The sequence below is a fragment of the Zootoca vivipara genome, chromosome 12 (genome assembly GCF_963506605.1).
Source record: "Zootoca vivipara chromosome 12, rZooViv1.1, whole genome shotgun sequence".
NCBI lineage: Eukaryota > Metazoa > Chordata > Lepidosauria > Squamata > Lacertidae > Zootoca > Zootoca vivipara.
The window spans coordinates 36,818,108-37,106,465 of NC_083287.1; the positions used below are offsets into that span (position 1 = coordinate 36,818,108).

The following is a 288,358-nucleotide window of genomic DNA, read 5'->3' on the forward strand; positions in this document are numbered from 1 at the left end:
GGGAGTGGCAATAGCAGGAGCAGTTATCCAATATCCAAACATAAGTAACCCCAAGATAGAGCTTGTGTATATTTCACCCCTTCTGTTTTGTCCTCACCTTTTTCTCCCTTTCCTTTCTCCATCATTCACTCACATGTACTGAGAGACACAGAGTGAGAAAATCAAGCCTTCCCCCTTTCAATGTTATATAAAGCAAGGGCAGTCTGATTATGAGGTTAGAACAATGTCAGATTTGGGGAACTACGGATGGCTTTGAGGGACCGTTTTAATTGGCTTTGCCTTCATTCATTCATTTTCTTTGCCAGCTAATTTCCCCAGCTCATTCCCTCACAGATTCGTGGGGATTTTAAGGCAGGAGGGGGGGGGACCTAAGTGTCAGCCAAAACTCTTCCAGGCTTGAGTGAGTTGGTACCGTCTTCCCATAGCATGGTTAGGGGGAGATTTCCTGTCCACATCTGTTTCTCCTGTTCTTCTGAAGATCTCTCACATCCTAGAGACCAGAGGGGTGCAGCCAGTATAGGGTTTGTCGAGGATTGCTCCATAACATTTACTTAGCTCCATGAATGAAATCTGTGAGTGCTTCTGAGCATGCGCAGGAATACCTTCACTTAATGCTGCATTCCTAATTCCATTTACTTGGGAGTAAATTCCACTGAACTCAATCGGACCTGGTTAGGATTGCAACCTTAGTTTGCTTTTTAAAGAGATTAGACCAATTCCTGACGGATGCCTTTGTCAATAGCTTCAAGTGCTCAGTGCAACTTGCAGGTTCACAGGCAGCATACGTGTGAATACTGTACTAGCTGATGGCGAGCAACAACGGGAGAGGGCAATTGTCTTCCTGCCTTCTCTGTCGACTTCCCGGAGGCAGCCTTTGAAAATCAGGCAGTGGAGGCTGGTCCACTAGGAGAACGACAAGCAATTAAGGGGGGGGACCCCAAATTTCAATCGCATACCCTCCAGCATTTCTTCAATGAAAATAGAGACATCCTAAGGAAAAGTGGGACATTCCAGGATCAAATCAGAAACCGGGTGACTTCTCTAAATTAGGGATGTCCCTAGAAAAGAGGGACATTTAGAGGGTCTGCACACTCTTTCCTGTCTCACACACATATGTTATACTGTACTTTTATTTTAACTCAGAGAAGCTCCGCAAACATTTCTGTCAATCTATCGTTATTGGGCCAATCAGATCCCTGCACTCCTCAGCCAATCCCAAAGTATAGCTATGGCAAAAAAGAGGCCCCTCCCATATGCCCCTAAGCAGAAGAACCATGTGATTGATAGGAGTGCCCAGTGTGAAGCCTTGCACTCCATCTGTTGTTATGAGAGCTAACCTGCATTCACAGTATTAGTCCAGAAGGGCTGCCTTTAAGAGCAGTCGGAACCTGCTCAGAGCTATTTCCTAAGGCCACACCCACATCACAATGCACATTCTTTGTAGCTAGCCAGGAGAAGGGTATGGTTGCTAGTTTGAGCAGCTTTTTTATTATGAATATTTGTTAAGAGAGAGCAGTGGTGGAGAGATTGTGTGAGTATCTTTCCATTGGATGTACTTTTTTGGTTAACCACTACTAGCCGCTATTTTTGTGAATGGGGTTGAAGGGTTGGGAGAATAAATTGTGGATGGCTTCTCTGTGTGTGGCAGCTATCAACACTTGTGTGTTATTGCAACTGTAGGGTTTGTGTACCTGTGTGTCTAGGTTTGTGGAAAAAATATTGAGGTTTTGTGTTCCTGTTTTTCTTTAGGTTGAAAAATCCTGTGGGTTTCTGTTTTTGTTACGGTAGTTTGGCTACTGTGAGACCAGGATGCTGGACCAGATGGGACTTGGGCCTGACTCAGCCGAATCTTCTACTGTGGTGAATGTAGTTTATGCAGAGACTGTCTGTTGTGGAATCACCCTATTAACTACAAACAAGTTCTTCATTGGGTGAGGAAGGTGCACCCTGTGACAGTGGAATTTGCTGCCAAGGAGTGTGGTGGAGTCTCCTTCTTTGGAGGTCTTTAAGCAGAGGCTTGACAGGCATATGTCAAGAATGATTTGATGGTGTTTCCTGCTTGGCAGGGGGTTGGACTGGGTGGCCCTTGTGGTCTCTTCCAACTCTATGATTCTATGAATGCTCATGGGATTTATTTATGAGGCTCATAGTTCCTAATTATGTTTCATCTCCTCAAGTATGTGAAAGGAGGTTGTGGTTTGCAAGGAGGAGTTGATATTATAAGTTAAACCCCTTAGGCTTCATCACACTTCCTTCTCCGTAAGTCAATAGTCAAGAGCCTCCTTGTCTCCATACATTTAAAAAGAAAGACAATAGACAGAGGATCTGGAGACTTAAAAGTCCTCCTCTGTCACTGGCAGTGTGTGGTACATTTCTCTCATATTATTTCAATAAAAGGGGTTGCTATTTAGTCATGACTTAGAGCAGAAATGAAACAACACTCAGGTAGTACTTTAGAGGCTAGCAAATGCATTTTATTCCATATTCTGGTGAGGAAGACGCAGAAATGAATAAGCTGTGGAGGGGGGTGTAATATTTTCCCATAGCTCTGGAAATTAATAGGATCCCTTATTAAAAGTCCTGTGGGGTATCATAAATATTAACCCATTCATACTGCAATCCTGTACATTCTTATTGGGAAGCAAACCCTATGGAATTCAGCCATGTTTACTTCTGGATAATAAGCAGTTGTGGCATGAGTCCACACTAGAAATTATGACAGCAGGGCCTCATTCTGAACATTTGGGTGCTAATAATAATAATTTATTATTTATACACCCCCCCCTATTTGGCTGGGTTTCCCCAGCCATTCTGGGCGGCCTCCAGCAAAATATTAAAATACAATAATCTATTAAACATTAAAGGTTTCCCTAAACAGGGCTGCCTTCCGAGGGTGCCACTACCGAGGAGGCCCTCTGCCTGGTTCCCTGTAACTTGGCTTCTCGCAGCGAGGGAACTGCCAGAAGTCCCTCGGCAGTGGACTTCAGTGTCCGGGTGGAACGATGGGGGGTGGGGTGGAGATGCTCCTTCAGGTATACTGTATTAACAAAGTTGCTATGATTATGCGTCCCCTGTTTCTTTGCAAAGGATGAGGACAGGGAGAGAATCAGAGCAGGTGGAGAAGAAAACAACTTTTCTCCCAGCAAATAAGCAATTGTGACTGGAGAGGCCCCTTCTGAACAAAAGTACAGTAAGACATTTTCAGTTTAGTTAGGTGTTAAGCATTGCTGTTTTACAAATAGTTAAGGGACCATGGTATCTTTTGTAAGGAAGAAGGATGGGGAGAAACCAAAAATTGGCTATGCCCTCATGACCTTTCATTGGCCAACCCCCCCCCCCCGACCTCTTAGAAGCTCCACCAATTCTAGAGAGTGTCTGCTGCAACTGAAATCGGGCATGGGTGTGGGGAGCACGAGATAAAGAATACAGCGGGAGACAGAATGTGGTGGATCGGAAGGTCGCCCAGAATGAAAGCAGGCACCCCCTTTTATTGTAAAGTTTCAGAACTGTCAATGATTAACTAGAGGTGCATCCTTCATCCAATGACAAGTGGTCAACTCCAAAAGAGGTGGTGTCCTTGCAAAGGTCACATCCTGCCAACACCCCGAAACTCCGCCATAGAGGAAGTGCCTGGTCCTCACATACTCCTCAGACCTCGCCCTGTCACATGCCTACTCCTTAAACATCCCCCTCCTCTCAATCTTGTGATCCTTGGGGTTTTTCCACCACTCTGCCATTTTCCCATTGTCTTCCTCCTAACCTGGGTCTGACCCTTCAGGCTTGGACCAGCCTCCCCTGTTCTAACCTGCTCTAACCGGTTCCATCAGGATCCTCCCAACTCTGGCCAGCCCAGTAGTGACCTGCTGCCCTCTAATGTCCCCCTGACCCAACTAGTGGATGCGTGTTTGTGCATACTGACGTACAGGAAGGTTTGCCAGCACTGTATGTCGTGTTTAATAGCTGAGGTTTTTGATAGCTAGTTTTATCTGATGCGGTTTGCCAGCATCAATCTAAAATCACTGCTACACATGGGGAACCTGTGGCCCTCTAGTTGTTTCTGGACTTCAGCTCCAGTCAGCGCAAAGAAAGGTCAGGGATGCATTGTCCAGCATCCTTTCCTCCCCATCCCTCGGGCTCTTAGGTTCTGTTCACCGCCTCCTCTTCCATCATCACCGCCACCTATTGTTATCACCATCATCATTATTAATTTCTACCCCACTTTTCAAATTAAAACATAAAATGCTGTAGACAATTTAAAACACACCATCAATATTAAAATGAACACTCAGTTTAAAACAATCATGACAGCAACTATTATTATTAAAATTTATTCATTCTCCATAGGCATGAAATACTGATCTGCAGCTGCACTCAGCAACTCTTTCCAAAGCACTGGGGTTTCGGGGTGGGGGGACACAGGAACAACTTATAGGGTGATGCACACCATTATTATTTTTTGAGAGGTCAAATACAACTGAGCCTTAGGCTTGCCGATCAGAAGGTTGGTGGTTCGAATCCCTGCGACAGGGTGAGCTCCCGTTGCTTGGTCCCAGCTGCTGACAACCTAGCAGTTCGAAAGCATGTCAAAGTGCAAGTAGATAAATAGGTACTGCTCCTGCGGGAAGGTAAACAGCATTTCTGTGTGCTGCTCTGGTACGCCAGATGCGGCTTTGTCATGCTGGCCACATGACCTGGAAGCTGTACGGCGGCTCCCTTGGCCAGTAAAGCGAGATGAGCACCGCAACCCCAGTCGGTCACAACTGGACCTAATGGTCAGGGGTCCCTTTACCTTTACCTTTAATTCTCTGTTCCAGGTCAGAAACTCCAAGTTGGAAGGAGGCTGAGAGAGAGGGAAAGTGTGGAAAGTATCCCAAAATAAAACCAGGGTTCAGGTTGTTTCCCAATACACATTATTTAGTCCTCAGCCAGGAGGACCAGCAGAAGTGTCTGAGTCCCACCCAGATCTCAAGGCAGCTCTCACCCAGATCCGAGAACCAGTCCTTTTCGTCAAGAATAGGAAGGTGTTAGCATTTCTCTCAACACTGAATATTTTTTCTAAAACGATGCTGCTGCTAAATTCTGCTGGGACCTCACACCCTCGGCCCTGGAAGTCCTTTGAAATCCCCACATGTATGGGAGATGAAGACTGATGGCAATGTCTGTTCTGCCTTTATCTCTGGCATCCTTAAAGTAATTTATTGGAGAGAGAGAAGGGCTCTCCAGGAGCTCGCTTCAAGCTCTCTTAGCCAATAAAATCGCTCCCCATCTCCATTTCCATGCCACACTTTTAAAGAACATTTTCCCCAAAGAAACCTGGGAACTGTAGTTTGCCCTCACACAGCTACCGTTCCCAGGTTTCTTTGGGAGAAATGTATAGTGTGTGTACACTTCTTGAGAAACCTGTTTCCCTGGACACATGTATTTAGGCTGATGCAGTCAACCCAGGGGCCAGGGCAGAAAACAAGGGGGAGATTGCGGGGCAGGGGAGTAGGAACCCAGGAAGCTTTCTTAGGCCGAATCAGACCTCTTAGGCCGAATCAGACCTCTGTGGTGGTCCATCCAGCTCGGTGTGGTTTGTTTGCACTGCCAGGCAGCTTCTCTGCAGAATTTCAGCTCAGATTGAAGATGCCGAGAGGCGAGAACCGAACCGGGAGCTCCTTGCAAGCCTAGCATTTGCATCACAGCGAAGCCACGGCTCCTCCCCTTGGAAGAGTTTTGCGGAATGGACTTGGGTTGAGGAGTAAAACAACGATTAGCTGTTCAGGAAGGAAGATGATGTCAGGCTGCTGGGGAGGGAGGGAAAACCCTGGAAAAGGGAAAGGGGTCATCGATCCCTACCAAGAATTCCCATCATGCCCTTCTTCCTGTCTAAACCCGGGAGGTGGCTTTCCTGAAATCCATCTCTTTGGGCTGGGGAATGGGGTCCCCTAATCCCAGACGTGTGCTGCTTGGATGGCTCCCACTCCTTATGGGTGAGGAGGAGGGTGGTTTTTTCCTGGCTGGCTACATTGCATCCCCGCCGTTCCTCCACGTCGAAATTCCCCTCTCCCATTATACCTTCACAACAACCCTGTGAGGAGGCCGCCTGGGCTGGGCAGTCCCTACCCGAGCGATCGTCGCACCAGGGTGGGAAACGGAGCCTCTTTATTCCAACCCCACTCCCACAGCACGCCGGCTCTCTCCCCACATGTGCTCGGGCTTGTTTTCATTATTTTTTATGACTTCGCGCGATCCCAGAGGCTGGGACCTGCCATTCAAACGAGACCCGAGGCTGCGCTTTATATTTCCCCAAAGCAAGGTCGGAAATAGAGGTAGTAAGCAAACGGCTGGAGGAAACGGAGGAGAAGCGAGCAGGACACACACACACACACACACACACACACACTTGGCGGCGGCAGCGGTTGCTCTTGAGATTTCCTCCTCGGCGTGGAGGAGGGTCCCAGGCATGTGCGCCCCTCAGCTCCACGACCCCCTCCTGCCCCGCCAGGGATCCGAGCCACGCGCTCTTGCACCCAGGCGCACCCTGGGGGAGGTGCCCGGCAGGAGACAAAAGCATTTGTTGGGCCCCAGCCGGAACAAAAAAGAGCGAGCCCTGGGGAGTGGGGAAGCTGACCCCCCTCCACTCCCCCTCTCTCCTTCTGGGATTTGGGGAGAAGGCAGCTCCCAGCGCGTTCCTCCTTAATCCGCCTTCCTAAGCACAAAGCCCTCTCGGCTTTTTCACCCCCGAGATGCAGCAGCCGGGAGAGGCCACTCACCTCTGGGTTGCAGCCCAGACTGGGAGCGCGCAGGCTTCAAAGATGAACTAGCGCAGTGCGTTCTGTCTCTCTCCCCCGTACTCAACCTTCCCCACCCCCCTTCCAGCCTCACAGAGAAGAATCGCGGGTTTTCCCAGCCCACAAAGCCGCCTTTCCTCCCCACTCCAAGGAAAGAGAGAAATGGGGATCCCCTCCTTGGCTCAGGATAGAGACCTCGATCGCGGCAATATTTAGCGCCTTCCAGCCCCAGTAAGGATTCCCTTCCTTCCTCGCCGCTTTGATTCCCAGCGCGCCTTTCCCGGGTTGCGAAATCGGATCCCACGATTTAATTTCTGCCCCCCACCTCACCTCATCCTCTCCTGCCCCCCCAAGACCCACTGAACATGAGGTGGTCCGCAGAGGCCGCAGGGGTTAGGGGGCCAAACGCCCTTGCAACCCCGGAAGCGAGTGCTCTCCGACCGCTGCTTCCAAGTAAAAAGAAGCAAAAAGTTTCGGGCGACGGAGTTCCTCAGGACCCCAGCTCAGAGCCCGGGCGCCTTCTCCTGGCGAGCAAATCCCCTCGACCTCTAGCGCGCTGAGCGAGTTTACTCGAAGGCAACGCCCGTGGAAATCGAGGGGATCGACCCCCGAGTAAATGCCCCTTCCCGCTTTGCAAAGGGAAGGGAGCCCAGCCAAGCAGCCCTTGGTTGTGTGTGTATCCCGAATTTCCCTTTTGTGCGCTATCCTGACCTGTCTCATAACCTTGTAATCCACTGGAATATTTTCGGGACGACCTCTTTCTTTTTGGATTACCCTACCGCCAAAATGGGTTTTTTTAAAGCCCTAGATACAGCACATTTAGAATTTTTTTTAAAAAAAGAATATTGTTACTGCAGCACTAAGAGTGTGCAATGTGGCTGCAACATAGGCAAGGCTCCTTGATCAGGAGATGGTCACAACATCCTGGTTTGTTTTCTGCAAACTTTCAGGGAAATGGACGGTTATCATTTTTTCCACAGAGGTGCGGGGGTGGGGGGGAGCTTGTACATTTATTTCCGTTTGGGTTTTCCATCACGGGGGGGGGGGGAGTTAATGAAAACCCTCCCGTTTGTTTCACGCCGATTCACAATCAAGTAGCCTCTTTTTCACTCGCATTTTTAAAGTGTGCTTTCCCCGACGCATACCCGCTGTCTGGTGGTCTCTGATAGTAGTTTTATATACTGTACGTACACACATACAAATTGTCTTGCATTTCTCTTTAAATGAAAGGAAATTTCTTCCAACAGGCGCCGAGGAGGCCTGCCTTCAACAAGGAAAACCAGGCCAGGTGCCGCGCCTGAAAGGGCTTTCCTCATTCCCGAGCAGCCACGTCGTAGGAAATGAACTAAAGGAAACAGGCTGTGAATTTGGGATTTCCATTGGCTTCCCGGACTTCTCTGTTTCCCCAGGTCGTAAAGGCGCCCATGCAGCCTTACTGACTTCTGTGCCTCTTAGCTGAGAGTTTCATCCCAGAGGGCATCGCATTTCTCCTATTAAGCATTCCAGTCGTAAGCATAAATAAGACGCCCGGGATAATTAAAAATTACCGTTACTGTTACTACTAGTATCACTACTACCACCAAAAAAATAACGATGGTGCCAACAATAGTAATGTGGTGGTATTATTTGGGGGGGGGGGTGAGCGTCAGACTCTGTACCTAAAGGCAAGACCCAGGCCGAATATTGCGATCTCCCAAGAAAGGGGAAAGAATGCAGCAAGGCCATAGCTGCCAAGTTATCCCTTTTTTAAAGGGAAATTCCATTATGCTGAATAGGCTTCCTCGCGAGAAAAGGGAAAACTTGGCAGCTATGAGCAAGGCACATCTCTGTTCATACATTGACTTGCAAAGATGTCACTGAATCTTGCTAAATGTGGCAAGGAGCGGAAGGTCGCAGCTGATACGGATTGGGGGGGGTTACTTAAGGCGTTTCAAAAGGAAAAGCAGAGCTAAAGCTCTCCATCTCTGTGATATTTGAGAGAGGCAGATAGAGCGAGGGGAATCCCTAGCTCCTGCTGCCCTCCCCGAAATGAATGGATTCGCCCGCGCTGAGCAGGAGTCGACGACCACCTAAGGCCGCTGAGCAGGTCCGGATTCTTTTGCGAGGGGGCGCGCAGTGGAGCCTGCTTTCTTCTCTTCCCCCCCCCCCACCCCATGTCCACCTCCCCCACCCTCCTTTCTCTGTCGACTAACGCTGGGGATCCTTCACCGTTTCAATCCCTCACTGACATGTCCGTGCAGAGGCATTAACATTATTGATTGCTAATGGGGGAAATCCAAAGTTTCTTTGTGAGCGCCCAACCCGAGCACATGTTGGGCGCCGCAGCACACAGACCTGGGAGCTGAAAGGCAGAGCGGCGCTTGGGCGCTTCTCATACTCAAAGCGCCCGGATCGCCTCGGCCCAGCGGCGCCCGCTTGCGAGATCAATACCTGTCCCCGGGGCGGAGAGAGACCGCGAGTTTTCTGCAAAACTCACATAGCTCCTTTAAAAAAAAAAGCCACATAATCGACCCCGCGGTATTGTACCCTCCTGACCAGGACCTTCCATGGGGGGAGTTGGTGAATCAGTTGCCACTCCTGTGTGTGGACGACTCGAGATGATAGATAAGATATAGAATGGGGGTAGGGAGATAATCAGATGCAGGTACAAATAATTCAGATAATCTGAATATTATCTAATATTATCTGCTACCTTACACTCAGGCTACACTGCAAGAGAGACCAACAACTTGTGAAAGATATCAAGGCTGGAAAGGAACACCCAAGCGCTTGGCTTCCATTTAAAATCGCCTCACTTCAGGATCCTGGGCTCCTCTTTCTTCCACCCATGCCAAGGAGTTTAGGATCGGGTAGCTTAGAACACCGCTGGAAGCAACATGCAAAGCGAACTACTAGCTACAGTCCAGTCAGATGAGTCAAAAGGATATTTCAGACAGCTTTTGAACTTGATCAAAACTAAAAGCTTTGATTTTCAAGTCTAGTCCTGGACTGGGCTGCAATGCAGTAGTGTTTTTTGTGGGTTGCTTGGAATGGCATTACCTGTATTTACAGGGCAGCAGTTTACACTGTTAATAGCAGGCTTAATGTGAGGTGGAAGAGATCTGAGATTGCTTTGGTAGTTCAATCATATAAGTACAAGGGGAGCGTTTTGGTGCCTAGGAAGAAAAAAGTCAAAAAGGCCAGTACAGTAGTGTTTTAGGGGTGAATTTGGTTTTTTGCATGGATCTATTGATGTTTGTATTCTAATTCCTCCATTGGAAAGCTCCGCTCCTAACACATGAACGCTCATGCCAGTTATTTAGTAAAAAGCCACATCGTTGTTGTTGTTGTTTTGTTGCTAAAGTATAGAGGCATATTCCTTCTGTGAAACTGCAGTATGCAGATCTTCCTGGGTTCAAGGGAACTTCTTTTCAAAACAGGCTCAATCAATCAATTCATGTTTTAAGGAGAGAATAAAGGCCCTTCTTTATATTGTATACTCAGTTCTCTTATCTGATGCAAACAGCCTATCATCCCCAGTGACCTAGGGAGTCAAATATAGTGGGCTGCTTTTCCACTTTGCTCCAAGATTTTTGCGGCACCAACACGTGCTCTGTTCGGGGTACACAAAGCAAGTTTAGAATTTTCCCCTCCCCTCTTAGCAGTCAATAATGTTAATGTCCCACTATCTCCATTGGAGACAACTTAAAAGCATTTCTCATAAGGAAATGGTCAGTTTCAAGTTGTCCAAGACAAACCTGGTGAGGTTTGTAAAATACTCTGCAACGTTAAACTGCATATTCTCATACTTTGTAATGGCTAAAGCTGTCTAAGAAACAGGGGTGATTTATTTTATTTTTGTACATTTACCCGAAAGAGAACTAGACTTGGCCTCATGAATACAAGGCTGGTTTGAGTACCACTGACCACTTAATTAGATCTTAATAACATGAAGCCAATTTGTTCAAATACTATCTATGCTCTATAGATTATCATTTAACGAAGCATCCCACAGAAGAATCTTGTAGGCACCATATGAAAGGGTGCTACTCTTCTATAGTAGGGTAGGGGGGGGAAAGCCAAATGGTTGGGTCCTCTCTGTCTTTCTGATCCTACATTTATTTGGAAACGAGGCTAATCAGGGTTGCTTACCCCCAAACAGGGGACAAGAAGCGGATTACAGCACAGAAGGATAAATCCTTATGAGATTCCTGAAACTGGGATTTGGGATTTCCCCCTCCCCCATCTCCCTCTCTCATTGTGATTTAGCCCAGCTAGGTAGTAAGCTTGTTTATAAGACTAAATGAATGAGTATCTGGCTGAGCGATGCTGACCCTGAGTAAATAAACAGCATTCACATTTATGGTGGTTTTGTTTTTGTTTTCTTAAATTGCAAATATTTCTAGCAAAGCTGGAATATCATAAGGGGCCCTCATCAGTCTGTGACACAGAAAAGCCTTAAGATTCTCTCTTTTGCACACGCACGCACACAATTTACAACTATGCTGAGGGGATAGAATTCGCCGCAGAGGTAGCAGCGGTGACGGTGGTGTTCCCCCACCGGTTTTGCTGGGGGTGGGGAGGAAGAGAGAGAAGGAAAACGAAAGGGACGGCTGTTTGAAATGCAAAGGGAGGGGGGATGTGAACTGACCCGAGCGACAGTTTAAATGGGATGGTTTATCTCTCCAGTATTTCTGAGCAGCGCTTTCCCAACTGGCTTGTGGGGTCAGATCTTTCGCCCTGAGCTGGGGAAGAGCAGTTGCATTGGAAACGAAATGCAGCTTGATGGAAGCATCCTGTTTAGAGGGAAATGGGCTGCGCTGCCTCACAACTCTCCTTGGGCCGTGTTAATAAAAAAAAAAGGAAAGAAAAAGAGGGGACGGGGGAAGCGGTTTTATGCGTTTTGGCGATCTTTCCACGGCCTGCCTCTCCCATTCTCAGCAGTTGGAAACGGCCGCCGATGTAAATAATGTGCAGCGTCGGCGTGTTAACTTCTTTCCTGCCGCTTTTATCTCAGATCTTGCCGGGGGGGGGGGACAGGCGGACCGACGATGAGGTCTTAACGCTCAGTCTAGTGGGGGGTGAGGCGAGCAAGTGGGAGGTGGGGGTTCCCTCCCCCCGCAACCGCCGGTTGCTGCTGTTGCCGCTGCCGGAGGAATACGGAAGACCACGAGCGAGTTGAGACGTTTTGAGTCTCAAGAGGAAGAGCCCCATAAAAGTAGAGGGAGGCACGTACATTTAATCGCAATGTGTATTTTATAATATACAGACACACGTGCGCCGGGAGAGCGGCTGGAATGGCGCGCGGAGTCGGTGGATCAGCTGCTGCTGCTGCTGCTGTTGCTGCTCCTTCTTTCGAGCCGGCGGGCTTCTCATTTTCCTTTGAAAGCCAGAAAGAGTGAAAAGCTCTCACTGGCCGGCAGTTCTTTGGGACAGGCGAGCTTGCTGGAGTTTTCACAGTACAACCCTCCCCCCACAAAAATAAATCCTACCCATCTAAGATTCTTTCTCTAAAAACAAACCCACTTAAATATTTTTTAAAACAATAACACATACACACATACAGAAAGCAGAAAGCATAAAAATTAGTTGGCTGAAAGAGCTGAATGCTGGACGAAGATAGGCACGTTTTCCTCATTTTTTTGGCAATTTATTTTCCGCCTTCCTTTTCTTTTTTTAAAAAAGTGGCTTGTATTTTGCTATCTCCTGCAGGCGTTCGCCAAGAGCCACGCACGTTTACTTGATGGGCGTTTGTTGTTAGCTTTTAACAAAGGAGAGGAATCAAAGACCCTCGTGCATTTTCCCCGTTGCCATTTCAATAATTCTCCGGTTTTCTCTCTCCCTGAAATGTGTGGTTTCTTTCCTTTAGGAACCGCTGCAATCCTCGGACTCGGAACTTGGAAAAGATGGCTGAGGCCTTGTGGTTATTTGTTCTAGTTTTCTTATATGTGTGAACTAAGAAACATTTTCAGCCCCGAGAGATTCAGAGCTGTTGGGAGGTTTTGCTCTTGCAAAACGCAGCCTCCTTTTCCCACCACCGAAATCGGTCCCGAATTGCTCTGCGGGTCCGATTTTACACCTCAGTCCTAAACACACTGAAGTGGAAGCGGCCTTCCCTGACTGCAAGGCAACTTACTCCAGAGTAAATGGTGTGTGCGCGCGCGCGCGTGCAAAGGCTCACACAGGAAATGTGTGGGACTTACTTCCGAGTAAAGGTGGCTTAGCTTGGTGTTAAGTCGCTGCCTCAAAATGTCTCCTTCAGCAAAGGACAAAAATAGTTGTAACTGAATCTTTTCCAGGAAGCCGCATCAAAGAGCACCTAGATGGAGTTGCAGAATTGCAAATTTGCCCTTAAAATGTGTGTGTCTGGTCCTGCATGGAATCAAGTTCCACGTATTGCATTCCGGGCCTTCCTAAACAAACAGCACCTTTGGAGCGGGAGTGAAAAAGAAAACTGGGCCCAACCATTTCCTTCCTTGCTTTCGGCTCGGCCATGGCCGATCCCAGCCTTGGCTCTTTAAAACGAGGCGGCCATTTACTGCCCCCTTATTTCACCACTGACCAGGTTAGCTCATAAAGCTATTCACACGGCACAATGGGGATTTTCTCAACAATTAACAAGAAACAACATAATAAAGCCATTGACAAAGGCCCGGCTATTTACTAGAAATTAGGCACTCTTTAAGAGACCAGTGCGTAATTTCACACACTTTACAACCTCCCAGTGCATTTTCAAACACCAGAGTAAACAACCTTGAGTGCACTTTTCGGCTGAAGCTGTCGCCACAACTGGCCAATTGTCTCAAAACTCCCCACCTCACCCATCTCTCTCTCTCTCTCTCTCTCACACACACACACACACACAAACCGTTCTATTTTCACTGGAATAGTTTTAAATTGCCGAGTGGACGGACTCGGGAGAGCTGATCCGCTCAAAACACTACACCCCACCCCACCCTTCCCTCTACCACTCTGATCTTCCCCATATTCCTTGCGAGCAGCGCTGCATCTCTCCCCCATTCAAAGGTTATGCGGCTCTAGCCGGCGGGGGAGTCGCCTCTCGTGACCCGGAAGCCCAGCTCCCAACTCTGCAGCGGCGAGCTCCGGCCCGTGCCCGTCCCCGGGGGGAGAGAAGGAAGATGGTGCGTGGAAGGCAGCCTTGTGCCGCCAATCCACCCCGGGTCTGAGATTCGAAAGCCCTGTCGAATTCCTGGCGGAGCTCTGCAAGGCGGCAAATCCTCGTGCCCTGTGGAGGCCCTCTGTTTATTTGTGCGGCAAGCAGCGCCCTTTCTCTTGGTGCACGAAGCCCACCCCCGGAGCCGGCCCGAGGGTGCCCATTGGGGAGCCCTCTTCTGAATCCCCTTCGCGGGAAGGTGGGCGCGACAGAGGGGACCTTTTGTTTCAGGGCGGGCAACCCGGAAAAGGCTAGTGTGGGAGCGAGGTCTAGCTGGGAAGAGGAGCTACTTTGGAGCAGCTGGAGAGGCGAGAAGGCGGGAGACGAGACAAAGGGGAAAAGAAGAGCGGCCGGTGGAGAGCCCAGGCCCGAGTGGGCGCGGGCCCTCGACTCGGCTTTCCCTCGCCTCCTTCCTGCAAACAGAAAGGCCACCTTGAAGTGGGGCTCCGGGCCGGGTCCTCCGACGGCCCTTCCGCCTCGCCTGAAGGAGTCGGTCCCATGGCGGGGGGGTGGGGAGAGGAAGAGAAAGGCCAGGCGACACCAGGAGAGGCCGGCCGGGGCGAAGCACCACAAGGAGTTTGTTTTCGAGCGCGCAAGATGGCGACCAGGAGAGGCCTCCGGCTACCGCTCCTGGCCTACGGGGCTGAGGGGAAACGGCACTCGCCGGCCACAGCCAAGTCCGCCGACTCAGTTGCAACCTGCGATGCTCCCGCAGGAAAGCAGGAGAGTCGCTTTCCTGAGGAAGGAACGGTGAAACTGGAAAGCCAGAGACTTGGCGCATATGCGCGCAGGCACTTTCGTCAAAGAGGAAAAGAAGACCAGGGAAGCGTCGCCGGCTTCCCACCCAAATTCCCAGCCCTGTTTACAAACACAGCTGTTGTCGTAGATTTGCAAAGCACCCTAAAAGCCACCAGCCGCGAGAGAAGGTGCAGGCAAAGGAAGGGGCGAGGGTGGGGAGAGAGCAGGGGGACGGAGAGAGGGAGGGAGGGAGGGAGGTGGTCTCGGCATCTGGAAAGGACAGAGCGCCTTGTTTTTGAAACTGTCAATTCTCTCAACCCCTATTGTGAGAGCTTCATGCAAAACATCTCGGGCCTTTTAACGCTGGGGCTTGTGAGGCCGCCTCAGATTGAAAAGGAGAGGGAGAGAAGAGAAGGGAGGGGGAAGCCAGGGCAACGCAAATAATTATATTGGAATAGACACACGCACAAACTAACTGCAACATACAGTGTGTGTGTAGATATCTGTGTGCGTGCATATATATGTATGTATATGCACACACATATGACAGATGTTTGGGAATTGCCCTTGTTTAGCAAAAATGTGGAGGGGGGGAGGTAAAATCCTTGCCTTAGCCAGGGCTAAGAAAGCCCATGATCCCCCCCACCCAGTTCCCCCCTCAATCGTATTTTTATTAAACATGCTTGTTGTTGGAATCCCTAGGAGGAGATTTTGCTAGTGCCTGATGTTTGCAAGGGCGATTTAACAAGGTAGATTCCTGCTCTTTGTCCTGCTTCTATTGGAAAGCAAAATTGTTCTATAAGCTGCTACTCTTTAGTAAAGTTTCTGCTACCCCAACGGATTTGCAGTTAAATCATGAACTTTTTTTCCTACAACGCAAAGCATCTTAACCGTAAAAAAACCACAGCGAGCAGCACTTCCTGTGTTGTATCTGTTTTTTTCCTCCAAAAGGCCGCTTTTGAGCACAACTCCTCTAAGCACACTCACACGTGTAAAGTGAAACCAAAACATTATCACATTTCTCTTCTTTCTGCAGAAACTTAAATTTATTGGCAACTAAATCTGATAGAGCATCATCCCCTTTTGTAAATTGCCAAGGGAATGATTGAACAACAGTCTTCATACAACAGACAGCAGGCCTTTCCTTTATTACTGCATAGTGGTGTTTAGAATAAACAACCAGCAGTGAGATTCCCCTCCCCCATTTTTTATTTTGTGTTGCCACTGTAGTTAACTATGGGTGGACTTATAGAGACAATTTCTTTTCAGAGTAAAGGGTTGTAAACTCTGTGTTACATCATTTAAGGCCATAGACCTGGTTTTGCTGAAAGGCATTTACACATGTTCCCTTCTGAATGCTAGATATATAGTCCATAGTTTCCTTTGTCTTAAAGAGCAGGGGGAGAACACATTTCTCAATAACATAGGAGCAACTCTCTTATATGCTTCATAGATGAATAATCTTTGTCGGGTTTGTTTTTTTTATTGCCAGATTTTTGTTGTGGTGGTTTGGTTTGGTTTAGCCCTCAGAACTGGAAAGTCTGTAGAGCCATATCAAATGGGAAATAGACTTTCTCTTTCATTTCAGGTTAAATTGAAAAATTATATATGTCCACTGCTCGTTACTAAGAGGTATTTTACAGAGAGGACAAAGAGACATTCCTGAACCCAACAATTTGTGCTGAACACCACAAGCCATGTGCTCCAAGGCATTCCAGGTAAAGGCAATGGGATTGCTCTGAAGCAATTTAACTGGGTTATGTGTATGGAGTTTGACTATCACTCATACTCTAATAAGAATCCACTGGACCAGTTGGAATTGTTAATTTTTACAAAGGAAAATACCTAGCAGAATTGCAGGCCTCCCTCTTTCTCCTTGCATCTGCCCCTTCCCTCAAAAAACAAAAACAGCTTTCACTGCCGGCCATGAAGCAATAGTCTTCCTGTCGGTCTTGCAGTGAGATGGACACGTGATTATGTTTAGGATTTTGGAGTATTATTTGGTGGATCGGTTTCTCTCCCGCCCCCTGCCTCCAATGCAATTCTTTGGACAAAACTAGGCTAAAAAGCTATGCCTTACGAACCCTTTGGCTCAACACTGTTCATTCAGCAGCTTCTGGAAAGTGCAGCTAGAGAGTAACTCTCTGAAAGCTACAGGGGCTGAGGTGCCAACAAAGCACAATAAAAAAAGTGTCTCAAACGCCTGAAAGTACCACAGAGTCAAGAATGTCCCCATCAGGGTTGAAAAACTTCCTCTGTTCTCTCTCTGCCGTTTTTTATTTTTTTATGGAAGGGCCAAAGTGGTGATGAGCCTGCAGGCCCCATGGAGTGGAGAAGAGGCCACTTTGGGATGGGCAGAGGCATGTTTGACACAGGGGGTAGGGGTGGAGAGCTCTGGAACTCTGCCTCTAATGGCAGGATGATTTTGCCATGAATAATAGTGAAGTGGGGGTGGGAAGCATTGGCAAATCACCCCCACAGCTTGCTAAAGAAGCCAGAGTGGGTGCCTGAGGCTGGGAGACTTACGCAAACTAAGTATGGCCTTTTGGAGTGACATAAGGCTGTAATTTGTGCAACTCCAGACACAGACTAGCCTATAGCAACATATCTCCCTCCCCCATTTTGAGACCATCAGATTTTAACAGAGGAAGTTAAATACCGGTAAGTAATATACCACAACTGATTATTGCAACTGCGTGACCTGATGTGAAAAACGTGTGTGTATATCTGTTCCGTGTGCATATATACATAAGACACACACATATATATCCTGCAGGTATTTCTTACAAGGTGTGGAAAACCCTTACTCATTTATTTCTCTCTCCATGTGTTTAAAAAGAAGCTCAAATTAGCTAATGTCTGCTTGGAAGATTTAGAGACAGGGGGGGGGGTATCATTAGGGGCAGGAATTTAAAGACCTTAAGGAAGAACAGCAAAACAAGCCAAGGATTTCCATATTAAAAACATTGGCTCTGAGGCCCAGGGCGAAACATTTCAAATGCTGATTTCTTTTGCGATTTAGTAGAAATCCTTATGTTGAGATTCTTCTATAGGTTCTTCTATAGATTCTTCTCCTTGAGAATTTGAATTTAGAAAGAGAATCTGTTGGCATATAAATGCTAAATTGGTGAGGAAGAAATTGCCCAGGAGCCGGCAGTCAATCCCAAAGTGCTGATTCAGCAACTCTGCATCAATACTTTCTCGGCCTTTAAACTTTCGTCTTAAATCTATTTAGCTTCCCTTCCCTGCTATCTTCCACAACATGCAACAGCACTGACAACTGCCTCACACTTGTTTGCTTTTATATCACAGTTTTATAAAGAAACAGCAACCAGCCTCTAGAAGCAGAAGTCCTTCCAATCAAATCCCTACACTTTTCTCACACAGACATAGACATTCCCTCTCGCAAAAGAGTCAGAAACGAATGAGGAACCCTACAATAAGTATAAAATCATCATCACTTTTTTTAAAACAGTGTTTTAATTGAAAATAAAGCTAAAGCATGCTTTTTCCAACAGTGCAAATTTCCATCATTTTGATTTACTGCTTCCATCATCACAACATATTACACCAGCATGTCTTACCAAAGGCTCGACTCTAGAAGTCTGCCTGCTTCAACTCTGTCGAGGTTTAAGTGCAAATATAGACAATTGCCTCTGATTGTCACGTGCAGTAGAAAAGGATCCTGCTACAAAGATAGGGTGGTTGGGAAAAGTCCTCTTTTTTCCAGAAATGTAAAGAAAACAGTGACAAGTCCTGGTTTTAAAAGCCTGAGTTTTGGTGCCAAAGTAGCCACCAAGAGTATAGGGTTCTTCATTGATAATATCCCTTCCACTGGGGCCTCTTGCACATAGCATGCTGAATGAGATTGCGTTTCCTTCCGATTCCCTCCAATGGGAGTGTGAGAACCTAACATTTTTTCCTGACTTTGCAAATCTGGGAGGACCAGATTTTGAGAACATCCCCCTCACGCACACACACACCTGCAAACCTTCCAACAGAAGCAGAGCTCCAACCCAGTCCCACAACAAAACCTAATGATTGGAAGGCCCCCTCCTTGAGAGTAAAATTTACTTGGGGGCAAATCCAATTGAACATGGGGTAGAGTGGCTTCCGAGCAAATGTACACGGGTTTGGCTGGGTTGAGTATTGTAGCTGAGATAGGCAATCGTGGCCAACCTGAAGGGTTCAAGGTGAAACAAGAAGACAGAGAGTGGCATGTCCTTTTTTAGTCTCTCTTTTTCTCTTCCTAAAAAAAAATGCCTGACCATCTAATTCCAACTCTCCCACTGGTGACCCGGAGACACACGCACACTCCCAACTGCAGAGTGCAACTGCTTTTGTGGAAAGGACAGGCAGGGAATTAAAATTTAACAATGAACCCTCTGCAATAAAGTAGAAGGCATTCCCAGCAGAAGGATAGTGAATTCTCCCTGTGCAACCTCTCGCTGAAAACAAAACAAAACAAAAAACCTTGTACGGAACTGAACATTTAGACTTCCTGAATTCGAAATCTAGTGCATTTACACATTAATGGCTCATTCGAATTGTTAAAATTCAACTTTAAAAAAACATAAACCAAACATTTATTTGTAGCAGTTGGAATTGAGGTACCAGGTGCATTACTAGCATTTTGAGACAGTAAAGTGTTCCAGCTTTAGCAGATTCCACTGAGGTGGTTCTTTTGTTTGTTGTGTGGTGTGTGTGTTTTTAATAAACTTGGAAAACTTTCCCCTGAAGTAGTCTCTGGAATGTTAGACCTCTTTCGTCCTCGTCCTCGTCCCCTCCTCCCTTCCCCCCACGATGGGTTTTCATGGCAAAGAAAATAGTAATCCGGTTTTGTTTTCGTCGTCCTCCAAAAATAGAAAAAAAACCAGGATTCCCCCATACCATAAAAAAAATATCAAAATCAAATCGGATGTGATTAGGGTCGGGACTAGCATCCAGCTGTAAGATTTCCTGTAAGGGTCAGGAAAAGAAGTAGTTGGGGTCCCCCCCAAAAAGGAAAAAAAGACCAAGAACACAACAGCAACAACCATGAAGTAGGGTTCCCATTCAATCTCTCTCTCATGAATGAAATTTCCTGAATTTGTGGCTGGGTGGAAGAGGTATTGCTGAGCCGCCCAGCTGCCATTTCCAGACAGGATGGGCCTTGGGAGGCGGCTGCGCATCCTTGGCGGTGTTTAAGGTGTAGGCTGGCAGCAGATCCCCGTCGATGCCCACCACCAAGGAGGGCGGGCAGGGGAAGTTCCCCATGAAACTGAAGGGCCTCTTGACGGCCGAGGCGACGTGGCCGCCCGCCCTTTTTCGCCGGCTGAGAACTGTCAAGTCGTCCAGGGCGCCCTCGGGGGCGTCCAGGAGCTTCCCGGCGGGCAGGCGGGGGCTCCGGACGGATTTCAGATTTGGTTTGAGCGGCGCCGGGCTGGGCAGCAGGGCTCGCTTGCCCAGCACCAAAGTCCGGTAGTTCTTCCTCACCCGGGCTCCAAATTTGTACTCCCCATCCTCGGGTTTGGCGGCGGCGGCGGCGGCGGCGCCTAAAGTGCAGGAGGCGAGGGCCTGGCTTGACGGGGCTGGCTGGCCCGGGGGGCTCAGCGGAGGACTGGGGGGCTCGTCAGTGCAGCAGGCGCGGTCTTCCTTGGCTGGCAGCAGAAGTTCCTGAGGCTGGTGGGTCGGGCTGGGTGGTGGAGACGGCGATGGCACCGGTTCGCCGTCTGCCTCCAGCTTGTGCTCGTCATCGCTGCCTTCACATTTGAGCGGGGGCTGGCTCTGTCCCTGAACGGGGAGGGTGCCATACTCGGCGTTGGCACTGCTGTCCTCGACTTTAATCTGGGCAATGGGCACAAGGGGCAGCGGCTCGGGGTATTCAGCAGCAACAAGCACCTCGGGCTGGCTTTGGGAGGAGGAACAGCCCAGGCAGTGAGTCAATGGGCGATGGGGCTGGGTGGCTTCTGGGGGCACCCCAAGAGCAGCAGCAGGGCTCTCTGCAGGAGCTGGGTGAAGAGGAGGAGGAGGAGAGCGGGTGGGCCAGCCTCTCCCCGCGTCTCGAAGGAACCTTGGCTGTGGCAAAGCTTGGGGCATCTTTGGGCTGGGTGAAGGGCATCCCCTGGCCAGGCAGGGGGCGGCTTTCAGGTCTGGAGCCTTCACGTCGGGCGATGGAGAGGGACACCCGCCGCCCCTTCGGACCTGACTCAGCTCCCCAAAGCAGTGACAATCCACACCGGGCTCGGTTTTGGGGACCCAGCCAGCGGGGGTGATGCCCCAGTCCTCCTCGGGAGCCTCAGCTTTGATGCTCTGCGCGGGTCCAGGGAGGCTCTCGTCCCGTCCAGCCGAAGCGGGCGTTGGAGGCAAAAGGCTGGCCGGAACCCCCACCAGACTGGGCGGCTTGCAGAAGCTGGTGCGCCTGAAGCGGATGCTCTGCACTGATGCTTGGCTGGAGCCGGAGCTGGAGTCCGATTCGGAGCTGCTCTCTTCTTCTTCTTCATCTTCCTCCTCCTCTTCCTCCTCCTCGTCTTCCTCCTCGTCGGAGCTCAGCTCGCTGGAATCCGAGGCATAGCTGCCCTCCTCGTCCTCCGAAGACCCCGAATTGCTGCTGCTGGTCAAACTGGAGCAGAAATCTGAGTCGTTGGCCAGGTGGTCCGAATAGGAGCTGGAGTCGGAGTCGCTGCTGTAGGAGGTCTCCGGGAAAGGCTGCTGGGGCGGCGCCGGCGCCAGGAAGCCGTTCAAGCCCGGCAGTCTCTCCGAAGAGGCGGCTTTGGGGGACTTGCCGGCGCGGGGCACCAGCAGCAGGCGCCGCCCGCAGTCCGGCGGCGGCGGCGGGAAGCGCCCCTCGGTGGCTTTCTTCCTCTTGGAGCGGCAACCCAGAGCCAGCGGGCCGCTCTCCGACGTGGCGGCGGCCGCAGCTGCGGCGGCGGCGGCTGCTGCAGCGGCGGCAGCGGCGACGAGCTTGGGTTGGCTGGCAATGGCGGCCGAGGAGTGGTAGTAGTAGTGCGGGTGCTTGGAGCAAATCAGGCTTCGAAAGCAAGGCGCCTCCGATGCCAGCGAGACGTAGCGCGGCGCCAGCGGCGCAGTTTCATAGTTTGGCGACCCTTTGCAAGGGGATCGCGCCAGTCCCGGCGCGCTGGGCGCGGGCGATTTGCTCCAAAAGTGAGGTAGATCCGAAGCCGGTAGGAAAGCGCCCGATGCCGCCGCCGAGCGCCACGCTTTCCTTCGGCGGCCGCTGCTGCCGCTGCTGGCGAAAGGCGCGGCGGCTCCATTCAAACCCAGCCAAAGTTTACCGCCTCCTTTCCAGAAGGCCGCGTAAGGGTCCGGCCCGGGGGCTTCTTGGACGGCTGCGCCCCCCTTGCGCTTGGTCCTGAGCACCCTCTCGGTTTTGCACGACGTGTAGAGCGCCTCGACGTCCTCGCGGGAGATGAGGGTGCATTTGGCGGCGTGGAAGGCGATGGAGTTGATGGCTTTGAGCTTGCGCAGCTCCTGCAGGTCGCAGTGGTGCTTCTGCACGTTGAGGTGGTCCATGCGCTTGTGCACCGTCGTCCGAGGGATGTTCTTCAGCAGATCCGTGAAGACCTGCGACAGCGCGAACATCTGCTTGCCCCGGATCACCAGGTAACCCAGGCGCACGCCGTCCACCTCCTCGAAGCCCGACTTCAGGTGGTCTCCCATGGCGCGCGCCTCAGAGCAGTCCCAGCATCCGGGCAGCGAGAGGGAGCATAAAAAGGGGGCGCCGGAGGGGCCCCCCCAACCCCCACACATGCACGCCGCACCCCGGAGTTGGAACCAGCAGCCTTCGGCGGCGGGAGGAAAAGGTGTGCAGCCGGCGGGGGCGGGTGGAGGGGGGTGGGGTGGGTGGCAAGCAAGGAGAAGAGATCCACGCGATAAAAGGCTATTTTTTTAATAAAAAAAAAATCCTCAGCCAGGTGCTGGAGTGGGGTCTCAAGGCATCCTGCTGGAGGGAAAAGAACAAAGCCTGTTATACCCGATCAAACTTTGGACGGGGGCGGGGGGGGGAGGAGATGCTGGAATCAGGAGAGAGAGAGAGAGAGAGAGAAAAGAAAGAGGGACTGAGCGCTATACGGAGGGGATTTTTTTTAAAAAATCCAGGTCCTGGAAAACTGCCTTAGGGGATTGTGCGGGAGCGATTAGCTGGGTTGCCCCCGGTGTTTCTCGACGGCACTGAGGCAGGCTGGCTACCTGTGCCCTTTGGTTGGCGGCTTCCCCTCACTGCCCAGCCAGGATAAAGGAATGTGAGCCAAAGGGGGCTGTGCGGAGACGAGACGAGCCACGCAGCCGCTCTTCCCGCCGCTGCTTTCGCTCCAAATCAAATGACAGAGGGAAGTGAGCTGGTCCGGAGACACCTTCATCAATTAATTCCCCTCAAGCCAGCGCTGATTGGACACTCCTGACAGGTGATGCAATAAAAATTGATATTCCACCCCCTCCGCAGCTCCCCCCCTCCAAATCTCTGGCTAATTAGCATACTCTTAGGCTCCCCACCTCCCCTCCCAAAGTAAATAATACTGTTAGTATATAAATCTTTCTATTAAACAATCCGGAGCTCCCAGCCAGCCCACACTCGCTCTCGGCGGCGCTGGCGACTGAAGGACCGGGTTTGGAAACCCTTGGTGACACGGGTTTTGTTTTATTTTTTGAAACAAATATAAAAAATTAATGGAATTTGGAAACCTTCTTGGGGTTATTTAGTGGGGATAAAATGCGGGGGGAAGGACAGAAAGCTGTTTCCCCCACGATACGAATTCTATGGATGTAAAGATTGGAAGGGGTAGTTTTTAAGTAACCATTTTAAAGGGGCGCTTATTCTGCATTGCGTATCAAAAGGAGGGTTCCTCAACTGGTATTTCCCTTCCTTTGGCTTTCGAACATAGTTAAACAAAAAACAAACAAACAAACCCTGGGGTTTGTCTGACGTTCTTTTGTATATTTCTGTGAACGACTCGGAAAATGAGAATACTCACGTTCGCTAGCTTAAGCCCCTTCTTTCCTCTTCCTCCTGGTCTTTCTCACTCTCACTCTCTTTCCGATAGCTAAGTTGTTGCTACTGGGGGGGGGTATTTAGGGCTGCATGGTTATCCTGAGCTCCAGCCCCGCAATACTGTAACACTTTTCTCTGAAATTCTGCCTGTAATATTGGGGGTGGGGGAGGGGGAGAGGAGGGGGAGAGGAGGAGGTTGGAAGAGAGAGGGGGAAGAGAGAGAGAGAGAGATCGGGACGCGGGCTCACGTCAGACCCATAACAAAGCCGAGATAAGCCAGCAGCAAGGTCTCCACTTTTCCACAGTTCCCCCGTGCTAGCTCCCAAGGTGGAGGGAGTCCCCCCTCCGGTCCGCGCGTCCACGCCAGGATCGCCTGCGTGTTGATTGCTTCCAGCAGGGGGAAAAAGATGGCAACAGAGCCGAGAGAAAAGCTTGGAAAAGGAGGAGGGGGGAGGAAGGGGAAGATTGCAATGGGTCACAGGGATGCTTCTGACTTCTAGGGTGCAGCCCTCGCTAGAATTTCCCCGGAGGCTGAGGGTTCTCCCCCCCCCCACCTGCGGTCCAGACGAATAGACTCTTCCCCCCCCCCGTCCCCGCCGCTCCAATAGTAAATTCACTGAAGATGTCTGCGGGTAAGGGGTTTCCTATTCACATGTTCGGTGTCTGAATGTGGGTGCAGGAAAGAGGCTTGCCCCTTCCCCCGCACACTTCCATCGCTCTATATAAACCCGCCCCCCCAAATCTCACAATTCCAACTTAAACCTTTCCCAAGTGGCGGCCGACTATTTTCGTCTTCGTGGACAAAAGAGGGATGGGAAATAAGGCCCAGCCCACGAAAAACTTATACTGTCTTGTTGGGGGCGGGAGGGGGGTTGAGTGCATTATTCCCCCCACCCTCCAAGCCCCGTCTTCCAGATCTATTCCAACCCAACGTCAAAATGACCAGCAGCCCGGCCCTACTCGCCGCATCTAAGCGACTAGAAGCCCCAGTCGAGCCGGAGTCGAATCGGCGTCGATCCAAATCCTGCTAGTCCGCGGGGTTGCGGTGGATCGCAGTCGCTAATTGATTCACTCCGAATTCCGGCCAGAAGCACAAAGTGGCTGTGTATTTGCAGCGAGGAGCTCACGGTCAGAGCCAAAATGAAATGCATCCGTGTGCTCCAGGAAAACCACTTGGATTCCTCGGACTAAGAAACAGGGTGGGTGGGTGGGTGGGTGTGTAGGGGGGCGGCGGAAGGTAAGAAGAAGATGGTCTGTCTTCGAAGGCCATGTGCCCCACTGATATAGATTCCCATAGTCGTATGCCCCATAGTATGAGCGGCTGCAGTATGATTACGCCGGGACTGGGAAAACAAATAAGCAAGTCTACCAACAGAGCTCAACAGTCCCGTCTCGTCCCCCCCCCAAAAAAAACCCTCATCCTGCCCCCTCCCCAAAAAATCCCCTCCTCTTGCCTTTTTTTTGGTTGGTGATTCATTTTTCATAGTCGTTGTGCATGACTAGGTAAAATTCAGCAGGCGATTTCTCTCTCTTCCAACCTCCCCCCTCCCAGCTCACAGTGTGAGGACTGAAGGGCCAAGGGGTGCTGGCAAGCGCCCGGAAATTAAGAAAGTCCGGGGCCTCGCCTCTCAACTCAAGCTGAGCTTGACCAAGCCGTGGAGCTCGCAGACAGAAGGCGACAACTTGCACCGAGTGACTTCTTCCCTCCGAGCTTCAAGGCCCGGTTCCCTCTTGAAGCAAGAAACTGGAGAGAGAGAGAGAGAGAGAGAGAGAGAGAGAGAGAGAGAGAGAGAGAGAGAGAGAGAGAGAGAGGAGACAGAATTTATATCCACACACCCTTGTCTCAAAGGAATAGTCATATATATGGGTGATTATATATAATGTATATATATATAATGTATATCTCCTTTGAGGCAAGAGCGAAAAGGAGAGCCTGGTCCAGGGTCTCGTGATAGTACAGCCCTTCCAACGCAATCGAAAGGCAGTGGCGAACAATGAATGGAAGGCTCCTCGCAGCCCCAGTTGAGCTCCGCATCTGGCTGCCTTCGCCTGCGCGTTCCTCTTCCCCCTCGCGCAGGAGACATCGCCTCTCATTCTGGAGCTGCAAAGCAAAGTTTGGAGGGAAAACAGTTGCCTGGGTGTTTTATTTTGTGTGTGTATTGTGGAGGGAGAGAGAGGAGAGAGAGTAGAATGAAGCGGGGAAGAGGTAAATAAAGCGGTATCAGCTTTTGTAGGGTTAAGCAATGGGGACCCTTCAGACCCCTCTTTTCTCGGTCTCCTATTCCCAGGATGGCAGCCGTCGTCTCGTGCCCCCCACCCCGGCACACACACACACACACATCCCCACCCAACGCTGCTCCTCCCCCTTCTCCTCCCAGCCTCCTGCTTTGATGCTGAAGGTGCTGGCATCCCTGACAGCCCGATCCACAAAGTAAATGAAGCCCGAAGTATTGGCTTTAAAGTTCCGGCGGCTGCCTCGCTGTTTGTCTATTTCGCAAAGTTGAGTTCTAAAGTCGAGGCTCGGTTACTTTTAGGTTCCCAATTGGCACAGCCAGGCTATACAACCAAGCCATCCCCTTGCAAAGGGTGGCGTACTCCAGAGTAAAGAGGTTGTGGGGATCTCAGCCGCACAACAAGCGCACCCAGGCTCAGATCCACATCCATTCTGCCTCACAAACTCTCTCTCTCTCTCTCTCTCTCTCTCTCTCTCTCTCTCTCTCTCTCTCTCTCTCTCTCTCTCTCTCTCTCTCTCTCACACACACACACACACACACACACACACACACGACTACAGTCGTCTGCTTCTTCAGGCTGGGTCCCCAGTTTTTATTTGCTTTAAACATCGACGTTAAAAGCAACAAAATGGGAGGTGCTTTAAATACCTAGCTGCTTTTCTTTCTACCAAGGTACAACGTAAACTCTCTACTGTATTGGGGGGGAGGAATCATGGTAACAGTGTGTGTGTGTGTGTGTGTGTGTGTGACTAGATCAGTTAATAAACAAATAAACACACACACCAAGACAGAGATCTTAAGGAAATATTCAATACACATGGGAAAGGCACACTGGAGTCGAGTTGAAACTCCCGCACCAGATCCCCTCCCCGCAGCCTTTTGTTCCTTGAAACTTCCCCATCTTGAGTTTGCGGGGGTGGGGGAGGGGAGGAACCTGCCAGTTTTCTTGTGGTCATCAGAACACACCGTTGCATATCCGGGATCTTCCTTACGCACTTGGGGAGTCGATCTTCATTTCCACAACTCCTCGCAGACCGAGGACCCTCTCTGGAAGCAAAAGGAAGGCCGAGGAGGTTTTCCAGTGGATTCGCAGGCAGGCATACCGAAGCTAGCAACAGTTTTGCAGTTTCAGATTATTAACGTGAGAACGCTCCCTCCAAAACACACAGCCACACACGCTGGGGGAGCGGATATATATTGGGGTGTGTGAAAATAAGGTGCCTGTTGTCTGTGGTGTTCAAAATTATGCGAGACTTTACTGATTTCCCTGAGTGAACAACAGACGCCGGCAGCGTTCATAGAGGAAAATCAAAGGCAATACAATTTCTCGGCCCTGCCACTGAGTTCGCCTCTCCAGTCCAGCTACGGGGGATTGCTTGAATTCAAATGCAATTTCAAGCACGCTTTCGGGGCGGGATGGGGGGGGAACCCTAATTAAACGGAGTGGAACTTCCTTCCAAGTAAACGTGCTTTGGCTTGGACTATTAGGCTGCAATCCTAAAACGCTTAGTTGGAAGCAAGTTGCTCTGCAACCCGCGGGACTTATTCTTCCAAATACTGTACCAGGAAGATCTCTGTATATTTGCAAATCCTGCCGAAGGATTTAGAAAGAAATATCTGCGCAGCGAAAAAGAGTTAGGTTCATTGAATTGTGGATCTGTTTCTTGGTGTTTTTTTTTTGTGGGGAGGGTGTGTGCTTTACCTGAGGATGAAATGTGGCCTTCTTTTTCTTTCTGGCGAAACAGATAAGGCTACCGGTGGATCCATATACCAGTTAGACGAGGAAATACTTGGATTTTAGGTCGTCTTGCAGCCTGGAAAACCTTTAAGTTAAAGTCTTCGAATTTAGGCTGATTTAGTGACACTCATTTCAGGCATCAGTCCCGGTAGTTATGAATGGGACGCGGTGGAATTAATGGAATCAATAATTCGAAAATCAATTAGATTGAATCGGGTACAGCCTTTGGACAACAATTCAACTGGGTTGTGGATAGCGATAATGCTCATGGCGCATTTTCCTCTTCTCACCTCCGAGAGAGAGAGAGAGAGAGAGAGGGAGAGGGAGAGGGAGGGGGGGGGAGAAAGGGCGAGATTATCAATCAAATGTGCTCCTTTTCTCATCGAGTAGCCCCAGTCTGTAATGTATACCCTACCTTAGATAGGATTTCTTTACCTTAGATGATATTTCAGTCTGAAGCACTCTTGGCGAACGACAAACCTAATTAGAAAATAACGAGGAAAAATAATATTCCTCACCCAATGCTGTAAACCTATTCCCATTGATCTCAGATTGCATAGTTGTTGTTTTTACTCTGTGGTATTAAAAATATATAGAAGCTCCCTTGTATCGCTGCTTTTTTGGGGAAAGGGGGGTTTATTGGGAGATGAGTGTGCCTGCGTTTGAGAGAGGGGGGTATATACCGTATATTTGAAAACGCCCTCTGAGGTTGTGCTTTGATATATTTTCATTGTATTATCATGACTGTGTTTAAACAGCCCTGCAATCCAGGCTGACCTCTTATTTCTGGGGCAAGTCACTCAGAGCACCATTTACAGCCCTTTAAATGTTTACTTGTGAAATGCAACAGCACTTTAAGCTTCTATTTTCACTAGGTCCTCGAATTCTCCGTATCCTGGTGCATTTTCACACTACAACAGCCACCTCCAGACGATCTTATTATTGGTTATAACCCTTTCCCGATTGGCACAGCTTATTATTCGAGGGTTATTCTGCATATAATTATTATAATCATTATTATTTTATTTCAGAGGTAAAAAATATATCATTTCCCAGCCTAAATTAGATTTTCAGGGTTGGTGCATTGCCTGTCGTCCCCCCTATAATATATCTAGGGCGGAATGGGGGTGGGGAAGGCACAGTTGGGGAATATGGCAAAGGGACCAAAACCTGTCGAAAGGGTCATTCAGCTCCCCATATCATTCAACCACTTTTTAAAAAACCACCTCCACATACAATTATTTTAAAAAGGACGAGCATAGACACCTTTTGACACATTGCAGCAATACCCAGTACAGTTAAAGACTTTGCGTGGTGTGGGGGACACTCCAAGACCCATAGCTAAGTTCCTGCAACACATCACACTGTGAGTTATTTCTCTGTAAACAGAGCAACAATTTATAGTGCTGTTGAGGGCTGCTTTGTTTTCTCACATGGACATATCTTCTTGCTTTGCAAATATCAGGAAAAGAGGTTTTCTTCTCTTTCAGCGTCAATTTTTCCCCTAGAAACTTCGCTCATCCTTGTTGTTTTTAAACCTCACTTTTAAAGAAGAGGTTTTTTTGGGACACAAACTGCCTGCCATGTTGCCTACTGACCCAGAATCAAAATGCAGTGACCTCCTACCCTTTTTTTGCCCCTTGACCCATCCCGAATTCAATGCAGCCTTTATAAATTTGCAAATCCTTGGACGTAAAGGGGGATTTGGGGAGGCTTTGTTCTGCGAGGATCCTAAAAGTGTGCATTTTTAATTAGACACAAAGGTGCAGTAAACAAAGACTCAGGGACACGCTGGTGTTTCTGACGTACAGGTGGGCAGAACCCCCCCCCCCACACGCCTGGACTCGATTGCAAAATATATATTGCCCAAAACGCGCGCCCCCCATTTGCCGCCAAAAATAACGCACTAAAAATTGAAGCAAGCAGCAAAAGGCAATTACAGACAGACACGAGATCCAAAGGGTTAGGGATTGCACCAAATTAGCAATGTGGTACAAATCACTTTCATGACGTAAGGAATGGCCAGGCCAGAGTCTTCCAGCGTTCCTCATCTCTAAGGACTGTGGGGATCCTGATGACCCGGGGAGGGGGAGAGAGCGAGAGGGAGGGAGGGAGGGAGAGGGACGGAGAGAGATTTGATCTGAAGCTACAGGCACATTCCCTTATCTCCCTAGCTATCAGCCAGTTTAAAGGACACCATAATTACGATTGCGATAAAAGCAAGACAATGCCTGCCTATTTGGGCTGAATAAATAAGGAATGTTTACAACTGTAGAATGTTTCAGTGGCAATTAAAGGCTGGCAAAGAAAAGCTCTCCTTCTGCCCTCAACCTTATTTACTCGGTTTTGTTTTTATTGCAATCTTTTCATTCCTTTCCTTTGCAGTAGATCACCCTCTTAGAAGGGTGGTAAAGAGGAAATGGGGAGCGTTACATGAGGGACAGAAAAGACACCAGAGACGCCTGCTCCATTTTTGTTGTTATTTTTCTTCATTTCTCCAGTTGCACACACAGAGCGAAACTTTCAGGTTTAGCCATAAAAGAGCCGGGACATCCAGCGCGGTGTTACAACATGGGCTGAGGGGGCTATGCTCATTTCCACCCACAACCAAAACCCAAAGATGTTTGAGGGGCTTCAGGTGTTGGTGGGAAGCCGAAAATCCACTTCATTTGCTAAGACACGAGGATCTATTCAACTATCCATTGTATCAGCAAACCTCATCATAATCAGATTAAATGCAGGTTTGGACACTAATACAGTACCTGCGAGGCTGAGCATTAAACATCGCCTGGAGTATGCAGAAATCAGTAAATGGGCTTCTTTTGCTCGCTTGATCATTGCATTACCAAAATAGCAACACCAACAGCATTTCCTCTTTAAAAAAACACACCAAAAAAACCTGTTCCTCCTCCTCAGACACATTTTATCCCAGCTACAACCGTAACCTAAACTTCCCAACCTCGTTTTCTACCGCCAGCTCATTTGTTTTTATTTCGAGATTCAAAACTTTTGCCACATGGGGTGAGAGCAAGAATGGTGGTGGGTTTCAAATGCAGGCAGGGATCGGCTTTTAACACATTCGCTCTTAAGGAATTAATAAAGTGCAAACTTTTTCTTTCTTTCACGTTAAACTCTCACCGGGGAAGGTTTCCTTATTTAAAGCAAAGGGGGGGGGGGCAAACATGTGTGTATGTGCGTGTGTGTAGTGGCGGCGGCGGGGGGCATCCTAGTGTATATTTGCAGCTCTCTGGTTAGTTCCAGGCCCCCTTTCCTTTTGAAAGTTTTAGACCTTCAATACCCTCGGATTCTACTGGCAGACTTAGGATGGCCTTGGAGGGTCCTAAACGTGACCATTCACTGAGGCGGGGGGCTACAGCTTGCAACAACGTGCTCGGCAACTTAATCTTGCCCCAAAATGGGAAGAGAGCGCAAAAGAACGGAATACAAACTCTCTCTACACCTCTAGTCACTTTCTAAGGTGGATTGTGTATTTTGCAGCCGATGGGAACGTCTGGATTTCGCAGCAAAAAGGAGAGAAGGTAAGTGTTTTATCCTTGTAGTCGCCAGTTCGTGGAGAAACAATGCCAGAACAAAGGGAACCACTTCTCCCTATGAAGCGTTTTGCATTTTCTTCCTCCATTTCTCATCGAGGAGACACTGGGGAGGCCACTGGGGTGGGGGAAGGGAGAGGCGACTCGCACAACTTTTTCGCTTTTAGATAGAAAGGCTGGAGCTAGCGGGGCGTTTGAGAAAGAGCCACCGGCGCGCGGATTTAAATAACACGTAGACTACTAAAAAGAGACAGGGAGAAGGATCCCAGCCGCCTCCTCCTCCCTCGCACCGCCTGCAGCAAACGGGTCCGCCGCCAATTCAGCGGCGCTGAAACTGGAGAAACGGCTCGCGCCGCCTCAGCCGCGAAAAGAAAAAACCCAAACACAACCTAAACCCTCCCTTCCGAAGGCGAGCTGGCGTCTCCAGCTCGGCCGGGCTTTCGAGCGACTGCTCCGCGTGGAAAAACTGATAGGAGCCGCGCGAAGGGACGGGGCTGCGTTTTAAAATGCAAGATCTCGCCACCGCCTTCGAAAAAGCGGCGCAGGAAGGAAACGTAGGGAATATATCAGGGTCGCCCCCCCCCCCGCTTCGGTTTGCCGATCGCGGGGAGCAAATGAGAAAAAGGGCCCGGCGAGGTTTGTGCGGGCGCGGGCTGAGGAAGGCAGCGCGGCGCCTTCACAAACAGCTCTCCTGTTTGGGTTCTGTCGGGCAAGAGGAAGCGGCCGGGGCAGAGGGAACTGGAGGCGGCAAGGTCCTTTGCAGCCGAGAAAGCGCTTCTTGCCTCGGCGGGAGAAGGGAGAACCCGGGGCCTGTTGTGTCCCAAGCTCAGGAGGTAGAGGCAGCATTGCCTAAGTTGTCCCCGCGTAGCAGTAGCAGCGAGGGGGAGGGAGCAGATAACCCCCCCCCCCCGCGTCCAATGTTTATAGCTCTCCACCTCGGCTGCATTGTCCGGGAGCAGCGGGGGGAGGAGACTGGAGAGAAGGGGACCAACGTCTCCTTACGCAAATGTAAGGCGTCGCTGCCTCCTTCCCCTCGAAGAAGAGTGGCGGGCAGGCAGGAGGCAGGCAAGCGCAGTTAGCACTAGGAAGCCGCCACAGCAGCAGCAGCAGCAGCAGCTTCCCTTTCCCCCTCTCGCCTGGGCCCTTTCCATTCATTTACCCGGGCGCAGAGGGCGGGGCCTGCGGGCCGATGACCTTTCACCTCCTGCCTTCCTGCCTTCTCCTCCCCCTCGGCGTTTCCTTTTGCCGCTCGGCCATTTGCTTACCCAGAAGCCACCGCGCCGGGCGCGCTCGTGCCGAGCTCGAGTCTCTCGTAATCGCCCCTCTCGACCCCGCCCACTCCGCTTCTCTCCCCCCTCCCCTCCCGTGCGCGCGGCTTCCAATCTCAGGCCGGCAGGCAGCTCCTATCGTAGGCCGCTGCAACTCTCCTCGTGGACGCTGGGGGCAGCCGCTTCCAAGGGAGGGTGCTATTTAGCTGCCCGCGGGAGACTATCTATGGATAATAATAATGACAATGACAATAATAATAATAATAATAATAATAATAATAATAATAATAATGATGATGTTTCGATAACTCCCTTTATAAAACAGTTCCAAACACTAATTTTACGGTCCCACTGACACTGGTGCAGATTACTTTCAAGTCACGTATTCAACATCCGGTATCACTGTCCACGTTATTATAGGTAATTATTAATTATAATTTCCGACAGCAGTAATTAATTGCATTTATTGAACACAGCTAACGCTTGTCATAAATCAGGGTTATTTACAACGATGACGGTAATGCGGCTGAAGAAAAAAATAAAAGTTCCTGAAAGTTTAGGCAGGGAGATTAAAACTGGGAGTAGAGGAGGGGAGATAGTAAAGGATTTCCCCTTCCATAAGGCGAAGAGCTAGACTTCAAAGTCCCCACATCCCGCCCCCAATATGGGGGAAATGCAGTTGAAGGGAATACTGTACTGAAATAGGGAACTATTTCGAGGATGAAGAGCCACTGCATTTCCTACTCAGCATCTCCTGCCCCAAGTCATCATCTCCCCTCCCCTCCCCTCCCCCTCCCCCCCAAAGCAAAAGGGATGGCTTTGAAGAAAAAGGTTTAGAACTCTTTGTTTCTGCTTTTCTTCGTGACCGTGTGAGTGAGGCGGGGTTGGGTCGGTGGGATTGGAAAGCAGCAAAACAGGTCACTGGGTGACTTGCTTCTTCATCCTTCAGCTTTTAGCGTCTCTCTCCCCCCCCTCCCCGCCCTAGAAAAATGACACTCCTGGGTTTCCTTAAAAAGAATATTTTAAGTGGGAAAAGCGGGGGTGGGGTGGGCTCGAGATCGAGGACTGTTTTAATGGTCTCCGACTCTCCGTCTAAAAAGCATGAGGGGACTACCATCAAATGGCACAGCGTTTCACTCTTAAGAATATCTGAATAGATCAAGTCCTGTTCGCCCCTCCTTGGAAGGCTGGGAAGAGAAGAAACAACTTCTTTTAACGAAGAGCTTTGGAACTTGAGCTAAAGCTGCAGCCGAGAGGGAAGTGTCTTTCTCGGCCTTGCTTGCGGGTCTGCAGAGCTTGCAGCATGGGCCAGAACCGGTAGCGTTCAGATGCACGTGCAGCAGACAGCCCCAGCCATCTGCAATATCTTCAGATCGCTGCCTGCTTTTTGTTTTTGTTTAAGCCTTCCCAACCTGCGAGATCACTGCGAGAACAAAGTGCAGGCTAGGAGCAGGCGTGGGCCGAGCTTCCGGAGGTCTCTGAGCCAGAGGAGGGGGAGGGAAGAGGTGCTTCTGGGGACAGCCTGCGAAATCGCAGCTTTCCCCAAAAGCAGCAAGACGTAGAAAGTGGCGACCCAAACGGTGACCTACTGCATACGAGCGGAAGGTTGCAGGGAGGACAGGAATCCACCCGAACAGCGAGGCGGGATTGTACTGCATTTTAAAGAAGAGCTTTTACGAGGCTGGTTTTCGTTTAAAAGCATGGCCGTGTTAGGCAAATGAGTGTCAAGGCATTGCACACAGCTTTCTTGGGAGATTCTTGCTGGCGACATAATCGATACAAACAAATCATGTAGAAGGGAACAAAAAGATTCTCTCCCCGCGCCACCCTTAAATGCTAATAAAAGACTGACGCTCCATGAATTGTCAAATCCCGCTAAAGGTTTTGAGAGAGACGCTTGTCCACGGGGCGGAAGGGGGATTTGGAGCTGCTTGTTGCCTGTTGAATATGACGGACAAGTGTTTTCTACCGCAGATAAAATGTGCCTATTCGCCAAATACTCGATTGAAACAGGTTTTGGCATCGGTCTGTTAAAAGGGTCTTGTCAGGTCTTGAGTAAAATAAATATTTTTTAAAATAAAATTCTGACACTGTTAACATGGTTGTCAAAATGTGGGAAAACAAGATACAGTGGTATTTTAATTATTTAAGTGGATTTAGACCTCTTTACCTCACTCTCTCTTTTACACACAGCATCCCAGCTAGGCACCTGATAATTTCGATCCAGATACCAATTAATGCCAAGTATTTTGATTAAATTGATTAATCCTCTTATGCTACAGGCATTATTTAGAAGCAAGTTCCATGACATGACTTGCATTTCTTAAGTTTACTATTTGAGATGTTAAATTGCCGTCCATAATCAATTTATTCTGGATCAATCTCTTTGGGTTATTCTGGAATAAACTGACTGTTGAGTGTGCTGCTGGGGTTGCAATCCTGACACTTGTTTGGAAGCCAAGCACAACAGAAGCAGTGAGCATTGCCAGTTAAATGTGTTTTAGAAACCAGTAGCTGATGTTGTGTGATCGGTTGCAATTGTATGCAGGTTTTCTTGAGAGTAAGTTCCACAAACTCAGTCGGCTATACTTGCATGTAAACATGAAATAACCCAATTTTAACTGGGCTGTAAATCGACTTGCCAGTTAAGTGCCTATAATTCCCCCTAATTAGCATATCTCGATTTCTATATCCCATGGTTGGGCCATGCTTACAATGAGCAGTGGATTGGTTACAAATAGATTTTAGTTGTCAGAATATAAACCAGCTCATTTAAAAAGAAAATAATGAAAACTTATTTTGTTGCAAGCCAAAAAATGCTTATCTTCTGAGTTAGCCAATAAAACTCAGAGACAAGAGGAGTTGTAACAAAAACACACCAATCAACAGCAGATTGAAAAGAGACATTTCCTCATAGTGCAATAATTAAAAAATACTCTTTATTTAAAAAGTGGGAAGTACTTGTAGTTTTATGTTTATGTGAGAAAATATCAAAGCAGGAAAAGCTTTGTTTACAATAAAATAATTGCAAAGCATCCTCCCATCCTCCAAAATATAGCAAATAAACTATAAAAAAGCCAAAATGTAACATAATTCTGCTCATGGTTAAATTATAGGTAAGGAAGTTGAACGAAAGATGCATTTTGTTTATTTTAAAAGGGCCTGTCTAGGTGGCTCTTAGTTGTATTAGTTTGATTTGTTAAAAACAAGAGGAATGGTTTTTGTTTTCTTTAGAGGTTAGCATCTTGTGAATCTGCTGTCTTGCGGTAAAACAATTGAGTAGAAAGATTCTCAGCGAACAAAGGCGGCAGCCTTAGCGGGCAATAGGAGCGTGACAGTTTGAGCCAAGGTGGCAAAGAGTTCAGGTCATGAAGACGTTAAACCGAAGTTCTTGGATTGAAGCCAGTTTTGCAAAGTGAATCGGCTTAATTCCCTTTCATTGGGACTTCCTTCCGAGTAAGCGCATATATGAAAGTCGAGCTCCACTCTATCGGTTGTGGATCCAAGCTTTCCTAAGAGTATTTACCAGGGTTGGAAGAAATTGAGAAAGGTCTGTGGTCAGCACTTGTCCTGTTTTGATTGATGATCTATCCCATCCCCCCACCCCCACCCCCGCTTTTCTCCTGCAACCAACCGCTGCAAAGGCTGCTTAAAAGAAGAAGTTTGCCTTTTTGGTTAGGGCACATAAGCACTCCCCAGAAAAGCAGCATGTGCTGCTGCATTGGAGCAGAGCGCAGAGCCCCCGCTTTCCCTCTAGGCAGCGCTGCAGCGAGGGACGAGTAAGCAGGACAGGGGCCAGCTAGCAAGGCAGTGGCAGCAAAAGTTTTTTTTTTTTTTTTGCATGGCGCCTTTGCAAGGTCGTCCTGATTGGAACCCGGGACCCTCGTGCAAGGGAAGAGAGGAGCTAAGCTTGACGGGCAGCCAAACCCAATCACCCCCACCCCCGCCCTCTTCCCTCCCTCAAAGCCCTTTTGCGTTTGTGCTTGATGAAAGAGGTTGAGGGCCAGCAGGTGAAAGAATGAATTTGTGGGTGTCGCTTACAAAACGAGAGTCAATTGAGAGGCCTGCTTGTGCAAGGGCTAAGCTTGGCTGGCAGGAGGGCTCAGAGAAGGAGCTGCTCCTCCTGAGGCAAGAAGCAGCCCAGCCAGACTCGCAGCCGGGCCTACTAGCTACAGGCCGGCCTGCTCGCCTGCCTGCCTGTAGCCACAGGAGCAGAAGGGGCTGGGCCCCACGAATGAAGCCACGAGGGACGCCGAGAGAGCGCAGGGGGAGCTGGGAGGCCGCCTGACGAGATCTGGGGGGCGGAGAGGGGGGAAAGGAAAGGGGCTGCCGGCGGCGGGAGGGGAAGCTGCGAAAGGCGGTAGCAGCTGCCGCCGGAGAGCTGAGGCCTCATTCAGTCAGGAAGTGCAGTTGGAAGGAAGGTGCTTGGTTGCAGCAGCAGGCGGGCCGGGGCAGCAGCAAGCGGGGTAGGCCGGCCTGCGTGAGGGGAGAGGAAGGGGAGCCGCGGCCCTTCTTCGCGCGAAGGCTCCCCTTGTTTTCTCGCCGCAGCTGTGAAGGAAAAATGGACGAGCTTCCGCTTGAGCAGCTTTTTGGGTTGAGCTTCCCCAAGCACTATTTTATTTTATTTTATTTTATTGTTGGGTGTGTGTAAGGAGTACGGTTCGACTTTGTAATGCTCTTCCCTCCCGGTTTCCAGCAGCAGTTTTATCTGGTCCATAAGCAGAGAGGGCTTTTTTTTTCTTTCTTATTCTTCCTTGTTTTCCTCTAGTGCTGCTGTTTTATTCACTGGGCTTTATAGCTCACCGAAGGTAAAAGACCCCACCAGGGAGAAAAAGCTCGCCTGATACAAAGGGAAACATCTGTTCAGCGGTGAATTTTTAGAACAGGACTTTTCGAGAGGGAAGGGGGGGGAGAGAAAGGGGCAGGAAACAACTTGGGGAGGAAAAACACTAAATGCTGAAATAATTAGATTTTACGAAGAGGGAGCTAAAGGGAGAGGGGGTTCGGAAAAGAGCGGGCTCTTTTTTTAAAAAAAAATGTTGCTGAAGTTGGAAAAACCGTGCCTTGTTCCTTTCAGAGGCTGGCAAAAATAAAAGTTCTTAAAACGAAAGGCCTGTTCCTTCTAAAGTGTTTCTCTTTAAAAAGTAAAATAAAACAAAAACTAAATGCATTTGTCCTCTTAAAAACAATTCAATTAATTTGAGTTGATTTTGGTAATTTTAATTACTTGAAGGAAAATAAACTGCTTAAGCTTTTCTTTTTTAAAAAACAATCCAACAAGTGTCTATAATACATTGTTTTTAAATGCTGCTCCTGGGGTACTGTTTACTCCACCAACCTTGTTAGATGGGGGGAGGTAAGACTTGAAACTTTTTCTGGTAAAATAGCTTCTTAGCAATTTGTTTCATGCAGCTTGGGGGAATTTTAAAATGCGGATTAGAATAATTTCTAAATATTGTATTTACATGTTCTCTGGGGGAAAACTGAATTTATTGAAGTTCTGAACTTCAGTAAAGCACTCAACAGGGCAGTATTTCTGGACACCATGGAGCAGAAAACTGTTGATAGCTTTCCTGGAGACAGAGTTGAAATACGTTTGTGTTTATTCCTTTTCGTTGTAAAACTTGCTGTCTTTGGAGCCAGATAGTAAATGCCAATGCAAAATACTAAGGCAAACCTCACTTTGAAAATAATTTCAGAGTTTAAAATTCTCATATTTTGAGACATCACAAAATAGTTAAAACTATACTGGTGGTTGTGTTCTTTAATGATCATGGATCCTTAGTAACAAATAATTAGAATAACATTGAAATATATAGTGAGATATGGCCTTCAGATGCACACATAATTTATATGAGGCAATATGTATACAGGGATTTTAAAATCAAATCTGTATTACAGAAGGAAAAATACAGCTGAAGGAACAAGATAAATAGCATGTCTGGTTTTTCCTCAGTGTTCCATACTACTTTTCTTGTTTCCGAAATAGAAACATTTCTCCCATCTTATTTCTTGCTAAATGGGTAATTTATTTATTTTTTTAAATGAGAGTAGCACGATGTAAAAAAATCACATTCTGTCTCTGAAGTGCCACAGTGAGACTGACAAAAAGTGATCTGAGGCTTGTGCCCTTAATTCGCTTGGAATGTTAAGCTTCCCAAGATACTCCCCGCCTATGTGGTCATGTTAGCTTTTCTCTGTGTTTAGTAGGTGGTTTTTAATGGTTTAAAATTAGTACGTGGATCGTCTGTGCCCTTACGTTTGTAATATCAAGATTAAAAAAAGAGTGTCCTGTAACAGGAAACATAACACATTGTTAGATTTTTTTTTAATGGTTGCATTTGGCCACTCCATTCATCAACACAATACAATTAATTAGCATATTCTTGGGTGTGTTTTTGAGATTGGGAGGTAGCAGCCCCCATTTGAGGAGAAAACTCCTTAAATAAAACAAGTAACGTGATTCTGCCCAAACCATACACATAATTGATATTGACTGGAGATCTGCTTCATGTATAGCAAGTTGCTTTTATATCTTAACAAAACTGCTTTCCTCCCTTTTCTATGGATAATTTCTAACTGGTGATAAAGTATTGAGGCAATCATTCTGAAATAGCTTTATAGTTTAGATGCATGATAGGGAACTAAAGATGTTTTCTAATAGAACAACAAACATGAATAAAAAGGGGAAATGCAACCTAGGAGTATTGACAATAATATGAACTAATATGAACTTTTGATTTTCTATTCAAATAAATGCTCATATTTCATTTTGTTGGTGCTTTTGGGGGGGTGGATGAGGGGAAAGACTACTTTCAAATATTCCTACTGCCATTTACCATTTACAACAAAATTCCAAATTCAGTGCATAACATTTAAATTACATTAAATCTAAACTTCAGAGTTTACTACCTTTCCCTGATTAGTACAGCATTATTATATTAAATGTGAATTTTCAAAAATCCTTTAATAACTTATATTTGTATATAAACTGAAAGTAGCAGTTAACTTTATAAATTAGCTCTTAAATGTAAAGCTTGGGCCTCTCAAACTGAAGGTATGTTTACCCACCATGCTTAAAAAACCCCCCTGTGCTGTAATATTTACTTAGAATATTTAATCTAGGGGTTTTATGTGAAAAACACTCTCTTGCATCATGTTTACAGTACATCTTAGGCTGAAATTAACAATTAAATGCTAGCATTATCATAATAGAAGCAGTATTGGAAAACAACTATTTCATTTCATCCACTGGTGCTCCTAGTTAAGTGGCATTTGCCCAAAGCCTCCTGAAGTGATAGTGCAATTTAAAACAATATAATGGATGCTGTAAAAACAACTTCCCAGTTAAATTAGTGGTTTTACTGGTTAGATTCTGAGAAAGATTTCAACAATTCCACCATAGTTTTAACAGTCGAAGTTATACTTACATCAATAGGTAGTTTGGTCAGCACACAACTGACTTAAAACTTGTATGTACAAATTGGAAAATGTGTAAATACATTTAAAAATGCAGATGAAAGGTAAACTGTATATAAGCTGGTATTGGTATTGTTGCAAAGTATTCCTGAGGTTATGTGTACATGCACACACACAAAATAAAAATGTATATGTTTTTACTGGTGTAGCTTTATTCAAACTCTACAAGCACATTTTGTTTAAACCAATTGGAAAGTAGATTTTAGGACTGAAGTACTGAACACAACAGGATTAACATAGGCATTTAAAAAAATGGACAAAATGTTATGCTCTTCATAACTGAGCAAGGGCAAATCATTTGCTGAATTCAGACCACTATAGCTTATACTTTTAAATACTGTATAGCAGTAGTGTGTATGGGTCAAATCACAAGTGTCACACTCCATACTGTGGCCTGACCATTATGATTTCATTTCCTAGGATTAAACAAATAGCATCATTAACATTTAAATTAATGCTATATTCAAGTTGACCAAGCAAAGAAGGTAAAGAAAGTATGCTTTTAAATAAACACAAATAGGAAGATCCTTAGTATCAAGTTTTTTCTCAGAACTTTTAAAAGGCACATTATTTTATGCATATTATAGCTTCTTGTGCTTGGGTAAAGTATAAAATTAAGTTTGAACACAGATTCAGTTTTAAAATCTTAACATGTTACAGTATTAAGAAAGGGCTTTAGGCAAACATCTATTCCTACCCTCACTCCTCAAAAACAAACAGCCCTGACACAACTCTTCTATGCCTCCTCCATTTATCCCTCCTTCCCTCCTAATTGTTTTCAACATAGGATGAAAAAGACATGTTTGGGTTTGAAGAGGTTTTTTTGTTTTCCTTTTATATATCTGTTTTACCTCACATGCTTGTTCTTATTGAGTAATAAGAAAATTACACCTGATTTAATTGTGACAAAGAGGTGATTAAGTATTACAGGCTCTTTTGCTCAACAAGCCCAGGATGTATTACTGAATCCATGTTTAGAATTATTAGCAACATGTAAAACATAAAGGGCATTTCAGGAAATTGGAATTTTAGGTTGATGCTACTTGTTTTTAAAATATGTTAAAATATTTAGGTGATACAAGATGTTAAAAGTGCTGAAAATGTTTTTGTAGGTTACTTTCCCCCACTAACATTGAAAAGTCTATTTCCTATTGAAAATAAAAGTAAATAACGTGAAACCCTGGAAGTACATCCTATGGAGTTCAATGCCACCTACTCCCAGGTAAGTGTGCATAGGATTGCAGTTTAAAACAAATAGTTATAAAATAGTAGAAAATTACATGTACCTTTAAAATATGTGGATTGATTTGTTGTCTACATTGTATCTTTACAAACACCCACTAATTTGAAATAGAGAGTAATTCAATCTTTGCCTGTTTTCCTTTCCTAATAGTCATATTTCTATCCCTGGGTCTGAAAAAGCTGTGAATTCAAAAACATTTCCCCCCATCATCAGCCTTTTCAATAATTCCTGAAAACACATCCTAACACCCCAACCCAAAAAAGGTAACTTGAAAGTAATTCTCATTGATTTCAAACTGCCTCAAGTAGTGTGCTTAGAAATAGGATGCAAAAGGTTTCCACATTCATATCATATGGATGTTAATGACTTACTATGTGTGTAGTACATTGTCATAAAGCCTTTCTCCCTATTTTGCATTTCAATGGTTCTTTCCAAATGCATTGTTTTACAAAACCACCAAGAGGCTATCTACGTGTTTTTTTGTCATCAAGTTCCCTGCAATGTTTTAAAATAGGATCATAGTCCCTCTTTCAGTCTATATATATTTTAATTCCTTAAATGAAACTAAAGTTAGCACAATCAATTTAAAATAAAGTTTAATGTTTTATTATAGTGCATTATAATTTACACTGGGAGTTTTTGTGCCAAAATCAAAGTTGTATGTTGATAATTCTGTTAATATACAGCATATATACTTTAAAAAAGAGAGATTTGTTTAAAATGCATGCAAAGGTTTTACAAAATACATTTATAACACATACATTTTAGTTTGGGCAGTTCTTTTAGCATGGTTTTCAGTTGACATTGCTTTACATTCTAGGAAGGGCCAATTTTTAAATGATACTGAATGTAAAAAATGAACTGTAGAGCTATATGAAGCTTAATAGTGTTCAAAAGAAAAAAATACGTCCAAACCTTTTACAAACTGGAAGGAAACATAGGCTGCAATTTTATTACAATGTACTTTTCCAGAGTATCCCTTAGATTTCTGGTCCTTTGTATGTTTTGCTAAACAGCAGAACCTTGGTGCTACTTAATTCTGAAAGTTCCAAATCCTCAGCATCCCTGACATTCACCCTCCTTTTCCTACCTTAAAGTCCAACTCCATCTGTCAGTGCACCTATCTGTAGCTATTTATTCAGTCTCCCACAATAGTTCCTAGTAGATGCAGACTGACTTGTTGAATAATGCTGCTTCAGTCACTCTGGGTCTACTTTGTAGTGAAGTGGTTGGTATCTATTTAGTTCTTTTGGTCTCCATTAAAAAAGAATAAATATGAATAATGATTTATGTTTAAATAAAACAATGTGTTTGGTCTCCATTAAAAGGCATGTAGTGTATATGGGAAATTTCCAATGAAAAGGACAATGAAGAAACAAGAATTAAATTAGTCTGTAAAGTAGCAAAAAAGTATCTAAGGTGGCAACAAACTGTCTACAAACTAGAGTTCAATTTAGGCCACAGTTCTAATGCTACGGTTAACAATATCACTGGGAATACTTATTAGAACTTAGATATCATTTTCCTTAAATAAGCAAAAATAGCTTTGAAATACTCTTCACTTAGATCTACAACTCAATTAAAGCTGCAATCCTATGTACACTTTCAAGGAAGACCCATTATCAAGGAAGAACCATTATCCGAAGAAGTGTGCATGCACAAGAAAGCTCATACCAATGACAAACTTAGTTGGTCTCTAAGGTGCTACTGGAATGAATTTTTTATTTTGTTTCCATTTAATACAGCGAGGCTTACTCGTGAGTAAATATGCATAGGAACAGGCTAATTTTTGAATCACTTAGGTGTAAATGGGTCAATGGAGTTGACAGTGCAACCCTATATATTTTTTCTTACAATAAGTCCCACTGTGTTCAGTAGGGCTTACTTCCAAGTAAGCATGTATGGTTTTAAAGTCTGAATTGGTTAAAACAGTAGTTTGGTTTGATAGGAACAGAGTTATTAAAGTGGAATCTAATCCTTTAAATAATTTTATTTAAATAATGTAGCTTTCAGAACTTGAGGAAATTAATAAATTACACAATATACTTCTAATTTCCATATTTTTGAAGGACTGAAAGGTAATACACATGGTTGAAGGGCAATACATGTTTTTGTACTTAGGCTCTAGGATTTTAAATACTCTCCACTCTACATATTTTTTTCTTTGCTATGGCATACACATGGAAATACAGGCACGTTGTGAAGCATTTTTGTAGGATATGTCAAAAGTTATTGTCTCAAAATGCTAAAACTGGACTTTGGGGGGATATTGCCATGCAGCATACAGATGAATATTTGGCAGATCACAAACACTCAAATGACCCTGTTATGTTAATCAAAGTGCTCAGCTATGCCTTCTGTAGGAAATGACACTCGCCACTCCCTTTCCCTGTCCTTCCTCCTATATCTAGAAAATTTCACTTCAGGCTTTCAAGGGCAGCAAAAATTGACCCAAGATACACGTCCCATAAACTGCAGGCTCTGATATCCCAAAGGAGAATAGTTCTGGACATCTCCCTCTTTAAACAGCAACTCTTCACAAACCCACATTTATCTGCAGATGTGTTAAACTGTTATTTATTTCACAACTTCTAACACACACACACACATATTTAGGACAATACAAATAGTTTAATAAACTTTATTTAAATTTTCTTCATGTCAGGCAATAATGCAGTATTGCAAAATCATACATTTTTACCAGTCTATGCATAAAGTCACTTTAGCATGATAATAGGGAAAAATCAATGGTATTTTACTTGGAAGGCTTTCCCTTCACCTTCTCCTTCACAAAAATAGCAGCCCTGGGGCTAGTGGAGGAGGAGAATTTTGCAAAGCTGCATTTAATCTCCTTTCAGTCTTAACAGTAGCCACAATTAGTTCCTTCTGCTACAGTCCTACCTGCTTACAGTGGATAATTGAAAACCTTGGGATTCTGATAACCTGAACCATCTAATTTTTACTCTGCTTTTTGAAATATATAAAAGCAAATCAACAATCATTGATCAAAATCTGGAAAACATGTCCTTTTTAATCAATCTAGATAACAAAAACATCCAAGTTTAGGGGGATGTGCATATTTATAAAGGGATAAGGCAGCCTGTATTTTCCCCTGTTGTGTTGTCTATTCTGCTCAATTCTAGTTTTAACAACAGCCATGCAGAAAGACCCCTGCATGCATGGTACTAAAAGATATGGTGAGGCCAGGATGAATGTAAGGAGAACATGAGCATTTCTGCAGCATTTGTGCAGTGGTCTCAAGGTTAGCCAAACAGAAAAGTGGAAATGTATCACTTCTGCCCTTGCAGCTAAAGTGAGGCAAGAGAAACGGAATTCCAAAGGTATATAGCTATATTACCCGTGTTTTACAGCAACTAGGGTAATATAGTAGTATGTATGTGCACACAGAGAGATTAAGACGCTGCTTCTATAAAAACAAAGAATTCCAGAGAGTACTTGGGAAAGTTTGTCAGCATAAAATAGTATTTTTAGATGCCACTGTGCCCTTTGTTGTTCATAGACATGATATATATTGGAAATGCGGCACATTCAAACAAGTTAAGGGGGGATTTTGGAATTAGGATTAGCTAGCAATCCGAAATTGAGGGTGGGGACCCTTAAAGCAGGAAGGAAGTGCCCCTGAAAGGAATTCCTATTCAAGGAGTTTGGGATCATCCGGGTATGAGAGGAATCCCGCCGCACCAGTCAAGAACAGAGAAACGGAATTCAACATTCCTTGAATGCAAAAGAAGAGCTTGTTGCAGAAGAAATGCAGGTCGCATGTGTGCTGCGTACTACACTCCCCCCGCCCGCCATCCCAAACTGATCCAATTTCTAGGACCAGACTAGGTGATCGCAATCGTTTTTGTTTCTCTCAAGCTTTTGACTCTGCCCCAGCTGCTTCAGCTGCCTGGCCTCGTAAACACACGAGAGGATGCGGTGCGTGTGATGGAGCGAGGAGCGGGAAAGTATAAAACCCGCTGCTCCTCAAGGTGTCACACCGGCCCTGAGGGAAATAAAAGAGAGACTGACGAAAAACACGCGCGCTGGGATCTCTCGGGAGCAGAAGAGTGTGCGATGCCATCGTTGTATGATAGGTTAACAAGTGTAAGAGACGAGGCGCACGGCTCGGGCCGGGCCTAGTCTGGCACTCGCACCCCCCCCCCCAAAAGCATGAGTCCCTCAAGGCAGGAGGAGCCCGGCAGCAGGAGTGTATATTTGTCACTTGGCCCTCTGCCCCCGGGGACTCCCCACCACCACCACCTCTACCGCCCCCATCACGCGCACGCTCTGACTGGGCATCCGCTCAAAAACGGTTGAGAGCGAGCGGGGCAGCGCGCGACACAGAACTTCGCCCAGCGAGCTCGTGTTCTGCTGTCGGCCCATGAGCCACCGCGGGGGAAAAGGAGGAGGAAAAGCGAGAGAGCGAAGGCTGTGCTGCCGCGTCGCGGGGCCTTCGCCGAGGAGGCGTTGCAGTGCGCCTGCGTGCAGCAGGCCCCTGCTTCTGTTGCCTTTTTCGCGTTGCTCGCTCTCTCTATCCCCCCCCCCCCAGTGCGTGCGGCCCGCAGGACTGTTGCCGCTGCCAGCAAACCCTTAATCGCCGTCCTTCCTTGTTGGAGATTTCCCAAGACGGACTGGGTACCTGCCCGGCCGAGCCGGCGCCCAGCGAGGAACTTGGAAGGAGCCCCTCATCCGCCGCTCGGCTGTTGCTGCTGCCGCCGCCGCCGCCGCCGCCACCAGCGGCCATGGGTCCCACGTCCTTGCTATGGAGGCGGTACTGGCGGCGGCGGTGGCTGAGCGACTGAAGGCGGAGTGCTGCGGGGCCAAAACTGAGGCGGCGGCGGCCGGGGTCTCTCCGGTGCCGGGGGGTGTCGTGCTGACGGTGTTTTTAACCCTTAGATGGTCTCTAGCGAGCCGTTGTTGCTGCCTGTGTCACTGGAGGGAGAGTTCTCCAATAGTATGAAGGAGATGATCGGCGGCTGCTGCGTTTGCTCCGACGAGAGGGGCTGGGCCGAGAATCCGCTGGTTTACTGCGACGGGCATGGCTGCAATGTCGCAGTGCATCAAGGTGAGTGAGACGGGCCTGCTTCGGCCAACCTCTCTTGGGAGGTGGTGGGGTGGGGGGCGAAGAGAGAGAGATCGGGCCGGGGGCTGCTTTCGGAGGCGTCTCTTTTTCTCCCCTCCCCCCGGTATGTATCTTCTCTGTCTCGCACACGCGTCACAAGTCACCACTTTATGGAGTGCGCCATCCACGTCTTTCCCCTCCTTGCTTGCAGGAGTGGGCCGCCTTCTCCCTGCCTCCTGTTAACTCTGTTGCTGGCTTGTTCATGGATGCTTAAAACTCAAGGGCTCCTTTTAGGAAGAGGGAGATGAATGGACCCCCTCCAAAGATGCTGAGGGCGGGCGGGCGGGCATGTGCTTTTGGAGGGGGCTGGCCAGCAATGTCAGAAACAAGGTATGTTATCCTTGTGTGTGAACGAATAAGTTGCGTGTGTCGCCCTAGTCGTTACTTCCTCATCCTGTGTGAGTGCCTGCCCTTCCTTCCTTCGTCCTTAGTAGTGAAAGTAGGCAGGAAGGGATAGGTACGGAGCAGTATTAAATCACTTCGACGCGTGAGCTTAAAGAGTATGGGCAACGTGCGCTTTTTTGCTTTTAGCAAAATTGCCCCTGCCTGCTAAGTCGGTATCCCTTTGCACTTTTTTTCCACGTCCTCGAAAAGTCTTGCTCCTCCTCCTGTCTCCTAAATCTAGGTAAGAAGCCAGGAAACGTGTTGTCAAAGGGAGAGTTAGCTGTCATGTGACTGCCCTTTTCCTTTCCTCCCGACTGCCTCTGCCGGAGCGTCCTTTGGCTGGATGGTGTCTGCTGGATGAGGAGACTTCCTGTTTGTGGTAGGAGAGTGTTGGGGGAGGGGAGGAAAGGGGCACTGTGGACTGACTTATCCTTTGATGGTAGATTTGTTTGGATTAGTGGAGGGAGAGCAGTTGGCTGGTGCCCAGCTGAGTGGCTGTGTTGCTGTTTTGCTTGCTATAATGAGCACAGTGTGTCTCTGCTTGTCTCTGATGATCTGTATGAGTTTCCTTTACGTCTGGAATATGTTACTGTTGCGGTCGTAACGTAGAGTATGTGAGTACATACATGATAGTACAAAAGATCCAGCTGATCCAGATTGTTTTTTAATCCTATTTGTGAGAGGTGGCTGCAGGGCTACATAGTTTGTGACTAGTCAGAAGGAGTACTGGAGAATGGAATGAACTGTCATTCCTTCATGTGAACTCTGTCTTTCATGAAAATCTTCAGGAATTCTCTCCCACCTGAAGGGTGACACCTTGGAACTAATCTTTTTATGTTTCCAGTGTGCATGCATGTACTTTTTCTAGAATTTCAGGTCTGGGCTTACTATTTTTTGTTACAGCAAATCTTTAGAATTGCAACTGTGCACCTATGTGTTTGATTCAGTGCACTGAAAAAGGGGTCAAGGTGTCTGCATGTGCTAGAGAAAGAGGAGGGATAGGACATTGTCCAAGTCAAGGGGCAATGTGAAACTTCAGCTCCCCTCTCATTTCACAAAAGCTTATGCGTGTTTAGAGGTATGAGATTTCATGTGAGCAACCAGGAAATGGGCCGCAGATGGTGACCTATTACAAAGTGGTGCAGATGTGCCCCATCCTCTTCTGCATGACTATAGGATTGCAGAAAAACCTTAGTTTACGTGCACCCTACAGTATATTGTTTGCGGAATCCTCTGTACTCTGTAAACTGAAATTGATATCTATATTTATAGTAAGTCTCAGTTTTTAATGAAAGTGAGAGACTGTGGCATCTGTGCTCTTATTCAGTTTCCCCACACATGCAGCTAAACCCAACTTTTTCTTCTGTTGCTGTGGTTATGAGTTTGCAAAATCTTTAAGACGTAGTATGATAATGGGAAATAGGAAGTAAGAAATTGAAAGTGGAATAGGGAGACTTATAGGAGGAGTTGCAGTACAAAAGTACTCATGTGAGACTAATATTGATTAGAGTATTTGTTTTGCTTTTAAATCACAGTTGCACTCTAGGTGTGTAATTGGATTCTGAAAAAGCACCAGAAAGCCTGATCCCGTGCATGTTTTCTCAGAGTAAACCCCATTGAGTTCAGTGGGGTTTACTCCTAAGTAAATGCACATACAATTACATTATCTGAAAAATAGCTGCAAATGTCTGTATTGTTATATCATTGTTTGGGTCTGCACCAGGGTCCTCAAGGTTATTTGCAATAAGGCTTAGATCTCTCTCTGGAAATTAAATTAAATGCTATGAATATACTGTGGGGGAAAAATACCATTTCCTTTATATTGATTTCATGTGTACCAATAAACCTGTTGGAGGGAACTAGACATCAATGGAGAAAAAACAGCTTAGGGTCCCCCTCTTCCTGTAGTAGCTATTTCCCCAGGGGACTTAGAAGCAAGGTGCCTATGCAGCAGGACAGTAGTGAGGAACAGCTGTCATTCCTTTAGTGCTCCATTCTTCAGTGACAGCATGTTAAGTAAAGGAATTTGAAATTGTGGGAGGCTTTTGTAGAGCTGCAGAAATAACACCTTAAAAAGGAAAACCAGAGCAATATTTGTGGGAATGTTCAGGAATGTGGATGAGGAGATATTGTTTAATATATCCTATCCCCGCTTGCGCTAGCAAGCACAAAACTTTAGCAGAGTAAAAACATTCCCCTTTTGCAAAATACACAGCAGAAGAACGTTTGCGCAGGCTTGATTTAAGCCACTAAAATAAAGTGTATTTTCCTGGTATTTCCCCTTTTTCCCTCTTAAAAGAAAAGACACAACACAATGCTCTTAAAAGTATAAAAGATGTTTACTTACAAGCATCTCGAGGTACAGCACACTCAAGAGGTAGACTTGCTTAGTTAAAAGGTAATATATACATTGTGAAGTTCACTTATAAGAAGTGAGACTCCATCTCATCTCTCTCTCTAGGCTGGAGGCCTTGAGGGAGAGACTCACTAAGATGTGTGTAGTCCAAGAGGTCTGGTCCAAGAGAGAGAAAATGGCTGTTTCCTTCAGGATTTATCTGCCACTTCCTCAACTCATTTGCATGTGAAGGAAGAGGAAACTACGTTTAGTCATATCCTCCTCCTCAGTCCTCCAAGTGGACTATCTAGGGATTGTTGTGACTTGACTGCACTTAACCCTTTGCATCCCACAAACCCCTTCTCAGGCAATTCACAACATACACAAAAACATACATAAACAACTTTAATCAACCACCCAAGAGTCCCAGCTTGCCACGAAGATCCTGGAACTTCTCTTTTGGCAGGGGCTTTGTTAGGACATCTGCAGTCATCTGGTCAGTGTTGCAGTAACACATTTCAACAAGTCCATCCTCGATCACCTGGCGTATGTAGTGGTACCTGACCCCAATGTGTTTGGTGCGTGCAAGGAACTTTTCACTTTGTGTCAGCTTCATACTGCTCTGATTGTCCTCCATCAAGCTGACAGGTCCCTTCCTTGGCACGCCAAAGTCCTTCAGGAGTTGATCCAGCCAGGCGATCTCTCTGCAAGCTTCCGAAGCCGCAATGTATTGGGATTCTGAGGACGATAAAACTATACATTTCTGTTTATAACTTCCCCATGCAATAGCTCCGTCCCCATACATAAAAACATAACCACTGGTGGACTTATAATCCTTATTATCCCCAGCCCAATCCGCGTCAGTATACCCAAGCAGTTTAGGGTCTCTGACGGCTGGCAGTTTTAATTTACAGTCCATGGTTCCCTTTAGATAACGAACAACCCTCTTAACACCAGCCCAATCATGCTCAGTGGGACAACTTACTTTCCTACTTAGGATCCCCACTGCACTTGCCAGGTCAGGTCTGCATGTGGTAACCAAATACAAAAGTTTGCCGATCGCTGACCTGTATTGCGTGTTGTTTGGCAGCAACTTCGAACCTTGTTGATTCTTCAAGAAGTCTGTGGCCATCGGTGTCGCAACTGGGTGTGCGTCCTGCATCTGCATGCTTTCAATCAGTTCAGTTATCTTTTGCCTTTGGCTGAGTAAGAACGATCCATCCTCTTCTCTCTCAACTTGAATTCCCAAGTAGTATTTCACTTTTCCAAGTTCCTTGACCTCTACTTCCCTGTTGAGGTGTTTGACTATGTCTTTATAGTCCTTCTCATTTGACGTAGAAATTAAAAGGTCGTCAACAAAGGCTAAAATGTACGAAAACTGTCCATCCCTTTGTTTGGTGTACAAGCACTTATCAGCAGTCCCTTGCTTGTACCCAAGCTGCACCAGCATCTCATGAAGTTTCTGGTTCCAAGCCCTCGCTGCTTGCTTCAAACCATAAAGTCCCTTCTGCAGCTTGCACACTAGATGTGCCTCATTTGGTTTAATGAAACCTTTGGGCTGCTTCATATAAATCTGCTCAGAAATTTCGCCATGAAGAAAGGCTGTCGCAATGTCAATATGGTAAACCGACATTTGCTTAGATGCTGCAATACTTAAAAGTAGTCTGACACTGCTGTATCGAACTGTCGGTGCAAACACTTGATCGTAATCCTCACCATACTTCTGGGAAAAACCTTGTGCCACAAGCCTAGCTTTGTAGCGTTGCACCTCCCCTTCTGAACCCTTTTTAACTTTGAACACCCATTTACTTCCAATTGCTTCCTTACCAGGAGGTAGTTCTGTGAGTGTCCAGGTCCTGTTCCGATGAAGTGCATCTATCTCCTCCCGAGCAGCTTTCCTCCAGAGACTGGCTTCATCCGGTGGCATCCTCTCTATCTCTTCCCATTTGGAAGGTTCCTGTGGAGACGCCGACCTTGAAAGGTAGGACAGCCGTAATGGTGGAACACCTCTGTTGGTTCTGGATGAGTGTCTGACCTCTGGTCTTTCGACCGCATCAGCTTCCTCATCCTCCTCCAGCAGTGGCATATCCCCATACAGCTGCTCCTCATCCTCTTCGTCTCTGGTGCTGCCAGGGGCCTGAACCTCCGCGTCTTCTCGGGTGTCACCTATAGGGGGTGCTACGACACTAGAAGGTGGATTAGTGCTTTGTATTGGTTCAAGAGGATAAAATACAAACTCCTCACTTGTTGGTTCCAGACTTGCTTGATCCCTTTTGCTTGGTTGGGCCATCCTTGTCGACTGGTTCCGCTGGTTCTCTGAAATATTAAGCTCATATACACCGTCCTTTAGTGTGCCCTGAGCACAAACTTCATCATGCTTAGTCACAATACATTGCCCTTTTTCAAATGTAATTTTAAATCCTTTCCTGTCCAAACTGGAAACACTCAGTAAGTTGCAATTGAGTTTTGGTGCAAACTTAACTTCAGTCACTTTTGTATTAATTGTCTCATAATCTACGTTGAATTGCAAGTTCACAGTTCCTGCACCAAATGCCTTTACAATGTTGCCATCAGCAATCTCAATTTCAGAGGATTCATCATTATTAATCTCATTAAAATACTCCTTTTTATAACAGAAATGAGAACTCGCTCCACTGTCAAGAATCCACTTATTGCGCTTATTTTCACGATTCTGGACAGCTAGACTCCTCTCCTGCATCAACATGGTTTGCTCACGACTCCCCTTCTTAATGCCTTGTGGTTTTGAGGGGTGGGATTCAACTTCATCCCCATTTGAACCCTTGCAGTTCCTTGCTATGTGGTTTTTCCCATTGCATCTAAAACAAATTATTTCTCTAGATGTCTCTCTGGACTTTCCAAAATGCTTGGATGCATAGCTGCTATCCTTCCTCCTTGGATTCCTTTCTTGAGAATCAAGGCTATCTCTGCATTCCTCTCTTAAATGGTTGATAAGCTCATTAAAAGTTAAATCCTTTGTGTGATCCATTATACTTTTAAAAGGAGCAAACGTAGGTCCCAATGATGCAAGCATAAACGTTACTTTAGTCACATCATCAAAGGCTCTGGGAGTAAAGGCAATTCTTTGAACAATCTCAGAAAAATTCTTAAAATGCTCTGTAAACTCTTCTCTAGAATTCATCTTCAACTTGAGTAACTTATCCAACAAATATCTATAGGAACTCTCTGTAGATTGTGCATAAATGCGTTCAATGTCCTCTAGGATCTTAGATGCATCATCTTCAAAATTTATCATCGATAGATGCTCATTCCTCAAACTGCTCAAAATTATGTGCTTGGCTTCATCATTTTTAATACTCCAAGCTTCTATCTTGGCTAAAGCTTCTGCATCGGTTCCTGTAGGCTTTTCTTCCTTAATGGCCTGCAGAACACGCCTAGCAGCAAGATAAACTAAAATGCGCTGCTTCCATTGCACAAAATTATTGTCATCAAGCAGCATAAGACTTGGTCTTGCCTCACTACCAAAACTGGAGCTTGCCATCTTAAAACTTCAAAAATTTCCAAAATTTCCAAAATTTAAAATCTTTCAAAAATCAAAATCAAAATCTCAAAAATCTCAAAAATATCTTCACTACCTCTGAGCTATCTCAGTGCTGCAAACTCTGAGGGAGGGGAGGGGTAGTTAATCCCCCAAGCACACTGCAGAACAAAGAGACCATGTGCTCAACCAGGAAACTCTAACTGGAAAAATCCTACACAGCTCAAAATCACAATCCAAATCAATCCTTCAAAAATACACAAAATACGCAACTCTGGGCCGCAATAACCCTATGTGGGAATGTTCAGGAATGTGGATGAGGAGATATTGTTTAATATATCCTATCCCCGCTTGCGCTAGCAAGCACAAAACTTTAGCAGAGTAAAAACATTCCCCTTTTGCAAAATACACAGCAGAAGAACGTTTGCGCAGGCTTGATTTAAGCCACTAAAATAAAGTGTATTTTCCTGGTATTTCCCCTTTTTCCCTCTTAAAAGAAAAGACACAACACAATGCTCTTAAAAGTATAAAAGATGTTTACTTACAAGCATCTCGAGGTACAGCACACTCAAGAGGTAGACTTGCTTAGTTAAAAGGTAATATATACATTGTGAAGTTCACTTATAAGAAGTGAGACTCCATCTCATCTCTCTCTCTAGGCTGGAGGCCTTGAGGGAGAGACTCACTAAGATGTGTGTAGTCCAAGAGGTCTGGTCCAAGAGAGAGAAAATGGCTGTTTCCTTCAGGATTTATCTGCCACTTCCTCAACTCATTTGCATGTGAAGGAAGAGGAAACTACGTTTAGTCATATCCTCCTCCTCAGTCCTCCAAGTGGACTATCTAGGGATTGTTGTGACTTGACTGCACTTAACCCTTTGCATCCCACAATATTCACCTGAATAGTTACTCAATTTGAATTGGTTCTCCTTGTGGGGAATGTACTTGCATATGCAAAGTATGTGAACAGCACAGAAATAAGTATCCCCTTCCTCTAAAGTAGCTAACCCTCTTTGTTTATGTGATGGCAACGGAGGACACGGAGACTACCGTAAGCATGGCATCTGATGGTGTCCTAGCACTGAGGAGTAAACAGAGTAGGACATAAACATTTTCTTCTAGATAAGGAAAGGAGAGGGGTGCTAGCATGGAAATTTGCTTTAAGAAAGCCAGTTACTTTTGCACAACTTATGTATTAAGAGAGACCCTGTATTTTCTTTTTTCTGGTTAGAGGCATCATGAAGTTTATTCCATCTTTTTGAACATGCTAACAACACCAGTTCCCAAAATTTCTGAAATCACTTTGGCTAATTAGGTGATAGAAATATTCGGCTCAATTTTGGAAAACATTCCCAATACACCCAATATTTTTATTAATTCAGATGCAGGAGCCACTACAGTTGTGGTTGGTTGGGAGCTTCAGCCTACACTGCAAAGTGTATCTTAAGGCCCCGTCTCATGCATACCTATCTGGAAGTAAGCCCAGTTTAATCCAAGCGATTTAACTTCCAAGTAAATACACATAAGATCATACTGTGTGCTGTATAACTAAAGCTATCCAGAGATATAGTGCTGATCTGATGCACTAATGCATTCTGAGTGCTCAAGTAGACTTCTGTATGATCCGCTGTTCCAACTTAGTTTTGTTACATGCTCTCTGCTTGTGCTCATATTCAGGGTATTTAGCTTTATGGTGCAGTTGAATTCTGGACTATATAAAGCCCTGGGCTAGTTGATCTGTTTGCACAGTGGTCTCTGCAATATTAATTCCTAAGCTCAGTCATGCTTGTGACACATGGATTTAGAGAGACTTGCACATATGTAGCATTTCATCGTAAATCATGTGAGAGCAAATTGCTGAGGCTTAAAAGCAAGCATAAAAGGTATAAGCAGCATTGGCAAATGTTGATGGAAGGCAGTTTTGAGTACGTATACCTGTTTTGAGCTCCAGAATTTCTCATTTTAATTGTGTAAAGACCCATGTGCATTGATGGTGCTATATAAATAAATGTCAGTGATGATGATGATGATGATGATGATGATAATAATAATAATATGTACTTGTGTATATATTTGACTTCTTAAGTTTCATTAATTAGGATGGGACTACACAGGTGTGCAGGGTTATTCACATTGCCTGAGTAGATAGACATGATAAGGACTGTAAAATGTTTAGTTTCCTTGTGCTCTGGAGGAGTACATGGGTGTTTTCTAGTGCATTTATCTCACTTGTCCCCTCCTGCTGCTTCTGCAGTCTTTCTTGGAATCTGAAATAGCTCATCTGCCTCTTGGGCCATTTAAGACCAGAAGAGACTGTCCCTGGCACACTTCCCAATATGGGGGAAATTACACTTTTGGCCTAAGTGCGGCAGTTGGTGAGCACTTTGTTGTAGGGATGGGTGTTTTCATTGGGCTTACACCTGATAAGCTTGTTGCTGCAGCATTAGAGCTCTGGAGTCTACAAACAGCAGGTTTTGAGGCACCATGGAATGAGAGCCAGACAAGAGAGGGATCAGGAACCGTGAAAAAAGTATAAGGCACAAAGCATAAAGAGGAACCAGACCTCAGGAGTCAGAAGAGAGACAGTGCAGTCAGTTATCCATGCAGAAGAAGAACCAACGACACAACTGATAGTAGCCAAGGTCACAGCTGGGTCGATTATTCAGAAGGACTGGGAGCAGGAACTGTGGAAAGAGTAAAAGGCATAACAGGAGGCAGGTCACAAGAGATGGCAGGCTGAGAAGTACAAACAGGAGCTTAGGTATGCAAGGTCAAATGGATTATTTAACTTTAGACTTTAGATTTGGGTCTAATTGGGGGAGGCTTTATCTCCAGCAAAGTGTAAAACTAGAGAGGAGTCTTGGAAAAGAGCAGGCACATAAGGGAGAACAAGGTCTTTGCTGGTGAAGGCCTTCAAGTGCCAATGATTCAGTGGCCACATTTACATATAATTGTAAGCTAAGAACCTTGGCTTATACACCATACTGTGCAGGAGGTTTATGCTAGTCTCAGGGGTAGGAAACCTAAGGCCCGTGGGCCGGATGCAGCCCAATTCCCTTCTCAGTCCGGTCTGGGAATCAGTGTGTTTTTACATAAGTAGGATGTGTCATTTTATTTAAAATGCATCTCTGGGTTATTTGTGAGGTCTGCCTGGTGTTTTTTTATGAGTAGAATGTGTGCTTGTATGTAAAATGCATCTCTGGGTTATTTGTGGGGCATAGGAATTCATTCATTTCCCCCCTTCAAAATATATAGTCCGGCCCACCCGTTGGTCTGAGGGCAGCTGAAAAAGGTTGCTGATCCCTGGGCTAGTAGATGTAGGCTGATTGCTAACACTTAGTTTCTTCTTTTGCATGAGCAAGTAAACAAACTAGGAAGGATTAACTTAGCATTACTTCCAAACCTGGGTTGTTTCACTCTAACAAGCCAGGTCTTGTAAACCAAGGATCTTGAACCAAACTTAAGTCAATTTTCAGCGAAGGTTTAACAATCCTGGGTTTGGATATAATGCTAACTCTCCCTTTCTCGGGTTTTGCACTCTCAGGAAGCATAGAATGAAACAGAAGTAACTGGGCACATGCAACATGGGTTGTTTAGCCACAGTTCTTGGCTTGTTGTGTGTGAATGCAGCCATTGTTAAACAAGAATTCAGGTTCAATATGAGCATCTTTGGGCTAATGTGCTTTCTTCTGTGATAATGCTGCACATATACTCTGTTGTGGTATATTAGATAACAGGAGTACTGATTAGAATCGGACAGACTTTTGAATGTAAAAATGACTCTCCTTATGTTTTTGGATAGCGTTTTTATAGTAACACCCTATATGATGTTGTTAAATTTGGCAGTCTGCTCTGAAAGGCTATTTTTATACAATGTTTTTATTTGTAACACAAAAAATGCAATTTGTGTAATTGGAAAAAATTGTAGTTTTGTCTTTGCTTTCAATAGGATGTGGATTGCACCCAGAATTATGCAAGTGTTGGTTATAAATTCATTTGGCTGTAAATGCATTTTGAAATTAGTAGAATTTTCTTTCTTTACCATACTGAATCCAGTCTCTTTGGTGTGTGTATGTTGTGTGTGTCTGCATGCACATTTAGACCACAAGATTTGATACTATAAGGAAACAGACAGCCTTGGTTCAAGAAGCTCTGTAGGTTTGTCTTAGTCCCACTTGTTTCTCCCCTGCATTCATTAATGGGCAAAAAAAGAGAGAGAGAGACTTAACTTTTCCCCTTTTGACAGAAGTTAACAAATTCTGTAGGCACACTAGGTCCCTGTAGAGTGGATAATGCTTGCTAAATTAAAGGCAAGCAGTGTTAGAAGCTAGGATAGAAAAGCTAGGAGCCAAATGGCTCTGGGACTTGGGTTTTGGGTGCCAAAACAGAATGTATAGCTGGGGGTGGTGGTGGGGGGTCGGCAACACTTTTTATTTATTATTTTGATAAGCATAAGCATAAGTGACATATTGTAAATATCACATTTTTAGCAGGAAATTGTTAATACAGGCACGTAGGTGGGATACACCTTATAAAAATGGATTTTGGCATAGGAATAACTAAAAGGGGGGTTGCTTTCTGATTACAAGCTGCTGTAGATCTGTCTTTTGTGAAGAAGCTATCCCATTCTATACTGACGTCTTTCCTAAGCTTGGCAAGCTAAATTTCAATTTTGTAGTGTACCTGTTGCCCCTTCACCTCACAATTTGGCATTTTCCTTGTGTGGTAAGCCTAGAAGCATAGCTTCAGTTTTAGTAGACACTTGTCTGCAGCATTTTTAAAATGCCTGTATCACTGAGTCAATATGAAGTGGTTTAGGGTCCCTGCTTTAACTGGTGCAGACTTGAACAGATCCTGTCATTACGCAGGTAAGCTTACAATACCACTGAGGCATCAAATTTTAGCTTGGGGTTCTTCTGAATCCAATGCACAACCCTAAAATAAACTGATAACCTGTTATTTTTAGACAGATGAAATAAAATTCATTTACCCATTGACCAAGGGCTCCCACAACATCATCTCTTCCACCTCTCCCCCTGTTGAAGTTAGACTTGAAAGAAACATTCTATAGTAGCCAATAGAATACGTTATGGTGTGTTTTTGGTTGAAATGTATGTGTGGTGCCCGCAACAGTTTCTCCAGTTTGCAAATGTACACTCAGAATGACCCTTGCATTTACCTATGTGTGTATTGCAGTACTTATTTTTCTGTAATATACATATTTTTAATATGACTATTTGTCTCTTTTCTCCCAAAATAGCATGTTATGGAATTGTACAAGTACCTACTGGACCTTGGTTTTGTAGAAAATGTGAATCTCAGGAAAGAGCAGCTAGAGTGGTAAGTTTGAATTGGTGTGTAAATACTTGGGTGCATGTTTTAATCTACTGTAGTTCTTATCTTGGTAGCATTGCTCAAAATGTATCATTCTTAGCAGGGGGTGAAGCTTTCTCATTCTCAGGTTAACAGTGGGCACATACCCACTGGAAGCCATAGAAATTCATTTTTTTTCTTTGCCTGGATTTTTTCATGTTCTAGTTTTAATATGGAAGTACAGAGAGAACCAGGCATGATTTTCAGTGCTGCTCGGAAGCTAACAGTTGCAGAAATACTGTACTGCATGCTTCATAGTTGTGTTTCTCACCACCACAACCTTTTTCTGGTGAGGGGAAAGGATGGCAGAGGATCTTGTGAGGGAATGCTAACTTTCATTTTCTTCCCCATTGACTCCCTGCAACAAGGGGAGGGAGAGAGAGAAGCCAGACACAAACACTGTATCACCAGAAGTGTGGTACTCTGCTATCTTGATAAATGTTTTTCTCTCTGATTTTTGGACATCCACCATCCCACCATGAGAATACACTGTAAACCAAAGAGAGGTAAATCAGGTTGGCTCTGTAGTCTGCCTGCAACTCTCTGGCTTCAACACATGAACTTCCTTGGGGTATTATTAATTCCAAATTTGGAGGATACTTTCGCAACTACAGTGGTACCTCGACATTCGAATGACTCAACTTCCGAAGGTTTCGACTTCCGAAGTTGGCAAACCCGGAAGTCTTGCCACTGCGTGCGTGTTCTGCGCCTGCGCAGAAGCACAAAATCGCGCTTCATGCATGCGCAGAACGGGTGCTTCGACAACCGAAGACTTCGACTTACGAAGAGCGCTGCGGAACAGATCATCTTTGTAAGTCGAGGTACCACTGTACTGATAAAGCTTTCTTATAATTCTGTATTGGCAATGAAGTAAAAAGGAAGTACGGTATATATGGAGAACTGAAGTTCTGGATTTTGATATAACTGGATTTTGATATAAATTACTTAATAAATATAAACTACATAATCCTCCTGCTACTTTCAAATGTATTGAATTTAATATTGGTTGTTTGATCTCAGCTTCATAATGCTAGTATGGAGATAACCAACTTTAATTTGAATTCTGGATATGGTTAGTATTGTACTAAACAACACAGTCTCAACATAAAGTTTTGCAATAATGGTTGGTATTGATTCTTTTAGGCCAAAACATGTGGCTCATGCAAAACAGATCTATCTTGTGGGTTTTGATACAACAGTGTTGCTTTTAGCACTATTACTTGGAGCAGTGTGTGTATGCAGAGGCACGTGAGGTTGTCTTATTTGTTTTGGTGTTCCTGTAAATACAGAATTTAAAGGCTCTGGAGGTTTGGCTTGTCCGTAATTTAGAAATTGAGCTCTAGAAATGGCCATTCTCATAAGGAGCTTTAGAGGAGTAGAAACCATGGGCGTGAAATGTTGGATACTGAGCTGTTATTTAAGACATAGATGTCTGTTAGAGAGAATTTTCTTAACTTAAGGAAAGCATCTATATTTATGAGAAAGGAGACAAATAGGAAATGGGTCAACTACAGAAAATATTTGTACGGTACCTTATTTCTTGTTTTAATAACTGTTTGCCTTCCCGCAGAGATGCGAATTATGCCCTCATAAGGATGGTGCTTTGAAGAGGACTGATAATGGGGGTAAGTCTTTTACCTTTTCCAAAAACTGTAGTAATTTAAAGATTTTGTTCCATTTTCTGCAGTTCAGTTTCATAAACTGATAAAATTGGAACATAGCTTGTGTGGTTAAGATTTTTGGAGCCCCACATATAAATATTCTGTTTTTCTAAAGAGCTTTGAAACTTAGGTATTTCAGAGTTTGTATATTTAATAATTTAGGTGCTCATCTCTGTAAAATGTATTTATTCTTGCAGCATGTATATGAGAAATCTTATCTTCCTCTTACACATGGAGAATGAGAGCACTGCATCATGCTAGAGGGCTGTATATAAATTGTAGACTTTAATTTTATGCAAAAATAATTCAGTGTAAGTGAACAGTGAAGGTTATTTAATTCCTTCGGTGGCTATGGTTTGCTAACTCAAGTGGCACACTTAATATGACAAGCAACTACTTGATGATACCACCTGACTTTAAAATGGTGTTTCCTTCTCCCCAAGTCAGCATGGCTAATGATCAGGGTTGGCAAAATTTGAAGTCCAGCAACATCCACACAGCACACACTAGCTTGCCCAACCCTGCACCCATCCATTATAGAGGGAGCACATGGAGAAGGCCTCCTGAAGAAGGTCTTTAAACTGTGGCTAGGCTCATGTAGAAGACGAGATGTATCCATGACCCACACCATTTAGGGTCATCAGCACTTTGAATTAGACTTTGGAGCCAATGCAGGTTGTTTGTATTAAAATACATGGAAACTTATCTGTGCTTAATTTTTTTTCATTTTTGTGAATGCTTAATTTGTGTTTCGTTGGTGATTAATTTCCATTTCCATGGTTCCATGATAAAGTTTTATTTTATAAACTTATGACCCATCTCTTTTTGAGACTTTTTGAGGTGGCTTACAAAAAAGCAATAATAGGATAAAAGATAAAAACATGGCACTAATACCATCATATTTATACTCTCATTTTAACTTAGAAGCCAGGTTTCTTGCTATAATGCTTTTTAGAGGGAATCAGTAACACATGATTTTTAAATTTTGACTAAGAGCCCCAAATGTGCTTATTAGAAGAAAGCAAAAGTCTGCATAGCTTACTTTAGCTTAGCTTTAATTTGCCTAATGATTCATTAGCATAATTTTCTTGAAATAGGACATGGATTATTATTGATGCAAAGCTATCTCTTATTTTGTGTTGGAGTCTAATGTAAGAGATGAAAATATGCATCAAGAAACAAGTTGGTCTTGCCTTCATGCTACTTTGTATGGAAAAGCACTTCATATACCGTATATTCTGATGTATAAGACGACTGGGCGTATAAGATGACCCCCGTTAAAATATGGAGTTTGGGATATACTTGCCTTATAAGAAATACGACCCGGCGTATAAGATGACCTCTGACTTTTGAGAAGATTTTCCTGGGTTAAAAAGTAGTCTTACACGCAGGAATATACAGGACTTCAAGAATTTTCATTTCAGCCTTGTAGTCTCTGCTGTTGTATTACCACTATGAATAAGGTATTAACTTCCATGAACTTGTGGTTACTGACATAGAATATGTGTATTGATTAGGGTACTATCTTAGTGGGTAGAGGGTGCTGTTTGGGAGATGAAACTGCTCCATTATCATGGACAGTTGACTTTCTGGGAGTATCTGTCAAGTCTTGCATAGGTGGTAGGCCAATAAGGATTGTTCCCATTCGAAGGTTGATGGATTTAGTCTAGTTGGTTTCCAAACTGCATTTTTGGTGCACTTGGTAGACTGTCCTGTCAAAGCTCTAGCTCAGGGGTGGATAACTACTTAGCTCAATAGGCCACATCTTTATCTTTGCCCAACCCCTGGGGCCCAAGTTTGATTGGGGGTGGGCCACAACACGTCAGTTGACTGATAGGTGGGGATTCCTGTGAAAGTGTGGGGAGCGGTCTGCTTCCCAAGCTCATTCCCTGCAGGGAATGTGCTGGCAAAGCAAATCCCAGCAAGACTGAGTTTCCTGCTCTCCAGTTGGTGAGCAGAGAGTGCAGTCCTGCTGCTTACAGGGTTCACAGTACTCAGCAGGATTTTACCCTGTCCCCATCCATCAGCTGAAGTTACCCAGTGACACTGGCTGATGGGCAGGTGGGTATGTTTTGGGGGCAAATAGCTTCATGGGTTAATTTGACCCCTTGGCAGACCAATATTGGTCCTCCAACCCCCCCCCCCTGGAGTGAAACTCTTAAACCAAGAACCGACTTGAGTATTGGACATGATGGCTCCAGAACAGGAGTAGCCAATGCACCTCCAGATGTTGGCAGACTCCAACTCCCATCAGGCCTGGTCAGACTTGCTCTAGAATAGTCAAGGCAATTTAGAACAATGAAGGAACTGGATGATGAGGTGCAGAAAGGTGTAGGAAAGGTCAAGTTAGGTTCAGCTGAACACAGATTCTTTGGTGATGTCTGTGAAGAAATCCTATCTTCACCACGGTTTTATCTGCACAGTGCCATCCACTGGAGCATTTTTCAAGTTATAAATTCAAGTTATAAAAGTCCTGTTACAACCTGACTAGCTCGATTTTTACTTTTAGATAGTTGATGAAAACCTTCGTGCTTCAGGCTTTGAGAGGAGGGAGTGAAGTCTTAAAGAAAGGGCACACACACTTAAATGTTTCTGGAACCTGCCAGATAGGTTCCCCACCCCCTTGTATTATGTTTCTGTATTTTAAATTGGTACTGTTCTTATGTTTATGATATGGTATTAGCCAGCCTGAGGGATCCAAGGAACCATGTTTGGCAGCACACCAATTTAAAAATAAATATAAATGAGCTGCCGAACATTAAATTGCTATCTACGCAAAAATATCAGCCTCCTATTATCAACAATCTGGAGGATATGCTATAAAAATAATAAAGCCTTTAAAACTATTTTCAAAAGTTGCTTCTGGATAAAGCTTGCCTAAAATGAAGATTACTTTCAACTTAATGGTAGGGTTTGCATGGGATTTATTAGGGGTAGGCTTTGCCAGGGAAATCATGTTTTTTCTTGCCCTGGGAAAAGCTATTTTTCTCATATTTTAAGGCATTATAAAAATTGTTTCATTATTACAATATTATGTTTCAAGCTGTGTTTATGACATGTAGCTTATTTAGCGTTGAACTAGGAAATTATCATAGACCATGTTATATTTTTAGTTTGTATTCTGTTAACAGAATTTATACTACATTAAAAACAAAATAGCATGTAAAAGAATGAAAATAATAATAATTTGGGATCAGATCTTAACTAAAGTTCTGCTGGTGGGAACAACCTGTGGGTGGAGTTCATTTGGTAGGAAGCTCCTACTAGGATGCGTGCCATTTGTTCGTCAAAATTGTGGTCTGCACCATTTAGTGACATTCTGGAGCATCATGAGAAAGGGGTTGCCGGGGGAAGGAGAGGGTAGTGGAAAACATTACCCTGCCCTGCACCCTGGCAGCATTTTCTGAATTCCTGTTCTTGCTGCAAACAGAAAGAGCTCTGCCATTCATAATCTCAGAAGAACAATAGCAGAAGAACAAAAGTTCAAATTTCGAGGCATTAAGCAAAGATAAAGACAAGAGGTTCAGTGGGCAGAGGGGTCTGGCAGAAGCTACACATAAGACTGCATATTGGTGGTCCCGTTGGAACTCCACTTGAAACTGACAGTATCACTAACTGTTGCTATACAAAGCTTTCGTCATGTCCACTTACTGTAAATTGCCCCGTCACATTGTTGCATTATACAGTTGTTTTTCCTTCTGCATCAGTTTCTTGTCTAATAGCATCTTACTCTTCTTAAGAAGTTGGATACTTTTTGTTTGTGTATTAGATTCACCAATTTAAATTCCAGTTGCTTGCTGTAGCCGGCAGTATATATCTCACAACTGTGAGATTTCCACAGAGGTCTTAATCACTGCATAAACAACTGACCTTATGTTTTGCTTGTACCACTACTCTTAAATTGCACATCTTTGATCTCCAGCTAGATGCCCTTGAGTAAGAATGGACACCAGATACACTTATTTTTTAAAGCTCAGTATCTCTGCAAAAACGTTTGGGTGCTACCGGTAGTTGTTTGTGTGTGTGTGTGTGTGTGTGTGTGTGTGTGTGTGTGTGTGTGTGCTTTAAATAAATCAACAAGAGGCTTAAAAAGCTGTGAGGGAGTTGGTTCTTTTAAACTGTTACAAAGCATCCAGTATTTGCAATCTTACTTGTTTTACTGTTTTGTTTGGAAGCCTGCACTGTACACAACAAAGCTTTTTAGTTCAGCATATTTAGAACCAGTTACTGGATTGAAATCTGTTCCAACTGGATGCTGATCAGGAATGTTGTGCATCAGCATTCTTTGTCAGCTTTATAACAGGATTTCTGAAGGCAGCTGCTTGGTTGAAAGCCAACTAACAATGCAATAGTGTCGTCATTTTTTTAAGGGTTAGAGTGGGGATCTCCTAAGCTTGTAAGGAATGTCACATGCCAGCTTTTGAGTCAGCAGCTTTCTCCCTCTGAATTTCATTAAGGCTCTGCAAGTTAAAAGAAAAAGCACTAATGCAAACTTAAGTTACTCAAGTGCTGTCACCGACTACTGCTAATATATTGTATTAAGTACGTATATCTGCTTGTAGCTGGATTCTGATATAAATTACTTAATAATTATAAACAACACAAATCTCTTTCAAATGTGAGATTTTAATATTGAACTCAGCTTCATAATGCTAGTGTTGAGATACCCAACTTTAATTTGATTGTTGAATCATCTGTTTTCAAACTTGGACTGATTTGTGGCTGTTCTTCCCTGATTGAAGCTGAGAGTAGGGCATGTTTGACACCTACTGTTGTGTTGTATAGTAAGCTATAAATAAAAAGAATACTAAAGATGGTCTGATAAAACAAATTAGTAGGTCTTCTAAAAGCAAATAGTTTTTGTTAAATTATTTTCATTCATTGTACAGAGAAGGGCATTAAATATTGAGATAAGTTCTGTTTCCAGGAATTTGGAAGGTAGCTTCTTCTTGTGAAGTTGGCACATTCCATGTAGTCCAAGTCATCTATCTGTTTGGATAGGAAGACACTGTGGTGCTCTTCAGGAGCTGCATAAAAGGAAGGATGCAGAGGGCCCTCTCAGTAGTCGCACCCTGTGAAATGCCTTCCCGTCAGATGTCAAGGAAATAAACAACTACCTGACTTTTAGAAGACGTCTGAAGGTGTAGGGAATTTTTAATGTTTGATGTTTTACCGTGCTTAGTGTTTTAATTTGTTGGAAGCCACCCAGAGTGGCTGGGGCAATCCAGTCAGATGGGTGGCATATTATTAATAACAATAACAATAACAATAATAAATAAACAAGGAGAGAGACGGAGGGAGAAACCAAAAACCAACATAGCAGAAATGTACTCTGGTCTTGCCTTTCATTTTCCAATATTTGGTGATTGCCTTCAGGGTGCTCCTTTTGTTTTATGGACAAGATACCCTCCTGTTCTAGACATTCCTCTTGTTTCTGTCATCCATCTCAGGGATACCATGAGCTGTGTTCAAAACTCCCATTGTTCTAGGCGCATTTTGTGACAGGGAATTTCATTAGCGCAAGAGGTTTCTGAGCTCTGGGTGTAGTACTTTGCCTAAGATTTCAGATTAAAACTGCAGAGTGGAAGGAAAGGAGGACCTTTTTCTGTCTCCCCACTTCCAGCTACTCTCTGAAGACTGGAGAAGAGAGCCTCTTAAGAATATTAGGGGGGTGGGCAGGGGAACGACTAGACCTTGTGAAAAATGAACATAATATTTTAGCTGCAGTTCATTCATTTTCAGCTCTGTATTCTTGTTATTAAAAAGTGTGCCTAGACATTCCTTTATTGCACCTATAACCTAGGTTTAAGGTGCCATTTAGCTCCTAGCTTTCATATCTCAGTTTCTAACACTGACCATGAGTGAAGCAACACCAAACTCCAAACGTTCTCTCAAACCAAAGAGTAACTCTGATCGGCCCCAACCTGAGAAGAAACCCTTCCTTTTGACTGAAGGCTCCTTAGTTTCTTAACACTTGCAGATATGTGGTGAAGGGCCATGTTGTAGGTGGGTTCTGCAAACAGTGAGAGAAAGTTATTCGCCCTTCAATCATACCTAGAGACCATTCTCTTATTTTCCCTTGCTCAGGCAACCCAAGAAGAATGCAACACTATTCCAATGCTATCCAATACTTTCTGGAGAGAAGAGTAATAGACACTGAGCTAGTGCCAGAGGGATAATTACTTCTTTAAGGTGAATTATGTTTTTGTCAGTATATTGAAGAAATCAGAAGACCTCAGAAAGATCGTAGATCTCCACGCTTTGGCATGGAGATGGGTTGCACTATTTCTGCACTCCTGTATTGTTAAGATTTCCACGCATGAATAAATTTTATGGAGGACTAACTAACTGCTTTGTTGACTTTGCAATTGTTCCTTCTGCACTTCAGTGCCAGTTGTTCTGTCTTCAGCTTCCAGTCCTTGGACCTAGTTACCAATATGAATTACCTGAAGATGGTAGAGTACAAGTTTTATTCCTGTTTGTAAGACTACCTGATCGTGTCTTTAACATGTGCAGACTACTGCACAGAAGCCCTAGAGGCACAGGTTTTTGATCACACTTTCTGGAAGCCAACTGTTTTTCTTTTAGAGGGAACCCCCAACCCCCCCCCCGGTTATCTCTGGTAAAAGGAGATTTAACTCTTAGCCAGACTGTTGGAGATGATGGGTTTTAATTCCAGCTGACTTTCTTGGGCCTATCTACATGTCTGAGCTCTTCAGACATTCCTGCTAATCTTCAAGATCAAATGGCATCACGATTGAACCCACATATCTGAATACCCAGGAGCTCAAAAATCAATATCCCAGTGGACTATGGTGGAAAGGTGTACATATCAAAGACTTACTCATAGTATATTCAGATGTAACCACTGCCAGCCTACCTATGTGGGAAGCTCACTTCAAATAATTCTTCATCTAGGAGCTGTGGTCACACCGTAAGACATCTTGTAGCATCAGCTTCCTAGTGTTCTGAGTGGTCTGTCTGACTCTCAGAACCTTTGCTCTCATGTTGGACAGAACAAATGTGTCTTTCCAAACCAACAAATACATGCAAAAAAGCTTATTGGAACCTGTGTCCTACCTATGGAAAGCCCTTGAACGCCTTCTGTTGAGTGAAGCAGGACTCCTCCAACTGCCAGGTGTCTGAGAGACATCTACAATGCTTGGATGGTATAGTTGAGCAGGCAGCAAATAGACCAGTTGGAATGATCTCTAACTCTGGAGGCTCCTTCTGATCAGTTATGTTTGGGTTCCAGTTGTTGACTTGCATGTCTGCTGATGATGCAAACTAGGGACCAAATGTGGGTGCAGACATGAATTATGAAAAAGTAGACGATGCGTTTCAAATGTATTCTTAGTCCTTTTGTTTTCTGCAATCCCTATGACAATTAGAATGATTAGATGCTACTTTGGTTATTTCTAGGTGGACAAGATGTTCTTGGTGGCTCTTGATGGAGGTTCTGTGAACACTTCTTGCAGAGGTGCACCAGCTGTGCAAGGAAGTGCTATTCTCAGCCCCAGTTATTATGCTTGCCTCCTTGAAGATGGAAAGGCAGGCCTTACTAGCTATCAGGATGTCACCCAATGTGACTTCCATACTTATGGCATCATTTAAGCTGTAAATTATCCTAGCATATAACACTTGGAAAGCCCTTGTCAACTGAACTGTTCAGAATTGTCTGCTGTATCTTAGTGAAGGATATAGTTCTGTTTGCAAGATGACTGGATTATGGTCTTCAATCAGATACACTGAGCTTCAGTGTAATGCAAATTCTCACCATATTTAGTGAGTTCCTCAAGTAATATATGTATTCTGAGGGTGCAAACTGCCCACTGTAAGTGCATAGTAGTGTTAGAACTTAATGCTGTTGCCTAAGGTTTTTTAACACACAAGAATATTGGATAGTTCTTATCTGGTGCAAATGTGCTAAAATTTGAGGGGGGTGGGAGATAATATCCTTATCTTGCTCAGTTGCGAGGGCATTTCTGTCTCCAAAAAGATCCCAGCTGCTTTCAACATTCCCTGAAAAAAGCAAGTGTTATGTCATGGGGTTTGTATCTAAGGGTTTGGATTAAAGGAAATCTGAAAAAATGATTAGCTCATGAAAAAAGCTGTTTGAATGGAGCAGTGTGCATAAACAATATTAGCCAGGAACGCAGCAGGTCACTTTCTAGGACCCTGAACAGAAGAACACGTTATTTCTAGTGGCAGAAAGCAGATGGGATACATTAGTTCCAACGTCTGTTATAAAAGGTTATGAGTTCCTGTGGAAAGGGGAACTGAAAAATGAACACCAGTGGCTTTCTGGGACCCCAAAGAAAGCTATAGCCCTAACTTCCACTTTAGCATAATCTGCTCTACATATATCAGTGTTTCAGTTTGCCATAACCTCTTGTGGGCAGCTAGCTACTTGAAATACAGCAAAATTAATTTCCTAGAAGTTTTTTTGGTTGTTTGGAGCACAGAGACATTGTTTCCAGCAGATAGCAACATAAATAACTAAAGCCAGAATGGTCTTTCAGTGGAACTTCGTGTATCAATCCTGTATATCAATCGTGTATCAATCTGTTGAGTGAAGCAGGACTCCTCCAACTGTATCAATCTTGCAGATCAAATGTCACTTTGTTGCTTTAGGAACATAACATGTACAGTATTTTGTATAATATGGTTTGCCATTAGATTATCATGTTTGATATATTAAAATACAATTTATTCGGTCCATTACAAATTGAATTTTTAATTCATTTCATTTTTCTTGTTACAAGTGGAGCTCCAAGCTGCCGAACTGTAAGGAGCCTAGCATCCCTTTCATTTTGTCAGTTTATGAGAATGGGAAAAAATAAAAAAACAGGAGAAACCATTATGATAATAATAAAAATAAGAAAAATATATATTTAACAAAGTCCTACTCAGAGTAGACCCATTAAAATTGAGGGACCTATATTAGTCATATCTCTTAACTTCAGTAGGTCTATCTAAGTAGGACTAGCATTGAATACCACTCTGTCTCCTTCCGTTCTCCATAGTGTCAAGAAGACATGATGCACTCATTGCCATAAAAAGAGCTGTGAGGGGGTGGGGAGGGAGCAGAGGGAAGGCTGAGCCCAAGACTCAAAGAATACTTCATGAAATTTAATCAATCTCATTTTCTGAGCTATCTCAATCCATTTATGTGTCTTCATATTTGTCATCATATTTATTATGGACTTCTAAATATCAAAGGTTTGACTGGATAGAAACAAATTTATCTACCCTGTCACATGTCATAGCCCAACATCTTTCAATTTTCCCCATTTTTTTGAGAGGGATAAAGGCTTCAGGGTGGAAAAACAGCACTAAATGTTGTACACACGATTGGCACTCGTGTGTTTGGTTTTCCTGTGTTAAATATTGCCGAGGGAGGCCTGATTGGCACTTTGATGTGGGGATAAGTAAGGTCATTCATTGCTCCTGTCATGGTTCCAATACAGGTAGGACTTGCCCAGTGGTTACCATTTGCCTTCAGAGGAAAGCTGCCCTAGGGTGTAAAGATTTTAAAAGACAACAAAGTAAACAAGGGCCAGTCATGTGCACAGTGGCATGTCTACTTTGACCTTGAGAGTGTTCTTTCTTGCAGAATTTGGTGTGTGGGTCATAACATTTTTGCATGCCAGAATAGGTTGATTCAGACTTTTGGCAAGGGTGCTATAAACACCACAAATCATTTCTGTTTTGCAGATATTTATACCGTTTCTCCTCTTTTAAGACATAGTCATAAAATAAGCCATAGCAGGATTTTTAAGCATTCAAGGAATATAAGCCATACCCCGAAAATAAGACATAGTGATAGGCACAGCAGCAATACCGGCCGCGGCAGCAGCAGGAGGAAAAATATAAGACATCCCCTGAAAATAAGCCATAGTGTGCTTTTTTGAGGAAAAATAAATATAAGACGGTGTCTTATTTTCAGAGAAACATGGTAAGTAGTTCTGGAGCAGGTTCCAGAGAGCTGCAGACAATCAAATATTTATCCGTTAATGGCTCCAAATGTTTGCAAACCTGTTTCAGTTTTACGTAATATTTCCTGTTCACAGCATTGCCATGTAAAACATTATCTATTACCTCATGCATGGTTTGAAGCAAATGAGTATACAGTACATGGAATAAGTAGAGCTGAGCCTTATAACATTGTATGAAGATTAGATAAGTTGTATATGTTATATTTCTAGCAGGTACTTTGTATACCCCTGTGATATTTTTTCCTTCTTCATGTTTGGACGTTAACACAGATACAGAGTGTGTGTGAAGATTGGGACCTAATTTCTTGTGGAAGGCTGCAATTATGTTTTGAACATTCCTGCTATTCTGCTGCTTTTCATATTGGGAAATTGGTGTATCAAACTGTCTGGGAATTCTCTGTATAAAGTAATCCAGGACAGAATATGGGCAGCTCTTGAATAGCAAAGTAATTTTCAAGCTGAGCTATTTATGCAATGAAACAGTAGCAGACATGGTTAAATTGTTTTCTTTGGCAAGCACAAATTGGTGACTCTCTTGGGAACCACAGAGAACCTGAAATTAGGCAGGCTCTTATCTGGGTCAAGAATCCTTGGAAACTGAAAAGAAAAAAACTGTCAGAAAAAAATACCCTACTGGTCTATGAAATACTATCAAAAGCTACTGAAAGTAAGCTAAAAATATATGCTGCTTTATGCTGAAATACCATTCTAGGATACTGCACAGGAAGATATAAAAGTAATAGTGTCAGGTCTTAGATGTAAGCAACAAGAAAAGAAGCAAAAAATTCATTCATTCTTATGGAAAGGTGTGAAGAGAAAGCATTCGGCATATTTTCTTTCCCATTTCACAAACGTAGGCCCGTCAATTTCAATGTGAATTAAGAACTAGGTACAATATATAAGTGTTTTGTTTCTACTTTTGCAAAATCATTATTTAATTTATATTAGTTGTTTACAGCTTTTTGAAAATATGTAATCTTATCTTTATATGCTGTGATGTGCTAAGGAATGTGTTAGATACTTATATTGTGCTTAAATAATTTAAAATACATGCAACTTATTTGAAATGTTCTTTTTTATTGTTGAAATTATTCTATTTGTATTGTCAGAAGGCATTAAGAATAAAATGCAATTAACTTTTTATAGGTTGGGCTCATGTGGTTTGTGCTCTGTACATTCCCGAGGTGCAATTTGCAAATGTTTCTACAATGGAACCTATCGTGTTGCAGTCTGTTCCTCATGATCGCTATAATAAGGTATAATTCTACTATGACTTATTTTCTTGATATAATTTTGTATTTGAAAAATATGCTAAAACAAACAAGCATATTTTGCTTTGAAGGGCTTGTACTTCTTTAAAGAACATTTTGTATGAAAGAAAACGAGTAAAAAATGTCTTGCTGAAGTTTATAGCATGAGGCAATATCTACTTAGATATCTAATGTTTTTCATCATCAACTGATCAAATAGGTTTATAACATTTCCCGTTTTATTAGTAATCACTATATTTAGCAGCAGAGATTACTGTTGATCAGTTCCTTGACCAGTTCTTATTAAAAGCTAATTGAGAGTAGAATTGAATTTTTCAACCTTTGTTGTTGTTTGTTGTTGTTCTCTCCCTTTCTTCTTATAGCACAGTGTTCATAGTTTTGTTCTTTTGCTTTAGGGAAGTATCTGTAGTTAAACATTGTTTTGCCATTGAGAAAGTGAATGTAATATCAGCAGGAGCTCCCCACCCACTCAACTTCTTTACACATAATAGACCAGTGTAGAAATTCAGTTGGAATGTGTGTGGTGAGATTTAGATTATGCTGACTCACAAGTTATCTACAGGCGACTCCCCACTTATGCAGAGGTTACATTCTGGGGCCCCGCACACATAAATGAAATTGGCTAAAGTAGGGAGCACCCTCTAAAAACCATTTAAATGCCCTTTCTGTAGCTCTCTCTTCAATCCATACCAAAATTACTGTATCACGAAAGTAGCAGCTGCTGCTTTGCTACCCTGCACATGCAGCTGTTAGGTGGGGAGGCTGAGCAGTGTAAACAAAGCCCCACTACACCTCTTCAGGATCTCTTCAGGGTTTTCTCCACCCTCACTGACATCCTTTTCATGCTCCTGGGAGGTTCTCCTGTCTCGCCATTTCCAGGTGAATTTAATTATTTAATTATTTTCTGGTACTGCACGTATACACCGTTACACAGCAGTCAGTCATATGTAAGTGGGGGGGGGGGGAGGAGACACCTGTATTATTGGAGTTGTGCATGCATAGAGCCCAGTAGACAAAACCAGAGTGTACAGATTAGGGGATTCAGGTCCTTGTGTGTAAACCGCTTAGAGCAGGCATCCCCAAACTTCAGCCCTCCAGATGTTTTGGACTACAATTCCCATCATCCCTGACCACTGGTCCTGTTTGCTAGGGATCATGGGAGTTGTAGGCCAAAAGATCTGGAGGGCTGCAGTTTGGGGATGCCTGGCTTAGAGGTTTTATTACAGTCAAGCGGTATATACGTTTTGGTAACGTATATACGGCTTAAAAAAGTGTGTGTGTGTGTGTATGATACCCAGCATGCAATATCATTGAGATCTTGGAGCAGGGGGGGGGAGGGTGGCAGAATAAGCCAGCATGATCCCTGCCATGTGTTTTATTGAACGTTAGCTGGGGACTGTACAGTGTTCATTGAAGATTTACCATAGTCATTTGTATGTACTCTATCTTTAACTATTTATCCAGCCTCCCATTTTCAAATGGGGGACCAGCGTATGGGGTTAGGGACAGATAGATGCAGTAGGGACATGGTTAGATGTACAGCATGGGGAGGACTTCCAGAAATCTGAGTCCTAATTTTATTTTTTTAACTTATAGTTATTTTTAATTTTGTCAGATGTCAAGCACAGTATTACAAAGCTACAGTTAAGGCTATATAAAATGTCACCCCACATAGGCCAGTTTAAAGAACTAGTTTATGATACTAGTTTCCTAAACTGGGCATTGGGGATGCAATTCAACTTTATATTACTTGAACGGCAGAACTACAGGCTGTATGGAAAAACGTTCTTGAAACTGAATGGGGTTTCAAAATTAGTTTGATACCAAGAGTTTGTTATACATAGAAAAGCCAGTTTAGTTGAGTTAGTGCAAGTTAACTTGCATTTTCAGACTTTTACTATCTTTTCTAGACATAGTTTTGTTTCTGTGGTTTCTCAACAATTCACCACCATTTATTTTCAGTTTTTGTTATGCTGTCAGTGACTACATTTCATTACATTTTTTTCATTCTCATTCATAAAAAATATTGTGGTACCTTCTGTCTACACATCATATCTTCGCTGTAAGTGTGTTTTAGTCATGAAATACGTTAAAACCATGTTGTTGTTTTTTAAAAAACCCTAAAGTCCTTGCTCCTCACAATTTGCCCAACATGTAGCTGCTGTTTTATAACATGTTCACCCTAATCCAGTGACAGTGATTCTTCAGTAGAAGAAGAATTAGTTGCTCTGTGTGTGGTTGTAATGCTCAGGTAGTTGGCACTAGAACTTGATGTTGTAAAAGCTGAACATATGATCAATAAGATCCAGTCAGGCATGTTTAGTCTACTAAACATGTCTGGATTGGGTTGATGCAGTTGATCAACAGATCATAAAGGCACATGATTTTATAATATTTGTACAAAACCATTTTGCAATGTGAACTGATATTTGAAAAACAGTTGTCTATGTGTTTGACTAAGGCCTACTCAGAGTAGACCCATTAATATATATATTTTAGGCCAGTTTATAACACTGATTCATATTGTATGTAAATTTGGAAAGTATATGCTTATATATGTTTATATGCAACTGTGGCGTTCCCACAGTTCTCTCTCTCTGTGTGAGAGACTCACTTTTTGTCCATGTGTGTGCTCTGTAGCAGATTTACGGATACGTCATACATCCATTTTGTAATCATATCTATGTCATATATGTATGGTTACAAAATGGATATATGACATTTCTGTGTGAAGGGACCCTTGGAGTCCTGTTTTTGTTTTGGTGCAGCTTTAGGCTTTGCTAAAGGTAAAGGTGAAGGTACCCCTGACCATTAGGTCCAGTTATGGACGACTTTGGGGTTGTGGCGCTCATCTCGCTCTATAGGCCGAGGGAGCTGGCGTTTGTCCGCAGACAGCTTCCAGATCATGTGGCCAGCATGACTGGCGAACCAGGCTTTGCTAGTGGGCATTTATTCGTGACTACTTAATCATTGCTGCAAACAGTATGCTGCTCAACACTGGGTCTATAGAGTAGAAACGTGGTGGGACTTGTGTGCCCTCTTTCACATCTAAAACAAAGATGAATGTCAGATACATATGGGCAAATATCTGCATGAGATTTCTGTAGTAAACTTGTCGGATAGAATACAGACTCTTACATGAAGAAAGTGGTTAGATGGATCTGTGTTTACTAATAAGATAGAGATTAGTATATGAGCATTATATGATATAAGGTAGAACAGGAGCCTGTCATTAGAGGGAGCAAATAATAGTTGGTTATGGGTTAGAATAAGAGTTCAAAATGTTTTTGAGAGAATTTGATAGACTGTAATAAGCCAGTATCAAAGTTCATTATCTTGTGGAAAGTGACTGGTTACATTAAACATTTCATGTCATGAAATTGTAATGAGATGATTAAATGAGATTGTATGTTGCTAAGGGCACCAGTATTTGAACAATGCTTTCAAAGAATCTTTTAATACATTTGTAAGCAGCCTTTGAAAGTTTCACCCTACAGTCAATACAGTCGTACCTTGGTAGTCAAACGCCTTAGTTGTCGAACAAATCGACTCCCGGTTGTCGCAAACCCGGAAGTGAGTGTTGGTTTGCAAATGTTTTTGGGAAGCCGAACATCCAGTGCGGCTTCCGCAGCTTCCGATTGGCTTCCGATTGTGCCTTGGTTTTTGAACCCTTTCGGGAGTCGAACAGACTCCCGGAATGGATTAAATGTGAGAACCAAGGTACCACTGTACAGAAGTACCACAAGTAAGACACCAACTCCTTTCAGCAGACAACCCTTGCTGTCCCCAAACTTGAAGCTTGTTGAGTTTTCAGCTGAAGAGCTAGAGGCATTGCAAGAGTTAAAATATTTGTTTGGATTAGAATTGTACTGTATTTAATAAGTACTACGGTAGGAATGCCTAACTATGCATCCTGTAAGACTGAGATTATTTTAAGAATGTAACAATTTTCTGTGAATATTAGAAATCATGTTTGAAAATTAGGTTTATTGTGAATCTCCATGCTGGTAAAGGAATTACTGAATCTGCCTAGAAGAGTGCATTTTTATGAAATCCTCTGGCAGCCATGAAACAGCCCCCATAATAGTTTTGTGATTGCTGATATGCATTTCTGGGTTTCAATTCTGCAGGGTAGCCATTGATACAAAACAGTTAATGCCAGCAACCCAAGGAAAATTGAGATAATCTTACTTCACAAGAATGTTGTCTTAGAAGTATTTTGTTCGACCTGCGAAAGCAACAGGTTTTATTGAAAAGTATTAAAATGTTAGCTTTGCATATTTTAAATAGAACTCATTTGTGTTTGTGTATCTGGGTATGTGTGTTGTATGCTGCTGGCCCTACTGGAGGTCTTCCACATTGCTACAGCGAATTTAATTAAAATAATCAGAAAATCTTAATGATACAATGATCTGAAGAAATGTAAATTATAGGGCACTTATCATGTAGCAAAGTTATTCCAGGTTTCTTTGTACAGTCCTGTTATTTACCACATCTGAGGCCTGATGTCAGTCATTGATTACCATGCAGAAACACTTTCCCAAAATGCCTTTCCTTGCCATTAACATGATATGAAGCCTCAGTAAACTCATTCTGAGTCTTCATAACCAAGGAGCTTTATTTGACAGAACCAACCTCCAGGGTAGTGTATTAATGTGGAGAAATACCATATGATAAAGAAGTAAGTTGTATTCACCCAAGGGTGGTCTGTGCATGAGGCAAGGTGAAGTCATTTGCCTCAGGCGGATCTGACCCTCTTCCCTCCCCCTCCTTGCCCCCACTGTTGTACTGCTGCCAGCGCTTTCCATGCTGTGGATCCAGTGCACTTGCCCTTGCCACTGTGTCCTTGCCATTGCTGTGGCCATTGCAGCCATAGCCACAGTTGTGGTGATGGGTCGGGCAGCAGTGACAGCGGAGGGAGGGGGCAGGGGACCAGATCTGCGGGGGGGGGGGGCAGGCATCAGGGGCGTAGGCAAAATGTCTTGGGCCAGCCCTGTATTTACCAATGCTATACATAATGCAGGGACTAAGCTAGGCTTTATTTCACCCTGGTAAAAAAATTAGTTTGGCATCCTATGCACATTTGTGTACACACACAGAGAGAGACTAGGAGCCTCAATGGCATCCCTCTGGAGGCTTCACCTGGGGCAAAAAACATGGCTAGCCATCCCCCCACCCCCGAAAGCTGCGGCTCTGCATCTTGGTAGCATCGGGAACAGCTAATCCAGGGGTCCCCAGACTTACCTGGCTTTGGGCCGGTGCCCGCCGTGCCGATCGTGCGGCGGGCCGGACGGCAGGGGAGTGCACGCGCAGTGGGCCAGAGGGCGGAGGATTGCGCGCCCGTGCACATGCGCGCACACACTTACTGGCGCGGTGGCGCGCTTCCAGGTCAGAAAAATTGCCGAAAATCGTTTGTGCGCATGCGTATGGGCCTCCCCCCTACCTGGAAGTGCACCGGAAATGACCTCTTCTGGGTCGGGAGAGGCCCATACGCATGTGCACAAACGTTTTTCGGCACTTTTTTCCGATCTGGAAGTGCGCCGCCGCGCTGCACGCTGTAAGAGCGGGCGGCGGCAGCGGGCGGCGGGGGTCGTTGCGGGCCAGATTGGGAGGCCAATTGGGCCGCATCTGGCCCGCGGGCCGTAGTTTGGGGACCCCTGAGCTAATCACACAAAGCATTCTTCATAACATACAGTCTGTTTCAGAATATTGGAGTGTGAGTTAAATTAGCAGGTCTGAGAACTGAAGCACTGTTCAGTCTTGCCTTTGCTTTGTATTTACTGTAGTCGCACAAAGGAGTATTACTCTTCCTTTTGCTGCTGAATTTGAGACCATTTAAAGATAATAGTGTTCTTACTACTGTCTTATTTTCCCCAATAGACGTGTTATATATGTGATGAGCAAGGCAGAGAAAGTAAAGCAGCCACTGGCGCTTGCATGACTTGTAACAAGCATGGATGCCGCCAAGCTTTCCATGTAACATGGTAAGTAAGCAATTCCCACTTGTGTGCATTCCTGGTTTCCTCTCTCCAAGTTATATTGTTTTACTGCCCTGGTAGATGTGGCTCCATGGTGGGGCATGATTCCAGTTAAAATAATCACTTGTTATAGCATGGTTGTAGTAAGTACATTTTACTTAACCATTATTTCTATAATTCATTTTACAATTTGTGCTGCGGGAGTGCAGAAATACGGCTTGATGTCCTCCCTACTTACAAACGGCAGTAACCTTAAAACATTTTTCTGATTAGATTTTCAAGTGCATGTTTACACACTCTAAATATCTAAAGAACCTGTTTTAAGGAGCAGTTCTGTGTGTCCCTGGAAGGAGGCTGAGAGGTTGTAGGATGCTGCGGAGAGGGAGGTCTATGGGCACAGGCCTCCCTAGTACAGTATGATGGCATAAGTTCTGTTGCCGTCATTCTACTACCAGCAGTGTTCTGAGGATGGTAGAGAAACAGGGCCTTCTGGGACATATTGGGGAAGGCATTTTATCCACTTGATCCCAGACCCCATTGTTGTCCAGACATGCCAACAGAAAGGGAGAAAAACTATTTCCCCTTTCATTCCTTATTTTCCTTCCCATTAGTGTCAATGGGATGGGGGGAAAAAATAGAAGGCTGAAAGGAGGGGAGTGGAGCCTCTGCCTCCCAGCTCCTGACTTCCACCTTGACCAGCCCAAGCTGGGAGAGCTTAGGAAGTGGCATTCTCTCTACCATAGATCCCTCCCCCCTGGCAACTTTGGGATTCCTCTTCTAAATATTTTGTTGAGCAGTTACATTTTCCATCTTCAGTATCTGATTTCTTCCTCTCTTTTTCTTCTTCTCAGTGCACAGTTTGCAGGACTTCTTTGTGAAGAAGAAGGCAATGGTGCAGATAACGTCCAGTATTGTGGCTACTGTAAATACCATTTCAGTAAGCTGGTAAGAATCTGTTGAATTTAGTGTTTCAAACACTGTATTTTACTAATAACATGTACACCTAACAATTAGCCACTAACAAGGTGTTGCTTTTACTAAATAGTGACTAAAATGTAATCTTGTGGCCATTTAAATTTTTTTAGTGAATGGCAATTTTGACTTTCCAGTTTTATTTCATAGTGAATTTAATCTTTGTTATGAGATTAGCCTGAGGAACACCCACATTTTAATACAAGATGTGTACCTTGCCTTATAAAGAAAAAGCTTCCTGACTAAATCAGACAGCCATCCAGTCCATCGGTCTTACAGCAGTGCCCCCCCCACCCCAGATATCTCTGGGAAGCCCCAGATCAGAACATGATGGTAATAGCCATGCACTGATCTCTGTCCCCTATAGCTAGTAAGGTTCCTTTTTAGCTATCATAATAATAGCAACTAGCTGGCTTCCTGATTCTCTTGCTCTTATTTTAACTAATACTTAAAAAAATAGCAAATCCCCCCACTTGTTTTATGTACATTTGGTTTGTCAGACACTTTTTATTGTGTCCCTCACTATGTTTCAATTCAGGCAAGCCCTGCAATTTTTGAAAGAAAAATTCTTGACTTTTATAGCATTCTTTATTATTTGCATTGTTTATGTGCCACCCTAAAACAAAAACTATCTGCGCTGCTTTGAACATAAAAATACACATTACAATAAAAGTATAATAAAAACACAGCAATAAAATCAGAACATTGGAATAAAAGTCCACTGAATTAAATAATATTCAAAACACAATGTTCAAAGGCATGGGAAAATTAGGAGGTATTTCTTGGTGGGGAGGAAAAATCTACCAGAGGAGGTGTGAGGCAGACCTCTCTAGAAACTGAATTCAACAAGTGCTACTGGTACAAAGGACCCTTTCTTAATACTGCTATTTAACTACCCTTGCATCTTTTCAGATTTATTGGTGCCTTTTTTCACCTGTTGTAGCTATTATTAAAGAAGTTTAAAATAATTTCAAAGCTTCTTGAAGTGATTTGGCTCGCCCAACTATATATGTTTTAGCTTACTTTTACCTAATAATAATCAATAATAATATTAATGTTAATTCCCCGTTTTACAGTTTAAGACGACTAAGGGAATTTTTGGTGATTTTTCATATTCACTATATTTAAGCATGATTGTATTGTGTTCATTGTTTGCATCTTCTGCCAGATCCTATTCACCTTTTGGAATTAAATACATAGATTTTATTTTTGGTGAGTTCCATGATTGACCATCCCATCTGGAGTCATTTATTGTCTCTAGAAAATTTGTGCCTATTGTGATATGATTCCCCCCACCCCCAGAGAAATTTCATGGAGTTAAAGTCTCCTGTTATAATATTTCCAACCTTAGCTGCATCCCTGATAACCTTTTTTGTAATTTAGCCTATTTTACAAGCCTAAATGGGAGTAAGTCTAACTGGATTCAATGAGACTTGCTTCAGAACAGGCATGCATAGGATTTATGCTGTCAGTCACTATTAGAGCAATGGCCATATATTATTATTTTTACTTGGATTTTGGGGATAAACTTTATGTTCTAATTTTTCTAATTTATTCAGTTAAATAATGCCATTTCTTAAAAATTGTATGTGAGGATAATCACATGCTGTTGACTTTTCAGTATTCTCATAGGTTTCTGATGCAGCAAATATTGCTATGTTTTCTTCCAATTCCGAGCTTCCTAATTTATTTATTTTGTCCTTCTCCTAAAATTATGTTTCTGTGTAGGATTTCAAGTGACATTTGAGTGTTTCTGAACAGCTCCCATTAGTTTCTGTGCTTGCTGTCAGTTTCTGTTCTATCTGTACTCTGAGGGTGTAGATTAAGGCTCCAGATTGTTCCATTGCTGCCACATCTCTACCTGCATGACACCTGACATCAGGTGTGGGCAGGTGGGCATGGTTTGGGGGAAAGTGCCTTGTGAGCCAAATTTGGTCCCATGTTGGGCCTGATTTGACCTGAAGGCCACTGCTTCTCCCCACCCTTGATATAGAATAACAGCTGTAAAGTTGGGCTTTATAACCTATGATTTAAATGCTAGATTCTGATTCCTTTGGGATTCAAGATAAACAAGTGTTGTCAATGCAGAATGTGATCCAGAGACGTGGAATGAATCTGATTTAACTTATTCATAAGCTATATATACTTCATAGCTGACTAGTGAGGATTCTGCTGTGTATACAGCCCCCCCCCCACTCTAGCATATTAAAGTGTTAGACCTGAATTTGGTGTTTCTCAGATCTCGCAGGCAATGGACCCTCAGTAGGATGCCTGCTTGGTCCCTCCCCTTCCCAGAACACACTTAAGTTCTGCAAAAGTTTCCTTTCCCTTCTGATCTTCACTTGCTACTACTGTAAACCCTCCTGACTTCCCACTTTCTTTGCCTGGATTTTTCCCTGCTTTGCCATGTGGATTTAGTCATCTTGCTTGCATTTCATCGTTTGCTCATAGATACCTTTTTGTCTTCTCTTGTCTTGATCTATGGTCAGAACCGGGATAGGAATAGCAGCTCAGAATTGCTTGCCTCCCTGTAGCACTAGTATCAGCAGGAGGACTGTTTATTCTATTATCAGTAAATGCTAGAAACAACTATAACTGGAGTTGCCTTGGCTACTTGCTTTGCTTGAACACTAGTACTAGGGATTAGGATTTTATTCTGTTCTTTTCTCCTCCCTGACAGCCTTAATATTTTATAAGGATCTCTGATCAAAGTGGAGTTAAGGTTTCAAATTCCACATCATAAGCAGGAATAACTCCACTGATTCAGTTGTTTGCATTTGACTACTGTACTTTCATTGATAGAAAAATAAGGTTATCTATGTAAAATGAGTACTGATGTTAATATCTCACAGTTTACTAATGGCACAGCCAAGACTCTATAAACCTGCATGTCTGAGATCATGCAGTGGAGCTGACAGTATGGCTTCTGATGTAATATGTGCATTTTTAAAAGTTTGTGTATAGTAAGGGGACTGGACCCTTTCTATCTCCAGTCCACTCAGCAGTCAAATTTTGGATGTTCTGTTTGCATATTGGTGTACACAGCCACAACCTAAAATGTGCAACTTGTAAATTTCAGTTTTGTGGTATATAGGGCCGACTTGTGTTAGACTTTATGCAGTGGTGAACGGTGCTGCCTGGCTGCATGGGGCAGCACCCCCTGGGGGTGGGGCATTGCGCCAGGACGAGCCAGGACGGACTGTGCATGTCCGCACATGCACAGTCCGTCTGGGTTGGCGCTGCTGCTCTGCTCAGCTGGCGTGCTCTGAAGCAGAGTGGGTTGCTGGGCGGCAGTTTGCCACCTGGCAACCCGCTCCGTAGCGCATTCTGCTTCTTCCTGCTTGGGCGGAGGAGGCGAGGGGCAGGCCAGGGGCCGGGGGCACTGCCCCCGTGCTGCCTCCACCAGAGTAGAGCTAGGGGTGGTCCGCCCCCTTCGCCCCTCCCTTGCTACGCGCCTGACTTTATGCACATAGACTCCTATGCAAACATGATATCTAATGAGCAGCTGTCATGCAGATCCAGGGGCATGAAAGTACAACCACCTATTCTCTTTGAGAATATAAGGAAAGCCCTGTTGGATCAAGGCAGAGACCCATCTAGTCCAGCCAGATGCCTATGGGCTGCCTGCAAACAGGACCTGAAATAAAGAGTCCTCTCCTCTCCTGTCGTTTCCAGAAGCTGGTATTTAGAAGCATGGCTGCCTCTGACTGTGGAGGCAGACCATTGTTATCATGACTACTAGCCACTGATAGCTGTATCATCCATTAATTTGTCTACTCCTCTTTTAAAGCCATCCAAGTTGGTGGCCATCACTGCTTACTGTGGAAGTTAGTTCCATAGTTTAACTATGCATTGCACTTTCTTTTAACTGTCCCAAAATTTCCAACATTCATTGGAATGCTGCAAATTTTAGTGTTGGAATGCTGCACGTTTTAGTGTTATGTGTTTAGTGTTATGAAAGAGGGAGAAAAACATTTTTTCCATTTCCTCCATGCCATGCATAATTTTATGAATTTCTATCATGTCACCTCTTTCTCACCTTTCCTATGATTTAAAAAGTCCAAAATGTTGCAACTTCCTCATAGGGGAGTTTTTCCAACCCTTTGATCTTTTTGGTCGCAGTTTTCTGAAACTTTTCTAATTCTACAATACACTTTTTGAAATGAAGCAACCAGAACTAGTATTCCAAATGTGGTCATACCATAGATTTGTATAACGGCAGTATGATATTGGCAGTTTTATTTTCCATTCCTTTCCGAATGATCCCTAGTATGGAATTTGCAGTTTTCACAGCTGTTGCCCACCAGGTAAACATTTTAATTGAGCTATTCATTATAATCTCAAGGTCTCTTTCCTGGTCACTTGGTGCCAGCTCAGACCTCAGGAGTGTGTGTGTGTGTGTGTGTGTGTGTGTGTGTGTGTGTGTGTGTAAGATTTCTTTTGTACCAACATGCAAATTTTTATACTTGTTTACATTGAATTACTATTGCCATTTTTCTGTCCATTCGCTCAGTTAGTTTTAGTGACCCTGAACAATTTTTTATTATCAGCAAACATTGCCACTTCACTGCTCACTCCTAATTCTAAATTGTTTATGAACAAATAAAGAGGTACAGGTCCCAATACTGATCCCGGGCGGCCTCCACTTTCTACAACTGCCATTTATTTCTGATCCACAAGAGGACCTTTCCTTTTATTCCATGACTGTTAAGCTTGGTCAGGAGTCAGAGTTTTTTGAGAGTCCATGTACACATTATCTGTATGCTTGCTATCTCTCACAAAGACCCAAAATAGGTTAGTAAGACAGGACTTGCCGTTGCAGAAGCCATGTTGGCTCTGCTTCAGCAAGGCTTGTTTTTCTATATGCTTCATTATTTTATCTTTGACAATTCTTTCCACCATTTTTCCTGGGATAAACGTTAAGCTATTTGGCCTGTAATTTCCAGGATTCTCCCAGTTCCCTTTTAAGAAATTGGTGTACACTGGCTGCTTTCTAGTTCTCAGGGACAAGTTATATATTTTTGTTAGAATATCAACAATTTCACATTTGAGTTCTTTGAGAAACTTGCAAGTGAAGGCCATCCAGACCAAGTGATCTATTAGGTGTAAAACTTCATCTCTTAGCAGCACTATCTGCCTCAGACATCTTTGCACTAGTAGCTCTCATAACCTCTGTATAGATCAGTAGTTGCCGTAGAATCATTACAATTTTTCAAATTTCTGTGGCTTTCCTTGTTATGGAATGATGCCTGAAAAAGTACAGGATGAGGCTTTTTAAGTGGTTGGGCTTCTAATAACAAAAGGCACAGCTTTCCCCATGAACTCTCAATTCATGTATTTAAACACCTGTTGTTCTGCAGCATTTTATAAATCCCCACTTTTCTCCAGTCAGTGACATGATACCTTGAAACAATAAAATTCATGCACGGCAGAAAGTCCACAGAAAAATACGTTACTCAAGTAAGAAAGAGAGCATTAATTGAATGGTTGCAGAATTCTCCAGTGTAAATAAATCTTCAAACTTGCATTTTCTGGTTTTCAATGCATAGAAAAAATTGAATTGTGCATTATTTTCTTCAGCACTATAAAAGTACAAGTAAATAATGTGCCAGAATTATATTGAGGATTATTGAGGCTACAGTTGTTGAAGCATTTATTTGTTATTTTTAAGCACTATGCAAATAAATACTGCATAGATAATAAAAAACACAAGTCTAATATAAATTCTGCTTCTTGGGAAATGTTTTAATACTTGGATTGTCTCTTTAAATATTGCTACTTTTTAAAAGGTATGATTACCTAGAACTACTGTTGATTCTGAAATGGGTTGATTCTGACGCAGCTACTCTTTAGCTGTTTAACTGTCGGCTTCAATGTGCAAATGAATAGAAGTTGCTAATTCTTTAGGCCAGGAACTACTAATAGGTGCTGTTTATTTAAGTTGGAAAGAGTTTTCCTCACAGAAGCATGTCTTAATATATGCAAATTCAGCAAAATAATGCTTTTAATCTTATGATACTGACTTTATTAAAGGTACCTTTACAAATAGTGGCAGTGAAGATAGCAGGGTTTTTATTCTTGTCTTTTCATACTCCTCAGAACAGCTTTGTTTAGATTATGAGTGTTTTGGTTAGCTCTGGAGTTATGAATTTGTGTTTTGATTGATAAGGTGCTTGTCAGACATGGTATAGATGGCTTTTATGTATATTCATTTCATGAATATATATATGTATGTATGTATGTATATATATTTTCTCTTTTTAGAAAAAGAGCAAACGGGCATCTAATAGGTCATATGATCAAAGTTTAAGTGATTCTTCCTCTCACTCTCAGGATAAGCACCATGAGAAAGAGAAAAAAGTAAGTGGATCTGTTATATAACACATCTGCTTTTATTGTGTTAGCACCTTCTAAATGTTTAATCAGTAATCATTAAATGTATGAGGATGTTTGGTTTCTTCAGTGTGGGAAACAGCTATTTTAATACTGTGTGCATGTTGATCCAGTGATAACAAGACCTAGTGGAGGAGCTCTCCTTTTTGTTCCTTACATTTCATTCTACCAGTGTCCTTGTTTCAAGTTGCGGGGAAAGGGGATTAGAGTAGGGTTTCTTGCATGCAATTGATTTTTTTTTTATAGATTTTGTCATATTATAGTGAAGCTGGTTTTCATTTGACTATACGAATAGCATATTAGTTCTTAAAAATATCAGTTTCTGCATATCTTATTATTGCAATCTTTCATGTACCCATTTCACTTCTGTTGAAGAAAGCTAGCTAGAAGTTGTTGGCTGATCTTTTGGTGGTACTTGCAGTCTTTTCTGCATTGTAATTACATACAAGATGCTATTATCATTCATATGGAAATTTGTAATCTCAGTAAATTGTAAAAAATAAATCACTAAAGACTAATTGCATCTCTGTTGACTTGTTCTTCTTATACTTTGATTTTAGATAGTTTAGGGAAGAAGGTTGATTCAGTGTTGGTAAGTGAATACTTGCAAATTTTTGGCTCACAATACCAAATTTATAATTGCTTTAAGTTATTTGTTTTCCATTGCATAGAACTAAAGCAGCAGATATAATTCAAACCTCCATAAGAGGAGAGTAGACTCTGTCTGGATATTCCAAGCCCATGTTCAGTGTTACCTTGTTTTGTGAACTATTTTGTTGGGGAAACGACTCTGCTTTTCCAACCTAGTCATATTTGCTAGGATACAGAAAGGTATACATTAAAGTCAGCTCAGCTTCTTGCTGGTGATGTAGGATGGGGCACAATCCTGAAATTGTATTTCATAAAATGTAATTAGCAAATAAGTGAATCTATAAAATTCCAGTCAATCTGAGTAGTTTCAAGTTGTATCAGTCATAAATATGACTTCTGTAGAGGATGAAGTATGATAAGCTGCCCATAGATATTGTTGTAGGTAGAACGATCCTATAGTGGAAAAGAATGTGGCTAACATACTTTTAAATTAGATTCACTTTAATACCGTCTGCAACTAACAAGTAGTATGTTTCTACAGACAGACACAGTGGAAGTGAAGGGGCCAGTTCTGTTCCAGGAAATAGCTTTGAGAGTACAGGGTTTCTGAATCAAGGCAAAAAAACAACAACGTTTTAGGCCACCAGAGTAAGAAGTCAAGGCAGGGTAAAGCCTCTGGGTTATGGCAATGCAAGGGTTTCAAGATTCATTGGCACCCTGAATAACTCAATGCAAAACTCAGGCTAGAGACTCCATAACAGTAGAGATTAAATGTTGCCTGAGCATGGCAGATTTTCAGACTTAATAGAAGCTGTAGCTCTATCTGAGTTACTAGTTTCACCTTAAGTGAGACAAGGCCTGCCTTGACAGATTGGGAGAGTTTGTGGTTCTGTTAAGACTTCTGAGTTGGAGTTCTCTGAGTCAGAGGAGGGAAAGTGACTGGCATAATAGACTCCTCTTTCATTAGTATTTCTGGACAGGTCTTCTCAGAGGTCTAGAGAGGCCTGGGCCACTTCCAACTTTTGTGACTTCCAACTTTTGTGACCTCTACTCTGAATAAAAACTAGAAACAATGAGTCAACACACTAAAACAAAAGAATACAACCCTTCCCCCTCCCTATTCAACAACCAAAAAAACTGTTTCCTTCAGACTCAGAGCAAGAAATACAAAGGAAACTCTCTTCTCAAATATTTAGGCTGCAATCCTAATCCCAATGGAAGTAACCTCCATTGAATTCAATATAATGTATTTCTTATGGTTAGCATTACCCTTAAAATCAACAGCCTCTCTGCACATGTGTGCAAGTGCACAAGGGCTCTTTGGATCCCAGCCATAGATAACCCTAATTATCCTAATGATGCAGAAAGAGGCACAGTAGCTGTGTGTTGACATTTCCATCTTAGAAGTAGGTAGAAGGCCAAAAATTAGAGGCTTTCTCAAGATTATTAACCAAGGCTCTTGGTCTTGCCTCCCTCACCATGTCTCTAGGCCATACATAATATGAATAAGTTTTTATCCTGGGATTCTAGTTACGTTCCCCCCACCTTTCTGAGCAGTTTGAATATCCTTGTGCATTTGTCACACCAAGTTATTGACTACTAATCAGTTTTTTCCACTTTTGCACGGAGGGGGGTATTCGTGATACTCAGTTGTATTTTAAATGTATGGATGTTTTAATATTCTGTTACTAAAGCTAACAGCATTAGAATAATAGAACCTAATAGTGAGTTCATTCCTGGAGTGTAGATCCTTGTGGCACCATCCATGCATATGGGGGAATCCAAAAGGAACAAATTGCCAGTTAATCAGGCTCAGTGGTCACAGAAGAGTGCCTTTTTTAGGAGGAGTAATGCAAAACGGGGGATGGAGAGAAATTGGATATAGAATATCCTGGGAAAGGGCATAGCTGGCTGGCTGGAGCCCTTAACAGAAGCACTGCACACTGCCAAATGTTCTTGCAGGTCCCCTTGTATAGAACATTGCTGGAGTCTGCTTGTCTGTTGGGTAGTTTCTAAACCATTTTAAACTGATTTTAGCCTGAGAGCTAAGTTTTTAAAGTAAACAATTTCTTCTTAACAGTAGCAATTGCAAAGAAATCTGTTTTATATAATTTCTGTTTACAAAATTTCAAAATTCCTTATAGATGAATTTAAGTTTTGAAAATGTCATGATGCTTCCATAATTGCAAACATGAGAGACAGGTTTTACAGTTAAAAGACTATGCTGTGTTGCAGTGGAGGAGCAGGCATTAATGAACTGTTCATTTTAGTGTGTATCCTTCTTCAAGTCATAATGAAAACGTGGGTGGGAAACTCCTTGCTACACTTGTTCAACAAGCATTTCCAGCTCTTTGGAAGAGCTGCCAAGTGAAGACAACATGTAGTATGTGAACAAAATAAAACTGACTGAGCAACCAACCAAAACGATACTATAACATTTTTCCCCTTATTTAAAACTTTGTTGCTGTGAAATGCTTCTCTTTGTATTGCACTAAAGAAAATATTGATGCTGCAGATAGAATGAAGAATTCATTGTCCAGTAGCAAATATATTGTGTTAGATGTGCCAGAAAGTCATTTAAGGGTTTATGGTAGGACTTAAGATCTCCCTGTTACATTCCACTGGCTATAAAATTGGTGCCTTTAGAAGGGGAAAGAGCCTAACTACCAGTTGATATTATGTTTGGGGTATGTCTTTGTATGCTGAAGTGTCCTTATTTTGATGCTGGAGGTTTTTGGGCGGGGGGGGGGGGAATGGAGATACTTTTGAAGTCCTCTTGGTCTCCCTTTTGTCTGTGGAACTGCGCATATAGATTTGTTGTGTCACTTTCTTTCATTGATTGATGAACTAGCTGGCTTTATAGGGATGGCTATTTACATTTGGGTCACTGTTTATTCTTTATTATAATTAATGGTAGTATCATAGCTGATTTGCTCTCATCTCATAGCTGTTGTTGATGGGTTTTTTTGTTTTTTTTAAATGGATGCTTGTTCTTAAGAGTTTTAGGTGAAATTTATGGTCCAGTGTGTATAATTCAGCTGTTTACATTTTATTATATGCAGATGATGCTGTTTTAACCTTGCAAACCCACTTGGGACTTAGATGATTTACAAATTATTGCAGATTGTTATTGAAACAAATATTAACTATGAGAAGTAAAAAATTAATGGTCTTTCCAAAAGGGAAGGCCAAGTATTTTTCGGCCATGGGTATGGATAAGTATCTTGGGATCTTGTTTCATGAATCTACCAGTTAGGAAGTGTAGGCAAAGCATACAATAATAACATTAATTGGATTTTTCTACACAAAAGGAAGTAAAAATTTTCCAGCAACCATATGTATGTAGGCTGCAAAAAGTTGTGACCCAGATTTTGTTTGGAGCCTCAATCTTGTTTCCAGGACTCAGCTTTTCTTTGGAAGGAATTCAGTCTTCCTTTCTTAGAACTATACCTAAATGTGTTGCTGGTACTGCTTTTAATTTGGAAGTCAGTTTTAGCTCATTAAGTAACTTGGCATGGACATATTCAATTCATTATTGCCTTCAAATTTGCTCCTTTACCTCTTCCAACTCTTTGGTCTGTCAGGTGCTGCTTTGTGTCTTTCTGGAAAAGCGAGTTAAGTGGAAAAAACTGCTGTTGGTTGTTCTCCTGTTTTCTGCTCTCACTGGAATTAGTAGTTGAATAGAGAATAAATATATAGGCGGGCAAGAGCTACATCTATTAGCTAGTGGAACATCTACTGTACGTCATTGGTCTTGGCTTCATCTGCTTCTAATAATGGTGTGTCAATACAGTACTAATGCCTCAGTACAGAAGAGTATTTTATTGGACCATTTTAATATTAATTCTTCAAAGAGTTTAGAGGGCAGAATTGCTAGATAGTTTTCATTTAAAGATAGAGGCTGTCCATGTAACCACACAGACTGAAACAGTCTCATGTGTTCTTTTACTGTAGTTTTTATCAGGAGCTTAGAGAATGTATTGTATATCCTTTTATAAGACAGCTTCCTAGTTGATCTTATTACAGAGCAGGTGGCAAAATATCTGAATGGTGTCATATTTCTTGTTCTTAGATTTTCAGGTTTTAAACAGTTTGCTTCAATGTGGCTGCAAATTTGTCTTTTGTCTTTTGACCTGTTAACCATAATAAACACCTGAATATCTAATTTAGGTGTCATTGCTATATATATGGTTTTGCTTTATGTTTTTGCTATTGTCATTTGCTAGAAGTTTGCCTTTTCAAATCATCGTATTTATTTATTGCAGTATTGATATTTTACTTTATGAAATTTGTATACCACCCTTCATCCATAGTTCTCAGGGCAGTTCACAGCAATAGGCTGTAATGCTTTCTTGAGGGCAGAGGAAGTCTTATAATGAAGAGCACATCCTTTGATAAGTGGTATATTCATTGTTGAATTGTTTCTTCTTAATATCTGCAACACTTGACTTTTCTGTATGCAGGGCAGTGATGGAATCTACTATATTTTGGTCCAAGGCACCAACAAGGTAACTGGCAGTGTTGGATCTCCAGTAGCAGTGGGAGGAACTCCCCTCAGGTTGTGGGTATGGTGGCTGCTGCAATAAGCAAATGACTAATTGGTTGACCATGGTGTTAAGAAGGCGTAAACTGTACTGTTGGTTCAGTGAGAGGGAGTTGATCAGGTCTGAACAGCAACTAATGCGATTGATTTCTACCCCACAGCTCTGGAAAGCTATGGAACTTTATATTCTTTCCATGATTCCTTTCCTCCTCAAACCAACTCTGACTCTAGGAACAAACTGTTTCTGAGATTCTGCCACGCCCAAAAGCTTTTCCATAGGTCAAATTGGGGAGTCTTGCTCCATCTCCACCATCACCCCCCCTCCACTAAAGCATAACCTCTGTATACAAAGTCATTCAGAACAGTGGACTTGGTGCCCCAGCCCCATATAATAACTATTTCCTTGACTTGTGCCTGCAAACAAATTGGGAGCCAATGAGATCAATCAAAAAGGGAATGACATGATCTTTGTAAAGTGTACCTGGAAGCAATCTTGCCACACCATTCTGCATCAGCTACACTTTCCAAACTCTTAGAGCACATTTGAGATGTGACAGGAGGGATGGTACCTCTGGTGGGGGACATGTTGTGCTCCTTCTGGGGTAGTTTGGCCACCTTTGGTCCCCACCCTGCACTCAGCTCTCACCTGTGGCTCCTAGAAGCTGCCAGCACGCAACAGTGGCCCTACCCTGGGAAATGGCTTTGACTGGCTCGCTAAATCAGGTGAGGGTCGCTGATTAGTCTCAACCCTCAGTGAATCAAGGACTTCCCCTGCATGCGATGACAGGATCTGGTTGAGTAAGCGGATGAAACCGGTAGTTGGTCCAGTGGTCAAGAAGGTGGTTTATGCACGTGCTATAGAGGGAAGTGAGAGGCAGATGGGGCTCATCAACCTGGGAAGGAGAAGGAAAACTCTGATCCTAAACCTCCATTGCCTTGCCTCCTTCCGGCAACTCCTGCAGCCAAGCTGGTGCCAAACATATTGTTCTGCTTTCCTTTGGAATGCACCAGCAAGGCCAAGAGCTGTCATCTGGGCAGCCCAGGACCTCTATAGACACAGCTTGCGCCCTGGGGGGAGGTCACTGGTGTAGCACTCAATTGTCCAAGCTGGATATTACCAAGGTATATTTGATAGTGCTTTTTAATTGTGACATGTTGAACTGTGTACATGTTATACAAACATATCCTGTATCGTGGTTAATTCTTATTGCAATTTTAAAGATAAATTTAAAATGTCATGATATGGATAATTAGCACTATAATATAGTTTGAAATTTTTATTGAACAAAACTAAAATCTACAAAACTAAAATCTACAAACTCCAAAATTCCAATCATCAAAAATAAAGGAATGATGTAAAATAAAATTACATTTTTTTAAAAAATGAATTTGTCTTTGTCAGCTAGTCATACTGCAAAGGGAAAAGTCGTAGCCAAACTAAATGATGGTCTACAAAAGAGAGAGCTTAAAAATGCCTTCTCTAGCATCGTGTTTAAATATACTTTGTTTTATAGCAATCTGAAGACCACAGAAGTTACTAAATATAATCTTTCCCAGGCAACCAAAATGTGTGCTTGGAATTTCCTCTTATGCTTCCAAATGCCTAAAATAATGTATGACTCCTGGAATAGTTAGAAAAGGTATCTCCCCACAGAACCACAAAGTCCATAAGCTTCCAAAAGAAGCCCAAATCAGCATGTGGCAACTGATTGCCATAGTTTCCTTTTCTATTGGTCTTAAGTTAGATTTACTAGGCCTGAAACTGCTGAAATGTTTGCTAGGCCAATATGTTTTCTGGTGTCATTTCCTATTCTAAGATAGCTCTCAAAATACTGTGGCTCTGTGTAATTAGGCTTGCATAGTTCTGTGGGTTCTGTGCTTTGAAAGGGATCTTACATAGCATTGGAAAGGAAAACTGAGCCACACAGAATAGATTGTATTTGTGTGGTTACTTGTACTTTATGTTTCCCACCCTTATATCACCACATACAAGGTTTACTATGCCTGCCAGCTGCACACATAGGAGGGAGCTGCATTGTGGTAGGAGGCATACTTCCTCTACTCAAATTCAAATATGCTGTACACTATAAATGGAAACAAGACAGCAGCTTACTGCTACTGCTGTTTTTCAAAAGCTTGAAAAAAAACCCCATAACATGCTTCTCTGAGCCAGTTAAGTATGGTTATTCTGTAATGAGCTAGTAGTTGGTAGGAAATAAACTAGACTTAATAGTTGTAGTCTGATGGCCTTTTGAGAGTTCATGTGACCCTTTCAGTTTGGTGAAAAACCTGGATGGTCTGTCCTATGAGATATAGGTAGCTTGCAGGATTGCTGGACACTGGGAAGATAGCACAGGGTGAACTTCATGGTAACCTTTGTGACAAACTGATACAACTGTAGAACAACAGCCTGTCTTTACTGGAAAAGAAGTCTCTTCCTATGCCACACAGTCTACAGACTTTCCCTCTGCTGATCTCAGTTGGAAATGGCTCGGTGGATCAGTTATGTTCTCAGCTGTCTGTATTTAGGTTAACTTGGTGACCTTTCCTTCGACTGTGTGCTGTGCTTTCCAAATGACTTAATGCACATATAATGTATGTTTTAGCCTAAGAAACTGTATGTTAAACTACATGTTTAGAATAAGAGTGAGTCTTATCTCCCCCAACCCTCACCCCACCCTGGATTATTCAGTTATTCAAATATATGTTGGGAATTATGAACATAGAACCAGGAGCCATTCCAATATTGATTAGTCATAAAATTTGAGATATTATGTACAGTATGTACTTAGTCTGAGTTTTTGGAACGTGTGGCTTGGGTTTTCTTACTTGGTTTTGATTGTTTTCAGTGTGCTTCAGCTGATATGTCTATGCAGGGATGGTATGTAGGACAGTGGCTTAGGGAAAGAATTACAGAAGGAGGAGGAGGAGCTGCCAGAGCCCCCTCTTCACACAACTACTTGCTTTCTGCCAACATTCCTGTCTTCCACATAGTCCAAAGGAAGTATCTGGGGATAGTGACACTTGAGTATCATGCTCTGCCATTTTGCTAGCACTACAACTAGCTGTAGTTTTTATATTTTATCTCTGGAGCAGAATCGTCATGCACTTGGTTAGGAAAAGCCAGGGAGACCCATAATTCATAAGCCTTGCTTGTTTAGCCTTGAGATGATTCTGATTAAATTGCCCTTCCATAGGAAGAGATTGTAGGAAACACATTTCTACTGCAACAGCCTGAATAGAAGGCAATGGGTGGAATTCAGTGTCATGCTTTTACAAACAGTCCCCACACTGTTATGGGGGTCCTCCAGACCTCCCCAGAGCCAATTTTGTGTGCATGTGCAGGAGAAGGACTGTCACTGACAGGGTGTGTTAGGTGAATCCTGACCTATTACTTTTCACCTTCCTGTTGAATCCTGCGGTGGCTTCAGTTGTTTCCACAACTTTGAGGTTAAAACACTACAATATAATCTGCATATGATGAAGTCTAGTCACATGAAGTATACAGTAATAGAAAAAAGCATACTGGCAGAAATTGCTTTTGCTAAAACCAAGTAACATAGCTAGTCCTCTGGAATAAATGTCTAGAAAACCATTATTTATTATTTCTAATACTACTGGCTATTATGTAACTTTGTTGTTACATTGGATGTAGCAACACAGTTAAGTGTTTTGGTTCTTCAAATCACAATTTGCAACATTTGCCTAGACTGTGGCATTCAGATATCCTGTTACAGTATTACCAAATTATGCTTCATCGGTTGGGAACGCTCTGCAGGCTTGCACTTCCTGTTCCCGTTTGGACTCATTTACTTCTTTCACTGCCTTTCACTGTTTAGCAATGACTGTGATTCATTGGGCTATCTCGGGCATTCCCAAACTTCGCCCCTCCAGATGTTTTGGACTACATTTCCCATCATCCCTGACCACTGGTTCTGTTAGCTAGGGATCATGGGAGTTGTAGGCCAAAACATCTGGAGGGCTGCAGTTTGGGGATGTCTGGGCTATCTGAACCAGCATAACCACAGCTACCCTACTGCTAACAAAAGTTTGCTCTCAAGCAATAAAACTATGATAAATTAAACCAGGATATAAGCCTAGTTTCTTTAGTTTAGTTTGAGAACCAGTGGTGGTTAGTAGTTACTATATTTATACCAGTTACAACATCATGATATAAGATGCTGGGTAGAGAAAGCTAGAGAAGCTCATAAATTATAAATCTCCCTTGATTGCTTCTTTAGCCTTGAAAATCTTCTGGTTAAATTGCCACAAAGGGCGGAAAAATATGCTTGGACAGGGAGAAGCGGTAATGAGGAGCACACAAAGCTAGGATGTGTTCTAATCACTGAAACATGGTTTGATAATCAATCAGAATAATGCCTGAACCAAACCTGCAACCAGGGCTTTTTTCAACTGGAACTCACCAGCATCTCTCAAGTGGGCACTACTGCCATTATAAGAGAACTATGGAGGCATTCATGGTGAGTTCTGACATCTTTTTTTGCTAGAAAAATAGCACTGCCTGCAACAATTCTCTGTCTTTGAGAGAAAGACAATCCTTTTTCAATTTCTCCTGTGAACTTATATAACTGTATGCTGGATAATTAGCACATAACTTTTTTTTTAACCATGGGGTAGCTTCAATATATGGGAAGTGATTACTGTGTGTCTGTGTCTACACTTTTGCATGACAGGGTGCTGTAGTGCTTAGAGTGCTGCTGAGCTGGCATGGAGGAGACCCAGGTGTAAACCCACATTCAGCTATGAAGCTTATATGGTGACCTTGGAATAGTCACTGTATTTCAGCCCTGAACATCTACAACTGCCATATTTAGAGTTACTGTTCTATATATATTTAAGAATAATACTGGAGACTGAAATCTCTTTTCAATTAGGATTGCGGAAATGTGATTCTCTAGTTCAGGGGTGGCCAACTCCCAAGAGACTGCGATCACAGAGTTAAAAACTGGCAGTGATCTACCCCCTTTTTGGGGGTTCAGGTCAAAGTTATTGAGCTTTTTTAGTAAGGAGGAAGGCCCATTGGGGGGGGGCTCGGGGTTGAGTTTTTTCAGGGAAGAGGTAAAATGTTGAGCTTTTTTTAGGGGAGCCAGAGTTGTTCAGCTTCTTTGTGGGGAGCCAATGATCTACCAGTGATCTACCACAGACATGCTGTGATCTACTGGTAGATCATGATCTACCTGTTGGACATGCCTGCTCTAGTTACTTTGCGGATGGAATTTATCTTCTGATAGTTAAGGTTTGTGTAACAGAGTATATAGAAAGAGTTGACATAATTATTCTTTTTGTCTTATATTATTGCAATTGCAAATGTTTGGCACTCTCATATATAGATTGTGTTTAGCTGCACTAATTCTTTGCCAGCTTAAAAACTGGCATTCTTTACTGATAATTCTAAAGTGTCAGTAGAAGTCTCTAATAGCCTTTTCTCTTTAGTTCCAAAAGAGTGCTCAGCGTCTTCAAAGACAGTTTCTATACAAATTGCTGAAATTGGTAGGATCTGTTGAGATAGGAGTTTATGCTTCAACCATAATATGGACAATCATAAATTGTTTTGAGCAGATGAATAGATTTTCCCCACTAGTGTTTCTTAAATTAATGCTGATGGAATTTGAAATCTTGAGCACTGAAGCTGCCAATGATATCTAATTCTTAGTTTATCATTTATATGTTGACTGAGCAAAACAAATCTGTTAATATTAACGGATTGCCTTCTGTCTTCCACATATGGTTTGGTTCACATGTAACACCAACAGCTGCAAATTATACCCATAATTATACCCATAATGCTTTGGAGCTATGGGAAGAAGCCTTGTGCCCATCCACTTCCCCTCTTTGTCAATCCTCCATTGTGCATTCCACTTCAATTAGGATTGCAGTCCTAGTTTGCCAGTTTGGATATAATGGCAAACTGTGGTTTGATCAAACCAAGAAGCAGAGTACCTGAGTACAGAGCTCATTCATGTACTGCCAAGATGTGATTTGGCATTAGACATGAAACAGCTCAATGTGTCTACCTCTTGTACCTGTCCTCTAGTTTACTTTTCATTTCTTTTGCTTTGAGCTTTTTTGAAAGTATTTACTTTTGATCTGTAATTTTGCAGGAAGTCAATCTAAGGCACTTCCCCACCTCCCTAAATTCGAGATGAATAAGCTATGTGAATACATCATGCCAGTCAAATGCATACAGCATTGGGAGTATTTACTTCTCTTTTAAATAAACTACCGGTAAATGATTCCTATGGACCAGGCATAGGCAACCTTGGCTCTCCAGATGTTTTGGAACTACAACTCACATGATCTCTAGCTAACAAGGCCAGTGGTCAGGGATCATGGGAGTTGTAGTTCCAAACCATCTGGAGAGCCAAGGTTGCCTATGCCTGCTATAGACCATGCCAAGTTGTTTTCCTGTCTTTGCAAATGTTATTGCTGAATTTGTAAATAAATGTGAAAATTCATTCATCCATGTTTAAAACATATTCTTGTGTAATGTTCAGTTTTTAAGATTGGGTAGTTGTAATCTTGGGTTATTGTGTTTATATTATAACATGCATTATTCCCTTGATCTTGATTTGTTTATTGTTTTTATTGTCCTTATCAGGAAAGCAGTTTTACAGTCCATTATATACTTTATATATATAATGGACCCAGGTGGCGCTGTGGTTAAACCACTGAGCCTAGGGCTTGCCGATCAGAAGGTCGGCGGTTCGAATCCCTGTGATGGGGTGAGCTCCCATTGCTTGGTCCCAGCTCCTGCCAACCTAGCAGTTCGAAAGCACGTCAAAATGCAAGTAGATAAATAGGAACCGCTACAGCGGGAAGGTAAACGGCGTTTCCATGTGCTGCTCTGGTTCGCCAGAAGCAGCTTTGTCATGCTGGCCACATGACCTGGAAGCTGTCTTCGGACAAACGCCGGCTCCCTCGGCCAATAATGCGAGATGAGCGCGCAACCCCAGAGTCGGTCACGACTGGACCTAATGGTCAGGGGTCCCTTTACCTTTACCTTTTATATACTTTATATACTGCCAACCTAGCAGTTCGAAAGCACGTCAAAGTGCAAGTAGATAAATAGGTACCGCTACAGCGGGAAGGTAAACGGCGTTTCCGTGTGCTGCTCTGGTTCGCCAGAAGCGGCTTTGTCATGCTGGCCACATGACCTGGAAGCTGTACGCCGGCTCCCTCGGCCAATAACGCGAGATGAGTGCCGCAACCCCAGAGTCGGTCACGACTGGACCTAATGGTCAGGGGTCCCTTTACCTTTATATACTTTGTACCTCAGCATTCAGCTAGACATTTGTGCCATTTTCTAGTAGTACTTTATGTACTATTTTCACGATTTGGTTCAGTTACTGAATTCTATCAATAAATGTTTCCACAGTTGGCACAACTCTTCTGCATGTTTTAAAGATATATCACATCTTACTCCTCTGAGCTTGCAGAACGAATACCTTTATTTTTAATTAGTTACTATGACTTTTTAATGTCCAAATGATAGGTGGTAATGTGTTTTTTTGGAGAGAGAAGGGGAAGTAAAGCTTTCCCTCAGTTTTAAATAAAATAATGATTTCAAACAGTATAACAGTACAATCCTATACAAGTCTACTCAGAATTAAATATCATGTAGTTTGACTGCAGAGTAAATGTGTATAGGATAGCACCACTGCAGTCTATTTGTTTAAAAATAACTGATGGTAATTTGCAGTGTTTTATTACAGTGTAGCACAACAACAGACACTTTTAGCTTTTCTGCAGATCATGCTGGCAATCCGTTAACAATCATTAAGAAATTGGAAGGAAATTGTTTGGCTGCAGCAACAAAATATATACTCTATATATGCAGCAACAAAATATATACTCTGGTCTCTTAACTATGCTTAAGAAAGTGCTGCTTACTGATTCTGTCTGGATTAGTGATTAATATTAGTAGTTTTTAAAAGATGGTCTTTTTAAAGATGGCAACCCAGTTTTAAGAAACGTTAATTAAGACTGCAATGCTGTATGAATTTACCTGAGAGTACGCCTATGGTATGTAAATAATATTACACATGTGAATGTAATAAATATTAAAACAGAACAGTACATTTTTTAAAAAAGCATATTTCTAAGGAAGACTATGATTTTAAAAAGGTTTTTTTTTACAGCAACAGAAAAAAATAAATACAAAAAGAGAGAGCATAGGCATAAATATTTAGCTTTCATTCTGCAACTAGTGTTAATTCTGTCAGATACTATGCTCATTTACCTGTTTTTTTGGGGGGGAGAGGGAGCATTCATGTATCAAAACAAGATTGCCCAATTGAGATTATTCTCTCTCTGCCTTTCCTCTAAATAAAGCTGCCCATCTATATCTCCTCCAATAAATCCATTATTACACTGTTTCCTGGTGATGGCTATCTGGCAGGGCGACAGAGTGCAGAGTAGCAAGTGAGGGTGTTTTCTGTAGCTAATGGTACTGGCATCCCTCTTGTGGCTCATTGAATTGCTTCCGAGGAAGGAAGAACCATTTGCAATAATATAAAGGGGCAGAGTGGTTTGGTTGCTGCTGGAACAGCAGAGACAGGATTATCTTCTCATCTCTTGCTTGGGGCTGCTGCTTCACCTTCTGCTTGGTTCCCCTGACCTCCAGACAAGAAGAGCTGAGGATGGAAGAGCTATCATACTCCCTGTGATGCCTTCTTCACCCACTTCTCACTCACTCTTGCCCAGGTGGGAAAACAAGTAAAGACTGATACACACACACACACCCTCCTCCTTGGCTCTTTTGCACAAGCTGTGCTCTGCTAAGGGAGGGAAATAAAAAGTGGAAAAACTCAGGATTTATATTACTCCTAGGTGGCTTACTGCATACCATCTGCAGTGGAGATTGGCTCGGAAGTTAGGGACTTTGTAAAGAGGCACAGGAGTGATTAAAACTGCTAATGAAAATTGTTGGAACACATATAGTTGATATGTGCATATTGTTGGTTTTTTATTTTGGTTGTAATAGCTGCTGAAGTTTTGTGCTCACTCTTATTGGTCGAATGATATTTGATTATTAAACATGTACATTTCAACAGAAAATATTTTTTAGAAGGATTTCATCCGGAACCTTAGTTTTCTTTTTGCATTCCTATGTCCATGTTTTTCAGATACTTTATTGAATGATATAATTTATTGCCTTTCCAGCAAAAATTGCTCAAAAAGTATATAAATGCAAAATAAAGCATAAGAGCAGATTATGCCAAAATCCTCATTTTGCCAGTGACAAGTACCAACCCTCTGGCAAGTGGATTCTCTGCAAATATGAAGGAGAGGGTGCTTCGTTTCACTTCCCTCTGTAAAATCATAGTAAAGGAAAACAGACACATCCCACTTCCCCACTTCCTAACTACAAGCATTGGGGAAGAAGTAATATTCATGCTGCTGCTTGCATTCTCTGAAGACCTGCAGGAGGTGGAATAAAATATTGACCCTCTTCCAAGTGCTCTGAACATGCTAGAGAAGTTGGAGCTGGGTGGATGGTGGCAACCACAAATGAAAGATGACTAGCAAGCCAAGCAAAAGATGTGTGGATATCTGTTTTATGATGTGATGTAAAATCATGTTCTTAGGAAAAATGGACAACATTTTTTTATACCTTCTTTATTAACAATACTACTTTGCATTTATTACACTACAATAAAACATTAATAGTTTCTTATACATCAGAAACACTGAGGGCTGTATCCAACAGAGTTGTCTTGTTGGTGCAAGGACTTCTCCCCTCTCCTGCCCCGGCCCAGATATCTTCTGGAGTTTCCCCACAACTCAGTTTTTGGGGTGTGTCTTTTGGGAACACAGAGGAGAAGGGAGGTCAGGTTCCATTGCAGAAGTCTTTATGTGAATGAGATGACTTCTGTTGGATACAACCCTTTATTAATTTTAGTAGCAGTTCATATTAACACAATTTAAATGACAAAAAATCATTTTGCATAAACCTGATGTTGCATTTTATTTTGCTTTCATGCTTTGTTAGAAATATAAAGAAAAGGATAAACATAAACAAAAACACAAGAAGCAATCAGAATCCTCACCGTCTCTGGTTCCTTCTCTAACAGTAACTACAGAGAAAGTAAGTGAGCTTTTCCTACATCTTCTTTAGAATGACATTTATATTCTTGGTGTATGTTTTATGGAGTGAGGAATTCTGCTGTTGCTAAATTGCTTATCACAGAGAACCCCTATTGATGACTAGCAGTCCCTCTGAACAAACAGCTGTGCTATTAGGTATTTGTAATATAACAAACTTGATTTTTGAAATGTACATGTTTTCTAAAAAATGGGATATCACTGATTCTATATTACTATTCTGCTAAAGTTCTCTGCTGCTTACATAAATAAATATAGTAGAATAACCTCAATTATTTCAAAAGTTTCATATTCTCACTTTTAATCAGTTTTCCAGTAAGTATCATGGTTTGGTCTGTTGAAATCTCCACAATTGAATCAGTTAAAATACATGAAACAATATGTATTTGTTCAGTTAGCTGGTTCAATTATGCAGTATCAGAGAAACAGTAAGTGTTGGGCAGTAAATCCATCCTAGGGAGGAGGTGTGATATGGCCTCTTTCAAGGCAACAGACACCACTGTCTCCACAGGCATTAACTGCCTTGTGAACCCACCCAGTCAGTCCCTGCTGACTAGATCTCACAGGCCATGATGGGCAAGGGACAAGATAACATGTTTTTGGTTTGACCCGCACACAACCTTCCTGCCCACATTCTGAGGCTGCAATAACTCAAACCGATCTCACAAAAAAGTAACCAGCTGGGTGTTCTAGACACCTCTACAGCAAAAAGAAAAGAAGGAGAGTAGGAAGTATGGTCTCAACCCCAAAAGTCATTGGGAGTTTTCCAACTAATTTCTGTTAAGAGTAGACCCACTGAAATCGATGTTAATTGGTCTACTTTACATATGACTAACACTAGATAGAACTCACAGATTATTGGACTCAGATCACTGCCTTTCTGGGCTATATTTTTGATGCTGTAGAGTTCCTGTCCTTAGTGTACAGCAGGGGTGTCAAACTCAAATTCATCGGGGGCCACATCAGCAGTTTGGTCACCCTCAAAGGGCCGGTTGTATCTGTAGGACTATGTGTCCACTCTTTATTATCATAAATTATTGTCACTGCATTCAATTATTACTATTTTTTGTAATAATGTAAGTAATAACTAGCTCTGAAAGCAGAAACATAGTCAGAATAATGGCAAGTAGATATTCAAATGTACAATTATTGTACAATTTATTGAAAAATGATTTTTGGTAACTGCACTGGGTGGTGGAGGCTCGCTAGGGTTTCATGCAGGACCTTTGCAGAGCTACTAGTACCTGGAGATGCTGGGGTCCTTCTGCATGCAGGACAGATGTTCTGCCAGTGAGCCACCACCCTTCACCAAAGGGACTGGCTGAGGTTGACTCACTGGAGCTGCTTTCCTGGTTCCAGGGTTTAAGGGCCAGAAGTATAAAGCAGCATCCTATGTTTCTGAGGAGAGGGAGAGAGAGGGGAGGGGAGGGGAGGGGAGGAAGGAAGGAAGGAAGGAAGGAAGGAAGAAAAGAGGGAGTGGGAGGGAGAGAGGAAGGAAGGAAAGAGGGGAGAGAAAGAAGAGTAGGAAATAAGGAAGGGAATAAAGAAGGAAAGAAAAAGAAAGAGGGAGAGAAGACGGAAAGGGAGAAAGAAGGAAGGAAGGAGAGGGAAAGAAAGAATAAGAACGAGAGAGAGGAAGAAAGAAAGGGAGGGGGGGTCGCCGCCTTGATTCAGCGCCAGAAAAGAGCGCGAAGGGACCCAGGGGCAAAAAGCATTTCCCGTGCAGCGTGAGGCAGCGGTTGTCCGTTTTAGGAGAAGTGTGTAAAGTCTCAGAGTTGCACGTTCGTGAGGCTGAGCCGCTGCTGAGCTCACGTTCATGAGGCTGAGCAGGAGGAGGTGAGGCAAGAGGAGGAGGAGGCGGCTTGCCGGGTCAGTGCCTGGCAGCACCGCACGGAGAGTCCCGAGCCTCTGGGACGCAGCAGTGCTCTGTAGCACTTTGAATCCTCCTCCTCTTCCACGCGGCGCTGCTGGGTGCTTTGTCTGTGCTTCAGCAGCAGCAGCAGCAGCCGTTTCCAGGAGCCGAGCCGTGGCAGGAGGAGAAGGATTCAAAGTGCTACAGAGCACTGCTGCGTCGCAGAGGCTCGGGACTCTCCGTGCGGTGCTGCCGTGCGCTGGCCCGGCAAGCTGCCTCCTCCTTCTCCTGCTGTGGCTTGGGGCGCTCCACGCAGCGCTGCTCCAGCCGCCTTTCTAACCCCCCCCCGGCCCCAGCTGTTTGTCGGCGCGGCACTTCAGCAGCAAGGTCCCGGTGCTGGGTCCTGCTGGCTGGGGTGCTCGGTGGGCCACATGACGAGGTCTGGCGGGCCGGATTTGGCCCGCGGGCCTTGTGTTTGACACCCGTGGTCTACAGGTGCTTATGTGACCTCGCCATACACCTTCCACTTTGACAGACATTTTATCCAGTAGGCTAAGTATCATTTTGGTTATTGTACCCACCCCCTCTTTGCTAAAAGAAGTGTACATTACTGTCCCCATAACCTGGTGGTCTTTATGCAAAGATGATATCTAAAATAATTTTTTGCTTCCAGATTTTTTAAAAATAAAATCTTTGCAAGAGAATCAGCAGAAATCTTGGCATTTGGGCATGGTTTTGTATGTAAAATGTGTTCCTATCTCTCACCCAAGGATCTTGTTTCTATGCAAGTTCTGTGACTTACATATAAAAGGAACATTAAGAGATTTTTTCCCCCTTTGGTGCTTTAGCTCATATGGAGCTCCTATCATTTGAAGGTTTTTTTTTATGTAGTCGGTAGGCTTAAATTTATGTTTTTGTTTGCAAAATGTGTTTCTAGATTTCATGGCTGTGGAGTTAGCTTTCTGTTTCCAACACCCCATGTTGTTTGAACAAATCTGTAATATAAGCAGAAGTATAGCTGGAAATTATACCCATATGAGGGTTTCCTACTCCAATGATACCCAAGGGGCAGATTCAGATACTTCTCTCTCAAGTGGTGTAGAGAAAATAGATTAAAACATTGGGTACTATTTTCCCCACTTTTTTATAAGTTTTCATCAAACTAGTCTGTAATGTAGTCACCTGACTATCTTAATCACCAGTATTTTCTCTCCTCATGGCCTTGTCCTTTTAGAAAGAAAGACCTGGCATTCCTCATGTCAAAGCAGCAAGTTCCAACACTGACCTTCCTTTTGTAACTGAAAATTCCTAAGTTTTAGAATCTTTTGCTGGTTGACAGTTCTATAATTTATGTAGATGAGATTCCAGGATTCAGATGTGAATGCACTTACACAGTTGCGTTTTTTTTGCATTTCTCCCTACCAATTGGTTAAAAAAATGTTTCTGGAGAGATAATAGCCAATTCAGAGACTCTCAAACACTCCACTATTTTACAAGTACCTTGGTAATGGTTTAATAAAATGGCACTATTTTCTTTTGTTCAACATACAGCTGGTGGTTTCTCTTTTAACATACTGTAGTCCTATATCAGTACTATAGCAGCAGCAGCAAAAAAGAATAAAAATCTCAGAAGTAGTGTTTGGTATTTGACACTAGAGAGAGAGAAAAAAATAGAATCAAGCAAAGATATTTGGGCTTATGGTGTAGCTCAGCACTGTGGCAATTACTGGCATAGTATGAAGGGCAAACTACTGGATCCTGGATCACATTCCATAATGCAAGAATTAAAATATACTGAATTATAACTACTACAAGCATGTTTGGTAGAGACTTTTAACCAGGGATACAAGTTCTGTTCTGGAATTGTATCTTGAAGCTGGGCAAGTTACGTGTTGTGTGCTTTCATTGGATGAATCTTGTTCCTTTATTTTAAAGAACTGTTTAGGATGGGAGTAATTGGGATTGGGGCCATGGCACACAGGGAGAGGAGTTAATGCTTCCCCCATCATGGTCCTGACAAAAATCATGTCCCTGAAGCTGATGATTGTCTCAATGGGGAGCCTGTTCTTGACACCAATGACAGCCTGAGGTGGAGAGGTTTGGGGGCTTATTACAGTGGTTAGAAGGTCAACCACTCTTTTCGGCATGCTGAGGTCCCCATCTTTATCCCACCTTCCACCTCGGCCAGCTGTTGCATCAAATAAAAATAACTATACATGTTAATTGCAATATTTGTTGTTGTTGTTTAGTCGTTTAGTCGTGTCCGACTCTATTTGCTTGTTGGCTTTTTCTCCTGAAAAAGGTGGAATATGGATGAGAAAATGCAATACCTCATTTGGGAATAGTGAAGATGCTGGTGTAGAATACTCCAAATAAGAGCTTGTGATCTTCCTTTGTGGTCTTCTTTCTCAAGGCAGAGCAGGTTTCCCTAAAGAGCCATTTAATTTCTCAAGGCATATGGGCCAGATTCTTAAAATGTCCCAGGAAAGTGTCTGAGAAAGATGAGTTGTAATTATAAAGGCACTTCAACTAGGTTTCAGTCAGTAAGCGCCCCCCCCCCCGCATCCCGCTCCCTTTTCTGGAATGCTAAGCTTTAATTTGTCACTTCTAAGGCTTTATGGAATTTTGCCACAATTGGTTAGGTTTATAAACCTATTATAAAATAGAAGGTGGTTTATAATTAGTCACAACTGAATCTGCTTACCTCACAAGACGCCTAAAATAAACAATGGTCCACAACTTTATTTAAAAAGATAGACACTCAGAATAAAAACAAAATGCAATACAAAACTAGAATAAGACAGGCAATAAAAATGTCAGCAATTAAATGCAGCAGATTAAAACAGTCTTTAAAAGGTCTTGGAGAACATAAAGACTTTTTCCTGGCTCCAAAGGATAGCAAAATAGCCACAGGTGAGCCTGTCTGAGGAGACATGGCATCTTTGCTGTAAAAGGCCTCTGGTTTCCTATTAGCTTCACCTCATATGTCAAGGGCATCTAAAAGCATGCATTTGTTCAGCTACTCTGATTCTAAGCAATGTATAATGTACAACATCTTCAAATACTTGTTGGCATCCGTCTGTCTTGAGAGACAATGAAGTGCATCTCCAGGAGCAAAGTCAAACTGCTGGAGAATCACAGCACCTGCTGTGTTGGTAACTCATAACGTGTTAAGTTTGCTGTGTTAGCATCACAGAAGTGACCTCCCCGAGGCGCAAGCCTGAGCAGTATATATGGAGGTCTTGGGCTGCCCAAAGGGCAATGCCCCCATCTCAGCCTCACTGATGTATTGCTCTGCTTTCCTTTGGACCACGTTTGGCACCAGCTTGGCTGTAGGAGTTGCTGGAAGGAGGCGTACAAGGCGCCATTGAACCCTCTTAGGGATTCCACTTGGGATTGGTGTAGTGTTTAGTATGTTTAGGATCAGAATTTTCCTTCTTCTTGATGGGCTACCCCCCCCCCCCCGCCAGGTTGAGAAGCCCCATCTGCCCCTTACATCCCTCTACAGCAGGCATGGCCAAACTTGGCCCTCCAGCTGTTTTGGGACTACAACTCCCATCATCCATAGCTAACAGGACCAGTGGTCAGGGATGGTGGGAATTGTAGTCCCAAAACAGCTGGAGGGCCAAATTTGGACATGCCTGCTACAGCACATTCAGAAACCACTTTCTTGACTGTTGGACCCACTCTTGGTCTCATCCGCTCAATCCGCTGGAGCCTGTCTTTGCATCCAGGGGAAGTCCCTAACTCAGCAAGGGTTTGAATTTTTGAAACCCATAAGCTACCCTCACTTGATTTAACCAGCCAGTCAAAGCAGTTCCTGGGGTGCGGCCGCTATCGCATGCTGACAGCTTCTAGGAGTACTGAATTATGTTTGTAGAAAAATGTGCAGTAAGTGTAAAGAGCACCTGAGAAAACTGGCCAGAGCTAATCTTTTAGGTGACAGTTTATATTGCATTTCCAAAGTATATAACAAAATGTCACCCTTTTGAATTATACTGATTGTGCTTTGTTGGGATTTATCACTTCTAAATTTGCCCTTGGATTCAGCTGGGTTTCATTTGGTTTAAGGAAACCATTCCCTTTATTTCATGGGATGAATGCTGATATATATAGAATCAAAATGGCACCCCACCCACACATGAGAGGCACCAGAACACAGGGGAACTCAGGTTTGTAGAAGGTTTGCAGAACTCAGCTTAGCAGAAGTCCAGCATTAGAAAAAAAAAGGTAGTTCCACTGCCATCCGTACTCATTTGGGAGGCCAGACTTGCAATAACAGCTGCCACTTGAACTGTGCAAGGTATGAATGCCCTTCATTCTCCCTCTAATACATGCCTGTCCCAGATTTGAAAGCAGAGAGAGGAATGGTGGAAATCCCTAAGGTGGGGCTTCTGTCATCTCCCTTAGAAATGAGACCAACTCTAGGTTGAGCAGGAGAGTGTGTCAGCACAGCAGGCTGTTAAAAGAAATTTGTTGTTGTTTAGTCGTTTAGTCGTGTCCGACTCTTCGTGACCCCATGGACCATAGCACGCCAGGCACTCCTGTCTTCCACTTCCTCCCGCAGTTTGGTCAAACTCATGTTCGTAGCTTCGAGAACACTGTTCAACCATCTCTTCCTCTGTCGTCCCCTTCTCCTTGTGCCCTCCATCTTTCCCAACATCAGGGTCTTTTCCAAGGATTCTTCTCTTCTCATGAGGTGGCCAAAGTATTGGAGCCTCAGCTTCACGATCTGTCCTTCCAGTGAGAACTCAGGGCTGATTTCCTTAAGAATGGATAGGTTTGATCTTCTTGCAGTCCATGGGACTATTTCTCAAGAAATAGGAGGCCTCTATCTCTGCCCAGTTAGAGCACGAGATCATGGGTGGGGGGCTGAGGATACCCTGTGGGAATCCCTCTGGGTGTTGCACCCATGGAACTGGAGAAACTCATATTTAATGTAAAATGCAGTAACTTTGATGAAGTTTAATCATCAGGTGTTAAGTTAAACATGGCTTCTACTCCCAAAGGGACATGAGGACCTCAAATAAGTTCCAACATGGTACAAGTTTCTGAATAAAGCTTTCTTTCATATGTCACACGTGAAAAGCTTATTGAGCATTCATGTGCAACACCTTTGACCCTGTGGGAATACTAGAAAAAATAAATTTTCTCTATTATGTCTTCAATATAGTGTATATAGCAACTTGTTACCTGATTCACTAGGACAGCACAATATTTTTCTCATGGGTATATTTTTAAAAACTTCATTAAAGATTCACATTTGGTGTTTTTCCAGATGTGTTAAGTAAATTAGAAGTAACATATTTGGTCTTCATATTTAAGCAGTATTTTAATTTAATCAACCCCTTCATGGATCAATGCCTTGTCGTGGCGAAGGGGCTTGAATAACTCAGAGAAGCTATGAGCTATGCCATGCAGGGCCACCCAAGATGGACAGGTCATAGTGGAGAGTTTTGACTAAACGTGATCCACCTGGAGAAGGAACTGGCAAGCCACTCCAGTATCCCTGCCAAGAAAACTCCATGGACAAAGACAACAGGCATATAAAAGTTATGACGCTGGAAGATGAGCCCCTCAGGTCGGAAGGCGTCCAACATGCTACTGAGGAAGAGCGGAGGACAAGTACAAGTAGATTCAGAGCTGATGAAGCGGCTGGGCCAAAGCCGAAAGGACGCTCAGTTGCGGATATGCCTGGAAGCGAAAGGAAAGTCCGATGCTGTAAAGAAAAATATTGCATAGGAACCTGGAATGTAAGAACCATGAGTGGAGGTAAGCTGGATGTGGTCAAAAATGAGATGACAAGAATAAATATCGACATCCTGGGCATCAGTGAACTAAAATGGAAGGGAATGGGCGAATTCAGTTCGGGTGACTATCATATCTACTACTGTGGGCAAGAATCCTGTAGCAGAAATGGAGTGGCCCTCATAGTCAACAAAAGAGTGGCAAAAGCTGTAATGGGATGCAATCTCAAAAATGACAGAATGATCTCGATACGAATCCAAGGCAGACCTTTTAACATCACAGTAATCCAAGTTTATGCACCAACTACTGGTGCTGAAGAAAGTGAAATTGACCAATTCTATGAAGACCTACAACAACTTCTAGAAATGACACCAAAGAAGGATGTTCTTCTCATTACAGGGGATTGGAATGCTAAAGTAGGGAATCAAGAGATAAAAGGAACAACTGGCAAGTTTGGCCTTGGAGTTCAAAATGAAGCAGGGCAAAGGCTAATAGAGTTCTGTCAAGAGAACAAGCTGGTCATCACAAACACTCTCTTCCAACAACACAAGAGACGACTCTACACATGGATATCACCAAATGGGCAGCATCGAAATCAGATTGATTATATTCTCTGCAGCCAAAGATGGAGAAGCTCTATACAGTCAGCAAAAACAAGACCTGGAGCTGACTGTAACTCAGATCATCAGCTTCTTATAGCAAAATTCCAGCTTAAACTGAAGAAAGTAGGAAAAACCACTGGGCCAGTAAGATACAATCTGAATCAAATCCCTTATGAATACACAGTGGAAGTGAGGAACAGGTTTAAGGATTTAGATTTGGTGGACAGAGTGCCTGAAGAACTATGGATGGAGGCTCGTAACATCATACAGGAGGCAGCAACGAAAACCATCCCAAGGAAAAGGAAATGCAAGAAAGCAAAATGGCTGTCCAACGAGGCCTTACAAATAGCGGAGGAGAGGAGGCAAGCAAAATGCAAGGGAGATAGGGAAAGATACAGGAAACTGAATGCAGATTTCCAAAAAACAGCAAGGAGAGACAAGAGGGTCTTCTTAAATGAGCAATGCAAAGAAATAGAGGAAAACAATAGAATGGGGAAAACCAGAGATCTGTTCAAGAAAATTGGAGATATGAAAGGAACATTTCGTACAAAGATTACCATAATCAAGGACAAAAGTGGTAAGGACCTAACAGAAGCAGAAGACATCAAGAAGAGGTGGCAAGAATACACAGAGGAATTATACCAGAAAGATATGGAGGTCTCATACACCCCAGGTAGTGTGGTTGCTGACCTTGAGCCAGACATCTTGGAGAGTGAAGTCAAATGGGCCTTAGAAAGCATTGCTAATAACAAGGCCAGTGGAAGTGATGATATTCCAGCTGAACTATTTAAAATTTTAAAAGATGATGCTGTTAAGGTGCTACACCCAATATGCCAGCAAGTTTGGAAAACTCAGCAATGGCCAGAGGATTGGAAAAGATCAGTCTACATCCCAATTCCAAAGAAGGGCAGTGCCAAAGAATGCTCTAACTACCGCACAATTGCGCTCATTTCACACGCTAGCAAGGTTATGCTTAAAATTCTACAAGGCAGGCTTAGGCAGTATGTGGACCGAGAACTCCCAGAAGTGCAAGCTGGATTTCGAAAGGGCAGAGGAACCAGAGACCAAATAGCAAACATGCGCTGGATTATGGAGAAAGCTAGAGAGTTCCAGAAAAACGTCTACTTCTGCTTCATTGACTATGCAAAAGCCTTTGACTGTGTCGACCACAGCAAACTATGGCAAGTTCTTAAAGAAATGGGAGTGCCTGATCACCTCATCTGTCTCCTGAGAAATCTCTATGTGGGACAAGAAGCTACAGTTAGAACTGGATATGGAACAACTGATTGGTTCAAAATTGGGAAAGGAGTACGACAAGGTTGTATATTGTCTCCCTGCTTATTTAACTTATATGCAGAATTCATCATGCGAAAGGCTGGACTAGATGAATCCCAAGCCGGAATTAAGATTGCCGGAAGAAATATCAACAACCTCAGATATGCAGATGACACAACCTTGATGGCAGAAAGCGAGGAGGAATTAAAGAACCTTTTAATGAGGGTGAAAGAGGAGAGCGCAAAATATGGTCTGAAGCTCAACATCAAAAAAACCAAGATCATGGCCACTGGTCCCATCACCTCCTGGCAAATAGAAGGGGAAGAAATGGAGGCAGTGAGAGATTTTACTTTCTTGGGCTCCTTGATCACTGCAGATGGTGACAGCAGTCACGAAATTAAAAGACGCCTGCTTCTTGGGAGAAAAGCAATGACAAACCTAGACAGCATCTTAAAAAGCAGAGACATCACTTTGCCGACAAAGGTCCGTATAGTTAAAGCTATGGTTTTCCCAGTAGCGATGTATGGAAGTGAGAGCTGGACCATAAAGAAGGCTGATCGTCGAAGAATTGACGCTTTTGAATTATGGTGCTGGAGGAGACTCTTGAGAGTCCCATGGACTGCTAGAAGATCAAACCTATCCATTCTTAAGGAAATCAGCCCTGAGTGCTCCCTGGAAGGACAGATCGTGAAGCTGAGGCTCCAATACTTTGGCCACCTCATGAGAAGAGAAGAATCCTTGGAAAAGACCCTGATGTTGGGAAAGATTGAGGGCACTAGGAGAAGGGGACGACAGAGGACAAGATGGTTGGACAGTGTTCTCGAAACTACGAACATGAGTTTGACCAAACTGCGGGAGGCAGTGCAAGACAGGAGTGCCTGGCGTGCTATGGTCCATGGGGTCACGAAGAGTCGGACACGACTAAACGACTAAACAACAAAAAATTTAATCAATATGTCAAATATGTTTATATTATTTGTGGAATGCTCTCCTCAGGGAGGTTCACCTGGTGCCATCACTACATGTCTTTAGGCACTAGGCAAAAACGTTTCTCTCCAACCAGGTGTTTGGCTGATTAACATTCTATGGCTTTTTAAATGTGTTTGTGGGAGTGGGGTTATTGGTTTGTTTTTGTTTTATTATGTATTTTGCATTCTCCTTTTGTATTTTAATGTTGTGAGCTGCACTGAGATCTTCAGATGGAGGGTGGTATACAAATTTAAACAACAACAACTTTAAGTGGAGAAAGTGCTTATTGACACTTAATGAAGTGAAACCATACTGCACTTGTTTCACTGGCTTATGTCTGCCATTTTGAAAAAATTGTTTGAAGCATTTCCAAAAATGGCTTTTACCAAAAAAACAAAAACAAAAAAAAAACCAACCCCCAAACCCCATAGTAATTCTGTTGCAGAATTAGGGGTGCAATCTAGCCAGATTTAAGCACTTTGAACTTCAATTAGAGAGCATTAAGGAGATGTTCAAATCTTTTCCATTAAAATGAATAAAACCTATGTTTTTAACATTGGCTGAATTGTGTTCTGTTTTGGTTTTTTAAAAAACAAACCTTTGGCAATAATACAAAGGGCTGTGAATGGTGTTTCATGCTAACACACATTTTCTTTTCTTTAAAAAAAGGCCTGATTTGCACTGCAGCACCTGCTGTCCATTTAAAAAAAATGTACTTGAGGGTTGGGGAACCCTTCTTGAGCAGTAGTGTTGATATGGTTCAAGGGTGTGCAGCTAGAAGGGAAAATATGCAATCCATTTGTGCATATATGGAAGTATTTTAGGCATCTTTATAGAGCTGTATAGATCCTGGCCCATAACTACTAAATTTTTACCAGTAGAACATCAGCTTGTCTCTGCATTAGTCTTTGATACTTCACCAGCAGTTCTATACCTTCTTATCTAGAATTAAGTGAAGAAGTGTGCATGCACACGAAAGCTCATACCAATGACAAACTTAGTTAGTCTCTAAGGTGCTGCTGGAAGGAATTTTTTAATTTTATCTGGAATTAAGTTCTTTAAACTCTTAGGAGACTTTTGAGTAGGCATCCATAGGATTGCACTGTAAGCACTATGTTTGAGATAAGCAAAAACAATTTTTTATTTTAATTTTTATTGAACAACAAAGACAGACAGTACACATGAAGATAAAAACAAACATTAACAACAAAACCATGTAAGTTAAACGCAAGGAGTTTCATAATAAAGTCAAAAGAAGAATCAGGAGTGAATGAAATGGATACAATTGTAAAAGGGTTGTATTACACAACTTACATTGTACAATGAAGGAAATAGGAAAAAAGAAAAAGGTACTGTCTGTTTATAGACTGAAGGGGTTTGAATTTTGAATAATACGCTTGTGTCTTACAAAAATATTTTCTCCAATTAATTTAAGATTTAGTTACTATTTTTTAAATGACAAGCAGCACTGCAGAAAAAATCCATACACGTGTTAATGAATATGTATAAATATTGGTGTAAATGTATTGTATTTCATCATATTGTATTTTCTTTTATACATTGTACAGAAAATTAAAAATTACCTTTCAAATAATTACAATAGTCTGAAAGAACCTAAAGGAAAAGAGCTATCTTACAGAAGCTTACATCTGCAAATCTAAGGCAATAAAGATTAACTTACAGAATAACCTGTTGTTACATGTTGCAAAAGCATGAATTTCAGCAGGAAATAGTGTTTGGAAAAATAGATGACTTTCTTTGTATTTAATAAATAGAAGTATCATGATTAAGTGTAAGGGGATGCCAGTATGTGCACTTCTACTAATTGCTGCAATCTGATGCTTGCAAAACTGACAGGCGATATCTTGCTGATATATTAGTAAATGTATTTTGTTCTTTATAGTTCCCTGTTAGTTTAATTTTTTAAAAAACAACAACAACAACCCACCTTTAAAGTGCTCAATTATTTTAAGTAGCAACTTTATAACTTCTTTTAAATACATAGTTAGGTTTAACTTTCTCTACGCTGTTTGATAATGTTGGGACACATCTATGTTTCTGAATTGAAGTAACATTGTGTGTCGTTTGGAGTACAGTTAATTTATTGTGGTCTAACTGTCTCTCTCAACTTCCTCTTTCCCACTTCAATACTGTTAGACTTACACAAGCACTACCAACAACTCTATGACAGGCTTATTGAAGAGGCTGGAAGATACCGCAGCTCGCTTTACAAATGCAAATTTCCAGGAAGTGTCTGCACATGCTTCAAGTGGTAAAGATGTTTCAGAGGCCAGAGGTTCAGAGAGCAAAGGGAAGAAGTCCGCAGGTCATAATTCAGGTCAGAGGGGAAGAAAGCCTGCTGCTGGAAGGACTCCCGGAGCTCCGGTGTCCGCAGCTTGTACTTTTCAACAAGGTATTTTTTAAGAATACTACAGTATATAACTTCCATGACTGCCAAGAATTAAATAGGTTAAAAACTTAGATGTACTTTTCTATGTATTACATTTGATCAATGCAATAACTGAATTGGATGCTAATTTAGTTGAGAGAAAATGTTTTGGGACAGCTAGCAGAAGTGATGCATCTTTTCATGAAATAGATAAGTACTATTATTGTGACTAGAATATTCCTTTCCATTAATATTTTTATAGCTACAAAAAGGGGATTAATCCTGTTTTTCTAGCTGACACACAAGCAAATGATTTTGTATTCATACAGTCTTTCAGGTTGTGGGTTACATTTAATCAATCACTATATTTCTTTCGTCTGCATGCAGTAACACTTTTTTTTGAAGCAAACTGCTCATACTGCTTACTTAATGGACAGTCTACAATCAATGGTTGTTTAAATGGTGATATTTTAATATTTGACACCATATTTAGCTCACTTCATTCTAGTTATCCTTTTCATATGTTATGATCCACTCTTTTTGCACACAGATACCCTACTGTAGTTATGGATTTCTTCTGCCACGACAGAAGAATCAAGCAACTATGATTAATACTAACCTCTGAACCATGTTCTTCAAAACCACGATTTCAAATAATTGCTTGAAACCTAGCTGTAACATACAACTAACTATGGTTGTAGTATAATGGAGGAGGCAATCTTTTGTGTAGGTGAGAATAAGCAATCCAGACTTGATTTGATTTTCCAACTCATGGTGTGGAGGATCATCTGAACGGAGCCAAAGTCACCCTGGGTCTCTGCTGATGAACCTAAGAGTTCCAGGTCATCACAGGGGAAGATTGAGGGCAGCCTATCACTCCCCATTCCCTCCTACAAGCAAACAGTTTTTGCAAACTTCCTGTGGTATTTCTTTCTATTCCTCTTACTTCCACAAAATCTTTGATCTTTGGGAGATGGGTGATAGCTCAGTCAGTAGAGCATGAGACTCTTAATCTCAGGCTTGTGGGTTCAAGCCCCACGTTGGGCAAAAGAGTCTTGCATTGCAGGGAGTTGGACTAGATGATCCTCTTGGTCCCTTCCAACTCTTCATTTCTACGATTCTCTTTTCTCAATTTTCTGTGACGCTATAAAGTAGAAACAGCCCCTCCCATGCCTGTTTTTCCACCCCTGCAGTTATTCAGCATACCTGGGCTTTATTCCAGACAGCTGGTATGGGTGGGAAGCCAAAGTACCTTGGCATCTCTTCCAGATTCAAAGCAGCCTGTTTGAAAAGTAGTTGTTGCCTGTCCTGGGCTTGTGGGGAAAAGACGATAGGTCAAACAGCAGATAACATGCTTGTAGAAGGTCGCAATTTCCACCCTTGGTATCTCCAGTTACACAGGCTGTAGAGCTTGGCAAGATGCTGCTAGTTAGGGTGGACAATATCGGGTAGACAGTATTAGTCATGATGGACCAAATCGTCTGGCTCTGTATAAGGCAGCTTTTCATAGGTTCAAGTGGGCTAGAAATGTGAATACCAAGTGTGTGTTAACACATACAAAAAATCTAATCCTTCCTAATGGATTTTGCTTATATTATCCACTATATACAGGACATAAACTGCCTAGTATAAGATATAAATGCAAAACACATGCACATTTCCAGTGCAGTTCTGTGCATGTTTACTCAAAAATAAGTCCCACTATGTTCAATATGACTTACTCCCAGGTAAGCATGCATAGGATAGTAACTTGAGTGTATTTGAGATAAATATTGATATTTAAGTAGATAAGAAATACTGTTTGTAATCATGCATAGCTCTCTAAATGAAATGTGAGTGTCAGCTTCCTTTGGGGCAGTACAAACAATTTTTCTTCTTTATGCTTGTTACACATGAGACTATTCCTTTAGATATTGAGCATGATTACCTTGTGATTTTCTGTTGTATTTTCTATAATACAGTATCTGTCCTCAACTTACATAAACATTACACTGTATGGGAGCATGATGGGAGCATGTTGGAATAAAGACAAAAGGATTAGTGCTCAAACAAGGAAGAAATTAGACATATAAGAAAAGCTGTCTTGGTCATTTCCCTCAGTATAGTGTTCTAATTTTCTCCTCCTGTTGAATGTCAACATATATTTTAGAAGTGTATTGGGAAGACTTGGCTTCAGATACCCTGATTAGCAGTTATTTACTAGCAGGCTACTTTGCCATTGGGTTAAACAGCTTTCCCAGTTCTCCTACATGCTACCTTAAATATGGGAGCTGGTAGGAAGTGAACAGGGATTAGAGGCTTCCCTCTCTCCATAATGTATCTGATGTTTTCCTTATGATTCTCCTTTTGTGGGGAGGAGTTAGGAGGAAAAGATTGGAGTGCACCTCTGACAACTGTGTCTTCAGTAATTTATGCACTTATTATTCAAATTATACCGCACCTTTCTTTCATCAAGGTGGTGAGGATAGTTTTTCCCCTTTCACATTTTATCCTTGCAACAACTGTTGAGTTTCTTGGGTGTGTGTGCCTCCTAGTGCCTCTACATCACACTAGTTGTCAACCTAACTTATCTTTTCTTTATATGAAACTGTTTCAAGACACCTAAAAGGGAGGGAATGGTTTGGCAGCTGTGAAATCAGTTGCCACTCTCTTCTGTCATATAACATATAATGCATTTCATCATGGTATTCAGAAGCTGTTTATCTTATAGTTTGGTACTGTACCTGGAAGCTTTTTTTAAAATTTGAATTAAGCTGTTCATTCACATTATCTTCTGATTTTCTGTAGATTTTTCATTTTACTGTTGTTTTCAGAATCTGGTTTATCTTATTGTTATTTTATTTTTGATTTGTATATAATTGTATAGTGTAACGTGTGCAGTTTTTTATGGTCCTGACTTTTAACATTTTTGTCTTGGCCTAAGGACCACCAGCTGCCAACCCCTTTCCTTCCAGCATGGAATTGCTGCATGCTATAATTTTTGTTAGTCCAGCATCCTGTTCTCACAGTGGCCAGCTGGTTATGCTAATCATACCAAAATTAACTGTGTTTAATCTTAGCTGCTTTGTTGCAAGAAACTTATGGTTAAGAGTAACCACAGTTTAGAGTGGTAAACTCTGGTTAATCTACAATGTAGTATTGTGCAGTCAAACCTCGGTTTGCGACCTCCTCCATTTGCAACCGCTTCGGTTTCCGACCACTGCGGACCCGGAAGTGTTTATATATACATGCGTAGAAGCAATCTGCGCAGTGCGTGCGTGCACAGAAGCGCTCTATTGGCACTTCATGCACGCGCAGAAGCGTGCCTTCAGCGAGCGACCGATTTGGGGAGCGACCAGCTCCGCGGAACGGATTGCGGTCGCAAACCGAGATACCACTGTATAACATTTCTGAACTCCTCATAGAGGGGGAAGGGAAAATTATATGAGATTGAGACTTGTTATTGTAATCCTTCAGCTGTCTGTAAATTTCTGAGGAGAGCCAAGTAGGGACTTTGCACGACCTGTCAGTCACTGATTGAGTCGACTCTAGTCACTTCATCCCAGGATCACAGTTATAATGCTAAACTATGGTTTGTCATGACATCTGAACCATCTCTTTTCACTTTTTACAGATATGTTCATCAGCCTCTGTACTGAAAGCATTTGAAATATATGCAAAGTATTTTAAAAGGCATTCAATACAATGCTCATGTGTATTGTAGGAATACTGTGCTCTTCTCCTATTGGAAAGCTTTGTGATGAAATTTCAGTTATTTTGAGACTTAATTTATTATGGTTTTGCTGAAACTGGTAGAACTAATAATTAGAAGGGGAACATATTGGCCATGTTTGGATTGCATTTTCTGGGAAATGTTTTGTTCGTACAGATTTGCCTTGCGAGGAAATAGTCTTAGTGCCATCTAGAAGGGCTAGTCAGAGTGATAGAAACAAGGATAAACTTAGGGCACACTGCCATTCTCCCTCGGCCCCCAGTTACCCTGACCTCATTTCTTTCACATCTTTTCTTCCCCAGGGCAGTTGTGGCTGAGAAATTATATTCTGGAGGATTTTCATTGGCACAATATCATAAAACAGTTTTATAAAACAATTTGAACATTGGTGCCAAAGTTGAATTACAGAGTGATAAGAACCTAAACTTTGTGATTTACTTGGGCTTTATCCATTTTATTAGTGCAATCTCAGTCATTACTGTCTAGGGCTGTAAATAGCTGAAAGAAATGAAGGTTGGCTGGGAATATGAGAACATAACATGTGCTGTAACTTTGCCACTTCCCTGCCCCTTTTAGATGGCACAACGACCGCAGCAAAACTCTTATAGAACACAAACATCAAAGCTGCTGTAACTTGTTGTATTGCTATGCTTACACATTTGCCAATTTATTTTATTTTTAATACTCCTTTTTTGTCCTTTTCTCCAGGAAGTTTTTTGGGAACTCCTAGTAGTATAAAGTCATCTTCCGGAAGTTCAGTTCAGTCTCCCCAGGACTTTTTGAGTTTTACAGACTCGGATCTACGTAATGACAGCTATACTCATTCCCAGCAGACATTGTCGACCAAAGATGTACATAAAGGAGAGACTGGAAGCCAGGAAGGGAGTGTGAATTGTTTTACTTCCTTAATTGGTCTTCCTTCAACCTCAACTGTTGCCTCCCAGCCTAATATTTTTGACAGCTCACCTGGAGAGTTGGGTAATTCAAGCCTTACATCAACAGGATACAAGCGTGTTCAGTCCTCTGGGACAGAAGATGAAACTGTAAAGGAAAAGAAGCGGAAAGGAAATAAGCAGTGTAAACATGGGCCTGGTAGGCCAAAAGGAAATAAAAGTCAGGAGAATATTTCCCACCTATCGGTTTGTTCTGCCTCCCCAACATCATCTGTGGCATCTGCTGCAGGAAGTATAACGAGTTCTAATTTGCAAAAATCTCCAACGTTGCTTAGGAATGGAAGTCTACAAAGTCTCAGTGTTGGCTCCTCCCCTGTTGGTTCAGGTAGGCATAAGTTTTACTTTAGAAAGCACAAGTTTGAATATATAACATGGAACTTTGGTCTCAATGATCATATACATTCAGTCTAAGTTGATGTTCCCTAAACTGGCTATCTTGAAAATAGAAAAATTGGCGCACCCCCCCCATCACACTATACACATATTTGAAAAATACTTATAACTAGAAATAAACTGAGGTCTCATCCAATAATGCCTGTTAAGAAAATGTGTGATGACTTTCTTTGCTTTGTCAGTGTTTCACAAGTGATAGAGACATCCAAAGATAATTGGTTATGGCATTTGGTTTTGCTATTAAAGTTTTATTTTTAAAAAATAAATAGCAAAAATAAAGTTTTGCAAATAGTTGAAAAAGTAAAGGAGACATGTGCTTAGTTTTCTTCAGCATCCTTGAAAACTGTTTCTGCAGTCACCTTAACAGGGCTAGTGGGCGTCTATTACAGGTCTCTTTTTTTGGTGCTACTTATGTTTAGGCCACTAAAGACCCATTGCAAGAATTCCTAGGATTGAATACCTGAACTTGATTTTCTAAAATTAACCAGCAGTGTAATTAATTTTACTATTTGGAGAACTTTTCAGATATTTAAACAGTAAGTAAAATTAATATGACTTTTAAATTTTTATTTAACCAGGTCAGACTTGCTTGGTTCAGATACCCTTTGATTTAAGATAGATTAATATATTTTTTTGGATTTCAAGCTTTTCCAGAAAATTCACTCCACTGTTTTCAATAAGAGATTTCCAACAAGCCAGGATCTATTTTAATGGGAAAAGACTAGGGGAAAATAGTAGCAGAAGGTAACAGCTATTTGAATTCCTCTTTCTGGCTTGCAAACAAGCGGATATTTTGTAACTGGGAAGCAGCTACCAAAACTACTGTTATTTTAAGCGTACAGTTTCCTTTACTGTATGAAAAGTCAACAGCATTGTGTGGCTTTTTAACAGGCATTATCTTTCCTGGATGTGCTGTTTCTTCCTTAAAATTCCAACCGCTTCCCTGATAATTGCAACTGTAACTTTTAAAGAATGATTTAAATATCCTGTGTATGTGAGCTTGAACTTTCTCCCTAAAACTATTCTTCCTCCAACTCTTTATTTCTTGCCTATCAAACTTTAAAAATGTTTCTACACAGGAAGTTACTGTTGGCTATTCTTGCTTAACAGTTATTGAAGAACATAGAACTTTAAGGGGGGGGACCTGAAATTTGTGTGTATTTTAGTTTGGGCACATAAAGTAAATTGATGTGGGCAATTTGAAAAGTATGCAGAAAGTACAAGGTCTGTTACACTGCCAACATCCCCTCCAATTTGTGACAGCCTTGATATGTAAGATTTCTTTATGTATGCGATGTTTAGCACTTTCAGGCAAACTGGCAGGATTGAGCAACAACACAGTGTTGTTACCCCTCTATTATATTTGGAAATGTTATCATTGGAATATAGTCTTTGGGAGCAGAAAGCCCTTTGTGATATAGCTCGATTCATCAAGTACCTATGCAGGAACTATATCAGTTAGGCAGGTTATATATCTATTTCACATGCAGTCTTGCTTGTCCACTCCTAAATCACGCATATAAGTCTTTGTATACATGAAACACATGAAACATGAAAGAGGTCAAGGAAATGACATTTGAGAAAATGCGAATAAAAAATGTGGGGATGATCCATAGAGTGCTGAGTGCTTCCTACATGGGAATTACTGTGATGATCGGCACTCCAAATTCTATACTGGTCAGAAGGACCTTGTTAGAGATCATAAGAGGCTGGCGTGGAAAGGCCACCTCCAGAAGGCCAACACGCAAATGTAGAAATAAATGCACGTCTATAAGAGCATAAGAGCCTGGTGACTCAGGCCAGTGATCCATCTAGTCCAGCATTTTGTTCTCACATTGGCCAAACAGATGCTTGTGTGATGTCCTTGAAGTAGAAGCAAGTAGGAGGAATACCACATGGCAATATCAATTGTATATATAACAACTTGAATTTATGGAGGATAATTTTATCCCCTCTTGTTTTTAGTAGTTTTTAAAATCCTTGTACAGCATCTTGGGTGCTCTAATAATGTGTTCCATACATGTTTGGTTTTCTGCTACTACAACTTCCACCATTCAAGTTTGTAGGCATGCATGAACTATTTCTAGCAAAAGAGCTCTGAATACATTTGTAAGCATAATGATTGAAATTCCTGCATGCCCATTTATGTTTCACAAGAGTAGGCCTTATGTTGTACACAGACCAGAGTGGAGGCTGGAAATCCAGTTTTGCCTAGCTGTGTTTTCATTGCAGCATCGGTTGTAGGACAGGGTAGGGTGGAGGAGTTTCTGTGGTTTTCAAATATTCCATCTTTCTTGCCAGATGTTCCACCCAAAACACTGCTTTTACTAATTATTCTAACACCAGGTACACTCAGTGGCATAAAATAGTGATGCTGTTTGTATACTCCCAACTGGCTTCCTAATTGACTGAGCTTGCTGAGGTGTTCTAGGAAATGGTTTTGTGGACCCCTCAGACTGCTGCTGCTGGGGAGTGTCAGTAGAAGCAACTTGGGGCTTCATGGCTACCTTGGAGCTTTCCGAGTGTATAATTGGGCAGACACATAGTAAGTGCCCCAGATTTGATACTCTCTGCTGATAGGATGTTGGTGATCTTATAGTCAGGAATGTCATCTATATATTTATATAAAATGTAGACACTGTGTGCGCGGAGATAACACCCTTGCACCGTAACTGCTGAACCGAATTGCAACAAATTAGGGCAAAGCGTACCTTGCCCATCAGGGAGAGATCTGGCGTAAATTTCTTTTCAAAAAAACCACACCTTTCACACCTAAAATAATGATTAAACACAAAAAAGTGGTGCCCAAATTAGACATCACCAGCAGAAGGTCTAAAGCAGGCATCCCCAAACTTCGGCCCTCCAGATGTTTTGGACTACAATTCCCATCTTCCCCGACCATTGGTCCTGTTAGCTAGGGATTATGGGAGTTGTAGGCCAAAACATCTGGAGGGCCGCAGTTTGGGGATGCCTGGTCTAAAGACTCCAGCAGCATGCAATGGAAAGGCAGATCGCGCGCTGTCACCAGCAGAATCTCTGAAGGGCGGCGCCAAATAATGACGTCATCAACCAAGCAACTGAAACCACCAAGGCAGCCATTACCAGACAACCCACAGAGTCAGGCCGGGGCCAATGAATTTGCATTTAAATACTAGCCCAAGCCAAGGCCGACAGACTAGACCTCGCCTCTACTTTAAAGCCTACAAACTAGGCCTCAGCTCTACTTTACAGACTAGGCACTGGTGCTACTTTACAGCCTACAGACTAGGCCTCGGCTCCACTTTACAAACTAGGCCTCGGCTCCACTTTACAAACTAGGCCTAAGCTCTACAGCCTACAAACTAGGCCTCTACTCTACTTTAAATACTATCCCGAGTGGAGCCCTGGGTGGGGGGTGGGGGGAGGAGGGGTCCGAATAGCTCATGGGCTGACATAGGGTGGGGGGAGCCACAGGGTGGGGGGAGGGGGGACCGGATACCTCATGGGTCACTACAGGATGGGAGTAATCACAGGGATGAGACACAACAATGGGGGGGAGAGGAAAAAACACATAGTCCAGGGGGGAATGGACACATCCTCCCCCTTTCCTGGGAAACAAGGACCCTGAGTCAGGCACAGCAAACAATAATAAGAAAACAAATATAATTAAAATAACAAATCCAAGGACAAAGTTCATACATCCGGAAAAGCATATTACATCAAAACACGAACCAAAAACAAGTTATGCAACCATTACCATTCAAAACACAAATGACATCAATACCCCCCCCCAAAAAAAACCCCACAGCAACGCGTGGCTGGGTCAGCTAGTTAAGAGATAAACATCTGGTGAGGATTGGAGTTTCAGCACCTTAGTTATTTGTAAACAATGGTGGAGAGATTAAAATTTTCTGTTCCTGGAGGCTGATGGTTTTCAGAAAGCTCTTTCGAAGTTTTCAGTTGACTAACATGACTAACCTTTGGAACAGGGAATCAGTTCAGGTGATTGCCATTGTTTGCTTGCTGGAGCTGATTCTTAAATAGCTGAGACTAATGAGGCAGTTAGGATGATAACGCAAATGCTGTGGTGGAAAACTTTACAAGCAGAGCTTTTCATTGCTGTTAGAGACATCTTATAACCAGGTTAGAAATGTGATCATGGGAGATCCTCAGTAATTCACTGTGATTATTTGCAAGGTAATTAAGAGTTGCTGATATCCTTTCTATCTTTGGCAGTACATGTGTACATGTCTGCTGTTCAACACATCCAGTGCATCCATTAGTAGGTTTGTTTGGGTGGGTTGCAGTTTTGTCACCCGAGGATGTATACAAGATTCTTGGAGTGCTTAGGCCCACCACCTGCTTGCCCTAATATAGCTCATTTTGGCTGATTAGGCTTAGCTTAGGGGTATAACTTAAAAAATGGTGCCATTCAATTAACGTTTCCCTAAGGAAATGTGGGAATACTGCCCACATTTTTGCAAGAGAGGATGATAAACCTTAAATGGATGAGAAACCCTTTTCCTCAATCCCTTAGATCAGAGTTTTCCAAACTTATTATTCTGCCTCCCTTTCAGTAAAAAAAAATACTCAGTGCCTCCCTGGAAATCTACCTTTTTAAAATGAACAAACAGAAAGATGTTGTGACAAATTTGCATTCTTTTATGTACCGGTATCTATATTTCTTCCTAGAACATAGTAAAGAAAGATGTTGTAAATAAGATATCTTGAAGCCTGGAATTATAAATAGGCAGGCAAGCTGCAATCCACTTCCCAGGCCTGGGTGAAGCTGAAAAGGCCTCACCCAAGCCTAGGAAAACCCATCACCTCCAGCACATCCGCTAGATCCAGGGGAGGCATTGTTGCTGTCCTGCAACAGTGTCATTACACAACAGATGAAACGTGACACTGAAGTGTAGTAGAAAATTTTCCGAACTGATGCCTGGAATTGCTCCTAGGCCGGATGGGGTGAATTAATTTACATGTAATCTCCACACTAAGAGATGTTGATAGTGGATGGCCCAGTCGTGTAAATGTTTTGCCTGTTCTGGAGGGGGTCACACTCCCCAATAGGAGCAGCTTTGCAGATTGGATGGTTAGGTGGCATCTGTGTCCAGGTCTACCTTTTCAGCTTCAGCTAATTTGCCACATGTGCCCCTTTGGGGGAAATAATCTAGGTAGCCACTATTATATATGTTCTGGTAATGTCAAACTATTCTAATGTGCTGCACATGAAGCAGCCACTGCAGCTTTTGAAAAGTTCTGAACTGGCTGGTTCTGAACCCTAAACATTTGGGAGCACTTTTTACATATCATCCGTGTCATAAACTTAGATTGTCTTCTGCTCTAGTGCCCCAGCCATTAGAAGCTAGGTTTATGGGGCTTTCTCAATAGTGGTACCCTCCTTTTGAACTCTCCAAAGAGCAGTCTCTTTTGCTGCTGCCTTGTTGATCTGGGAGACCAAAAGGTGGGATATAAACTTAGTACAAGTCTGTGCAGGCAATTGGGTTATGGTGTGTCATTTCATCAGTTTTCTATAAGTACTTCAGCTCCCCAAAATAGTTCTTGCTTAAAGTGTAAATGGCAACTGCCTTTTTGTAAATATTTCTTAAGAAAATAAAAATTAAGACGCCTTCTTAGGATCAATCATTGTCGAGCATCTGGAATCAATTTACCACAGAACACATTCCTGGTAGCTCATTTGCAAGATAGCAATCAGCCCTTAACTTCAAAAAGCCTGTTTAAAAAGTTGTTGAGGAAGAAAAAACAAAATATGTTGTTTGAGGTTTATAAAGGAAAATTAAGGCTCCATATAAAGATGATTTTGGATGCTATATAATATCTGCTGTGATGCTAAACATTGGTATTAAATATTCAAAACTATGAATGCTCAGGTTTATTCAGACAAGGGTATGTGTAGGGAGAAAAAAATACAAAAGCACCCAAGCTGGTATTTTGAGCAATATTTACATTCACAACAAGCAGAGGAAAATATATTTCAAACAGTGATGTTTCAAGATTCTACTTTGCCTCTTGTTTAAATATTTAATATATTTGAAAACACCACTATTGCTTTCTCCAACCTGGTGCTGTCAACTAACCCCAGCCAGCATTGCCAGCGGGCAGATGTAATGGGAGTTTTAGCTCAAAGTATCTGGAGGGCACCAGTTGGGGAAGGCTGTCCAAAACACAATATTGAAGCATGCCACTGTGCAACTTCCATTTAAGATAACTGTGTCCACTTTCCAAGATTGCTATGATGCATGGCTTTCTTCCTCATTTACATCTCCCTGCATGTTCATCAGCAGTAATTTCCCATCAGTAATTTTTAGAGTACTTATTTCCCCCTCCCAAACATCATTAGGAGTAGTAATGTGATTCTGTAAGTGCTATAAGCCTGGCAAAAGCCTGTAATGTTTGAGTATATTTGTCTTATTTATTATTAAATTCATATCCCACCTTCCTTCCTCCAGTGAGCTCAAGATGATATACAAGGCTCTCTTTCCCCCCATTTTATCATCACAACCCCTCTGTGAACTGTTAGGTTGAGAGGCAGTGAGCTTCTTTGCTGAGTGAGGATTTTAACCCTGGGTTTCTGGGTCCTGGTCTAAGACTCTTAACAAATGCTATGAGAGTAATGTTTTACAGTAGCTACATTTAATACTGAGAATTTTAATCATGCAAATAGATATGAAGGGGTGGACAAATTTGTTGTGGCAGTTGCTGGTGTCACAAAGTCACTGAAGTCAATATGCCTTCAGCCTGCCATTATTTAAAATACACAATGTATGCTTACAGATAAAATAGTTTTTAATAAAATATCGAATATAGAATGATAGGAAGGAAAACCTGATGCAACATGATATTAAAGGCAAAACCTTCTTTGAAGGTTTATGGATATCAATAGAATATGCAAATTGCTGAATAGAAAGCTATTGTATGGAAAACAATCCATGACTTATATAACATTTCTCAGATATGTTTTCTAATACTATCATTTCATTCATAAAATAAGCAATATGATTGAATGCACTTAAGAAGCCTTTTAAAAAATCAATATAATAGCTCTTAGAAAACCCTTTTTACAGGTAAGTGATCAGAGCAATAGCAGCAGAGAGATGTATTCTTCTTCATTGAAACCCACATCTATACATATATTCTTTTGTGTGTGTATTAAAACAATTTTAACGTGGAGTTCTTTTTCTCCAAACTCAAAAGCTGTCTTGTAGTTTATGAATACTGTAGAGGATGGTAAGTTATATTAGAATGTTCTCCACAGGTTCATTTATCACAAAAGGTAGTCTTTTGTGCAAAATTCTGATTGAAGGTCTGTATGTTCTATTGATTGGATGAAATCCAAGGTTATAGTGAGTCAATTGTTCAGTACCTCAGTGAAAACTTTGTAGATGCCTGCAGGAGGCTGATAGGTCAATAGTTCCTCAGGTTCCTTTTATTACAGTTTTTGTGTGTAGCAAAATGAAAATAGTGTTATTCTACTACTAGCACTTTTTTCTCTTTAATTATTTTTGTGACTGGCTTTCCTAGATTCCATTCATAGCTGTGCAATACGGAGGTATACCTCAGGCTGTCTTACACTTTTGACCAGCTATTATTTTTTAAAAAATACATGGAAAGAGATTTAGTCTTAAACATTATTCCTTAGTTCATTATGCAATCCAAGGTTGCACCCCAATGGCATTCAGAGAGCTAAAAGTCAACTATTTTAATTAGGCGCTAGTTAGTGTGTCCCTGAAATGTTCTGAGTATTGGTTCTGGCCTTTTGATTATGTATTTATAGCTAGTAGGGAAGAAGTGGCAATTTAGAATTCTAGGGTAGAAAGGCACCTCAACAATTCATTTCATCTACTGTTGCCCTGCTGATACAGGAAACCCACTACTATAGCATCCCTGATAGGTTGCCATCAGCTTTCTGCTTAAAAACCTTCTAAAAAACGAGAATTCACAATTTTTCAGGCAATCTGTTCTACTGTTTAATAGCTGTATTTTTGTTGATGGAAACAATCATTCTTCCAAATGTTTGTCTAAATTCTTTCCCCTGAAATTTGAATCCATTGCTTAAGATCCCACTGTCTGGAGCAACAGAAAACAAAAGCGTTGTTTCATCTGCATGACGCTGCTTAATAATCTTATCTTTAGGTTAAACATGCCCATCCTTCAACCTTGCCTCATAAAATCTCCAGCCTCTCTCCATCTTTCTCATCCTTCTTTGAACAAATTCTAGTTTGTCAGTGTTCTTTTAAACTGCAGTATCGAGAACTGGACACAGGAGAAGTATAAGCAAAGCAGAATAGAGTAGTACTGTACCCCTTTTTTGCAGTCTCGACATTATACTTCACTGGATGCAACCTAAGATTTCATTTGCTATTTGTGCTATCACATCATACTGCTGACTGATGTCAAAGAGAAAAACATTTGCCAGACTTTTAGAAGACATCTGAAGGCAGCCCTGTTTAGGGAAGCTTTTAATGTTTAACAGACCAATGTATTTTAATATTTTGTTGGAAGCCGCCCAGAGTGGCTGGGGAAACCCAGCCAGATGGGCGGGGTATAAATATTATTATTATTATTATTATTATTATTATTATTATTATTATTATAATATTTAGCATGTGGTATACTAAAATCACTAGATCACTTCCACATGTAAGGTTATGAAACCCAGTGTCATCCAGGGAATCACATCAGTAAGAGAAAAACTTACTGAAATTTCCTAAATCTGACTAGGTTAAGCTTTCTCTTTCCTCAGTATCATGAATCCCAAGATGTTGTGGTGACTTACACTCTCTGCTGTTTCACCTCAGCAGCCCAACCAGTTCTTATGGTTGATGAATATCAGATGTAGGGTAGCAGGTCCCCATGTCTCTTCTTTCACTTTGTGGAAGATAAAATTTTCAACAAGACAGGTCAGAAATTTGTTAGACTTTTAAATCTTAAGCAATGTCCATCTTCCAACAAATATCTAGATAGTTGGAATCTTCCATTACTACTATCTCCCCCCTCTTTGAGAACTTGGTAGGTAATCTGATCTAGGAAGGTGCCATCCTTGTTTTCTACCTACGTTTTTGTACCAGACTTCCACAATGATATTGGGTTGTATTGAATGTAGTGCTAAGAACAACAGTTCAACACTGCAAAGATTTCTCATTTTGCAATGGAACATTCTCCTCCTCTCCTTGCTGTCCAAGCAGCTTGACCAATTGCATTTTAGAATCTAAAAACTAGACTTCCAAGGTTCTGACCAACCTGTTATAGGAAGAGTTATGGCTAACTTATGTCGGTGATAATTATTACTCAATGTAGCAATTTATGACTGTTTAAATAATTGTCCTTTTAACCTTAAAATATTTTCCAGGTTATAGTTATAATCCTCAGGCCAAACAAACCAAAAAACCCTACCTGAAAACAGTTGTAAATTTGTTTGAGCCACTTCACAGTAGGTTTGTTCTTGTTTCATATGCCTTTTAATGAACTCCTTGTTTTTATATAAAATGCAATAGAGGGCCTTCTTTAGATCAAACTAATGTAGTACTAATTTGGCTCATGAATCCAGAAAGACATTTGTACGTGTGTTTTCTTTCAGGCACTTTTAGCAGCAATGATGTAGCAGTGTCCTTTCCAAACACAGTGTCTGGCTCAGGATCTAGCACTCCTGTTTCCAGTTCACATTTACCTCAGCAGTCTTCTGGTCACGTACAGCAAGTGGGAACTTTGTCTCCATCTTCTACACCTTCTGTAACTACAACTGTTGCTACAACTCAGGTAGGTTGGGTTTTTTTATTGGTGGTGAGCTATTCTGCCATAACAAGTGAGCCATATTGACTATTTGTATTTCAGTTAACTAAATACAAATGTTTGAACAATATAATATGTTAAGTCTTACTGCGGGAGGCAGTGGATGACAAGTGCCTGGCGTGCTCTGGTCCATGGGGTCACGAAGAGTCGAACACGACTAAACAACAAAGTCTTACAATCCATGGATATTTTATGTAGAAAGGCAGGATAAAAATACTTTAATACCTAGCCTTCTCATATTTGTGACTTCCTGTTAGTTTCTCTTCACTTGTTTCATAAAACTTCTGCAAATAGTATTCAGAACGTCAGCACACTGTGGTTTCAATATTAGCATTACAACAGATTTCCATTCTCCCCCCACCTGTTGTGCCAGTGTTTGCCATCCAAAGCTAATCCTTTCAATAAATGCCTTATAAGATCTCTGTTGAAAGTAGGCATTATAATTGGGCTATAACTAAGGCTGCAATCCAGACCTCCTTTATTCCTGGCTGGAATAAAGTGGTAGTGGTTTGGATTGGGCAGAAGTGTTCCTCCATCTAGTAGTCCTGTTGGCCTTTGCCTGCATGGTAAAGTCAGCATCACTTTGCCAGACTGGAACTACTTGTTTTGTTTGCCAGGTGGGCAGAAATGTTGATGGTGGGTTCCCCACTAGCAGCAGCCAGTGGAAAGGCCCAGAATGTACCTGGGGAGCAGCTGAACTAGCCTGAGATCTGCTGGATAGGCCTAAGCCAGCCCCATTGCCATCATGTGACAGCATCAGATTCGATTTAGGCCTGATCTCCCACACCTTCGGCCCTGGCCAGCATGAGTGGCAGGGGTCCCAATGTGGGTTGCTGCTTCTGCTGCTTCTCTGCCAGAGTTTAGATTGCACCCAAAGTCAGCATACACAATGATGAAGATGTATGCTGTGCCTAAAACATAAAAAGACAGTCTTTTAAAAAGCTTGGGGCATTTGAAAAACAACTGCCATCCATTGTGAGGGAATATAAAAAGTTTTAAATTAAGCACTAAAGGGGTTAATTAAAGAGAGTTCCCTTTAACAAAACCCTTCTTCCAGGCCCCACAGGTGAAATAAATTCTAAACCACTCAAGAAGACTCCACAAGTATGAAAGGTGCAATATTGGGGCAGGGCTTCACAGCACAGTCCCACTGTATATTCATTGACACATGAAGAGATTGAACACCAAAGTCGGGGTTCTTTCTACTTCACTTCCTGGTTTCAGAGTTGGAAGCTCACTTCAAATCATGGAACCTGATCTTTCTTCTTCCCGGTTCCTGGTGTAGTTCTTCCTTGAACCCTTCTTCCTCATTGGGATCTACCTTGGGTGCCAAAATGTCTTGGGCTGCCCCTGTATTCAGTTGTGTTTAGAACATACTTTTTAGGAGAAAGAGCTAGCCTTGATTATTTATGATTCATTTTGGAGTTTAACCTCTAAATGATAACATTATTGCTTGTAAAGGCAGAAATTTAATAACAAAGTTTCTCTTGCTAACTCCAGCTGAAAGGAGAACCTCCTTGTAAATTTTGCCAGAAGAATAAGAAAATGGGCAACATTATGGTATTTCTGCTAGGTGAAAGACAACATGAGAATAGGGGATGGAGCTTCACCTGCTTACCCTTTAGTACTTTACCCTTTTAGTACTCGATTGAATGAAAAGCTTACTATGTTCTATCATAATTGCTGACTTGGCAGTGCTTTTTGTTTCTAAAACATAAAGAGGCAGTCTTTTAAAAAGCGTGGGGGCATTTAAAAAACAACCACAATCCATTGTGAAGGAATATAAAAAGTTTTAAATTCAGCACCAAAGGGGTTAATTAAAGAGAGTTCCCTTTAACAAAACCCTTCTTCCAGGCCCCACAGGTGAAATAAATACAGGTACAAAAACCCTTCTACTAAAGTAGCTACTCTGGTAATTGCTGCAGTTGCTATTAATACAGAGATGTGCAAGATTCTTTAAACAGTTATGTGTGAGTAAAAAGTTTTTTTCTTTTTCTCATTGAGTTTGAAGCTTAATTTGTATCCTTCTCTACAATTGAGTTTTTGCTTCTAGCTGTTGCAGAATATAGATGCTTCCAATGATATGATTTCTGCCTTTGCAAGCATGTGTGTCATGGTTTCATAGGGTTGTTGTTTCTGGCAGTCATATATATAATGAAAAACTTTTTTTGTTATTTATGTGCTAAAAACAGGCATAGTCTTTGGAAAGGTATTCATAATTTTTTAATCTCATTATTCCATATAAAAGGAGATGCAGCTGAGAGAGTAGATGCTAAACAGTTTGTAGGCTTGTTTAACAAATAGGTAATTTAACACCAAGCCATATATTATTTGGTATTGTGCTTATGCTTACAACTTAAGTTTGGTATTTGTGCTGTACTTTACTGTTTATTGCTGTATCACTTTTTCACACAATCCCAAATGTGGATATTGCCAGTCATAATTAATTTTATGGGGGTGGGTGGTACACTCTGTCCCACCATGTCCTTCCTGATCTATTCCTATGATATCTGATGGGGTGTCCATACATTCGGTAACTATTTGATAAGGTATTGATTGATGTGAGTGTAAAAAATGGTTGGCATACATCATTCTTTTTATTAAAAAATTCTGACTACAGTATTTTTGATATTTAGCACAATGATACCATTTAAAGCACCGGTTCCCAAACATTTATCCTCTGGGCCACACTTTCAGAATAAAAATGTGATTGCGCCACACCAAAAATTTTAATTGGTAAGAAATACATTGGAAAACAGAAAGAAACTACTCTTAGCAGTACTTGATACCGTATATAATATGATCATGAGACACCCAGAAAGTGTAAAACAATGCAGCTACATAAGAACATGAATCCTTCCCAAAATGTAATTATAAACAATCCTCCTACCTTAACTTGATGAGAGGTGTGAACTTGTTTTCGTTGGGTAATCTCATTTATATTAGGTTTAATTTGAGACAAACTCTCATCTCATCAGCATGAATGAAATGTTTAAATGTTTCTTTGATTGTCCTTGAATCTTCCCGCCATACTTGCCATTCTCTCCTGCCACATGAGTTTGGTGCACCACACCTTTTGAGAACCACCAATTTAGATAACTCTAAATCTTGTTTTGCAGCTGCAAAAAGTTAACTGCAATGTGTTGCAAAAATAAGTGTGTATGTGTGACACAAGAATAGTTTGGTATAGAATGGTAGTTTGGAATAGAATGGTATGTCTGGCACTAGCAGAGAAATAAGTTTTCAGATGGCCAGACAATGAAGACAATTTTGTGGGCAAGTGGTATGGTTTTACTCAGGCATAGGCAAACTCGACCCTCTAGATGTTTTGAGACTACAACTCCCATCATCCCTAGCTAACAGGACCAGTGGTCAGAGATGATGGGAGTTGTAGTCCCAAAACATCTGAAGGGCCGAGTTTGCCTATGTCTGGATTTACTGAATGGTTGAAAGGACCAAATGGACTCGTAACACCTTTCTCCAAACATGGTATGCTATGGGATGGTATATTGGGATGAAGTGAAAGCCTGAGAGGGTATATTATCTGTAGCCATCTATCAAATCTGGATGTATAACATATCCCATGTTGTACTACTGCTTACCACACAAAAAACTACATGATACAATAAGTACAGAGAATTGGTAGCAGTTTTATTGCCAATCTAATCCACATTGCTCCAGAAGGCTGAAAAAAGGAGGTGCCTATCCTTCCCTAGCTAGCTTTGAATAGATGCAGGAGACTTGAAGGAACCCACCACACTTGTGCAAAATTATTGGAAGCTGGCCAGAATTCAAGGGCTTGAAGGGAAAGCTGAGCCCTATTCACCCATGTTTTCGCTTTTCCTAGTCATTCCAACCAAAAGGTCCCCCTCATTTGTAGATACTTTAAAGCACGCTTCCCAAATGTGGTGCCCCACAAATGTTTTGAACCACAGCAGCCCTGCTGACTAGGCCTGATAAGGTCTAGGCCAAAACATGGAAGATGGCACCAGGCTGGGGAAGGCTGACCTGAAGAATACCAACCCAAGAAGAATACCAATCTCTATCTGACAACTCTCAATCTACTCACTTTTTGGTTTTCCTGTCATTTTAACAGTTTTAACAGATTCTTAGACAGAATCTAAGTTATTCCATAGCTGCTAAGTTTTATGTGTATGTGTCTGGCAAAAAACTTTGACAGAAACAGAATATATACCATACATAGCCTACCTCTGTCTGCCAAAACCTAAACTTTTAAGGAACATGTTCTGGTTAAAGGTATGTTGATGTTCTTTCAGCATGGCTGCTTTTCCACATCCTTAATTCTGTTTATAAAAATATTTCTTACCATTTCAAGACAGATGATTGGTCAATTTGTCCATATTAAATGATTCTGGAAATCTTCTAACTACATTGTACATAAGCTGACTCTAAATATGTTGGTTTTCTAAATAGTTGAAAACTTACTTAAACTACTTTAGAGAATGCAATTGAGGCTTGGATGACTACTGTGATAAATTACTCAAGAAAAATGAATTGGGCTTGATATTTATTGATATTTTGTAATGAAGATACAACAAATTCATTGTTTTGCTATAATTCCTTCCCTTATAACATTGCCAGTTACCAGTTTTACTGCTTTTCTGGCCAGCTTCTGATGTACTTAAATAGTCAGTTAGAAAGAGAAGACAACATGTGTAGTTATTAAGTCATAGGCTCACACGTAACAAATGTGTGCACCCCTTTGGGCTTGTTTCCATAACCTAGTAAAATAAAATGTGTCTGCAAGGTGGCATTCCTTTACCTTCTTACCTGTCAGTGATCCCCATTAAACTAAATGAGTTCAATGTACCATACTCCTGGGTAGACAGGTACAGGAGTGTGCTCCCAAGTAGGCTTCTCATTGGCTTGGTTGAAAGCATTCGGAATACTTGCTTGCCTATTATGTTCTCAAAACTTTTAATGTTATTGTTGAAGACAAGTAAAACATATCTGGGAGACAAGTAAAGCATGCCTGCAATATTTTTCCTGAAAGGAGTGATAGAGCAGCAGTGTCATTTAGCTTATTTAAGTTGTTAATGGTTTATGGCTGTGTGGAGCAGCTTCATGCACAAGTGTAAAGGAGAATCGTATGTCAGGCCCTGAACTTTGTCCTGAGTTCCTATGTGCTTCTGAAAAGTGTTATTTGTATCATTCTGCAGTGACCCCCTCTGGCTGGCAGGCATTAAAGCAGCCATATCTAATTCACTCCCCCCCCCCCTTAATGTAAGGATCCTAAAACAGAAACATCATATTTTTGACTTCCTTCAGAAATATTATTTTCACTTAGTGGTGTTTATATTTGAGTAAAAGTTTCCGAATGTAGAAAGATTTCCATTACAGTGTTGCCTGTTTTTATTTAAAATGCCATTTGAATAGTTTTTATCAAATACTAGACAAAACTAAGCAAAATCCTATTTCGTTGTCATTATGACTGGGGACTTTGGGGTGGAAGAGAAGAATTTAGTGCCAGAGGGGAAATTCCACATAACATGTGACTCTACTAGAAGAACAAAGGAATCATAGTTGCTCATAGTGGTAGTATTTTGCCCAATTAAAATCTTTACTTTTTAATAAACTGATTTCAGTAATGCAAGCCTCCTGTATAAATACAGTTTAGCAAGGTTGACAGACAGTTGCATGATTTTGTGCACACTGCTGCATGCTGAGACAACTGCTTCAATGTTTCAGTCCAGCAGTAAATGCTTTCTGCCTTCAAGCTGAAGCTTATTTAGTTGGGCTTATCTGGTGCTGCTGTAGCAACCATCAGTCTCCAGGCAACTAAGGCACATTGACCTCTTCGATGAACTGAGTGTAGCACTACTTCAGTTTAGCTTCCTGAGACAATAGTAATGGCAGTGAATGTGAAAAATGGTTTTTTTTTTGTGTGTAAGAGCCTATATTGCGATGAAAAGATGTCAAAATACTTCTGTGAATTTTGATATAACTTTGGAAAGATTGTGTGCAAAACCTTTCACGGGAGTGGCCAAAGTTCACTGATAGTGCAAAACCCTTATATAAATATACTGTGAATTTTGAGCATTTTTGTGCAGAACAATGTTTGAAATTGACGTGTGCATTATGGGCCAATTGACTATGTTGTGTTAGGCTTTCTTTAGTAATATGCCATGTCATTGCCTGACTATAATCTTGCTGGCTTGCTTAAAAAATGTGCACCAGTTATTATCTGAATTTGCCAAAGTTCCTGCTGGAGACTGAGTGGTGTTGTAATAGCAGTGTCTTCACGGTATATGCATGTGGCTGGAGGACAGAAAGCTTCAAAGCTGCATTCAACATAAAGTTGTATCTCCACTTGATCCTAGACATACTCTCCTGTTCTGTTTGGGTTTTCAATAATCAGAGGGCTAGTATCTGGCAGGTATCTTTTGTCTTTTAACAATACAGTGGTGCCTCACTTAACGAATGCCCTGCTTAATGAAATTTCCGCTTAACGAAAGGTTTTTCTAGTGGAGGTTGCCTCGCTAGACGAATTCGTTTTACGAAAAATTCGTCTAGCGAATCGTGGTTTCCCATAATTGAAATTCAATTAATGCATTCCTATGGGCAAAAAAAATTCAAAAAAAAATTCAATGCATTCCTATGGGATTCGCTAGACGAATTTTTCGTTATAAGAAAAGACCCGTGGAATGAATTAAATCAGTCTAGCGAGGCACCACTGTAAATATTAAAAATATTGGAATAAAGGTATCAGATAATTTAGAAGAAAAGTTAAACCATTTAGTAGGTAATGATCAGATAGTACTGATTAGAGTGCTTTATATCTAGTGACTTCATGGCTTATATTATAAGTAACTACAGTGGTACCTCGGTTTACAAACTTAGTCGGTTCCGGAAGTCCGTTCTTAAACCAAAACCGTTCTTAAACCGAGGCATGCTTTCCCTAATGAGGCCGCCCGCTGCCAGTGCCCTTCCACTGTTCGGATTCCGTTCTTAGACCAAGGTAAAGTTCTCAAACCAAGACACTATTTCTGGTTTTGCAGAGTTTGTAAACCAAATCGTTCTTAAACCAGACTGTTCTTAAACCGAGGTACCACTACATGTTATTTTCTGTGGGAAATACAGTGTGTTCTTAAAATGGACATTGGCTTTCCCTTCTTTTTTGATACCTATTTAAATTTTCAATAATGTTAAATAACTAAGATTTATTTGTCTGTATAAAGCAGAGGAGATTGTGGCCCTCCAGGTGTTGCTGGACGACAACTTGCATCATCCCACCTATTGACCACACTGCCTGGGGCTGATGGGAGTCCCAACATCTGGCGGACCACAGATTGTTCATCCCTGCTATAGCTAAGATTTAACAGCAAATTGTCCTTTGTAAACCCTGTGTAAAATGAACAGCACTTGTGAAAAAAATCATAAATACCAACAGGATATCAGACATCTTTGAGTGCTTTTGTTGAAACTACATCCACTAGAAAAGGGAACAAAAATTGCACTTGTCATCTTAGAGATGTGAAGGATCTCCAATTAAAATTACAGTGGTTACATTTTTTAAAAAGTACATCTATATGGAGAATATATTTCCATTTTAGCTTTGACAAAAATATATTTGATAGTCTTTGTATCCCCTTTTCCAAATTCCCATAAAAAAGAATTAAAGAAAAGAAAAGAAAATATTTCCGGTTTGAAGCAAAAAGTGAGGCCGTTCTTCATTTAATTTTAAAGTATGGAAATAATTGTGACCCTCAACAATTATTAACAAAAAAAAATTAATTTGCAAAGGGGTATTTATTAGATATAAACTGATTTTACAAAGCAGCTTTGGAATTGGTGGCTCAGGCCTTTCTTGTTGTCCTATCATGAATGAAGGAGAGTTCAGTAATGGTTTAAGTACAATTAAATCCCTCCCCCTTCTTTATGGAAACTCAACTGTGGGCATTTCAGCATTAGCCTAAACAATGGTTTTGAATATGTTAAGCCCCTAACAATTAGAGTGAAGTTTGGGGCATTGAATAATGTCGGAATGATGCAATTGAACCTGACAGCTTCAACAGTCAGCCTACTCATGGGACCTGAAAGTTGTTCACACTTGGTTTCATCTCTCATCACACGCTGAGTATTAAAACCTTAGTCGTGGGGAGCTTAGACAGGAATGGGGGCTGTATCAGAAAATACTAAATATCCTAAAAGTTGAGGTGACTGGGTGCTTGTGCTTTATTTTAAGACTATAGGGGTTCTGTCATATTTAGAAAAAAGTGTCCTGCCAGGTTTTATTCTAACATATTGATTTTCTTAAAATTTAAGGACAGATCATGTGGTTATTTGCTAGTTATAGAAATAGCTACTAATAAAATCTTAGGGCACGGCCCACTCTCCTGTTGGGACAGTTCCTATGTGCATAGGGTGTCTGTTCACAATGGAGACCCATTCATTTTCTCCCTACTCTTAACCTGCATGTGCAACACAATTGGCTTTTTGAGCACGAGTAACCTGCCCTGACCAGAGGGGAAGGGCAGGATGGGAGTATGGAAGGCAAACACAGACCTACCATCTCCTTGACTGGCTGCCTGTGCATGCATGCAGTTGGGGGGGCGGGCGGAATAAGGCTCTCTCGAGCCTATGGAAATTGTTTGTGCATGGGCACAGCGTATGAGGTGCTCTGGATTATGCCTCATGTCATTAAGCAAATCTAAATAGATAATAGCTTATTTAAAACACTGGCTCACTCAGTTTGCTTTTCTGTTTCATGCAACACAGAGACTAGGTGTATGTCTCTGTATTGCCTTTAATCAGAACATTACAATGATATTTTTATAAGGTATATCTTCCACGCTCTGCTTCTGTTTTCAGTACACTGCATTACCTATAAATAAAAGGCATTTTGTAAGTGCCCAGAATCTGTGTGCTGAGACATCTTTAAAGTTAAGTTACACATGGATAGAAAGTTCATTGCAATCTTGAGTTGATTTTTCTGATTAAACTGACGTAGCTGAAGTAAAGTGAAATGCAGTTTCAGAACTGCATATTGGTACATGTTTGAATCCATTATCTTAAACATATTGATAGGGCGAGTCTGCCTTTTAAAGAAACGCTTTCTTCAGTGTTTTTCAACTTCAAGTGAAACATGATTATTTTACTTCACCCTTAAACAATGCAGCAATGGAAAACTTTACTTTCCTGTCCAAATTAAGTTGCTATATACATAAATAGTAATCCTGCCTCTAATTTCTCCCCCCCCCGACAGTGTTTTGGTTCATGATATACTTCCCAATTAATGACCAATTTGATTAAAACAGCTTTTATTGCAATTTAGGAATAATAGTTGAAATATAATGGGCACATCTCTGGGAACTATAAATTTGTGTGTGTGTGTGTGTGTGTGTGTAGTAAAAATAGGTTTCACTTTTCAAATGTTCAAAAATATTATTTTCTTTTGCCCTATTTCAGTGGGTGGGTTGGATAGCTAATGAAACCATGGTTGGAAAGGTACGAGATAAAAAAACCTACTACTTGCAGCTAAATCTCTGTGAAATCAATGGATAGGATCCAAAGAACAACACTCCTAATTATGTGTTCAAGGAGCTTGTGTTTCTTGAGCAGTTTCTTGTTCAGTATAGCAAACTGCTTCTGAAAGGGCTGGGTCTCAAAAGCAGTTTGTGTTATAGCATGGGGTCTTGCTGTTCCGTGGGGGGTGGGGTGGGGGAGTCAAACACCTTACTGGGCTTGTCAGAAATTATCTCTCTGGATTTTTGCCAATGGATCTGTTGTGCAAGGGCTATGTCTAGAATCAGCACATTAAAATGCATGCAGCAAAAAAGTTGAATTTTGGTGGGGAAACAACTAAGCGCTCATTATTCTCTGCTTTTCACCAGTGAGTTTTATTGTATTGGAAATGGGCATAGTACTCTTATTGTGCCAGGAGGAATAATGAGTTAAGTGCAAAGACCTGCATTTTTTGTATAAATTCTGCAAATTCTTGGGGACCTGCCTTCTTACTGCATTTTAATCCTTGGGACCTTTGGGGAGAGTAATTAAGAGGACAGCAAATGAATTAGGACTTGGGCAAAACCTGCAAAGTATTTTTATTTCATGTAATTCCAGATTTCTTAAGAATATTGTTTGCATATATATATGATTATACAAATGAATTCAAAATTGTTCTTTTAATCCATAATTCAGCTCCATGAATATTCACTGAGTACTGTATCGAGTGGCAACTTGTGTGTGTGAATGAGCCACCACTGAACAGCTACCATAGTGAGAACCTTCTCATTCATACTTAATTTGGGCTGCCATTTAGTGCATAATCTTCACAAGGTAGCTTGCATAATATAATTAAATTAAAAACAGCAGTATTAAAAATGATGTAAGAAAATTAAAAAAACAAGTAGCGTAAAACCAAACACCTTTAATCAGGAGTTCCCAAACTGTTTTCTGTGGATCACCAGTGATCCATCAGCTTCACTCGGGTGGTCCATGACATGCCCGTATTAAATATCCATATTGATTTTAATTATATATTTTTATTGCACATTTTATTTCTTATATTATATTTTAATGTATTACAATTTCAGTTATATGGAATGCAAATTAAAATACAAGAATTAAAAGAAGCAATGTAAACACAATTAAAAAAATCATACAGCATCTAGCATAGTGCATCAGGATTGCTACAACAGGCAGAAAAATCATTAAGTCCACCAAGACCATCAGCAATTTAAGTGGCCTGTAGAGGAAAGAAATTGGGAAGTGCTGCCTTAAAACCATTTTACAGCAGCACACCAAAAGATCTATGTTGCCCTGGTGCTTTTCAATAGAGCCATTTCACACATTCGGCTGCAAATAATTTAGTTGGCAGTCTTAAGTATTGTTGCCAGGAAGTCTGTCACTGATTGAACTTTAAGGATTGAACTGTAAGCACAGAGCCATCAAGTGACGCAAGTGATTGTATGAATTGGACTAAGTAACTCATTGCTTTTTACTTATCTGTAACATGTTAAAAATGTTCAAAGGATTCAGCCCTTATGATTCTCTTACAGAATAATAGGAATTACCTGTGCTCTGGATTTAGCTAGTGTTATGCCACAAATTAGTAATGAAAGCTCGGTATTTCATATTTATCTTCTCTCATATCCCAGGTTTCCTTGGTATTTTGTGCAAAAAAATTTTTTTTGTCTTTGTTTTGGGTTTTGACTTACTTTCTGATGCTTTCCTGTAAAAATATTCTGTTCTGGTAACGGATAAAGCATTGGACAATAAATGACTAATTTCATTTATTTCAATACGTCTACCCTAATAATGAACATCATCCAATGCATTAAATCACCAATTTTTCGTGTGTGTGTGTGAGAGAGTGATTTCTTGTCAGTGCTTTGCTTGCACATGAAAATAGAAAAACTTGAGTGGCTTTGGGGCACAATTTTCCCTTGGTTTATAAGCAAGGGCTATTGACTTTCTTTTGAAATAGTTGATAAATGTATACATTTGTAGAAGTTTAACATGTTGGCTGGAGGCCAAAACCTAATAACAGAGTAAGATTCTTTAAAAGATGCAGCTTATACTTTGTAATATTTTGCTTATAGTATTTATGTTGTGTGCAGCTAGTCAACCTTCTTTTAAATGGGGGACAAGCTGTCCAATTTTAGCATTTTAAAAATCTGTTGATCTTAATGTTAAACACATGATTAACTGTCCCATTGAATTCAATGGGTTGTGTTGTACAGTCTCAAGCATGGTTATGAGAAAGTAATTCACCAATGGGGCTTCCTCCCTAGTAAGTGTGCTTGTGATCAGACACTTAACTTTGGCTGGGTTACACCTTAAAATTTAATTTCTTCTTCAAAAACAAATTTTCATGTTTTTTGAGTTTAAATTAAAACTACCGGTATTTATAATTTTACATGTTTATCTAACTTTCTCTGCCTCAACACCATGAGGCTGAAATCTATAATATATTCTTCTTAAAAACAATTCTCTGAAGAACTGGTAGCAGTTCACCAAGCTTCCAAATTAAGTATTAAATGAGTTATGTTAGTAGAAAGTAACATAGTTAAGGGAAGAAGGTATTTTTATTATGTTGGATTAGACAAAAGTTCTGCCAGCCTCCTCAGTTTTATCTCTTCAAGGGTTCATTTTGCTTGTTTGGCACAAGTCCCAGCGGAGAACTTCAGAATTGTGGTTAGCAACATGAATGAATACAATTTTGGATGAGCTCTTCAGTAAGTTGAACTGGCCAGCTGCCAAAACTGAACTTCCTTATAAGGGGGTTGGGGGCAAAGCTGTGATTCACTGAGCCCAACATTGTATAGAAACATACTTGCAATAGCTGTGTTTTCTGTAAAATAAAACAAAAACAAAAACTTGGTTTCCTTGTGTAAATGAAATAGGAAGTAACCAAATAGTTTGCAGGTTTTCTAATGATAGAGTACAACAAAGGAAATAGGACTCTCTGCGGTTAAACTATAAAGCTGGAAGTTGTATCTTTTGACCTTCATTGCCTTCTTGTGATGTAAGGAACCCAAGCATTTGTGAGACATCTGTTGTCTACCTGCCCTTATTCTGTAAATGGTTTAATAAGATTAAATAATTAGGGAAACCACATGGTCACCGTGCAGCCAAGCCTTGGTATTGCCTGCGTCCTTTGGAAATGTGAGCAATTCTGTGTTACCCAACATTTTGTAGCAGTTACTTTGAAATGGTAGCTCATGCCATTTCTGGTGCGGATTAGTTTGGATGTTGCAATGCTCTGCAGCCGTGTTTTCCAAAGTGTGATATATGTATCCCCAGGAGTATGTGAAAGGCTTACGGCAGAATTCTTTTATTTGACTTTCTTGTAGTTTTTTTTAGCTTTCAAAAATATTCAAAGGAAAAAATGTATTGTTAAAACTACCCCCCAAATTATCTGCACCGCTATTATTTTAAGGTTGGGAAATACTCTTCTACGATATCATAAAGTTGGAAATGTTATTTTAGTTTTCAAATATACAGTATTTCCTTAGTTCTAAGCTTGATTTGAAGACTGTGTGTGTGTGATATTCTTGACTGCCTATGTTGAGTTTGTGACACAAGATGATGCCTTGTTAGGTTTTTCTCTGCAAAAGTATAAACATATTTTAATTTGAATTTTGTATAGGCAAACACCCTACCTGGATCTTCCCTCAGCCTGCCTCCATCTCATACGTATGGCAATAGGCTTAACCCCACCTCAACAATGGGAGCACATGCGTCTCAGCCTGAAAACAGTCAAACAGGCAAGATAAAGATTTTCAAAATGTCTCTTTTGCACTGTATCTTTTAAAAGAAGATTTTAAAACTAATCCCTTCTTGCTTTTGGTTCAGCTGCACGTTGAACAGCTTGCTGCATTTTGGAAACGAATGCTGCTTTACTGCAGAAGTCATTGCTGTGTATCTTCCACTGTCTGAAATGTAAATGTTTAAGCAGAGCCATGAGCAGGCAGGAATGCAACAATGTCTCCTGTGACTTTTGTGATTGATGCGTTCAGTTCACTTAGTTCTCTGCAATGAGGGTAGAGCAGCACTGGGGTTTGTTGTGAATAGTTTAAACCTTTATTTGCATAATTCATGAAATTGCACGATATACAAGTTTGCATGACCAAGATCCTGTTAGGCAAACTTTCGCAGTGTTTTTAAAAATGATGGGTGTTTTTTATAGTATTGGTTTAAAAAGGGGGAAAAATAATCTAATGAGCTCCTGGATTTGCTTTGTTTCATTCCATCCTTAAGGATTTGTTGACATGTCGTAATAGTCATGCCTGTTTGGGGGAAGGGAATGAGTTTAGCAGTTTACCAAGAATGGATCAGTCATGTCTTGCCCTCTAAGAGGCCAGAGGTCATTTGCTGCAGAATAGGGGGAGGGCAACCTTGAAGGGGGCAGATAGGGTTATTTTATTGAGAGGCCATAGGGAAAAATAACCCTTTTGAGTCCTACCAAGCAAGACGCTTCTATGTATTTAATGATACATTTTAAACACATCTCATAGTCTCCACCTTTCTTTTTTCTTCACTTTTAAAGTAAGAGGCATTTTTTTTAATGTATGCTTTAACATTTGTTAGTGGGACTTCTGGAAGAAAAGTTGCTGATAAGAAGTAAATATACAGGGCAGTTTATGGGTTTTCCTGGGATGCAAAGTGTTAACAAAAATACAAAGCCTGGGGATTTGCTGTGATAAGCATACAGATTAGCTGTCCACAGCTGTGATTCATTACTTTCGCTGCAGAAATTAAAAGTGGCTGAGGGGAGGGTACTGGAAATGCAAGCCATGCTTCTGTGCTATAAAACTGAAAGCAATGAAAGGACTGAGGCTAATCCTTGGCCTGCTACGCTCAGAGAAATGTGTGCGGACAATGCCTTACCCATTGCAGTTAGCAGTTTTAAACTGGTAACCTTCCCTAGTGTTACTAGCAACTCCCAGATACTGGATTACATTTCAAAAGGATCTCCATATCTGCAGCATCTTAAAATATTATCTCGGAAAGAGTCACTCTTGGCTTTGAAATATTTACTCTGCAGATCAAGATCTTGGAGACAATAGCCGGAGCCTTGTTGGCAGGGGAGGTTCACCCAGAGGAAGCCTTTCACCACGGTAAGCAGTATTTACACTCCTGAGTTAAGGGAAAGGAAATATTCTTTAAGGCATGGAAACTTTTATCTCTTATCAGCCATGCTTTCATTTAGGTTGAACAGAATTGTACAGATTTGTGTCTAGAGGGGTAAAGAAAAATGTTCCCAATATCAATTTAACAGGATTAACTAATAAAATAATATATTTTACCTCTGGTATGAAAATGGCTTTGGGGGATTCCACATCCCTCCAATTGTTACATAATGTTGGCTCACCTATATGGCTAGTTGATTATTTGTATGTAAAATTCAGCAGCTACCAAATGTCCATATATATATATTTAAAAAGAATGTTAAATGTAAACATTTTATATGTTAAATGTGTTTTTAATGTGTTAAATAAAGAAAGAAAAAGATAGGTAGTTCAGGAAAAGGGAAAGTTCTTCCAGAGGCAATGAAATCTAAAATGTAGTAATGAACAGAACTGAAACACTGGTGACCAGAATTTAATCACTTTATGCTGGTGTCTTTGTTTAAAGAAATAGTATTTCCTGCTAAGTGTCATGTAAAGATGGTATTGCATTGCTTGTATATTTACTTCAGTGGGGAAAAACATTTCATAATTATTTTTTGGAATTCTTAAACTTTTTGCTTAATGATAGAATAGCACTATGTTCTTCTTCTTCTGCTGCTGCAGTATCAGCAGTCACTTAATAAGTTGGTAATAAATAAAAAACATTGTTAGTGGAGGCATGTCAATGTCCCATATCTAATCAGAAGTGCTGTGTCATGTTCAAGAGTAAATGAACTGTAAAGTGAATGTTAGTGATCTGTGGCCTGATTTTCAAGAGCTTGCAAATCCCAAAGACTGGCTGAAAATATATTCACTTCTGAAGAATCAGGCCAGTATTGTCTTAGGGAAAAATCCTCAAAATTCTTATGAAGATGGACTGTGACAGATTGCAAATTAAGCCTTTTACGTATATAGATCTATTTCCTTAAACATCTTTATGTCTGTTGGAGCTATTTGTAAGGTTCCATTCTGCATTAGTTAGTTAAAATTAAATAAAACAGATAATGTAATGTATTTTCTTAGTATTAGTGTTGCAGCATACTAAGCTTTTTGTCTATTTTTTGGTCTGGTAAACATGTGGATTATTGAAAAACTTTTTATTTAAGTATTTTTATTAGGGTCTTGTCCCTTTTCAGAACTCTTGCATAAATAGAGGAATAATGGCACAGAATACACATAAATTTCTCCTTGTTTAAGTACCATTGATTTCACTGGAATTTAGGTTTGCTTCAGGTCTTTGTGGATTATGGCCTAGCACTCATCTCTTCTTCAGATATATTTGTTATTTATGGATTATATGTAATTATAACAAAGTGAAACATTATTAACATAGGCTTGCAAATAAAATGCTGCTCATGCTTATATGAAGCAACTTGGCATATGCACACTCCTGTAGGTATAAAACACGTGTTAAAAATGTGTTAAGATTATAAGTGCATTTTAAGTATTTTTATTTTATGAAACCCTTCAGTTTTATCCCGTTCTCTTTTATAATACACTAAAAAGGGTGCAAAATTGTGTGTAAGACAACACATCTTTCTCTGACACTTTACATGAAACAATGGAAAGGGACAATGTATCTTTTAATAACACTCCACTATTTTATATATAAAAACTGCCAGTTTAGATCTAGCCAGTGACCTTTGGTAAACCTAGTGCCCTGTCTAATTGTTTGAGAAATATGCAGGTATGGGATGATCTGCTCTTTGCACACACACACACCCCAATTCCTGACATTCAAAGGGTTTAGATTTAGTGCAATCTACTAAGCATATATGCCTGTATAATGTACAGTCATTAACATAGAGCTTATGCAGATCTCCCACAATGCATCCAAATAAGTGAATGGAGGTTTGTGCAGCAGTGGACTCTGCACCCTTTGAGCCTATGTGGAGAAGTGCTCTAGTCAACATTGGCTAATAACCACAGATTAATATGTTTAATACTGTATTTTAACCAATGTAGTATATAGTCCCACTTCTGTGATACAATTGTAGATTTAGTATACTTTGTAAGGAAGAACAATGGATTTGGTGTCATGTAATTCTTGCATTGTACTGAAGAGTATATAGCAGTTTTATATCTACTTTACCCTGTTTATGATCTTATACATTTCCATACTATGAGCTCTGACTTTTCCTTCAAATGGTGTAATTATTGATTAGATTTAATCTTGTATGGAATATGTTCTGTATTCCAGTAGTGCTATTAAGCATTCTATGGATATAATTTCTTATTAGAAAAATAATAATATTTGGTATAATATGCGTACTTTCATAATATAACGTGGGTTTATACAGAATTACATAATTCTTTGTGTATTTTCTCACCCTTAATGCTTTCTAGCAACCCATTTCCCTTGACTCCAGCTCTATAGTTAGTTATCATCAAGATTTGCTTACACAATTTTAGTTTATTTATTTTCTGGCTAGGATTTTCACCAGCATACCCACTTGTGAAAATGAGATTTCCGTCTCCTATTTTAACCTGTTTTGTTTTTTAAGAACAGCTTTTAACTGTTTACAAAGGTGTAAAAACGAAGTGGAATAAAAAAATATTAGATATTTAAATCTGATCTTTGTCACTTGCCACTTGCTTTCCCTATTGAGTAATTTCACTGATTGTATCCTGCAGAAGATCTAGAGTCCAATTGAATGTCAGCTGTTTATGAAATAGTTCATACTTTGTGTTCATTTCCTTTTTGCCTGTTTCTTCTGATTCCCAGCTTTGATTTAAAAAAATTTCCCCCCAAAGTAGGATGTTGCTGGTGATCTTTTCAGTACAAAAAACACTGTATATACCAGGCCAGAAAACAAGACTTTTGTGGTCTTGCTTTCTGTTACTGTGTTAGTTCTCCTGCATGTTTCTCACCAATTCTTTTAAATTCTATGTGCCTTAAACTAGATTAAGTAAATGTGAGATGAAACTCTTTTTGTTACTTGGAAATAGAGGCATAGATTCATTAGTTACATGAGGTAATAGGCTGAATATTGAGTTCCTGGTCAAACCAACAGAGATTATGCAATATGGCAATAGGAAGAGTTGGATCCGAAGCCCATTAAATTCAAAGAGCCCTGATACTGATATAAATGGCGCCGCATTAAGACAGAAGTTACATGTACTTTAAATAGTAGGTAGCTTTTTACATGCCCTCTACTCCAGCTAAGGCAGAGTGCTGGGGGAAATGCTTTGTGCTGTCATGTTCAAGAATCTATACTTGAAAACTGTGAATGTCAGAAGGAAATTGCAATATTCTTGTAATTAAGTGGACAGGAAGTATTTGAATTCACCAGCATCTTAGGTCTATATACATTTTTAATTTTTAAGATGAATTTTAAAATGTCTGCAGTATAATTTTGATAGGAAGCTGCTGTAATGTTATCTCTCGACTTTGACACAGGAAATGCTTGGCACTCAAAAGACTCAATGAGGTCACAGTCTTCAAAGAAATTGTAATGTGCTCTCGGTTTGTGTGTGTTAATTTTTTTTTTTAAGAAACAAAAGTTTCCAAATTGTAAAAGTGTCTGTCACATTACATGCTGATCAGGATTTCCTGTTGTGACCTAAATTAGCTATACAGTCTACATGTGCCTTTAATTTCTTGCATGTCATATTGATTGCTGTTATACTTAAGGTTTTTCTTTAGTATAGTGTCCTAATTGCTTGGTTCAGTTATACAGAGATACTATACTACATTATACAGAAGCCTTGCTATTTAAATAGAGATTAATAGCATGGTAAAGGTAAAGGTAAAGGGACCCCTGACCATTAGGTCCAGTCGTGACCGACTCTGGGGTTGCGCGCTCATCTCGCATTATTGGCCGAGGGAGCCGGCGTATAGCTTCCAGGTCATGTGGCCAGCATGACAAAGCTGCTTCTGGCAAACCAGAGCAGCACATGGAAACGCCGTTTACCTTCCCGCTGTAGCGGTTCCTATTTATCTACTTGCATTTTGACGTGCTTTCGAACTGCTAGGTTGGCAGGAGCTGGGACCAAGCAACGGGAGCTCACCCCGTCACAGGGATTCGAACCGCCGACCTTCTGATCAGCAAGCTCTAGGCTCTGCGGTTTAACCACAGCGCCACTGAGCATGGTACATTCCTCTTTTCTCTAGCTATTCATTGGGCTAGAGTCCAAAGATATTTGATGATCAAAACAAAAGCCATAAGTATTTGAATGGCAAAGTCATTTTCCTCCTAAAATCTCACGCAAGAGTATTTGTGCAAAATTTCATAAACTTTGGAGGACCTCAGGAATTTCACAAGTATTTTATTGAATGGCATTGTATAAAGGTGTTGCTTATTTATATACATATATATCTTCTGTAGAGCTCTTGTAGTTGATTATATCAGCAAAGCATTCCATCAGATGATAAAGTTTGCATTCATCTGTGCACTGTTAAATTAGATTATCCAAATAAGAGAAGCCTTGTATTTTGAACAGAAATTTTCTAAGAACTGTTGTCATGCTGGGATTTTATTTTAAACCATTGTTGATGGGAGCTAGTAAGGGATCTTAAGGAATGTTGATTTGCAAGGGGTTAAGGAGGAGCTAAAGAAAGTTGATGGGTCTTTTATGTGGAGTTCTCCTCCCTCCTTCCTTTTAAATATAATTTATAATCTTCCTACAGGTCGCCTGTAAGTAATTTACAGATTCGTTATGATCAGCCAGGGAATAGCAGTGTGGAGCATTTGCCTCCGGTACCAGTTACTATAGAGCAACTTCTGGAGAGGCAATGGAGTGAAGGGCAGCAGTTCTTGCTAGAACAGGGCACCCCTAGTGACAGTAAGTACTTCATACTGTCTTGCCTGTTTCAAACGCTGAACATTGCTAACCATGTATGGCCCCATTTATGTAATATCCAACAGAGAAATGTTTTATGGTGAGTATCAATTAATTACGTTTGAACAGTGCTAAACATTGCTAAAGCATAATAATGTGTTTCAACATGGTTCTGGCAGCCTCTCCCCTTCTTGGAATGAAAAAAATGCTTGCCTAAAATGTTGGCCAATGACAGTTTGCTCCAGATCCTTGACAACGGGGGAGATCTGGTTAGTGGGTTACAACAGATGTGGGAACATTTTAATAATAATAATAATAATAATAATAATAATAATAATAATATGTGCTCTAAATGATTATCTGAGTCCCTTTTGAGAAGTGATATTCTATTTGTAATCTAAGCATTTAAATATTTGAAATGGTAAAATTAATATTTTTAAACAATTAACAAAAAGACATTGAGTGTGCTTCTCTGGTTGTTGATAGTGAGAGAAGTGCCATCTAGTTGGTATTTTTTTTATGAATGGTACCCTGACAAAAATGCTAATTGTGAGGAAATTCATGCAGGGATAATCCTTTAAACATGATAGCTGGAGGACAGGTTTAGCTAAGTCTTATTGCATCTCATTTGGGCACACTGAGAGTTCCTTTGTATGTTCTTGAAGAGGAGGGATAAAAAAGCTAAATCCTTGGGAAATGACCAGATGTGCCTGTACCAGTAGACTGGCGTCTGTATTAGGCCCAGAGGTCACGTTGAACAAATACAATTTACAATTTAAAAAGTAGCTTTTACCTTGTTTTAATTGCTAAACTATCTTGCATGCGGGCTGATGCGAAAGTCCCAAAATTCACCCAAATCAAAATTTGAGAGTCGAGAAGATGGTATTTGGCTGAGGATGTGCTTTATCTGCAGGGAGAGGACAGAGACTGCAGGGTTCCTCCTGCTCCCTGCTGGGTGCTCTTTAGAGGGACATTGAAAGCAGCTGGAGTCTGTTGATTTAAAAGCAATAAAAACAGAGTAAAAGTTTTCATTGATTACATAAATTTGCAGGTTTTTTGGCCAATGAGTCAACGAATCAGCCCCCTTCCCCCCCAAAAAAAAATGAAAAAGAAAACCCTGCAAAACCATTTGCAAAACCATTTGCTTATGGTCATTGGTAGGGACAAATGAGAGTGATTTACAAAATTCTTTGTGCATTAAGCTGGGTGCAGGAGTCAGACTTTGTCCTCTGAAATATGTGTGTCATATTAAGAAGCTTATTCACTCGGGGCTTCCAGAATATGTGACTGCACAGGCATGCACAGAGCCTTTTTCACAGGGGCACTGGGTTACCTGGAGGATATACACTAAGCAGAGATGGGGATAAACAGATGTGTATGAATTGACCCCTGTAGTTCTCACCATGCCTAACTTCAAAGGGAATTTAGAGCATTTTTCACCTCTTTGCCTGTGTATCTGATAAGGACATATCTTAAAAAGAAGTTACTAGAGAAGTACTCTCTAGTAACTGATTTGCTAGTGGCAACTTAGATTTTTTAAAAAATTATTCCAAGCCGGAACAATGTATGCAGTTATTATGTTAAGAAATAGCACCTTTAATTATAATTTTTCAGGGACTTGGATTGATTGGTCGTATTTTGCTTAGTTTTAGGTATGCTGAAGTCATTGCACCAGCTTCAAGTTGAGAACCGACGCTTAGAAGAACAGATTAAAAACCTGACTGCTAAAAAGGAGCGCCTCCAGCTACTAAATGCCCAGCTCTCAGTTCCTTTCCCAACAATAACCTGCAATCCAAGTTCTTCACATCAAATACATGCATTTTCAGCTCAGGCTGGTAAGGCAACAGAAGTAGTTTTTGTTTTTGTTTTTAATGCAGAACTCTGCCACAACTTCCAGAAAGCTTTTGGCCTCTTACCATTGCCTGTTATCTGTATGAGAAGGAAGTAAATTGAATGTTTCTACTGTTATTATTCTATATTTTGACCTGTAAAATCAGTAATTTCTGAGAACATTTTTAAAGAGACTATCTGTTGGCCAGGTGAAACTTGGAGATGAAATTAATTTAAGTACTTCTGCTGGCTGTGGATTCACATTGAACAGCAAAAAAAAAAAGCAAAAGCAGATCACCGTTAGCCCATATATTTAATATAACATTAGTTCACTTTTATTTAAGTGTTCCACATTGAATTAGGTTTTATGCCTTTTGGGTGCAGAAACTGAGATTCTCTCACACTCTTGTTTGTTGCTTTTAGCTGCTAGCACTGATTCTTTGAACAGCAGCAAGAGCCCTCATCTGGGAAGCACCTTTCTACCTGACAATTCCCTTCCCGTATTAAATCAGGTACTGTTTGTTTTCTTTTCCATGCATTCTAAGACTTCTGCTAGGTTAATAGTGCACCTCGATTATTTGCTTTTGTGTGAAGTTTGATGCAGCTGAGCCTTTGTGTTTTCACTAGGAGATCAACTCCAGTGGACAAAGCACCAGTAGCTCCTCTGCTCTTTCCACTCCCCCACCTGCTGGGCAAAGTCCAGCTCAGCAAGGCACCGGAGTCGCAGGAGTTCAACAGGTCAATGGCGTGACAGTGGGGGCCCTTGCCGGCGGAATGCAAACTGTAACATCCACCATTCCTGCCGCCGTTGGTGGAATAATTGGAGCTCTGCCAGGTAACCAGCTGGCAATCAATGGAATTGTTGGGGCTTTAAATGGGGTAATTCAGACTCCTGCCACAATGTCGCAGAACCCTTCTCCTCTCGCTCACGCAACTGTGCCACCAAACACAGCACATCCTCTGCCAACTACACTGAGTAGCAGGTAAGCCTTTGCTCTTGTTTCTGTTTTAGGCTCATATTTGCTCTCTCCCCCCCCCCCCCCCGCTTCCTTTTTTTAAGTCTGTCTAAAATAACTGCTTTTTCTTGAAGGTACTGAGGGAAGAGCTTAAAAATAGTGAAATGCTTACTGTGTTCGAATTTCTTTTTGCATGTGAATAGGAAACTTAAGCAGTCATTCTCTCTTACAGCAGCTGACTCCTAAAACACAGGATTAATTTCTATGATTTTGTTTTGAGCATGGAGTGTGTGTTCATCTGTGCATGTTCTTGTTTGTTTTGTTTTTTGAACAGTCACTTCAGAGTTTAGATGCTTTCTCCCAAGTTCTCCTCTCAACTGTCTGCACTGCCACAATATGCTCCCTCCAGCTTAGCTCGGGGGCTTATACTGCATGAGTTGACAGGACAACTGGATATGTGATGCAGCTATTCTATTTCCATGACATGCTCTAAAGTTGCCATGTTCCTTAGTTAATCAGTCTGTTGAAAAGGCTAGCCACAAGGGACACAATTCTGCTGATTGTGCGTCTTGTCCTCTGTTCAGTCACCTGGGTTTTACACCTGGACAGACATTGTTTTGGAAAAATCTAGAGCTAGGCTTGCATTTTGGCAGACTGCTTTCCCCTACTGTCACTACACATGCTCTAAGTATACTGCTCCCATGTTCCCAGTCAGTTGCTTTTTGACTGCTACAACAGTAACACCATATGAAACACTCTGTTTGGTTAGCATCTGTCTCAGTGTATTGGCTAACTTCATTTATCCTGTGTTATGCATAGGCATATTTGTTTTTCTTCACTGTACCTTTCTGTGCCCTTGCTGTCTTTTTCTTTAACCTATGCCTTTAAAGGCAGTCCCTTTCCATAATATCTGTCTTGCATTGGCGAGAGAGGGAGCACTTTTGATTAAGCACCCAGTCTCTTGGCCTTCTCGGTCCCAGAAGGCCATGTTGTTGAGACCTGGGAGCAGTGCTGGTTTCTTACTAGGTGATGTTGGAGAAATGGGTGCATCCAGCTTTTGGGTTCTCCTTTCCGGAGCAAGCACTGCTGGCAGCCAGCACAAAGCCAGGGCGCCCTCTCCACCGCAGCTCAGCCTTGTGCTCTGCCCTGCTTTCATCAGCTGCACTTCTCATAGCTGGCAATCCTGCTATGTCTCTGCCTACTGGTAGCACCTTGATAGTGCAGTAGAGGTACCCTCGGCACAGATGCTCTCCATGTCTGCTTCAAGTTCATTGATGGACTGTGTTGCCCATTGTAAACGGCATTCAGTGCATTTTTTTCCTAGAAAGTGCAGGATGAGTGCGTGTACTTTTTCAAACATGCAAGTAAGCACTAAGAAGTCATCCTTCTCTCCCACCGCTGGGTTTTTGTGCATGCAAAATGTAGGTGAGATTAACAGTCCTGCATTTGGTTTTGCAAATATGCAAAAAGAAGAAGAAGAAGAAGAACTGCTCATTTGTCTTCAGAATTCAGGGGGGATTAAGTACTTCCCTTGTTTGCTGAATTTATACTTGGATCTGTAAATGTAATCTGAAATGACAAGAATGCCAGTTTTGTTTTTCCTAAGTTAAGGTACATCAAAGTTTTAAAATAATTTTAGTGGGATGTATAATCAAATGCATCTAGGCACATGCATGTTAATCTGCATATACTTAATGTTTTAGATTTATTTTTTTACTTTTGCTGAAAGAGTGCCATAAAAATGATCAAGGAGCTAGTTCACCAGATAAATGCATTTCAAGTTAAGAGTTTGTTGGTAATTTGCAGTGCTTCTGGACTTGGGTTTCTTCCGGAGCAACAGAGACAACTCCTGCTACATCAACAGCACCAGCAATTTCAGCAATTACTGAATTCTCAACAATTCACACCAGTGAGTCTTTTTTAAATCATCCCTTTTATTTCCAGAGTTTGGGGGCAAGTGTTGATGTTTATGTAGCGAATTTGGGTCTTGTTCTAAATCTTGTCACAAGCTTCAAAAAGGCACTCACAGAGAGGGATCCAGGAAAAATTATAGAACTGTTTTTTAAAAGTTTCTCTAAACAGAAGCACAAAAGGCTGCTTGAGCTTTAAGCAATTAATAATCTTGGATGAGAAGAAGTAGATGGCCAGATGCATTTTGGTGCCTGAGGTATCATCAAAATGACTTTTGTAAAAAACAACACCTAAATCAAAGTGAAGTCAAACTGCTGTGTTAGCAGCACTAAAGTGACCCCCCCCCCAGGTGCAAGCCTGGGCAGTGTGTGTGGGTCCTGAGATGACAAGACCCCCTCAGCCTCACTGATGTGGTCCAAAGGAAAGCAGAGCAATACATTCGGCACCAGCTTGGCTGCAGGAGTTGCTGGAAGGAGGCGTGCAAGGCACCATCCAACCATATCACAAAATTGCCACCTCTTTGCCAAGGGCCAACCATACCTTGAATTGTACAGGTGTGGATGTAATAATTCCAACAACTAACCACATAGCCATGCATGCCTCCCATGACCCTACAAGAGCAAAGACCCATGGCTTTGCCTGTCCCATTCTTTCCAACCCATCACTAACTATCTCCCATTTATTGGAGAAAAGAGGGCTCACTTTGCTCCACAGGAAGTGGAGTGGGCGTCAGATTGGAGGAGGAGATGGTCTCTTCAACATCTTTTGCTACTGCAGAAGTGTTATGACATGCGTGCTGCCCTGGGCTGCGATTAGGCAACCTTAACTCTCATTAGGAAGTAGGCATAACATTCTGCATCATCCTGGAATAATTTCTCTTCAGCTTGAAATATGTTTATGGCATTGATACAAAATAAGAGGCAAAGATATTCCTGAGAGATTTGTAGACATACAAACTTGCAGGCACATAGTGTTCTCTTTCACATGCATACATTTTTGAACAGGGTACCAGGATGTAGGGGTAGACCAGGCATCCCCAAACTTCAGCCCTCCAGATGTTTTGGACTACAATTCCCATCTTCCCCAAACATTGGTCCTGTTAGCTAGGGATAATGGGGGTTGTAGGCCAAAACATCTGGAGGGCCGCAGTTTGGGGATTCCTGGGGTAGACTATAAGCATCCTGAAGTCAATCAATCATTTACATTCACAATCCAGTATCAGCTGAGGACAGATACACAAGCAATGTTTTATTTATAGCTCTTTAGAAAGGTGCTTACTAGATCCTGGCACCTGTTAGTTCTCAAAGAAGTTTTTTTCATTTGGCTTCTGACACAAATGCTTTTGCTTTGTACATCCAAAGTCTACTCCACGGGTGTCAAACACAAGGCCCGGGGGCCAAATCCGGCCCGCCAGACCTCGTCATGTGGCCCGCCTAGCGCCCCAGCCAGCGGGACCCAGCAGCAGGACCTTGCTGCTGAAGCGCCGCGCCGACAAAGCGCCGACAAACAGCTGGGGCCGGAGGGGGTAGAAAGGCGGCCAGAGCAGCGCTGCGTGGAGCGCCCCGAGCCACAGCAGGAGGAGGAGGAGACAGCTTGCCGGGTCAGTGCCCGGCAGCGCCGCACGGAGAGTCCCGAGCCTCTGCGACGCAGCAGTGCTCTGTAGCACTTTGAATCCTCCTCCTCCTGCCACGGCTCGGCGCCTGGAAACGGCGGCTGCTGCTGCTGCTGAAGCACAGACAAAGCACCAAGCAGCGCCGTGTGGAGGAGGAGGATTCAAAGTGCTACAGAGCACTGCTGCGTCGCAGAGGCTCGGGACTCTCCGCACGGCGCTGTCGGGCACCGACCCGGCAAGCCTCCGCCTCCTCTTGCCTCACCTCCTCCTCCTCCTGCCGCGGCTCAGCCTCATGAACGTGAGCTCAGCAGCGGCTCAGCCTCACGAACGTGCAACTCTGAGGCTTTACGCACTTCTAAAATGGACACCCGCTGCCTCACGCTGCACGGGAAATGCTTTTTGCCCCTGGGTCCCTTCGCACTCTTTTCTGGCGCTGAATCAAGGCGGCGACCCCCCCTTCCCTTTCTTTCTTCCTCTCTCTCGTTCTTATTCTTTCTTTCCCTCTCCTTCCTTCCTATCTCTGTCTTCTCTCCCTCTTTCTTTTTCTTTCCTTCTTTATTCCTTCTTTCCTACTCTTCTTTCTCTCACCTCTTTCCTTCCTCTCTCCCTCCTGCTCCCTCTTTTCTTTTTCTTTCTTCCTTCCTTACTTCCTTCCTTTCTTCCTTCCGTCCTTCCCATCTTTCTTCCTCTCCCTCATTCTTATTCTTTCTTTCCCTCTACTTCCTTCCTTCTTTCTCCCTTTCCGTCTTCTCTCCCTCTTTCTTTTTCTTTCCTTCTTTATTCCCTTCCTTATTTCCTACTCTTCTTTCTCTCCCCTCTTTCCTTCCTTCCTCTCTCCCTCCCACTCCCTCTTTTCTTCCTTCCTTCCTTCCTTCCTTCCTTCCTCCTCTCCCCTCCCCTCCCCTCCCTCTCCTCAGAAACATAGGATGCTGCTTTATACTTCTGGCCCTTAAACCCTGGAACCAGGAGAGCAGCTCCAGTGAGTCAACCTCAGCCAGTCCCTTTGGTGAAGGGTGGTGGCTCACTGGCAGAACATCTGTCCTGCATGCAGAAGGACCCCAGCATCTCCAGGTACTAGTAGCTCTGCAAAGGTCCTGCATGAAACCCTAGAGAGCCTCCACCACCCAGTGCAGTTACCAAAAATCATTTTTCAATAAATTGTACAATAATTGTACATTTGAATATCTACTTGCCATTATTCTGATTATGTTTCTGCTTTCAGAGCTAGTTATTACTTACATTATTACAAAAAACAGTAATAATTGAATGCAGTGACAATAATAATATATGATAATAAAGAGTGGACACATAGTCCTACAGATACAACCGGCCCTTTGAGGGTGACCAAACTGCTGATGCGGCCCCCGATGAATTTGAGTTTGACACCCCTGGTCTACTCCATTGAAAAGGAGGAACAAAATGTATACTGGATTCTTAGATTGGCTTAGTCAGGAAGAAGACAGGGGCTTTCAGAGATCTCTGTTGTACAGTACTACCCTTTAAAGTTTTCTCTCCTCTAGATTTGTAGTCCACAGCATGACTTTCTGCATCCCACTTGTCTGCTCAAAGTTGTGTTTTGGTTCTTGCAATAAATTTATTCAATGCCTGCCAGTGTGCTTCGTATTTAAGCAGGGATGTGAACTTCCCTGCATCAAAGCTCTACTCTTAATTGTGGCAAAACATTAGTTCTGAGCAGGCAGGGGACCTCTCTACCAACAGCAGCTTTAAGAGGCTAGTTCTGGCTGCTCTTCTACCTTGATGCCATGGAAAAGTCAACTACAGTACAACCATTTTAATTCTAAACTACAGAAATATGTTTGTAAATCCTGGATAAGGGAGGAATTAATTCACTCGCAAGTTTAGTTTTCACCAGTTTGGTGAATGCAAGAAGAAACGTACACTATTCACCCATAAAATGACTAAAATTGTCCTTCTCCGTTGTACTTGAGGAACAGCACCAGGCTCTTCTGTATCAACTAGTTCAGCAGCAACACCACCAGCCTGAAGTACAACAATTGCAGATTTCTGGAGCAACACAGATTCCCATCAATAACTTGCTGGCAGGCAATCAGGCATCTCCACTTCATACGGCTACGAGTAACCCATTCCTTGCCATTCATGGGGATAATACAGCTCAAAAAGTAACTGTAAGTATATACGTGTACTGCTCATATAAGCGAATTCAAGGACAGGAGAAGGTCTTAACTAAGTGAAAGTTAAAAATACCAACACCAAGGGAAATGTTTATATTAAAGATTAAATGGAGAGAGGAAATCCTGTTCAGCTACAAGTGTATGACTGAAATGAGTGGCTTGAACTGTCACATCTACCCCTCTGGTCCCTGCCTGGTAAAGCCTTCAAGCTCACCCCTCACTAGGATAATGTTGCAGGATAATCAGCAGCTCTTCTACTTTTCCAGGGGACAGCAAGGGCATTTGCTGCTACAGTTGCACTTCTGTGTATGCCATTGCTGTGCTTCGACCACATGCTGCTAGTGGTTGGTCTGTACCAGCTGTTGGGGGTATTTTTGAGCTTTTAGCTAGTTAAAATACTTTTCGATAAACTACTGGAAGACCCACAGCATAGTGAACTCTAGCACTGGAACATTAGCACAAGAGAGGAAAGAACCATCTTTCTGTGTTGGCATTGCCCATTACTGTTGTCTAGCTTTCTAAATTTCACTGTTAAATTTATTTTTTCAGGATAGCTGTTCCTTTGATAGGACCTGGCTCAATAACATTACCTTCCTGTCTTAGCAATTAACCACTGCTTTTAAATAGGGCTAGCCACCTATTTTAAAGTTAGTAACCAATCTGCAATTACCTGATCAATTAATCAGTATTGCAAATTATTTGCATAGTACCCAAACCTCATTGAATGTGATATTTAGTGACAGAAACGAATAGGAAAGGCCATTTTAGTATTATTATTTTTCTTATTTCCTCACATACCAAATCCTAACTATCTGTAAAGGTGCTGCTTCTCAGTTGGAACAGTAGAAGTAAATGAACAATGAATACATCTGCATTCATTATTTCATAATGAAATGTGTGCTTTGTTTCCTAAAAATCCTGTAGATATTAATTCAAATTTTGTGTACTGTGGAGAGAACAAAAACTGTCTGAATCCAGAAGTAGCTTATATTAGAGGCTTTTATGTGGTGGTTTGCGCCCCCCCCCCCCTAGTGAGGGGAGTGCAGGCTGGAGACCAAATGTCATCCTTTTATGTCAAAAGTTTTCGTTTTATGTTGCTTCTCAACCTTAGGAAGTTTTGCCGTATGTAAAAGCAATAAAACATCTCTCTCTTTTGATGCATTACCATTTTGTTTTAGAATATATTTTTTTAAACCTGATAATGTGACACAATTGTAAGCTGCCATGACATGTTGATTTCGTCTCCAGAGACTCAATGATAAAAGTGGACCAGTTGCACCGGAAAAGAATTGACATTTGGAGAAATAAAAACATGAGAATTATGTGTCCTGCTGTGAGAGCACTTCATCAGTTTGCAAGTTGCAGACTCTCTGCAGGTATGACTCAATGCAACAAGGAGCTAACTGCACACTGGAAAAGCGAATCTACCTGAAGACATTTATTGTAAGGCTTTGCCCTTGTTGCTTTTTGTTGCACTGAACCTTAACTGTTTTCTTCGGATTTCGTGGAACTTTTAAAGTATTTTTGCATAATAGAGTTGTCAGTTTGGGCCGTTTGTTTGACTTTTGCTGCTGAACTAGTAGCCTTTTAACATACCAGAGTGCTGATGAACAGACTGTCTGTCCCTGCCTGTTCCAGATCCATTACTTGTTTGAAGAAAGCAAGCCAAATTGCAGTATCTGCCAATGGCAAGTTGTTACTGTTTAGCTAAACACCAGTGGTGTTTTTTAAAGAGGTACCAGATTTTCCCCACAATAAAGGACCAGGTTTTAAACTTTTTACTCCCACCCCCCAGTTAACTTTAATGGATGTTTTGCTAAAGCAAGAAGTCTCAAGTAATGACAAATGGTGGCTAATGCTCAATTGGGGTTTTTTTTTAAGGTTGCTGGAAAAAACAGATCAGTTCAAAGATGATAAATCTTACCAGACAAGAGGGCAACTCATGTTCTGGCAATATTTGAATTAACCCAAGTGCCTGATGCTTACCTCTATTGGGTTGGAATGGCTTTGTATAGCTGGGCATGCACTAAACAAGTCTTTGTGAAAGCAGTCAGTGTGCTCAGCCTTGCACCAGCAGCCATCCCCATTGAACTGCCTTTATGAAAAGTGTTTGTCACTGTAGATAGCTCAGGCAAATTGTTACCTGGGTTGCTTTCCACTAATAAATTACCAAAAAAGAAGAAGGGTGGGGAAGGGATTTCACATTTCTGGGGAAATGGTGTAAACGGGTGGAAACTTTTTAAAAATATTTTCACTTTGAATAGTTGATTTTCATGGTATGACTATGCAGTATAGCAGAACATAGATGGAAGTTGGGATTTAATTGCCACTAATCTGAATTTGTGTGAATTATTAGTGGAAAATACTCCAAGTATACTTTAGACCTACACTGTGTACTTAATTGGATGAACCTATTGTTTCTGCAATATCGTTTGGTTAAACATTGCACAGTTCTTACCTCATTTCTGTAAATAAGGTTTTGTGACAGTTTTTTGTATTGTGGAAAATTCATAAGGTGGATATTTTGATTTGTAATATTTCTAATTGGTAGATTTAATTGAAAAAGAAAGAATAATTTATTTTTATATGTTCATGGGAATTTTTTTAAAAAGTCACAAATCACTTTTGTAGATAATTTACTAAAGTAAATCAGTGTGGTTTAATTTGCTTAAACCACTCGTTAATATTCTGTAACAATTTGTACAAATTGTTGCTGTTTTGCGAGATGTAAAATTGCAAGTTTATATAAAGGTATGTACAAAGCTTTGGTTAATAAATTTTAATATTGTTTATGGTTGTAAACATAACCCAACTTATTTCTTCCAACTGCAGTTTTTGTTTTTTTTGGATGATGTGCTTGTCATTGGATTGTATTACACACATCGTTATGTGTGTGAATAAGAAGTCATGTTTTAAAGTTGGCATCTGCAGTTCCAGCTTCACCTGATTTGCTGTATCTGGTAGGAGCCCATTCAGCACACTCTAAAAATGGCAATATTCACTAAACGTTCTATTAACCCCACAACAGCTTGAGGCACGATGTTGCTCATCCCTCCCTGTAGAAATTCTGGACTACAGATTTTAGGGTGTCTTTAGGCCATGTTTTACTAATAGGTTAAAGTAATTGGTTCTTACTTTTCTTGGCAAAAAAATCCATTGATCTTATAAGTACGAGTTTTAAAGGAAGGCATAAAATGTATCGATTTATTTTTTACTAAGGCACATGACATACTGAAATACTGAGGTACAAAAATACAAGTTACTGCATATGCTGCTTAAAATATCTCCATTTTGGGTAAGCAAAGTTCTTGAGAAGGTTCATTCAACTCTTTGCCATTTTTTTCTTTTGTATGAGTTCAACCAGCAACTTGTATCGAGTCACACATTCTTCCTGCAGGCAGAGAAGCAGAAATGACAAGTTTTAGCATTAGAGAGAGATTAAAGGATATTTTTCACTTTTGTTAAATGAAACAGTATGCTAGCAATTTAAAGGGGCATTTTATGGAAAACTGACAATGGGGGAAATATCCTAAATAGTACATGTTATGGAATTTCTCAATGTAAATGTGTCCATGGGGAAAGTGCATGAACAAGTTGCCATACAGAGTGATCCCAGGTCCGTGCAGAGATTTCAAGTCCACTTTTCACAGCTACCGACTCACTGCTGACTCACACCAATTGTTTTTGATGCCTTTCTGTGGGCTGTCAAAAAACTATGCAAAAAGTTCTATTTCTATCTAAAAGAAACAACCTTGCTCACTTTCATGTGGCATTTTGCATAACCCTAATAAAATAAAATTCACGTTAGTGGATTTTGAAATGTTTCTAATGGACCAACAGGAATTCGTTAAAAAAGAAAGCAACTGTTTGGAAAAACAATAAAAGTAACGAATTTCTAATAAAAAGCAAAATGCCAGAACTAATATTGGGCCTCACTATGTTAACTTCACTGTTTTACCAGTTTAGAAGTGATGCTATACAGAACCAGTCCAAAGCTCCAAAAGCCCTGCCTTGAAAGAAGCTGCATGTTTGCAGCTACAGCATTTACTCATAGGCCACACCTCATTCTCAGCAATATTTGCTGAAAGTTGAAGTGCATTCCCTCCCTCAGGTTGAACTTTTGGCAGAATCAAGGAAGTGGCTTTAGCTTTTAGCTAGTGAACCACACCACACCCAATGGCAGAGTACTTTAACCCTACACGAGAGCATGACCTTACCTTAGTTTTCCCTGGAACACATTTGGCAATCTTATCCCAGCGTTCTGCCGTTCCCTTTGGATACTGCTGTAAGGCCAGCTCCAAAAGCTTCTGTTGATTCTGAGTCCACAAGTCTTCAGAACTGCGGCATTTCTCTCTTTTTCTGGCCTCCTCGTCACTATATTCCTCTTGATCTGCAGTGTCAAAGTCCTTCTGGCGCTTCCCCCTACATTTGTCCTCTGCTGGCTCTTTCATCACTGGGAGTGTCACTTCAGGGCCCTTTGGTATTGTTTTCCTCCTGCGGTGTCTGGCTTCAGTCAACGCAGTCTCTTGTTGATCTGCTGTTGCCATATCTATTGGTTCTGGGTCACAACTGTACTTTGACACGTCCTCCTCCAGGTCTTCCTCCTCTATTCCTCGCTGAGTGATTATATGATCTGACAAGTTAATACTGGCCTTGTTGGATTTGGAGTTTTGGGCCAACATTTTCAGCTCTGACAGCCTAACAATACCTGTTGGAAACAGTATCATTTTCAGCATGATTTAAGCCAGGGAAGGGGAAACTGACCCTATAGTATTCTTATTCTGCAACTGTTACCCCCAGTAAGTAATTGTTGAGTCAGCCCTTGAAAAGTATCTATACATCTATTCGAAAATCTGTTTTTACTTCCTCCTTTGTTTCCATGGTAGGCACACCTGAATTAAGCAATCCAGAAATAGTATCAATTAGGTATGATGCTAAAACATCTGGCATTGTTTTCTGGTTCCTTTGTTAACATGCACCTGCTACTGTACAATTTCCACTGGTTTGAAATTAATGAACTGCATTGCCCCTACTGCTAATGGTACCCTTAGTTATTCTGTGTCCTTTGCACTGCTAACCACTGAAGGGTAGAGCCTCATATTATCCACTTAATAAGGGCATATATACAAGTCCCTTTCTGCCTGGATCATTTTATAGAAGAGGCAGCCAGTACAGTTAAGTTTCTTGTGAGTTCCTCAAAGCTGTGGAGGAAGGATTGAGATATTTCATTTTGCAGATATATAACTAAAATTTTGGCTTGAGTTGAACACTCAACTCCCAGGTCATTGCAGGGATAAGGGATGGGAAGAGAATGCATTGCCATTTCCCAGTACCATGAGTCTGGTAGGGCAAGCTGAGCCCCTGCAATGGCGGCAGTGTTATAGCTGGAGCAGGAGTTCCTATCCTCTAAAAAAAATTGGTTAGGAGAGATCTGACCCAGGCCAAAATAGGGGTGGGCAGAATGCGGGCAGTGAGGAAAAGCAAATTTGTGGAGGTTCACCTAGTTGCTGCTGGTTGCTGGAAACAATACTGAACTACTATCTGATTCAGCAAGGCACTAATGTTTTTTAAGCTTGAGTGTACTCCAACCTCACTTAACACAGATTAATTATGCTCTAAGCATCAAGAAACAAATAACAGAAGTACTAAAAACCTACCAGGAGCGCACGTAACTGAATCTTTAATCTGTTTGGTTTTCATGGTGACCTGTTTAGGAAGGAAGAGAAAGCAGTTAATTTATAGATATGTTTTGTAAGATGGCTTAAAAGAAGACATCAAAGAAAACTGATCAAGACATAAAGAGTCCAGTGAATACCAATAACCAGAACTATTGATGGAGACCAGCTGCACATTTCCATCCCTATTCAGCTATTCCAAAAGCCCAATGTGCATGATATATAATTACAATAAATATTTTATTAAATAAACATGGACTCTGGTGTATGTCTTGCAAGCAAAACTGTGAACAATCCTCCCCAATGAGAAGCAGGGTGGGGCAGGATTGTGGACATGCCCTGAGCTGCTTAAAAGGAAGGATGGGGTATAAGTGTAACAAGTCACTCAACAAACAACCACAACACACTGGCTCTCTCTATATGCCAAAGGGCTCCAACTCCAATGAGAAAGAAAAAGAGCAAGATTTCTTATTTCACACAGATGACACTCATAAACTTGCTTTTAAAAAGGGGGGCAGCATCATGATGTGCATGAAATTGTATACTGTTTTTCAAAAATACATGTTAATCAGTGTTCTTTAAGATAAACTCTTATTTAAATAGAAAACAATTAACAGAAAACGTAAAACCAGCAATCAGTTTCTCTTCGTGGATCACTTCCCTAGACAATCTCTCCCTCAAATAATACTAATCTAACTATGTTTAACATAGATCTGGAGTCGTTTACACCTCATGCTAACAAAAGTTAAAAGGTAGTGTGTTTCTACTCATGAGCTCAAACTTAGACAGCCCAGTGGCAGTTAATCATTTCCCTATCTTCTCTTTGACATGTGGGATGTTTTTATAACTGCACCCCCTTTGCCTCACACTGCCAAGCACCACACTAATTAGAAAAGTGTGCTCCAATCTACCCACCTGGCTATTGTTGTTTTGCTGCCTACCTGGGCCTTTTTCATGCAGGCAGCAAATCCCCCATCAATCTGCTATTGCAACCTGAATATAAGAGATTAGTGACTGCAGAGGCAAAGCAGCATCAGTTTACATCCTCTTAGCCAAGCAAATGATATTATTTCATGTGAATGGAACCGGAGAGCTCTTTGCTGCCAGTTGAAAAACTTGCAGTGAAATAACCACATTAAAATAAATACCTAGGAGTCTGCTTTGCACACACACAGATTGTTTTCACAATTTTTAGCGTCCCTTTAAAAATAATGACCATGATCCCAAGGCACCTTTCACAAGTGCCTTAGAAGTTTTTGGTGGTAGCTGCTGCCTGTTATGACACCAGGAAAAGCTGCCTGAGAGACCCTGGTTCCATACAAACGCCAGGCGTTTTCTGCTCCTGTATTAGATTTGAGCACAATTTTCAGACTCTGGTAAGTCGTGTTGCGAGGGCTCTCAGTGGGATAACAGTGGCCCAATAAATATATATTCAGATGCATGTCTGTTGCCATCCTATTCATAGTTTCCAATTCAGGAGTGCTTATTTCTGACTGCATAGATTCAACCTGTAACAACGCATAAGCTTTAACAGAAGCTCCACGTTCCGTATCCACTACACCACACAGCCTGTGGCCATCCAGATGTGGATGGACTCCCAACTCCCATCGGCCCCAGTCAGTACCGGTATAGCCAGTTGTTGAGGAGCTCATATTGCTGGGGAAGCTTGAAAGAAGTGAGCCATTTGTTAACCAAACCAGGGAGAGCTCACCCATTGAATGGGGGGGAGGTTTTTAGGAGGGGTGGGGGGGAAGAATGTTCAATTATTTCTTCAAGTAGTAAGAGGGCAAGAATGAGAGCCAAAAATTCAACAAGGGGGAAACGGGTCAAAGAACAGATGTGTGGAGGCAGACGTGGGGTGCTGGTACAGGTAACCAGGTCAGCTGGCAGGAACTCTGATTAAAGAGAACTGAGAGGCAGCTTCCTTTTCATAATCGAAACGCTCGACAAAAACAAATCTAATTAATACCACAAGCCCAAACCAGGAAAGTAATTTAATAAATGCTGCATTATCTTTCCACTTACAAATAAAAATGTGATCCCATTATACTGATTGGTTTGAGAGGATTTTTGTTTTTGGTCCCGGCTTTGTTTTGAAAGGAGAGGTGAAGCGGCTTAGACGTTACACAGTTGCTTCAGATTCCAGAGACTATTTCTCACAATCGAGCTGACATGGTAAGTTGTGAGTTGAGGAGATCTAAGCTGACTTGGGGGGTTCTAATAAAGTGGTTGCCTGACTTATTTCACACTAAGGCACTGTAAAACTACTAAAACTAATAATCTTATTACGATTAGGCAGGGTACTTTTTTAAAAAAAATGCATACAAATTGAGAGAAGGTTCAGGAAAAGAAGAAAAGGGGAAAGAAAACACCTCACGTGACCGAACAAGGAGAACAGGCTCCAGTGCCACTGATGAAAAAATGTTTCAGAGTAAAATACTACTTCAGAAGCTAGAGAAGCTAATTACTTACTTCTTAAAATCCGAATACACCTCATTTTAAAACACTAACCAGCTTGAAAAAAGTAGTAGTGCAAATAAATTTGATTCCCATGCCTGTGCAATGAATCAGGAAAGGTTTGGGAAAGAAGGAAGGGGTACACAATGCATAGTTCATTTACGGATTTCACTACAGAAGTGGTATGATGGATTTCTGTATTTTAGAATTTCTGTTTTGTTGGAAGCCGCCCAGAGTGGCTGGGGGGTTGTTATTGTTGTTATTATTATTATTATTATTATTATTATTATTATTATTATTATTATTATTATTAGGGGGGAGAAGCACTGTAGCCAACATATTCCCGAATACTCTATTTTTCTATATGCACTACTAGTAGTAACCATTTTATTTATCTATAAGCCATAAACAAACAAGCAACAAATCTGGCTCTTAATTTCCTGGCAGCTAACACAAATAGAGAAAATCACAAGCCAACATAATTTTCTTCAGCCCAACACTAAAAAGCACACAAACTCACTTCATGTTAACGACCTTTTCCCCTGCAGCCAAACTCAAGACTGACATTGTTCATGAAGACCTTTATATAGATAACACCATATAGTGAACAATATCCTCTTTAACCAGGGCTTTTTTCCAGGGGGAACTCAGTGGAACTCAGTTCCAGCACCTCTCAGGTGGGGCACCACTGCCATCATAAGAGAATAAGGGAGGTATTCATGGAGAATTCGGGCACCTCTTTTTCCTAGAAAAACAGCACTGTCTATAACCATTTTGCAGTACAGTGTGTGCAGTAAGATTTTTTCCAATGGTGGACTGTTTACCCACAAGACTCATCTACCCCCCCCCCAAAAAAAAACCCCACACCCATAGCCCAGAAAAGTTTTATTATGTGATCTGCTGTCTGTAAATACAGCCTAAGATGGTGGGTGGTGGACAGTGAGAAAAGGCTGTAGCTCAGTGACACAGCATCTGCTTTGCATGCAGATGCCAGCATCTGCAGATAGGGCTGGGAGAGACCCCTGTCTGAAACCCTGGAGAGGTGCTTCTGGTCAGTGTATTTAATATGAAGCTAGACAGATCAATGGTCTGGCTCAGTGTGTGTGTGTGTGTGTGTGTGTGTGTGTGTGTGTGTGTGTGTGTGTGTGTACATATATATTTTTAATATATTTTTTAAAAAATGTTAAAACCATTAGAACATAGGCTTTTGTTGTCATGGCCAAATGCCATGATAGCTGAATGAGCTTCTTTACTTCCTCAGAGATCCTTACTTGGAGCTGTTGCTTGGCAACTGCCAACTTCCAGCAGTAGAAAACTGCTTCTATCATGGGCTGAGCAACTTTCAGTGGCTGACCTCCATTTCAGTTTCCTTAGAAATTTTTGGTGGTAGCTGCTGCCTGTTGTGACATCAGAAAAGGCTACCAGAGTGACCCTGGTTCCATGCATTTTCTGTTCCTGTACTAGATCTGGGCACAATTTTCAGACTCTTTGCTAAGTCACATTGAGAGGGCTCTCAGGGCTATAAAGTGGCATAACAGTAGCCCAATAGATATATATTCAGGTGCACAATATCACCAATTACCAGCCACTGGAGAGGGATCCTTACTACCATTGTGTACTGCCTGGGAGCTTCCTAAAGTCATCTGGCTGGCCATTGGTGTTTTTTTTTGGGGGGGGGGATGTCTAAATTCAATGGACTTTGGTTGTGTTCCAGTAAGGCAATTCTTAGATTATTATAGCTGATTTAACATAAGCCAGGTTGGGGGGGGGGGGGGAAGGGCTAAAGCCCAGTGACCGAGTAAGTGCTCTGCATAAGAAAGGTTCAAGGCATCTCCAGGGAGGCCTGAGACCCCCTGCCTGAAATCCTGGACGGCTGGTGCCTATCAGTGTCATAGATTCCATAGAAATGTAGTCCAACCCCCTGAAATGCAGGAATCTTCCCCACAGCCTACACCAGGTCAGCTCAAACCACCCACATTTTGGTTAACAAGACACACTGACCCATTGTGCCACAAGGCTTCAATAATACTGAACAAAAACAACAATATAAAAATAATAATTAATAGTAATAACAACACTGAACTAGATGGACCAGTGGACTTGCTATAAGGCAGCTTCCTATGTTCCTTCAAAATACCCTCGTCTTAATCATCCCTGGAAAGGCAAAGTGAACACAGTCACAAGTCTGCCACAAGGCTAGCAACTATAGTGGTTTGGACACATTTGACAGCTGCTCCTTGAAAATTTGGGTTGTATCTTGGGTTGTCTGCAACCTTCATGTTAGGCAGGCCTATTGTATACCCAACTACCCATGTTCTTAACGTTCAAACCACCAACTCTCAGGATCAGTACTAGTTTTTTCATCCTCAACCTCTGAGGAGACACACTTCCTTAAAGAACTTGTTGCATTGTGAGACACTGTCCCTAGTGGGACAGTGATCAATGCTACACAAAGTGGTTACGGAGGTCAGCTTCTTCTCCCAGCAATGGGATAATGTTCTTAATGCCCAGATGTGACAACAGCCAAGTACCATTGATGAGGTTCAACTAATTTTCATGCTCCTTCCCTGATGCCTCTGAACTAAGGAGAATTCAGGACTCAAGAACTACAACTCCTTAAGTCCATCTTAAACAACAGTGGATATTCCACCTCACAAAGTGCCAAATTTGTCATTTTACACATCACCATATTCTGTGTTAGGATGTAGGTCCATCATTTCGTGAGAGTGTGTGTGTGTGTGTGTGTGTGTGTGTGTGTGTGTGTGAGAGAGAGAGAGAGAGAGAGAGAGAGAGAGAGAGAGAGAGAGAAATCCCAAGCTTAATTAATGGTTACCACCTGTCTAAACACTATTAGCTGATCTGCATTTAGGGTTTTTTGAAAGGGGGGGTTGGCCCAACCAGAAATATTATCTTTACTTAAGTCTCACAAATGTCCTCTTCCAGCAAAGAGGGTTTACTATAAAGCCTAAAACTGGCATTGTTTTTCTGTTATCAGGTTACAGTAGCTTGAGTCTCTAAGCGCCAGAATCCCCATATAGCTGATCAGTTACAGCTGTTAATTGTGGAGCAGGGGGACCAGCTGACATCTGCTTCTTGCTTAGTTAGTTAATGGTTCACTTCCAGGTCCTAAAAGGATTGCAGCCTCTCTCAAAAGACAATGTTGGACCCCATCTATGTCTGGCTTCTACACTGCCTGTCTTGTTCTGGTTTGTCCATACAATGCAAATTCGAGTGAACTCACATCTGCCACTGATCGACCCAATTCATGAGCAATCTTTTCCCATCGACCAGGCGTCCCCCCTGGGAACTTAACCATACTTCTTGTCAGTTGGCTAAGGTCCTCTTCCGTCCATTCCGGTGCCTGTAAAACATTTGAAGAACATTCATTACACTAGGAGGGTTTGTCTGTGGCAGGAGGGGGTAGAGACACTGAGCACAAGACTAAAGCAAAGTAATCATGCAAAGGGTGTTCATTGCAAACACAATTATTTTATAGCTTGCTTAATACTTCCTACTCTTGTTTGTTGAAGAGAGGAACACATACCTGACAGGTCTAGTTTATTTATAATGATTTGGACACACATGCGTGTGCACACACACACACAAATTCTACAAATGCAACATGCTTAATAGTGTCAGATGCTTTAAGGTATTAACATGACAAACTTGTGCATAAAATCCATATCCCCAGGGAAGTGAATTTAGGAAAGACTCTGGATTTGTGGTTTTCTGATATCACACAATCCAATGCACTGTTGCATTTTTAATGGTGTAACAAATCTGCCTAGATTTTTCTCCAACAAGGAAAGGATTTGTGGAGGTGGTCATAGTACCACAGAAATGTAGAGTTGGAAGGGACCCCAAGGGTCATATAGTCCAACCCCTCGCAATGCAGGAATCTCAACTAAAGCATCCATGACAGATAGCCATCCAACGTCTGCTTAAATCTCTGGTGGTTAATCTGTTGGAAGCACCTGGAATGAATAGCTCCTGAGCATAGCACATTTAGGGGCAGGGTATCTGTTTCCAGAGAGACCAATGCACATGCTCCCTCAACTGCAAACCCAAACTCCAATTTCTTCTTTTTTTAAAATGACAAATCAAGCCCCCAAACCTTGAAGCAGGAGCGCAGGGGCTCTATATAGAGAAGCCTTAACATTCATTCACATGCAAGCAGCTGTTTCCACCTTCCCCTTTTTTCTCATCAGAAAAGCCATCTGCACCAGGCTTCCTCTGCACTGGCACGGGCAGCAAGCAACAGCTTCCCATTTCTATTTATTTCTAAAAAGAGCCCTTTATGACAAATACCTCCCCCTAATCACCATTTCCGATAATGAACAGGCAGGCACCAAGCAGTTTGCATTACAGAGCCATCAGCACAGAACAACATTCAGAGGTGAATGACCCCCGAGACCATCTCCACAGCTACGGCAAAGCTTCTCCCTGACACTAATCCTGCCTGTCATTCTCCCACTGTGCTCTAACCACGCTGACGTCCGCCTGCTCCACCACAAGCTTAAACGGGGCCCTTCCCTGACTTTTCACTGTCTCCCCCAATCAATGGCTCAAGCGTGCTCTTTTCACCATGTCCAAATGGCAGCTTCACTCCTAATCAGAGTGCCTTGCCCCTGTTTAACAGGCTTCCCAAAGGCTCTGCCATTTGCATTCATTTGCAAAGCAAACTACTTTTATTCACTTTGTCCTGCTATCAAGAATGCTCCCTGAAGCAGATAAATTGGCATAAATATACAGCCTGCCGCTTAAGAAGCAGTAAATAATAGCCAATAGTGGGAAGGATTTTATCAATCATCCCCTGTTTTGTGTCCGTGCATGCCTTTGTTCACCAAATGCTGAAAATCATATCTGTGCGACTTTTTCTACAACCATAATAATTCAGGACCGGCTGTGTGGGTGGGTGGAGACACAGACACACAGACTTATATATCAATAAGGATGTACTTTTTCTGGGGAGGAAGAAAGAAAGAAAGATGTACGTACACACACACACACACACACACACGGTGCAGTGGGAAAAGGGGGAAAAGTGCTTTGGATCAGGGAAAAGGGGGGCGGGCAGCCAATTTCCAGTGCAATAGAGCTTTCCGTTGCACCATGCTCCCCCCCCCCCCGGGAAAGAGGCACTTATAGATACTTAATGTAAAACTCACTACCCAAGTATCATGTGCTGTTGGCCAGGATCCAAAAAGCCCTTTCAGATGTTGTGCAATGGCTTATTGCGTACTTGGTGGGATTTTGAACATCCCACTGCTCTTGTAGCAATTTGCACTATATCGGGTTTGTGAAGCTGCTATAAGATTTGGCTGGGGGCAAGGAGAGGGGGAAGGGGTTGATGCTGTCAGAAAGAGAGACTCTGAAATCCTGCAGGGTCCCTTGAGCTAGGAATGTGGCTCTTGGATCTTGACCTATACCATTACCTGGGGAGTTGGCAGAAAGTATGTCAAGTGTGCTTGTTGCTATTCAGCATTTCTTCAAGCAGAGATTAGTGTTCTGAGAAGTCAGTGTAAAAACAAAAGAACGGGGAGAAACTGGTTCCCCCTTTTTTTCTTTCTATCAAAAGCTTTCAATACCACATAGCCAAACGTAAGTCTAATAGTGTGAAAGTCTGCAAAGCTTTTGAACAATCTGAAACGGTGGGGAGATAATAGGAAATGGAACAATTCCACAAATTCTCTTTCACATAGACAACATTTAAGAACACAAGAGACAGCTGCTTTGCAGTCTACTTTCCTAACACTAATAATTAACTGCCCATGATTACTTAAAACTAAGTGTATTCAAAAGAACACGCTGAATGAAAAATTCCCCACTTTGAATTCTCAGCACAAATATTGAGCAGACAAGACTTGTTGTTTTTTGTTAGATTTACCTTTCCAAGTAAAAAAGTTAAGTGACAAGCAGATCCACACTGTTAAAAATAAAGCTAGGTGGTACTATCTAAGGCCAGCATTTGAAGAACACATGAAGTCAGGGATAGGAATCCCATGGTTCTCCAGACATTGTTGGACTTCCAACTCCCCAGCCAAGGTCACAAGTGGTCAACAACTCTTAGAGGGACATAGCTGCCTGTCTCCACCTAAAGTGCTTCTCCACATACTTTGGAATCACACCAATTTCTCCTCTCACCTGCTGCTTATCACAGCGTGTAGGATGCCACTTCAGAGGGTCTCTGATTTACAGGGTTTGTACCCAACTAAGTTATATGCAGAGCAGACCCACTGAAATCAATGGATCTGCATCAGCCGAATTCCTTAGTTCCCGTTCGTCTACTTGGAACAGGACCTATTATGGGATACAACCCCTGGAGTGGCTTTTGTGGTATGTGAGAGGACCCTGGGAGGAGAGCCCCGCCACAAAAGCCCTGAGCATAAAAGCAGTCCCATGCGCTGAGCGCATAATAATTTAGAGAAAAGCCGTTCTCAGACAAAGTTCAGTCAGTGGCCTTGGGCAGTTCACTCTTCCCCCACCTCAGCTTCTCTCACAAGATTGTGGAGGAGGAGATAAAATGAGAGACAGAGAGATTGCAACTTTCCCTTGAACCCTTTAGATGCAGAGGCGGAGATGCACACATACCCAAAACATTAAACTTCCCGACTTCCTTCCTTACAAAAATGAATTCCTTCACTATCTGGAAGATACAATGCCAGGCCTAACATATATTATTTCTGAGCCCCAGAGGCTACAATCAACATACCAATAGTTAAGCAAAGCCCTCAATTTAAACTATAAGTTTCCATATTTTGAGAAGGGGAAAAGTTTCTTCCAAATCTTCAACATTTCCCCCAAAAGTTAAATCATTTCATTTAAGCCAACACTGCTAAATGGACTGGTCTGGCTATTTATGTGGGCTATCAATGGCTTAGGCTAAAAGATCACATTTGAATCAGGGGGCAGGAGACCTTTTAAAAGTCTGTGGACAAAAGAAACACATATGTTTATTAGAATGTTGCTGAAAGTATTAAGTAGAACCTTGACAGCTAGAATTTAGCTATGACTGAACTGGCATAATAAACATCTACAGCACTGACAACAGGGAAGGGCTGTAGAGAATCTGCTTTGCAAGTCTGCGGTTCAACCTTGGGCTTCTCCAGGTAGGGAACCCTCTCTCTTTAATTATGGAGAATCACTGCAAATCAATGTAGATGGAACAATGATGCTGACTCATTATAAAGCAGCAGCTTCTATGTTCCTAGAAGTAAAAGTGAAACACCTTGAAAAAAATCTGAAGAATTCGTTCTGAAATGAGCCGCTGAACTTTGTATATTTAAATTCATGTTCAAGTAAACTTTTCCGTATGTTGCTTTGATCATTTCTTACCAAAATAAATTCAGAAAGAAAGCTTGTCTTTTATGTTAATTGCTAAAAAAAACAGGCCTCCATAACCCTGGAAGCATACATATCCCCCTTCAATATACATAAACATGTACACACTCAAGCAGCTGCAGGTACACACACACACACACGAGCTTTTATTTTGTTCTTCTTAAGGGTTGGTGAATTTACAGCTCTTCCACAACAGTAAACGGTGTCTTTAAGATAACCCCCTGTGACTCCACTGCTATAAGCAGCTAGGAGGGTGGCAACACTGTGAATTTATTCTCCTTGTATTGCTCTGGAGCCAGAGTCAGATGAATGTGTAAGCATAAGCCTTTGCCACTTAAAACCATGTTTCTCCAATATTACTGAAACACTGGGCCAAAACTCATCTCTACAGTAGAGTGATAGAAGATGCCACATGGTGAGGGGACAGCTGTTGTGTCTACACAAGCATTCAGATTTTACATCAGAAAGACAGTGCTTTGGGATTAGCTCTCCACACTGAACACAACACACTCAAAAGAGGGGGGGGGCAAACGGAGACATGAGGAACCATTTTAAACCCAAAAATTAAAAACAGATTACTTTCACAGCTATTAATATTCATATCGGCTGGTCAAATAACATTTTAAAGAAATTTACTCAATGAGATTTTTTCATGCTGAATATAAGCTTTTAGCAGTTAACTGTTTTTTTGTGTGCTGTGCTCCCTGCTCTTATGGTTGCTCTAAATACCTTTTAAACACCATACACAAACATTTCAGATATTCCAAGAAAACAGCAAATATGTTTTAAAATTTCACACACTGCCCTCTTATAACCTGTCATTTACTAACAGGCTTACTACTGTGGGCAGCTGTAGTACAGCTGCATTTTAATAGAGAGGAAAGTGCTCTTGTTCCTGCGGTGACAATTTACCATTTTAAAAAAATTAATTGCACCACTATTTATTTATCCACACAAAAATTGACATTCTGCCTTTCTACTATATACCTGCCAGTTTATTTTTGCTCTCTCCAGTACAGCCTTCCCCAACCTGGTGCTCTTTTCGACTCCCATGTTTCTTGGAGCTGATGGGTGTTGTGGTTCAAAGCAGCTACAGCCATGTAAGATAATATTCCTGCCCATTCTAACTGTTCAAGCAGAGGTCATTGCAGGTGCCAAGAGGTGCCGGCTTGGTGACCCCTGCTCTATGCTTTGTGCTAAGATCAAGTTCTCTGCTCCTTAATTCTGGTGCCCACATAGCTTTCAGCTTTCTACAACCCCGATTTTGCCTTCTTCATCCCTATGTGGGACACAATGCCTCCTGTCCCTGGGCTTGGTGTGAGCTTTGCCTCCAGCCAGATATTCTGCTTCTGCTGATAGGAAACATTCCTTGCGTGGCCACCGGTTTCAATTGTCAAAAAAAAGTCTCTAGCCCCACTAGAAAGAAAGCTATGAAGCAAAAATGTGAAATGAGTCAGCCTGACAGCTGAAATCACTGAAATCACAAAGGAATGAAGTCAGAGTTGTGATTGATAAGTGATTGATTGGAGACCAGTCAACAGGAATTCCTGGAGGAGTCGTCGTCCCCATTTTTTTTGTCTTTTCCCCCTAGTCCTTGGAATCTCTGTAGTTTGCCCTTCCTTTTTTCCTAGTAATCAGGACACATCTTTCCAGTAGTGGGCTTGTCTGAGATCAGGTACTCCCTAGAAGTTATTCTATGCGAGTACAGTTGTACCTCGGTTTACGAACTTAATCAGTTCCGGAAGTCCGTTCTTAAACCAAAACCGTTCTTAAACCGAGGTGCTCTTTCCCTAATGAGGCCTCCCGCTGCCGGTGCCCTTCCACCATTCGGATTCCGTTCTTAGACCAAGGTAAAGTTCGCAAACCGGGACACTATTTTCAGTTTTGCGGAGTTTGTAAACCGAATCGTTCTTAAACCAGACTGTTCTTAAACTGAGGTACCACTGTACTACTATACAATGATTGTGGATGAATGTGAAAGAATCTCCCCTTCCACAAAAAGGCAAATGTGAAAACTTTGCAAAGAGTCTTAGGGATGTCTGCTGGTGTGCAGGAACTAAAGACCAAACACTCATAAGAATTCACTGTATAGTTAATTTACAGTTCAATGGAATACATGGAAGTCTCTGTGTTTAAAGGGATATCCTATGTTTTGGTTTTGGCTTAGCACTGGGGGTGGGGTGGGGAGACAAGGTTCTTGTGACTTTAACAACTGTATGGGAGGCAGAAATTCATCAGGTTAAGACTTTTTTTTTTTAGTATGGAAATACAATTATGCGGAAAGTTTCACAATGACTGTACAAACTCCATTGGGGTTCCAGAAATAAAATAAAATGTTCATTATGAAAACACCACCACCAGGATTATCCCAGACTAAGAAACATAAGAGGTCCAAAGTTGATACAAAATTCAAAAAATAAAAAGTTCGATTGATTTTTAAAATAAAATCTCCAATCTGAGTAAACCGCTAAACTTCACTTTGCTACTGTTTAAAAACCATCCACTCTGCTGACAGATGGTGCAGTGCATGGTTTTATTTACACTGCAGGCAGATGAATAAAATCCAGGAGGCCGAATGAGTAGGAGACCAAAGGAGGAAGGAGGCACAGGGCTATAATTGAGATTTCATAAGTAATCGTTTACATGTTTTTAATACACTGGAAATATGCATTAGAGAGTGTACTATTGTATATACACTTCTAACACGAGACAATAGTACCGTGTTTCTCATATTTTAAGGCATCCCTAAAAAATAAGGCATGCCAGTATTTTCATGACCTGGCGAAATATAAGGCATACCCCGAAAATAAGACGTACCAGTACCAGGTTGTGGTGGGAGCAGGTCTGTGCAAAATATGGTACCGTAAGAAAAGGAAGATGCCTCCTCGGAACCGGATGCCGCTGCCGCGTGGAGCTCCGTCCGAGTGGGAGCCAGCAAGAGCTGCAGCAGGAGCCTCAGTGCGAAGCCCGGCTAAGGTAGAGCCTCAGCGAAGGCTCAGCAGGAGCCGCGGCGGGCAAAGAAGAAAGGATCGGGACCCTGCTAAGCAGCTGGCAGGAGCTGGGTAAGCCCCAGCAGCCAGCAGGAGCCTTAGCGGGCAGCGCGTGAAGCCCGGGAGCTGGCTGGAGGCGCAGCTCAAAGCGCGCGATCGGTAAGCCCCAGCAGCCAGCAGGAGCCTTAGTGCGCAGCGCGCGAAGCCCGGGAGCTGGCTGCAGGCGCAGCTCAAAGCGCGCGATCAGTAAGCCCCAGCAGCCAGCAGGAGCCTTAGCGGGCAGCGCGCGAAGCCCGGGAGCTGGCTGGAGCTGCAGCTCAAAGCGCGCGATCTGATAAGCCCCGGCAGCCAGCAGGAGCCTTAGCGGGCAGCGCGCGAAGCCCGGGAGCTGGCTGGAGCTGCAGCTCAAAGCGCGCGATCTGATAAGCCCCGGCAGCCAGCAGGAGCCTTAGCGGGCAGCGCGCGAAGCCCGGGAGCTGGCTGGAGCCGCAGCTCAAAGCGCGCGATCTGATAAGCCCCGGCAGCCAGCAGGAGCCTTAGCGGGCATTGGGGGGGGGAGCGGCTGCCTTGTTGGTCCCTGCAGCTTCATTTCACAGGTAAAACCTCCTTTTAACGAAAGGCTTCACGGCCATCCCGTACCCGACAAGTTGGTCGTCCCTTCTTTCCCACGGCTGCTCTCCCCCGGGGTAGCTTTGAAATTGGCCCCGTGGCGTTTCAGTGCGGGAGTTTCTGTACAGCCGTCTCCCATAACCGCTAGTCCCCACAATGTCATATTCTCAGCATACACTACCAACAGTTGCTTAACAGAATTTTTCAAGAATGCACAGCTCCCATTTAAGCACCAATAGAAAGGTCAGATTTTTTTCAAAAGTGCTGAGCATGCAGCAGCTTCTTTTATGCCAGCTATCTAGTTGCACTGCCAGATAAATGCCCCCTTCTCCCTTCTCGCTTCTCGTATCAGGCATTTAGTGCTGCACTTAGTACCTGAAGGCACCCCCACAACGCTCCAACTTCCATCATTCCTCCAGCTCTAATCCTTGTCTTTTTCTGGACCCACAACTTGCCTTTTGCCCTGCTTACCTGTTCTAGTTCTCTGCCAAGCTATTGACTTATTTCTGTTGCTTGTTTTGCCTGCTCACCTGATTATGCAGGTCCGTGAGTTTAGGAAGAGGCTATAGCAAATTGGGAGAAAATAGGCTTTTCCATTCCTAAGGTCCTATGTTAAAGGGACCCCTGACCATTAGGTCCAGTCGTGACCGACTCTGGGGTTGTGCGCTCATCTCGCATTATTGGCTGAGGGAGCCGGCGTATAGCTTCCAGGTCATGTGGCCAGCATGACAAAGCCGCTTCTGGCAAACCATTTAATTGCATGCAATTGCTCCCCCTCAGTGTGCTTTTGCTTGGTGCAAAAGTACAATATTTATGCATGGTTGGTGCACGCTTTAATTGCATGCAATTGCTCCACCACCACTACCCCCAGTGTGCTTTTGCTTGGTGCAAAAGTACAATATTTATGCATGGTTGGTGCAAGCTGTAATTGCATGCACGAAAGTACCGTAAAAGTCTGCCATTTTACTCATCACTGTTTGTCTCTCTCCCCCAGCAACAATCCCCCAGACAAGATGAGTGGAAAAAGGAGGAGTTATTCTGTGGATTACAAGAAAAGAATTGTAGAGGACTCCAAGGGCAAGAATCTTGCGGCTTTCTGCCTGGAGAAGAAAATAGATATGCGACTGGTCCAAAAATGGCGGGCAGATTATGATAAACTCAGTCTACAGGTGCTCATGGGAAATTCAAAGAAGCGCAAGTGTGGTTCTGGACGGCAACCTTTACTTCCTGAGCTGGAAGACATGATCAGTGAGTGGATCGCTGACAGGAGAGCAAAGGCTTTGGTTGTGCGCAGGGCTGATATTAGAGCATTTGCCCTTGAAATGGCACCACAATTTGAAATCTCCCCAGAATTCAAAGCATCACATCGCTGGCTGGATGGCTTCCTTCAGCGATACGACATGTCTCTCAGAAAATCAACAACATTGTTTAAGTTGGAGGATGCTGAAGTTGTTAAGCGAGCACTTGCATTCAAGTCCTTTGTTGATGGAATTGACTTTTCTAAATACCAACCTTGCAACGTGATTGCTATGGATGAAACTGCAGTGTTTATGGGTCAAGGAGCCCAAACGACAATTGAACAGAGGGGTGCCTCCTCAATCTACGTTCCCTCCACTGGTCACGAGAGTACACGCGTTACCTGTGTTTTGGCAATTCGTCTGGATGGACAGAAAGTCACACCTGTTATCATCAGTAAGGGCAAGAAAAATAAGATTGAACGTGTTTCTGGCATTTATGTTCTTGAATCTGAAAAAGCCTGGTGCACACAAGCAGTTATAAGGAGGTGGCTTGAATTAATGCTGCCACTTGTTACGCGAGGTGGCCAAAGAGGTCTGCTAGTCTGGGATTCAGCCAGCACTCATCGTGCTAAAGACATGAAGAAGTTCCTTGCACAGAGAAGAATAGATCAAATAATGATTCCTGCAGGAATGACTGCTTATCTGCAGACTCTTGATATTGCAATAAACAAGCCATTCAAAGACAATTTGCGTGTAGAAATTAACGACTACATTGAAAATAGAATGACAAGAAATCAGCGTGGAAACTTTGTGAAACCTGGCCTGCAAGAGGTTGTGAATTGGGTGAGGAAATCATGGGATAAAATCAGTGACAGTGTTGTTGCCAAGGCACTCCGAGCAGGTTACCTGGATAAGAGCTGCTCATTTACTGAGAGCTGTATTGCTCGACATGAAAGATTGGGGCCAATGGTTCTAAAGGAACTGGAGTCGCAAGACATTCAGGATGGAATTCCGGATATGGAGAGTTATGACGATATTCCAGAAGAAGACGACTTTATTATACTTGAATAAATGTACCAGTAGTTTGCTGTAGAGTTTGGGTTTGGAGAGTTATGAGGATGTTCCAGAAGAAGACAACTTAATTATAACTGAATAAATGTAGTTTGCAGTAGAGTTTGGGTTTGGAGAGCTATGAAGATGTTCCAGAAGAAGACAACTTAATTATAACTGAATAAATGTAGTTTGCTTTACCATACTTAATTAAAAAATAAGACATCCCTTGAAAATAAGCCATGGTGTGTTTTTTTGAGAAAAAAATTAATATAAGACATGTCTTATAATATGAGAAACACGGTATCAAAGGGTGCAGAATGATACCGGGATTAGCAGTGTTGCCAAAACAGGAAAGACACCTGGAATCTGTCTTGGTGTTTAACCTTGGAAAAAGACAGTGCCTGGGCCTTCTTCCCATTTAAGCAGCGATAATAAAGCCCACTTCACAATGGCATTATGAGGAGGTTTGCTTGACTTCACAGGATGACCACCAGCAACAATCCAAGGAAGGCCTTGCAGGCAGGGGGTGGGACCGGGCCAGGCATAGCTTCTGTCTGCTGCTAAGCATGCCCTCAGGGGCAATTAGCCAGAAGCCGTGTCTTCAGATGAAAACAGCAGCCTCTGTACAAGTTGCTTTGGGGCAGACTTCCTCCTACACTTTGAAAAAAGGAAAAGGAAAAGCAGCAGCTCTGCCCTGGACCCAATTCTCCAGAGCCAAACGATGATTCTTCTGAATGCAGGCGAAACCAAATCACCAGGTTGGGGAAGTTCCTGTGTTGCAAAGCAAAAGCAAACAGCCGGCAACATCAGCAGACGTCTCAGAAGATATTTCCAAAGCCACCTATATACCGTACGTTTAAACTTCTGCAGGAGATTTTAAAGAAAATGGTATTGTACCCCCCAAAAAATGTTCAAGTTCAGTGTTTTGGTTTTCATTCTGTTTGAGATTTGGAGGTGCCTTTTGCTTTGGGGGGGACCTTAAAAGCACACGCAGCAAGTACAGAATTAAAAATAGTAGTTCTAAATCCCACTCAATGCAGCATTCTGGGTATTCAGTAGCTGAACAAAGTAATTCTAGCATATCGCTACTGCACAGAAGTGAAGCCAACAACCGACTGTGCTTTTCTGCCACCTAATGCTCCCAATAGTTCCTCTGAATACACTAGCAGAGGTGTGCCTATGCCATCAATGAACCAAACAGGCACAGGAAAATGGGACTCAGAATCAAAATGCTGAGATTTAGCTTCCATTTAGATAGGTGGTACAAGTGACAGGTGGGGGGAGAGAATTGTGATCCATCAGCTCTTTTACTGATCCCATTATGAAACAAAATGATAGGGCAGGAATCAGTTTGGACTCCACTTCAGAACTTCAGTTCAGAGCTGTAGACTGACACTGCACTTGACTTCTTGCATTGTTTCATTTTTGGGCACTTCAGATATATTCTCTGCTGGTTACAATGGATAAATCAACCAATGTTTTAAATTTGAGACAGAATATGGGTGGATGGGTGTGTGTTGAGCTCGTCTAAACATTGGTGGGTTGTTGGAGAACTGATGTTGCCAATTCTACTGCCTCCCAGAAATTGCCTCGTGGGCAACCTGAGTTTTCCCATGTTCCTGCTTCATACCTGGTAGAGATAGGTGACACTTTTATTGAAAATATTAATGTATGCACAGATTTAGTGCCGTTTGGTGCAACCACGCTCTGTAACAGCACTGGAGTGTGAGAGGCAGGGAGACAGACAATCACAAAAAGAGCACAGCAACAGACAGATGCTATAGTAATAACATACATTCACAGACACACGGAGACCTACAATTAACACAAGCTCAGTCAAATGCTACTAAGGCCAGAATGAGAGATGGGCATAATGCTCTAGGCAGGCACGGACAACAGTAAGAGTAAGGCAAGGTTTGGAACGAGGGAAGTTTGCACAAGCAAAACACAACCACCAACTTCTCCAAACTCTTTCAAATGCTGTTCTCAAGAGTGTTAACAAGCAAAGGGCAGCGAAAAAACTGAATGCTTTCCCAATATGTTACTCTTCAGTATCCCTCCCCAAAGCATGGTGATTAGAGAGTTCTGGTGAAGTCATTCCCTGATTTGAAGTCAGAGCCGTCACTCATGAAACTACACCCCACTTTTTCTCCCTCCCCTCCTCACTATTTTCCTTTCATGGAATGATTGCAGTAGGTTTTAGAAAAATGCATTGAGTGGGGCTTACAGCAGCGAACTACCCACTAAAGCAGGTGCAGAGATTTGGGAGCAGTCTGCTTTGGTTTCCACCACATACATACAACAAAAACCTCCGTTACGAACACAATTGGTAGCTATGTAAACATGCGTATCTGGCTGTTGTAACAGAATGTGCAAAATCTTATTCAAAACTTTGTTCAAAAATTTATCAGATTAACAAGATCAACATAAGTCAACATAAATGGCACACCCACATGTTCAAATTATCAACAAGGATTCAGTCCAAAATAAATGAAGTGTTCATGGGGTATCCATGTAGAAAAAAGTCAATGCAAAAGTACTTTCGAAGTAGAAATAAGTTTTGAATTCCACAAGAAGAGGTGTACATCAGGTGTAGAGGTGGCAACAGTATATCCAACTGGCAAACAGGCGTGGCAAACCAATGTCTATAAACAAGGTTCCCGGGTTATCTCCCTTGTTTCGCCCCGGTTGGCTTCCTCAGTAGCTCGCAAAGATGGAATCTTAACTCAAAGCTCTAGGTGTAATGCCAAATAAAGCAAATAATGGTTCAGACATGATCCAAATGCCTCTGAAGCAGCTGGCTTTGCCTTGGAACTCATGTTTCATCCAAAGCAGATGCACAGGGCTATCAGGAAGAAATGACAAGCAACAGCAGATCTGAGTCTTCAAATCTAAGTTGCTACCAAATGCCTGTTAGCCCCCCCCCCCAGGGGGGTCCCCCAAGCGGGAAAGTAGGTAATATAGGCCTCCTCCACCAATTTCTTTCTGTCTGTCTGTCTACCGAGCAGAAAAGTGATTCGAATGAAGCTGAAAGTGCTGCAGGAAAGGAGAGAAGGAAAGGACCCAGGAACCTCTTACTTCTACTGCGTTTCCATGTAAAAATCACCCCAACCGAACCCTTTTACCAGGTTTCTTGGGAAGTTTTTTTGGCAGTAAGTGTCTGCTCTGGTTGCATGGGATTCTGCCCTTAAACACTCAATCCAGCAGCCTAGTGTCCCTTCATATATTCTTTGGTGTCGTGAAGTACATACTTCACAGGGAGCGTGTACACGGCCTTGTGCAAATGTACACAGACAAGATTAAGCCCATGCCTACTTCATACAGGTACGCTTGCCAAAGAGGCAGGTAATCATGGCTACTTGACAGGTATACCTGCATGGGTTTGATGTTTTCTGTGCACGTCTTGAAGGTGTGCACTAAAGCAGCTTAGATCTCTACCTAACCCTCCCTGGCCCCTCCCAATTCGCCACTGGCCCAGCAATCCTTTATTAGGCAGCGTGGATCAAAGGCTGCGCTCAGCAATCCCTGCCGGTCCTGGCTATGTACAGTATCTTTCACTGACACAGATGCTATACCTGCCCTCCCCTGAAAGGTATGATTTAGCAAGCATTTTTTAATATACAAATTTGCAAGTACTGGAACAAAACTGGCTAATAACGTAACAGGATCTACATGAACAACCCACGCCGTTCTTTCCTTTTAAAGGAAGCAGTGGGGAAAGAGGAAGAGAGAATATGAATATGAATCCCAAACAAGTAATAAGCAATGGATTACGACAGCATAAAGAACTCATCCAGCTCTAGTGAGATGGAGAATTATTGCTTTCTCTGTCACTCAAACTACTTTCCAGCTATCCACAACCTTATCCCAATCTAACCAGGCAGCCTAAACTGCCTGTGACATTGCAGCATAAATATCTCCCATTTAGTCATGTTTGATCTAGATTGGTACAACAAACATGATTGATGTGAATACAGTTTCTGTGAAGAAAATTCTGCTTCTTTTTAATCTACTAAAGCAGGCATTGCAGTCACATTTTTTTTTACTTTGAGGCTATTATTAATTAGGCCAATTAAGTACATATCAATTCTGACATTCCTATCTCCTGAGTATCCCCACCAGGTCTCAAGACAGAGCGTAATTAAGATGCTTATTTCTGAGCCATGCTGTTTCTGAATACTTTACAATGTTGGCCAGATTAATTTATAGTAGTTGTTTTCAATTATGTAGAATAAGCCTATTACAGCATTTTCGTCAATGGCAACTGTTTATAATGTTGATAATCACTGCCCTTGTAATATTATCCAGATCTATAGTGTGTCCACAATCATATTTGCACTGGTCCGATTTTATACGCATACTTTATTTAGTCCTGGCTCATTCTCAGTATTTGCTGTAGTCCTGAGACAAAACTAATTTCCAAAAAACAAAAACAAACCTACGTAAGGCCAGATTTCCCTGGCAACTCATTCATCTTGTTCTTAAACCTCATCCAAGTCAGCTACAATTGATATGCATGTGGCAGATGACAAAAAGGCTATCAGTAGGAAGAACCAGAACATATATAGATTTATTAGGATCACAAAGAAAGCCCAGTTGTGCAAATGATTAACCAGGCAAGTCTTTGCTATGCTAAATTAGTTACCCCTGTTTACCATTTTCATATTCTCAGAATTGCAGAGGACATTACACACTAGCTAGCAAGCAACAAAATTATACCTTGGTATTTATTTCACGAACCCTCACTTTCCATCTATGGTAAAGATGCTTATTATAGCAAGAATGAAAAAAAATGGTTAAATTCAGATATGGTTCTATAAGAATAAAGTATTATTTTCAGATTAATTTAAAACGTAACTCACTGATTTCTGATCTAGTAACTGCTATTTTAAATTACTCTGTCATAATTTATTCTAAATGGAAACGAAAAGAAAAAGAGAGAGAGAGTAAAAGGTAGCAATATAAAGATCTCAGCAGAGCCACAGTATACATACCAAAGCACGGATACAAAAATCTACATTTCCTATTGGAAACATTTATGAACTTGCAGTATTACTTTTTTAAAAAAAAATGCAACAATCTTCAAAATTGTTTCACAAGTTTAACATGTTGGTGCTCGGGTGCAGTTCATAAGCCAAAACCAACCAATGTGAATGCATTACTGTCACCACTTAACAAATGAAGCAAATTCTATCTGTTTGTTTTCACCAAAAGGCTCTGAAATAATTCATACTAACAAGCTACTGTTTGAAAGTCCTAGGAATCCAGGCACGGATGACATGGTTTCCCACAGTGAAGATTTTATAACAGGACTTGGTGTCGTGGAGTCATCATCTGCCTGCTTCTGCCATTTAAGGAAGGAAGCGGGGGCAGGGGGGAGAGATTGGAAAAATCAGGGAGCAGGAGGGGTCAGAAAAACCCATTTTTCCTTTGTTTGGCTTCTGCTGATTGGCTGCAGCAGTTTTCAGCAAAAAGCATGGAGGGAAGGAGAGAGAGAACAGACAAATCACGGATTAGAAATGTCCCCATAGGAAATAATGGAAAGCACCAGCTCATTATACAAATGCTCACCTAGTGAACAATTTCCTGCGAACACACTGAGTTTGGAGAGTGGGACCTGCAAGTATCATACCACCATCTAAGCTCATAAACCTCCTAAGCTACCCAGGTGCCTTCAAGCTTTCATCCTGGGACTTGGGAAGCCGCTGCTGGATGCAAGAGCCGGCCTCTGCCCGCGCCTTATTCCCAGTTGCACAAACCTTGGAACATGTTGCTGGAGTTCCTAGCTTGGGAAATGCCAACCCTAGTGATCACAAGCACCCAGAGAACCTCCAGTATAAGGCAGGGAGCAAGAGAAACAGTGAATAGCAAGATGAAAACAAAACACAAATTTAGTTTCTAGGTAGCCTAAGACACTGAGCATGCCGTAAGGTTCAGCTTACATTAGCCTGGCATGATCAATGGATCTTCAATATATTCTGATCTCGACCAAAAACAGTAAAAAACAACCAAAAAAATGACCTCACCTATATCTTGTGCTTTACATGGCCTGTCAGTTGTTCAGCACAAAACAATTATATTCATTGCTGTCTGCCTCTCCTCCAATAGACCATACCAGGCACATCTTTCCCCATCACCATTTTAGCCTGGCTATGTCCATTAAAAAAAAAGTAGTTCAGCTTGGACTTAACTATTCTTTAGCTCCTTTTGCATTAAAATTGTAAATGTAAGCAGCTCTCTTCCCCTTGTGCCATGGAAATGCTTTACATAGCTAGAAGAAGGATTGGAATAATGTATGGATGTTAGGGCTGGGTTCTAGTATGAGCACAAAGCCATAAAAGTGGTTTCAGTGCTTTCCTTCAAGTCACAAGAAGTCCTTTGGGATCCAAATTTACTGTGGAAAAATTCAAAATATAAGCAGCTTTTGAAGTGGCTATTATTTAGTGCTAACAGTATGTTTTTCTTACTGTGGATAAGCAATGGTATTTTCTTCACTTTCAAAACAAAGGAATACCTTGAAAATATCTATTTGTATATTGATTGGAGTGTATGTGGTATTTTGCAAATAACAACAATGTAGAGAGATGTCTCCTATTGTTCTGCAAATAATAAATTCCTGATACTGCACCAAGTGCTCAAGAGGAAAGAAGGCATCACAATTAGAAATAGTTCATAAGTACCCAAGTCCATTTTATGGAAAAGAAATTAAAAGGCAATTTTTAATTGAAAGGCCAATATAATTGGTAGCACTTAGCAGAAAGCATTAACTCATTTATTTCTGATTAGCTTCCAGGCAATTGTTTTAATTCAGAAAAGATGTGAAATACTCTTTAGTAAATTTGATTATAGGACACTCAGGCATGTAGCTCAAATAACCTATAGGTTCCATTGCGTTTGGCCTGTCGTAAGGCAGGTGCAGGTAAGCTATAGCAAGAGCAATATTTTCAAAATGCACAAGTTTTGGTAAATCACACTCACTCTCCCATAAGAAAAAGTCAACATCACCCACGTCAGTTCAACCCCACCAAAATGAAACATTCACACCCCACAAGATAAATTTATTTCCCATAAGATATGGTGACGGCTACTTGTCTGAATGGCTTTAAAATAAAAAAGAAGAACTAAACAAGGTCACAGAAGACAGTATCTGCCAACCATATAAACCACATGTGTGCTGCCTTAGGCTCCATGATGGAAGAAAGGAAATGTATTTTATTTATTTACTTAAAGATTTATAAACTTTATAATATATACATAAAATGTATAGCAGGGCTGTGTGTAGCATTATAAAATAAAACTACAATAACATCAATAAAAACACCAGTAAAGAACGGTTGGTTAAAAAAACACATTTTCCTAAGGCCTGTCTGATCAGCACAGCTCTTGAAAGGAAGAAGAGATTACTTCTGCCTAACCGGCAAGGAGTTCTATGGGGCAGGATCTGTCACACTAAAGGCTCAGTCCCTGGTAAAGTTCAAACCTCACTGAAAGATCTCAGTATTTGAGGTAGAGCATAAGGAACTCAATGGACCTTAGGGCATAAATGAAAGGCGGCGGAATCTTCATTGGCTGGATTATAAAAACAAGGACCTTTCAGCAGCAACTCTGTGTCAACACCTACCCTTAGATCATCGTCAATTTGGTTTGGTAGAGCTAAGGAAATTTCTCAAGGAAATCAGCCCTGAGTGCTCACTGGAAGGACAGATCCTGAAGCTGAGGCTCCAATACTTTGGCCACCTCATGAGAAGAGAAGGCTCCCTGGAAAAGACCCTGATGTTGAGAAAGATTGAGGGCACTAGGAGAAGGGGACGACAGAGGACGAGATGGCTGGACAGTGTTCTCGAAGCCACCAACACGAGTCTGAGCAAACTGTGTGAGGCAGTGTAAGACAGGAGTGCCTGGCGTGCTCTGGTCCATGGGGTCACGAGGAGTCGGACACAACTAAACATCTAAACAACAACAGAGCTAAGAAGCGAAACACCCAACTTGCAGCAGAAAATAAACTAGCTGCTTGTTATCTGTTCACTTGAAAGAAGAAAGTCATCATAAGAATGGTTTAGTGTTTCAGATGTTTTATTTTTATGTTAATGAATTATATAGTTAACAAATAATTTTTTTAAAAAACTGTGAAGCACTGACTGACCTTGGCAGACCTACATCTACATATTATGGGGTGCTAAAATTGCTCTTTTAAAAATCCTACTCTTAAATCCTAGTCAAAACAGAATATCCAAAATCTAGCATAGAAATGATGTTATAATAATCACTAAATATACACAGAGATTCCATACTGAGCTCAGTTTGGAGGATAGCCAGACTTTTTTCAGCCGAAAACAGGGAAAAACCAACCCACTGAAGACTCTGTGAAATATATGGTAGTTTTAAACTAGGGATTACTATTTGAGATCAATCCAAAAGCTTTCTGCAATGGAAACTTCACTTAATTCTTCATGAACCTACTGATGGCATCTCTGAATCTTGCAAAGGCACCCACAGCACTTAATAAAATGGAGCATTACTGTTTATCCTTAAACTGTTTCACAGTGAGGTGAGATGTTTGCGGGTACTCTGCAGAATATGAAGTACTAGGGCGGGCAAATGGTGGGGAAAAATCAGGCAGAACTTATTGACTGGCTGCTCAAATGCAGGAAACAGGCACAATTGGGAGGGTTCACATCCTTACCCAAACCCTCTGAAATCACATTTATTTCAATCATCACATTAGAAAGAGACTAGGAGTTCCTGGTCCAAGCTACAAGGCTTTCAGATTTACATTATGCTTAGCGACAAGTTGCCTGAGGCAATGTACAAACTTGCAATAAATAAAATACAAAATCAAAATTTAACAGCAACAAAACAAAAGCAACATGCACAGATATGGCAGCAGCAAGCCGAGAGAAAATCCGCGATTTAATTAACTAAAAGCCCAAGTGTTTGTTTTCTTTTAAAGGTTTTAACAGCAAAAGCCAAGAAGTGAAAAGGCCTGATACGTTTCCCACAAAGTGTCTAATTTCTTCCCATATCCTCTTCCTCATCCCTCACACACACACACCCCTGCAAAACCACCTCCATGTTCATGTCTCAGGCTATTCTTTAAAAAAGAATAGGGCATAAACTTATTCCTGTCTTGGTCCAGTATTGCACATACATTTGCACAAATGTTATTGTATCCTTCAGAAGCAATGATAAACAGGTCTGACTTTCAAGGAGGAAAAGTACTAACATAAAATAAAAAGACTGCAAATAATGAATATCATAACATGCCATAAAATGAATTCTGGGCATAAGTAGGGGGAAGGAAGAAAATAATTTCAGGTGAGTGCAAATATTTAAAAGTCACAAGTCAGGCCCCGTACTACAAAATTGACCAGAAAAATCACAATACACAAACACAGCTGGAATAGTTTAGAAGGAGCAGAGGAAAGAGTTCTGAGCCTTAGCAACACCTACCATTAGTTTCAAATACATCTACTGGTACTATAAATGGAGCCACAGGGGTTGTTTTTGTAAAATAAATAAATAAAGGAATTAATGAGACTCAAACAAATAGAAAAAGAAAAAAAACTTCCATGTGCTAGAATGAGTGTAGTTTTTAAAAGCAGCATACATGTTTTAGACATCATCTCAGAAGAGGCACTTGCCTCTCATCCACGAGGAAAGGGAGGTAGTTGAGATACTACCTGCTGTAATACATGTAAATATCATCGAAAAACAAGGGAAGTGTGTTTCCTTCCATATTAGAAGCATTTTATTCATATGCAAATATATGTGATTTAATCAACTGATTGGCCAACTAAAACTCATAAGATTTATCAACTAAGATCTCTAAACTAAATAGCTGAACAGACACAGAAATGCTTTTGGGAAAGTCAAAGACCTTGAATGGTTTACTGTATTCCTCCTCTGGAAACTCTTTTCTGAATGCTGGCACCAGCATTCCCCTGCCCTGCCCCATCACCACTAGAATAGCCTTCTTCAACCTGATTCCTCCCCACAGTTATTTCAGACTACAAGTCACATCAAGGATAGGAGAGTAGAATCCAGCAGCATTTGGGGGGCACACGTTGAAGAAGGCTGCACAAGAGACTCAAGAGAGATTTCTCCCTTCAGATTTTAATTCAATTTCACCTAGCTATGCTGTAGCAATAGCATGGCATTTCTTCAACAAGACAGGTGGCAACATCACCTCCAAATAATTTAATTTATTTTGTGGTTTCATTGACCAAGGCAAATTGATTCCTTGCTAGGGTTGTGCAGTGACCAGAGTACTGGACTACGTCCAAAAAAGGTCCCCAATCAGTCATAAAGCTCATTGGGTGACCTTGGGCCAGTTGCCCTCTCTCAGCCTGACCTATCTCATAGGCTTGTTGAAGAGGCGTGGGGTGGGGCTTGGGTTGGGTGAGGCCTCTTAGACCACCACAAGCTCCTTGTAGAAAAAGCAGAATTTTAAAATGTAGTAAAATAATTTTAAGAACTCAGAATTTGTTATTTTCTGGTAGTTCAATTGTAATACAATAAAAGAATTGTAGAGTTGCAAGGGACCCCAACGGTCATCTAGTCTGCAATGCAGGAATATACAGATGGCCCGATATTGCCAAATGGAGCACTACCTATATCAGTGATGGACAACCTTTTGAGCTTGGTGTGTCAAAGTTTGCCAAAAAACCGAGCATAACTCGGGTGGTGTGTCACTTTGAGGAAAAAACCATAATTTCACGATATTTGTAGTTTAAATAACAAAAATGTATAATTGTAATATATAACTGTATTTAATAAACCAAAAACTAATTATTTAACCTAACCAAACGAAAAACCCCTTATTTATCACAAAGTGCCCAGAGTTGTTTAGCTTTTTGGGGGGAGCTGCTGACCAAAGTCTTGGAGGTTTATTTGGGTGGTGCAAAACTTGCTTTACTTTTGGGGGGGGGATGCCCCAAAGCTGCTGCGCTTTTTTGGGGGGGAAGAGAACAGAAATAAATGACGAATAATACCTTCACTGGAACTAACACGCAGCACCGACAGAGTCTGCCAAAGCGCCAAAACCCCCCAGCAAAGAACAGGTTAAAAAACGACCGCTGTTACACCCAATCATAGTCTGCCAAAGCGCCAGGAAAAAACAGCACAGAAAGGGTTAAAAAACCAATCTCTGGCTACCAGCAACAACAACAACAAAAAAGGATCGGGTTTTAACAGCAGAGACAAGCTGTAGCGGAGATAAGCTGTAGGAGGAGCGGGAGAACAAATGGGGGGGGCAACAACAGCGCGAATGGGCCGATGGGGCGCGTGCCAGCAGTGAGGGATCTGTGTGTCACGTCTGACACACGTTTCATAGGTTCACCATCACTGACCTATATAATGACATTTCTAAGTTTGAAGCTTGGTTCAGCCTTTAGACTCTACAAAGACTTTTGGCTAAAAATAACCCACAAACAGTTATTTAGGGTGGAATTTTAGTTCACCCTGTCCTACAAAGGTTGAGGGCTAGATATTCATTAACTAACAATTCCTATGAGTTATCAATTTCTGGCCATGCCTTAGCGCTGAATATCCTATCCTACATGTTGAGCATGTCTATTCATGTTTGACAGGTTTCACTGAACATTTTCATAGAATCATAGAATTATAGTTGGAAGGGACCACGATGCCCATCTAGTTCAACCACCTGCAATTAAGGAATCTTTTGCCCAACACAGGGCTTGAATTCACAACCCTGAGAATAAGAGTCTTGTGCTCTACCAACCGAGCTATGCTAGCTAATGCAAGTATTGCAGAGAGGAAGGAGATATGTTACATGTATATTGGGGAAAGGATGCCTTCTCTCTAAGCATTTCACTTTTTCATAATCTGTAAAAAGATGTTATTTGGACTTGGCTTAATTTTAGAAGTTTCTGAATAACCTGCCCTTTTCAAAAACAAGCAACTTCCCTCGCAAGCGACAATGACACCCTTTTGAGAGGGTGAGACAAGAGCTATAACAAACTGAACACATTGATGGTGAACTAGAAATGATTTTATTTTGCAAGATGCTTCTTCTAGGGTAATGTATTGTTTTGGGGAAGCTCTCTAAAGGGTGGTGGTGTCTGATCACGTACAATTTTGTTTCCTCTGCTGTGTGCGCTCTAGACAATTACTTTGGGATTTTCTTTAGCTCTAGTTCAGAGAAGGCAAGGACAGGCAGCTCACCTTGTTTGGAGTGAGCTTCTACTTAGTATTTATCTGCGGCCAGGTTTCTCTTTGAATGGTATTGTGGAAAGGCTGTTGCTAGGGTTTAAGGGATACTTAGAGATATAAATGTCATTGTCTTGCCTGCTTCATCAAATGGGTTTGTTGCTCTGTCTATACTATTAAGACACCTATCATATTACTCTGTTGCTATTTAATTGTATACCTTCCCGCTGTCCATCTAAGGAGCCACCATATTATTAACTGGAGTCAGATAAGAAAGGGAGCATGTTTTGGCAAACCTGATCTGGGATTCAAACTGAACACATTCTCACTGTTTTGATTGCTATTTCTGTGATGATGCCAGCAACTCGAACGTATTTAAACGAAGGAGAAAATATGATGCGGACAAATAAGCAAGCTCTGCCAAGAGATTCTTGTGTGATTCACATAAAAGCAAAGAGCTGTCCCCTTAGACCACCAACTGCAGGTGTTTGACCATGGGCTGCATCCAATCGTAGTCATATTCAAGAGTAGACACAGTGAAATTAATAGCCATGACTAATTCAGGTCCATTAATTTCAGTGGGCCTTCTCAGAGTAGAACTTGGTTGGATATGCACACACATTTAAATGAATTTGAATTTCAATAGGTTTCCATTTTGCAGATGAGCAACACTGGTCACTGGAAAGCAGTAGATGCCACAGTCTTATAAAGCCCTCAACAAAAATCACATGGTTCATTAGAAGGTTTCTAAAATGTGTAAAATTTTGGGCTTCCTTCATGCATTGGTAACTGGCAATACGCTCTGCAAATCCAAGATAATGGTCACTTTTGCTTCCCTGCCGTGCCCAAGACTCACTTCCTCAATGTGCGGTAAATGAATTGCTGCCAATCACAATTGCCTTATTAGGCTCATGTAGAGCCACACACCTACGAATCCATCTGTCTTTCATGTCTTAGTAATGCCTACTTTGAAGAGTTTTTTGTTCTAATGTCAAACAAACCACTCACTCTTGCACTTCCTCCCTGCCAAGGACCCTCCTCCGACCCACAAAACTTTACAAGAGGAAATCTAATGTAAGCACTGCAAAATACAGCAAACTGAAAAATTTAAGCTTTGAACATTTAGCACACAGCTGCCCTAAGGACCAATGGAACAAGCTCTTATTGGAGCAAACCAGTCCAATTTCCTGATGTCTATATCAGGTTAATTTTTTAAAAAGAGAGAGAGCAAGAAAGGGGGAAATTACATTTGCACAGCCAATCTCACAAGAACATGCATGGATTTTCATACACAAGGAGAGAATTTGCATGCATTAAGGTGCAACACTCTTAACAGCGGGAGAATGAACGTGTAGCTATAGTATACAACAGGCACCCCCAAACTTCGGCCCTCCAGATGTTTTGGACTACAATTCCCATCATCCCTGACCACTGGTCCTATTAGCTAGGGATCATGGGAGTTGTAGGCCAAAACATCTGGAGGGCCACAGTTTGGGGATGCCTGGTATACATCAATGAATACAATCGAAAGTCCAGATAACAAAACAAAACAATTCATAGGACTGGGGTTTAAGTGCCTTTCCCCTGATGATTAAAACAAACTCAATTCAATGGCAATTAGTTCCATCAGCGCATTCGCCGCCCCACCACCCCAAAAGAAGAAACCATTTCTTTTTACCTGGAAAACATGACCTCAGTAATCAGGAGTATGAGTGCAAAACTTAAAGCAACTGCTCTTACAATTTATTACTCCTAGAAAAAAAATATTGGTGCAGACACTACTTTACACTAGCAACAATGGGATGGCCACATAGGAGCCAACTCCTAGGGGCCAAGTTCCCTTTGGTTCCACCCTTAATAAAATATTTGAGGGGGCTGTTCTTGTTTTTCAATTGCTGATTTTAAGACTATTTTACTGAAGATGTTGTTATTGTTATTTTATTGGTATTTATGGATTTGTCCAGAAAGGCAAGACAGTGTTGAGCAATCCATTTCTTGCCTGGACTTGAACCACTTTGTTTAATTTTTAGAAAAATAGATATGCTTGCCTTCCTTTTTAGCGATTTGTTCCTATCTTCCAACCAATCATCCAACTGTTCTTCAACCTCTTCAATTGAAGCGCCATGATCATACGATGGTATAAATGCATTTGTCTCTGCCACAGTGTATACAGGAAATTCAGGTTTTGGTTTCTTGACTTTAGGTTTCTTTTCCTCTACAAAACAAAATTTGACCTACAATCACAAACTCTGCCCAGAAACATGATTTAAACACCCATTGCACAAAATTTTATAAAGCTGTTGTCATGCTTATAGATCACAGCTGCAAATAAAGAGGTTACAACTTGGATTTTAGACATGCAGGGAGCAATCCTACACACAAGAAGCTGGGAGATGGAAATCAAGCCTTTAAAGTAGTGTTTTATGCCAGGACGCTAGTTCACAAGTCTGAGTTGAACGGCCTTAGGAATGGGCTCTCTTTGGTGCTGCCATGCCATGTTCCCAGAATGCTCTCTTTTTAGGACTTATACAGTCGTACCTTGGAAGTCGAACGGAATCCGTTCCAGAAGTCCGTTCAACTTCCAAAATGTTCGAAAACTCAAGCGTGGCTTCTGATCAGCTGCAAGAAGCTCCTGCAGCCATTCGGAAGCCGCAAAAGCCCCGTAGGATGTTCGACTTCCAAAAGAATGTTCGAAAACCGGAACAGTCACTTCCAGGTTTTGATAATTCGGGAGCCAAAATGTTCAAGAACTAGGGTGTTCGACCTCCAAGGTATGACTGTACTGGCTTCAGCTCAGTCAGTTTTGGCTCATCCAACTGAGCAAGCTATGCCAGCATATCTTCAGCCAAGTCAGAGTTGGGGAATTAATGAGAGCTGAGCCCAGAATCAGCCAGCTGAGCCAGAGACCCGTTGCCTGTTTAAAAGCTGTTTATTCCAGTGGATCTTGCCTTAGGATTGCTCCCTTAATTATCAAAGGGCTTATTTCACTAGACTAGTCAAAGTCCTCGTACCTTGATTTGCAATGTGCTTTTCAGGAGTTAACGTTTCACAGCAAATTTTCTAGGAACTATGGCAGCATACTTTTATATCACAACAGCTTTTCACACAATGAACAATTGGGAGGCAACCTATTGTTAAATTGCTTATTTGTACTTATAAACCCACATCATGAACGTTTGCAAATTGTCCATTTAGCTGCGAATCAAGGCAAGAGCCTAACTATCTAGTTGTCTTACTCTTAAACACACACATCTACCAACCACAATATTGAGTTAATTTAGATGTATCTTTACTGGATTACTATAAGGATTGATGAGAAGGTAATGTCTGGGAAGAGTGTGAAGCACTCAAAACCACCTTTAAAATGTTATGTATTCTTATACAGTACTCTTTACAGCTGAAGACAGGGATAAATGGGACGGACATTTAGGGATTTTGAGTTTATAAAAGTTTTAAACCCATAATATGAAAATGTGTAAATTAAACGGCTAAGATTTTTTAAATAATTCTAAATAAAAGCTTTAAAGAACCCACATTCTTCCAGTGTTCTTTTCAAACAGTTGGCAGTGACCACCAATGTGGCTTAGTGGCTTGATTATCAGACTAAGACCATGGAGACCCAAAGCCCCACTCAGGCATGAAGCTGCCACAGGATGACCTTTCAACACTCATCCTTCCATCTCACCAACCTCACAGGGTTCTTGTGAGGATAAAATGGGTTTGTGGGAGTCATATGTAAGCCATTCAGAGCTCCTTGGAGGAAAATTGGGTGGGATTGTGTAATTATATAAATAAGATATGCCATGCAATTTGTTTTATCATTATCAGCTGAGATAATAAGCATCATTAACCCAATTAAGCATCATTAACCCAATTAAGGGACCCAGGTGGCGCTGTGGTTAAACCACTGAGCCTAGGGCTTGCTGATCAGAAGGTCGGCGGTTCTAATCCCTGTGACGGGGTGAGCTCCCGTTGCTTGGTCCCAGCTCCTGCCAACCTAGCAGTTCGAAAGCACGTCAAAATGCAAGTAGATAAATAGGAACCGCTACAGCGGGAAGGTAAACGGCGTTTCCGTGTGCTGCTCTGGTTTGCCAGAAGCGGCTTTGTCATGCTGGCCACATGACCTGGAAGCTATACGCCGGCTCCCTTGGCCAATAATGCGAGATGAGCGCGCAACCCCAGAGTCGGTCACGACTGGACCTAATGGTCAGGGGTCCCTTTACCTTTTAACCCAATTAAAGCTATCTCAGACTCCAGTGCAAATCCCTCTAAATAAATCAACTTCATGTCCTACTTTCTACTATATACAGGACAAAAAACATTAACATTCACTTTTTGGTGGGGGAAAGACACACAGGACAGTGCTAACTAGACAGCTACAATTTGAATTTACTTTGCATAATGTTTGTCCTATAATAGAAAAGGATGAAAACAGGTATTTTCCAGGGTCAAAATACAGGCATAAAATGAAGCAAACTGGAAAGTGTACAATAGTATGAAGAGGTAATAATATACACAGGAATATTGAAAACTCAAAATTTGTAAAATGTGTGGTTCTAAGGAAAAAAGTAAATTAGTCACAGCTTTTCCTAATGGTATGGTAAGTTATATTTTGCAGTTAATCATGCTTATTAAGCAGTCAGGAGAGTTGTCTCTCCAAGTTCTAATTCAAAATATCAAAGGGGTCACAGCTTTGCCTCATAAGTTTTGCATCTACAATTTCTGCAGGTGCATATAATTTTGAGTGCATTTTAGAATACTTAGAAGTCAAACCAATTTGGAACTGCTATAAAATGCACCACCAATTATTTGAATTATTTCCAGGCAGCCACAAAACCAAGGCAGGCTCTCGGTGTCTGCTATTTGACGGCAGACTTCTTAGGTATTTTCTCTTGCAAATTATTAGTATTTCTATCGCATTTCTGCCCAACGTTATCTGTTACTCAACCAATTCGTTTGCATGCATTAAAAGTTCTACAGAGAATTCAGAAATCCAAATGTTATTATGCAGCAACCTCATACTACAGTGAAGTCGGTCCAAAGCAATCCTGTTTTCTGCAGTTGCTGCAACACAGAGAACACACGGGGGAGAGAAAAATTGTGATCTTACCCCACCCCACCCCGCCACCAGTCATATACAGGTATATGTAATCACGACTGTGAATAAAAATAAAACTTACTCTGAAGTGTTTCCAGTTCAGCTCTAGCCAGGGCCTCTTCTTTCTCCTTCATTTTTGCTTCTTTATATTCTACATACAGTTGTCTGGCATCCTTTAAAAGGAATGTAGTGATATTAGCATCTCAAAACAGCTGGCTTCAATGACACCATTTTATATTATTAGATTCAAGCCCCCTCAATTAATCACTTTGGGTGAGAGGGGTATTCCTGTGCTGACTCAATCAAATATTTAAAATAGTGACATTCATTACACATGAAAGAAAACAGTATGAATTGTGGACCATGACATAGTCAAAACAGCGGAACTATGAAGAAGTTGTACTGGAGCAGCATGCTAACTCCCATGAAAATGTAACTGGGATCATTAAAAATGTTGTGTTTGCAGATTTTGAAATGCTACATTCCTTGCTCGCTTCCTACAGTGTGCAAATGCATGCTATCAATGGCTGCCACAAGACACCATTCCAACTCAGTTGCTTATTTGCTGTGAATTCAATGCACAGATCAATGTGAGGTATTTTACAGAAGTACATAATTTGATTGCATGCTGACAGCTTCTAGGAGCCACTGGTGAGAGCCGAATGCAGGGTGGGGACCAAAGGTGGACACAAACTACCCCTAAAAGAGCATGATGTGTTTCCCACCAGAGGTACGTAACACATGGCCACAGCCTGGGAAACAGCTTCAAGTGGCCAGTTAAACCAAGCCTATGGGTCTCAAGCCCTTGGTAAATTAGGGACTTCCCCAGCATGCGAATACAGGCTCTGGCAGATTGAGTGGATGAGACCAATAGTTGGTCCAATGGCCAAGAGGGCGGTTTCTGTATGTGCTGTAGAGAGAAGTGAGGGGCAGATGGGACTTGTCAACTTGGGAAGGTAGCCCATCTAGTAGAACGAAAACTCTGATCTGAAAACTCAGGAACGATACATGATCTGATAATGTTGATTGTCTTTAATTTGACTCATGTGCAGCTACTCATTCAATGTTCCTCTTTTATAGTTTTGTTTTTCAACTTTTAATTTTCATCCATTACAATTGTTCTCTCTGTTTTAGATACATTACAGAATGGGGGGGTGGACTTTACAAATAAATTGTATTAAGACTTGCTTGTGGGCATTTTTGTAAACCGCTTTTTAAAAAGCTATGTTCAAGCTTGAAGTGTCGTCAGGCTAACCTGACAATCTTGCAGCAGAGAGCAGGGGTAAAGGTGGAGTAAGAAACAGGGGAGAGTTTCTGCCATTGTGGGTTAGAGGTTTTGCTGCTATGGGCTATAAACTGGGATATTCTATCTAGTTCGTTCCCACTGCAGAATATCTTATCTGTGCCAAGTGAACACAATAAATTCATCTCATGAAGACACGGCATACGCTCGAGGCTTCAGAGATCAAGCATTCAGGATGTGCACATATAAGCAATAGTCCAGGAAACTTAAAAAAAAAACACTGTATTTTACATACTTAAAAAATGAAACTACCTATGGTAAATGCATTTTGACCTTTCCAGATTCAAGTACATAAACATGTACAAATGTATAGATGTTATCTTATATAATATATTTTGGCTTTTCCAATCAAAGTTATTTCACACTCATGTGCAAGGACACCTGATTGTTTTGCATTTTATTCACTTAGTAGTAATTTACCAAAATGTGATCATTTATAAATCTTCCACATGGTGTTTCAGAGATAACATCAAATGCACAATACCAAGATCCCATGGATGCATTTTGCTTGTGGCTTCAGCTTAGACACAGTCAATCAGCATTTAACTTTAACCCCTTTTACACTGAAAGCCAATATTTGATGCTAAAATCTGGAACAGAATCTATTATTGCTTATGCGACCTCCAGACATCAGACTCTAAGGGGTATCTGTCAATCTTGCTAGTGTGTCAATCATGAAACAATTGGAACTGAGACTCAGACGAGAACGACAGAAAGGAGGAAGAAACCAAATAGAATCTTCAGTAGTCAAAGTAGGCAAACACTAATAAATAATTGTGATACACTTATAGTTTGGTCACTACTGCATGTTAAGTGATGAAATGCAGAATGTGGGTTTTTTTGCTTTATGAAGCTGGATCTTTTCACTTTCTTCTGATCAAGCAAAAGACAGTTAAAATATGGAGTCTCTTCTCTACTGAGACTCTGAACTCACAAACTAATACTGGATCACCATATCATGATATCCATATTAATTATTGTAATGAACCTAAGCAGCTATAACCCTAAATTTGCAATCAAAATGGAAAAAGAACATATGTTCTCGCTGTTCCAGATAAGTATCGGAATTTATTTATTATATAAAAATATACACAGGGAATTAGGAAGCTGCTTTATACATGGGCCAGACCATTGACCAACATAGCTCAGTATTCTCTGCACTGCATGGCTTCAGCCATCCAGGGTTTCAGGCCATTTGTGTGCAAGCTTTGTGCACTACTACCGAGCTGTGGTTTATCTATATGCACATTTTTACATGTAAACTCAAAACAATCACTGTGATTCTCCCACAACCACTGCTGCTTTCATGGCAACTACATCATTTCATTCTGCCATGCATTTCACTAGATCAAGGATGGGCAACTTCTGTATTGTTGGGGTTTGCTTTCATTATTCACCAGACAATTCCAAGGAGATGCGAAATACTCTTCTCTAGAAAGTGCTGAGAACCAGAGTACAAAATACTGGGCTAGAGATGTATAAGAGATAGAGAGCCAGGGTAATGTAGGGGTTAAAGGGTCAGCATAGGAGATCAGGGTTCAAATCCCCACTCGGCCATGAAGCTCACTGGGTGACCTTGGGCCAGTCACTGCCTCTCTGACCAATCAACCTCACAGGGTTGTCGTGAGGATTAAAGGAGAAAGGAAGAGAACCATGAACACCCAGCGTTCGAAACTCCCATTGTTCTAGGCATGTTTTGTGACAGGAATTTCATTAATGCAAGCAGTTTCTGAGCTCTGGACGCAGTACTGCGCCTAAGGTTTCAGCTTAAAACTGCCACTACTGGAATGAAAGGAGGGCCTTTTTCTGCCTCCCCACTTCTACCGTAGCTACTCTGGACTGGAGAAGAGACCCTCTTAAGAATATTAGGAGAGCGGGCAGGGGAAGGACTAGACCATGTGAAAAATGAACACAATATTTAACTGCAGTTCATTCATCTTCAGCTTTGTATTCTTGTTATTAAAAAACCGTGCCTAGACCCTCCATTGCAGTGCCCATAACCTAGGTTTAATGTGCCATTTAGTTCCTAGCTTTCATATCTCAGTTTCTTACACTGTGTATACACCACACTGAGCTCCTTGGGGAAAAAAGGTGGGGTATAAATGCAATAAATAAACCATTAAATAAACTTTGTTGCACTGCTTGGCTCGTTCATGGATGATCAAGCTCTATAATTTTTATTTATTGTTATTTTTTCACTTCATTTATATACCACTTTTCTTCCAAGGAGCTCAAAGCGGGGGTTCTCCCTTTCCTATTTTATCCTCACAACAACCCTGTGAGGTAGGATGGGGTTAGAGACAGTGACTGGCTCAAGGTCAGCCAGTGACCTCTGAACTCTTGTCTCCCAGGTTCTACTCTAACTACTACATCTAAGGCCAAAGGAAATATATTAACAGCAAAATAAAACCTGATATGTAATATTTTGATCTTTTAAAACAATTTTCTGTTACTTAGCGATGGACAAAAAAGTAGGACCTCTAAGTCTTGATTAAAATTTGGATTTAGCCTCTGGAGCAATTCTGGTCCACAGGCTGCCAGTGACAACTTTGACAACTATTCCTTGTTGACCACCCAAACTTCAAGCAAAACTATTATCTGCCCTTCATAAAATCCCCCAGCTTCTGCACCGAGCAAGACAGAAGGGAGAAAGGTTTGTCTCACGCAGTGCAGAACTCAAGTTACTGGTTTGCAAAAAAAATAAATACAAAATGCAAATACAATTCACTCCCTGCAAAATAGCCTTGTTTACTTGAGTATATAGTGATGATTGAGGGGCCCCTCCTTCTATGTGTTTCTTAGACATAATCCTTCCATCTGCCTCACATCACAATAGGAAGAGAGGCGTAAATTAAAATGAAGCACACAAATAGATGGCTAAGGATGCAAAAACGGAGGCATTTTTAACAGCTTTGTCAAGGACAATGCGCTTCAGCTTTTTGAGATTCTTTTTTTTTAAATAACAAAACAAAACCAACAACCTGACTGCTGGCTAACTGGACTGTTCCTTTTAAAAAAAAAGCAACAACAAGAACAGCAAACTGTTCCAGAACAGTGGCGAGTATCTCCAGAATTAATGTTTTTCCCAAGTAATTACAATGTTGTCATGAAATTAGAACACCTACAGGTCATTGACTTGAACAGTATCCAGCTAGTAAATGCGTAAGAATAATTAATGTATTCAGGTTTACATGAAATCAACTGAGGGTGTTTAACCCAGTCCTCCCTGTTAGCGAATACATGCCTGAGTTTTTGGGGTGTGTGCATTGTGTTCTTTTCTTTTTTAAAAACAAAACAAACCAAAAACCAACCTCTCCCATCTCCATCCTTTAATTTATAAAAGAATGAATACCCTGCCTTTCTGCAAGGCAACTAAGAATTGTGTGAAACACTAAATTAAAACAATTAGAAACAGCTTTGGGAAGCAGAGTATATCATATCACACCGTGCTATACAGCTCTTTATAAAGTGGAAGCAACTGCCTCCTACCAACACAAATCCACCCGGAAATTACTCTGCCCTGGCTCCAGGAATTACACAGCCATGCTCCTTCATTGCTCCCATTAATTTTACTGGGAATTTTGAAGAAATTCCTGGTATATATTCCCCCCAAGTCTTAACTAGACCTCACTGCTGAAGATCTGCAGCTTCATTTTCTTTTAAAGGCCTATCATTTTTGTAGAACCCAGATAGCAATTTTCCTGCTTCATTACTGTAGTAACCCAAATAAAAGATGCATAGTAGAGCTTTGCTGGCACCCAGAAATTTAATGCAAAGTGAATGCAAGCTTGCATTTTGCAAATGAAGACTTCTTCCAAAGAATAAAGGGGAAAGTTAACAATAGTACTTCAGAAATCCAAGTTTTTTAAGTCACTCCCTCTGAACCATGCTTGGAAAACTGACCCACAGTTTTAACATTCATTTTAGTGAAGCAACGAGCATCTCTTAGTGAAGCAACTACGCTCACAGATTTCATTCTAACAGCTGTGTTCTGTTTTAGATTCTCAGTTTGCACTGGTTTCCTTTAAACAAGTCCACTTCTGGTTCACCAGGCTCTTTAATGGACTTTCAACCCAATTTTAACTGGGCTTATTTGGAAACAAGCCCCAATGAAGTCAATGGCCCTTGCTTTGAAGTGCTAAGGACTGCAGCCTTTGTGAGCAATAACACTAACTCTGCATTATGGGATTCAAATTAATGTTTATTGGTTTCGTATAAAATCTGCAGGAAGTAGAAGTCAATTCTATCACCCATATATTGCTTTCAAAATGAACTGTTCTGATTTTTTTTAAAAAAATTACTGTTATCAATTTGCATTTTTAAGACAGATTTACTGTTTTCAAAAAATAAACAAAAGGATAAAACCCACCTCAACACTATGCACATTTTTCAGTTGTTTACTGGGGCTGGGAAAGTGTCATGGGAATTCTCTTTTGGAAAGCACAGCAGAAGAATTCTCTGCAAGTCCCCTCATGTGTTGCAGTGTGCTTACCAGTTTCTTAATGCACAGTAAAACTAGTGGTGCTTTATGAATAGACTATGCCTAAGCACCAAATTTGAGGATGGGGGGGGATTTAACAACTTCAGCCTTGCAAATATCCTTTTGCTCCCTTTGCCCTGCTTGGCTTCCTTGGGTCAGCTATCTAGGGAGTTTTTGTAATTAGCTAAAATTGAGAGCATACACTTTTGGAATGCTCGGCCAACGTCCTCTCCCCACCCCCCAGCCCGATGTAGCTTTAGCCTATAGAAGGCCACCCAAATTATCTGAGGGGATTCTACACAGGACATGGCAGGACAGCTGATCAATACATTTTGGAGTGGAGAAACGTCATTTCCTTGCACCAAGTTCCTGCGCCTTTGGCTCTTCAGAGATTGCTGGGACTCAAACTCACATCAGCTACCGCCACCATGGCTAAAGGCTAAGCATGATGGGAGTTGTAGTTCAGCACCACCTGGAGGGCCAAAGGTTGGCCACTCCTGTTCTAGAGGCCAGAGATCCATAGCAGAGCTTTGCCAGAAAATGCTTCCAGGTTCAAACTTCAGCACCTAAATTAAACAAAACAAAGGTTGCAGAGAAAGACCTCTGGTGCCACTATTTGCAAATCTCATGCACAGAGAGATTGGTGCACCTGAGATGCCCTCCCGAGATCCCAGTGCAAGGAAGACTTGCAGGCGCCTTCACTTGAGAGGCAAAGATTCGGAAGCATGCCTAAATGGCACTTCAGCTGCCCCCCCACTTGTTAAATGTACACATCAGTTCCCTGCGCATCAGAAATCCATCTTAATCTACCTCCTCCCCATCCTCCACAAAATAATTAAAAATAAAGCTCTCAAAAAATTATGCTTTGAAACCTGCACACCATTTTTCTTCCAACTCTAGAGAACGGAGAACAGCTGGCATAGCAGAGAACAGTAAAAATGACAATGGCTAACCTGTGGACATGCATACAAAGCAGTTTTCTCAAGTAAAGAACTACCTTAATTATTTTAAGTGCCTTCGTGTATTCCTCCTTTCTCGCCCCCCCTCCTGTAACCCCCCGTTGGGGGGAAAGAAAAGGGGCAGGAGCAATGAAAAACGTGTGGTTGGATAAATGACAATCAGATGCAGGTAGCAGCTTTGCAACGTGATTCATGTAAATGGATATCCCGCCACTCACATTTCTTTTATGTTATATTAAACAAGATAGAGGATTGGATCCAAAGACACACACACACCCCACACACATCCTGAGTTAAATGGAAAGCGCTTCTGCTCAAACACAAGGGGTGGGTGGGGGTGACTGTTACCAACGCCCAATTCTGCTTAGCCCTGTATGTTGGTCCTCCCCACACAGCCCCCATGCATGCAAAAGCCATTCCAGGGAAGCCTTTCAGAATGGCACAAAGTGGCATGATGGGTCTTGAAAGACAAAACATTACCCATGAACAAGCAGAGGCAACTTACACTCTCGCAGGAGACCTCTAGAACCAAATTACAGTCAAAACACGGTTTTAATTGGACAGGGGGAGGCAGGGGAGGGAGGAAACTCATTGCTTGGTTTCAAGTACAAAGAATCATCTCTGTCCTTTAACAGTCAGAAGAAAACCAATTCAGCTGCTTAGAACTTTGAAGGAAGGAAGTAACCTTGCTCTCCTCAACCCACACAAATGTGCTTTAATGAGGGGTGAGCTTAGGCATGGTAAATAACGCTTGCTATTTTGTGCTTTGCCCCAGTGCATGACTGATTTCTTGGGAGCACACGGCTTTAGCTGCTAGGAGCCCCCTTTATCTACAACATTGGCTACAACAGCCTGCTCCTCATGTTGAAGACTGGAATCTTGCTGCTATCATCGCTGCCTTTGTAACCTTGAGGATAAACTACAAATACTCTCTGCGTGGGGTTTAGCCTTTGAAAGCTTTCTCTGCTGCAGACTGTAGTTATTCTGCTTCCATCAGGCATAGGGAGTAACAAACATCCTCCCAATCACTGGGAAAAAATACGCTCCAACCTCTCTCACCATTGCGAATTTTACTGTCTTAAACAAACAGCGAAGTGCTTCTTTTGCTGTGCTGGAAGAAGCTTAATACAGGTAAAAACAAAACACCGTACAGTGGTACCTCGTGTTACGTACTTAATCTGTTCCGGAGGCCCGTTTGTAACAGGAAACCACTCGTCACATGAGGCACACTTTCACTAACGGTGGCTCCCACTGCTGCCGCGCTTGGAGCGCAACTTCCACTTGCATCCTGGGGCACAGGTCGCAACAAGGGGCATCTACTTCCAGGTTAGCGGAGTACATAACCCGCAGCATTCATAAGGGGGACAGTACGTAACATGAGGTACCACTGTCATAATTATTTAAAAATTTCTTCAATAACAAATCCACTCTCTCCTGGACAAAAGTCAAATCAAGCAGATTTGCCAAAATAAAGAGGTCTTACAAAAAAATCAAAATAGTGATCAATACATATTCCCCCCCCAAAAAATCAAAATGTAGAGATGGAGGGAAAATCCTTTAACTTCAACAAAAAGGTATTCTATAACCTTGGGGCCACTACTATCAAGGTCCTGCTTCTAGCAGTAGATGTCCTAATCTCATCTTATAAGAATATATGGAGCAAGACCCAGCTTGCCAAATGCAAGTGGTTCAGGGGCTGGTACAGAGAGTGTCAGCTCTTAAGGTGGGAATGTCTCAGGCCATAAAGGGCTTCAAAAGGCTTTAACTCACGCCTTGCATTGGGCCTAGTGATGGATACGGATATCCCAATAGCAAGAAGCAGCCACAGCATTTTGCACCAGATAAAGCTTCTGAATCATCTTCAAGGGCAGTGCCATCTGGAATACGCTGCAGGCTATTGTAACTTCCCAGGGTGGCAAAATCACCTCTTTTCCAAGAAGGGACAGAGCTTATATAGAAAACACAGTTGGCAACATACCCCTATGGCGACTTGCTGAGATTGGGATATTTCACCCTCCCCTGTCACAGGCATACTACATGATCTGAGGATTCCTCACCAGAATCACCTCCATCTTAATTATTTCATCCTCCTTCACCCAACTATCACCTCCTACACTGGCTAAGGGAAGAACTGAGTGGCAGGAAAGGAAGAGATGGGTGACACTAGCATCCTGATGACACTAAATCCTAAGGCTGCAAATGACTACCATTTATTCATATCAACATTGAACACTATTTACAACATCATCATGTGCCTGTTCCCACAAAGCTGAGCTCACATTTCCAATTTTCCACCTCATCCTTTGAGCAGGAGGAAACTTCCTTAACGAGGCACTTATGTTTCTAACCAGATGACCACTGTCTGGTCAGACTGGTCTTCCCCATGAGTCCAAACAGCATGCAACAGCCTCTACAACTCTCAGCATCATCAACATCGCTGAGGGAACCCAAATCAAATGAAAACAAGCTACTAGAGAAGAGGCTGTTTTCAACATTCCTGATATAAATTCTGACTGAACAGCAGTATCTTACTGCAGTAATTGGGAAATATATGAGCAAGTCTGCCAGGAAAGAATCATGCAAAACTGTCATGGAAAACTCAAGTTGCATCACCATCCATCAGAGCCTAAGAGCCTACACATTGACTAAGAGAACTTAGCAAGATATATTCACCTAATGCAGCAGGTTGCAAAGTACCATGTATCCCAGCTCCTCAGTAAATTATAGAGCTGAGATCTGGGACGGGGGAGGAAAAGAGAAAGAGATTGTACTTTTTTCGGGGGAGAGCTCAATGTTGATCACACTAGTGCACAATTATGCCATATAATGACCAAAATGTGGACTGGCCTCTCTCCAGAATTTCTCCTTTGCTGCATTCTGATTCTGTAAACCTGAAGAATCCATAACATTTCAAATGCAGACCATCCTTAATATCCCAGTCAACAGATTCTTGTCCAGCTCAGAATAGCAAACCCAGCACATAATGTTCTACATGTGCAAGGCCCAATACAAACTGGCATAGCTCCACAACTGCCACAAAGTGTCATGAACTGCACCAGACAAGGAGGTCTGAGCATATATACTGGAGGGATACAGTACAATTCATCAGAGCATCTGAAACAGCAGTCTCAAGATGATCGCACCAGCTGAAAGAGTGCTTCGTAGCCGGAAATATCCCAAATTAGTCCCTGGTATCCAACAACAGGGCAACCAATCAAGACCGGTCTACCTGTACAAGGTAAAATAGCCACACTGCATTGTGACCATCCCTACCTCATATATCTCTGCCCAAAGTTGATGTTGGACACAAGTTAGGCTAGTATAGGTCTACTCATCTCATTCAACTAGGTTGGAGGCAAAATTATTTATTATTCACCGGCCTTGCATTTACCAGCACTAAGGACAAGGAGGAGTTTAAGAGATCCAGAATTCCAAACTCCCCAGGTTGGACCCAGAGAGCCAGTACAAAAATGGTTTTCACACACACACCTCATACCACATCCATGCAGGCCCTGAAGCTTGCCATACTCCTCTAGCCAAACTTCCTTATCCACTAAGCAATCTCTTCAACATATCCCCATTATGATCTATACTGGAAGGCAACACTAGAAGGCCAACATTGTGATGGTGCTTCTCAACACTTCTTTCTCAATTGCAGGCAAGTCAAAATATAATCCCCAGCTAGAAGATATGCATCATGGACCAATCAAAGAGCCTGTTCTCACTTGCTCACAGAGTTAGGAGGAGACAAGAGTGGCTCTCCAACTAGAAACAGCTGTTTCAAGTCCTATCAGGAACCAGCAGTTTCTTCATGAGCTTGTCTATCTAGCAAAGGGATGAATGGACTTGATCTACCAAGTCCTCCATCTCTCTGGAGGCTTCGCAGTCACACACAAGCTCAAAACTATCCGTTGCACACATGGGAGATTTAGTAGCTAAAAACTTTCTCCTCTACTGCTTTGCTTCGTCCACTTAGCTTTTAATTTAAATCTGCCAGCACTAGCACAGCCTGTAAGAGCTCTGTTATCCATGTAGATACCGGCACAGTATCAAGGTCTGGCTTAATAGGTTGCTAATAATGGGCAGATTTGACGCTTAACCTGTCTTGCTCTGCATGGTCTATACCAAATACAGAGAAGTGTGTGTAAAATTAAAATGCCTTATTAAGCTATTAAAAGAGACCTTGTACAATGATACCTTAGGCAACAGAAGTGTTGCTTTCTCACCTCAACCAAATTTAATAAATTTCTTAATAAATTGACCACAAATGCACCAATCTTGTAATACTGTACAGTACTGTTTTATAACACTGGCCAAGAACCAATTATAAGTCTTAGGAACACACACAGACACACTTCAGCAGACTATGCTAAATTAGGTTCTGAACATCTGCCTAACTCAGGGATAATGTATAGTTTTAGGGATTGCGCCATTCAAATAATTTATTAAATTTGTACTCTGGTAAAGAAAAGGGGGGGACCCAGAGTAATGACAATAAATGCACTCTTTTTAAATAATACTTTGCTTTCCCACCTTTTTTAAACCTGAATTATTACGGCTCACATTTATGTATTTTTATTACTCATATACCAATGCTATAAAATATGTGCAATTACTCATATTTTAATGCTTTAGGGTCCAATATACATGGCAAGTCTTTCAACACACTGCTGCTGATTCAGGTCTCATTTTAGGAGTGACGCTTTCCCCTCCTTTTCCATTCATTTAGCCGAGCTCTCAATGATTCAGTGTTTATCATTCCTATATGGGAACCATTGAGGCTCCACTGTTTTTACAACTATGAAACATTCTCTAGGCTCAAAATAGTTACTTGGCCAAAGGCAGAAGACTCCTAAAAATAAAAACCAAATGCTGTTGTGTGGGAGAATTAAATGAAAAGTGGAACCGCTTCCAAAACTACAAAAGGAAACAAAAGAAAACACACAACTCTGCATTTTTACCTGAAATAGCTGAGGCAGTGCTTTTACTGTCAAACAGAACCATATTCCCAGCTTGCATGGAAGAAGGTCCTGCCAATGTGGCTTCTCTAGCAACCTACAGAAATAATAATAATAATAATAATAATAATAATAATAATAATAATAGTTCAGTAATTTATTTGTGTATGTCTTGTTGCATACTCTGCAATGAAAGCCTCCAACTAGGAACATGAGGGCTAAAGAAAGTAGCATCCCACTATGGGAACCATGTAAATATCTCCAAGTAGAATGTAATCAATAAAACAAATATATTCAGAGGGCCTTCCTAAACATTGGGCTTGCCTGCACCTCACAAAATAAACCCCTCAGACTTTTTGACGGCTTCAGTACAGGAGGGGGGGGAGAGACAAACTACCACCAAACCAGTCACAAGCGCTGACAACCAGATATGAAGTCTGTAGCATAAACAAACCAATACATAAAAATTAATGTCATTTGCAGTTCACTGAAGCATTACTCACTGATGTCATCAGAACTGAAGACAGGCAAAATGGTCTGTGCTCTCCATCCTGCATTGATCCAGTTCATGCCCCTGCTGTGTGAACTATTTAAACCCTTTATTTCTTTCTATGAATCAATAGAAGGAATGGTGGTATCTTTTGGAGTATTCTGAATGTCACTATTTCCCCTCCCCCATGTTGTTTCTTGGCTTTAAAGGGGGGGGACGGTATCACAGGATAGAGAACATTTTCCTAATGTATTTTTTGCTTCTAAGGCAAACAGTGCCAGCTTATAACTTACGCCAGCCTTAACAGCAGGTAAGTCTGGAAAATTAAGATCCTGTTGAATACCCTGCGTGCAATGAACTCCTTGCAGTTAATTCCTCCCCTCAAAGTGAAAAACTACGAAATTTAAATTAGCAGAAGTTTCAACACTTTCTGCTGGTTTCCCCCCGCCCCCAATAATGTATTAATTTCATACAATCAACCCACAGCTATGTCTCAAAAATTATTAGAACTAAAGGCAATTGCTTAAATTTTTTTTGGTGTTTTTTTTTAAACAAACACTGCAAAGCTTCTTTTCCAAGTGTCAAAACATTCAGAAGTTGCTACTTTTATGTGCCTGCCTGGCAAGAACTATTTCAGCACTTCCTTTCCCACCTTTCATTCTTGTCTACACCAAGTTTCGCTTCTTCCATATTCTTCCCTCCTGCCCTTTTCCTCTTCTCTTTTTTTTTCCTGCTAAGCAGCTCATCCTAATACAGAGAGGAGGGGGGGGAACTGTTAGAGGTTATCAGAAACATGTGCTCTGCAATTGTTAGGAAGATTCTCCAATTAAGAGCAGAACAGAACAGCATTTATGCAAATGCGAGGGGGGGAGCTACATGATTAAGTAAAATCATCTAACAATAACTGTTGCCATGGCATCTCCACTCCTTAAGCACACATGAAGTCCAGCTCTGCCAGTCACGTGAATATCTACAGCAATCAAAGTTTCTCTTATTTTTTAAAATTTAACTTCTTTCCTCATATGACAACTTTAATACGGTAGCTCTGAAAATACAAAACCAAACAAACAGATGCTAAAGCACAAATTTTGCATGTAAATAATCATTGCTCTTTTGCTTTCTGGCAGACAAGAAGGAACCAACATTTAAAACATTTCTTTTGCTTCTGTCATTTTACCCATTCTAACCCTGGAACATTTATCACATTTGAAAGACACTTCAATTTGGGTGTTGAGAGGGGACCCTCCATTAAGACATTAAAAGCCCAGGCGAGTATGAATTTCAAACATCAAGAATGGAAGGGGGGGGTAGAGAAGAACCCCCAAACCTGCATTTGTGCAATTTGCAAGGAGGGTTAGGTAAAAGGATCCCTGAAACATTTTTTGTTAAAGGTTGCAGATCATTTAAAAGGCTTTTTTTTAAAAAAAAAATTGTCAAGCGGTTCATACTCAGTTATTGGATTCGAGTGAGGAATGTTTGTCAGTCTGTAATTACTAGGAAACTAATTTAGAGGGTGTGGGTGTGATGAACACTTTTGCAGCGATTTTAAATAAAACTTATTACCGATGCTTACCAGTTGTTTTTCCAGGTAGATTGACCAAACCACAGCATAATGGCCCACTGTGAGGATAATGAACAAAAGCAATGCCAACTCTGCATTGCTCATTTTCCTCACTCGTCTGTAGTAAAATACAGGCTGCCGCCAATCTGGTAGCCCATTGATCAGAATATCATCATACCTACAGTGGCAAAAACAAACAAGCTTTCATGAGGCGTTTTAAATGAAACTATTTGCTTTTTTAAGAGAGAGAGAAAAGTATGGAAATTATGTTTTCCTCATCCACTTTTCAAAAAGATTAAATTCCTGCATCAGCAGCAGCAACAACATTTTAATCTGGGCTCCTGGTAAACAGAATCTTCTTCAGCGACTGCATAAAAAAGGGTAGCTCTACTGTTCTAATAGCACCCCCAATTGATTCACTTGAGAAATGTTTTTACTCTACAATGAACCATATGTTCAACCTACCTGTCAATCATTGGTCATGTTCCCAGAATAAAAGAATTACAAAGGGATGGTTTTAAGTGGGAAGCAACAACCACCAAATCCATTTGCTAGCTTTGACTCCTTAATTTAGAAAAATATGGGGGGGAAACAACCTCATTCCTGTTGAACAGAGGTGCAACTTTTTTCCTTTGACATGAAAACTAATTTAGAAATGACTTGCAATGTACAAGTGATCGGCATTTTCTTTAAAAGAATGAAATTTGAAACATTATAGGCTGCTAAGTTTGCATTTTATTCTAGTGACTTTTCTGTCTTCTCTTCTCTGTATGTGTGTGTTTCATATAAAAAGCCATTTGTTAGAAATAAATTCTTTCTACATTTATTATTCTTGAAATCAGTTCTACTACTGATCATTTATGCACACACAACTCTTAACTGCATAAAGCACTGAAGTAGATAACTTTTAGCATAGAAACCTGACAAGCCTATTATTAAGAAGATTTAGAATTGAGGCATTTAAAATACTGTATGTTAAAATTAATCCTAAATGGAGCACGACTCATTGAATATTCTAATCACGCTATTTCCAGAATTAAATCGGCACTGAAAAGCCTAATTTGGTGCAACACATTGACCAAAATATTTTAATTAAAAATATTCTGAGTTAGTCGCAGGCCTAATTACAGGAATAGAAATAGGCCCTATATTGTCATGCAGGTCAGTAGGACTCAGTAGTAGGTTTTTCTCAAGTAAATTGACCGATCGGAATAATAGCGCAGCTGCTAAACTGCCAGCCTTGACGTGTAAATCAATTTAAATGCAACAACTGCAGTAGCTACTTTGATAGTTATTAAATTGATACCTTGGAGATAGATTAATGAATATATATATATATATATATATATATATATATATATATGAAAAATTGTCATTTTTTAAAATAAAAAAGCCCTACATCTTTGTATAAAGTAGATTTCATTGAAAAAAATTAAGATGCCCTCTGATTCATTTGTTCTAAACAAATGGTTAATTATTTGTTGGTCAGAGCAAAACAGTCTGCTAATTTGCATTTCTGAATATTAGCAGGATAAATATTACATAACTTTGCCACCTCTGTCAGTTGTTATGTGCAATATAAAAACAGAAACAATACATATTTATTAGGGTTTAGTTTAACCCATCACTATAAAAGATTAAGAGTGTTTAAGCCATAGGAGTATGTCTGTTTTTCCTCTCCAAAAAGGGGGAAAGGGGGGTGTCTCAAATGTCCTAGAAAAATTGTTTTAGTGTGAGCAACAAAAAGGAGAATAAAACTAGCTATTTCAATACCATGGGGTTTTTCAGAATGTACCAGGAATTTAAATTGTGAACATAAGTAAGAAGTAAAAATGGTGAACAAAGAATAAAATTTTAAAATACATAATATATATTGTGCTTGCACGAAATAGATTTCCCGCCCTTTAAAACTATTGAAACTAAAAATGAAAACATCTCCCCATCACTGCTACCAAACAGTGAGTGAATGGGGGGGAAACATTAAAGGTTATGGACTAAAAAGGGGGTGAAATACTAAATATTTATCTTCTGGAACTATCATAGACTTTGATAATCCACACTTAAATTCACGATATATTAAAAACCTGTTCTATATGCATCCAGATCTGACACATGAAAATTTCATGCACTAAACACACTCTGTATTTACCAGGCTACGTCTGCTATTCTGAACAAAAGTCTCCAAGGATTTAGTTCCAGAATCAATGCTCTATTGATTTTACTATCAATGAACATTATGGCTCACACGACTGGCCATTTTAAGGGAAGATAGCTTCTATTATAACCCACTTTTTAGAATATATACTGTCAAAAAATAAATCACTCCTTTCTATGGTAATTGAGCACTGTATTTAAAAATTAAGACGTCTGTTTAATTTTTAGGACCGCATATGAACAATGATCCTTAAGTTACTCAGAATCCTCTGATAATTTTAAATCTTGTTTTTCACATTTAGCAAATTAGTTAATTAGGAAGCATACAGATGATTCATTAAAGTACTTATTTGCAGAAATCAATTTATCACCTACGATGGACCTTCAGAGGCATGCATAAGAATTAAGCAAATAAGGAAACCACAAAGCAGTCTGCCTTTATGTCCTCTTTGCATCTTATTCATGCTCTTATTTTGATCACTTCCAAAATATGGGCAACATACAGCTAGGTCTATAATGCACACACATGTCAAGCAGATAACTATTATTGTGAAATGTATATTAAGTAAAAATATTAAGTAAAACCTAAGGTCACTGTGTTTGTTGTTATTGTTAAAGCTAGCCAAAAATAAGTCTCATATTCAAAACAGAAATTTGGTATTAAAACCACAGACCAAAACTAGTTGTTTATTCCACAGCACAACTGTAGCTGCAGGTAAACTGTAAAGATGAAATTTTAAGAGGACAAAGAAATATATTTCGCCCACCCATATTCATCTTTATGCAGCATGCTGCAATGCCACTATAGTCTAGCTAGCTTAACACAATGCTTCAGAATTCCCAACTTTTATGGGCTTGTTTCAAACATATATCTTCAGAGTCTTAAATTATTGAAAATCTCGAAATTCTGAATCTACACACATTTAAATGGAACTTTCCGCAAAATCAATGGAACTCACTCCCATCTAATATCTGCAAAGAAATTAGGTTTTAAAATCTAAGCTCAAAGAGGGAGAAAACACTCCCTTTCATCCTGCTGTTGTTGCCAAATAATAATAGTAATAATGTAAATGTACTCGCTTCATATACTTTCCATATGGTGCATGTAGAAACCTTTTCATTATGAAAAAGGTGCTATAGGATTCAACCTTGGTGTTAGAGCACTTATTTTGATGCCCAGCTACTAGTTCCAGTAATCTATCCACAAGCATTTAAAAACGCTTTTCTAAATTAGAAAAGCTGTATTGTTTTAAAACTGATAAGTTGTTGATCTGTCATTAGGGTTGCTTTTTAAAAAAAACAAAAACACCACCAGCCTGTTCAGATTATAATTTCTATCATCTAGTGAAAGAAAAGAATCTGTTGGAAATGAAACCATTTTCAACTACATATTACAGGCAAGCAACAACATATTTACTCTGTAATATTACAGTAAATGCAGCTGGATTAAAAGTAGTTCCCAGTATCAAGCTACATACGGTATATTGTTTCATCTCCTGCTCATTTGCCTACTTGGCATAGCAAAGTGCAGGATATTAAATCTTAAGAGCCCAGTGGGTCCTGCTACAAACAGCATCCTCAAACTGCTGTTTAGCCTCCCCCAAGTTCAAAAAGCAGGTTGAAGGTTTGACCCAAGAGGAGCTGAGAAGAAAACTCAAACAAAAATTCGGCCCTCAGTCCAGCCTCTTTATACTTCTTTCACATCACATACTCAAGTCACTTCTGAGCTGGGGGGAGGCTGGACAGCTGTTTGGAGGTTCTGTGTGGGCAGCTTCAGAACAACAAACCCTTCCAAAAAGAAAATTCTGGTGTATGCACAAAACATGCTGATTTTAATCACCGCCTTGACGTTCAGTATGAGACTTTTTAAAAAGAAGAGCAAATTTGAAATGTTTTTTACTGCTGTGTAGATGGAGTTAGTTAGGTTGAGCTGCTACATACTGAGAAAATTGCTTTGACAACCTGCTAAGGAAGGCTGAGAAACTTGAGTGCTTGAAAGAGATGATGGTCCATTGAGCATCTGCCCACAGTTAAACAAAGTCAGGGACCACCAAACCTGGAGCACATGAATCTGAAGGAAGAACCAAGGGGAACTAATTTATTATTTGGTAATTAGTTGGTAAGCACATGGTTTAAGGAAAGCCCACCTAAAATAACTGTTAATCAAGAGGCAACAAGAATTTTAATGCAAGAGAAATAGCCATTATATTTGTTATTAGTGCAGTTTTTGCAACAGAATCTGAAATCCAAGCAGCCAAGAATTCCCAAAGGCAGAGTCCTGGAAAGAGATGTCTCAAAGCAGAGCTTGTTGGGCTTAAAAAAAATTTTTTAAGGGAATACCTGCTGTCAGGGAACATTCTTGGCCCTATGGTAGAGATCATCACGAGCCATTTTAGGAATTTAGCTGAATAACCATTAAAAAATCATTGTTTACAGCAACTCATTTTACACAAGGCGATGAAGGCTTGCACCAATTTAATTAAACACGTTTCTGATATAATTTTGTTACATGATTTCCAATATACACATTATGTGAAATCCCTAAATAATTTAATTTCATGGCAGTGTGGTTATGGAAGTACATAGTTGTACTGGGAGGGGGATGTAAAAATAAACCCATACAAAAACACAGGTTACTTAGTATTAAAGCCATGAACAGTGAGCATGCAAAATAAACACTATCAAAAAAATTAAGTGTGTGTGAGTGTAGGGGGGTGCATTTAAACTAGTTCATACCTTTTGCAACCATTTGACACCAGACATTGACCCCCTATTGTTAAACTTCCTAAACTTCCTTGATCTATGACTCCAAGCTGAAAGACTGCAGTGGGAGGCAGGGTAAAAACCATACACAGAATCTCCAAAACTCCTCTGAACACTGTTCCATGGCTCTTTCAACACAGAGGATTATCTGAAAGTAGATAATCTCTACTATGAGACCTGGACTCATGCCAAGGTTTCCACAAAGCCAAGAACCTCCTGTAGAACTTTCAGCATCACTACTCAGAGAATTGAAAACCTAGAGATATTTTAAACAGAACTCATTTGCTGGCAGCAAGCCCTTCTTTTCTTTGGCCAAAATATCTGGGTCACTAACAGTAAAGTGAGCATCCTAATAAACCACAAGTCCAAAGTAAAACACAACAGTCTTCTGGAAAGCAACCCAAGCACAAGCAATTGCCTGGTAAAATTATTTTCTCACAGGTGCATGAATACTTATGTTTTGTACTTAAGAAAAAAAGTGTCTGAATAATATGCAATAACTAAAAGCCTTTTCAAATATTCCTATTTTTGTCATATCACATTTGGGGTTTTGTTTGTTTTGTGTGTGTGTGTGTGTGTGTGTGTGTGTGTGTGTGTGTGTGTGTGTTAAAGTCAGCATATGCTACAGTAGCCATGGAGAAAATAACCCAAGTCCACAACTTCTGGTGAGATCCTAAAAAATGGAAGATGGATTTTCAGACTGAAAGGATTTGAGCAAAGCAGCAAAACCCACAATCAGTTCCCATTGGCCAGTGGCCACAATGAACATCCACAGGTCTTACTCTATAGCTGGAGAATCTGAGGATCAGCTTAACGATTAGAGAGAATGAACTGCTACACTAAGCGCATGTTAGCAGTCTAAAAGCTCATATTTATATTACAAATTATAAAGTTATCACCTGGTTCTTTTATCAACATAGGCTAGAACCTAGCACATGTGAGAGAGCCTATAAAATTCTGGCTAACCTGGCTCAGTTTAGCGGGGCGGCGGCAATTCTGCTTTGAAATATATACAAAACAAACTCACCTATGCCTTCTCTCTTCATCTTTTAAAACCTCATATATGGCCACCAACTAGAATGAAAGCATATTTTTATTTTTCTAAAAACAGCAACACACCAGCAACCGTGCACAGAACAGCCAGAATATTTTGCCACAATACTGCACATATACTGGGCTTTTTTGTACTCTTAAAAGTAAGAATGAAGAACAGTTCCTAGAATCAAAGAATTAGTTCAGGTCATTCTGTGTAAACAAAATATTTTCCCTTGTTTTCCGTAATTTTCTGCTCAAGATAGTAGGAATTTAGTTATTCGGTGATACAAACAAACAAACAAACAATAGCAGCAGCAGCAACAACAACAACAACAAACAACAACAACAACAATCCAACTTTCAAAGCATGCTATGCTGTTTTACTAGTATTCATTAAAATTTCCAAATAAATTCCAAGCGAACAACTGTTGAAAAACCACATATTAGGCCTTCTTTGAAAAATACACCCACAGAGTAAAGCTTTATTTTATACACATTAAACATTAACATGTTTGATGAAATATTTTTCCATTGCAATGCAAAACATGCAGCTTGTGGCACGATATTAAAACAACAACAACAGAGTCAAGGAAGCCACAGAGTCTTGTTCCCAACCCTAAGCATTCCCATTATCTAAGTATGTTTAACTTCTGGCAGCACATGGTGGGTTTTTTTTACACATTTTAAATTTCTGTAGGAGTTGAAAACATTAGACCATAGTAAAGTGGCAACAAAAGCTTCCAAATTTCCCCAGGTTAATCATTTCAAAAAAATATTACCCCACAATCAGCATTATATTTATTCAAGGTTTTAATGATCACATGATACATTTTAATGCTTGTATATGCATCACTTACTTGTCTAAACTGGGTTTCCGCATTTTCATCTTTATTCTTATCCGGGTGCAATATTAGCGAAAGCTTGCGATACGCTTTCCTAATGTCTGCCGATGAAGCATCCTGAAAAACACAAAGCAAACTTTGTCAGAAATAAATTCCCAGAACCTTGTTAAGATCTGAGAAGACAGCCAACCAAGTGCAGGGACCTGAGGCAATGTAATTTGAGCAATCATTCTTCAGCCGGGATATGCAGTGAGCCAGGCCCACATGACTGAACAATCAGTCAATTTAATTTTGCTCTCCTCTTAACTTCTTTCAATGCCATGTGCTCATTACAAGAAGATAGTATTTGCCAGAAACTTTCAAACACTTGCTTCCTTAAAATTAGTCAATAAATCTTCAGTGGTAATTAACAGATCAAAAGGACAAATTAAAATTAATACATCTGCGTATCTTCTAAAATATTCCCCTTTTCTTCAGCTATTACCGGTACGCTCATTTTGACAAGTTGCAAGGCCTCAGCTAATGTGGTGCCCTTAATATTAAAATTACATCTCTATTAATTTCTTGCAGAATTCAAGCAACCTTTGTTTCTGCTTGTCTGCATAAGAGGGCTTTCACTCACAGCAGTATTGGCTTGCATTTCATGAGAGGCAAACTGCAGAAGTGCAACCAAACAATAGCACTGCCCCGATCTCAGTCCACTTTCATTATTATTATTATTTTAAAAATGAAGGCCGAGTGTTTCGTATTAATTGCACAGATGCGTAAGTAAATTCGGTTTCTAAGATCACCCGGCAAAAAAAGATGTTACAGTTAATCCCTACCTCTTCTCCAGAGGAACAAAGCTGTGTCTAAATTACAAAGTATCATTACATAGACCCTGTAAACAACTACCGTAGTTTAATGGCCAACATGTCAAAGGCAATGTATGCTGAGCGTTTACATAACCACCACAATAGTCTAGCCTCAAACAAACATATCCTAACGACCCCTAAGAAACTGCTTGGTATAAAGTGAAAGTCTTGTCAAGTGAGCTAAGCATGAGGATTTGGTTTCAGAGAGATATTTCATCTTGGATTAAAGTCATAAAGCGGGATATATGCTGGTATCGCATCCTCTCCCATAGATCATCCCCTAGAACTACATCTGCACAAACTATTGTAGTGGGTCAAATCTGGAAGAGGTTCTAAAACTATAAGGAGTCAAAAATAAGACAATTAAAGCAGCACTGTAATTAGCCTGTCAAACCTTCAGCACAAAGCACTGTTTTCATTACAGATTTATAGCACAAGCCTAATTCAGCACAAAACATTTCAGGCCAGAAGGGAATAATCGGGTGGTTGTTGTTGTTTAGTCGTTTAGTCGTGTCCGACTCTTCGTGACCCCATGGACCAGAGCACGCCAGGCACTCCTGTCTTCCACTGCCTCCCGTAGTTTGGTCAAACTCATGTTCGTAGCTTCGAGAACACTGTCCAACCATCTTGTCCTCTGTCGTCCCCTTCTCCTAGTGCCCTCAATCTTTCCCAACATCAGGGTCTTTTCCAAGGATTCTTCTCTTCTCATGAGGTGGCCAAAGTATTGGAGCCTCAGCTTCACGATCTGTCCTTCCAGGGAGCACTCAGGGCTGATTTCCTTAAGAATGGATAGGTTTGATCTTCTAGCAGTCCATGGGACTCTCAAGAGTCTCCTCCAGCACCATAATTCAAAAGCATCAATTCTTCGGCGATCAGCCTTCTTTATGGTCCAGCTCTCACTTCCATACATCACTACTGGGAAAACCATAGCTTTAACTATACGGACCTTTGTCGGCAAGGTGATGTCTCTGCTTTTTAAGATGCTGTCTAGGTTTGTCATTGCTTTTCTCCCAAGAAGCAGGCGTCTTTTAATTTCGTGACTGCTGTCACCATCTGCAGTGATCAAGGAGCCCAAGAAAGTAAAATCTCTCACTGCCTCCATTTCTTCCCCTTCTATTTGCCAGGAGGTGATGGGACCAGTGGCCATGATCTTGGTTTTTTTGATGTTGAGCTTCAGACCATATTTTGCGCTCTCCTCTTTCACCCTCATTAAAAGGTTCTTTAATTCCTCCTCACTTTCTGCCATCAAGGTTGTGTCATCTGCATATCTGAGGTTGTTGATATTTCTTCCGGCAATCTTAATTCCTGCTTGGGATTCATCTAGTCCAGCCTTTCGCATGATGAATTCTGCATATAAGTTAAATAAGCAGGGAGACAATATACAACCTTGTCGTACTCCTTTCCCAATTTTGAACCAATCCGTTGTTCCATATCCAGTTCTAACTGTAGCTTCTTGTCCCACATAGAGATTTCTCAGGAGACAGATGAGGTGATCAGGCACTCCCATTTCTTTAAGAACTTGCCATAGTTTGCTGTGGTCGACACAGTCAAAGGCTTTTGCATAGTCAATGAAGCAGAAGTAGACGTTTTTCTGGAACTCTCTAGCTTTCTCCATAATCCAGCGCATGTTTGCTATTTGGTCTCTGGTTCCTCTGCCCTTTCGAAATCCAGCTTGCACTTCTGGGAGTTCTCGGTCCACATACTGCCTAAGCCTGCCTTGTAGAATTTTAAGCATAACCTTGCTAGCGTGTGAAATGAGGGCAATTGTGCGGTAGTTGGAGCATTCTTTGGCACTGCCCTTCTTTGGAATTGGGATGTAGACTGATCTTCTCCAATCCTCTGGCCATTGCTGAGTTTTCCAAACTTGCTGGCATATTGGGTGTAGCACCTTAACAGCATCATCTTTTAAAATTTTAAATAGTTCAGCTGGAATATCATCACTTCCACTGGCCTTGTTATTAGCAGTGCTTTCTAAGGCCCATTTGACTTCACTCTCCAAGATGTCTGGCTCAAGGTCAGCAACCACACTACCTGGGGTGTACGAGACCTCCATATCTTTCTGGTATAATTCCTCTGTGTATTCTTGCCACCTCTTCTTGATGTCTTCTGCTTCTGTTAGGTCCTTACCACTTTTGTCCTTGATTATGGTAATCTTTGTACGAAATGTTCCTTTCATATCTCCAATTTTCTTGAACAGATCTCTGGTTTTCCCCATTCTATTGTTTTCCTCTATTTCTTTGCATTGCTCATTTAAGAAGACCCTCTTGTCTCTCCTTGCTGTTTTTTGGAAATCTGCATTCAGTTTCCTGTATCTTTCCCTATCTCCCTTGCATTTTGCTTGCCTCCTCTCCTCCGCTATTTGTAAGGCCTCGTTGGACAGCCATTTTGCTTTCTTGCATTTCCTTTTCCTTGGGATGGTTTTCGTTGCTGCCTCCTGTATAATGTTACGAGCCTCCATCCATAGTTCTTCAGGCACTCTGTCCACCAAATCTAAATCCTTAAACCTGTTCCTCACTTCCACTGTGTATTCATAAGGGATTTGATTCAGATTGTATCTTACTGGCCCAGTGGTTTTTCCTACTTTCTTCAGTTTAAGCTGGAATTTTGCTATAAGAAGCTGATGATCTGAGTTACAGTCAGCTCCAGGTCTTGTTTTTGCTGACTGTATAGAGCTTCTCCATCTTTGGCTGCAGAGAATATAATCAATCTGATTTCGATGCTGCCCATTTGGTGATATCCATGTGTAGAGTCGTCTCTTGTGTTGTTGGAAGAGAGTGTTTGTGATGACCAGCTTGTTCTCTTGACAGAACTCTATTAGCCTTTGCCCTGCTTCATTTTGAACTCCAAGGCCAAACTTGCCAGTTGTTCCTTTTATCTCTTGATTCCCTACTTTAGCATTCCAATCCCCTGTAATGAGAAGAACATCCTTCTTTGGTGTCATTTCTAGAAGGTGTTGTAGGTCTTCATAGAATTGGTCAATTTCACTTTCTTCAGCACCGGTAGTTGGTGCATAAACTTGGATTACTGTGATGTTAAAAGGTCTGCCTTGGATTCGTATCGAGATCATTCTGTCATTTTTGAGATTGCATCCCATCACAGCTTTTGCCACTCTTTTGTTGACTATGAGGGCCACTCCATTTCTTCCACAGGATTCTTGCCCACAGTAGTAGATATGATAGTCACCCGAACTGAATTCACCCATTCCCTTCCATTTTAGTTCACTGATGCCCAGCATGTCGATATTTATTCTTGTCATCTCATTTTTGACCACATCCAGCTTACCTCTATTCATGGTTCTTACATTCCAGGTTCCTATGCAATATTTTTCTTTACAGCATCGGACTTTCCTTTCGCTTCCAGGCATATCCGCAACTGAGCGTCCTTTCGGCTTTGGCCCAGCCACTTCATCAGCTCTGAATCTACTTGTACTTGTCCTCCGCTCTTCCTCAGTAGCATGTTGGACGCCTTCCGACCTGAGGGGCTCATCTTCCAGCGTCATAACTTTTATATGCCTGTTGTCTTTGTCGGGTGGAGTGTGCTGCATATGTGAGGAATCGTCTCTGTGTTGCTACATGCATGCTACATGTACTGTGGGAACACAGAGGCATGGAACTCCCCCATGACTGTCTGTGTGCAAGCCTCATGCATTTTCTTACACTAAAGGGCTTTTTGCGTAGAAAAAGCATGATATTCGAAGTGGCCTTTTCACTGCTTTGAGTAAAGGGGAGGGGATGCAGACAGGAAAAGACTATTAACTATACAAGATTCAGGATATAATCATCAAGGCAAAATCTTTGCATTTTCACAGGCAAGATATGTGCACCTGCTGAAATCCCCGATCTATTTTGCAGCTGTAAACCACAACACACTTCCTGAGGAATAGCATTTTTTATAAACACAGTGGAATTTCACTCTGATAAAACATGCATCAGATTTCATAAAAAAACTGACCAAAAAACAGAATTTAGGAATATAGGTTATATTTAGGATAATTCATTTCAACATCCTTTCTGATTATTCTAATACACCCTGTTTGTGGCCTTTTTTCTTATTATGGTATTGAAACTATATCACCTAAAGAAAATTAAAGTTAGACATTGTGCATCTTTTCACTCAAGAGTCTACTCCTCAGATCCAGCAAACGATAAAACGATGCAAAATTAGTTCACTCTGAAGACACAATTATGAATGCAAGTATGAAGGGTAAAGTGGCTTTATTTATACACAGAAACCCAACATGCTATATATGTAAATTAAGTAATTTGGGGGCTAGAAATCTGCACCTCCACCTCCAGCTTCAGCAAGATGTCTCACTAACACAATTTCATTATGTTTGGACATGGCTGTGAGGAGTTGAGTTAGCCAATGCAATATTGACCATGACTTTGCAGTCAATTAGACTAGGACAAATTGTGTTCAGCATCTGTCACTTAATTGTGATTAAACCCTAAGGGGTGGGGGAGGATGTAGAAGGAGGGAGAAGGCAGTGAGGGTGAAGATTCATGTTTAGCATGGTGCCTTGTTTAGGCAACAGTTATTTGTCTACACCAGCCTCAAAGTTAGGTCAATGCTGTAATAGCTAATTGGTTTCTACAGTAACAATATTGTTGTGTTGCTAACTATTATTTATTAATAAATAATTATCATATTTGTTCAATTATATTATTGCACTCTAGGCAAATATAAACTGCTTCCATATAACCCCAGACCTTGGAGAGGTTTCCACTAATCTAGCTTTTTAGAGTATGTGCAATGCCAAAATGAATCTTAGTCATTCCAGTAACCACAAAAGATGGATTTAGGCTCTAGATTTTGATTATTGTTGTTTTCAAAAAACAAAACAAAAAAACCACAAATTTCAGTTATGGCTTTCAGCAAATACAGTGGTACCTCGGGTTACAGACGCTTCAGGTTACAGACACTTCAGGTTACAGACTCCACTAACCCAGAAATAGTACCCCGGGTTAAGAACTTTGCTTCAGGATGAGAACAGAAATCAGGCGGTGCGGCGGTAGCAGGAGGCCCCATTAGCTAAAGTGGTACGTCAGGCTAAGAACAGTTTCTGGTTAAGAACGGACCTCCAGAATGAAGTAAGTTCTTAACCCGAGGTACCACTGTAATGGTGAAAACAAAAAAACCCCAGAATCTCTCTTCTAGAGGAACTTTCTTTCCAGTATGCATGGCCATGACTATATGCTAAATGCTCAAAGAAAACTGTTCTTATTCAATCTACTGGCATCCTGGAGCTAATCCAGAACTGATAGCAAGAAATGCCTTTCCCCTAAGAAGCTGCTTCTCCCTGTGGACTGTAGGCACAGAAGTTCAGGAGTCCCCTGGGCATAATGTACAAGGCAAGCTTGATGGTGACTACTTGATCCAAAGCATACAGAAGGGCAGCATTCTAATCAACTCTGATATGGTTTGGTGTTTGGAGGACTATTTCTCACTAAGGGTAAATCTGTCTGGACCCTACCACTTCAGACTGCAGGTGAGGACTCCTGTGATTGAATGCTCCATAAAAAAAGCAATATGTCATCTTTGCAGAATAGGCAAGTAGATGTGAATGAGAAGGGCTGAGAGTTCTCTCTCTCTCTCTCTCTCTCCCTCCACCCCTGCCCCCAACATCAAGTTTTCTATCTGGAGGGGGCAGGGTATGCAGGTTCATTCAATCAAGTAAGCCCCTAACCTGCAGCTTCAAGTGGCATAGCCCAAGCACAGATTTACCACATCAGTAAGTACTAGGCTGATATCTTCAGCATCACCATCACTTCCATAAAGCAGCCTATTGCCAAGGCACAGAGGTGACTGCTACACATTTCAGCCTAAGCTGGCAATGGGATTTTCACAAGTACCTTTGTTATTTACTTTCAGGTTTGTAATCAACATACTTACTGCTGATTCTCCATCCTCCCTCTCCTCCCCACCCTTGTAAACGACATTCCTTCCAAGTGGCCAAGCATTCATCACGTTGCTGATTAAAGTGCATGCTGCTACACAAAGCCAGATTTTGTTGTAAAATAGGTTTCTGTTAACTGTGAGCATCGATCAAGCCTGCATTTCATGTTATCGATCTGTTTTAATCATAGCAGACTAATTTCATTTACTAGTTTTACATAAAAAATATTTTTTTGGGGGGGGGAATATACCATGTTCCATTTGCAATGCTGTCATTTTCCTGCTTTAAAAACAAAACAAAACAAACCACCCAAACACTTTCTCACCACGATGACTAATTTAAAATCGCTTCTACACATTGCAGTGGTTAACATCCAAATGTTTTTGGTAATAAACTGGACTTTGGTTGCAACAAAAGGTTAAGTGAGAAGGGGAGGGAATTAATGCAGGGGAGTATGATAAACTCTTCTCCACCTATACTCTCCAGCCAATGCCTCCCTGAGCCATTTTTAATCTGTCCTCCTTCCTGGCCAAAAAGTGGGGTGGGGTGGGGTCAAGGTGGGATGGTTGTCTGCACATCACAGCAGGCTATCCAATGGAAGAGGGCCTCACAGCAAACAAGTGATAGCTAGCTAGCTAATGAGTTACACACCCTTCACCCTAAGGTCCCAGGGCAGGTTGCAAAAATTATAACACAATATAAGAAACAGCTTAAAATAACCATATAGCTATATATTTGGTACACACACAGCTACAAGGATTTCACTGTTAACCTTCAATTACAGAACAAACAGTTCAGGAGTGAACTAAAGATGGGTTTGGCAAAAGCAAAGGACCATGGGAAATGACCTTATGTACAGTCTGATAGATTTCTCTATGCTTGACCTTCTTGCCAGTAAGGTCATGAGCAACCAGAAAGTTCATTGACTGACTCAGCAAGGACCTAGGCTGCAATAATCGTAAAAAGGTAAAATACCTGGTAAACAAAAGGTCATCAGGTGCAGGTTTTGCATCTAAAAGCAGCTGCATCCAGCTCCGGGAGGTACAAGCTTCCTCCATCAACACTACACACCAGACAGAACAACAGTGTCTGCAGTGTGACTCACCAGGAAGCCACTCACCATAGTCAATGTTCTTGATAGCACCATCCACAAGGTCCTCCTTGTTTGTTTATATGGCCCAATCTACCTCTTACCAGAACATTCCCCATTACATTACAGGGGTCTTTTCTCTCTTGAAGCTGCTCCCCTATGCCCAAGTACACCTACCGTATTTGGATTTTGCCTAATCCCCTTTCATTCCCTCACGTTAACAACCTCATAATGCTGGCTCGCTTTTGGATCCCCTACAAGTCAGGTTTTAACTTTAAAGTCGCTGTCATGTCTACTCTCTTAGCAATCTCTCTGTGCACCCCAGGAATATATTAAGCTCACCACTGGACTCAGACCTAAGTCTTACCTATGCCCGTGATCTTGTTTTACTTCAGACATAGACATCCTCTGAGCTCAACACCCGGGTCCCAGGTCTTCTACAGCCTAAACACACATTCTTTTCAGGAGTCCTTTAGCTAGCACCAAGTTGTACATTTCACAACTCAGCGTTATTTTCCCTCTTTTAGTTTAGAACTCTTATCTCTCTAAATTGGGTGTGTTAGAATGTGGCATGTGTCTATCAGTCCTCATTTTAACACAATAATTGAACATGGCTTGCATTTTGGAAACACATATTTAAAGAAAAATGAGCAAAACATACATTGTAAGAATACTAAATAAGTAATTTCTGAAAACTGCTTTATTACATAAAACCCACAGCACAAATCTATTGACTGAATGTGTTTCTAGCTTTCGTCCAAGCAGATAATACATTCACCAGATACGAAGCATGGGGCCCTCTGTACCTGAGAGCATTTGCACATTTCTCCATGCTCCTGGGCTCACAAAGCCTCCAAGTCTGATGAAAGAAAGCACACAAGCCCGTTCTCTCTTTAAAAAAAGAAAAGGATCTAGGAGGCTTCTCTTCTCAAGCATAATTTCCCAAATAACAGAGATGAAGATAAATGGCTTCCCAAGAGGCATGAGTGAAAAAAGAACTACGCAGACTAATAGTTATGTGCAAACTGTATGTACACATCCCAGGGCTGTCTTAAGCATATGCGGTGCCGGGGTGCAAAGATCCGCCCGCCGCCCCCCTCCCCAGGTTGCCCAGTCCCAGGCGCATGAGGGCAGAGCCAGCCACCTCAGCATCTCGCTGGCTTGGTCAACCCCGAACTCACGACGCAGAGCCGCCTGCAGAAGAGCCCACTGCAGCGCTTCGACCGACGGGTGGGCTTTTCCCTGGACTCAACTCTCGGGCCCTAGACTCTCGGCCTGGCGCCCCTAAGAGCCCAGCACCTGGGTGCCCCGCACCCCTAGCGCCTATGGGTAAGACGGCCCTAATACCTCCCTCCTCTCTCCCAACTAGCCATTTTAACTTCAACCTGTTTCTCTGACAACATCCAGAGATAGCCAACAAGAATGTGGGCACTGCAACTATACAATGCAAATACTAGAGCCACTGTCCCAGGTCAGAACTGCATTGGAGAAGAACACTAAAATATCATGGTGGAGGAGAATCATGCACACATAACTTCCTTAACAATGGCAATATTCTATATAGAGATTTTTCAAGTGTTCACAATGCTTCACCTGTAAGGATTATAACCAGATGATACAAAACCCTGTGGGGAATGTCAGCGTTTTCATCATATCACAGATGGGTGACTGAGAATGGACTGAAGCCTGAGAGAAAGTTTGGCTTATCTAAGAAGATATTGTAAGTTACTGGCAGAGATGAGATTCAAACCGAAGACTTCCTGACTTGTAGCTCAGTCCCCTAGCCTCTAGTAGCATTCACACACCCAAGCATTCACACACCTAGTAGCATTCAAACACCCAAGCTGGCAGGGGCACCTTTCATTAAACTTTTTTATATAAAAAACACACACACACACCAGTGAACATAGTAGCTATAGTTCAGCAGAGTTCATCTATAAGACAGAGAAGAGAAAGTGGCTATGCAAGCCAGCAGAATGACTGTTTTGTTCCCTTTCATAAAAACACCCACCCACCTAGGTCCTTCATCACAAATCGTACCAGTAGCTCCCTTTATTTCCACACAGATTTCCCAAATTACGGAGTTAGGTGGTTCAAAGTAGTGTCAGATTTCTTTTTTTAAAAAAAGTTACCAATACTTCTGTACACTCCATGCTTTCATCTGATGGCTGATTTATTCGGTACCTTAGCAGGCTGATTCTCTCCCACACTGCAAAGGTAACATGTAAATTTCCACCCACATTTTGGCCATATTCTACTGGCTGTAGATATGCCAGCAAATGCCAACACCAGTGTAGCCATATAGTACAGCAACATTTTTATTAGGCCAACTGTGAGTACAGTCACTTATTTCTTGTCAGGTCTAAGTGCCGTTTCCTAAAGACAGTGACAGATAGGAAAATCTATTTTTTCCAGGAAAGCTTTTCCAGCCAATTATTGGCAAGGCTGTTAAAGTCTGGCTCTGATAATTGCTGCTTGATCTTTTGCTGCTCCACTTGTTTTCCCGCTGTTGATTTTATTTTTATGTACTCTTTTAATCAGTTTCCCAATCCGTACATGACTTCGAATTATTTTGTAACAAAACAGAAAACCAGTCTATATGTTTTAGCTTTCTATACTTGCACAACCAGTTCTGTTACACATTACATTCCCCCCCCCCAAGTTAGTGCTACCCTTTCCACCACTAAATTTAGCACCACCAAGTATTTCATGGTCGTAAATCTCTGAACAGTTTTGATTTAGGGTGACAATTTATACAGCATCAGCTAAGCAAGTAGTATTGTGATCTTCTTTCACAGAGTTGTTACACATGGGCTGAAATAGCCTGCAGGGCAAACCAGGAAACAGCCAAAAGCCCACTATAAATTAAAATTAGTTACATGCTCTTCTTAAAGAATGCAACTTTTCCAGAAAGAGCATTGGAATAAAATTGACTAGCAAGACAGGTGCAGAAAGCAAGAGAAGAGGCACTTCACTTCATGACTGGAATTCATATTCTGATACAGCATTTTACTTACAATTACAGTATGAGTTTAAATTGCACTGAATGCTTCAGTGTTTTCACCAGTCTAAAATATTATGTCATTGTTGGAGTAATAGCTACCATAGTCTCATCTTTGGGTTTTGTTGTTATGTTATGTATTTTGTGTTTCCATTTTGCATTTTTATGTTGCAAACTGCCCTGTGATCTTTCATAAAAGCAATAAATAAATATATAGTAAATAAATAAATAAAATCTTCTAGACGGTGCAGTTCCCTTGCTGGCATGGACCAACATCCATGGAGACTTGCAAAGCCAATGGAACTCAGTAATTCTCTGAGGATTATTTCTTGTTGCCAAAAACTGGGTTCCCAAGAGGCATGTGCGAAAAAAGAACTATGCAGACTAATAGTTATGTGCAAACTGTAACAATCATTCTTGCCTTACTGACCACTAGGATGCAAAGTTGACTACTGCTGCAATAGAGCAGCCTTCCCCAACCTAGTGCCTATCAGTTGTTTGAGACTACAACTTCCATAATCTCTGACCACTAGCCATCCTGGCCTTGGTCTGGTACGAGCTATGGCACAAAACATCCTGAGGGAACCAGGGTGGGGAAGACTGCAGAAAGCCTCTCAAATATCACACAAGTCCAACGCTTGGGGGCTTCTGTATGCTAACACACTCTTCCACATTACCTAATATCACTGACCTAGCAAGTGTTCCCAAATATTTTGCCGTTTGAGGGATGTAGCTCAGGAGGGTGTTTGGCTTGGGGAGTGTCCTGAGGCCAGATAAACCCTCCTTGATTGTTTTCCTCTGTGCCATTGAACTCCAATAACACTTCTTGTTTGCCTGATGCGAAGAAACTTGTCTACTGTAGAAAGGTAAAACCCACATTTAAAAAATGCAAAAGGAGTTAACATTTTCCTAAAGCATTAAGCAATTTTTCCCTTGTAGTCACCAACTTTTATTCACCCAACACCTTTTAGTTTTAGTACACTCAAGGATGTGGGGCTGAAAGTTTTCCAGTGCTTTATTTTTCCACAAAAACTTTCAATATCAAATGTTCGTTAGTAACAATGAATGGACGTCAAATGGAATTAGGCATGCTTTGCAGTTTCAAAGCTTTTAGTAAAACATGCTTAAACTAGATCGTTCTTTAGGGTATCAGATAAAAGTTCCCATTAATATTCCTACTATTTCCCTAAAATGACCCTAATTCATATGGGAAACTTTCTCCCCAAAACCCATGTCACTGACAGCTCCTAAACTGATGAACCCTTTCATTGCCTTCCCTCACAAAATAATTCAGGGAAGAAAAACCATCAATTAAATGTGTGTATCTGAAGAAGTGTGCATGCACACGAAAGCTCATACCAAAATATAAACTTAGTTGGTCTTAAAATATAAACTTAGTTGGTCTTTAAGGTGCTACTGAAGGAATTTTTTTATTTTGCATCAATTAAATAGCTATCTAATAACACACTTTGATTTTTTTAGCTGTTAAGCATGGCTCTAAAACAGATTTTGTGCATTGGAGACCAAGCAGAGTTTTGAGTTTAGAACAGTCATTTATTGAGGGAATACCTTCCCCCATATGTATCTTTCCACACCAGGATCTAGCACAGATCACCTTTTGATGGAACAGAAGTGGGAAACCTCAGGTCCTCCATTTTGGCTCCCAAGGCCAAGGCCCCTATTCAGGCCCCTATTCAGTCACAAGCCTTCATGAGTCCCGCCCTTTGCTAGGTTGAAATGCATCACTGAACTGGGATAACACCTCTTTTTTTCTTTCATGGGTAGATTGAGAGAGGTGGAGGGGAACAGAAACCTCTGACTTTTGAGAGGTTGGAATATAACTTACTGTACAAAAGGCAAGAGTCTATTCTCGCCCTGTGATAATAGGTGGAAACTGCCAGGTTGACAGCCACCAAAGAAAGGGCTCTTTCGGTGGTGGCCCCCAAGTTACAGAAGAAGAAAAGCAGTGAGCCTCAAGATAATACAGGGGGAAGGAGGAGAACTTTTAAAAAGTAGTAAGATGCCCCTGGATTTTCCATGGAAATGATCATCAGAGCCACAATAATTCAATTTACTGAGTATTTCCAGAAATAATTCAATTTACTGAGTATTTCCTTATAATTTGGACATGTAACCACTTGAATCTACCTACCTTGCTCTTATCTCTCTCCCTCATCACCCCACCCCCACCCCATGACCTGGTGAGGCTTATTTAGACAAGCTTTTTATTAGTCAACATACTTTTTCTTGGTTTTATTAGCTGTTCCATGTACTCTTTCTGCTTACTATATCCTTCAGTTAGTTTTAGCTTTGCTCTGCACCTTAGGAGCTTATACTGAAAGGCAGCCTAACTACGCATTCTATAGGCTATACACGAAGAAGAGAAATTAAGTTTGATACAAGTTTTAAAAGCAGACTAGGTAGCATTCCCCTGAAGGATTGGCAATCTCTCTTCCCCCCTTTAGGAAGTGCTGAAGCTCCATCTAGAGGCTTTTGCTCCACTACTGTCACTTGCAAAATCGCCTGGAAATGGGAATAATATCAAAGTGTCAGAAACTTCCTTTGTACCTCCCATTTTGTTATTCATAATAGCATCCTGCCCTGAACCTTTCCTGGCAACATTAGCTCCTTCACTGCCATCAAGTGGTAAGAAGCCAAAACTGAAGGGTTTTTTGTTTTGTTTTTTTAAAATGACATCTCCTTTAAAGTGTCAGGGCAGGTTGGTTAGGCTAATACAGATGTATAAGAACACTGTTTAGAGGTGAAGTAGAACTACTTGTTACTAGTTCTTAAATAATGTTTTAAAACACATGAGCTGTGTCCCCTCAGGAAACCCACACAGGCCACAAACAGAAGCGTTATCCATGAAATGACACATTATGTTAAGAAACATAATGGCACAAGTTATATCTCTCAGCTACAAGTAAATTTTTTCGCTAAGCAAAATATACATTATATTCACAATATATATTATATATTCAATAATTTTTTTAAAAAAAATCTTAAGGTAACTAGAAATGTGCAGTTCTGTGAACTACACAAACACGTTTATCCTTATTCGAAGGACGGTCCTGTGTCATTTTAGTTAATTACCCGACATATCCTTTTTACAGACATTTGGGATTATGCTCCTCCTTCGTTTCCTTTCCCCACCCACTCTTTAGAGCCAGTATGACTTCAGCTCAAAGGCACTTCTTCCCTGCCCAACCAGAGAAGCAAAATTGAGACTGGCAGGTAGGAAGTTTAAATGAAACCCTCCAAGTAAACTCTTGTTTTAAATCTCAGCTGTTCCACTTGCACGGCCAGCTAGACAGGTAAAGCTGCATGGATTAGATGGTGGTGTTTGCTGGAAGGGTTTGGATTTGTCAGGCACTAGGGAACAACATATCAATCTACACATATCCCTTTTCAAATGTTCTAAACTGTTATTTTAAATATTGGCAATTCTTGGGGTCCAAAATTTAATCTAAAAGTCTACAAAGTCAAAAGTACACTGCAGCTTAGTAATGTGAACCCCCTCTCCCCCCCAAAAAATAATAATAATTAGGGATCCAGTGTGTCAACAGCCAGAACCCTCTTAGAAATGCAGCAATTGGGTTCATCAGCTGTTCTGAAGAAATGAAGTAAATCCATTCCCTCCCTCTCCCAACTGGGGCAGATACTAGTCCATTTTTCACCTTGTTTCTTAGCAATAGCCTTCTGGAGCAACAGAATTACAAGTTTGAAACAACCCTTCATTTTGAAAAAATATACCATTCATTCATGATAGACATTATTTTTTATTAAAAATGCATTTTGAGAAATGGAAAAGTTTCCACGGAGAGAATATATATAGTAAAAAGGAATTTATTTTACCCCATATGACTGATCTCCACTTTGTATCATAATGGCAAGTTAAAACAAAAATAATCCAAGACTCGCCATAAAAAGGTGGAAAAATACAGGAAATATAAACTTCTCACTATGCTAATAATTAGTACAGGGCAACTTTTAGACTAAAGGTGACCCGGGAAAAATTGCCAACAAAAGCAAGCCTCATTCCCGAGTTGCCACCCTGGCTGTGACTTCGCAGTTTAGAGCCTGCTTCATGCCCACAGGACAGGGGAGGCATAATCACACAAGGGTGGAATTAATCATGCAGGCAGTTACTAGGCAACCACTCACATGTGCACTATTGCTTTCCATCATAACCCCAAAGCAGTAGTTCTTTCACACAGCTAATTGGAGGAATTCACAGGCATTGGATGCTACGAATCCCACCAAAGACTATTAAGCATATATAGAATATATGGAACCAGCAATGTTGTGGTTAGCAAAAGCAGGTGTGTGTTTGGTTTTGCAACCAATGGACAGACATGCAGTGCAAGAATAATTATCCACACAACTCTACATATTTCTCTATCAAGCTGGAAAGCCAATAAAGCTTTGCACTACAGAGAACAAAGCAAAGCTTGCATCAGTTGCAGTAGCAGCTAGCAGAACAAGGCACTGGAATAGCCATGGGTAAAGAGGGCACACTAGGTCAGAAGATTACACCTAGGCTGTGACCCTGACATGCAGGGCATAATTCAGAAAGATGCAGGGAGGATTTGGAAAGAATGGAAGTCATGCTTACCTTGAACTGACAGCAAGCCAGCATTAGTGCTTTAAGAAAGATATGACAAATCTCTCTGGATTTGTCATATCTTTCTCAGAGAGCGAACACACGTTGAGTCGTCAGGAGCAGACAAGGCAGCTGATTCTGTGTATGCTGTCATTGGACAAGGATAAGTTGAATGTGCAGCTGTTAGCCTACTCAGGTCTACAAAGCTGCCTGATACAACTGAGCACAGGCAAAACTATCCACCACCACCACCACCCCGTCTCATCTAGAGCAAAGTCTGCACTACAAGCTCAAACACTGGCAAGATCACTAGCAGATCTAAGGGAAACGAGAAAAGATCTTGGCAGACAAAATGTTAGAATCAAATGAAATCAGTAGCATGCTTACAGGAGTACTTCACAATGTCTACTAGATTGACATTGTTAAAAAGCAGCAATTGGTTACACACCAAATATTAAGCAACTTCACGTTTGGTCGTGGGTGCAGAAGGATGAGCTTAATCTAAGCCAGGCATCCCCAAACTTCGGCCCTCCAGATGTTTTGGACTACAATTCCCATCATCCCTGACCACTGGTCCTGTTAGCTAGGGATCATGGGAGTTGTAGGCCAAAACATCTGGAGGGCTGCAGTTTGGGGATTCCCGATCTAAGCCTTCCCTTGTTCACATTATCTGGCCTCTACCACTTACCAAAGTCAACCAAGTCAAATGACCAGAGACAATATACCCAGAACAAGAAATGTACAGCTAAATACAAAAGGTGATAGCTCTGCACAAAATAGCCTACAACGAAAGGTTTCTAAAGAAAATTAAATCTTCCTTCCACAGGAATCACCCTTCCCACCATTGTGTTACATAACAGAATACTTTTTAAATTACAGATAAAATGCTACATTGTTTTTATTATTTCAGTTCAAATTGTGCACTTCACAAAGGACTCTCTTCCACATTAAGAATTATCAGACATTCACAAAAACATCCTAAAGCAGAGCTCCAAGGCAATTTAAAACTTCTTCTATGGAAGTGGTCAATATGTCTAAGAACTAGGACTGGCATAGACCAGGGAGCTAGCCAGAACATTTTCACAAATGTGGAATGTGGAAAACAAAACTTAAGATCTTCCTCCATGCCTCAAGGAGGAGAGCTAAGACTTCATACATTGTAAACATCAGCTGGAGACCAAGGAAGTTATGACTAATTGGTACTTATGCCTAGGTTTGCTTAAAGGTTATTCAGTATCCTCAAGAACCGCTTGAACTTCTGTTGATTGAGTTCCAATAAGAAAAATATGTTCGGTGTTTTTTCCATTGCAAAAAAGAAAAGAATATATATTAATTGTTTAAGAAATTACTTTATATATGCTGGTAAGAAGAACTATCATCTTTAAGCCTCCAGTTATGAAGCGTTTTTTTTTAAAAAAACTACTGTCCCATATACAGATTTTTCTTTAATCTATTGCAGATCTGTTTAGGGGATTCTTGTCATAAGGTTATTAAGTGCTCTGAATGCACTGTTAAAATGTCAATTCTATGTGAAAATTAGAAAGGAAGCCATTGAGGAGTTGCTATAGCTACAGACCAAGCAGATGTCATCATCAAGTTCTGAAAAAGTTATTCAGGTCTAAATAATACAACATTTGCACTGTCCTTGAAAACTGACTGGTTTTGTTGTTATGTATTCTTCATATAGAAAACGTGCTTGGTCAAGTTTTAGAAGTTGCATTTCAGCTCATACGTAGTTTAGATGTACATCCAGGTAACAGAACTACTTCACAGGTTAATTTTCTAAAGGTGCAGCAGTTATCCTCAATTCAACATTCTAGCAGAAGGGCTAACAATAAATTAGTTTGTTTAAAATAAAGCACTTTAAAGAGAGAGAGAGAGAGAGAGAGAGAGAGAGAGAGAGAGAGAGAGAGAGAGAGTAAGTATAGAACAATCTATTTGTTTCTACTGAAATGCTTGTCATTGATAATGAGCAATGGAATGCATGGGAAAGAGGCCTGTATATTGAAGAACCCACAGATGCAGCATGTTTCTGTGCAGAAAGACACATCAAGCCACAGGGTCATAAACTAGGTAAGGTTTGTACTCAAGCACAGCACTTTTATTTTTCTACCCTATGAATGAAGAGCAGTCATTCATTTATATAAAAGAAAGTAAATGGCTTTACTCAGATGCTGCTGCTCAGGTGATGGATGACCTTGTGTCTGGAGTGAGTGAAAGATGCCTCTATTCCACCCTCAACCATGTCCCAGTCTGAATGGGAGCCACTGAGAACTGAGCCAGCCCTTATTTGCATAGCTTAGAAGGGGAAATATCCAGTTCTTAGAATGGCCAGGCCAAGTAGCTACTTCCTGCATAAAAAAAGCAAATATTATGCCTCAAGTCTCTCTTGGGGCAAGTAGTACCTCATCCCTTATCTCATACTTGGTTCTGTGAACCACTGATGATCTGTGAGCTCAATTCAGTTGTTAGTCCATGGAAAGACTGTGGAACAGACAATAATACTTGTACTATTTTTCTGATGACAGAGTTCAAGGCTCTTTCGACCGGGGACAAATTCTTAAACAGGCAAAATGGCCCAGCCATCATACGGTGCTGGATTTGACAATGATGCCACCAATGATGGGGAAAGGCTACGTATTTTTCTTCATATTTAATCCAGAAATGAACTGTGATGACCCCCCCCCACTTCCCCACAAATTAGAATCGCCATATTTCACTAATTGGTTGCATTTTGCCCATGTGTATGCATTGGAATCTCTAAAACAGCCTTCCCCAACCTATTTCAGCTTGCATCAGCTTTAGCTGGTGGAACAGCGACACTCTTATCTGGACAGGGACAAGCCAGCTACCATTGCCTATGTTCTGGTAATCTCTAGGTTAGATTACTGCAGCGTGTTATATATAAGATGCTTCAGAAACTTCAGCTGGTGCAGAATTTGGTGGCCACGTTGTTCACTGGGGCAAGGTGGCTTGAGCATATTCCACCAATCCTGGCCTGACTGCATGGGCTGACAATTAGTTTCCAGGCCCAATTCAAAGTGCTGGTTTTGACCTATAAAGTCTTAAACGGCTTAGGACTGCAATACCTCTTTCCGTATGAACCCACCTCTTTCCATATGAACCCACCCAGACACTTGAGAGGCTGTTCTTCGTGTGCCTCCTCCATGAGAGGTCCGACGGGTGGCAACACAGAAGCAGGCCTTTTTTTTGCACTGACTCCCCATTTGTGGAAAGCTCTCACCAGGGAGATTCAACTGGTGGCTTCATTACATGCCTTTAGGTGCTAGCCGAAAACATTCCTCTTCAACCAGGCCTTTGGCTGATTAACAACCAAAGCCCTCTTAAATGTATTGTGGGAGAAGGGAATTTGTTTTCCGTTATCTTTTTATTATGTATTTTATGGTTGGTTTTCATATTGTAATTTTATGTTGTGAACCGTCCTGAGATGTACAGATGAAGGGGGCATACAAATTTAGTAAATAGTAGTAGTAGTAGTAATAATAATAATAATAATAATAATAATAATAATAGTGCCACTCAACAAGTTCCACAGCTCCCCAAATAGGTGACCATTGGTAATATTGGCTAAGGCTGACAGAAGTTATAATACAATCCATCTAGAAGGCACCTTTTTGGGCAAGACAGCTCTAAAGTCTTATTTTTTAAAATGACAGGCTGACTGTGATTATCAGTTAAACATCTGGCTAGTTCATATGACAACGTTGAGGTAGGTCAAGGACTTTGTGAACTTAAAGAAGAAGAGTCACCTAATCCAGGGCCAGTCCACAAATATTCTGGCATATTCCTACTTCTTTTTCTTAATGGTGACAGGGACCATTCATAACGTAAAAATTTTCTCCACAACTGTGAGCAGGGCAGTGGGGTGGGGTAAGCAGAGACAAGCTGCAATAAGTAACTGTTCAGTGCTCCTGCTCAAGCTGCACAGAAAAAACATTTTGGTTCCTGACATTCATTCTGATTGTGCAATGATAAAATCTAACTGATAGAATTCTACAGGATGTGGTATTTGTGTGTGAAAACAGTAAAGATCCAATGATCCTCAAGCATGCACCTAGGCAATTATGTTGTGGGCTTCTACAAGTTCCCCTTCCAACTGCAAGTTCTCAGGCTTCAACAAATACTGTTCAGGGGAGAGCCCTTTTAAGATCAGTTGTAGGGACAGAGGAAGAAGCATGGTTCTTTGGATCCGCCACCATGTTTTAAATATATAAAAATTCTCTAATTAAGTATTCATCACTATCACTCTCATCAGACTTACTCCGCAAGAAGTGTTGGTTATCAATCTGCAAAACATAAGTTCATAGTAACTGAACCAGTTATTGCATCATTTTACATTAATGTCTGAATCAGAACTGAACATGATGATTAGATTCGGTTCATAGTTAGGTTTATGTCTCAACTATGCCAGTTTCAAATTGAAATTATATTACACACTTCAAGGAAAGTTTGATCCTCAAGCAAAGTAGCTCAAACATCAGGAGCAGAAATAAGCTGAGCCACCTGCTGACTAGATTCTGCCAGATCTGCTACATCAGTCTTTATTTTAAAAACAAAACGTAAAATCCATTCAAATCTGTTTCAGAATAGTTAACCTGATCTTTTACAATACTGTTTAGCTGGAGACTATATCCTAATACAAACTTAAGATAACTTTAAATTTTTCCTAGTAGCTGCTCAATAGCAGCCACACATCCAATGCATTCATTCATTCATTCATTCATTTAAGGCATTTATATCTTGCTTTTTAATCTAATGGATTCACAAGTTAGTACACAATCAAGATAAACAACTATAAGTAAACCAAAACAAAAGCAAAACTACCAAATAAAATAAGTACGTATTAATAAAATCAGTGCCACAAACACAGCAGCAACATCTTGTTGTTGATTAAAAACTAAAGGTAAAGAAAATCACTTTTAACCCACAGCTAAGATGTTAAAAGGAAGGGTGCCAGACAGACCTTTCTTAGGAAACCAGACAAAACTCCAAAGACAGGGACACCACACAGTGACAGGCCTCTGAAGGCAATATTAATGAACAGACAATTAGAATATTGGGAGCAGCCTATTCTTCAGAATGTTAGACGGAAATAGCAAGAAAATAAGCATGCATCACATGGCTTCCTCCACAAACGGAAGGGTAACATGTAAGTTTTCACTCATAAATTTGGACAGGTTTAGGGTGCAAAAAAGTCTCCAAAAAAGGGAAATAGGCCACTACCATAAAAGCAGTGGGGGGCGGGAGAATATAAGAAGTTTGCAGGTTTGGTGGCCTAGATTTGAAAGTAAACGGGGAAGTCTCCTTCAGGGGTTGGGGATGAAAAGGAGCGAGAAAAGAAGGGGCAACTATATTTTAACATAAAGGTGGAAGGAAGGAGGAAAGAGCACAACGGAGCCTGCAGGATCCAAACACAGAACACTGCACCTTTAGAAGAGGTCTGGATGGTCAGAAGGGAAATATCCAAACATCAAAAAGGAGAATATTTTTTTGGGGGGGAGAGAAGAAGAGGTCAAGGGAAAGCTGGGTTTCCTCGCCACAGGGAGAAACGGTAGAGAGTGGGCAACAAATAAGATTCAAGAGGTAGAAGAGGCAGCACTGCATACTTTTAAAACACACGCACACAACTTTATAACACTATAGACCTGCTTCACAAACCTCCCCCAGATACGCGGAGCCAGGCAGCAGCAGCCGCCCCGAGAAGTTTATCTGCATATGCTCAGGAGCCCTCTGGTCCCGGCTCTCGGCCGCCCCAAACGCACCGGGCCCGAGCCCCGGGTTTCAGGGGAGGGCGCAGCCGGGCCCAGCCGGAAGGGAAGCAGGAACGGCGGGCCAGGCCGGACCCTGCGCCCGCCCGGGGTGGGGGTCTCCTCCTCGCGCTCCCTCCCCATACCTGCTCAACTCCCAGGAAGACGTAGAAGTTTTGCGGGACCTCCTCCACCAGGTCGAAGAGCTCCAAGTCTCCGCTCTCCCAAGCCAAGGCGGGCTGCGCGAGCAGGAGAAGCGCGAGTAGCAGCAGCAGGGGCCGGCGGCGCAGCCCCGCCGAGGGTCGCGCGGAGCAACCCATGGGGCCGAGCAGCTGGCCTCCTCAGCCGGGCTCTCCTCAGCACAGCCGCTTGCGGCAGGACCCGGCAGACGTGGCCGGGCAGGACGCTCGCCTCCCACTGCGCATGCTCCAGCATCCGCGCCGGTTCCGCCCCTCCCCCTGCGAATCCCACGGGGGTGGGGGGAGAGCAGGGCCTCCGCCAATCGCCGCCCGCCGCACCTCTGTCGTCACGACGCCTAGCAACCGGCCGATGCCGGGAGGCTTGTGTTTTGGGAAGGCCTGGAAGAAAAGGAACCTCCAGCCAGGCCGAGGGAGGCTGCGAGGGGAGGGGAGCTGCTGCCGCCGCAGCAGCAGCAGCTGCCAGCCGCCCCCACATCCAAGGGGAAACGAGGCCTCTCTCGCGCTATAAACAAAACAGGATCCTTCGCAACAGCACACAGCCGACTTTCCCAACCGCCACCCATAAGCACCCACAAAAAAGCGAAACTTTTCCCGACAGCGTGTCAGAGGGGAAGCCTGCAAAAGAACCGGGCCAGGGAGGCGCGGATTCACACGTTAGCTCAGGACACGGAACTCGCTGGGTGGATCTTAGGTTCGGTCCGCTGTCTCTATGAGACAGTCCTACCCTCCCTAGGTTGCTGCGGGGATACGAATGGGATAATCGTTCGAATATAGCAACAGAGTTTACTGCATTTGTTCAGCAAATGCCTCAGAGAGAGAGAGAAGTAAATTATATTCCAAATGATGATTCAAGCTTTGTCGCTTTCACGGATTTGTCATAGATGAATCTTAACAAGTGCCTCTATTTACCAACTGATTTTGGGAAAGCATGAAGATTTTTGGGAAAGCATATGACGTTACACAAAGGAGACCTATTTCTGCCCACACAATCGTTTTACATAGTGGGGCTGTCACTAGGATGATCATTGCTGAAGTGTTTTCAGTCCCTTTCCTTATCATTGTTAATACAGTACTGATTTTGCCATTTTTGCTGCTGCAGCACCTGTAGTTGCTGCCTTCAGTGAACTATCCACTATGGAACTATCCACTACTAAGCTTGTGGTTGTTAATTTGTTTTAAACTATTTTTAATGCTGTATTTTAAATTGTTGTGACTAACCATGGAAGTGTGCTCACTTTTAATTCCTTTGTGTAGACAAAAGTATGGCTAAATTATGTACACATACACATTTTCTGGTACTTATATCCCAGACTGCCTAATAACACATACAATACATGGCACGGCAATAAAAAAGATGTTAGCAACACAATAGCATATACAAAATAGCCGCACCAACAAGAAGGTTGGTTACATTTTGAAGCCTGGGTAAGCAAAAACATTTTCATCTTGCACCTAAATGAGGACATCAATGTCATTTGTGATGGAATTCCGTAACCTCAAATATAAATATTTAGCCACACTTTTATCTTCTCAAAAGAATTAAAAATGAGTATAAAGCTCCAAACACTACTGTAAATCTACCTCAACAAAAATTAGTAAATCAATTATTATCAGCTAAAACTCATTCTCAGGTGGTATTTAATCGCTGACAGGCTTCACTACATGAATGCTAAATATATATTTTAAAAGACTGCCAGATACCCAGACAAAACCAAGAATGGATTGTGTGGTGCAATATTCATAGCCATAAAGCACCTAATTGTGATTGCTCTTGTTATTACCAACAATTACTACTGCATGGTACAATAAAAGCAGGTTCTGCCCACAATCTAAGAATTAATAGACCAAACTGTGCCATGGCTTTTCAATAACCACTTACTTCCCTTATTTTATCAGGAGTTATTGACCCATAAAGTTGTGAAGTGGGATGAACCAACATTTCATACATGCTTTAGAAATAGGATCTATCCAAAGATATATCTGTAGAAACTCGTTCCAGGTCATGTGGCCAGCATGACTAAGTCACTTCTGATGAACCAGAGCAGTACACGGAAATGCCGTTTACCTTCCCACCGAAGTGGTACCTATTTATCTACTTTCACTTTGACGTGCTTTTGAACTGCTAGGTTGGCAGGAAGGTAAGAGCTAGTTATTCTATTAATTTAAAATAATTGCCTGCGAAGAGCCTAGACTTAAATCCCACCCAAATGGCCAACATAATACCATCATAATGTGATAATACCTCAGTCAAAAGACTGTTGCTTCTACCTGTCTAAGGAACTGATACCAAGCCTAGCTAGAGCAGGCCTGGTATCAGCTCCTAACATCCTTGGACAACTGCCAAGGCCCCAATGTCACAGAAGGAACCATCACTGCTATCTGTCCTGGGCCTCCTCTAAACAAACACATTGGCCTGGTGTTCCAAACAGCAGCAAACATCCGTAGCTAGTTGACATTTTAATTTTCCACAATGGTTCAGACATGGTATCACTCTGGAGCATTGTGGGAAATTATAATGGCAGCCTCCAGTTACCTGATGTTCCTATTGCCTTCCACCATGACAAGCTCAACCCACCAAAAGAAAAGGGCCCCCACAAGATTGATCTTTGCTTAAAGCAGGAGCTGGTTCTGAACTAGAGTACTCATTTCACCACCAACCCTACATTTCCAGCTTTTAAAGTAATCAAACCTTAAATTTCACAACTGTTTTCATGTAAGATTCATGGATATTTGCAGTATTTTTTTTTTAAAAAACCATTTGACCACAAGGGGGCAAGGAGAAATTTCTCTCAGCCATTCTCAGTTCACAACATAATTATTCTCTTAAAGGGTTTTTTTCTTGCCATTAAGATGAAATATGGAGCATGTTAAAATTATTTATACCAACAACTTATCTCCTACCACTGTGCTTTCAATCCTAATGTGCAGTTGATATTGTCCTATTTTGTTGTCAGCTGCCTTGGAAGTTTTGACAAATTGAAGGGCAACCTACAAATGTCTTAATAAAATAAATCCTAGGAGTAAACCCTATTGAACATACTGGGGTTTCTTTCAGAGCCAATATACAATTGGATTGTGTTGAAAAGTATGTTAAGGATTAGAAACTCTGATCCTCAAGGCATTTTGCACTTATCCCAGTGAGGCATGTGTGTCATTTCAGAAATGTTCTAGGCTAGAAAAGCCAACTAGAGAAATATAAAACAAAACAGGGATCAATAAAAAGAAGATACTGTATCAGGAAGTCACATTTTTCCTGATTCTTGGTTGATCACAAGAAGCATGATCAGTGATAATGCTTAAAAGAAAGAAAATCTGATGTAGAACATTTGATTCTGAATCAAAGCATCTAAAATTATACTACCAGTGTTTGTTAACTTTCAATATCCTTTTGTTCCTACAGTTATTCATTTCAAGTACCTTGCTCTCATTTTATCCAACATGACACCATAAAATATTGACCTGCACTGGATGTAGCACCATAGTGACTAAACCATAGTTTGGTACATACACAAGCCTGCTCTCCCCCCTCCTCCGGCTGCAGATTAGAAGCATCTGTTTCCATTTTGATCTAGTCACAGTCAATTGTTTCATCCAAACTAGGAAATGTAGTTAGTTTTAAATATGGTATATATTCAAATAAGTTAAGATCAGAAACCACAATTTGAACTTGACTTGTTTAGACAAACCATCATTTAAGCTTACTATAGTTTGTTCCATTTTGGATGAAATAACAAGTTGCAGTTTAAACTGGAAGCAAATGTTTCCAGTAATCTCCTCACAGCTATTTCAGATAATTCAGAGATCACCTAAGCCTGTATCTCATTCATGTAACACTATGGTTTAGTGTTACATCAAAATACATCAATTCGTTTTCCTCCTCCCACAAACCAACTTTCTGTTTCTTTGTGCAGGGTAGATGACTTCTAAGGTCCTTCCATCTCTACGATTTTATCACTTGCCCGACAGTTCAGTGTGATAGAGAGAATATCTGTCATTATAAAAAAAAAAAACATATAGCAATAGGGATTTGAAGGAGAAGCTGTTCTACAGACTGCAGTGATTTGCTGGGTATACTGTATATAGCATAAGGAACCAGGCCATCTCTCAAGTAAACTGATCTTGAGCTGTATAGGGTCTCATATGTTAGTAGTAACACTTCAAAAGCAACCCAGTAGCAGATTGACAGACAGTGCAAATCCCACAAAGAAAGTGTTAAATACTGTCAGTTGCTTGCCCCCATAAGGAACCTGGTGGCTGTGTTCTGCACCACCTACAACCTCCAGACCAACCTCAAAAATAACATGGAGTGCATTGCAGTTGTCCAGTGTGAAATTACCAATGCATGGACAACTGTGGTCAAGCAATCCCACTGAAACAACTTATAATAACATTCATAACGTAGAATTATCCTATCTCCCCAAACCTGTGCCAATGGGGTTTTTTGTGCTGGTTTTGTGCAACAAACCTTAGCTTCATGCCACTACAAAGGAAATTCTGTTAACAGGAGAGTTTTGCTTTGCTTTTTAGGCAGTAAACAAAGATTGTAACTGCAGCACTAATTGTACATTTTGCTCTAATTACAGTCAAGGAACAGTTATGGAAGCAGTTATGGAAAACTCTTGCATTGGCAATCATTCCTGGCAGCTTTGCACTGCAAGAGCCCTTTCCCTCCCCATGAGCCAAAGCCAGGCAAAAGCCATGCCATGCATGATATCACCACATATTGTTAATGTTGTACTTGTCACAAAGCATGTTTTGTCGCTAACGCAAGTTGTACCATGAGTAGCATATGGCACAACAGAAGGATCAATAGCAAAGTGTTAGGCATTGGATAAAATAATTCAGCCAGGATATCACCACGATGGGCCTTTTACGGTAGGTACAAATTAGGTTACCCATTTGTGAGGTAATGAAAACATCCAAATCTGTGTGAACTAGTAAAAAAATAATTTGTCTTTCAGGTCTCCTTGTTCAAAACATTATTAAAGAACATTGCATAATGTAGGCCTCATAATAAATGGTTAGAACCTAATGTTTCAAAATAATTACCTGGACAGTAATGCTGTAGAAAGCTATGGAGATAGTTACACCATCAACATTCTGCTACACTGTGCTATACAGAGATTCTTACTGTTTTGGCATTTAAGATTCCAATCTGATCAAAATAACTAATGGCACTGGTTATTTAATTCTCTTATTTTGTTGGTTTTCTCTAAAAAGCAAGGCAGGGGATTTTTTTTAAGGGTTCTCATTGTTTTTCCTGTTTATGAGGATCAAGTTATTAATCAACACCTTGTAAACATTGTTCAGATAAAACATCAACTGGTGGGCAAATACTTATACAGTATATGAGAAGGGATCTGCAGTCAGGAAAATGGAGGGGATAGGGGAGACACCATCATATCCGCATCTCATAACGTGTCCCTAGGGGACGGATAGAAAACCTGTGGGCCTCCAGATGTTGTTGCACTCTAGTGCCCTCCCCAGGAAGGCTCACCTGGTGCCATCATGACATGCCTTTATGCACCAGGCAAAAACATTTCTTTTTCACCAGGCCTTTGAGCCACATGCTTACAATAATGCAGAATTTAGTCCTACAATTGTCTTACAACACCTTCTTGCTCACATGTCACCAGGACTGCAAGGATACATACAGCAATATTTTTGGTAGCAGTGCCTCTCAACTATGACATTCCTGCAAAACTAACAAAAGCCCAGTCTTTTGGCCAAACTACACATTACACACAAGTGTGTGTCTCTGTTGTATTTGTTTTTAAATTAAAAGCAGCCTCAGAGGACTGGAGCAAAGGAATGAGGGCACTGGCATCCTAAAACTCTTTGCTCTCCTAGTGCACATTTAGTATTTAGAATGCCAACACCAACTACGCAAGGGTAAATTTACAGGGATGAAAACACACCTGTAAATTCACTGGGGGGGGGAGCATCTTGAGGAAACAAAAAGAGACAAAAAAACCTTTACTCCTCTGCCTAAAATGACAGCTTCCTGGTGTGACTTTTTATTTATTTTTTAAAAAACTATTTTGATTTCATTACGGACGTTTGCATTAAACAGTATTTATTTTGCAGTTTTATATCATGCTTTCCTTGTTTTGTTTCGAGCTGTACTCCCAATATGTTTTCACCTAAAAGTGTAAGGTGTGAATGTGACAAAAATTAATGTTTTCACACACTTGCATCAAATAAGCAAACCCATTGGGGGACCAGAATTAGCCACAGTTCCCCACTGAGTGTACACTAGGAGGTAAATCCAGGTTTATCCTGCATAATGTATGAAATAGCTGTCGATTCTTATCTACCACCTTTTCTCCTAATCAATAGAATTGATCGCACTGAAACCATGATCATATGTGAAAGCTGAAGCAATTCTGAATTAAAGGCAGCACTGCACAATGGAATATGTTTGAAACAAATAATAAAATTTCAAACATATAAATCAGATTGGTCAGGTGTAGGGATGGTGGAGAAATTGAGAAATTAAATTCAGTTCACATTTAAAGGCACACTTCCCTAATTTAACACTTTCCAAAGTGATATGTAACAAAAAGACAGATAACCTTCAAAATTAACATTTATCTTAATTTTGCAATGCAGTCACCTCAGCCAAGTAAAGCGTACAAATATGCATTAGTGAAAATTATACAAACGCACAAACATACGAACATACTGAATATACATATATAAAATAAGTTGCATATTTATATTGTAACTCACTCTATGATATTTGGATGAAGGGAGGTATATAAATTTAACATACACACACACACACAATATACTAAACTTATTAGAGTAACTTGCTTTTAAAATATATATATTTTCAAAACAACATGCAAAAATGTGCCTGCTAGGAGAAATTCACAGCAAAATGCTGGTGAATTTTCATGAGGATCCTTTTTTGATTACTGTATCTCTAATTGCTGCAGAATGGAAAACTGAATTTAAGACGGGGGTGGGGATCAGGAACTGGGAGAACCAAACCTGACAGATATGTCCACCCCTAGGTTAGGGTACCCCTGGCCATTAGGTCCAGTCGTGTCCGACTCTGGGGATGCGGCACTCATCTCGCTCTATAGGCCAAGGGAGCCGGCGTTTGTCCACAGACAGCTTCCAGGTCATGTGGCCAGCATGACTAAGCCGCTTCTGACGAACCAGAGCAGTGCACGGAAACGCCGTTTACCTTCCCGCCGGAGTGGTACCCATTTATCTACTTGCACTTTGATGTGATTTCGAACTGCTAGGTGGGCAGGAGCTGGGACCAAGCAACGGGAGCTCACCCATCCTGTGAATTCGAACTGCCGACCTTCTGATCAGCAAGCCCTAGGCTCAGTGGTTTAGACCACAGCGCCACCCGCGTCCCTCCCTAGTCAGCTGTAAATTCTCCCGCACTCTCCCAGCTGCCTTAAGCCATCCTTCACTCTCAATCTCTCTCTGTCTTGTCACTCACTTTTTCAATCCTGAGCTATTAATCATCCTGAAATGCTCCATAACATGTTTCAAGCCCGCTTATTTTTGCACTTTTAACAATGTTTCGTTTGGAATTATTACACTATACACAAGGTATGCTAAAATAATATTTTCTGAGGGAAAGAGCTTCTCACATAACTATTTTTATATTTCCTGTTCAGTGTTTCTTTAAGTGGTTAGTAAAAACTTCTGTTATTCGGAGCGGCAAAAAAGCAAACCAGCTCTACTTTGGAGTTTGCCGCATCTCCCTTTGATGGCATTTTGTTCTGGCTTCTACAGTGAAACATTGTAATGGGCAGTCCTAGTAGTTACAGTTGCTGCTGCTGCTGTTCTTTTAGAAAGAGAGTAGTATTTCAAAACAGCCCTCTAATTACTTGTTTTAATTCCAAGAAGATAGCTGTTTTCAGTTAAGACAAATAATCTCCATTTTGGAACTTGAAAGCAGAATGTTTGGTGCATTGTTTTGAAAGAAAGTTGTCATTCTCTAGCCTGCTACCCTCCAGATGTTTTTGGACTGCAGCTGCCATTAGCCCCACTGAGCAGAGCATGCTGGGAACTGGAGTCCAAAACATTTGTACGGGACCCTGGATGCTGAAGACTGCAAGGGAGCACCTGACTGCTGGATGGCTTGCATTTATGAATGGGCTATGGATCATTTTAGAGTAACTGTTTATTTGAAAAGATCAATACCATAGGGCAGGGCTGATGAACTTTCTGTAGTAATGGAATTTGTAGTTCAGCAACATCTGAGAGGCTGGAGCCTCTCCATCCTGGCCATGGGCAGTGATCCAATCAACCAAATTTGATTTCATCAATCCCACCTGTAACCTATGCAGCTGCCGACCAACAGATCTGAAGGATGAAACAACTGTGGTTTGACCACAGTCCAAGTGCAAAAGGGCTGGAAAGAAGATCCGTGGAAATTACCACATTGAGAGAACTTGGTCTCCGAGGAACTTTTTGTCACTCAGAATGGTAATGGTATCTGTAATGTGCTCAACACTTTTCACTTAATCCCTCCCCCGCTTTTTGGTGCTATTTTACTTTTCATGGGACTCGAGCTACATGCTGTTTCCTGATAATGCTCATCAAATGCATTAGCACAGAGACACTCATCCTCCCTTCCTCCCTTAAGGGCTTTCTTCAGTCTGTTTCACTCCCTTACTTTGTCCTGTGCTGTTTTATACAAAAGCTTTGAAATTAACCTTCACGACAAAGCGATCTTAGATAGATTGATTTTTTGCTCTTCCATAAAATGAAATCACCACCCTCATTGCACTCTTTCGGACTGATTGGAATTTGAGTACTGCACGAACGTCAGCCACGTTTTGTGGGCAGCAGTGCTTGCAGATTTCCCTTCCTTCCTTTTACGAAATAAATAGCAGTTTCAGTTGAAGTCCATGGCTATCTACTATTTTGCTAAGGGCGAGATCTTCAAATGTGCAAAGTTTCTTCTCACAGTTGGTTATATAACTCGTTCTGGGGACATGACCCAAGTGGCAAAATTGTCCATTGCTTCATCTAAAAACTACCCAAGTAAATTGACCAAGTATGGTTTTTTTCTTTGAAATAAGTTTATTGGGTGCTTTCTTTGAGGGGTGGGGGGAACAGGCAGCTTCTATTCCTTCTTGGCAGCTGCTATCCTCATGGCCGCCAAGACGTTGCTCAGCTCCTCTTCCTCTTGGCTCGGATGTGTGTGCCCACCTTTTTCTTGATGCACTTCAGAGCTCGCTTGTCTTTGGAGACCTTGAGAAGTTCCATCGCGTGCCTCTCGTAAGGTGCGAAGCCACACACTTCCCGAATCATGTCCCGGATGAACTTGGTGTGCTTGGTCAGCTGCCCACGGTGTTGGCACTGGCATGGCTTCACCACGTTCTTGGTCACCTTGTGGCCCTTGTTCAGGCCCACGGCCATTGGGTAGCAGATTGCCATGGCTGCTGCTGCAGCTGCTGCTCCGTCCAAGCCCCACCAGGAAAAAAACATTGACCAAGTATGTTGATGACTGCAGTCCCACGGGGATCCCTGTACCTTATAAGGCAGAGGCAAACATTTGTGAACTACGCGTTGCCCTCAGCATGTCAGAGATTCAATAGAGATAAATGAAAGTACAGTACTTCTTCACACAGCGCATAGTAAACTATGGAACTTGCTCTCACACGAGGCAGCGTTGGCCATCAGCTTGAATGGCTTTAAAAGAGGATTAGACAAATTCATGGAGGATGAGGCTACCAAAGGCCTCAGCTATGATGGCCATGGCCTGCCTTCATGGTCAGAGCAGAGGCAGCAATCCAGTTGCTGGAAACCACAGGTAGGGTGAGTGCTCTCATGCTCAAGTCCTACTTGCAGGTTTCCCACAGGCATCTGGGTGACTACTGTGTCTTCCTAGTGTCATTCAGAACACACACACACACACACACACACACACACACACCTCAACAGCCTTTGATTCCCACTTCAACTGTTGGGTAAGGTTTTATTTATTTGATTCCACTCCCCCTTTTCCCCAATGTAGATATTTATTCCTCCTTTGTTCCCAATGTAGATCTTCATTCACCCCATTTTGTGGTTTGCCTGAGCTGCCAAAATGTCTTGGGCCAGCCCTGGATGTAACTGTGTCCTCAGTCTGCTGCCCAAGTGCTAACTGTTGATAGGCAACTTCAGGGCTGCTCCTCCTCCTGCTTAGGGATCTTTTATCTTTCAACTGGACTTGCAAACAGAGGAGTGTCCTCTCCAAAACTGAACCACTGGCACTTCTGGGAGGGATGCATTTTACATCTGAAGCACTGCGGCTCAGCACTTCTAAAATACTTTCCAAGTATCAGAATTTTTTTCCCCTTCTCTCCTTCAGGCCAAACTAAAATTGAGGCCCGTTTGGCTGTGACATAAACAGTGGCCTGGAGCCAATGAAAAGCAGCATGCACTCAGGCTGCAATATGAGCTGGGTTCCTGGGAGACTGGAAAAGACTTGAGTAACAGCTGTCTCGTTTTAATTGCTTACTATTTCCAGAGTTTTTATAACAACCTCAGTTTCAGTTTCTATCAAAGACCCCAATAAACAATATAAATCTCTCCCTCTCTCTTTGTCAAAACGCTGTACAAATGGTTTTAAGTACTAGTTTTGTAATCACGGAGAACGGCCTGCAAAGTGAAAGCATCTTTTCGATCGCCCTGCTTCCTTTTCGTCTTCCTGATTTCCCTTGCATTCACCCTCCCCCAATCCAGCTTCCTTGCCAAAACACAAAAGGCTGTACACAGCGCAATGCTAGGCTTGCTGCACTCCAAATAAAGTTAAGGGGTTGTGGGTGGCCCCTTTGTCCGTGTCGGCCAGCTGGGCACCCTCCAGTGTTTAATCTGTAAACTCAGATGTGCCAAGACTAAAACACAGGTGGAAGCTGTACCTTTGCCCCAGGAGGCTCTGGCCCCATCAAACCATAGGAAGAAGGGATATTCAACTTAGATATATTTTTCTTTGCTCTGGGCCAGTGCCAGGAAAGTAATCCTAGTTAACCCATCACAGAAGGAGATGCCCCCACTGGCTTGGGAAATATATTCCCAGGAATACTACAGCAGAGACACCTGATTCACAATCAATGCTTGGGCTGTATAACGTCTTTCTTACTCATACTACACAGGATTTACATAAGAGACAGGTTCAAATAACAAACAGTGGGTGTCCGTTGTGTACTTTCTACACCAGCCTCTCCTTCTCCATCCCCAGCCTGCCCCGTATGCCCCAGTCACACCTACACCCATGATCTTCTTCCACCTCCCCGCTGTACTGCCAGTTCATGACATCAAGGGTATTTTGTTTGTTTGCAAACAAAGTGCTATCTTTTTAGGGGGAAAGGATGCTGGAACTCACCATGTTCTCTTATAATGGCAATGGTATGCAACTGAGTTCCAGTGAGTCCTAGCTGGGGGGAAAGCCCTGCAAATACCTATTCAAAGTAATTTCAAAACTCACAAAAGAAGGTGCTGTCCAATAAGCAGGCACCTTTTAGATAGATCTAAAGGGTCACAATGGTTTACTCCAACCCAATAATGAATAGTGAGATCCTATGCATGTCTTTGTTGTTGTTGTTTAGTCGTTTAGTCGTGTCCGACTCTTCGTGACCCCATGGACCATAGCACGCCAGGCACTCCTGTCTTGCACTGCCTCCCGCAATTTGGTCAAACTCATGTTCGTAGCTTCGAGAACACTGTCCAACCATCTTGTCCTCTGTCGTCCCCTTCTCCTAGTGCCCTCAATCTTTCCCAACATCAAGGTCTTTTCAAAGGATTCTTCTCTTCTCATGAGGTGGCCAAAGTATTGGAGCCTGAGCTTCATGATCTGTCCTTCCAGGGAGCACTCAGGGCTGATTTCCTTAAGAATGGATAGGTTTGATCTTCTTGCAGTCCATGGGACTCTCAAGAGTCTCCTCCAGCACCATAATTCAAAAGCATCAATTCTTCGGCGATCAGCCTTCTTTATGGTCCAGCTCTCACTTCCATACATCACTACTGGGAAAACCATAGCTTTAACTATACGGACCTTTGTCGGCAAGGTGATGTCTCTGCTTTTTAAGATGCTGTCTAGGTTTGTCATTGCTTTTCTCCCAAGAAGCAGGCGTCTTTTAATTTCGTGACTGCTGTCACCATCTGCAGTGATCAAGGAGCCCAAGAAAGTAAAATCTCTCACTGCCTCCATTTCTTCCCCTTCTATTTGCCAGGAGGTGATGGGACCAGTGGCCATGATCTTGGTTTTTTTGATGTTGAGCTTCAGACCATATTTTGCGCTCTCCTCTTTCACCCTCATTAAAAGGTTCTTTAATTCCTCCTCGCTTTCTGCCATCAAGGTTGTGTCATCTGCATATCTGAGGTTGTTGATATTTCTTCCGGCAATCTTAATTCCGGCTTGGGATTCATCTAGTCCAGCCTTTCGCATGATGAATTCTGCATATAAGTTAAATAAGCAGGGAGACAATATACAACCTTGTCGTACTCCTTTCCCAATTTTGAACCACTCAGTTGTTCCATATCCAGTTCTAACTGTAGCTTCTTGTCCCACATAGAGATTTCTCAGGAGACAGATGAGGTGATCAGGCACTCCCATTTCTTTAAGAACTTGCCATAGTTTGCTGTGGTCGACACAGTCAAAGGCTTTTGCATAGTCAATGAAGCAGAAGTAGACGTTTTTCTGGAACTCTCTAGCTTTCTCCATAATCCAGCGCATGTTTGCTATTTGGTCTCTGGTTCCTCTGCCCTTTCGAAATCCAGCTTGCACTTCTGGGAGTTCTCGGTCCACATACTGCCTAAGCCTGCCTTGTAGAATTTATTGCATGTCTACTCAGCCACAAACCCCCTTGAGTTCAATGGAACTTATTTCTAAAGAGTATTGTGCATAGCATATGTAGGATTGCTGTCTAAATGTTTCAGCCCCAATTATCATTTATTGTTTAAAATGCCATGCATAGTCAGTCATCCTACAAGACAGCAGTCCCAACAATGGCAACCACTGAGATACTGAAGCTGGAATTGATAATTCTAGAAGAAAATGTTGTATGTATGCAGCCTTAGCATCCACACCAATGCTGGCAGGCAGCTTCATGGGGAAAGCGCTGGTCACGATGGCAGAACATCCTTCCTATACCGCTAGCCACAATTTCCCCCATACAGTATATATAATAGGAAGTGTCTAAACCTCTCGATTATGTTCTAGGAAAGGACTGCCCTTGAGGGTGATGCAAGATACCGCAATGGCTTCCTTGAAACCCAGTTGGGATGAGAAATGGCAGTTCCAGACCCAAGGAGCTCAGTGTTGGAAACTCAAGGTGTTCTGCTTATGGATGCTCTGCAGTTAAAGTAACGTGCGAACCGTCTTTGAGATAGTGGAAGGCACGGAAGGGGAGAAAGAAGAATATACGTGCTTGGTTCCCTTCCCACCAGCCACTAACTACTAGTGATGTAGTTAGACTAAAAAGAGCTTCCAGGTGGCGCTGTGGGTTAAACCACAGGGCTTGCTGATCAGAAGGTCAGCGGTTCGAATCCCTGCTATGGGGTGAGCTCCCGTTGCTTGGTCCCAGCTCCTGCCAACCTAGCAGTTCGAAAGCACCTCAAAGTACAAGTAGATAAATAGGCAGCACTCCAAGCGGGAAAGTAAACGGCGTTTCCGTGCACTGCTCTCGTTCGCCAGAAGCGGGTTAGTCATGCTGGCCACATGACCTGGAAGCTGTAAGCAGGCTCCCTTGGCCAATAATGTGAGATGAGCGCCGCAACCCCAGAGTCGGTCACAACTGGACCTAATGGTCAAGGGTCCCTTTACCTTTACCTCTGCTCCACAGGCTTCTATTATCCCAGTGGTCTTGGGAAGAAAAATATTCAGAGGCCGGAATGAACAAGACTCCTGCTCACTTAGACCTCCGGTGATCTGGAAGCTCCATGACGAAGAGAAGCACACAGTGAGATTCAATAATAAAGGGGTTCCTCTCAGAGTACGGCTGGTGTTAACTGTGTGTCTTTGTTAAAATGGTATATTCAGAATCATCTTCTGCATTATTTTGTCAAATGATTCAGGGACATTTTTTTTCTTATCCACCCTCTTCAAGAACCCTGTTTTCATTCATACAGTACTCCTCTTTACCTTCAGGGCTTATTTTGGGTCTCTTAAGGACTGCGGCCTTTTTCTTCAAATTCCCAGGTATCAGACATCTATGGACCCCTTCTCTGAAAGCTAGGGAGAGCATGAGGGAAGAAAGAGGGGAGGTGGAGCAGTAGGAAGAGAAGGAACTGCCCTTTGCTGCCCCCACAGCTATGATCAGTTCTATAGGTACAAACAGAAAATAGCAAATGCCCCCCCAAAAAACAACCACCACACCTGCTGACCATTGCAATTCCAATTGTAACGTATAGCAGAAAAGCAGTGATTTAGTACTAGGAGAATTCATTTTGGAATCACCCACAGATTATCCTTTAGCATTCCATTGCCATTTTATTCCAACTTTTCCATGTTCATTTTATTTTGTGCTCCTACCCTCCTGACAATTGAGTATCACGAGCCATACAGTGGACGCAGCGGACTCTGGTCTACAAAAGCTTTTGCCATACTGTACTAAGATTTGCTAGTTTTTAAGGTGCCACAAGACTTTTTGAGGGCTTCCAGACCTGTTCATTACGCATTCATCTTGGCTTGCTTGCACTAAATTTGCAAGGAGGTTATGTGACATCGAGTGTTTATTTAGCATCCGTTCTGGGTTATTTGTGGGAAGATTATACAATGTCAAGCAACTGTTATCCCACACTTTCCAGAGCATTTCCCCATCACTTTCCTTACTGCTGAAGTCTGGACTTTTTAATGAATCGGTTTTGTTACCAAAGAGTGCCAAATCCACTTTAATCGTGCAACCTGAATTTGCTGGTGAGCTGTTTAATCTCAAACCAGCCCCCAATAGCAGCAGACTGGAAATGTTGCATTTGTACTAGGAAAAATATAGCCCACAGTATATACTGAAGGCTACCAGTGAAACTCTAATGCAGACAAGTAAGAAATGTTGCACTCCACTTTTCGAGTCCTTTAATCTCTCCTTTTATTTACTCTTTAAGATAATTAGCAGAGGCTGTCCAACCAGTTACCCTCAGCCAAGCAAATGCATCTAACTCTGAGGGAGGAGGCAAGTTCAGTGTGATGAATGAAGCTCAGTGTAGCAGCAAATTCCATTCCAAAATAATTTTCAATTCAAAGGCTCCATTTAAGGGATAATGATGGGGGCTCGGGATTAATCAGTGGCTGGGGGAGATGATAGCCCAAGGCAAACCCACAGGCCATTAACCCTTGCAGGTCACATTATACCCACAGGAAATGCACCAGGTCAAGTTCATTGTTCCTATTATAAATTCTCATAGGAAAAGAAAAAAGGTGAAACTGAAATGTTTAGATATGTTTTCCGTCTTCAGCTCCAAGTGATGTTGGATGGCTTTTGGCAAGCCCTGTGTATTTCACCTCAGAGAGATATTTTGTTAGACTTGACACCAAAGGCAGCATAAGTGGATTATATATACCGGTATACACACACACACACACACACACACACACACACACACACACACACAAACTAGGAAGCATTTGAAGTTCTCAACAGTGGAGCGAACAATGCAACAGAAAACAAAGGAAATGGTTATGCAGGAGATCAGAGAGGGCCATTCCACACTTGGGTAAACCGGCTCACCTCTAGCTCTAGCCAAACCTACATTGTTTTATTCACACACACATCACCAATATGGATCAAGGTGTTTGTTGCTGTTGAGAGATGTCATTTGAACAGTAGTGGGAATGGTACAAAGCAAGATTTGATCAGACCCGGGCATGATCACCATGTATTCGTTTATTTATAAAAGTATTTCTATACCGCCATATCATAAAGTATCAGGGCAAAATATGAGGTTAAAAAGACAGAACACCTTTCCTTTTTTTTTCTTTTCTGTTTTACAAATCATGGTGGTGACTAGCTAAGCAAATTTTAATCAAAGGCCTTGGAGAAAACAACTACAGTAAGCGTCTGCTCCATCTCTGCTGGAAGACTGTTGCACAGCATTGGACCAGTGGCACAAAATGCCCAGCTTCTAGTGAAAGCCAGCCGGGCCTCTGTAACAGCAGATGACGGACAACTAAATATATGTTGTCCTCCCACAGCCATAGTAATTTGAAAATACAGAGTAAAAATTAAAAAAATTAGATAAAGTGCCTTATGTTATTCCACGAGAGCTGGTCTTTGCTCAGTAAGACTCCAGCGCTGTATATGCTTTCTTGGGATTCAGCTGAACTAATTGCTGCACATGATTTTTTTTAGATTCAGATAGGTAGCCATGTTGGTCTGATGCAGTCAAAATAAAAAATTAAAGAATTGTCCAGTAGCACCTTCTAGACCAACTCAGTTTGTTCTGGCATAAGCTTTTGTGTGCATGCACACTTCTTTAGATGGGTATCTGAAGTGTGCGTGCACATGAAAGCTTATACCCAGAACAAACTTAGTTGGTCTCTAAGGTGCTGCTGGACAATTTATTATTATTTTTAATGTTTTGTTTTTTTGTCGTCATACAGCTTCCTCTATGAGTTTAAGAGAAACGGCAGGCATGAACCAAGGGCTTGCAATCGCACCTGTAAATGCCGCAAGTTGCATCCAAGTTCATAAATGCATGGTTGTGTGTTTATGCTTTCCCTTTCTGCTGTGATAGCCTTCAGCTGCAAAGCTGAGCTCTATATCCATGCACCCTCACAACCACCCACCTCCAAAGTTAGGATCAAGAGTTGAGGGTCATCTTTTTATGGAACAGAGGAGGCAGCTGTGAAGTTTAGATTAGAAGCTGGCCTCGGTGGCCCTTGCAACCTGTTGGCTCCCTGATTAGAAATATAAAGCAGATTCTCAGCTTTCATGTTAACAAAAAAACGTGTTTAACTTCCTTTTGAGGAAAGCCTTGGAGATGCAAAGCAGGCACCAGGGATAAAAAGAACTAACAGCTGGGCCTGTCTTTCCAGATATGGTGGGAAGGGAGGGGGGGAATGCTCTGCAGAGGGTGATCATCTCATTCCTTAAGCACCATCCTGGGATTCAGAGGCCCCAAGTTCCATTTCCAACTCTGCCACAGAAATTCTGTTTGATGGTAACCACAGAAATGAATGTGTTTTGTCATCGCCTCAGTTCCACTTCCAATGAAATGGGATGCTGAAGTCTACTAAGGACTATCTCAAAGAAACTATACCTAAACCTTTGATAGGGGCATATTCATTGCTCCAAATAATAGTTGTTGTTTTTTTGAAAGTCCACAAATGACAGCCACAAAATGAAACTGGGAGGGTTGAGAGTCTTCCTTGGTTCTCAATAATACTGTACTATTTTCATGTAAAAGGAATGACTGTAGAGTCAGAAGAACAAATGTCTGTGCCTTACAGATGCATAGTCCAGTAGATTTGTGTGCTGGGCCAATCTCCAGATTCTAGGGTTGTTGCCAGATTAACGAAATCTTAGCTGAGTATCACTGTTTCATTTTATGAGGGCCTTAAAAACCTATTTGTTTTCCTTGGCTTTTCCAAGTTAGCGTTGTTTTATGACATTGCTGGTGGTTCTGAATTGTATATTCTGTTAGGTTTGTGTAGTTTGGGCTAGAGGGGTGTTTTTAAAACCATTGCTGGTTTTTATTATGTACTAGGTATTTTGAAATTGGGATCATATTTTAACTCTTAAGCAGCCTTGAAAGGATTTGTCCTTAAAGGTGGCTGAATTTATTTATTTTAAATACATATACCATATATTCCGGCGTATAAGACGACTGGCCATACAAGATGACCCCCAACTTTTCCAGTTAAAATATAGAGTTTGGGATATACTCGTCATATAAGAAATACGACCCGGCGTATAAGACGACCCCCGACTTTTGAGAAGATTTTCCTGGGTTAAAAAGTAGTCTTATACGCAGGAATATACAGTATGTGTTTTAGTCATGCAGTCCTATACATATTTATTCAAGCATGTGTCACACCTGGGATCATCTCAATCATTGCCTCCTCTCTCACATACAAGGAACAATTCTTTTTTTAGTCTATCAAGACATTTTGAATCATTGAACAAATCAATGGATGACATGTTGTGGTTGTCAAAGTTTTCCAGTGGGGGGAAATTTAGAAAGGAGTAAAATAGCCCGTTGAACACTGTTTCATCTATTATTTGCAGGGTTGTTTTGTGCCAGGGCTAAATCCTGGCATTAACCTTCCCCCCCCCAAACCAGAATCCTTTAAAAAGACTGAAATTCCCAGGCGTCAAAAAAGGTTGTTTATGTATGCCGCTACTGCGTCCCGTGTTTTGTTAGCCCCAAATTGGAAAACGAGCGAGGTCCCAACCAAAGAGGAACGGCAACTTAAGTTGACAGAATACGTTCAGCTTTACAGACGTAACTTATAGAATAAGAAAACAAGAAGAACATACATTTGGAGAAGATTGGGAAATGGTTATCGAATATATGGAAAATAACTGTGTACAGCTGGAAACGCTGGAAGCATTAAGTTAAATTCAACAGTGTAAATATGTTTTGATGGATGTAATAATGGAATGCTGAATGGTATAGTTTTTGTAAAATATGCAGGGATTTATGATATGTAAAATGAACCATGGAAAGAGAAGAAGGGAAGTCATTGATATCTTAAGGATGTAAAAGTGTTTCAAATTTAATAAAAAGTTTACACACACACACACACACACACACACACACACACCTGGCATCAACCTTAGGTGGCCTCAGAGAAAAAGCATGGAACCCCGTAAACATCCATGGAAAAACCTGTGTTTTTTGCTGTCAGGGCACAGGGGGTGTTGCATTCAAGGCCAGCATCAGCAGTTAGCTTTGCTGGCACCTACTACTGAGCAGGGCTCCCCACTGCCTGATCATGAGAGCCTTGTTGTTCTTCCACTTGCCATTACTGCTTGCTTAGCAGCTCCCTCCCTCTGTCCTTAAGGGATAGCACAATGAATGATGGGAACCAGGCAAAGGGCACTCACTTGCCCTTTCCGCCTAGATAGCAGTGGGAATTGGGCCCAGAAAGAGGGAGAGAGATAAGATGATGGCGGAGAGTGGAGGGAGGCTCCCATTGAAGGCATCTGACACAAGGCCCCCCACCCCCCAAAATCTGGAGCTGGCAGCCACTGGGATCACTAAGAAACATACATGCCATATAAAGACACACAGAATGCATTTCCATTACTAAGAGGAATTAATTACCGCTGCTAATTAGCTGCTTAGATTAGCACAGTTATTTCCATCAATGGAAGAGGGAAATAATTCTGTCCGTGCGTGTATAAACACATCTATAGAAAGCTTTCCAGTGGTGGTCACACAAAAAAATCCATTACATTCATCCATTACAGCAAACACAAAAAAACAGTTTTGTTATGTCTTAAGGACTAACAAGATCTATTGTGGCATAAGGTTTCATGGAATGGCTCTATTGAAGTTTTGTCCTCAGTTGGAAGGGGTGGGTGGGTGTGGGTGGGTGTACAAGCACACACATAGGGGTGCAGATAAAACACCAACAACAATTGGGCCAAAAATTGTCTTGTGAACAACATGAACCATATCCAACCAGCAATTATTCTGCTATTGACTTTTAATCATTTCTGTATTTTTCTTGCTAATACTGGGATTAATGCAGATATGAAAATGTATGAGCTGTTCAAAACCTTTTCCAGGAAAGTGCCTTAGAAATACGTAAGGAAGACAATAAGCAAAAAAAATATTTTGTAAGTGAATATATCTGTAAGTGAAGAAAATTGGGCCTTGCTCATGGTACCCATTTAGTTACATATGTATATTCATTTGCACACAAACACAAACATACATATTTTAAACACACTGTACTAATGTACAAAATAAACATAATTACAGTAGCTCTTGCACGTAATGGAATGCTTTTTGTTCCACTGTTAATTGACTAAAAGGATTTGCAAATGCTGAATGGAAAACCTTTGGCATCAATATTTAATAAAGAACTGTAATAAGATGCTAATCATTTTATAAGATTAAGTAGCTAGATGGTGATAAGATGATTTAGGGCACAACTGCTGGTGCCTGGTGTGCGCTAATTAAATCCTGAACCAACATTAAACCAAAGTTATGGACCAGGTTTAACCCAAAGGGGAACACAGCATATAACTTTGGCTTGACCCTTTTTTCTTTATTCATGGTACCACGAGGACAGAAAGGGGGAAGGTTGAAGGACAGTCCTGGATTAACCAATTATGCTAAACAGTCTGTATGTGGCATTAGATCCTGGCACAGAAGAGAATGTGGCTGTGTACACACTTCAGCCTTTGAAGCGCCGTGGTTCGGGGTTTTCAAAAAGCGCTTCTTGTAGACATTGCTTTGCAAGTGTCCATACGCGAACACCCTGCAGACAGCATGAGCAGTTGTCAAATCATTGCCACCAGTACACATGAAGGACATGTCCTCTGTGACTGGCATGCATTAGTTTCTTTGCTCCTTCCCCTTTCAACACCCACCACACTCCTTCTTTGTCCCCATGAGTTTACTGATATACCGCAAGTCCAGTAGCACAGATTGCTAAGGCTCACTTAGTAGGGAAGACCAATTTTCATACCAAGTGGCCCGCAAGAGCACTTTGACACGGACCCTCAGGGGCGTGTCACTGCCTTGTTATGCAGGGGGTGGGGAGTAAGATCAAAATGTGACGCCCCACCCCCAAACCCTCACACTGGCTTCCCAAAGCCGCCTAAGCGAGGCACTGGGCTTTGGGAAGCAGGCAGAAAGCTCTGGTAGTCCTAGAGCCCTCCCAGCTCCTTCCCTCCCAGTTGGGGAAGTGCTAAATATCGTGTTTCTCCGGAAATAAGCCATACTCTGAAAATAAGCCATACCTCGAAAATAAGCCATAGTGATAGGCAGTTTAACCTTGTAGGTTAAACTGTACCATACTTGATTTAAAAAAAACACCAAGATATCCCCTGAAAATAAGCCACCGTGTGGTTTTTTGAGGAAAAATAAACATAAGACGGTGTCTTATTTTTGGAGAAACACGGTAGGCTTTGAGAAGAGGCTGCTAGACTCCAGAACCCTGTCAGTGCCCACACGCCTCCTCCCCAAACCCCAGTGCACTTACCCAGCTATGGGAAGGCACCATGAGGGCATCAAATGTTGCCAAGGCCCACCAAAAAAGGCCTTGAGTGCTGTAGGTGGCCCTCAGGCCGCACATTGGACCACCCTGTTATACTGCATACAGGTCCTGCTTTGTGGCTTTCCAGAGCATCTGGTAGGCTACCATGAGAAGACGATGCTGGATTTCTTATGAGCAACTATGTCAGCCATTCTGAGGTCCTTGATGGAAGAGTGGGACATTCGTGGAACAGCAAATGACATTTGAGAAGATTCAGACATCTTTCCCTTCTGGATGAGCAGCAGTGATGAGTAAAACAGCGTAAATAATATTGGTTACGAGCAGGCTTTGAAAGAATACCATCACCCTCCAGTCAATGCTTGCCCTGGTCCTATTCATCTGGCTTTCTTGGAATTCAGGTTCTACTTTGAACTGGGGTCACTGCTTCTGAACGCATCTTAGAATTGCTAAGCGCAAACTATGGAAGATGTTTTAGAGTTGCATTCTGCTTCTATAATGTTACCACAGATGCCTGCGAAGGGAGATTTATTATTTGAGTAAAATGTTGAGTAAAATGTTGTTGCACTCAGGTTCCTTTGCGGGATTCCCGTGGGCATCTGGTTGGCCACTGGAAGAACATGACGCTGAACTAGACAGCCTTTGGCCCAATTCAACAAGGCTCTTCTTGAATTCTTAAGGACCAACGTAAGTCCTGTGAAAATGGAGAGAGCAACAAGGAGGACCATGGTCTGTGGGAGAACCTGCAGTTTTCTGACAATGGATCCATTGGGAGACACTCCCTTCAAACTGTTCTTCTCTCAGAGGAGCACCATGGCTAATTTGCTGCTCAGTTGACTAAAAAGATGCTTACATCAAAGAGAGACTGAAGTATTGTCTTATGATAGCAGCACATTGTAAGTTTATCTGCATGTACAGTTGTTATGGAGAGTAAATTACAGTGCACCTAGGCCTACTTTCATGCAGTTGGCAAGTAGGGGAGAAAGAGAGGGTGGAAGAGAGAGAGAGAGAAGAGGGGTGGTAGAGAGAGACCCTGACCAAGAAAGAGAGAAGTGGGAGCCAACTTGCGGCTCTGGCTTTGGCTTCATTCAACTCTGGCCACACCCAATGCAAGCAGGCAGCACTCAACACATTAGCCCCCTGATAAAATACATCACATGACAGAAAAAAGGTTCATCTTCTCTGCCTTATAAGCTACAGTAAGAGAGAGTAAATGCATTTTCCCAGAAGAGGGCAGATCCATATACGGTAATACATCCAAAAAAAGCATGGCTTTCTCCAAAGAATCCTGGGAACTGTAGACTGTTAAGGTTGCTGGGAATTGTAGTTCTGTGAGGGTAAACTATAGTTCCCAGTATTCAGGGGGACAGGGAGTTGTGTGCTTTAAACGTACATATACGGTACGTGCAACTAGAGCCTTTGCAGTTCTGAGTGCTGCCTGACATGTGTCTCTGCAACTCTCGGGCCACTATATTGGACAGCAGGTCTGACCTCACTGATGATGCGACACCCTGCCTTCCCTTCCTCCTGGCTGTCGCAGCATTCAGCTTCCACAATGGGGACTCACGCAGAGGAGCTAATTAGGCTCCAGGAAAAGGATGAGGAAACCACTTGTCTGTTTTTCTCTCTTTCTCAGCAAGAGGGAGAAAGCTGCAGCCCCAGATCTTTTGTGAAAGCCCCCCATGCTCTCTCTTTAAAATAATAATAATAATAATAATAATAATAATAATAATAATAATATTTTCTTTTCATCTGCTTGCAGGGCACCTGGGCACGGTGCAAAGCATGGCGTTTGGGAGACTCCAGCCACTCACCACCTCTGTTTGCCCAGAGGCATTTGTAAATTAGCATATGCAAATTTGTGTCATGGTTCTGTGCCCATATAGCAGTGCCCCAAAGGGAGAGGGAGACAGGAGAGGCAGGAGGGGGCCAGAAGGATGGGATTCAAGTCAGCTTTTCCACCAAGACTTCAGCAGGAATTGCTCCCGGTTTGAAATTGACAAGACCTTGCCTTTGGACTCAACATCACTTTGAGCCCCACGCAAACTCCCCTCTTTGCAGACTGGATTGTCAAATAATAATAATAATAATAATAATAATAATAATAATAATAAATTTTTATTTATACCCCGCCCTCCCCAGTCAAAACTGGGCTCAGGGCAGCTAACACCAATAAAATTACAATAAAACATAAAAAGCAATTAATTAAAATACAGATTAAAATACAATATTAAAATTTAAAATGCAGCCTCATTTTAAGGAGTCCATAAATCCAAGCCATGAGGGAGGAAAACACAGGGGTCAGACTAAGTCCAGCCCAAAGGCCAGGCGGAACAGCTCTGTCTTGCAGGCCCTGCGGAAAGATGACAAATCCCGCAGGGCCCTGGTCTCCTGTGAAAGAGCGTTCCACTGCAGCACAAATAATCCAAACTTAAAAGATTAAAGGAAGTGGGGCCGACAGCACCACCAATCTTAGGACCAGCCCTATCATGATGCAGAGTTAGGCAGCTTCCTCAGGCAATAGATGCCCTGGGAGAGCGGCATCAAGGTGTTAGAGCAGGTGGCCCTCCAGGTGTTGTTGGGCCCTGACTCCCATCAGCTCCAGCCAGCACAGCCAATGATCAGGAGGGATGTTGCACTTCAGCAACATCTGGAGGGTGAGAGCTTGCCTACTCCTATGTTAGAGGACAGGGGGGGGTGTGGGTGGGTGTTAGCTGGCCTGCTCGGTGCCACCCTGAGCTAGTCTGCTGCTCTTGGTTGTGGTGAAGGACACTGCCCCATTGCCAGAGGTGAAATGAGATCCCCCCCCGCCTGTTTCTCGTTGGCTTCTGACTATGGACTGAAGTGGGGTGCCCTCTTGTGCTTGTCAGGTTGGCCCTAGCTCTCTTCTACACTCAGGAACCCCACAGCAAGACTACATGGCTTCTGATCATGGCTGGCCTCTGAATATTGCCTTTGGACCAGGACTGGGACCATCACCCAGACTAGAAATGCAGTAGAGCTGCACTTTGCATGGATCTCTGGAGAAGTCAATAGATCTTTGAATAAGTGTTGCTAGAAATCGCAGATGGGCAGAGTACTGTTGCGCTCACCCCCAGTTTTCAGCCTTCCCACTTGCATCTTGTCCACCTCGAGGGTCCTGGTTCTTTTGGGTCTTGAAGTGTGCCTTCCATCAACAATGGGCTGCCTGCGCCTGCACTTTCTGGCACTGGTTCTTTTGGGTCTTGAAGTGTGCCTTCCATCAACAATGGGCTGCCTGCGCCTGCACTTTCTGGCACTGGCTATCCCTGGGGCAGAGGGGATGTTCAACTTCTCCCTCCAATTGCACAGGTGAAGGAGCAGCTACAGTTTTATATTTGTATCCGCTTTTTACTTGTAAACCACTTAGAAGTCATTTTGGCAAGTAAGCGGTATGTGCATCATCATCCCGGTCCTCTGCTGCAGATGGGCCTTTTGTTGCTTGACCAGAGATGCTGGAGGTTTCCAAAGTAGCACTGGAGACAGGGCCCCCCCCTTAAGATCTTCAGACTTTGTGTCACTGGGGTCTTCATTAGAGGTTGAGATACCCAGGGTGAAGAGCAGGTAGTAAATTAAAAAGAAATAAAGGAGGAGATCATCCCACATTCTCTTTGAGTAGCCAGCCATGTGCACACTGTAGAACCTATAAGATCAAGTCTGCCACATGGACAACCAGGAGCCAGCATAGACCACCAGGAGTATCCTGCTGTCACTGGAAGCTGCAAGAGTGTTTCTGCAGTTTATACCACCTAGATGCCATCAGGAATATTCTGTCTCCTAATCCTGAGTGAATTCTGAGTTGGTGATGAGTAATAAGAAATGCCCAGGGCAGATCCATGGCCCCTTTATTGTCATCTCCAGTGGTCTGTCTGGGTATGTGCATGAATCGACGTTAAGATTATGGAGCAATGGAGGATCTAACCTGGTGCCGTCTAGATGTTTGAACTGCAGCTCACATTAGCCCAAGCAAAGAATGATGGGAATGATGGGAGATGTAGTCCAACAACATACAGAAGGTCACAGGTGGTGGAAGACTGGTCTAAGGCAGTGGTTCCCAACAGGTGGTCCGGGGACCCCCAGGGGTCCGCGAGCTATGCCAGAGGGGTCCGCAAGATGCTATTAGAATAAAAAATATATTAAATATATTTCGTATGATAACAGATTTTTTGTTTTGGCCGCTTCCTGCATGAGCAGAGTCTAGCGCAAAACTAGAATTAGATAGAGGCAGTAGTTCTGCTGTATGCCGTTAGGTGGCGCTTTACAAACACTACTGTTTTGCAAAGAGGCAGCGCGCACATTCTACTAACGCTCACCTCCCCAAGATGCTTTGTGTGCGTCGGCTTCATTTGTGCGCTACTGCGCAGGTACCCTGTCTTCTCCATTCCCAAATTAAGACTCTTAATTTGGCTCTCACTTTTTAATTATAGGATTAGGAATTAATGGGGGTCCTTGTCACAATAGCGGCTCGATGAGGGGTCCTTGAGAAAATTTTGTTGGGAACCCCTGGTCTAAGGAATTCAAGCGTTCAGTGGAACTAAATAGACTTAAATCAAATAGCCTGGCTCTCATGTAATTTATAGATTACTGACAGTAACCTCAGACCTAGCCACATTCCCTGTAAGTAAGTCACATTGATTTCAATGGGATTTTCAATTAGTGTGTTTAAGATCTAAGTGCCCATGTCTTAAAAGCATTCGTTAATGTCCAGTGTGACCTGAGTATACATTTTACCTACAAGGACAGCATAAAATCATTATGGATAATTTAGCAATGTGTGATAGTATCGGGACATTAATTTTAAATAGCTATTTGTAATACTGTGCTTGCAACATGCCTTGCTTGAGGCAATATGCTCCTATGCGCTGCAAAATTATTAATTCTCATTAAACTGTAATGTTCCTCCTTGAAGAAGTAGAGCTAATGATCTCTTCTTCTCCTAAATTAACGTTTAGCTGCTCACAATAAGTCCAGTTAATGCTCCTATATTGTTGAGACAAATAAAAGTAAACTTTCTATATATTTCAGTAGAATTTATTCTACTTAACTAGTGCATAAACACTTAAGAATGTCTGAAAGGTTTAACGATCCAAGATTAAAGATCCAAGCATGTGTTACTAAACACTGCAATCCCAACCACATTCTGTTGAAACAAGAGCCTGAGCAAATGGCCCCGTTTGCATGTGGCCACTGTGCTTTTAGGTGCTTCATGTTTGTGCTGCCACATGTGGAGCCAGTTGTATGAATGCTGATGCCATATTCAGAAGCAAGCCAGAACTAAAAGTTTTGGGGAAAGGATGAAGCATGTAAGAGCCATATGGCAGCCTTAACACAATTCACTTCAAATATACTTATTCTCATCCAGGGTTAAGCCTTGGGGTAGCAGGAGGAAGGAAACCTAAATTTCACAGCAGAAACATGGCACGGATTGGCCAGCACCAGTGAGGTCGCTAGGACACCTTCTCCAAAACCTTGACAAAGTTTTGTACTTAAAAACAAACAAACACCACTTTGTTAATAAAGTAGAAAAGCTATCATTGATTTATTATGCAGCTTAGGTCCAAGCTATCTGAAAGACTGTATTCCCTCATCTGAACCTACCTGGGTTTTGAGATCTCTGGGGGAGGCCCTTCTCTTGGTCCCACTACCCTCACAGGCACGTATTGTGAGGACCTTCTCAGTGGCTACTCCCAGACTTCGGAACTCCCTCCCTAAAGAAGCTAGACTGGCTCTCTCTTTACTGTCTTTCTACTAGCAAGTGAAGACTTTCTTGTTGAATAGGTCTTTGGGAATTGAATAGGATGGTGCCATGCTGTTCTTATTGTAATTATTGGTATGTTTTTAAATAAATTTTATATATATATTTAATTTTGTCAATGTCTAATTGTATTTTAATGCCTGATTCTTCTCTGTAAGTTGCCTTGAATCCCGTCAGGAAAACGTCAGGGTATAATTAAAGATAGAATAATAATAATAATTAATTGCCTTCTAAACCACCATCTCCATATAAATTTACATTTACATATAAGATCACTTAAAACAGTTAAAAGCAACAAATATCTTTAAAACAAAACAAAAACTCTAACAAGTGGAGGCTTGTGGTAAAGACACATTTATCCAGCTGGGAAAGCCTATTGGAACAAAAATGTATTGGTTATTTCTGAAAAGTACAGAGAGCGGATGCTGCTGCATTTAAAATATATATTACAACATTTGCCACTTTACAATCACTTGGCTTTAGACTCCCCCACCTCCATGGTTTCCCTAATTTACCAAATAATGCTGCACATTATGGTTATTCTATGCCTTATCTTCTCCACAATATTTTCAAATTTAATTTTTATTGCTGTTTTTACTTTAAGGCTACTTGCAATATTTTTTAAAAAAATAATCTACAAACATTTTCCAATTCTCCTTAAATTTTGCCTCATCTTGATTTCTAATTTTGCTTGTTAAACTTGTCAATTTGGCATATTCCATCGATTTCAACTGCCAATCCTCTGGATGCCTGTTGTACCTTGACAGGAATGTGATTCCACTGAACAGAGGCAGTCACACTAAAAGCCCTGCTCCAGGTTACTGTGGAGCAGGCTTCTGAGATTTGTGGAACTTGCAAGAGAATCTCTCTCACAAACCAGAGTTGAAACAAAATAGAAAAATTCCTTCCAGTAGCACCTTAGAGACCAGCTAAGTTTGTCATTGGTATGAGCTTTCATGTGCATGCACACTTCTTCAGATACACGCACACGAAAGCTCATACCAATGACAAACTTAGTTGGTCTCTGAGGTGCTACTGGAAGGAATTTTTCTATTTTGTTTCGACTACGGCAGACCAACACAGCTACCTACCTGTAACAAACCAGAGTGATCTGGTCCTGAGCTGTATAGGGATTTATAGGCTAGTACCGTACTGACTTGACCTGGTTGCAGATTTACAGCCAGTGCAAATCCTGCAAGCAGAGGGTTAAATGCTGGTGGTAGTTTGCCCCCACAAGCAGACTAGCCTCCGCTCTCTGCACTAGCAATTCCCAGCAACTCTTAACAGTACCCAGAATTCTTAGAGGGAAAGAACGTGTTTTGAGTGTGCTCTAAAGGTATATAGTGTGTACACAGTTTAAATGATTCCAGTAGCAAACACAACACTTCATCTTGTTTGCGGTGATAGTTGCATGTGTTTAGCCAGCCACAAAGCAAATGTGCACAGGAAACTCCTTGCCAAACAGTTCAGTGAGGCACAGGGTAGAAAAAGAGGAAAGGGCGGGGGGGGGGAGCCACGATCAGCTGCATTGTCCACTACATACGGTAGCTGTGCTCTAAGACAGGGAAAATGTGACAAGTTTGTTCTCTTCAAAGCAGATGTAAAAGCAAGAGGAGTTAGGCATAAGACCAGCCTCTAGAAACAAGTTCATTTGGGGTTCATAAAGCAGGTTACCATGTTATAGAGGTTACAACTGAGCTTCAAAAGTGCTCACCAAATCTATTTATGTATTAAATGCAAAGATCATACCGCAGGACACTGTTATTCTGCTTTATAGCCATGAAAGCTATTTACAAAAGATTCTCAAAATAAAACTACACTCAAATCTAGTACAGGAACAGAAATTACAGGATCCATATATGCCCTTGTCCTTTCCTGGTGTCATACCAGTCAGCAGCTCCCACTGAGGTCCTCCAAGGGTGGAGCTGGACAGCTGGATTTCTCGGAGCCCATGATGGATACCAGTCTTCCTTTGCTGGCTGTTGCCAAGCTCCCACTAAGGTCCTCAGAGGCAAGGGAGTGGAGCTGAACAGCTGGGTCTCTCTCAGCCCATAGTTGCCTGGTGCCATAAATGTGTGTATGGTTCAACTAGGAGAATCAAGTCTTGCTAATCCACGAAGCAGCCTATTGGCTCCCTTTTACAATGAACGAGTAGCTTTAGGACACAGGTAGGCTACATCCTATCAAGGCTTGCTCCTTCAGCCTGTGAATTACAGTCAACTACTTGCTGTCCTCATGGTCCATACGTTTTAGGAGGTAAGGGTAGAAGGAAGAGGGAGAGCTATAGGAAGGCTTAAACTGCCCCACAGATCATAATGTTTGATTAATTCAAATGCAATGTCAAGCTATGATTTTGCCCAAAGTTGTTGTTGTTTAGTCATTTAGTCGTGTCCGACTCTTCGTGACCCCATGGACCATAGCACGCCAGGCACTCCTGTCTTGCACTGCCTCCCGCAGTTTGGTCAAACTCATGTTCGTAGCTTCGAGAACACTGTCCAACCATCTTGTCCTCTGCCGTCCCCTTCTCCTAGTGCCCTCAATCTTTCCCAACATCAGGGTCTTTTGCCCAAAGTATGGTTTGCAAATAAGATCTCAACCATGTCTTTAAATCCTGGCCTGGTGGCAAATCATTATTTGTTGGAGGATGAGGTTGGTTCAGATGTTACAATGCATCATGGGTTATATGTTCAGATGTTACAATGCATCATGGGTTAGAACTGCACTACATCTGAAGACGCATCCCACTCTAGTCCTGCTCTGGCAGAGTCTGCATGACGTTCCCAAATTTCCTCTGATGTGGACATGGCTTCAGTAGCCTTTAGACATCATTCATTCATTTCATCCCCAGGAGGGGATGAAACACAAGCATAAAACGTGACAAGTCTCCCTTCTCTGTGACTAACAACAACGCAGCCTTTTCAAAACAAGCAAGGTAGGCTTAAGGATTCAGCAAGAATGGGCAACTTTGTGATGTGGCATGATTCCTCTGATTCCTTCAGCAGCCAAACTTGGTAGCTGCTTGGAAATTACTAAGGCTATAAGTATTCCATTTCCTGACATGCTCTAGCAATAAGTAAAATTGCTTCAGCAGCTCTCAGCACCAAGGGGTTTTCAAACAAGCAAGACCAGCTGTGACATCAATTTGTCTCCAGTGGAAATAAACAAGTCTGTGGAGATAAACACACTGATTTAAATACCGAGTGAAAGTTGACAGCTAATTCTCACTCTCAGAAGATCAGGAGACAATGAAAGCAATACAAAAGAATTTATTTGGAGGTATAAAAGTTTAAATTATCTCTCTTCCCCCCCCCCCGCCACAAACACACACATACTCAGACACACACTGCAAAACGTTTCCATGCAATCATGAAACCAGAGAGTGCCAATTGACGAGCCTGTCCAATAAAAATGGGCAGTTCAATTCGCGGCCCAATTAAGCCAAAGAACTTGGATTTCGGCCAATGTAGCCCCATTGACTTGGATCAGACTGTAAATCAGACAGCAAACATCTGAAATATTTATGGCCTGAAAGTCCAATAAATTTAAAGACAACAGGAAAAAATGAATAAATCTGAGGAAACTGTGGTGTAATGACAAATACCGCACAGGCAGAGAAACAGGCTATTGACATAAATGATTTCCAGATTATTCACTCGGCTCCATTATCAATGAGATCAAGCGGGACAGGGCTTTGGCAAGCCGAACTGCTGCTCCACCTCCATTCAAGAGCATTCATATATAAACAGTGCCCAATAAACATTCAGTAGAATTTGCAAGAGTGAAGGCCTCTTCATAAGCAATTCTGCATGGGCAGGAGAAAGAATGCAGAATAAATGTGAATGGTTTTATATATTCTGCCAGCAGTTTTCCAGAACGTTCGTCATTATACATGCTGATGCTTGTCATATTATTTTAGTACATTTTATAACCCACTTTTCCCTCCTCATGGAACCTCTGTGGTATCTAGAGATGGAGGAAGAAATCCAATTCCATTCACGTTTAAAGGCAAACCTACCTATTTGGCACTTTCCAATACAATACAAAATACAAAACTGAAATGTAGCCATCCTTTGCAATTTGCACCTCTCCTAATTTTACAGTGCAATTCTCCAGCCAAGTAATGTGTACAAAAAATACATACAGCTAAAAATACATATATTGGTGAAAATTACAAGAACACACCATTATAGATTAAATTACTTTGCAAAAAATGTGTATATTAGGAAAAATTCACACTAAAATGCTGATGAATTTTCATGAAGACTTTAAAAAAATAATAATTTGCAAACTGATGTGGGAAACTGTGGAACTGAATTTAAGGTTGGAAAAATGAGAACCTGAGAGAAATGGAAATGGACAGGTTTGCCTATCCCTAAGGGTCTGCAACTTGTGCTACATATGATTTTAAGCAATGGTGCTTTTATTTATATAATCGTGGAGTAAAAGTAAATAACACCAGGAATTAATGCACACAGAATCCAATCCTATGCATGATCATTCATAAGTAGGTTCCAGACTGTCAGCCATAGTTTTGGTTCCAACCCCGTGCACACTTACCTGGGAGTAAATCCCATTGGACTAAGTGGAACTTGCTTGTGAGCAAACATGCACACCAGTTATATATAACCTAATGATGTGTCTATATTACACACCATCACAAAATAATGTACAGGCTCGACACTGTGTATGAATGTTTTCAAATTTGATAGAAGAAAATGGGTGAAACCGAAAGCATAAGATACTGTTATAGGTTTGGAGGGGGCAGATTCCCCTAAATTCCTGGGTGCCAGACTCCCCATAATTATTAGAATCAGTAAAACTTAGAATTAATCAAGGTTTGATTAAACTGTGCCAAACACGAAAATTACTGGGTTCAGCTTATGCTAAGGAGAGTGAGGCCTGTCTGAGTGTACTGGAAGTCATGAAGGAACAAAGCAAAGTAATGGCTCATCAAGGAAACTATTATGTGGGCAGGATTGCCAAGCAAGGGGGAGTGGGGTGCTAGTGGGAAGAAGCAAAGGCCACAATTAGGGTTTCAGCTTTGAATGATGTAGGTTGAGGGGGAGGTCCTTGGAGTCGTTTTGGGGCAGAACTCCATGTGAGATGGGGATGACGGGTGAAACTAAGAGTCACAGAGGATAGTTTTTTGCTTCCCTTAAGGGCGAAGCCATAGCCTCATAGGATGTGAATGTTCTGCAATCCCTCCATCTAAGTGCAGGTTGTATATGTGTGTAAATAAAGCCATATATTATAAAGACACCACAGTCTCTGCTGTGCCTAATTACTGAAGGAAACACAAACCCTGGGCAAGTACCTGGAACCCCAAGAATTTCACACTGCTTGGCTATGGTCCTATATACACTTTCTTTTGAGAAACTAACCCCACTGACCTCACTGGACCTTACTTCTGAGTAGTTACATATAGGTTGCAGTCCCATACATACTTAAGCAAGACATACTGGGAGTAAGCTTCATTGAACATGGTGGGAGCTACTTCTGAAGAATCATAGGACTACAGTGTGAAAACTCAGTTTTCAAAACCTCCCATCTCTGGGTTTTTGTAGTGGCTAATGAGTTTTAAGCCTTCTGCAGCTCTGAAAGAAGCAAACAAATATTCAGCATTTGCAACAGAAGACACACTGGTTTGTTATTAAGAGAATAATTTCTGGACCAGTATTACTCAGTGGATAAGAAATTATTCTCTAGGGAATGATTCCATTGGTGCATAAAAAAGCAGCACAGAAGAGTTAAAGCACATTGCTGCATAGAAATCACACTAGACTTTTGTGTGAAACCAGACAGGCAGCAGACACACTTCTCTCACTCAGAGCCACTTCCTGGAGACAGCCATCTTGCCTGTAATGTAACTGGCACGATCCACAAAAGCAACAGTATGGCTTCTGTCAGTCATTCACTCCCCAGAGGATCATGCCATGTTCTACAATGTTCCAAAAAAAGATAATTTTATGCAGAATAAATTTTAAAAGTAAAAACACCCACCCACCCAAACTCTCAACAAAAACCCTTCTGAAGCTGTTTTAGAGGTAATTAAAGACAGATTTCTGCTATGCAAATACTCTTTTGATGCAAAACAATGACCATAATCTGTTAGAGAGGAGGGAAAAGGTTGTCACAGACTCACAGCAACATCCAGTGTCTTTTTGTGGGGGTGAGAGGAGAGCCCAGTTCTGTGACAGAATGTAATTCACAGGACTTTTGGCCTCTGAATGTAAATTTGAATAGAAGGAAATGCATTTATGTGTTTCTTTCCAAATGTTACATGGAAAGAAACCCTGCAAAATATTTCTTTTGTTGGGGGGGGGGTCAGAACCTCAGTTTGCTATGTATTTGGGGGGCAGCTGCCTGTCCCTGCCCCCCGATTGGCTACACCCATGCCCGCTGCCAGACAAGGGTTTGGGGATCTGGAAAAGATATCCCCACCACCACTGGGCGGTGTGGCAGGGTTTCTCTCCCTGGCACAGGAGAGACTCCATAAGGGCTTTTGGGGGGGAGCCCTTATGGAGTCTCCCCACTCATTGTGGGGGCAGCAGAGGGATATTTCACCTCAGGTAGCGAAAAACCTCGGGTCGCCCCTGCTAACATCAATTTGTACGTTCACCGCACCAGGACTGATATCTGAAGTTGACAAATATACCGCAAGGGCAGCAGAATTTCATAATCTCTTTGGTTATTTTCTGTGTCCTAAATAATATTTACTTCCTCTCTTTCAGTAGTACAGTACAAACCTCAGTTCCACCCTCACATTACAAGAGCAGGGCCCTTCTTAGAGCAGATAGCTTGTATGCAAAAAGTCCCAGGTTCAACCCTCAGCCCCTCTACATTGGTTCAGAAGAGACACTTGTCTAAAATCTGGGAGACGAGCCACTGCCACTCAGTGTACTGTATACAGTACTAAGCTAGCAGGACCAATGATCGATCTGACTTGGCATAAGCATAGCTGCCAAGTTTTCCCTTTTCTCGCGAGGAAGCCTATTCAGCATAAGGGAAAATCCCTTAAAAAAAGGGATAACTTGGCAGCTATGCATAAGGCAGCATCTTATATTCCATAACACAACAGCAAATCATAGCTGCCAAGTCTCCCGCTGAAAAATGCGGGATCAGCAGCAGTGCGGCACCGGAAGTCGCTTCTACGCATGTCCGGACATGCGTAGAAGCAACTTCCGGTGCCGTGCTACCCATGTCTGGGCACCGGAAATCGGGCAGCGCCAGCACCCAAAATGGAGCCTCCCTGGCAGGTAGGAAATCCGGGGGATTTACGGGATTTTTTCCAATCCGGGCTGCCAGCGGGAAACAGTTTAAAATACGGGGGTTTCCCGCGAAAAACAGGAGATTTGGCAGCTATGCAACAAATTGCAGACATCTCTGCCATAAAAGAGCCCTGGAAGATTCCATTTGTACTACGGAAGGGAAAGTAACCTACTCTCTGCATGTCTCAAATGGACTACAGAAGCTGCAGCTGTCCCAATAAATCTCACATTATGATCTGCCTATTTCATAAACGATGGCCATGTCCTCATCTCATCTAAATGAAGAGGTCAGAAACCCCTTTTTATTCAACTGTAAAGCATTAACCTAAAGGGGAATGCATTTCACGGGCATAAGAGTTAATTATCCTGCACAGTCTTGAGAGCAAGCTGCAGTTCATATTAGTGTAATGGATCCATGTAAATCAACACACAGTTCATGTAAGAAACACCCCAAAATACATTAAATAATCATTCAGATTGCCATAGCATTCTGCCTGAACTGCCTGGCATGGGATCAGGCCAAAGAGATTGGAGGAACAGACAGATGAACAACACAGAAAGGGAACAGATGCACTACATTGATAAAAAAAATGATGCCCAATTAACAGGCACCACTTTTGAGAGTCTCAGCTCTCTGCACCTCACACAGAGAGGAATTCTGCATGGGAGACTCCAGTTTAGGGCTTCCCTTCATATGATGCCTCTCCAAAATCTAAGTCAGAGCATCTTTTAGAAGCACTGTAAAACCTACCTGTGTGGGTTGCCTTTGGGGAAACAGGTTAAGCTGGCAGAGAAGTAGGGATTTCAATGCATTTGAAGTGTTATCTGGGATGGGCCAGAAACCTGTTAATTGGAAAATTTATTTATTTCTTGCTTCCCTATGATTGACTTTTTTATAATAATAAAAAAAAGCTTTGGTGCAGTGCATAGTACGAGCAAGCCCCATGCAACTCAGTTGAACATATTTGACTAAACGGTATAAGGCAGTGCTGGAGACTGTCCACAGGGAAGCCGCAGAAAGAATGTAGCTGGTCAAAGGAACCGTGGAATCATAGAATTGTGGAGTTGGGAGGGAACCTGAGCATCATCTAGTCAAAACCCCTGCAATGCAGGAATATGCAGCTGTCCCAGATGGGGATCGAACCTGCAACCTTACCTGTATGGGTTGCCTTTGCGGAAACAGGTTAACGCACTACGCTGTAACCAGCTACGCTCTAACCAACTGAGCTGACTCAAAAAGATTGAAAACCTCCAGTATAGAATAGCAATGCCCACCCACATGAGGGAGATACCAGCAGGCTTTGGGGGGTCCTCAAGGTTTGCAGGAGTACCAAAATATTTTGGGGGCGACTCCCAGGCAGGAATGTCCAAAGTTCGTTTCGGGGGCCTAATCCGGCCAGCTGGTTTAATCCAGCCCCTGTGGCAGTTTACATTGGCTCCCAGTACGTTTCCAGGCACAACTCAAAGTGTTGGTGCTGACCTTTAAAACCCTAAACGGCCTCGGTCCAGTATACCTGAAGGAGCGTCTCCACCCCATCGTTCTGCCCGGACACTGAGGTCCAGCGCCTAGGGCCTTCTGGCGGTTCCCTTGTTGCGAGAAGCCAAGTTACAGGGAACCAGGCAGAGGGCCTTCTCGGTAGTGGCACCCACCCTGTGGAATGCCCTCCCACCAGATGTCAAAGAGAAAAACAACTACCAGACCTTTAGAGGGCATCTTAAGGCAGCCCTGTTTAGGGAACCTGGATTATTGTGTTTTGTTTTTCTGTTGGAAACCACCCAGAGTGGCTCGGGGAACCCAGCCAGATGGGCGGGGTAATAAATAATAATAATAATAATAATATATTATTATTATTATTATTATTATTATTAACTCCTGGGGTAAAATCATGAAAAGGCTCAACAACTTCAATCCTAAAAAAAGGTCAACAACTTTGGTTGGCCCTCACAGCCCTTCACTTCATCAAATCTGGCCCTCTTTGAAAAAAGTTTGGACACCACTGCTCTATGGCGATGGAGTGGGGGGGGGAACCCAAGGCAGAACAATGAAGACCAAGCATACTCTGTAACCACAAAATGCTGACTGAGTGGGATGGAACAGAAAGCCGGAGGGGAAAGGTAATGGAATGGAGTCATCCAGGAAAGGGCTGACTAACACAGGGTAGGCAACCTAAGGCCCATGGGCCGGATGCGGCCCAATTGCCTTCTCAATCTGGCCCATGGACGGTTTGGCAATCAGCATGCTTTTATATGAGTAGAATGTGTCCTTTTATTTAAAATGAATCTCTGGGTTATTTGTGCGGCCTGCCTGGTTTTTTTACATGAGTAGAATGTGTGCTTTTATTGAAAATGCATCTCTGGGTTATTTGTGGGGCATAGGGATTCGTTCATTTTTTTCCTTCAGAATATAGTCCAGCCCACCACATGGTCTGAGGACCTGCCCACAGACCTGCCCACAGCTGGAAAAGGTTGCTGACCCCTGGACTAATATGATGAGCAGGAGGAAGCCACACTGCAACATATAGTTGCAGGCTCCACTTGTATATATCAGTGGAATATATAAAACAAAACCCCAAAAAGAACAGGTAGGTAAGAACAAAGAGAAGGATGGTATAGGATAAGACCCACTTTTTCCACAGGGGAGCCCTAGGATAGATGGGGTTGGGCAAGGTCAACTCAACCAATTCCAGCCTGGGAGGCTGGCAAACCAGAGGTATATTTTAACACTCGAGCAGCAGATCCTCAGGACTGTTCTGCCACCTTTGCGAGTTCCTTATACCTTGGAGGGATTTTAATCAAATACTAGAGGGCAATGTTACTTAGGGAGAAGAAAAACGCTGGGGCTGAAGCCTGTATGGAAACAATATATTCTAAACTAAGCCCTGTGGCTTTTAACCTCTGGTGTGTGGGACAAAGCTGCATTGTTCCTATTTATAAAGTGTATTCAACGCATGAGGAAACAATCCCTGCCCCGAGGAGCTTGCAATCTCCCAGCAGTAAACAAAAAGCACCTTACACATGTTCAGAGGCACTTCCCAGCCAGTTTGCAGGTACTGAGAAGAAATGTCCTGGTATATCCCAATGCCCAAAATGGAATTTTAGGCTTGATAGAAAAATACACCAAGGAGCCACAGTTTTTCAGAACTAAGCTAAGGTTGCTACTCCCCACCTCAGGATGTTTCCTGTCCTTTTATCAGTCTGATGCAAGGCAAACATTCAGCAGGTGCAGTTTCCCGTTGCCAAATCTTCAAGCTCCTATTGAATTGCTGCTTTCACATAGCTGTTAATGAGCAATGTGTTTTTTTGGTTGTTTTGGGGTTTTTTTGTCAGGTGCAAATATATTTTATTGGTTCATTTCTTGCACTTGAAGCACTCTTCGATGACATCTTTGGCCTGAGGTTCCTTGCCATAGTCTTTGACAACAACACAACTGCAGCCCACAACTTTATGGGGTTTTCCTTCTCTGTCGATCTTGCAGAGACCTACCCATTCACCCAGCTTCTTGTTGTCATCAACCTTTATCAGGCTGATTTGATGTTCAGCACAAAGTGCTTCAACCAGTTTGACTTACATGGGCTCGTCACAATTGGATGTGAGAACACAAAGGTGGGCTTGGAGTTTGTCTAAGGCCTTGGCAGCTTCACGAATTCCACGGGCTAAGCCATCGTGGATAAGTGCGGTCTTCAGCACTTCTTGAAGGGCGGTGTTGACATCCATTACACCTCCAGCAGCAATGCCTTCCTCGGCCATGGTTGGTGGTGACTCTCCAACCCGGGGGGTTACTCAGCTTCCACAAGCCGATGGTGAAAAGGACGTTAGTGAGCAATGTTGGCAAGGGAGACATTCCGAAATGAAAGCCACATCTGCAGGGACTCAACTTCCCAGAAGGATCCAGGTGATCTATGGCACTGGATCAAGGTCAGAGTCTGCTGTCTGCAGACCACGGTAATATAGAACAAGTGGAGGGGATCATAGAAAGCCAGAATAAATAATCCAGGACATGCAATGGCGTCCTTATGACCAGGAATAATTTACTTAACAAGGACTGGCTAATTGTTCTGAGCAGACCAGGATAACACATAGTGCGAAAAGTGTGCATGCACCACTGATTCCCTGTATTGTATTGTATTCTGTTCCTTTCTTAATTATCTCTAACATTCTGTTTGTCTTCCTGGCAAGCTCCCTTGACTGCTGGCCGGGTTAGCTAGAGGCCAAGACCCTTGCTCTGACAGCATGCCACCCAGGTAGAGCCTGTGCCCTCAACAAACAGGGCAGTGCAACCCGAGACAAGCAGCATCTCAGGTTCTTTTAGATTATCAGCCTAGACAGACAGGCAAGCACTGTCTCTACTATAGCTTATCGCCCAATAATAATAATAACAACAACAACAACAACAACAACTTATACTGTCTCTGTCTACTGCTGGGCAGGGGGCATAAATGGGTTTACATTTGGAGTTCTACTGCAGATTTTAGCTAGATTCATTTTTTCATTCCTTCTATCATTATTTCATTACATTGTTATCTGCATTTTATATTGCATGCTGCTGTGGGTACTTTGAGTGGAGACTCAATTCATAAAATGAAAATAAGAATAATAATTTAGGCCAAATGAACTAGAGTGGGAAATTATTGCATTTTCCTCAAAATTTTCAGGATGCAAATATGCTATATTACACACCTTGTGCTCAGCAGGGGATAAGCCAAAGAAAGGGGCTGCTGGAATCGAGCAGCAGTCCTACAGGGAGGGAGCGAGGGGGCTGGAGGGTGAGAAGGGGCTTGTCTCAGGCTGGTATGCTCTCCCTGTTGAATGCAGCTAGGGTGGTCAACTGTGTTGATTGACTCTGCAGTTAGCAGACTGGCTTGGAAGATGGCTGTAATCTGAATATTTGCTGTATGCGCACTCTCTAGTCCTAAAGCAATCACAATGATGACTGAAGCGTGTTATAGGAAATATATGCTTGGATAGTAGAGAGTTCCTAATTGTTGCTCTAAAAGTTGATACACAGGAGCCATGCTTGCTCTCTGATCTCCACAGGAGAGAGAAACAACACACACACTTTTTTTCCCAGCCAAGCACCTTTTCTACCCAACCTGCATTTTCCCAGCACTTGCTAGACTTTTGGTTTTGCCAGTACAATTTTACACCAGCCTTGCATTATGGAAAAAATGCTGGCTGCTCTGCTTGTAACATGCCAAAGGCCTGTTTTAAAATAAAGAGGAAGAGAAAAAAAACTCCACCCTTTTTCATATGAAGCAATTCATTAAGACTTTTTTTAATGTAAAGATGCAAGAAATGTTCTGTACGACCTTTTCCTGATCATGTGCACTACCTGATTTAGAAAGGACTGGTTGCCTTGCCTCAACAGCCCCAGAGATTCGCAAAACATGTAGAGGAGGTGATGCTGCATGTGCTAGCCTTGCCCTAAAGTTAGGGCCTAAACATTCCTGCACATCAGGGGTGTAGGAAGGGAGGTGCGGTCCGCCCCGGGTGCCACCCTGATGGGGGGGTGACAAAATGGTGGGTGGCACTTGCCGCGGGGCCTGCAGCGCGCACGAGCCACACGTCTCGGCGCCCGCAGGCTCTGCACTGCCCGCCCACTGCCTCCCCCCCAGCTGTAGGTGGCTGAGGCCCTGTGGCACGCTCTGTCCCTATGGGTGCCACGCACCCCGTCCCTATGGGTGCTGCATGCCACAGCCTGTGCCTTCCCTATGGGTGCTGCGCACCCTATGTGGCACGGCGCGTGGTGCCCATAGGGACGGGACAGCACCCATAGGGACAGTGCACGCAGCACCCACAGGGAAGCCACGGGCTGTGCTGCCCCATGGGCACCGTGCCCCTATGGGTGGTTGGCCTCACCCCTGGGCAGGCCACCCCAGGTGCCCAAGAGGCTTCCTCTGCCACTGCTGCACATACCCAGTGGACAGATGTGACAACTTGGCTCATGGGACACAAGGATGATGCTGCAGTATCATGCTGCAGTTTGAGAATGATTCTCTGTTTGTGGGGCTGACCGCAGCTCAGTGGTACAGAAGGGGCTTTACACACAGAAGCTCCTGGGTTTGATTCTTGGCATCTCCATTTCAATAGCAAATGCAGAGGAGGGCAACCAAGACGAGCAAGGGGTCTGGAAACCAAGGCCTTATGAAGAATGCTTGAGAGGGAGTTGGGTGTGTTTAGCCTGGACAAGAGAAGACTGAGAGGAGATGCGATAGTCAACTTCAAATATCTCAAGGGCTGTCACATCAATTGAAGATGGAGCTTCTCCTGCTCCGGAGGGTAGTACTCGAACCAATGGATTCCGACTAATCAGGAAGAACTTTCTGACAGTAAGAACTGTTCCAGAGTGGAACGGACTTCCTCGGGAGGTTGTTGTTTCATTGGAGGTTTTAAAGCAGAGGTTGGATAGCCATCTCTTACGGATGTTTTAATTCAGATTCCTGCATTACCGGGAATTGGAATAGATGGCCCTCAGGGTCTCTTCGAACTCTACAATTTTATAATTCGATATTCTAAGCAATGAGGGAAATCTGCTGCTGGAGAGCTGCTGCCAATCATAGATGGAAACACTAGGCTAGATGGATCTGATCCATGGGTAGGCAAACTAAGGCCCGGGGCCCAGATCTGGTCCCATCGCCTTCTAAATCCAGCCCATGGATGGTCCAGGAATCAGCATGTTTTTACAAGGGTAGAATGTGTGCTTTTATTTAAAATGCACCTCTGGGTTATTTGTGGGGCATAGGAATTGGTTCATCCCCCCAAAAAAATATAGTCCGGCCCCCCACAAGATCTGAGGGACAGTGGACCGGCCCCCTGCTGAAAAAGTTTGCTGACCCCCTGATCTGATCAAATGAGGCTTCCTACACAGTGTTATGGGACACAGGACATGGTTTGAAAATAAAGGAGGCTGTCACCTTACTGAGCCTAAGCAGTGTCTAGGTCTGGTCTATGCCAGCATTGATTGGAGGGGACTTCTCTGGGGCCACATGTATGCTGTCCTGGGGTCCTATGATGGAAGAAAGGTAAAGGTAAAGGTACCCCTGACCATTAGGTCCAGTCGTGACCGACTCTGGGGTTGCGCGCTCATCTCGCATTATTGGCCGAGGGAGCCGGCGTATAGCTTCCAGGTCATGTGGCCAGCATGACAAAGCCGCTTCTGGCGAACCAGAGCAGCACATGGAAACGCCGTTTACCTTCCCGCTGTAGCGGTTCCTATTTATCTACTTGCATTTTGACGTGCTTTCGAACTGCTAGGTTGGCAGGAGCAGGGACCAAGCAACGGGAGCTCACCCCGTCACAGGGATTCGAACCGCCGACCTTCTGATCAGCAAGCCCTAGGCTCAGTGGTTTAACCACAGCGCCACCTGGGTCCCATGATGGAAGAAAAGTGGGGTACAAATGTAAGAAAACGAAAGAAGCAACAACACTGATAATTTTGCTACGTACAGCCTTTTAGGTTTGGTTTTAATTTTAAGATGAAATGTCCATTTCTCCTGATTCTTTTTTAAACAATCCACACACACAACGGGGAAAGCTATGCACTGATGTCTAGTGGAGTCTGTAAACAGAGAGAGTGAAACAATGGCTGTCCAAAGTGAGAACTTCCCCTATTCATGTTAATAGACTGTTAATTATGACCACTTAAATGCCCACAATGTTAACTATTTCACTGCTGACTCTCCTGCCAGAAACTGTCTGCATATAAGGACAATGTGGCTCATTAAACATTCCCATTATCTATAGATTATTTTAGCAGTACTGGTGTTTATTAATGTCCTTAATTAAAGATTAGTATAAAACCACAGAGTGCTGAATGTCATGTGGTTTGTGGTATGTGACAGGGCAGTGAAAGATTTTGTGGATTTACTAATAGATTTCTCCCCCCCCCAGCAGTGTTGGAGGCAATAAAATTTAATTGCCTAATAAATATTATGTTTCTTACAGTGATATCTGGTATTAAATGGTAAGAGCCAACCTGGGATGAATAAAACAAACACAGAAAAGGGGGGAAATGCATAATCTGCCCAGAGTTAAACTATAAAATACTTTCCCACAGTTTCAGTCAGAAGGGATGTGTGATGGGCATGAATCCTAAAATGAGGGAGTACTTCCCACATGTACTTTGGTTGGGTGGTGTTCAATGCAAGTCCTTACTCAGAGTAGACCTACTGAAGTTAATGGGCATTACTAAGAGGCTCATTAAGTTCAGTGGATAGACTCCGAATACAACCCTTTGAGCCGGGTTAAGAGGTAAGTGATATTTGAAATCCACCTCTGTCAAATTTCACTTTAGTGTCCATTTCACTTTAGTCATTGGTTATGGAAATGAATGCTCCAAATGAAATCTAATTGTCATATACACAAGGTCTCCACCTTCCTCTTTCCAACAATTAATCTGGAGGAAATGGCAGTCCTGCGGTTCCATACACAGAATTGCTAAAGCAAATTATTATCCTCTCTGCACCCTTATGCATGTACTGTAAGGATTGTGGGGGACATATTAACCACCCTGGTTGTGTCAGGATGACAGGCTGTTCAAGGATTAATTAACCTGTACAACATGATCTTAAGAATGCAAAAAATCAATTATTTTTCAAAGCCGTATTTGCAGTCTCTTCACCCACAGAGTTGTCATAGGTTCCTCCTGGAAACAGCCCAATGGCACAGCACGGCTTACTAGGAAGGTACAGGCAATGTTTAGCAGTTTATGCATTTATTTATTTACTTATTGTAAGGAAGCTGATCACTTACAAGTTCTCCCTTTTTTTAAGGGAAATTCCCTTATGCTGAATAGGCTTCCTCGTGAGAAAAGGGAAAACTTGACAGCTATGCTTATAAGCAGCAGCCACAAAAAATGTTTCTCTATGCAATGGCAGCTGCAAGAATATTAATCGCCACATATTGGAAAAAGCAAGAAATACCAAAAATCAGTGAGTGGCAGGAGAAATTATTTAGCTATTTAGATCTAGCGAAATTAACAAACTCAATCAGAGGTTGCAGTAATCAGAAATTTTATCAAAGCTAGGAAAAATTGGGGGACTATATGAAGAAACAGTGCCCCACACTAAAATCCTGGATCTATTTTTAGAGTTCCGTATTGTTTATAAATATAAAAACGTAGGTATATATATTGAGAGAGAGAGAGAGATGGGTATATGGAAATATAAATGAATGTGCGGAAGTACACACACACACACACACACACACACACACACACACACACACACACACATATATATATATATATGAATATATTTGAAAGGTAGTATGGAATTAAAGTATAAGGTGGTAAAGGAAGCAGTAATTAATTAAAATGGCTGTTTAAACCGAGAGGAAGACAAGTGGAAGTTTAATGGCTGGAGAGGACAAATTTGTTTGTTTTGTTTGTTATGTTTATTCATTGTTTGAATCATTGAGTAAAGGGAATATAAAGATAAGTTTAGTGGATTTCTGTATTAGGTTTTATTTATATTTTTATTTGTAGATTTGGATACATGATATATATGATTTGTATGATTTTTGTGCTTTGATTTGAATTTCAATAAAGTTTATTTTTTTAAAAAAAAACCACTTATAAGCAGCAGCCAGGAAGATTAAAGCAGCAGTAAGAGTAGCTTCAAGTGCTCAGGTAGAACTGATTCACAGGTATTTTAAAAACTATAACTCAAACCACATTTCTGATGAAAAGGCATCCAAACCTCTTAAAGACTTAATCCCCCCACTAGCGATTTAGACTCGCTGCTGTTGCTTGTTGCCAAAATATAAACACATGTTGTCCTCTGATTGCAGCCACTCTCTCTGGGATGATAATAAATGTCCATAGACGGATGGTACCTATTCGTTATAATAATGCTTTTTTTTTTTAAGCTCTGAAGGCAACATATCTTTTATTTGGGGAAAAAGATTTGCACATCTCCACTCCTCCCCTAAACCTTGTGGGGTTGGTTTTTTTTTTTTACCATTAGTGTTCCTTAAAGGTATTGACACAAAGAGTGAAAAACAGAACAGCTGGTTGTTGTTTTTTTAAAGAGTGGCCAGGTGATCCATATGGATGCTCTGCAATGTGAGGAGGAACAAAAATATCTGGGCCTAAGTGCTGGGTCTACACCGCCACTCTTGAGACACTACCCCGCCCCACACCACCACCACCCCTGAACAGTTACCATAGAGATTGTAGGAGCCACAAAGAGCTTTGGTCACATTACTGGCTGGGAGGGGGTCAATTTGTATGCATGAGCCCTGCTGGGAATGAAAGAATACAAAGGAGGGCAGGAGAGATAATAGAAAGGGGGGGGAGAGAAATGAAGAGAGATTATAAGGAGAAAAGAGGGAGAGGACTAAAGCAATTAAAAACAAAGGAGAGGTAGAGAGAGGCTGGTTGAGAAAGGAAGAGAAGAAAGGAGAGAGGGACTGAGAAAGAGAGAATGGATTCATCTTGTCAGATACAGCACCTCTTGTCACTCACTGACAGGAAATGCTGCCTCCACAAGAGCTAATTCACAGGCAGTGGAAATGGGCAGAAACAGCAGGGGATGCCTCCATCACCTGACCTCACCAGAAAAACTGCATTGGGGAAGGGAAATGGCATGAAAGGGAAAGGCAGGGAAACTAATAAGAGAACCGGAAATGAAAGGGTGTCAATTGGTTTGCTATTAAGATGGTTTGGAGAGAATCAGGAAAATAATAGCACCCAGGGCCTGTCAGGCTGGTTAACTAACACACACACACACACACACACACACACACACACACACACACACACACACGTTCAGGATTGGTTATAGGGAATATGCGAGCTGAGAGCATGTATTAACCATTGTGTCATCTCTGGGCCTCTACAGCTAAGGACTGGGGTTAGTGTCCTACGGCGCTTGAAGATTGACCCAAATCCCAGAGGGATTTGAAACCGATCTATTCCTCATTATCATATTCATCAGCCCCTGTTACTCATTTGCAGAGTATAAATTGAATAAATCATCCTTTCGTTTCCAAGAAATCATTATTATTTCACGGGAATAAATGCTATTAGCCCGTAGCATTTATATAGCACCTTTTAAATGTTCAAAGCGCTTTGCGTACATTATCACAGCAGCTTAATAAACTCCTGCAATTTGACATTATTTAAACTGCCTATTAAGCCAGCCAACACCATGGTTTGGGAAGTAGTTTGACTGCAGATAGGTTGGCTACAACCATTTTGCTTTGGCAATTAATATAATTACACATCAAAAACCAATTTAAAAATAGAGATGGGTACAGCAGATAAAAACTGGCTGAACACGAGAGGAGAAGCCACTAATATTTAATAACCAATTTTCTGACATATATTCTATATCAAATTAGATGAAGTTCTCCAGTGACCTGAACTATTCCAACCTCACACAAGCAAATCAAGACTTACCAGAAAAAAGTTGGTTGGATTTTCATTTAACTTTTTGTTTTTGTGATCTAATTCTAACCACTTTTGCCAACCACCATTGGAAACTTGTTAGGAGCCTGGAATAATAATAATAATAATAATAATAATAATAATAATAATAATAATATCAGCATAAGAGGTTAAGAACATGAGCCATTAGCCAGTAAGTCTCTGGTTCAAATTTGAGCTCTGCATATGTTCACCGCATGTCCTTAAGCATGCTGTATCTCCCAAGCTCATAATCCTTCATTCATTCAATAGTTTGCCTAAGAGATGCGGAGAGCTGCAATGTAATGAATATAGCGCAAAACAAAATTATTACCACTTCCTTACAAAGCTATGAATCTTAACGTAGTTAAAAAGATCAAATAAAGACTCACACTGCTGACATAACTCATTACCAGGAGTTTATTATTTACAAGTGGTACTAATCAGCACAGGTAGTTGCATTATTCTGATAATTGTGCCCAATCTGCAAATATGAATAATAGCAAATATGGCTGTTATATGTTACCTCCATATCAATTAACAAAAGACCTTACAAACTCAGGTGTTGCACTGAGTCATGATAACCAAATGTGCATAGTCATTCTGAAAGAGCAATGCCTAATACAGTGGTATCTTGGTTCTCAAACTTAATCCATTCCAGAAGTCCGTTCCAAAATCAAAGCGTTCCAAAACCAAGGCACGCTTTCCTATAGAAAGTAATGCAAAAAGGATTCATCCGTTCCAGACTTTTAAAAACAACCTCTAAAACAGCAATTTGACATGACTTTCACTATCTAACAAGACCATTGATCCATAAAATGAAAGCAATAAACAATGTACTGCAGTCACACAATCAATCAGTAGCTGAATTGGGTTCCACACAGTCACAGTCACAAAAACAAAAATGCAAAATAAATAGCAAAAGCAGACAGACCTCAGTGTAACGCTCAAAGCAGAAGTGTGGCACCCAAATCAGAAGCACTCAAAACAGAGCATGTTTGGCTTCCGAGAAAAGCTCACAGACCGGAACACTTACTTCCAGGTTTGCAGAGTTTGAGTTTCAAGTTGTTTGAGTACCAAGGCGTTTGAGAACCAAGGTACCACTATATAGGCACCCTTGGTACCAAATTTGCAACCACTAAGCCACTATTCTTGCATGGATTTTTCATCTCTTATACAATAAATATATATATACAAGATGTATCCCCTGGGGAGAGGGGCATAGGGGGATATGTTTGAGCTCTACACTACAGGAATCCTTCCCAAGGGGTTATGTAGGTGCTGTGTTCTATAGACTCCCGTTCCATAGTGTGTTATCCTACCAAACTAAGGCAGCCTGTCAGGCTTCGAATGTCTATCTATAGGGACTGGTGGCAGCATAGGTGACAAGGTCACTGGGGCAGCTGGAGCGGGGTCCCTTGGTGTCATCTTGCGCTGTGTGTGTGTGGTGCTGAAGGGGTGTGTTCCCGTCATCATCATCATGACATTGTCTTCCTATATGTGGGGCGCATGTGGCCACCATTGCTGGCCCAGTGCCCAACTGGTGGGCTTTGGTGAGGTTTCTAGGGATGTCGTGGGCATGTCTGCTAAGTTTGCAACATTTTTGTTTCTTTTATTTGTTCGTTTCCCCCTTCTGGGTTGACTATGTGTAAGGTATGGTGGCTATTCCACTGGTATAGAAACGGTGTATTTAGTGTATAAGGCTACCTATAACATTTTTGCCTGGTGAGCCAGTGTGGTGTAGTGGTTAAGAGAGGTAGACTCATAATCTGGTGAACCCAGTTTGCGTCCCCGCTCCTCCACATGCAGCTGCTGGGTGACCTTGGGCTAGTCATACTTCTCTGAAGTCTCTTAGCCTCACTCACCTCACAGTGTGTTTGTTGTGGAGGAGGAAGGGAAAGGAGATTGTTGGCCACTTTGAGACTCCTTAGGGTAGTGATAAAGCAGGATATCAAATCCAAACTCCTCCTCCTCTTCCTTCTTCTTCTTCTCTGTCCTCCCTGTCCCTGCAGGACAAGTTTGACAAGTGTTCAGCTTGACCTTCTCACTAAAATTAGGGCTGCCACGGAGTGGGTATATATAAACATCTATGGTGGGACTGCTCAAAGGCAGCTGAATTTTGGAATAAGGTGTTCACTGAGATCCCTTTGCTCAAGAAACAAACTTTTACTCCACGTTTCCACCAGACACATTTGAACCATTATAGAAACAGAATTGGATTTGAAAAACAAAGAACTTATATCTCATCTCTTAGCAGCAGCCCAGGGCTCAGTTGCCAAATCGTGGAAAACCTTCCACCTTAATAATTTGGATTGCTTAGTCTCCAGGGTTCTGTGAATTGCCCTCCTTGAAAAAATAGCTCATAACTAAAAGTATGTAAAGGTTAGAACTCGAATGACCTTTTTTAATGTATGGCATGATTTTATTTCTCATATGAATATTGAGGCATGTGGTTGCTCAGTGGTACCAGGTTACGCAAACCTTTGGCTCAGCTTAGACTTTGTAGAACCTTTGCTCTCAATGATGATGGAACTCAGAGATAGATAATACTTCTGTTTTTACATATCTGTATTATTTGTAAAAGGAATATTTGTATGAGTTAATACTTTTATTGCCCCTTTGGAGCTGTGCTGTATCTTTGTACTTTTGTCCTTACAGGTTTTGAAGCTTTATGGTTTATATTTTTTATTCTTTGCTTTCTTTCTTTCTTTCTTTCTTTCTTTCTTTCTTTCTTTCTTTCTTTCTTTCTGCTATGTTTGCACTTCTTTTTTTAAAAAAAACAAATCAATAAAACTTTAAATATAAAATATAAAAAACAGCCATCTATCTATCAATCATCTGGCATCAATGATGACATCAGGTCATCCTTCCCATCAGGGCAGTTCCACCCACCTGTCAGAGTTGATCCCTGGGTGTCTCACAAGCACATTCCCCACTAGTGTGTTCCCTGCAGATTCTGCAGATTTGTTTGTTTGTTTATATGTTGTTCTAGGCCTGTGGGCAGCAGGAGAGAACAGATAATCAATGGAAAACAAAGCGGAATAATTAAGAGAGCAGAAGACCTTTTGGTAGCCGAGGTTGATAAAGCTAAAGAAGAGGAATAGCCCACCAGAATTATCCCTAGATGAGTATACAGCACTAATTGCTTAAAGCAGGGGTTCCCAACAAAATTTTCTCGAGGACCCCTCATCGAGCCACTATTGTGACAAGGACCCCCATTAATTCCTAATCCTAAAATTAAAAAGTGGTTTTATTTATTTTTCAGTTGTTTTCCTCTTTTCTTTATCCTTCTTGGGGGGGGGGGGCGCTGGTGTGGTGGTGGCTGTGGTGGCGGCGGTGTGATGGCCGTCTGGGGGTCATCAACCCTTTCACCTGGGTTGAGGGTGGTGGTGGGGCCCTCTCTTCCCTGTCGTCCCCTCTTCTTTTCTCCTCCTCTGGGGGTGGCTGTATTTGCGGCGGTAGCAGCGCCAGCAGGTTCGGTGCGGCCTTTGTTCTTCGGGTCCCCACGAGGCTCCCCGTGTGGCGCGCAGGAGCTGCGGGATCGGGGGCCTTCGCTTGGGGGGGCTCCTTCCCCCTCTTGGGCAGCTAGGGGTGATGGTGACTGCAGTCGCGAGGCAGGCCCCCCCAGGATCGTTGTTTGGTGGGAGGTCTCGGGCCACGGAGCTCCGCTCGGCCGTCGGCCGGGCGCCCTCGGCTTCGGCCCGGTGGGCCTGCGGGGGCCTCAGCGGCTCCTCGCTTGCTCCGCCGGACGTTTCCGACGCCCATGCACTCGCCGCGGGGTCCGCGGCCTGGAAGGCGGTTTCGGGCCTCTAGGCCCAGGGGTTCCGCCGAGTCTCCGGCCGGGCGCACTCAGCCTCGGTCCGGTGGAGTCGCCGGGGGGCCTTCAGCGGCTCCACGGTTGATCCACCGGGCTCGCTTGGGGCCCACGCACCGGCGGCAGCAGTTCCGCCGGTTCCGGCGGGCCAGAGGATTGGCATCTAATAGCATCTTGAGGACCCCTCTGGCATAGCTCGCGGACCCCTGGGGGTCCCCGGACCACCTGTTGGGAACCACTGGCTTAAAGGTAAAGGTAAAGGTACCCCTGACGGTTAGATCCAGTTATGGATGACTCTGGGGTTGCGGCGCTCACCTCGCTCTATAGGCCAAGGGAGCCAGTGTTTGTCCACAGACAGCTTCCGGGTCATGTGGCCAGCGTGACTGAACCGCCATTTACCTTCCCGCTGGATTGGTATCTATTTATCTACTTGCATTTTGACATGCTTTCGAACTGCTAGGTTGGCAGGAGCTGGGACTGAGCAACAGGAGCTCACCCCGTCGCAGGGATTCGAACCGCCAACCTTCTAATCGGCAAGCCCAAGTGATTGCTTATGTAAAGCTAAACTCTGCCTCGAACTCAGGTCTGAGTCCTCATCCTGCTATAGCAATTTACAAAACATCTATTGATTTTAAGAGAGCTGGATTGTCCTCTCAGCTATAAAGGGAAAGAAACCTCCGTTTTTTAAAAAATGTTCAGACTGGGCTCAGCTGCTCAGGCAAAGCCTCTTTCAGCGTCAACCTCTTAAAATGGCTGACATCCTTCTCAGAGCCCCTGACTGCTTCTGCACAAATAACGTTTAACAGTGCATGCCCAGCTCCATACAATGTGCAGAGTGATTTGAGGTCATCAGCGATATGATGTTTAGAGAATACAATGGGATGTATCTAGTCTGAGTTAGCTGCACTAGCTATGAGTCCACATTATACATTTAAAGCATACTCAACACACATTTACCATAATTTCCTCTGCACAGATGTACCATTTCCAGCACCTTAAAAAACTACAGTTCCCACGATTCTTTGGGGGAAATCATGTGCTCGTTAAATCTGTTTTCAATGTTCTTATTCAAAGTCAGCAGTCCTAACCCCACTTACCCACGGTTGAACTCAACAGAATTTTATTCTGAGACAGCTTGGTTAGAAATACACATTTTCACTGGCAATGGGGCAGGGGAGGGAGCTAAGTCTGGCTAACTTGTCCCATAAAGTTCAGTTCCCTTAGTCTGGAGCTAACCTCCTATTCAAAAGGCTTTTTAGAAATAATAATAATAAGACATCAAACAGAGTTTCAGAATATTTCCCTTCCCTGAAAAGGATGGGAAATGTTCTTAGGCAGGTATGTTTTCTTAGCTGCTTTTAAAGAATTCAGTGCTCTGGCAATCCTAGCTAGTGCCTAAGGAGGGCTTAATGGATTTCCTGAAATTCATTTCATAGGCAGCAAATTTAAAATAATGACTTTTAGCTAGTTGGTTGGGGTTTTTTTAAGCCTGCGTATCTTTGAGCAACTACGGTTGTTGGGTGTTTTTTTAAAGGTATTTAAATATCATCTCATAATAAACATAACCAAAAAGGAAAACTCTTTCCTTCCCACCTCTCAAGCGCAGTCCCAGTATCATTCAAAATACACACAAATATTTCTCATTCAAATAAAAGTATCTTTACATATGTCCCCTTGAGCTGTTGGTCGGCCACAACTTTTTTCTTTTCTTTTTTTGCAGTTTTGTCAGAAATAAAGCTCAACAAAGTTTTATAAAAATTTGTCTGATTTTGTGTGTTTCCTTAGCCTCAGGCTTTGTTAGGGTCCATTTTTCCGTTAATGTCAAGTCACACCCCTATAGAAACAACATTTCAAACAAAGCATTTGGCAATTGTAAGACTCACTGAGAACTCTTTATAGAAGGACTGATGTGATAGAGGGTCAATAATGTGTGTTTCTTCACACTTACTCACAGAGACAACTTATACACACAATACTGTTAGGATCTCCTACTCATGAGTAGGAGCTTGGCAAAGACACATGCCCGAATGGGATGTTTTCTCCCTCCTGGTCTAGCGTTCGGGAGCTTCAAAAGCTTTCTCCAGCCCGAACATCACAGTGACTGATGCCAACTGACATCAGCACACTCAGGGATCCGCAGAGTGTTCACAATTGCGTAACAGAACTCAGTAGCACAGCATTTGTCTAATCTACGTTTATTCACATAAAATACACTCTGAGCACTGCAACATGGCTCCCTCTCTCTCTAGCATCAGGCAGCAAAGAGAAAGAACAAAGGACAAAAGTCCCACTTCAAGAAACACAGTAACACAAACATCCTGTCTTCATCACTTCCCACTGTGGAATGAAAAACATATACAGTCATGTGATAGACAACAATCCCATGACAGCAGACACGGGGAAAGAATCTCCAACAAATACATTTAAAATGCATTCAAAGCACATTACTTCCCCCAAAGAATCCCGGGAACTATAGTTTGCCCCTCACAGAGCTACAATTCCTAGCACCCTTAACAAACTACAGTTCTCAATATTCTTTGAGGAGAACTAATGTGCTTTAAATGGAAAGCCATCAACTGTATTTGAACTCCTACAGCTGTCTGAAAGGCCTGAGACATTTCATGCAAAATATACAGGAATTGCCATTTGGCTGTGCTTGCTTGCCCTCTTCCTTCCATCTAAGGTTGTTGAAAAAATTACAGAAACTATGAACCTATACTAGCTGGCTGCAGTTCCACATTTCTGACAAGTTCTTTTAAAAATTTACAAAGGCAGCCCAGCTGGCCTCACTGGAGTTCTATCCAGCTGTTATATAACTTTCGCAGCTCCCTTCGCTCTTGAAAACTGACCTACTTGTTATCTATTAATAAAATTTTACTGCAGCAAACCTTATCTTCTTTCCAATTTAAATTCCTAATTACTACATTTTCAGCAGACCTCAGTCAAATGTAAGATAATATTACCTTAACTACTTTGTGCCTTTTCATTTCTGGAACCAGAATGAGAAAAACATTCTGTCCCAAATTCCTAGCCTATGATGGACAAAAATAAGAAACTATGATTAGGGACTAAAATAATAAAATTCTGGTTAGACATGAGAGTGGAATGGTATAAAAACATTCATGGTTTGGCTCTGCAAGCCACAGATACATTACTCTGCAGCATCAGCCTCAAGAGAGAGACTTCAGGTGCAACTTTTCACATGGAGACTTTCAAAAAGCACAAGAAAACATATACCGTATTGGCCCGAATATAAGCCTCACCCAAATATAAGCTGCACCTTTAAAATTCAATTGGGGGGGGGGAGAGAGAGAGGAAGACAATACCCAAATATAAGCTGCTCACTTAGCTAGAACCACAGGTTTTCTTTCATCTTATGAGTTTCAATCAAATCG

General features: G+C 42.0%; 4 protein-coding genes and 1 pseudogene across 9 annotated transcripts; 1 reads left to right on the forward strand and 4 right to left on the reverse strand.

Annotated features, from left to right (window-relative positions):
- Positions 1-18,146: 18,146 nt before the first annotated feature.
- On the reverse strand, positions 18,147-22,445 carry SKIDA1 (SKI/DACH domain containing 1). Its single transcript, XM_035130312.2, has one exon. It carries the CDS (start codon positions 22,411-22,413, stop codon positions 19,732-19,734), a length of 2,682 nt encoding a protein of 893 aa, XP_034986203.2. The 5' UTR covers positions 22,414-22,445; the 3' UTR covers positions 18,147-19,731.
- Positions 22,446-45,563: 23,118 nt separating this feature from the next.
- On the forward strand, positions 45,564-158,110 carry MLLT10 (MLLT10 histone lysine methyltransferase DOT1L cofactor). 6 transcript variants are annotated; one of them, XM_035129308.2, is made up of 21 exons: positions 46,094-46,231; positions 46,914-47,051; positions 57,782-57,861; positions 59,465-59,519; positions 70,700-70,809; positions 76,705-76,808; positions 77,654-77,747; positions 84,039-84,134; positions 99,314-99,409; positions 112,030-112,285; positions 116,682-117,251; positions 126,900-127,078; positions 140,226-140,343; positions 141,624-141,696; positions 146,378-146,532; positions 148,176-148,364; positions 148,783-148,871; positions 148,987-149,342; positions 151,122-151,224; positions 154,788-154,985; positions 156,240-158,110. In XM_035129308.2, exons 2-21 carry the CDS (start codon positions 47,030-47,032, stop codon positions 156,282-156,284), a joined length of 2,988 nt encoding a protein of 995 aa, XP_034985199.2. In that variant the 5' UTR covers positions 46,094-46,231; positions 46,914-47,029; the 3' UTR covers positions 156,285-158,110. The 6 variants fall into 6 exon arrangements, with proteins under 6 accessions (XP_034985195.2, XP_034985197.2, XP_034985198.2 ...); XM_035129304.2 differs by lacking the exon at positions 46,914-47,051 and having other exon boundaries at positions 45,564-46,231; XM_035129306.2 differs by lacking the exon at positions 46,914-47,051 and having other exon boundaries at positions 45,564-46,231; positions 154,794-154,985.
- Positions 158,111-158,166: 56 nt separating this feature from the next.
- Positions 158,167-235,788, reverse strand: DNAJC1 (DnaJ heat shock protein family (Hsp40) member C1). The gene is made up of 12 exons (XM_035129311.2): positions 235,524-235,788; positions 214,181-214,282; positions 213,316-213,362; positions 207,384-207,549; positions 206,463-206,557; positions 205,324-205,417; positions 193,703-193,793; positions 190,571-190,737; positions 166,365-166,484; positions 160,649-160,697; positions 159,209-159,699; positions 158,167-158,382 (listed from the first exon to the last, which is right to left on the reverse strand). Exons 1-12 carry the CDS (start codon positions 235,695-235,697, stop codon positions 158,314-158,316), a joined length of 1,665 nt encoding a protein of 554 aa, XP_034985202.1. The 5' UTR covers positions 235,698-235,788; the 3' UTR covers positions 158,167-158,313.
- Positions 235,789-244,724: 8,936 nt separating this feature from the next.
- LOC118092222 (large ribosomal subunit protein eL36-like) lies at positions 244,725-244,994 on the reverse strand. Its single transcript, XM_035130068.2, has one exon. It carries the CDS (start codon positions 244,989-244,991, stop codon positions 244,725-244,727), a length of 267 nt encoding a protein of 88 aa, XP_034985959.2. The 5' UTR covers positions 244,992-244,994.
- A 28,066-nt stretch (positions 244,995-273,060) lies between these two features.
- LOC118091913 (small ribosomal subunit protein eS12-like) lies at positions 273,061-273,552 on the reverse strand (annotated as a pseudogene).
- Positions 273,553-288,358: the final 14,806 nt, after the last annotated feature.

Bases quoted from the DNA above. Each gene is read 5' to 3' on its own strand.
- SKIDA1 (XM_035130312.2), bottom strand. From the start codon at position 22,413: ATGTGTGGGGGTTGGGGGGGCCCCTCCGGCGCCCCCTTTTTATGCTCC.
- MLLT10 (XM_035129304.2), top strand. From the start codon at position 46,063: ATGGTCTCTAGCGAGCCGTTGTTGCTGCCTGTGTCACTGGAGGGAGAG. The intron at 59,520-70,699 runs GTAAGTCTTTTA...AACTTTTTATAG, and splicing joins GAAGAGGACTGATAATGGGG to GTTGGGCTCATGTGGTTTGT. The intron at 112,286-116,681 runs GTATTTTTTAAG...CCTTTTCTCCAG, and splicing joins AGCTTGTACTTTTCAACAAG to GAAGTTTTTTGGGAACTCCT.
- DNAJC1 (XM_035129311.2), bottom strand. From the start codon at position 235,697: ATGGGTTGCTCCGCGCGACCCTCGGCGGGGCTGCGCCGCCGGCCCCTG. The intron at 207,550-213,315 runs GTGAGTTTGTTT...TTGCCACTGTAG, and splicing joins GATGAAGAGAGAAGGCATAG to GTATGATGATATTCTGATCA. The intron at 158,383-159,208 runs GTAAGGTCATGC...CTCTGCCTGCAG, and splicing joins GTGTTCCAGGGAAAACTAAG to GAAGAATGTGTGACTCGATA.
- LOC118092222 (XM_035130068.2), bottom strand. From the start codon at position 244,991: ATGGCAATCTGCTACCCAATGGCCGTGGGCCTGAACAAGGGCCACAAG.